At 41.7% G+C, this 288,358-nt stretch overlaps 15 protein-coding genes across 26 annotated transcripts in view; 5 read left to right on the forward strand and 10 right to left on the reverse strand.

The window, feature by feature from the left end:
* Positions 1 to 7,728, forward strand: part of LOC147200556 (RING finger protein 122) — a 12,483-nt gene extending 4,755 nt beyond the window's left edge. For 2 of the 3 annotated variants that reach the window (XM_086119294.1, XM_086119291.1), the window contains exons 3-6: positions 89 to 131; positions 451 to 492; positions 1,706 to 1,788; positions 5,264 to 6,094. In XM_086119294.1, the coding sequence (XP_085975420.1) occupies positions 89 to 131; positions 451 to 492; positions 1,706 to 1,788; positions 5,264 to 5,384 (289 nt within the window). In that variant the 3' untranslated portion in view covers positions 5,385 to 6,094. Of the gene's footprint in view, positions 1 to 88; positions 132 to 450; positions 493 to 1,705; positions 1,789 to 5,263; positions 6,095 to 7,273 lie in introns of those variants that run through there. The other variant, XM_086119293.1, reaches the window with a different exon arrangement.
* Positions 6,087 to 28,697, reverse strand: pdcd11 (programmed cell death 11). 3 transcript variants are annotated; one of them, XM_086119290.1, is made up of 36 exons: positions 28,582 to 28,697; positions 28,204 to 28,317; positions 27,862 to 28,002; positions 25,783 to 25,944; positions 25,081 to 25,242; positions 24,883 to 25,003; positions 24,613 to 24,788; positions 23,918 to 24,025; positions 23,484 to 23,696; positions 23,255 to 23,379; positions 23,122 to 23,182; positions 22,247 to 22,393; positions 21,898 to 22,149; positions 19,653 to 19,769; positions 18,533 to 18,727; positions 18,224 to 18,394; positions 17,906 to 18,119; positions 17,335 to 17,484; positions 16,810 to 16,922; positions 15,008 to 15,510; positions 14,845 to 14,907; positions 14,634 to 14,730; positions 14,456 to 14,545; positions 13,927 to 14,029; positions 13,673 to 13,847; positions 12,396 to 12,452; positions 12,190 to 12,312; positions 11,955 to 12,077; positions 10,926 to 11,094; positions 10,659 to 10,808; positions 10,442 to 10,585; positions 10,125 to 10,375; positions 8,677 to 8,845; positions 7,722 to 7,875; positions 6,722 to 6,887; positions 6,087 to 6,575 (listed from the first exon to the last, which is right to left on the reverse strand). In XM_086119290.1, the coding sequence occupies exons 2-36, from the start codon at positions 28,300 to 28,302 to the stop codon at positions 6,404 to 6,406; spliced, it is 5,436 nt and encodes a 1,811-aa protein (XP_085975416.1). In that variant the 5' UTR covers positions 28,303 to 28,317; positions 28,582 to 28,697; the 3' UTR covers positions 6,087 to 6,403. The 3 variants fall into 3 exon arrangements, with proteins under 3 accessions (XP_085975416.1, XP_085975414.1, XP_085975415.1); XM_086119288.1 differs by having other exon boundaries at positions 17,335 to 17,487; XM_086119289.1 differs by having other exon boundaries at positions 17,335 to 17,487; positions 28,606 to 28,692.
* A 141-nt stretch (positions 28,698 to 28,838) lies between these two features.
* atp5mk (ATP synthase membrane subunit k) lies at positions 28,839 to 32,202 on the forward strand. The gene is made up of 4 exons (XM_086120470.1): positions 28,839 to 28,920; positions 29,370 to 29,471; positions 29,539 to 29,629; positions 29,722 to 32,202. Exons 2-3 carry the CDS (start codon positions 29,385 to 29,387, stop codon positions 29,626 to 29,628), a joined length of 177 nt encoding a protein of 58 aa, XP_085976596.1. The 5' UTR covers positions 28,839 to 28,920; positions 29,370 to 29,384; the 3' UTR covers position 29,629; positions 29,722 to 32,202.
* On the reverse strand, positions 29,826 to 37,652 carry taf5 (TAF5 RNA polymerase II, TATA box binding protein (TBP)-associated factor). The gene is made up of 11 exons (XM_086120469.1): positions 37,244 to 37,652; positions 35,950 to 36,181; positions 35,560 to 35,875; positions 34,548 to 34,711; positions 34,300 to 34,435; positions 34,080 to 34,200; positions 32,780 to 32,909; positions 32,483 to 32,647; positions 31,546 to 31,723; positions 31,222 to 31,399; positions 29,826 to 30,303 (listed from the first exon to the last, which is right to left on the reverse strand). Exons 1-11 carry the CDS (start codon positions 37,650 to 37,652, stop codon positions 30,089 to 30,091), a joined length of 2,244 nt encoding a protein of 747 aa, XP_085976595.1. The 3' UTR covers positions 29,826 to 30,088.
* A 20,422-nt stretch (positions 37,653 to 58,074) lies between these two features.
* On the reverse strand, positions 58,075 to 62,283 carry inab (internexin neuronal intermediate filament protein, alpha b). The gene is made up of 3 exons (XM_086120986.1): positions 61,203 to 62,283; positions 60,628 to 60,752; positions 58,075 to 60,506 (listed from the first exon to the last, which is right to left on the reverse strand). Exons 1-3 carry the CDS (start codon positions 62,280 to 62,282, stop codon positions 60,230 to 60,232), a joined length of 1,482 nt encoding a protein of 493 aa, XP_085977112.1. The 5' UTR covers position 62,283; the 3' UTR covers positions 58,075 to 60,229.
* Positions 62,284 to 64,569: 2,286 nt separating this feature from the next.
* Positions 64,570 to 96,215, forward strand: nt5c2b (5'-nucleotidase, cytosolic IIb). Of its 3 annotated transcripts, XM_086119477.1 has the most exons (19): positions 64,570 to 64,780; positions 66,482 to 66,531; positions 67,935 to 68,052; positions 75,146 to 75,219; positions 80,895 to 81,012; positions 81,190 to 81,285; positions 81,418 to 81,509; positions 81,644 to 81,701; positions 83,003 to 83,096; positions 85,965 to 86,018; positions 86,135 to 86,218; positions 86,449 to 86,490; positions 86,636 to 86,743; positions 87,676 to 87,742; positions 87,828 to 87,998; positions 88,188 to 88,239; positions 88,438 to 88,498; positions 89,551 to 89,727; positions 94,288 to 96,215. In XM_086119477.1, exons 3-19 carry the CDS (start codon positions 67,952 to 67,954, stop codon positions 94,525 to 94,527), a joined length of 1,689 nt encoding a protein of 562 aa, XP_085975603.1. In that variant the 5' UTR covers positions 64,570 to 64,780; positions 66,482 to 66,531; positions 67,935 to 67,951; the 3' UTR covers positions 94,528 to 96,215. The 3 variants fall into 3 exon arrangements, with proteins under 3 accessions (XP_085975603.1, XP_085975602.1, XP_085975604.1); XM_086119476.1 differs by lacking the exon at positions 66,482 to 66,531; XM_086119478.1 differs by lacking the exons at positions 64,570 to 64,780; positions 66,482 to 66,531; positions 75,146 to 75,219.
* Positions 96,216 to 99,065: 2,850 nt separating this feature from the next.
* On the reverse strand, positions 99,066 to 136,119 carry cnnm2b (cyclin and CBS domain divalent metal cation transport mediator 2b). The gene is made up of 8 exons (XM_086120819.1): positions 134,479 to 136,119; positions 112,722 to 112,865; positions 108,469 to 108,606; positions 104,511 to 104,680; positions 103,684 to 103,777; positions 103,028 to 103,087; positions 100,821 to 100,999; positions 99,066 to 100,031 (listed from the first exon to the last, which is right to left on the reverse strand). Exons 1-8 carry the CDS (start codon positions 135,980 to 135,982, stop codon positions 99,771 to 99,773), a joined length of 2,550 nt encoding a protein of 849 aa, XP_085976945.1. The 5' UTR covers positions 135,983 to 136,119; the 3' UTR covers positions 99,066 to 99,770.
* Positions 136,120 to 136,909: 790 nt separating this feature from the next.
* On the reverse strand, positions 136,910 to 146,991 carry LOC147200563 (arsenite methyltransferase-like). Of its 4 annotated transcripts, none has more exons than XR_015101840.1 (11): positions 146,878 to 146,991; positions 145,805 to 145,838; positions 145,220 to 145,347; positions 144,989 to 145,139; positions 139,750 to 139,886; positions 139,585 to 139,654; positions 139,395 to 139,476; positions 139,136 to 139,317; positions 138,905 to 139,044; positions 138,706 to 138,828; positions 136,910 to 137,883 (listed from the first exon to the last, which is right to left on the reverse strand). XR_015101840.1 is itself a non-coding variant. In XM_086120266.1 (11 exons), the coding sequence occupies exons 1-11, from the start codon at positions 146,892 to 146,894 to the stop codon at positions 137,776 to 137,778; spliced, it is 1,122 nt and encodes a 373-aa protein (XP_085976392.1). In that variant the 5' UTR covers positions 146,895 to 146,991; the 3' UTR covers positions 136,910 to 137,775. The 4 variants fall into 4 exon arrangements, 2 of the variants coding, with proteins under 2 accessions (XP_085976392.1, XP_085976393.1); XM_086120266.1 differs by having other exon boundaries at positions 139,186 to 139,317; XR_015101841.1 differs by lacking the exon at positions 136,910 to 137,883 and adding an exon at positions 137,904 to 138,536.
* A 2,172-nt stretch (positions 146,992 to 149,163) lies between these two features.
* On the reverse strand, positions 149,164 to 155,628 carry LOC147200564 (arsenite methyltransferase-like). The gene is made up of 11 exons (XM_086120748.1): positions 155,388 to 155,628; positions 155,144 to 155,177; positions 154,783 to 154,910; positions 154,542 to 154,692; positions 154,066 to 154,202; positions 153,896 to 153,965; positions 153,027 to 153,108; positions 152,822 to 152,953; positions 152,533 to 152,672; positions 152,341 to 152,463; positions 149,164 to 150,448 (listed from the first exon to the last, which is right to left on the reverse strand). Exons 1-11 carry the CDS (start codon positions 155,402 to 155,404, stop codon positions 150,341 to 150,343), a joined length of 1,122 nt encoding a protein of 373 aa, XP_085976874.1. The 5' UTR covers positions 155,405 to 155,628; the 3' UTR covers positions 149,164 to 150,340.
* A 296-nt stretch (positions 155,629 to 155,924) lies between these two features.
* Positions 155,925 to 167,029, reverse strand: wbp1lb (WW domain binding protein 1-like b). The gene is made up of 4 exons (XM_086120808.1): positions 166,663 to 167,029; positions 162,554 to 162,656; positions 160,761 to 160,922; positions 155,925 to 158,805 (listed from the first exon to the last, which is right to left on the reverse strand). The coding sequence occupies exons 1-4, from the start codon at positions 166,753 to 166,755 to the stop codon at positions 158,033 to 158,035; spliced, it is 1,131 nt and encodes a 376-aa protein (XP_085976934.1). The 5' UTR covers positions 166,756 to 167,029; the 3' UTR covers positions 155,925 to 158,032.
* Positions 167,030 to 168,816: 1,787 nt separating this feature from the next.
* On the forward strand, positions 168,817 to 172,130 carry LOC147200566 (homeodomain-interacting protein kinase 2-like). The gene is made up of 2 exons (XM_086119187.1): positions 168,817 to 168,865; positions 170,815 to 172,130. Exons 1-2 carry the CDS (start codon positions 168,817 to 168,819, stop codon positions 172,128 to 172,130), a joined length of 1,365 nt encoding a protein of 454 aa, XP_085975313.1.
* Positions 172,131 to 172,252: 122 nt separating this feature from the next.
* Positions 172,253 to 182,511, reverse strand: poll (polymerase (DNA directed), lambda). Of its 3 annotated transcripts, XM_086120116.1 has the most exons (9): positions 182,300 to 182,511; positions 181,177 to 181,312; positions 180,805 to 181,099; positions 180,267 to 180,369; positions 179,111 to 179,446; positions 178,847 to 179,020; positions 174,196 to 174,324; positions 173,590 to 173,758; positions 172,253 to 173,512 (listed from the first exon to the last, which is right to left on the reverse strand). In XM_086120116.1, exons 2-9 carry the CDS (start codon positions 181,289 to 181,291, stop codon positions 173,151 to 173,153), a joined length of 1,683 nt encoding a protein of 560 aa, XP_085976242.1. In that variant the 5' UTR covers positions 181,292 to 181,312; positions 182,300 to 182,511; the 3' UTR covers positions 172,253 to 173,150. The 3 variants fall into 3 exon arrangements, with proteins under 3 accessions (XP_085976242.1, XP_085976241.1, XP_085976243.1); XM_086120115.1 differs by lacking the exon at positions 182,300 to 182,511 and having other exon boundaries at positions 181,177 to 182,289; XM_086120117.1 differs by lacking the exons at positions 179,111 to 179,446; positions 182,300 to 182,511 and having other exon boundaries at positions 181,177 to 182,289.
* Positions 182,512 to 182,982: 471 nt separating this feature from the next.
* On the forward strand, positions 182,983 to 186,834 carry dpcd (deleted in primary ciliary dyskinesia homolog (mouse)). The gene is made up of 6 exons (XM_086120118.1): positions 182,983 to 183,089; positions 184,285 to 184,365; positions 184,453 to 184,577; positions 184,695 to 184,828; positions 185,177 to 185,279; positions 186,490 to 186,834. The coding sequence occupies exons 1-6, from the start codon at positions 183,026 to 183,028 to the stop codon at positions 186,592 to 186,594; spliced, it is 612 nt and encodes a 203-aa protein (XP_085976244.1). The 5' UTR covers positions 182,983 to 183,025; the 3' UTR covers positions 186,595 to 186,834.
* Positions 186,835 to 189,823: 2,989 nt separating this feature from the next.
* Positions 189,824 to 193,864, reverse strand: fgf8b (fibroblast growth factor 8b). Its single transcript, XM_086119956.1, has 5 exons — positions 193,700 to 193,864; positions 193,568 to 193,604; positions 192,870 to 193,050; positions 191,589 to 191,695; positions 189,824 to 190,185 (listed from the first exon to the last, which is right to left on the reverse strand). Exons 1-5 carry the CDS (start codon positions 193,756 to 193,758, stop codon positions 189,895 to 189,897), a joined length of 675 nt encoding a protein of 224 aa, XP_085976082.1. The 5' UTR covers positions 193,759 to 193,864; the 3' UTR covers positions 189,824 to 189,894.
* Positions 193,865 to 223,011: 29,147 nt separating this feature from the next.
* Positions 223,012 to 240,388, reverse strand: slc2a15b (solute carrier family 2 member 15b). Its single transcript, XM_086119947.1, has 12 exons — positions 240,243 to 240,388; positions 238,552 to 238,650; positions 233,593 to 233,753; positions 233,347 to 233,471; positions 232,987 to 233,132; positions 232,781 to 232,913; positions 232,328 to 232,515; positions 230,520 to 230,630; positions 230,172 to 230,273; positions 228,370 to 228,445; positions 226,500 to 226,627; positions 223,012 to 223,722 (listed from the first exon to the last, which is right to left on the reverse strand). Exons 1-12 carry the CDS (start codon positions 240,285 to 240,287, stop codon positions 223,495 to 223,497), a joined length of 1,542 nt encoding a protein of 513 aa, XP_085976073.1. The 5' UTR covers positions 240,288 to 240,388; the 3' UTR covers positions 223,012 to 223,494.
* Positions 240,389 to 288,358: the final 47,970 nt, after the last annotated feature.

Raw genomic sequence — 288,358 nt, forward strand, 5'->3', positions numbered from 1 at the left:
CATAGTTCTGTGCTGTCAAATGTCTTACCACAGTAGATTTCTGCATACCATTAAAGTGCATATTTTGTCTTGTTTGTGGCTTACTCAGGTTGAAACAACAAGGAACGAGGGAGCAGTTCAGCTACAATGAGGTTTGTCACTCACTGCAGTCTCTGCACGTGTAACGGCACACTCTGAGACAGACTAAATCCTACCACTGCATGTCAGGCTTTTTTCATTCAGCCGAGCAATATAACACCACCTTCCAGAAGAGTTCATCAGGGTACATTGAATGCAACAATTCTGAAACTAATATTAGACTAGCTTTTCTATGCATCAAACAGAGGAGTAATATGAGGTCAGTCATGTTAGGATATACAGTATGGCCCATCGGAAGAAGTTATATTTATGATAGTGCTGACACTGTATTACATTAAATGTCCATCCTTCCATACTCATTCTTCACTATAGGTGGTGCTAAAGGGAGCAAGCAAGAAACTCAGCCTGCTTGGAGTAAGTCATTTTGCTTTACATGTAATTTACATATGCTACATTACAACAGATTCGTAACCTTTGTCCTTTGACGTATCAGTGTGCTGCAAGCAATCTCTTACTATCCATCCATCCATTATCTGTGATGCTTATCCTCACTAGGGTCATGGGCGTGCTGGAGCCTATCCCAGCTGTCTTCGGGCAGTAGGTGGGGTACACCCTAAACTGGTTGCCAGACAATTGCAGGGCACATATCAACAAACAACAACCACTCACACCCGCAGTCACCCCTGGGGACAACTTAGAATGGTCAACTCATCTATCATGCATGTTTTTGGAATGAGGGAGGAAACCAGAATACCTGGAGAAAACCCACGCAGGCACAGTGTGAACATGCCAATCAAATCCACACAGGACGGTTGGAACCCAGTTTCGTACCCCGGACCTCTGTAATGTGAGGCAGATGTGCTAACCAGTCACCCACTGTTCCGCTGCAAGAAATAAAATGTCACCTAATTGGTCCAGAAATTATGTCTTACTGTAATGTACAGTTCAACTATAGATCCCGTCCCTTTTTTTTTTAACCAGTAGAAGATACAAAACCTGTGTAATCCAATATTTCAGATATTTTTGTCTGGTGGTGTGCTGTGAGATTTTTCAAGTGTAAAATCTGTGCCTCGGTTCGGTTGGGACACACTGCATTTGAGCCTGTGTGGAATGCAGCCCATGTTTCTGCCTTACTCTTTATAAGCCAGGTTGACCTATCTATTCTAACATACTAACGCAGTTCAATCCTCAGATGTAATTAACATGCAACACGCATTTTACTGGCCATGTGCTTGAAATCTCTTTCGTTGATGGCAAATACATACCAAGTGCTTCCCAATCTTCAAGTGGCAGAATTTAGGACTGCTAAGAATAACTGTGCTTTTTATAGATGCTTCGTATGAGCATGCTTCTCTGTTTGCTATCTTATAAATGACTGCCTTTAAATGTTTCAAAGGCAAAGGTGGGCGGGAGGCCAAGTTCAGATTTTGAGATTCAAAAATAGAAACAGCTATGAAAAGAACAATGACCGGTCATAACCAACACCTTATGTTATGCACTGAAACAGGGGTACATTGAACTTCACATCATTTTGTTTCTTTGTTTGATTGAGAAGATGAAGGCTTTTTTGAAGTTACACAATGACACAAAATATGGCCTTACCTCATTGTTGTTCTGGTTTTGGCAGCAAACCTGCGCCGTGTGTCTGGAAGAATTCAGGACCAGAGACGAACTGGGAGTGTGCCCGTGCTCACATGCATTTCACAAGAAGTGAGTGTCTGCAATGAATTTTGGAAACAAACAACCACTTTCGAATACCTTTGCTGTTTAATGTCAAAAGATCTGAAACGTCATTGTTAATATAAAGCCAATACAAATCGCTGTGGAAAAACAATAGCGATCATTATAAATATCACATTATTTTAGATAATAAAGTACCAAAAAAGTAAAACGTGCCTTCTTATAATGCAGAGCTACTGAATGAGACATAGTGTTTACTACAAAAGAAAATACCAGAAAGCAAGACAGCCTGTAGTTCCAGGAAGACAATGCTGATAAAACTGTTACCCAGTTAAACTTTGACTGTTCTTTCAATGTACGTAACAACCTGAGTGAGCTTTGACCTAAGGTGCACGGAACACGTCAGGCACTATTTATTGGGACATTCTATTTGTTTTTACTGTAAATTCCTCTGAGATAAAATACAAGTCAGATTCAATACACCCAATGAAAATGATGTCCACCAAAATGCCACTGTTTCATATTTTAGTTACTTTATTTGGAGACAAAGGGGACAACATATTAAGAGAATTCTGTCAGTTTTGAAGTTTGTTTCTAGTGTTTATTATTTTTGTAAAGCTCTTGTATTCAGATGGCACAAGAGGTCCTCGTCTGGTATAACACTGCCACTCACATGATCTTATTGGCAAAATACTTGGACAAGTGGTGAGTTTATAATAACACTGTACTGTAATCTGAATGTATTGATCAAAAATAGTTTTTCCTGCCTAAATGTTTTTTATATTTTTTTCAACAGAGTGCATTCCACATCACATTATTAATAAAATAAGGATTAAAAATGTAAAGAGGCAAAAAACTATTGAGGCAGCTACCACAGCACTTCCTGTTTGTACTCTTATTTATAAACAACGCGTCTCTTCCGGTGCAATACTTAGCGGCCTGTCGCTAACTTCGTGTTAGCCACACAGCAACATGTACATTCAAGAACGTCAGATAAAACCAAATATTGTGGTGAAAACAGACTATGGCTAATCCCAACAATGTGTTTGCACGCAATGAATTAGACTGACACAGTATACTGGCTAACCACCCAACAAACTCACGATATTGCATGTTATCCTCAGACGTCCGACTGCGTCACACGTGCCACTGGCGCATGCTCGAACAGTCTAACTACACATTCTCACGGAAGAATATGCATATTAACAATGGTTACAACTCTTGATAAAAATTAACATACACCTTAAAGAATATCACTGTGTGGCCTTTTCAACAGGATAACGACAAGGAGTTTTTGTCATCGGCCCTTCACAATGTGCCACTAAAGCAGGGCTGTAGTCACGTCCACCTTTATTGAATCGAAGTCAAGTCTGAGTCCACTAGTGATGTGTCGTTCGCGAACGAGCCGGCTCTTAGAAGTGAACGATGGGAGCCGGCTCCTCATTGGGAGCCGATCCGAATAGGAGCCGACTTTTTTTTTCTCCTGTTTTTTCCCCCCTTCGGTTAAAGCCGCACGTGATTGGTCAAGATCCATGGTAGAAGAGGAAGGGGAGGGTTTTACACACACACACACACACACACACACACGCACACGCACACGCTGCAGTTTAGAGAAGGGGGAGGGGTTAGAGAAGAGACACACAACAGCACTCTGAGCAGCACGCAAACAAGACAAACGAGGAGACGAGAGTTAGTTAGCGAAAAAAACAACACGGTGGAAAGCGGAAAGGTGAGAAAATGGATAGGAAACGCAGTGAAATGTGGACTCATTTCAATTTAATTGATAGTTCAAAGGCAGCGTGTAGACTGTGCAAGGTTAAAATATCCCATCGATCAGGCTCCACAAATAACCTGCACAGGCACATCAGAAAGGTCCACCCATCAGTACAATTTGAAGAGAAATGACAAGCAAGGGAACCAGCTATTAATGAAGGTGCTAGTGTGTCTGCAACTGTTGCTGCTGCTGCAATGTCACAACTGCCTAGATGTACAACCCAGAGCTCTATGAGCCACTTTATGCAAAAAGCTATCAACCAGCAAAACAGAACACAATTGACGAGGAACTGGGTAAAATGATTGCAAGTGATTTTCAGCCATTTTGTGTTGGCTGTGTGTTGTCGCAACACCTGTCCCCTCAGAGAGAATCTTCTCCAAAACAGGGCAAATATTAACAGAGAGGAGAAACAGGATCAACCCCTCAAAGCTGAGGCACTTGGTTTTTCTTCATGCCAATCTTCACGAAAGACAAGTTAAAACTTTTACCTGGGTGCTGCTTTTTTCTTTTTGTTTTACAAATTTTAACTTATAATTTGTTGTGTGGTATTCAAAGCTTACTTATGTTGTTTTACTGTAAATAGTTAAAAGCTTATAAATATACACATTCAGAGATTGGAACTTTTTGTTGACCTTGTTTTGATATGGGTCTTTGTACTTTGTTTTTATTTTTGTAGCACTCCATGTTGTACTCCATGTTGAGTATGTTCAGAAGAATATACATAAAGCCATATAAATAATAAATATTTGATATAGTGTCTATTTTTTGCATTAGTAATTCATTTTACGCATAATATTACGTTATTTTTGGTAGTAAATTAATTTAAGCAACAAAAAAATTGAGGAGCCATTTGGGAGCCGAAAGAGCCGGTTCTTTTTAGGGAGCCGAGCCAAAGGCTCTAAAAGGAGCCGGAATTCCCATCACTAGAGTCCACAAGGTCCGTGCCCAAGTCTAGATGAGCTCAAGACTAAACCTTAAGATTGAAAAATACAATTTTCAAGACCACACAATTAGAGAAATTTCATTTGCTGCATTAATGTTTCAATGAAACTTAATTACTGTATTCTGTAAATTCTTCCCATCACTGTTGCACAACTTCCCATAAAATGTGGCACTTGTACATCGCTTCGCTTTCACGTTTTAGTCCTATTCATCCGAAACAACCTCAGCGGGGTTTAAGTCAAAAGACAGTCCTATTGTAGGTAAAACTAGAAACAAATACATCTTTGTTTGTTTTGGGTAACCTTACTGGCTATTTGTAACCTGTCAGTTCACCTTTGTACCATTTCAAGCTATTCATTACTTGAACTGCTTTACTTTCAGGTTTTTATTTTTTTTAATGGAAGAGGCTGGGGGTTGAAACTTTGAAGTTTATAATTAAAAAAAAGGTTTAGATGTTGTTTAGTTTCATCACAATTGATCCTAACAGTACAGATTTAAGAGAGACATCAAAAGCAAGTTAATTGCAACTAAAAAAATGACATTTTACAACCATTATTTTGTGTTTATTTTGGAACGAAGACTACTGTATATATGAGCAAATGCTCAAAAGTATTTTCTTTTATTTGTGGGGGTAGGCAAGGCACCAATAGCCAGGAATGATCCAGGTATTTCAGCTCCAACAAAGCGTACATGTATAAATAATTAAATGAAATTTATCGGGGACTGTGTATCATCGTAAATGAATATGGTTCCTCCTTAGACCTATTAAAACAGTTTCTACCCATTCAGGTGCCTGCTCAAGTGGCTGGAGATCCGCAGCGTGTGCCCAATGTGCAACAAACCCATCTTGCGGCTCCACACTGATGCCCCGCAGGGTGCCGAGGGTCCTATGGAGCCAGAGGAAGTGTGAGGTTGGGAGAGAGGAAACTATACTTCTCTTAGGGATAAAAAAACCCAACTCCATTTAAATGACTAGAGATGATCATCTCACAGACCAGACAAAGCTGTTTATGATCCCAAGCGGCTGTGTTACCGCTGACCTTTGAGCAATATTCTTAGGTGGGAATTGGATGTTGACGGAGGCAAACATGATTTGGTAGGGTCAGAAGATGGGGGAAGGATGTATAAATAAGACATTTTTCATTACATTGGTCCTCGCTTAGCTTCCATATTGCACTGCTCAGCAACAGCCGGTCTGGAAAGGAGGCACCGGGACTGCAGCACTGCTGGACAGAAGCGGTACTGAGCAGGAGCAGTACTGATACCTCTACCATCTCAGGGGTGTTACCAACCCAGCCAGCACAAACCACGTCAGTCACAACGTAACCCACACAAGCATTTTACAATCAATACTGCCACTGTGTAGGTAAAATACTCAAGCAGTCAAGCGGTAGCCACACGCTATGGATGACATCACAACTTATGGATGACATCACGACCAGCATCAAGGACTTAAGTAGGCAGATTTTTTTTTTCCAGAGTGTGTACCATGAACTTTCCTTTAAAAAAAAAAAGAGGATAGAAAACTAGTGTGTATGTAATGTACGTAAATGTGTACCAATATATATTGTTATTTTGTATTTGTTGCTTTAAAATAAAATGTCACGTAATGTACTGTCATGAATGTAGTCAATTTATTGAGTGGTGGCAATGCTTTATCAATGCTTTTCTACAATTAATTTCTGAACACAGGCAAAACTCATTCAGAGAGAGTAGAGTTAAAAAGAGTCAATTCAATTCTTCATTCTAGTTTGATCCCGATCAGGTTGGTATAAGAATACATACATTTTACAAAAGGTTGTTTTGAGTCTTCTAGTTCCAATAATCTATTTAAACAGTAAAAATGCCAACTGTCAATTAAAAAACTATTCACATTATGTAGCTGTCAGCACCAAAAATATACAAGATGCATGATTGTACATTTGGTCTCTAGCTGGCAGCCTCACTGCCTTTGCCTTCCACAAACTCCACAGCCTTTTCTTTGACAGCCTGGATGCTTTGTGGTGTGCCATGCTTCTTCTCGTACTCCAGGTAGCGTTTGAAGAAGAACTTGATTTTCTTCACTGACACACTCAGGTGGATGACACGATCAAAGATGGCCCTGCGTGATAATTTAGATGAATTTGACTGTAAACATGCAACAAGCTTTCTTAACCTGTTCAGAAATCAAGAACTGTCTGAAATGTTTAGGTAGAACAAGAAAAAAAAAAAAACACAAAAAACAAACAAAAGCAAACTTGTCCTTACCGGACTTCCTTCTGTGATCCATGTTTGACCATGAGGTCGATGAAAATGGACCATAGGTCAGTGCGTTTTGGGTAGCTTGTCAGTATTTTGTCAAACATCGTGCGACCCTTTTCCGTGTTTCCAAAACGAAACTCCAGTTGGGCAAACTTTGTGATCACCTCCACGCCTGACGACAAATTACAATGTTTAAAAATTAGTCTAAGTAGATGTAGCAGACACGAACACTCAAAATTAGGCACACCTACGCAAGCAAATAAAAACGAATACATAATCTGAACTGTCAGAGAAGTCATCATTTAACAATATTTTATTATTGTGGCAGTTTGCATCGGTGTGGAACCACACTGCGCGTTTTCCCGCCTTGTAAGGCGACCAATGCATTAAATAAACTGGTATCAAACACACAAGAGACCACCTAGCATTGTGAAGTGCTTCAACCAAAACTCTTACTAGTCAGATCGAAACATTTCACATAACATTTAGGAGACAGTCCACATGGGAGCAAAGTGTCACATTCACTCATTCACTTTCCGAACCCTTTTGTCCTCACAGGGGTTGCGGGAGGTGCTGGAGCCTATCCCAGCTGTCTTCGGGCAGTAGACGGGGGACACCTTGAATCGGTTGCCAGCCAATCGCAGGGCACACAGAGACGAACAACCATCCATGCCCACACACACACCTAGTGACAATGTAGAGTGATCGATCGGCCTGCCATGCATGTTTTTGGAACATGGGAGGAAACCGGAGTACCCGAAGAAAACCCACGCAGGCCCGGGGAGAACATGCAAACTCCACACAGAGAGGCCGGAGCTGGAATTGAACCCGGTACCTCTGCACTGTGAAGTCGACGTGCTAACCACTGGACTACCGGGCCGCAAGTGTCACGTTAAAAGATCAAATAATTACAAAAAACTGTAAGGGGTGTACTCACTTTTGTGAGATACTTTATAAAAAAAAAAACCTGATGCTGATATCCACCTTCATAGATCATTTTACTCACTTTCTTTGGATGGCAGACTTTTAAGTGCCCTTTGCAGGAGAGCACTGGCAGCATCATTCTGGCCGTGCTGTAGCAGGAAGGTACCATAGCTCAGCCAAACCGCTTTGTTTTGGCGGAAACGCTTCACCATTGACTTATACAAGTTCTCGGCCTCCTGACCCAAACACAGCGAGCGAGAGAGAGACACACACACGCACACGGTGTTCAGCTCAAGCAACATAAATCTTTTACAAAGAACTGTTTCATTGATTTGCTGTTCGTTCGTCAGAAGGGGTATTCAGACAGCACACATTTGCATCGGTGCTGCACCAACGTATTTTGTTGCGATGTATCTTACACCAGTGTAAATTTTGCGGAGCGTTTACATGTAAAAAGCTGCTTACGAAAGAGAAGCGTGTTAACCCCGGTGCAGCCCCACTTGCTTTCACACGGCAGTTTCTGCGGCCGTGCATTACGATAGTAATAATACGGAAATAAAACACGCGCATGCGTAAAGTGTACTTCCTTTTCCCCGCCTTGTTTGTGACATTTCGAAAAACCATGGTTTATACTTCTCCAGACAAATCAACGCTGTGGTCTATCAGACACCGTAAAGGGATGAGAGAAGAGAGAAAGGAAAGATGGCGGAAGTGCAACAGAGCACGAAAGCAACGCATTCAATACTCGTATGTAATCTACTCTTCTCATGCGTAGCGAGTTTACCCCTGTAGCGTTAGCATGTCCCATTTTATATCGGTGCTGCCTTGCAAACTAGCATTTACTCAGAGTAAATTTTTAAATCACCTCCTGAGCAGGGTAAAATTTGCTCCGGTTTAAGCTGTTTTCAGGGGCTACACCGGTATAACTTTGTACGTGTGAACGCTCTACAGGGGCAGCCTCGGTGCTACACCGGAGTAAAAGTTGCCGTGTGAACACCCCTGTAGATGCTGTGCAAATTATGTAGAGGATTTAATACCTTCATCTTGTCAGATTTGGAGTAGATGTCAGCCAGTTGCTGATAAACAGGCATGGGCTCACAGAACTGGAGGGCTCGCTCAAAAACTTTCTTGAGGCTCTCCTGGGTGCCGTACATATTTTCCAAGTTAAGCAGGGCAACCCACACGTTCAGTTTCTCCTGCTCCTCTCTGGACATTAAAACAAACAAAAAAAAACAGTATGTATACAAGCAAACAATCACTGAGAATTAGGAGTGTAAATAAAGAGGGGTGCAGATAAATTTGGCATGTTTCTCAAATGAGCATCAGAGTTTGATGATTGTTGCCATTTTTTTTTTCTTGACCCATCGAGCTTATTTAATTTAAAGACTTGGAGCACATCTGGGCAAGGACTGTCATTAGTATGTGTACACATGTCATTTAAAATAACTGAATCCACTTTTTCAGTTTTTATTTCTTAACTTTAACAACATAATTATACCAGGCCTACAAAACGGCCGCTTATTAGGACAACATAATTTACATTAAATTCATATAGAGCACAATTGAGTTGCATGGCCCGTTTGAAAAATTAACTGTCGACCTCTGACTTGCAGTACAGCACCCTATGATGCGACAGCTAGGTTAGCACACTTTTCTCAGGCAGCTGTCTGTAATCCATTTTTTTTGCACCACGGCCCACTTTCATGTCAGGTCAATCCACAGCACAGTGACACTGAGATAAGCGTCTCGCCGGCAGCCCTTCTGCGACATGTATGGTCACTGTCATAAGGCGAATGGAGCCGGCGTATTACCGTGGAGCCAACCTCGTGAGGTCAGCAGCCATAATGGTTGTGCATAGGTTACTATGCAACGTGCCGCAAGGGTCAACTTCAAAATACAAGTGCACGAGTATTACCTCGCTTTGATTTTAAAGTTGGCCCTCGGAATCAATCGTGACGACTGACTTGACGTAGAATTGAGGGTGGCCTGATATTATTTGTGCCGAAATTGAGGTGACCGATTTCAATTTGGGGTGCGGTATTCAATTTCCAGTGTTCATGCATACTGGCACACCCCATTTCAGGTAAAACCCCCAATCTTCATCATAAATCAGTATCTGAACAGAAATGCCAAAACAACAGGCATGACACATTTTATCAGAAGCGAGAACATTAGTTCATTACATTAGCAAGAACAAGTAAAAAAAAAATTTTTTTTTTAACGAAGGAAAGCAAACTTGATTTCTGGTCAAAAACCTAGTAACAGAAAAGGCAATAAGCATGGCAGAATTGTAAGCTTAGATGAGAGTGAAGTAGCGTTAAAGCAGAAAACACAAAGTAATGACTATGAAGAAACGCTGAAATTAAAAAATAAATACATCATCTTATAGTACAAACGCAAGCAATGAAAACCTTTTTCTTTCCATTACCAGCTGGAACAGGTGGCCAAAATACCAAAGTTCCGTGTCGACATGGTCTAATCTTACCGGAAAGAAATGGTTTTCAGCGCCCTCTCTGCCACAGCGCGAGCCTGCTCAATCTGGGTGGCCTGCAGATGGTGAGCCATGTACTGGAGCCAGAGAATCGAGCTGTTGGGAGAAGCCAAGAGCAGGCGCTCAAACGTTGCTGCATCCTGGGGCCTGAGTTGAGGGTCCATCAACTCCATCTCCCGCTGCGTCAAGGCTTTCTCCGCCACCTTTTTCTCCTGCTCCAGCTCATACCGAGACTTCTTCTGAGACTGACGATGAAAGAAGTAGTGAGACAAATGGCGGAAGTTGCAACACAAAGTCAACAATTGCCTCACCTTGCTGTTGTGCTCATCTTGGTCCTCTCCATCACTTGAGTCCGCATGCATGTTTGCTGTCGCAGGCTTTAATGAGCTGAGGCCAAGATCCCAGGAGAACCCAGCTGCAACCTGCAGTCTGAAAGGGCCCGATGAACTGGAAACCTGTTGAGACATTTATTTATTTTTGCTAAATAAATAGGATGGAAATAAAACCAATGTCAATCAATCTGCTTACATTCACAGCAACCGGGTTGGTTTCTTTGGCTTCCTGATCGTCTTCCTCTCTAAAGTACACGTCAACCCCACTGTCATTGTCTACACGGTTTGTTTTCTCCTTCTTCATCGTCTTCTTCTTCTTCTTTGGGGGCTCCGTCTCCTTATTTTTCTGGTAACATCACCAAGGTTAAAGCAGTTAGGTATGCATAGCATTTCTGTTAAGAGAACAACTAAAGGCGCAAATGCCGAGCATCTATGCTGAAATGTTTTCCAACTGTTTGGTTACCTCTTCACTTTCAGATAGTGAGCGTTTCTTTTTCTTTTCAAGGTTATACTTCTCTTTCTCCTGTCCCACGAGACGTAGTGGCAGATGGAGGGACTCTGGGAGGATGTCTGGCTTCCCAGTGTCCACGGTGAGCAGGGACAACTCAACTAACTTTTCTTTTCTGTTGATGCTGAAGAACAAGAACAAAAAAGGCCGCAGTGTTATTGGAGCACAAACTATTGTGCACATGGAGCCATACAAATGTATTATGTTTGCTGTAGCATTTTACACAGTCCAATCAAACCCAATTTATTGTGTGACAAGAAGCACTCATTGGACCCATCATCATGGATTCATCAAATACATGTGTATAATCTGTCAATTCTTTTTTTTTTTCTAATACCGCTTATCCTCGATAAGGCCACAGTTGAGCGGGAACCTACACCAGGTGACTGACTGGATGAGAAGAGGGGTACACCCTGGTTTGGATGCCAGTCAGTCCCCAAGCACATTTTGACAAACAAGCATTTTTGTTTGTTTGTTTGTTTATTGAACATAAAACATATATACAGTAATAATTTGACAGAAAATAAGGTAGATTAAAAAAAGTAAAAAGAAAGAAATCAATCTTCATTCAACACAGTTATTATGTTCAAGGGAGTAGGAAGAAGTAAAAAACGTATCTAGTCCTACCCCGTTATGTGATTGTATCTAATAAATCATTGACCCTCACTTTCATGCCTAAGGACAATTTTGAGTCTTCAATAAACTCAACATGCACGTTTTCGGAACAGCAGAGTTGTCGGTACGAGCCCTACTGTTCTTGATCTCGGTTTTTATAAAATAAAATTTGCCAAAAAAGCTACTTGTATTCTGGAGCAATTTATGCTTTTTCTTGATAATGATGGATTTTTATAGTCTAGAGCGACCACAAATTATGAGAATTAGATACAATGCAAAAAAAACAATGCTCAGTTTTGACTATGTGTCAGAGGTTTTCTTAGCAAACGTATTGTCACACTACTTTGCAGTGTGTATAATTCATTTCACCTGATGATCTTTGTGGTGAGCAGGGTGCTGGGGGGAAGATGATTACAGAGGACTTTGTGGTTGTTCACAAAATACTTGGTGGACCGCTGAAGCTCGGCTCTCCCAGTGATGCTGTTTGACAACCTGGAAGAAGCAAAAAGTCGTCATTCATTTCAAGTCTTCAGTGAGCCATGACACGACATATTTAGTGCACGCACATCGACGCTTCCCATGCAGTAGGGAAGCACCGTCTTACCTTATAAAGACCCCATGCTCACTGATAGACTTGACAAAGCCTCTGATTAACTGGCCTTGTTGCAGATCTTTCAAGGACAAAACCTCTGTGTCTTTTGCTGGCTTGGCCTGCTGTGGGTTTAACCTGGAGAAGGGGAACAGCAGAGAAAAGGTTACAAGTTCAGGACAGATCAACATTTTTGAGTGTATACATGTCAGATATCATACCTTGATGGTCGTAGCGATAAATGCCACTTGTCATTTTCACATCCTAGAAGGTAACACCTGAGATAAAACAACATCATTCAATGTGGCAGATCTATTACAACCGAAATGTGTGTGTGTGTATGTATACAATGAACGGACATCTGTTGCCGCGGACAGCAGAAGTATCAATCCAGGGATTACAGCCATTGTTTTTATGATTTAAAATAGCCAAAATTAAAGTTCGATGTCATTACACCGCAAAACTGAGCTGGGGTCTGGAGACTGCGAAGGTATACACATGTAGACACTATGTATGGCCTTTGTGGACTCCACATTATATTGTGTTCATTTTACAATTTAAGTTTGGGTGAGTGGCCGTTTACTGAAATGCCACTGAGACTCTTCCAAAATAGTGCAGCTCGTGCGGAACAGGCCAAAGCCTGATCACAGTTAGTCTGATCACAATTTAAACAGGGAGCAAAGCATGGTCTTGAACTAAATCGTTGTGCACTGTTAAAACTGTCCCAATGCGAGTTCAAGTCTGTCTAGCAAACATATCTGAGCTTAGTTTGCTGCATTGGTGCAATTTTTTTTTTTGTGGTTGTTATGTGTATTTTGGCTTGGAAACACCTTTCCGTGTCGAGACAACATATCGGCGTCAAGATATTTTCAGATTAACATGCCTGTGCAAAAAAACTATTACGCAACGCAAATCAAAGATACAGCGCTGGACTACGCATGGGAGGGGGTGATTTTAGTCTTCCCCAAAGCACATTGTAGAGAGCAGAATTTTATGTACTTCATCTTTTGAAAGCAGCTACAGTGTTACTGGAAATCCAGTTCTGCTCGTTTGTAAACGCTTCATATTAAAATATCCTCCATTGACTTCCTTTGGGCTTGGCAAAGACTGTTAAACAGGGGCAAAATGATAGCGAATACTTTACTAGATACCGTACTCCAGAAATAGCACACAGGTAAACAAAAAAAGTTATTTAAATGGACATATTGCTCCATGTTGACATCAGATCAGTGAACTTTTTTTTCCCCATGATTTGATCAATTTCTGACTGAAACCCGGTGTGCTGGCTCCAATTTAGGTATTAAAAAAAATTCAATTTGAAATTACTCATGGCTATTCAAAATGGTAAAATCTCAAGAGCTTACTAAAAAAAGGAAAGATTCCACATTCAACCATTTCATGATGCTGCATGGTCTCTGAGACTAAAAGATGGTGGCGGTCAAACACATTTGTTAAATAAGCATTGTATGCATATACTGTAGTTGGTGCATTCACTGACCTCAGCAGTTGATCCTTGCTAAATGCAGCCAACAGGTTGGGCTTGTATGCATCAGCGAGATCAGTGATGGCCACAGTTCCTGTGCAACCAAACGGGAGTTTGACCACAAGGCCGTGTGGCAGTATGCTTGTCACTATTCCTAAAGTGATACTGCCTGTCTCCAGTTCATGAATGCCTACAAAACAAACACACGGTAGCCCATCAGCCTTTTTCCATCATATAAGTATAGGATTGCTGAATAAGTTGTGTCCTACCTGTGAGTGACAGTAAGAATCGCTGAGGTTTGAGACTCATTTCGACCACTTTTGCCTTAACAGCCTGGCCAAGTTTGTACAATTTTTCAAGACGGCTGGAATCCTAAAATAACATTTAAAAAAGACCATATCAAAAACTCAAATCTCAAAACTCAAGCAATATTAGGACACAGTTCACATGAAGTAGTTTTTGTCATGTTTCCTTTGTCTAACAACAGAAATTGTTATCTTTATATACCGGTAATTGTCGGTTTCATGTTTCATCTATTATACAGTACTGCATATTCGAGTGTGAATAGTTGACTATGTGTCAGTCATATAGCACCACCTGCTGCTTACGTGTGGACTTGACAGCCTGCAAACGCACGTGCCCAATTTTATATACCAATACTGTAATGACGTTTGTGACAAAGATGTGTTTTTTTTTAAACTCCCCAGTGGAATTTTATTTTAACAATAAACATGTTAAAAAATACATTAAATTCCACTGATCAATAGTGTTAGGTATAACTTGATAGGAATAACTTACTTTCAGGTCTGTAATCATAGCCAGCAGTTCTACTGTCCCGGTGATGGAAAGATCAGAGGTGACCTCCAAACTCTTCCTCTCTGGATGGAACTGCAGACAATTACAAAGCCATTCACAGACCTCAGCTCAGCATTGCAGTAAGAGTATGTCAGACGCACAACTGTATAATCTTGCCTACCTTTGAAACAAAACATGTAATTTCCTCTCCAACCTTGTAACTACTCAGTTTCTCTGTAGCCGTCACCGACTTGAGCTCCGTTTTCCTGTCCAGTTTGCTATGAGAAAATTTGTTTAATGGCAACATGTGAAAGACTGCAATGGCAACACAAACAACACATTACATTCGAGCAATCATGCCACTGTCAAAACGGTAACGATCATTCATTTACCTGGGTATTAGTGTTAGCTCAGGTGAGGTGTATGGTAATCTTGGCTGGGAAATCGGTAATAATCTAAAGAAAACAAAGAACAGATCATATATAATTGTAAAAAGAAGCTTTAAAGAACTTTCAATAATGTGAAAAAAGTATAAAATTAATAAGCAGCAGCCACCCGTTACTGTTGATTTCTCGTCTTCCAATGACCCTGCCAGTGACAACACTGCCCACTTTAACGAAAGACGTGGGGAAGGATCCTTGTGACACCTCTGTCGCCTCCATCACCTCAGACACGTGCACAAAGCCCGTGCTTCCATCCTCTAGTTCAACCTGAATGTTGGTAGGCTTCACTGTCCGTACTTTCCCCTGCACAATTTCTCCGAAGCGGTAACCAGTGTCAGAATCCATTTGGTTTTCTGAAACGGTGCGCAGTCTTTTGGGTGCAGCACGCTTCCACGACAATAGAGGAAGCCCTTGCAGTTGCTCGCAGCTTGGTTCAACGACTTCAACGGTCAAAACCATTCCTTCCCTCAGCTTGACCGACTCTGGTAGAATGACCTCATTCAAGTGGCTTTGAGTTTGAATAAAAGTCAGCTGAGCAGTGTCTTCCACGGAGATGATGGCTAGGTCTTTGTCAATGTGCTGCAAAATTGCAGAATATTTGCGCTCTTCTGTAAGCTGTAAACACACACACACAGACACACACACACAGAGTTACGGTCGGCGATATTTCATGGCTGGTTATTTATTTCTTATTTTTTTTTTGTGTTGGGGGTTAATCTTTGCATGTGTGTGGTAGCTCTCCCCTGCTCTTTGCTGATTGGTGGCCCTTGTTCACAACTTAGCTGAACAATCATTGCAGGGGAGAGTGAGCCCAATTAGTTTTAGGTGGGCCAACACTTGCAAAGATTAACCACCCGCTGTTTAAATTACAGGGGTCTCAAACTCAGGGTCGCTTTCTTGCATGTTTTCCATCTCTACCTGCTGCAGCACCCCTGATTCAATTGATCAGGGCCGTTATCAGGCTTCTGCAGAACTTGCTGATGAGCTGATCATTTAAATTTTGGAGTTTGAAACCCTTGGTTTAAAATGACTCAGGGTGGGTAGTCCTGGTTGTGTTTAGAGTCAGGACCTTGGGTGTGTCATATGTATTAGCTTGTTGTTTGTCAGCCCCTCAGTGCAGCCAAACTAGTTCCTCGCAAAGGCCATCATCCTTCCAGTTCATTCGTGTCCATTTAATTCATTTGGGTTTTAGGGAACTTTGCCATAAATCGTTTGTGTTCATTCATTACTAGTATTTATTTGGGCTGCACTAAGGCAGTGGGAATTCTGCAATGTTTACTCCAATCTCGTTCTATTGTGTCATGTGTTCCTCCTCGTGATAGTACTCTCGAGATTAGGGGTGTCTAAACTCGGTCCTCAAGGGCCGCTGTCCTGCCTGTTTTCCAGCTCTCCTCGGAGCAACAACCCCGATTCAAATAATCAGGATCATTCTAATACTGCTTCAGAGCTGGCTGATGAGCTGATCATCTGAATTAGGTGCATTGCAGCTGTGAGAAGCTGGAAAACAGGCAGGACAGTGGCACTCCAGGCCCGGAGCTGGACATGCCTACTCTCGACGGTCCAAACACCAGTTTCTGCTCCTCTCCAACTCCCAGACTTACGTTTGACACTTCCTCAGTTGGAAGGGTCATAACACCCAGCGATTGGAAAAGATCCAAATGAGAAGCCAAGGCTTGTTTTAAAACATATGTATCATCCCCTCATCATTATCATTGGGGGAAAAAAGCAGTCGGTGTTTTAGAAAACAATTAAATCGCATCTAGCATGCGGCTGAAGACTAAGCTTAGGGTTGAGTAGTAAGGGGGAGGGGCGAGAGTCTCCTGGAGTACATAGTGGAAACTGGAAATACTTTGTACATCCATTTAGTGTTCTTTAGTATTTCATTGTACATTTATGTAAGACAAAGTATCTTACCGTTTTCTTTTTGGTAACTAACTTGGAAAGGAGTGACACATGGACTGTGGCAGACAGGATGTCAGCATAAATAACAACTGCAGTAACCTTCTGTCCTGGGGTCAACTGAATCCCTGCAACAAAGAGAGCAAGAGATTTTCAAAATGTGTGGTTTCTCAACATTTAAATCTTTTTATTTTGAAATGCAGGCATTGAAAACAAGCATCATCTTTATTGCAACAGTGATTACATGCAGTCAATAACCTTTTCAAAACCTGAATATTACCAATATTTGTGTTTTGAAAGGCCATGTAAATGCACATGTAAATAAAAGTTTAAAATATTGTGTAATTTTTTTCCCAAGTCACGACTGTGCCCCAATTTTGATTTTCCACCAAAACAAAATCCCATTTTATATCATTATGTTTGAAGCCTGAAATGTGACAAAAGGTCAAAAATTTCAAGTGAGGCTCATACTTTCACATGGCACTCTCAGACGATATCTACCATACAGTGTTAAGACTTGACTTAAGGATAAAAACATACCCATCAAATGGTATTTGTTGGCCCGTATGGTGGCACCAACCAATTCATCTGACTTGAAGGTGGAACCATCACCATCCTTCACTGTGTCCACAGCCAACTTCAGCCTCTGGCCAACAGACAGAGCAGCAAGATGCTGGTAAAGATCCCTGGCTTCTGAGGAACAACACAGAGGTGAGACATTTAACACAGACTTCATATTAAGACTCAAATCAATATAAGTAAACAAAAGCTCACAAAAAAAAAAATCAATTTTGGGAACCTTTATGCTTCGTTTTTGAAATTATATTTTGGCCCTTGATTTACCAGCCTTTCATAACCCCACCCCTATTCTGGCCAACATCCCAGTCCCCCGCCACCCCCACTCCAAGTGAAATCAGAATGAAATACAGAGAATGTGTCTAGTAAAGCGTTTTGCTAAGACAACATCTTTCAAACTGTGTTTTCTGAATTCATTTTCTGATTTGGGTTATGGCCACCAAATACATTGCAGGCTTATTTTCACGCAAGGCTAGACAGTTCACAAGAATTGCGTAACATGGTTATATCACGTACACGAGACAAAACGTCCCACCTTTCAGGGCGATCATTTCAGTCGCAGCTCGTCTTTCTTGCACAGCATGAATAAGTATAGTCTGGGCAGATCCTTCTGGCAAAGTGACTTCAGAAATTTTCAGTGTGACCAGGAATCGCTTCTTCTCTTCATCCAAATTTGTCACCTTAGCAACCACCGTCTGGCCCACGAGGAAGGTGGCTGTTGTATCAGCAATGAACTTATCAGACATGGCCTACAAGTGCGCAGACAGGAAAATACAGCAGTTGGCACAACACAGATGGTCTCAGAGGAGGAAAAAAGGAAAACATTCCCTGCCAATGACGACCCATCACTCACAGACTTTGGTGCAAGACCAACAAGGCCGTATGGGAACTCGACAAAGACGCCATAGGCCATGATGTTCTTGACCCAGCCAAACATCTGCATTCCAACTGTGATCTCTGAGAATTCCTTAGCGGCCACTCCTTCCTCCAGTGACCAGATCACCATTGGCTTCTTGGTGACAGTCTAGGAGAGAAACTTAAGGAAAACAAAAGGCTACTCTTGGCACATTAAAAAAAAGGTCAGAAAAAAAAGCACAATCTTCAACAAATATCAAAGCCTGGCTGAGGTATTACATTTAGTTTCAATAATAAACCAGGATACAATTTTATTCTTATTCTGGAGAAAGCAGACGAGGTTTGAAATGGTGTCTCCCTCCTGCAGGGCCTCCCACAGCAGAGAACAGTTGGACATGAGATCTGAGAGGTGCATGGTGGGTAAGAGGGCAGGAACCCCATTGGGAGTAATGGACACTTCCAGACCACTGACCGACTTCTTTAGCACCTTCGCTTCCAATCTCTACAACATAGGCGGAAAGCAAAACACATGGAGCAGGAAAAAGAGTTGTTACTAGTATCCATTACATTGGATTTAGAAATAAATATTTCTTCCTCTTTAAAATCACTCTATTCTGCATGACAAAGCAGTCAAACAGTTGTAGTTGTTGAAGTACACTTGTGGATATTCTCATTCATCCAGGTCATTTTATTCTCAAAGTCAACGCTGTAGTTGTTGAAGTACTTGTGGATATTCTCATTTAATCAGGTCATTTCAATCTCAGGGTATTGATTCGATCGCAACTGGTTTGCTTCGACTGATGAACAGAGCGCACCTGTTGTGATCGATTCAATGGTGTCGAAATAGCAATAAACTAGTGCTTGAAAAGTGTGTTTAGTGTGATAAACAGCATCCTAAAGCAATTCACCACTGAAAATTCATTGTCCTTCATTCAACTAGGCAACGTGTATGAACATAAATGGTGCAAATATCAATGGCATCTGATTCCATGACCAAAAAAATTAATAAACTACTCAACAAAATATTTTGACAAATAATCTTATGGAAAGATAATAAACAATTTTGGTGCACTACCGTTTGGGATTTTTTTTTTAAACTATTAAAAGTTTTACATAACGTCTGACTTTGAGCAGCAGTTGATTACCGGTACATTTTCCCTCATCGGGGAGGTTGGACATTGCAATCGTTCCACTTTAATTGGAATGTTAAGATATGCTCCTGGCCACAGCTATCTTTGCGTATCAAATTGGCCATCGGAACACAGCTCATTTACACCATATTACATACTGGGTTTCATTTACTATCTAAGTCGAATAAACAAATGGGATGTGTGTGTGTGTGTGTGTGTAAAATTCAGTTCGACCGATCAAATGTCACTTCCATAACAGCTGTTTTAAAGACAAAACATGGAACATATCTTTCCCACCTCACAGCCAAATTGGGCCTTTCCCATTTCTTCTGTGTCGCCCTCTGCTGCAGGCTTAAATGACAGCATCATCTTTTTCTTCTCTGGATCACACTGCAGAACCCTTGCCCTCAACACCTTCAAAAAGGAGACATGAGCATTTTTAAAAAACAATTTAAAACTGTTCCAAGGTATCTTAACATGCTTTCTTCAATAAATTTATAAAAGGATCAATTTACAGAGATATTTGTACATATTTCTAGTAACAGTGAAATTAGCTAATTTTAGAGGCGGATTTGTCTCCTGCTATGAGCCAGCCCTCATTCTGCTGCGGGAACAGTGAGTTCAGTCTTCTTTTTCACCTCGCTTGGTGGCAAGTGTTTGCAACTGCTGGCTACTTAAGTCTACTAGCGAAAACAGAGCTCAGAATATAAAAAACAAGCTAGTGCCCATAGCATAAAGACATACATTTTATCTAATGGACACATGCAGTTCACCCTGAATAATAAACTAACACAGTTGTAACTCTAATCTGTGCTAACACTGCAACTCTGCATTCCTTTTGAATTTATAGGCATGATAGGGCCCAGTAAAAGTGGCACTTTCAATCTGGAACTGAAGCCAGCCAAGGAGATCTTGTCAAGTCAACAGTATTTATAGAGCACTTTCAAACAGCCATCGCTGCATACAAAGTGCTGTACATGGAGCAATTTAACATGCACAATAAACAATAAGACAAATCGGTAATAAAGGCGGTAGAAAGCACCAAACAGTAAAACCAAGAACAAATCTAAGTCATGCTGAGTCGAATGCCAAAGAATACAAGTGAGTTTTGAGGAGGGTTTTGAAGATGGGCAGCGAGGAGGCTTGCCGAATGTTCAGTGGGAGGTCATTCCAGAGAGAGGGACCAGCAACAGAAAAGGCTCGATCCCCTCTGAGCCTCAGTTTGGTTCTTGGTACTTCTAATAAAGTCTGGTCCACAGACCTGAGGCGCCGGGCAGGTGTGTAGGGGCGGATGAGCTCAGAGAGGTAAGGTGGTGCGAGATTATTCAGAGATTTGAAAACAAATAAGAGGATCTTTAAAATAACTCTAAAATGAATGGGGAGCCAGTGAAGGGATGCCAGAGTAGGAGTTATGTACTCCCTCTTACGAGTACCAGTCAAGAGGCGAGCAGCGGCATTCTGGACCAGCTGAAGGCGCTTAATGGAGGACTGGCTGACTCCAAAGTAAAGGGCATTGCAGTAATCGAGCCGGGATGTGACAAAGGCATGAATTACTGTCTCAAAGTGTTCATGTGAGAGGAGAGGTTTTATTTTGGCCAGCTGTCTAAGGTGAAAGAAGCTGGATTTAACAACGGCACCAATTTGCCGATCGAGTTTGAAATCACTGTCCAGTTTAAGGCCCAAGTTTGAGACTGTTGACTTATGATAAGGAGACAGGATGAGAAAGGATGTCATTGGATGAGAAACTAAGTGTGGGGGTGGTTATTAGGTGAATGGCTTAAGTGTACCTCTCTTAAAAATAAAGACATACATACATACATACATACAGTATTTTTCTAAAAATACATAGATTTTAAAAATACTTTTTTGATCCCTTAACATCAGAGAAAGTGTCTTTTCATGATAATTATTTATTTCAGATATTGAGCGCTGCATGCAGGAAAGCCATAAACAGGAAATGGCTCAAAGCTCAAAAGCCAACTGTAAATGAATGGCTAGACATTGTTGTTGAGATATTTATGATGGAAAGAATAACTTTTAATCGAAGGCTTTAAAGGTTGTGTTCTGCAAAAAATAGGAGAAGTGGGTGAATGTTTCTGTGATTAGACCGTCATTCACATAATCTTATTTTCCTTTTTCCCCCAATTTATTTTATTTTATTTGGAGGACTGTATGAGATACCCAAAAGGTGATTGTTCTGTATTTTGAGTGCCTAAATTTTGGAGGCATGTGAAGATAAGATCCTTTTAAAGATGGATTTCATTTGAGATATGTATATATGTTTAAAGGCATAACTGTGGCACATATGTGAGATGTGCACGCATCGTTGGTTTGGAGCCGTGAAAACTAAATAAAAAAATTACCCAAAAATGTTTTCAAAATCATGAGGTGACTTCATTTCACATAGCAGAGACTCTAGAGATCCAACTATTTGTATTAAAAAACTGATTTATCATGTCTCCTTTAATCAAAGGACAAACGATATAATGTACTTGTTTGCTGAAATATAATGGCATAGCAGCCACACATCATAAGAGCTCACCTGACCAACATAGAAGACTTCCTCAGGGTTGACGATTACTTCAGAGCTGAGTTCATTGACTGGCACCAGGCCCTTAACATCATTGTAGAATCGAACGACGCAGCCAACGTTTTTGACACTGACAATGTAACCGTGGGACACTCGTCCAGGACGAGCATCATCATAGCTAAGGAATAATGGCAGGGAGCTTTCGATGAGGGCCTTCTTTCGGGTCAAATACAGCTTTTTGTTGTCTACATCCACTGAGAGCACCTGAGGACATGAAGAGCAAAATAAAACTCAAGACAACTTGTGATGACAAGATGACACATCCGATTAACAGGTTTCCTGATGTCAAGAATGGACTGACCCGACATTTGACTTTCATGCCCTTTGGATACTTCTTCTCAGGGTTCTTTAAGACGATGCCTGATAGGTGGGTAGAAGGCACCAGCCCTCGAATGTGGCTCGACAAGTGCACCACCATGCCATGATTCAGCAGGACAGACACTATCCCCTTTACGGGAGAGACATGTAAGACTTGGTTACTAGACAAAGCAACAGGATATCAAATTTAAGTAACAGCAAACAGGACATCACTTATTTCAAAATGACTTTCAAGAATGTTCCATTATCACCACTTCCATATAAGTACAATTTTTCAACCTGTACATACTTTTTAAATGCAATCGTATAACTGGCATGTCAATTGTTACATTTTGTAGATAACTGCCAGTACAAGGTGTTGTGAAGGGGACTAATACAGTAGAGGGGACAACTTAGGGACATGGTTTAGATCAGTGCTTTTCAAAAAGTGTCGAGTGTGCGGATACATGATTGGTGGGGCACTTCAACACCAAGATGCCAAAATACACTTGAAAATCATAAACCCCAACACCACGTTGAAAACTTCAAGTACGTAATCGTCATGTGATGTAATGTAGTATGTGCTGTTTATCAGCCCATGTAATGCACTTTATTTTCAAATAGTTTGGGGTCGAATGTTTTTATTTAATGTACAAAAGTGATTTATAAAACCAATAGAAAATAAAGTAATAAATATTAGTTTATTTTTGATTTTTTTTTTATTCGAAAAATGATCCAATCCATGACTTAAAATCATGATAGGTTCGGAATCCTGAGGTTTCCCCCCCCATTGCACCCCTCCTCAACACTACTATGTATAGTAGTTTACCATCTGCTAACAGTAGATACTTTATATTTCATCCAAGTCTCAGCACATACCTCTACAATCTGACCAGCCTGAAGATCAGAGTATCGAAAGAAGGTTTTTTCAATCATAGTCCTGAAAATCAAGTGAAATCAGTTGGACGCTGACTGACAAAGGAGGCATGATGCAAAGAAAGATTTCACATACTTGCGTAGAGTAGCAAAATGAATTTGGTCAATGGGGCTGAAATCAATTATCCTGCAAGTGTGCTTGGGTAAGGCGAGTAATTTGTTCTCATTAGCTGGCTCATTAAGCTCCTTCAGGTTATTCCTCTGTCAGAAAGAAAAACAATGTGTCAGGCAAATTCAGGTGAGGTTTTTTTTTTAACTCCAATAATTAGTGTATACAGTATGAATATTTCATTATTGCTACTCACATGTACAAAAGCGAGAGTTTTGTCAGGCAGTTCCAATACAGCTCCAGACATGACATGCATAGAGGCCATCTTGCAGTCCTTCACCACCTCACCGACTCGGTCACCGCTTGCAGGAATGGTATTCATTCGAGTTTCAGGTTGGACTATGTGGTCACGCAAGCTTAGTCCGACCAAGCGAGTGGATGGCTCCACATACAGCACACGGGCCAGCATCTACACGATTGATGCAAAAATACACAACGCAAAAGGTACGAAAATGAAGACATACAAATGTCTAACCTGAATTGAACATCTAAACCTAGCCGGGCAAAACATGGAGATGTTGCCACTAGCGGAGACAACAGTGGAAATTTCTTCTAAAAGTAAAAATTGCATTGTCGTAAAAGGGCATAGAATTTGTATGTATTGTTCTCACAAGAAGGACCCTTCCTTACATTGCTTCCCTTATTGTAATGAACAGCCATCTCTTGCTCCATGTGAAGTATGTCCACCTGACCACGGAAGGAGGACAGGAAGTCCATGAGCAGTCCGTTTCTGGTCACCTGCAATACAGGCTTCATTGATTTCAGCACTGTCAAGAGTTCATTTGGCATCATACATGGTCATGTATACAAACAGTTCGGTGTAGTGAAACTTGAACAGATTTTAAGGTTATAATTTTTTTGAAGTTTTAACTTCAGTGTTGCTTGATGGGAGCCTCCATGCCGAGAGGTGTGTTTCGTTCACTCGTGAGGATGTCATCCTGTGCTGAAGAGCTATGCACATCGTAATGAGTTTATCCTTGTGTACCTGGGTCAGAGTGGTCTCTGTGGCGGTATCCTCCGTGGTTACAGACTGCGGCACCTCTCGGTTTGGATTGCTCCCACATAATGTTCTTGCCTGAGCTTCAGTGCCTTGCCGTGTCTCCATACTTTCACTAAATATGCGTCGTGTGAATCTGTGTACATGTGGGTGGGTGTGTTCTTATGTGTGTATATCTGTTTACATATCGAGATGGGTTTACTTTCAATTGACTTTTTTTATTTCTGCAAAGCATTTTGTGTTGCATTTTTAATAGATGAAAAGTGCTCTCCAAATAAAATGTGGTGTGAGAATGTTGACACCACAGATTATCCAAAACTCTCCCTACCTTTCTGACTGTTGCTTTAACAAGAAGTCCCGGAAGAAGGTTAGTCAAGGTCCATCCTTGTTTGGATTCAGCAAGAGCTCGGCCAACAGGCAAGGATTTGGCGCAGAGTCGCAATACACGCCCATCGTTCTTCACTTCTTTTATTTGACAAGTCAAATACTGGCCCACTTTCAGCTCTGGGAAAGAAGGAAAAACTATTGTCACATCGGTGACTTTGAAAAGGAATTGCAAGAGAAAGGGAGAGGATAAAACAATCCCTATTTACAATACCATTGTTACTGTTCTGTTTATCTTTGACAGCTTTCTTTGGCAGGAAGGCTTTGGTTCCATTGACACCAATGTCAACTATGCAGCCATGATCTTCAAGGCTCTCAACACATCCACTCAACACCTGAGAAAACAAACAGTGACAACTGTTGAGTTGTGACAAAGGGATTCTGGGGTAAGAGTTTCTGACTTCTGACTTGCCATGTCAGCTTTCAGAGCACTTGATGTGAGCGCGCTGTTGACAAGCTTTGGATTGACTGAGAGTTGGATGCTCATTGTGCCTCCTCTGGTGGTGTCCAACTTTGCAACCACACATCTCAACATCATGCCAGTATAGAAGAGGTGTGACAAAGCACAAATGTCCTGCCAGAAAAAAAAAACAAGACAGTTCTGTTACTTGAATCCACAGAACAAATACTCAAAGGGTGTTCATGATTTTTTTTCTTTTGTCTGACAAGTCAACATGCACACAATACTCAATGATTCCAAACCAGGAGTGTGCGTACACCTTAGCCCATGGCAGGGGGTATGTGGAAACATCTAATAATTGATTTGCTGCTTGGCCTAAATCACAACAACTGCATGTCAGCTGATATTCTCATCAAAGCTCGGATGACCGATGAAATGAAAGTCAAACTGCTTGTTTTCATTTAATTTACAAAAGATTTATTTTTAATGTCACGTATTTGTTTTTACTTTTAATTTGAGTTAAAAAAAAAAAGAAGACAAGGCCTAGGAATGTTCTCATTCAGGGGGAAAAAAAATCTATTTCATAATCAGTTACGTTCTGCTTTTAGAAAATCATCAACATGTACATATGAGTGAGGGGGTTCGGAAATGACAAAAAGGCTCAGTTACAGAAGGCAAAAAGGGTTCAGAACCACTGAAATACAGTTTACCTACCTCATCAGTTGAATCCAGTTGCTCAGTGAGTAGCTTTGTGTATGAGTCGCAGATGTTTCTAATGCTGAGGAATCCTTGTAGACCACAAGGTAGACCAACAGTCACCTCAAAGTCTGAAACATCTTTCACACAACCCAGCATCAGCATGCCTTCCTTTACATCCTGTGAAGAAATAACACAATACTGTATATATATATATATTTTTTAAACCTAACGGTGACATTTTGCAGTTATCATAAGGGGTGAAACAGTCTGCCCAAAATAATTGTAAATACCTTAATTTTGTGTTTGCGGTTTGGGCCACATTCAATGCAGGGAAAGAACAAAATGAAAAACGAACCGGTTATGTTTTGTCTGACCAGATTTAAATGGCTGAATTTAACAAAACCTTTTTTCCCCCTAAAGAAAAGTGCAACACAAAGAGTTTGTCTTCTTTCAAGGAAAGACAGTATACAGAGGATACAGTGATACCTCTACTTACGAAATTAATTGGTTCTGCAAGAAATTTTCTGAACTAGAAAATTTTATAAGTAGAGACGCATTTTCCATGTAAATGCCTTAATGCGTTCCAAGCCCCCCCCCAAAAAAAAACAGACATAAATGTTTTCTAAAAGTATAAAAATGCATCAAAATATGTAACAAATACATGTTACAATTAGATTATTACACAATAAATGAGAGTTGTGCATTGATGGGAGCCTCCATGCCGAGAGGTGTGTTTCGTTCACTCGTGAGGATGTCATCCTGTGCTGAAGAGCTATGCACATCGTAATGAGTTTATCCTTGTGTACCTGGGTCAGAGTGGTCTCTGTGGCGGTATCCTCCGTGGTTACAGACTGCGGCACCTCTCGGTTTGGATTGCTCCCACATAATGTTCTTGCCTGAGCTTCAGTGCCTTGCCGTGTCTCCATACTTTCACTAAATATGCGCCGTGTGAATCTGTGTACATGTGGGTGGGTGTGTTCTTATGTGTGTATATCTGTTTACATATCGAGATGGGTTTACTTTCAATTGACTTTTTTTATTTCTGCAAAGCATTTTGTGTTGCATTTGTAAAAAACAAAGAATAAAGAACAAAAATGATGGTCATTTAACTTCATACTCCTCGTTTTTTGCCCTCTTTAGTTCATGTTCTCTCTCAGAAGTTGTTTTTGCCTGGTGTTTTGTCAAGAACTGATCCAAGGACGTTTGCTTTTGTTGGCTTTTAGCAATCCTTCGAAAATGTCCAAGGCAAATCTCAGCATAGAGAGCGATCGCTCGATTGGTGAACACTTTTTCTAGGTGATTCACATTTACGTAAAACTAGCGGAATGCCACATGTCCCAAGGGACAAATGACGAAGACGCTGCATAGACACACATCTATCTATTCATCTATCTACAGACAGACATACGGTAAAGGTCCCTCTCAGCCAATGGGATGCCAGGATGGTGCTTTGTGATAGCCAATGGCAGAGCAGCTAGAAGTATGTTGCACTCAGGAAACTCTGAGCTGCGACGAGGAACCCCATACTGTAGTTTTACCCTTCGTATCTTGAAATTTCTTTCATAACAAGGGGCAATATTTTCCTGCTAAGGCGTTTCGTAACTTGAAAATTTCATATGAAGAGATTTCGTAAGTAGAGGTACCACTGAACATAAGTGTAACAGTAACTTTTTGAACAGTATTAATTTTTGCTCCTTGTGAAGAACTAGAAACTGCTTTTTAAATGTCACAACCAATTGGACTGAGCTGAACTATATTTCTTAAAAGTATAGGTGTGTAGCTACAGCATGAGGCGGTTACATTTCTTGGTCCTTTTATAATATGTGTCATGTGGAAAACTTTTATAGTCGCTCCATTGTATTGAATAATCACCCCTGAATTTGGTCAGTATCATTTTTACGGATAGTTTTCAGAAATAGTGGCAAGATTTCACGGGCCACATAAATGACTTGGAGGTCTGCATCTGGGATGTGGACCCATCAGTTTGACACCGGAGCTATATTATCTAATTCTTCAGAATTCCTTATCCTTTTCTTTTAGGAATGTATATTGTCCTGTTGTAATGTGTGTGACTTTCCTTAATTGTGTTTTTACCTTACTATGTAGTATTTCCACACACTCTGCATCCGCATTTAGAGTCAGGCCATCTCCTTTCGCCCCAGCAGTCTTTTGCTTCTTGAATTTCTTATCTTTGATACCCCCCATCCATTGCTCAAATTCTTCTTTTTCATTAGACTGCAGCAAAGAAACAAATTACTTAGAGCAAGGGAAAACGAAACAAGCAGCTTGAAAAGTGAAAAGTGAGGAATTGGAAAGAAAGCAAGCATAGCAAGGGGAACAATTTCAAAGGCATGTAAACTCAAGTGGCGATTATAGCGAGGATGTAGTCTTTTGTATGACATGCCAGCTCTGAAATAAAAGGGAGATCAACGATACCTCGAACAGGTTGTCCACTTCAACCTGTAAGTCTATTTTATTTCCATGAGCCTTCTTAAGTGCCCCACCTCGGGGGAAGTCTTCCTCAGTTGATGCCATGTCTTTTTCGGTTTTCTACGAAACAAAATAATGCTCACATCATGAAACTTGCAACGCCGAGTTGACTTGATAATCAGTCTTACGAAACACTACAACGGGTTTATGAAACTGAAGTAATCACATTTAAAACACATTTCTATGTGGTTTAATGTATTCCATATCACTACTATCCAGCGTGACACATCAGACACTGCGTCCTAGGGTATGGTCAACACGTGGAAAATACGAAAGATATTACATTCAACATTATACGTAATATATAGTACAAAACAATGTTACATGTGAATTTAAAGGCGATGAGACCTGTAGTCCAGCGAAGTTTGCTCACAGTAAATGGCCGTTTGTAGATTCAAAAACTCACATGTTCAGCACGCCATAACAATGACCCGGAAAAAGAACTCGGTTGGTCAGTCCATAGCCTGACAAATCACAAACAAGTGTGAATTATTGACATTTCATTTGGCCATTCAGTGATCGTATTTATGATACGTCTATTACGTCATGGCCGTAGACCAATAGTGACAAAGAATTTATCAACACTAAGTAGGCGGGACTTCCTTTAAATTCTAGCTTGGAGGCCTCTGTTGAAGGGCACAGTCCGCACGGAATCTCCTCAAGGTAAGATTTTCACAATTACAGCTTGTGCTTGTTTACCTTGCATTGGTAACTGCAACAGTGTCATTCTAAATGCGTACGTTTCCATCCCACGTTTGGCTTGCATAATTCAACATGGACAAAGTGTTTGGAGCCGTAATATATTCTTTAGCTAATGATAATGCTATATAAACGGCTCACGGTTAGCTTCGTGTGCTCACAAGGGAGATTGGCCAACCTGTCAATGTCAGACTGGATGAGCCGCGGTTGCAATCCTTCACCCACAGGAAAGTATAGCATTAGAATAGGCGTAAAACAAACTGCGAAAACTTGCAGTACTGCAATGCCTGTTTCTGTACCTCACAAGTTCTACTGTGTAATTTACTCACTAATCACACGCTGCTCGTGTCTGAGTAAGTGTCACATTCATGAATGATAGAATTTATTGATCTTTCCTCTTCACTGTGATATAGGTTCACTTATCCATCATGGGAGGTCATGACGCAGGATCCCAGCACCAATTCACTGGGTTTGCCAAATACTTCAACGCATACACCATGGTTGGCAGGAGAAATGTAAGTCAACAGTAACTAGACTCACAATTTAATCTATTCATTTAATGAATTACTACTTCCTTTGTAGTGCGTTTTGGCCACGTATGCTAGCCTAGCAGCAATTGGTCTCTTTTTTAAATTGAAGCCCAAGAAACAAGCCGCGGTCACGGAGAAATAACGTAAGTACACGATTTGACCAATCATCTTAAATATACTGTACATCGACATACTTTTGCATCAATGAACCGTGATGTGCGTGTCTCTTTTACAGACATACAAATGATTTTTGCCTGCTGGGTGTGGAGAAGGCAGCTGGATGTGCTTGTAAGATCATAACGTGTTTGTTTTCCCTATGTTAACAATAAAGACCATTAATGCCCAAAACATAAAAACACTTTTATTTACATGTTTATCGATTAAAAAAAACACTATAATACAAGAGTGGCAGCCACATGTTGAGCTGTACTTGTAATTAATTCTAACATGGTTTTCGGTTACAATGGCACCGTATTAGCACAACGTATTTAGGTCCTACATGACGGTCACGTTTAAAAATTGATGAAGAATAAATTTCCTATTCATCATTAGATCTTTTCACACTGTCCAAAGCTATTTCAAGCTCAATTCAGTAAAAGGTCTTATGGGTTGTAGCCACCTGCTGCCAAGAGCAGATTTCTGCGGGTGAAGTGAAGGTGTAGGACAGGTGAGGATTTAGTTGTGTAGCAGCCAAGCAGAAGCTCCTGTGAATTATCCTGTAAATGAATGTGTCCTGTGGTTGCAGTGAAGTCGTCCGTCTCCAAATCATCAAATGCTTTCATGGCATCCCACAAGCGAACCGTGTTATCCATAGAGCCTGGGAGACACAAGACACTTGAATAGCTAGGTGTATTTCAAGAAATACACCACACGTATAAATGTATAGTATAGAAACATTCTTCATCCCTAAACAAGGAGTTGAACCCTAAACCACATTTATTTTTCAAATTTACGATAACCATTTCTCAATGGGAAACTTGCACTGCGCTGTATATTTGTCAAACATGCAGGCATGCAAGGAGAGATGTCAGAGTGAAAGTGATGCAAAAACAGTGCTGCACCTCTTGACCTAGAATGGGGTTGGTGCCTTCCTCAAGGGCACCTCGACAGCAGTTAGGAAGCAGACAGATATCTCTTCTAACAACTAGTTGCCAATTTTTTTTATTTATTTATTTACATATTGTGCATAGAGTGACTCAAACCGTTACTCTCCAGTCCTTACAGATGAGCTTTTGCCAAACCATTTGTAGATCCAACTCTTCATTACACTACACAAGAGCTCCAGCAGTTAATCGAATTTTTTTTTTATAATCGATTAATCATTTAGAGACCTTGATTGATTTAAAATTGCCCAAAGCCTCAGAAATTCAGCCTGTGAACAGGATACATTGTCACATTTCTGTTGTCCTCCAAGAAAGCAAATTGATTATCTAATGAAACATTTGCAAACAGCAATTAAAATTGTTCCTGTTTTCCGATTTGTTACGGACCAAACCAGGAACCGAATCATGTGTGTTTTCTACATTGTCAATTTCAAACAATGTTCTGTTTTTGAATGAAGCAATGGAAAAAATGTGATTGAACCAATAATTGGCAAAATAATGTACAGATTATTACAATAATCATTAGTTGCAGACTGACACAACACAAAATCAGAATGAACATACTTTTGTATTGGCTGGATGGAGCATTCTATAGCAGTCTTGTACATACACAACTACAGTGAATTACGCACCAGAGGCAAGAATTTCACCATCCCTGCTGAACTTGAGAGAGTAGACGGTGTCTGTATGGCCTTTGAACTCTCCAATCATGAGTCCGTGACCAATGTCCCAAAGAAGAACTCTACCGTCAGTGGCCCCCGAAGCCAAAAACTTCCCGTTGGGAGAGAATGACAGAGCATGGATTGGACCCTAGAAGATGCAGTACAAAGATGTTTGACTTCCCTTTGGCACCTCATTGTTGCTGTGAACAACATCAATTTACTGTATGGACCTCAATGTGTAAGAAGATACATCAGGTACATGTTCAAAAAATTAAGAATGTTAAAAATGTTTACCTTGTGACCTGTGAAGATGCGAACACAGTTCCCATTCAGGACATCCCACAGGCGGATTGTGCGATCAGATGAACCCGTGGCCACATAATTAGAGTTGGGGTGGAAGCGGGTGCAAGTGATGTCCGCCAGGTGACCAGCAAACATCCGCAGAGGCTGATAGTGATCTGTAACCCATAGACTGTAGGAGGCAGATAGTAGATACAGACAGAGAAATGGTTTATTCATCTCATGGGCACCATGTGTTTGGCAATGTTCTGCACGATTGACAAAGGGTGCATTTCTTTCTCCTTTTTTTTTTTTTTATATCATGTTTGTTTCAAATAAAGTTTGTTAGTCATGTTTGTGAAATACCTGCCAGGGTTGTAAGAAAAGTCACTACATATTGCGACCCAATCGCTAAATTGGCAAAAGCGGTTCACTCTGTTGGCAGCAATGTTGTGGGTGAAAACTGTTCTTTAAACAAATGAAGCCACTAAAATAAATACAAATTTTAATAAATCTGATCAATTCAAATTCTCAATAGAATTGATAAATCACCCTGTTCTAATTCTACTGTGTACTGCCCTGTTAGTAGGTGTATGGAATGTGATTTTTGATGACGCAAGATGGAAATATCATTATGCCTTGTCCCAAAATTAAATGTATCTTTTAAATCTGCTCATATGGTAAGCAGTTATTACAGTTTTCTCAATGTTTTATCAAATAATAGTGTACCGGTATATGGATCAAACTTAAGCTTTTGATCCTTATACACTATAATACCTCTGAGGATATGGAAGACATGGTGTAAAATCACTGGGGTACAGTATGTAACACTGTCGACAGAGTTGGGTATTTTAGGTACCTAAAATGTGGATCTTTGCACCTGCTACTTCAAAGTTTCACACAAACAGGTTGCTCTTCAAAATTAGTGAGGCAAGAAAATCTCGAATCTTACCGGGCAACTCTGTCATGTCCCCCGGAGACAAAATAGTAGCCATGAGGGGAAAACTGGGTGTCCCACACAGGGTAGTTGTGACCTTTGTAGCCCACCAGACAGGTGAAGGTTTGAAGACTCCACAGCCTCACCGTGCCATCTTCAGAGCTCGACAGCAGGTAGTTCCTAAACGTGCACGTCAGTCGTCACTACATTGATATTATGCTGCTCATCTGTTCCGTGCTGAAGCAGATCATTCAGGAGAGCATGTGATCCATGCAGCAAAAGCAGGTGGAGAACCATTGTTTTTTTTGTTACCTGTCCGGGCTGAAGCTGATTCCATAAACAGGACCGCTGTGCCCGTACAGGAGCTTGGACTCACTCGCTGTCTTTTCATCCATGATCCTCTCCAGCACATCGTCTGACTCTTTATCAATCAGGTTTAAGTCTTAAACAAGAGAAACAACATCAAGTTAGCCCCATTGGACAAAGTGTTGCTTGATGATGACAATTCTTGTTTCAGAGGTTCACCAAAAAAAAAAATTCCGAACAGCGCACATCATTGAAAATGGCAGGAAATCCTCCTATTCTATGAATAAAACTTTTTTAAAGCTGTCTAATGTAATCTCATTTAATGTATTTGTTGGGAGGTAACATTGTTCCACATGTATCTAATACTCGATAATTAGTGGCACTTACAATGTTAAAACTGTTTGCAATTTATTTTTGCTACAGAGGATTTATTATTAAATGTTGTTCTCTTGGACCAGGAAGACTATGGATATGTAAGGAATGTTCTCATCCTATTAGTTTTTCACTCAACATTTGACAAGGGACAGATGCTTTATGCCAGTGGTCGGCAACGAGGGACCCACGGACCAATTTGCAATTATATCTGGCCCATCAGATGACAATGAAAAGTAACTGATATTATGGATGTCACATTATTCACGCTTCACGGAATTAAAAGTGCCTCAACATTGTGGTCTCGATTATTTTATTTATTGTTACTTGGCTCTTTTTATATTTGTGTTGCCTTTATTAGGAGTGTTCCTATGTTTCTAATTTAACGTGAATTTTTAGAGTAAAGGAATAGGCAGTACCACGTTTCTGATGTTATAAAAGAAAAATATGTGACACAGTTTCAAATTAGTGAACATATCATTTCTCAATGCACAGTTGGGTTATAATGTGAGCACAGCATGATTATTGCTGCAGCAATAATATACTTTTGGATTTATATGAATGTAAACATTGGATTGATGGGGAATAAGTGCGTAACCTATATTTGAAGGTGTCTTTTATTTATTTATTTACAAAAAATGCACAGACAATGTACCGTGACGATTCCTGCAATATCGTGAGTGTTTCCACAATATCGCAATCATTACCATGTCGTAATCAAACCAAGCCAAGCCATGAGCTTCCAATATTGCTACATGCCTACTGATAATAATAAGATTATTTTAGTCGGAAAAAACTCGGTTTGCTTCATGAAAATGTAATTTCAGCCAGTAATAAAAATTGGTGTGAACAAATTTGGCCAAGGGCCAAACTTATTTGCTGACCCCAAATTTATGCCTTGGTGGAGACAACTGCGATTGTTGACTCACTATACCTGCTGCTGATTTGACTTTGCGTAGCTTTTTGGGAGTGACACTCCACACTCTGACTGAGGAGTCGGCGAAGCCTCCTGCAATTAAACTGGAGTCGTCTGTGAAGTCCACAGCAGTTAAGCCCTGCAGGAAAATGTTTTTAAGAAATCAGGATACAAACAATTGAGTTTACAGTCACCCAACCTGAACCCCAATTGAAAAGTGAGTAGTAGGGGTTCAGACCTGGTATGCATTAAGAAAAGAGTAGAAGCAAATAGAAGGGAGATTATCTCGTCCCAGTCGGATCCTTTTGGTGGCCTCTTTCATGTACATGATCTTGTCCAGTTTGTCCGAGTCCTTCAGTTCTGGAAGAGGTATTCTGAGACAGCACATTTTTCAGGAAGTTTATGAAACTTGCATGAAGGTCCAAAATTGGTTCAATAAAGCAAATGTGTCTATGCTTGAAAGTACAGATAAATCTAAATCTATACCTTGCTTGTGACGGTGCATTGGGATCCTGCTTCTTGCTCTTGGAGCCCGTGCTGTCCTTTTTTGGTTTCTTCTTCTTGGGTTTACCCTCCTCGTTCTCCGCTTCCTCGTCCTCGTCATCAAGTGGCAGTTCAATTTCCGGTTCTTTAAGCAAGCCGTAATAAACCTAGGGGGAGGTTGACCAAAGAGGCAGTTGTGAGCTGGTAGACTGTTTCAACAGCTCTGCTAATTTTGTCATTACTTTGCACCTCTCCACCATGTTTTGTCATTTTATGTTCATTGTGCATCATGCAAATCCATCTTGGACAATTTTCAGCATTATTGGCCATAACAGTCTTTGGCGGAGTGTATCAGTTCGTTACTTGTCGTATTGCGCTTTCACCAACAACATGTTTACAAAAGCTCAGTTTTTACTGAGCGTGGAGAAAAACGCAACTTGTCTCCGATGTTATAAACCGCAAGGAGCTACATCTGCATGAAGCTTCGCCAAAGGCCCGAAACCTCCCATCAACCCCAAGTGCCCCCTCAACACGGAGCTGAATGCCTCTCGGAGGAGCAGAGCTGCTACTAAGATTATGTAAAGCAAAGCGAGAGAGAGAGTCAGACAAAATGGGACAAAATAATTGAACCAGTCCTTCTGTATGTGTGTTACTTCAGCTGCTGCAAAACAATAGTTGTTTGTTTACTTACGACCTCAGTTTGAAGAAAAGGCCCTGATTGCGCAATTACAATTTCAGTGTCCTGGCCATCGACATTTGTGGTCCAGGCACTTTCATAGTGGTTCTTAGAGACTTCAAGTTAGCTACATTTTCTCACCTACTTACAGCTAACAAAACAACACGTGCAACAAAAGCAAATAAAAGCCTGCGCCTCCTGTATGCTATTATTTATTTATTATTTAGATTTGAATTTTAAAAAAGACTACTTATTCGGCTATTCATGATTGTATAATTATTAAGAATACACCAAATAATAATAATAATGTATTTGATATTTTATGTACACCATGCCAACCTTTGCGTTATTGGCCTCTCTCTTGCCCTCTCCAGCTAGACTACCAGACATGGCATCAATCTGGCTCTTGCTGCGTGGCATGCCATCAAAGATGTCAATATAGAGGTGCTCCTGGATGATATTCCAGATTTGGTTGTTCTGGCGCTCTTGCAGGTGCCTCTTGAGCAACTGGTACGAGTCCCGGGAGATGCGCAGAACAAACTTGCTGGTGCGAAAGTCGAGCAGAGTCTCGTTGCCTCTCATGTGCTCCTTCTTTGTCAAACCCGACAACACTTGAAGGTCTTCTCTGTAATAACACTCTTGATCCCCGCTAAACCTGAGATGGAGTGGCATCATTTTAGTGAAATGGCAAAGCAAGCAGAGGAAGACAATCTTGTCAAGAAAACATACTTTTCAAAGAACGCCTTGGCCACATTCTCATGGTTGTTGTACACTAGTTCCAGGTACATGTGAACAAACAGTGGGTAGAAAACCTGGGACAGTTCTGCTCGATGACAGTCCAAAACAGTTTCTATAAACTTTTTCAAACCGCTGTAATAAACCTCATAGAGGGCTGGGTCTCCCTGCTGGCTGTAAGCAGACAAGACCACACTCACATCCGGCTGGTCCTCTGCGGGTGGAGCTGAAACACAAGATCGCATTTCGATATTAGCATAAAATGTTGAATATTTCTATTGACAGTCAATGACAGTGTAGTAGTACATTTTACTGACTTCAGTCCCCTTTCAGTAACCCCTTCGCTTGAAGTCAGCTGGGATAGGCTCCAGCTTTCCCCAACACTTAACAGAGCTAACGATGTAGAAAATGTATTTCTGCCGACTCATGGAATAAATAAGGTAACGAAAATATTAGACCCAGCTCTAAAGGTGAGACACTGAGTAGTTCTACACCACTGACTGAGCATTATCAACTTTAAAAAGGCACAATATTAGATAAGAGATGAAGCTATTGTATTTTATGCCAATGTAACATGCAGGTATAACTGAACTACCGGTACTTGTGTGAGTGTATGCAGAATAATACAGCACAAGTGGGGGAACTGGAAGATAATGTTGGGGTCTTAAAGGACAGAGAGGACAGAGACATTTGTATTGTTTCAAAATCAAAGTTGACTTTTTTAAACCGGTGAATATTCCAATAGTGAATACTCGTATTGAAAAAAGTGGTACCAAACATTCTAATTATTTCAAATTAATACTGTGTATAATGTATTTTAGTGCGTCTATTTTATCAGACATAAACATTGAAGTATAATACACCCGATACTGTTCATCGTATTACAAATTAATTGATTGTTTGTGGTTGTTAACAATATATATAAGAAGAGGACATTGAAAAATAATATCATATTAAATCGCAGTCACATTTTTTTTGGGTGGGGGTGTCCGCAATTAGATTACTTTTCAAAATCGTTTCGCCTTAATTTTTGGCAATTTCACGCACCGCTGATGGGGTTTACAAAGAAAAAATATATAATCACTATAGAGCACACGTCAAATGAATGGAACACAATATCCTCCGTGTCGGGAAAAAAAAATTATGCACAGTAACAAAAATAGGGGCGGGTGGGGTTATCAATTCCAACAATTTTAAGTTTGAGAAATTTTTAAATTACATCACACATGCATGCGTGTAGTTGAATGAAAATAAAGAAATTCTCCATGCGCAAAGTTTTAAACCGTACCTTTGACTGGCGCCTGAGCTGCTGAGGAGGACGTCACTCGGCTCAGAAGAGAGTTGGCATCCAGATCTCCTCCTTCCACAGTCCCCAGCGTACCTCCAGAACCTGAGGATGCATCAGCACCTTTCAAATCGAACAAATCCTGGGGTAATCCAGCTTCACGGCGCAAAATGTCGACAGACTCGGACAGTTGGTTCTTTTTAAGGAATTGCAGAATTGCCAGCAACGTTTGCTTCTCCTCCAAAGCTCCCGTTGCGGGTTTGGTACTTCCAACCGAACCAACGGGCCCGGGGGACGCAGAAAGTACACTTCCGTCATTCGCATTGTTGTTTACGACGGCATCAACGGGTGGTTCTGTTTTAATGTCCTTTATTTCAACAGCCTCGGCCATACCGCCTTGTACGGCCGCCATTTTCGAAATGAAGTGCGCATGCGCAATCGCACAAAAAAGTTAAACCTTGTGGTTCGACATGCTACCGTATGATTGGCTATCTACGAGTTACGTCATTACGAGATGCCCTCGTCGTGCCACATGCTCCAATGTACCAGTATACCAACACATTTTGGAAAGTTGTATCCAGATTTATCATTGGACATATCGACTCTGACTTTATGCTATACTGGAAAAATGTGCTATTTGGGTTCTACAACAATAAGGAAAAAAACACTAAACAAACCTTCATTATAAATTTAATACTCATTCTCGCTAAGTTCCATATCCACAAATCCAGATGGAATCATTCAAAACCTCTTTTCTTAATTTTTGAAGCAGAAACAAAGCAGTACCTGAGCTCTATTATGGATTCCAAAAACAAAAAAGCTGTTAAGACTCTGGCTATATGCTCCTTATTTGAAATTTTTGTCTAAAAATCCCCAGGCTTCCTTTTTTTTTTCTTCTTCTTCTTTTTTGTTTAAACATTTGTAATTTATATGTATTGGTAGCACATTTGTTTTGTTCTCTGTTTGCTGCGAATTGTATTCTGACTTGTTCAATAAAGATTTAAAAAAAAACATGCTACAATGTAATACAACGTAAAAGAAACAATCCTGTAAAGTGAATTTAGCGGTTTTTTTACTTACGTTAATTATGTTTTCTGATAACTGCTGAAAAATTAATCGGGTATTGCCGCCGCGTCCAATTCGGCGCACAATGGGCTGAAATATGTCCCACAAGAAACTGAATCTGAATCATTTAAACTTGAATTTGAATCACTAAACCTGAAAGTTGCACTAGTAATTGTGACTATAAAGTCCATTGGGAGACTGTAAAAACCAACTTATTTTATGTGAGATTTGATACTTCACTACAACCTTAAAATGAAAAAAAAAAAAGCAAAAGCATAGCTCAACTATCTTCTGCAGTGCAACAAAATCTGACCAATATGTGAAATCTGGGTGTATGGGTTGCACAGTACACTGTGACTAAATGGCTCGCCAAAGGTTTAGGTAGGCCTTTGGCATTATTTTGCTTCGAGCCCCCTAAATGATCTGGAACGACCCCGGAGACAATTTTGATACGATATTTTATATGTAAACATGAGCAAAGCCTAAACATGTGATATTGTTATTTTTGGTAGTTCTTACATTTAAAGTTTCATAGAGGTGCTTTGTCTCCTGCTATCCAAGCCAGAAAGAAGTGATTAATTCAAAAGTTGGTAATGCATACAGTAAATCTCCCTCCATCACAGGGACTATGCCACCCCAACAACTGATATTCCTTAAAATAGAAATGCCGTATTTAAATACAGCCCAGGCGTAGAATGCCCAATTTAAATACACCCTAGGCATGGTATTATAGCATTTAGAGCAGTTAATATTTATTTAAGGTATTTAAACACACTTTTAAAGAAATACAAATGTGTTTTAAATATATACTGAGAAAGAGAGCAACATCAGGTGGAATTCTACGGTCAGACGTTTAGGTGTGCTAAGCTCCCCGCAAGGCAAGATGAATTAGACAATTTTGTACATTTTAATACAATTTTATTCCAACATTAATGAAGAGAAGCGTAACACTTTTTGGTCATGGGCATTCATTCAGCTCGTCAGAAACATCTTGGCTTCAATGATGTAATGGCTCTTCCCATTTCAATGTAAACAGAGGACAGTGGTGCTGTCTCTGGCCACCCTAAACATTTGCTAGCAAAAAAGCTAACTCCTACCTACCAACAGTGAGCTACAATTAAATTCAGTATCAATGGGATGATAATAGAGTGGTGGTAAGGTACTACGTGGTAGATGGTTAGAAATGTTCCACACAAGCCAGGTTGAAGCCAGTTAGTGACTACTTACACCATGATGGTATTGTCTGTACATCATTGGAAGTCAGCATATTCATCTATGCAAATCGGGTGCTCAGAGCCTGGTCAGGGAGAGGTGGGTGGATGTTGTGATACAGTACTATTTTTTTATGTTACTTTTCAAGAAAGTACTGTAAGTTAATGCACTTCATTGGTTAAAAACACATTTCACACATTAAAAAAAATCTTTAATTTTGGGGGAGCTGGGATTCAATTTAGGAGTGCTTGAGCACCCCCAAAATGAGTTAATAATCATATCCACGTCCTAAATTGGTGAAAAAACAAATCTTCACAAATTACAGGCCTGTTTCACTGCTACCTCAAGTCTATCAGATTGTAGAAAAACGTTTCAATAACAGTTTAGATAATTTCGTCACCACTCATGCAAATTGTTTCTCCAATCCAAAATCGTAAAATTTGCTGACTTGTCGAATTTAAAACTGTGCAATTGATTGATAAAGCTAGACAATATATTATTTGGAACTGAATTATTATAGTCAACTTCAATGTCATGAAATGTTGCATGTACGAGCGTGGTTTCCCCCCCCCCCCCCCCCCTCTCCATCCCTTGTTTCTTTCTGACTTTCGGGTTGAGTGAACGCTGGCGCGTTTTGGCTGCCGCTGCTCAACCCGTATTGTTTTGTGTTTTTTGTTATTGTAAAGTGTCCTTGGGTGTCTTGAAAGGCGCTTATAAATAAAATCTATTATTATTATTATTATTATTATTTGAATGGGGGGGGCTATAATTTCAGGGATATTTTAAATTTAAAGACAAAATACTCAAGAACAACTACCAAAAAATTTTGTGTTTCTGTGTGTGGGGTGAAAATATGCAACAGAGAAACTTCAACAGACTGAAGCACATCGAGTTACCCTGTGTGCGAAACGCGCTGTATAAATAAAGCTACCTTGCCTTTCTCATTTACTTCACATGGTCATAACACTGGGTGCGCTATATTTATTAGCTTGGACTAAGTTTTGCCTCACTATGTGTGCACATTTTATGGCAAGTACCTATTCATACCAGGTGGGGGCAGTTTAATCACACATCACCCGTGCCCCAACCACCACCCAAGCAAGGCCCAGCACAATGACCTTTACAAAGGTGACAAACGTTACAGCAAAGGAAAACAAAGCAAATGCTGTCATCCACTTGGAAATCGATCAGCATTTCCCAGGTGAGAATAAGCCTATAGTCATCACATGCTTATTCATAAAACAAATTGTTTTCCAACGGCCCTTATGATATAGCTATTAGCAACATTATGTTCTTTTTCTTGTACCCTTTACCTCTCAAAATGCGTCTCCTCATTTACGTTTTTTAGAGGGCAGTATTTCATTTTATTTTCAATTTAATGCAAATGTGTTTGATGACAAGCCTCAAAGTGTATTGACAGGCACTTCAGATCCTCTTATGGATTTTTTATATTTGTACGCCGATCCAAGGTTATTACAGACCTGCCTTCTTGAAGTTGCACTATTTTGCGTTTAAACTACATGCTGTGGAACAAAAGAGGGGGTTTCTGCACAAGCAGCAGAGTGTTGTATAATATTGCAGGGGGTTTCTCAGTGTGCAGGAGAGATGGGGACTTGCTGTGGGAGACACGTTAACCTCAGCAATTCAGGGCGTGGTCAGAGCTGCATATAATGCACTGAAGACAGAAAAGTTTGAATGTGAACCCAAAAAAAGTGCAGGTTTTTCATTGCACTATATCACATCCTTTTCCACCATTGTTGTGCTGAGCTACTTGGTTTTTTTTCACCAAACAAAAATAAAGAGATAAAATAAAACACTGTCGTGCAATCCACAGCACCACTTTTCAAAGGGCTATTACATATTTTTTATTTGTTTATACATGAAATTAAGACTGCAACTCTGTGTTCTGAATTGTCAGAATGTAATTATGTGTATATGACATGAACATTGAAAATTGATTGAGCAGTCTTATTCCATTTTATGTAAAACTGCTCACGTGATCTCATGAAAATCATGAAACGGGTGAGGGAGGAGGTGAGAGGCACATGTTCACTCTTCCCCTCCCATCACACCTAACTGGTGACTTCACTGCATGTGCCTATTCTTTCTTTCTCTATCAGGAGGCAGCAGGGTGTGGCTTCATCCAATACAGGCGGCTTTGTCCACCAAACATCGAATACTGCCACTTCTTCCTCCTTGTAATTCATCCCAATCTATGTAATCTAATGTTGACATTCTGTAGAATTCACTCTTCTAAATTTGCATTCTGTGTGGTGCACTATCATGCCTCATTTGCTCAAATTAATAATGTCATCCATGAAATAGCTGTGAGCGTCGATAACGAAAATATGTAGTAAATCAAAGTTGACACTTTGATATCTCATATATCCCCCGGACTGTGTATTGTGAAATTTTATTGCTAATACTAGCTGTGCAGAACAATGTGTGAGGATGCAGACATACTTGTGGGGGTTCAGAGTGGGGTGTGGCAGGTCTACAGTGTCTTCATTTCGGTTCCATTTTGCAGTCATGAGAGGTGGTGCCGCATGCATCTGCCGCATGATGGCTACGTAAAAGCAATTCACCATTTACATGCAATCATTTTAGATTTTCATGTATCTTCTATGTGTGTGTGTGTGTGTGTTGTTATTGACATTGCCATTAAATTGTCTGGAGGATTTCCCACTGCTCACCTTGTTCATCGCCATCCTAGATTTCTTCCACATAACCTACATGAGGACAATCAATCTAGGATTCTTCACAGCTCATTATGTTTGCTTGGTGTCAACGTTTTCACAGCAGCAGAGCCTGGCACTCTGGCCAGAGAAACTCAACTGTCATGTATACAAGCAAATTTCTGCCTTGCAGTAGTTTGTGCCTTTCGGAAAATGCTCTCTGGCTGCAGGTTTTTGAGCCATAAACGTTCAGACAGAGCAGCAGAAGTCCCCTGTGGTGATGCAGATGTAAATAATTCATAAGGTGTGACTCTCAGAAGAGGTAGAAATTGCTCAAGTAGAAGAGAGGAGTGGAAGGAGTTGTGGGGAGAGGCTGCATAGTAGGCGAGAGTCAGGAGAAAGGCGGGGCGTGGCAACAATGCCATGCATGGTGAGCTACCCTCATCAGCAGACGGAATGATGAATAATAGCGGTAACACCAAAAAAGAGCAAACTGTCAAGTAGACTTCCAATGTGATTATGTTTTTCTGAAGAACGCTGACTTTGTAATTTTCCATCTATTTTTGTCAAATGTTTTCCCTGACGTGCAGTACAAGTAAATGCAGTGGTGGTCTTATGTCTGTGTGCAGGCAGCAAATTTAGAGCCTATTGTGCACTCATGCGGGATAATGGCTGTGAAGCCAGAGCACTGGCAAAAGAGCTCTTCTATTTGGGTGATGAAATGTAAGGGGGTCTGCATTATTCATTATTGACCTAACTGGAGAAGTGGATCCTGCACGAAGGTTTTCGACTCTGTTGGCCTTACGGCAGGCTAGAAAGAGCAGCATGCCCTTACAATAGCTGGAAAGACGATTAAGGCCGGTTACACACATGAAAACAATTTGGCTGTTGTTGTCCCAGTGTTGCCCCGTCCTGACCAAGGACATCATGTTTTATAAATAGGGTTGTACGTCGTTTGAATTTTGACGATTCCAGTTCCGATTCCAGTTCCACCATTCGATTCCGGTTCCTGGGCTGGGAAATAAAACAAAGTCATATCCTATCCGATGGTCGTCCATCCATTTTCTGAACCACTTATTCTGCCTCACTCAAGTCGCTGGAGTGCTGGAGGCTATCGCAGTTGTCTTCAAGTATTATAGCTGGCCTGTCTAATGTCATTTTTTGTCTGAATGTATGTTCCTCAAATAAAATTAAGTATTTTCCATAGCAAGTTTTTCCTTGCTGACAGTGCCATCATCTCCGGTCCTCTGTGGAAACACTCGTCAACCTTCGGGGCATACCAGCACCTGGAAAAGCCTGGTCGTCTTCGAGTTTGTGGTCACGTGTTATCACTTAAGAGCACATCGGCCTCCCATCGGCTTCACAGTGCAGAGGTCTGGGTTTCGATTATGGCCCCGCGCTTCTTATATGGCATTTGCATGTTCTTCCCATGCATGGATTTACTCCAGCTACCCCGGTTTCCTCCCACATTCCAAAAACATGCACCATGGGTTAATTGAACACTCTAAATTGCCATTAGGTGTGATTATTAGTGTGAAAGGTTGTTTGTCTATGTGTGCCCTGCGATTGGCTGGCAACCAGTTCAGGGTGTGCCTCGCCTACTGCCCGAAGACAGCTGGGATAGAGTCCAGCATGCCCGCGGCCCTCGTGAGAAAAAGTGCATTAGAAAATGGATGGATATCGATATAGATCTAGAGATAGATAGATAGATAGATAGATCGCTAGATAGATAGAGTACACACACACACGCACGCGCGCACACACACGGACATATGATGGAGATAATATAATATGTCTCATGTTAAAGGTCAATGTCTTTAGCAGGATCAACACTTCACAAGCAATTGCTGTCTATATTTCTCACGAACAAACATCATTCTGTTTGTAGTCTTGAAAATGTAGCAACATGTATTTACTGTCAGTGTGTGCTGATTTCAGAAGTGGAGTCGCAGCAGCCATTAGGTTTTCTTATCTTATCTTATCTTATCTTAAATGTATGGATGCGCGAATGAATAATCCAAAGAAATTAGATTAATAATAAATTATTGTTTCTTGTTGCAGCCTATATGGGATGGGCAAACTAGAGGACATCTCTTGAAGGACATTCAGGATAATGAACTGGCTGATAAAGATCAGCACACATCCCACTAAATTTCTAAAATACAATACAATATAATACATCTTTATTTAGATACCGCCTTCACAACAGCTGCAGCTGTGACAAAGGACTTTCCAGAACATTTAACAAAATAACCAGAATTTAGTCATGAGCCGCTGTCTTAATCTTAGAGCCGCTTTATGTCGAAGATTAATTTAGATTGGAAGGGGATGGGATGGATTTTGGAATACTATCTGATTACATTGCCTGTTGCCATGGAAACCAAGAACCATAGTTAAATTAATTATTGTAGATGAAAAAACATCTAGATTCTACTGCCATTGTTTTTTTTTTGTAATATATGAATATACTGTATATTCCACAGTAAATCAAGGCTTGTGGTCTTTTAGAGAAAAAAAAAGAGGTTGAGGGCGTTTTCCTTTGTTCCAGCCATTCCTTGTACCAGAGGGAGGGGCAGGTGGACGGCCTGATGAGACTGTCCTCAGGGAGTGACTCCTCAGGCAGATAGACATGTGGTCGCATATGCACAGCCTGGTAATATAGAAAAAGAGGACATTTCACACATCAAAAGCACAAGCACACTTGATCACACTCTAGCTCTTGCTATTAGCAATGACGAGGCACACACCAGAATGTTCTGCAACAGTTTGTCTATGTTAACCCACACAGCTAGTATTTTTGTATTTGTCCTTATCAAATCAATCAAATTAAAAAATAAAATATCTCAAATACAGAAAAAGTTGATCATCAGCTACATTAATGGTATTTTAATGTCTGAATTCAGTTTTGTTCTGTTAAATGTGCACTGGTGATAAACAAGAACTTTGTTTCTGTTAAGCTCTCATGTATAGTCACTGGTTTGTTTGTTGCCACAAATCAGAATAATCGGCATATTTCCACTTGCCTGAGAAATAAGCGGTGATATCAACCTCTGAGAGCATGTAATTATGGTGAAATAGAAAAGAGACAGAGATACAAGAGAGATTTTACTGTCTGTTTGTGGCTCCTGCCATCTTACTTTGTAGATCCAATAACCAACCACACAATACACGGTGACATTTCATTCTCTCAGATCTCCCCACTCCTGAATGATGTAATTGAAGCAAATGCTGGACAGCAAATCCGTCTCTTTTCAAGGTTAAATGAACTGGTCCCAATCTGTATCCGTCTGCAGCCTCACACGCTCACTGCCTAATTTTCGGCTCAATGCTCTCAGATCATATATCGTTCAGCTGACAAAGACCAAGACCTGCCATTCTTCCTCTGACTCGCTCTCTATTACCCATCGATAGCCTCGTTTTCATTTCCAATCTGTCCTGTTATTGCCTGGATTCACCTGTTCCTCCATACCGGACAAGTTGTCCACTTTCATTTCTCTCTGCATGCAATAGTTACTGTCTACTTGTAAAACTCCATTTATTAGACTAAATTATTTCCCAAGGATTTGTTGTCAGTTGCGGGCTGCAACCAGTAAACCAGAACACAATGAGAAAATTAAAGGGTCTCACAAATTTCCCTCAAATTTTGTTTCTGCCCAAGACCACACTTACAAAAACATAGAATGTATTGCTATGACATTAATCATAAATAACACAACAGACTTGAATTTGATATTCAATCAAAAAAACAGGTTTATAGCATTTTCCAAGTGACAACTCAATAAGAACGGTGATATGATCTCGATCCCGCCCCAAAGTTTGGGATCCCCATTCGTATGCATACATACAACTGTACAGTGGCCACGTTATGGCCTGTCACAACATTATGACCACATGCACATCTAATGAGATCCAACACGAGAGCTGTGTCTAAAATTCTGCTTTCTCAATGTGTAAAACAGTGAGTGCAGTGCGATGCGTTAAAGAACTGTGCTGCAGCATAATGAGAACGGTTCTAAATGTCCAAAATCTTGTTTAGCTAAATGAGTTACCCAAAATATGAGTGTAAAGCAACACTGCTGCTATGGTAAAATAATCTTGACAGTTACAATATAAATGAAATGAATGTATGCGGAGCTTTCATGAAACAGTTCATACTTTGTATATTAATTGGATAGAGCAAGTTGTCCAACCGCTGTCGCTGGTCTGTGTACACAGATGAGTTCCGGTAATATAAAACCTCTCCCCATCTGCTTGGCAGGCCATGTAAACTTTTAAATTGCTTCTTAATTAATAGCTGATCTGGGTCCATCGATCTTACTATGTGGTTTTGTGTTAGCTTGCATCCACAACAATGACAGAAGCATTCTCACACTTACGTTCAGTCCCATAACAGTGCTAAGTAAATATTTTAGCAGATGAGCTGCCAAAACGGTTGTCTTGTCTTTTGACCCCGAGGACTGAAAATCAGCTTTGATTAAGCCATTGTCAAGGTAATGGAAAGCTGAGTGTTTTTCAGTCAGTCAATAGCTGTAGCCTGTTTATGTTTGTGGCCAGCTAGACAGTATATCAGCCATTGGGCACACTGCCAGAAGGCAGAGAAGGGGTGGAAAAGAAAGAGAGGCAATCAAACCCGTGCTGTAGTCCTGGAGATGAGTCCTCCATCACATGACATGCATATGTCAATGTCTTCGGACATTGTCCACGTTTACAGACTTTCAGCAAGAATTTGGGGATTTTTTTTTCATTTACACAGATTGATTTATTAATAGGTTAATTAGTTTTGAGGTCCCATAACATTCTACCCTATGGTACAAAAAAGGCTCTGCTGCAACAAAGCATGTCCTGTCATGGAGGATTTTGGTCTTTGTCACAAGGTCCGAGGCACATCTGGGCATCACCCCCATAATAAATTGTGGCAATTATGTCCAAAAGGGTTTTTTTTTACGCTCAGTTAGCCACAGTCCTGCAACACCTTCAATCCATAATAACAGATGATTCATGAAAACAGACATAAAATATGCAGAACCGTCTTTATATTAATTCAGAAAATAACAGCTCTGTTAATCCAGGTTGTCTCATTAAGGGAATGAATGTATTATAATATCACATTGCCGGGAAACTCTTGAATAATGTCTTGTAATCACCCTGCGCTCACCCATGACAAGCGGGTTGGATTAGATGACTCACTTCCAGAGAAGCAAATCAGCAGCAATCCATTGCAAATTATTGCTTCAAGCTCTGAGGATAAAATGCATGCTGTCAACTAAAGAGAGAGAAGTGATGACAACCATCTGAGAAAGTGCTAGTCTGACCGAATTATCACTGCCGATACCTTAAGACCAAAGACTTGAGAATTAAATGAAAATATAGGCCCTATGTCTGATTTTGTTCAGGAGAATGAATGCCCATGCATCTAAAAGTTCAATGAATCAAACTTCAGTAATTACCGTAATTCAAGTTTATCCCCCACATTAAAAATACCTACGGGCTTGGCCAAATTTCAAGTTACAGTGAAAGTGAGATGTGCATTGGTAACATTCATTCATTCATTCATCTTCCGAACCGCTTCATCCTCACTAGGGTCGCTGGGGGTGCTGGAGCTTATCCCAGCAGTCTTCGGGCAGTAGGCGGGGACACCCTGAATCGTTTGCTAGCCAATCGCAGGACATTGGTAACAGAGATGCCCAAAAATGCAAGCCGTTGTCTTGAAATATTTTTCAATAAGTATATATTTATTTGTTTATTTTACATTTTGACAAAAAAAAAAACAACAATTAAAAAAAGTATTCCTTCCCTTTCTTAATACAGGCAATGGCGAATGATGACTGAGCTGAATATTTTTCAATAAATTAAGACAGCAAATGACACTATGCCACCTTGTTATGTAACCTCCAGACTCAAGAAACCCATTCGATAACAAAAACAAACCAAAAAAACGTGATGTAAATTTTGGCTACTTTTATTTACTTCTCAAGAAAAAGTCCATTCAGCGTCAGAAACAGAGATTCCGTCTTTATGTTATGAAGGTGCATGTGTCCCTTTTCGCCATAAAAAAGGAAATGATGAAAGAGAGTGGTCCTGACTAAAACCTCCCCCACCTGCAATCCCAGGGCTTCTCGTCCCAGCTGTCCAGTGCATGTGTGGATGTTTGAAGCCCCGATCGTGTGTGGATATTTGTCAATAAGATGGCCTCTAGAGGCACCTCCTCTTTATTCCTCAGTTCTAACTGCATAACGCACTTTGCATGGCAATGGGAGTGTCCGTCTTTTGCTTTTCCCTCTAATGTGAAAATATGCATGACAAGAGTACAATTGAGTAACTATGTGGTCCTCTACATCACGCCATAAAATGTGAATGACTATGATAGAGCTGTACAAAATATTCTGGCTTTACATCAATAATGAAAATGTTCATTGTAAGAAAGGTACTTATTTCAAATTGTTATCTGAATGTTGTAAGTGGCGGTGTTAGATCATCGCAGCACCTATGAGGACTTTTTGAAACACCAGTCAATATGATGCACAAGTCGTGCACCACTGCAAAATAATCATGATAATAATAACAACAACAACAACAGCAACAATAATAATAATAACAAACATGTTGACGAAATAATCAGGCGGCACGGTGATCAACTGGTTAGCACGTCCCGCCTCACAGTACTGAGGTTGTGGGTTAGAATCCGTCACCGGCCTTCCTGTGTGGCATTTGGATGTTCTTCCCGTGCCCGCATTGGTTTTCTCTGGATACTTTGGTTATCTCCCACAAGTGCAAGATCAACGCATGCAATAACACAATCAAAATTCTCATAAAATCAATTATTTTTCAGTTGCCCAACACATTTTTTAGTCCAGAGCTACAGAAAGCAGCGGCACATTTGTAATATTAGCAATAGTCATGCTGCTTGTAGCGATTGCTTCCCATTGCATCATACAAATTTTCTGCCTTTGGCATAGCTATTGTCATGTGCATTGCTCTCTTGTCCACTCCTCCATCTGTCTGTCTACCCTTCATCCCGCTCATGTCCTGCTAACACCCTAAAGCAAATAACCATATACAAAGTATATGAACTGCATTGATTTGAGGTGTTATTACAATTTTGCTCTCTTTTGTCCTTGTTAGTTGGTGTGAATTGCAGTCATCCAAGGTGACCTTCTATATTTTGCCCAAACGACTGCTGACCCTCCCAGGTCTTGAAAATCAATCATCACAGTAAAAAAGGGACATAATTAACCTTAGTCTATTGTAGTGTTCTCCCAGGTTAATCTCGCCTGCACATCTGCTTCAATCAGCTGAAGAACCATTTGAGCAAACTGTTTTACTGACCAGTGAGAAAAAGGATTTGTTTTGGGTTTTCTTTTTTTGTAGTTTTTTTTTTGGTTTGTTTTTACTTTGGAGGGAACTCTTACATTGATCCCCCTTCCACAGTCATGGAGTGACTGTGAAGCAGCACAGGGAAATTCTGTTGTACATTGTTTTACCAATGTATTTATGGAGATTACATGCAGCGGGAAGATTAATGAGAGAAGATGATGCTCTCTGACCTTACCCAGTTTCACATCTGTCCAAACACACAGGAAATTAGTGATCATGGTGATGTAGTATTGTTAAGTATAAAGGATAGCAAAAACATCTCTAATGCACATGATGAATCTGCAGAAGTATTATCGGATTATATTTTTCAATCAGGGTCTGTAATCTTAATCTGCACCTTATTTTTTAGTCTTTGAGTTTTACTCAGATTTAAAATGCTGTGTCACAGTCTGCAGTTCAAACAGCAAATCCTGGAATAGCTCAGCTGCTCTATTATGGATAAAGCAGCAGCACCCTCACCCCCAGAAGCACCGCCACCGAAAGAGGCTGATTGACGCATGAGTTTTCGCCATTTCAATCCCACAGTCCAAAAACATGTACTGTACTCTATGCTGTGCAATGTGAATTGAAAACTCAAAATAAATGGGATATGTCTATCGGTGTGAGCCTTGTGATTGATTGATGGTCTATCCGGGCCCCGCCTCTCACCCGACAAATCATCTGGCAGAGACTCCCATGTCCCTACGACCCTGAACAAGCAATATGGAAAAGGACTGGATGGATGCATTGAACATGACTGGCACATTTATGTCCAGGAATAATTTTTAGCACAAATCTATAAAATTTTACACCTGAAAAAATTAACACACTCTTTCATCTTTTTTATTATATACACAATACAATACAATACAATGCATCTTTATGTATATAGTATATGTATAGTTTTTTTTTCTTTTTCATATTCAATTGAAGATCTATACTGTATATTTTGTGGGGAACAAAATAAAAGGAGAAGGGCAATCGTTAAAGTGGGTATTGTAGGATGCAAATCAAATAATTCCTTGCAGAACACAAAACAAAAACATTTATGTTCACGATTTTATGTACAGTCAGTGTATTTATTAGAAAAAAAAATCACATGAAGGAACTCTCCCAAGTCCCAAGGAAGGGTGTGGAGTCAGTTTCTGTTATTCACAAAGCTAAGGTAACATAGAGAAAAAGCTTCACGAAGAAAAGTTACATTTGACTTCAATGCTGGGCTTCATAGCAGCACTGTATTGACTTTGATGTGGGTGCCACGAGCAGTACAGACAGTCCATACAGAAATTCTCAGTCTGTAATCTCTATTTTGCATATAAATTAAAGGTACAGTAATTCTGCACCTTCCACACACAGTACACGTGTCACAAATTGATTCCAAAAGACATGTAACTGAAGTCGTTAGTCTTGAAAGCAACATCCCTATGGCAAGTTGCCATACTTTGATTAAACCTGTTTTGCGGCAGTTCTGCACCCTTCCCAACCTTCTTCTAAATGATGATAATGAGTCCCATGTCAATACAAGGACCCAATAGAACATCTTCATTCATGCCCACTGCCCTCCAAAAGTATTGGAACAGTGAGGCCTGTTCATTTAGTTTTGCGATAGTTTGAAAACATTTCGGTTTGACATGAAACAATGAATATGAGACCAGAAATCGACATTTACATTTTTATTTGCAGGTACCGGTACTTAAATATGACTGTGATACGCCTCTTAAAAGGTGCCATTGTAACAAAATAACACTGGGACATGCTCTTGCTCCCCCAATCCTAAACTGTATAAGTGGCAAAGAAAATCAATGGATGGATTTTTTTAAGATAACACTCAGCTGCAAGTGCTTCAAAACTGTGACGCTGTTAGATCATCAAACTTGTGTGTTGTGACCGACTTCCATTTTGCTGATAGAAACACGCACCACGTGGCTCGCCTGTTTATTGGCGTGGGTGGATCTACACCAAGGTTGCTTCGAGCAGACTGCAATAACTTTGGCCTCATCTCATTCGTCTATTGCACGTTTCTAGGTCCTTGCTCCTTTGTTTAGAGGACAGCACCTCCCACCAGAAATTCCATCGAGGAATGAGGAGGTCAAAATTTTGGGGTTTTTTTTTATACAATTGCTCCTCGTAGTTGTCATCTGATGGAAATATCTGCTAAAGATAGGTCACATATGCCTAATGGAGAGTCAGACAGAAATAGCTCGCTGGAGAGAGACAAGAGCGTAATTTCTCGTGATGTACTTTTATGCTCTTTGAATTATCAACTACTGGTTTTCAAGGCACACACAATGTTATATTTTGCTATTTATTGATTGTTAGAGTCAAAACAATGATTGTAAATATTAATTTTAAGTAACAGAAGTGGCCACCATACATCATTTGCCAGCGACCTGTCAGTCCATCATCATTTCAAGGCAAACCAAAACGCTATTGTCAGTCCGTCACTGCAACATCGTTATTTTAACCGTGCTTCCATCATTACTAAATTACGGTTAGTCACCACTAATTTTAGGAGTGTTAGATCTTCTTCCCCTTCTTCTTCTTCTTCTTCTTCTTCTTCTTCTCCTTCTTCTTCTTCTTCTTCTTTTTCTTCTTCTGCGGTGGCGCATCTGTGATGATGGCATAGAGAACGTCCTACTTACTACGTCACATGCATTCACACCACAGGAAGTTTATCTACTCCGGTAAAGAACCACGCCTCGTGCTGATGTCCACATTTGTGTAATTGCTCATCCACGATGGAACACTGTGACAATAAAAAACAAAGATATTCCATTGTGGCGGCCCGGTGATCCAGTGGTTAGCGCGTCGGCCTCACAGTGCATAGGTACTGGGTACAATTCCAGCTCCGGCCTCCCTGTGTGGGTTTTCTCCGGGTACTCCGGTTTCCTCGCACATTCCAAAAACATGCATGGCAGGCTGATTGAACACTCTTAATTGTCCCTAGGTGTGAGTGTGGGCGTAATGGCGTGGATGGTTGTTCGTCTCTGTGTGCCCTGCGATTGGCCGGCAACTGCTTGGGTGTCTGCCGCCTATTGTCCAAAGACAACTGGGATTGGCTCCAGCACCCCTCGCGACCCAAGTGAGGATAAGCGGATCGGAAAATGAATGAATGAATATTCCATTGCATTTAGAATCAATATTTGCAATCAACTCTTGACTCAAACATGCAATAAATAAACAAAATACATATTTTATATGTCTCTTTGCTCCAACATACCTGATTCAAATGATCAGGATCACTATCCAGGTTCTGCAGAGCTTGCTCATGAGATGATCATTTGAATCAGGTGTATTGGAGCAGGGAAACATATAAAACCCCCAGAGCAGCAGCCCTCAAGGATTGCCCAGCCCTGCTATAAGGTTATCTCTAAACAGCTTGCTATTCCTGAGACTACAGTTCCACATCTTCTGAAATTTGAGGATCATGTGACTGTGTCTCCCGACAGGTGGCCACAGTGGGAAAATTGAGCACCCTCCACTGAATTTAAAAGTGAACTCCAAGCTCAAGGTACATTACTGTCAGTGTCCGTCATTGTTTGAAACCAATTCATGGGAGATGACCAAGATGGACACAACCATTCAACTGCATATTGACAAAAGCTTCTCAGAGATTGTTCTATGGACAGAAAAGACAAAAGTAGAATTTTTGAGCAAGGCACAGAATCTCCATGTTCATAGACACAAAAATGAAGCATACCAAGAAAAGAACACTGTCCCTACTGGAAAAGAGTGAAGAGGCTGTGTTATGTTTTGGGGCTGCTTTGTTGCATCAAGCACGTTGTCTAGAATCTGTGCAGGGTACAATGAAATCTCAAGACTATCTATATTAGAACTGTGCTGCCCAGTGTTAGGATGCTTGCGCTCAGTTGCAGTTAATGGGTCTTGCAACAGCATAATGACCCTGAACATGGCTAAAAAAAAATGAAGAATGGCTAAAAGCAATCCATTGGCCTATTTTCAAGTGGTCTTCTATTAGCCCTGATCTAAATCCAATTGAAGGACATCAAACATACCAATTGGACAACGCACCCTTCAATCCTAAGTGAACTGGAGCAGTTTGCTCATGAAGAGTGGGCTAAAATAATTCAATTGAACTACAATTTAAAAGCAATGACAGATTTTCATTGTATAATCTTCATTACATTTTTATTCGGCACATCCAAGACTGTAGTTTTTTTCTTTGATTAACTGATGGTTACCAACAATTTTGTGATCCCATGCAATGCTGTCCATCTACTGTGTGGAATCTCTTTCAAAGGTCAGGAAGCAGGATAAGAAATTTCTTTCATCAGGGAAAATGTTCTCCCACCAATCTTCCGTCAGCCTATTTGTACGGCTCAGCTGGATTTGCTATTATTAGCCTGAAGGGGGTGGGGGGGGGGGGACCTGTGATGGCTTGGTTATTAACAAGGCGCATCACACGGCCTGCCTCGAAATGAGACAGCACTTTCTCCCAGGAAAATGTTACAGGAGGAGGTGATCTTTTGTAAAATACACATTCTCCGTGTACATCTATGAAGGTAAACATTGAATCTATTAGGTAAACACCGAATGTCAAATGTTTAATGTGGTCGTAAACCTCTTGTTCCTCTTTTGTGTTTGTACATTAAGCCTCACTTCAGACCTCTCCATCTCTCAAAGCCGTCACTCTCTTAGGCTGCCATCGCAGGAGGATGCTAGCAACAGATTCCAAGGCAACAGCAGAGAATTAACACTTTGTTTACTGACACCAGGGGCGTCACTAGGTTTCATGGGCTTGGCCCCCAGGAGATGTACAGATGGACAGATTCAAAAACAACACGCTGCTTTTAGTCTACAGACTCGGCATTGTTTGCAGCCCAGACTGCAAGCATGGTTGCATTGAAAACATGTACTGGTCTTCTACCAATAAGGATGTTTTCGATATGATTACGTACAAAGTATTGGATAATGTTAATCAAATGATAACTGCAACACAATCACTTAGGGCAGGGATGGGCAATGGGTGGCCGGCTTTGTGTGGGCCTTTGGCACATAGACAGAAATTAAAATAAAGATTTGTCGTTCATCTATATAATAGGATGGCTCATCTGAATAATGCATTCAAACAGCCTGCATTTAAAGACACATTACATTGTTCTCGAACAGTGGTTCTTAACCTTGTTATAGGTACTGAACCCAACCAGTTCATATGCACATTCATCAAATCCTTCAGTTGTGAAATATACAAATGTGATTTTTTTTAATACATTCAACACATAAAAAATGCATTTATTAAAAACTGAAAAAAAGTAAATACCATTTCAAGACATAAGAATAAGTTGTTTTTAATTGAGCACAAAATGAAACGTGCATGACGTACAGTACGATCACGACAGTCACACTTTGACTATTGAGCGAACGAAATTTCCCGCAGCACTGATTGGACAAGCAATGTAATGTGATCATCTGCAGCCAGTGATGGCCAGGCAGGCGTGTCATAATAATTGACATGTTGAGTCGGGTGTGTCTTAACCTCCAAGGCAGAGGATCCGTCGAACCCCTGAGACCGATTCACTGAACCCCTGGGGTTTGATCGAACCCAGGTTAAGAACCACTGTTCTAGGATACCGCATGTTCTCCCCGGGCCTGCGTGGGTTTTATCCGGGTACTCCGGTTTCCTCCCACATTCCAAAAACATGCATGGCAGGCTGATTGAACACACTAAATTGTCCCTAGGTGTGTGTGTGAGCACGCATGGTTGTTCGTCTCTGTGTGCCCTGCGATTGGCTGACAACCGGTTCAGGGTGTCCCCTGCCTACTGCCCGATGACGGCTGGGATAGGCTCCAGCTCCCCCCCGACCCTAGTGAGGATTAAGCGGTTCGGAAAATGGATGGATGTTCTAGGATATGTTTTTATTGTATTGCAACATTGCATTTTTATGTCTTTTAGGTTTTTGTGAATTTGCTGAGAGCAAGTTCACCAACCAAACTTTACGTTTGCTCATTTTAGTGGTGACGTGGCTGACTGTTTTCCATTGATTGTGTGATTACATCGTTGCTCACCCGATTGAAACAAAATGCCTATCTCGTTCTGGATGGTTGAACTTTAATTAGTTATGAACCCAAACACTTTTGGTTCGGAAATATTTGATGACTCTAAATGACTGAAAAGCAATTATGCATCAGTGATGTCATGTCATTGTCATCTCAGCAGTTAATTTATTTCTTTACTTTGGCAACATCATCATGTGTCTTCTCTTTTGCTGTTGCTGTGATTCTGACTGAAGAAAGAATTACTTTCTGAAGAGTATATATGCATTTAACAAGATAAATGATTATCATCCAGCAATGCTGGCAAACAGATGAAAACAAAATTGTAACCATGCCTGAGGATCAATTTCCCCAATGCCGCCACCCCGACAGACCCTTCTCACCGGATGGACGATAAAACCTGATTCTTCATGAACACAGTTAACATTAATTACCAAAAGGGAGACTGCAGGAAAAGGGATTCCAAATTTATAACCAGACAGATAGACAGTCATTACAGTCTTCCTGTGCATTCAGAAATAGAAGTACCTAAAGGGCCTTGGTAACAGAGTTGCCAACAATAGCACATTCTTATTAAAAGGGCTCGACTCAGCAAAGGAAACATGGGTAACATAAGGAAGCTTTTTGTTTTTATTTTAACGCTACATGGAATGAGAAGTATGTGCACACCAAGGTGACAAACACCATGAAAAAGGTTTGAATTAAATGCAGTGGTCACCTAATGACATTTACGGCCTTATTTTTCATGACCAGTGCAAGTCTGTCATTGAGCGCGGTCTAGATCTGTGCAGGGGCAGGCTAGACTTTGTTTTGGTATTTTTGCAGATGCCCGCAGCTTGACGCAGTTTAAAACGGGACTTTTATAACATTGTGGGCGTGAACACTGTTGACTTAATTCAACGTCAATCAATGCGGGTCCTTATTCTCTTTAAAATCAACATACTGGTTTCTTTCCAACTATTCAAATTATTCTCTAACAATTGGTCACTTGAAAATGATTATGAGTGCCATTTGCATGGACTATTTATAAAAATCAGATCAAAGCGTCCATCCGTCCATTTTCTAATCTGCTTATCCTCACAAGGGTTGTGCTGGAGTCGACACCTGCTGTCTTCAGGCAGTAGGCGGGCATACCCTGAACTGATTGCCAGCCAATTGCAGAGCACACATAGACAAATAACTACTCTTGCTCACACTCAACACCTAGGGACAATTTAGAGTGTTTCATGAACCCACCATGCATGTTTTTGAAATGTGGGAAGAAACTGGAGTACCCGGAGAAAACCCACGCAGGCACATAGGAAGGCCGTACCTGGAATCGAACCCTGCACCTCTGCACTGTGAGCCCGACGTGCTCATCAGTCGACCACCGTGCCACCCAGATCAAAACATAATTTGAGTAATAATTTGGAACAGTATAGAGATGACATTATGTGCATTGTCATAAGAAAAGAAACCTGCAATAAATATAACAACACGCTTGAGGAATGCTTTAACTGCACTGTACATTGATTGCAGTGGGATTACAGATGACCACTTCAGCATCTGCGAATCTCAAATGAATCCCACTTGGAATATCCTATACGAGATCACATTTTATACAAGGGAGCAGCAATTATTCATGCGTTTTAATGCTCTCATGTGTTAGCTGCCTCTTACGAGGAAAGGGGTGGCTGAGGTTTGGAAAGTTGTTTTTTTATTTTACAGCAAATCAGAGAGACTTGTTTCACAGCAGTGCTTTTACGGTGGCATTTCAGATGCCTCTACCACATGCACCGTCTGCTGGGTGCATTGCAGAGGTATAAATCTTAAGAGCTGCACCCTGGATCACGCTTGCACTACAAGCATCAAAGCTGTCTCACCCAATCGATGGGCAACAAAAAAGGAAGGACTAATCGCACACATATGTGATGCTCAAGGTTAGGGCGTTGGGTGTCCTCTTGTTGAGTAGTTGGTAGAGGGGCTTGTGTCACAAACGACTTCACACAATACTGCGGCAGGTCATCTATCATCTCCTTGATATGCATCTTGCACTTTGCCCCACGTCAGGAAAATATTGTTATATATTCAGAAGGAGACGCTTCTCTGGTGTCAGTTGGTTTAAACTAGGGACACCCCATTTTGATAATACATTGAAGCAAAAAAAAAAAAGAAGAAAAAAATTCAAAGTTGGCATATATGACTACAAAAGACTGAATGAGTTGATCAGGAACACCTACTGTTGTGGTATGCATATCAACCAATCCTTGGAATGCAAATTGGGGCAACTATGTCAGTAAATAACAAAAAGGCAACACAATGACTAAACTACTATTCTGTCACGAACCAATATTGACAAACACGATGAATGTTGTGCACTATATGAATATATTTAAACATATATACACTCTTGTGTCTGAGCCCTCCAAATGCTGAATCAGTAAAACACACACACACACACACACACACACACACACACACACACACGCACACACACACACACACACACACAAATAAGTAACCGTGCAGCCTTAGTCATGTCAAATCTTTATTGACATAGTGTCTAACAGCAATACATAGCAATTTGAAACACTAACAAGAATAACAACATTCAATCCCTAAACTTGAATTTTCATGGTAGCTCTAAATGAATGCAAATAATGATCAAATACTCCACTTGACAGAATCATCTGCACCATGCACATGTCAAGATACGAAGCTGCTGGTGTTTTAAGGCATTTTAAATCCTACATCATTGAGTCTATGGCAGAATATTGATCCTTGCGTTGGACATTTTGAGACAGTTTCTAATGTCATGCGATGACGTGGTGCTGCATTTGTGGGACTTTTGGCAGTGTTGCAGGGATGGGATATTTAGACACATTTTATTTGGTTTGCAGTGTGATTATGTTATAAAAGCTTTTGTTACTCTGGAATGCAGCATACATACATTTACATGTGCTCATGACATTTTTCTATTCCAAAGTCCTTTTAGCATAGGCCACTGCATAGCGATACAAATGCACACTTTCTACAGCACTAACATATTGAGCGTTCCCAAGCCACGAATATAAGAAGCCAATCCAGAACATTCTGTCACACAATCACATTTTTTTTTTTTTCGTGTGTGAGTGCAGCTTGTCAGGGTGGGGTCTGCCATGGAGCATAGCACAATTATAACATTGCTGTGTTTTAACTGACAGGAAGCAAGCAAAAAAGTGAGCTTCAAGTGGCTCACTCAAACAAGTTTCTACTGGTGAGATTACACTACAACAGACACTTTATCCAGTCATGGCCAAAGTGTGAAAGCGAGGTCACGTTTTAAACAATCTGGTGCTTTTCGGCTGTTTATCGGCTGTATTTTAACTGCCGTTGCAAGGTTTGGTCTTCAGCCTTGTGTGATATGGATTGCGGGTTCAAATTAGGCTTTACTCATCAATGTAAGGAAGTGAGAAATGGAGCGGCATATGGGTACTGTTATCGCTCAGGTGCATCGGACAAAATCAGCTTTTTGTGCTCAAGTATAATTTACCCAACAGGTTACTGTGCATGATTCTTGGTTCAGTGAGCAAATCAACTTGTCTTTGTTTTAATTCAGTTGTTAATCACATTTTGATCGTCTTTATGGTTATATCCTACAAAGCGAACCAACACTACCTGCAGTGCAGTCATCCTTGAATGCTTGTGCATGATGATGTTGTGCGCGGTCAATGGCAGAAAAGGGAGGCCTGGGCCAACCCTTCAATCCGGTCATTGCGTTGGATGCGCAATGGAGCAAGAGGATGACTATCTACAGTACACCATGCAAATTAAGATCGCTTTGCAGAGATTTCTTTTTTTGCTCATTAAATATTGCAACTTTTTTTTTATTATCGTTCAAAAAGTAAGAAAGGGCAGTGTTCCTTTGAGGATGTCTTCTTTCGTTTGTGCTGCTCCCATGCAAACACAATTAACGCATCAATAGTTATTTGCAAATTTGTGCAAGGTTATTTTTTTAAATTGATTTTGAGTTAATTAAGCAAGATTACAAGCTAGGCTTTTTGGCCAACCATAACTCTGGATGGTTTCTTGTAGATGTGTGTGCTTTCTTACTAAAATCTTTAATCTATCATTTATCAAAGTTGATTTGAGTAAACAGGTGATGTTTTCAACGCATTTGTCCTTTGAGTATGCACAGTGGTTGCACACACGTTTGTCTCGTAATTGTGGTTGTGGTGTTTGACCAGTTGTGAGCTACTGTGCGCATCTTCATGATGCGAGTGTGAACAAGCAGTTGAGTACTGTACTTGAAAAGACCGCAGTTCTAGAGTGTGCTGCCTAAGAGCGTGTTCTTCTCAGTGAGTGAATGACGAACAAACAAAAACAAAAGAGAATCGAGTGGTCTTGAACAGAATGACGGATATATTGGAGTTAATGGTTTGATGTTTTCCTCTGGGGAGTGTGTGTTATTTAAGGGGAAGTGAGAGCAACATAAAGTAAACCTCTACATCTCAAAATTTACTTCTATCTGCAAATCCAACACATGAATACAAGATGTTTATGAGAAGGCAAACTAGCACCTTAGCTCCCTGTAGTGTTGTAAGTGTAAAGACAACGGGTTTATCATGGTATGGAGACTGATCAAAGGAGAGGGGAAGGGAAGTTGCGGGATAAATAAGGTTTAGTGGTCTAGCAGGCTTACACTAGGATCCTAGTTTTTTTGATTGGTGGCGCTATCACTGGCATCTTGTTGTTTCTCCACCTTTTTAGTGGTGACCACTGTCTCCTCATAAACCTCATGTGTGGCCTTGCTTCCAGCCTTGCTCTGTGGCTGGCTGTCATCCTTGCCATCCCTCTTGGAGCTCTTGCCAGAGGTGGTGTAGATGCGAGATTGGTAGTTGTAACTCTGTCCACCGCCTGAAGTTATGGATGGGCTAGGATAGGCGATTCCTGTCCCAATGCGGGTCTCCTCACCTTCCAGCAGCTTCCTGCATATGATAAGAATGAGAAGGGTTTAAAAGGAAAATTGAAAATGGCAATCAAAAAGTGGTAGGGTATGGCGTTTTTTTTTCTATTGTATCTCAATGAAACACGTGTTAAGTGACCTACCTATATGCCGCTATCTCAATATCAAGAGCCATCTTGACATTCAGCAGATCTTGGTACTCCCTCAAGTGACGAGCCATCTCACTTTTAGTGCCCCTCAGCTCATTCTCCAACTCCGCTATGCCATCCTATGAAAAAGATGGATTAAAAGGCTGCTTGTTAAATATTAAATCCTATCAGAAGCAACAGACATCTGCAGTTTTGAGGACATCCAATGCTGTAATCAGAATCATCACTTTGCCAGCATACGATGAATGTTACCATGCGCAACATTCTTAAACATTTCATTGAATTTTGTGTTTTAAGGTGGATCATCTGACCATATATCAGCTCGGTTTATTTCCAGTAAAATCTGAAAACATGAGCAAAATAGAACATGATGATCTGCATATTTTGCAAGCCGCTGACAGAACACATAAGGACGTGGGCGTTGTCACTCGCAGATGCTGAGTTGAGACGTCCGAGGAGAAATTCAGAACCACGGACAGTGCTCCAAATCTCGCTATTTAACTCATGAACCCAAACAATTGTAAATGTCAGTTAAATGACAAGATACATTGTAGGCAAGATTTTGTTACCTGGTAGTTTCCAATCTCCACGCTGTGTCTGTCCTCCATCTCCCTAAGCTGCTTTTCCAGGGACTCATTAGTGCCTCTTAGGCTCTCAATCTCGATGGTTTTCGACTGCAACTGCCTCCTAAACTCACTCATTTCCTCCCTGCTGGCGCGGATGGCATCGTTGCTGCGGGTGGCTTGCTCGGACAGGTCGGCGAACTTGGTCTTGTACCACTCCTCGGCAGACTGCAGGTTCTTGGAGGCCATCGACTCATACTGACTTCGGATCTCCTTGAGGGCGGAGGTCAGGTCTGGCTTGGCGACCTCCATCTCAACGGACACCTGAGCAGCCTGGATCATATCTGTGAGTTCGGCCACCTCCTCATCGTGCACCTTCCTCAGGAAGTTGATTTCATCCAGGAGAGATTCCACCTTCTTCTCCAGGTCCAGGCGCACCATGGTGGCGTCCTCCACATCTTTCTTGAAAGCCTTGAGTGTGGCCTCCGCGTCCTCTCGAGCACGGAACTCTTCTTCATATTTCCCCCTGAGCTTCTGGAGGTCATCGTCAATGCTGTCTCTCTCGATGAGGAGCTGGGACTTCTCCCCATTGAGCTCATCCAACTGGGAGCGCAATTCGCGGATCTCCTGCTGGTAGAGCTCGGCGAGGCGGGATGGTTCCGCCTGCCTCTGACGCAGGGCCACCAGCTCCGTCTCCAGCACTTTATTATGCTGCTCCAAATTGCGCACTTTCTCAATGAACATGGCAAAGCGGTCATTGAGACCCTGCATTTGCTCCTTTTCATTGGTGCGGACAATTTTGAACTCATTATTGAGGACGCTGCTCTGTGCCAGGTCGAAGGTCTCCAGCGGCATGGACGAGAAGGAGCGTCCGGACTTTCGGGTGTACCCGCCCGCGGATGAAACGTTGCTCCGGGACGCGGAGGAGGCTCGGTAACCTCCCCGCGAGGACACACTCATGGCTGTCCGAGATGGAGAGGACGCATAGCGGGGAGATTCCCCGAAGATCCTTCGGTAGGAAGAGGAGGAGTAGACTTCAGATCCGTAGCTCATCGTGGCTTGAATGGAGTCGGAATAAGACGACATGGGCGCGTCTCCCTTTTATAGGCGGGGGCAGCGCGATCGTTATTGCATATGTATTGTTAGTACCACGGAGTCTCTCCAAATGGGCCAGACAGGAATACAAGGAATACTAAGTGAAATACAAAATCCAAAAACACACATTCCAAAAAAAAGAGAGGTCAGTTTTAGTTTTTATAGCCACGCCTTGGTAAATCACACCTCTCAATTACCACTTATTGTATGCCTTTTGTGTCCAATGTTAATTCTGTGTCGATTGTTTTTATATATATATATATATATATATATATATATATATATAAAACAATTAATAATTTGTCTGAAAGGTTAATGGGCCATCTAAAGTCTAATTTGATAAAGATCATAATGCAGTACGGTGCAGCTATATTATTTTTGTCATTCCAATGAATAAACTCTGCATTTTGCAAGCAATTTCATGTTTTTCGACTTTCTAAAAACGTTGTCGTCATTCCCTACTGCACTTCAGCTTTCAAAAATATGACGTTAATGCCCTCTGTTGGAAGGAACAAGTACTCGCTAATTGCTGTCGCGCGTATGAGGGTCGATTCAATTATACACTCACTTGCCTGTACTCATTTATTCTCAGAGATAGGGAATCCAGGTCCAGAAAGTAAAAACTCTGCTAAAGTGTAGCTGAACAAGCTCGTTTAGCTATAGAAGCGCCTGTAACTAAAGCCGAGCTGCAGGCGTTTTATGTTCGGGACCTGAATTTCCCATTTCTGTTTTTTCTTTAGATACCCTAAAACAGGGGTGAAGTATGACCTACTTCACTCTTAACCTACCATGAGTCAAGCATTATGTGTTGTCTTTTCATTTACCCCCCCCCCCCCCACCCCCGCCCCGCACATTTAAATTGGTTTATGAATTCATTATCTGTTTCATTTAGCTTATTAAATTATTGGTGAATTTTGGTAAATAGTAAAATTCATACAGTATTAGTGAACAAAGCATTTTACACATACAATGGACACATTATTATTATTATTATCTAATCGAAAATACCTAAATTGGCAAGTTTAAATGTGTTTTATAATTGCTTTTGTTGTCACTCAATGTTCACAGATAATACTTGTATTTTACCACACCACAAAATATTAAATACATGAAGACTAAACTCAGTTGAATAAGCAATGTGAAGATTTTACTGGCTTTAATGTTTGTATATTTATTATCATTTTAGGAAATGAAGGATGCAACAATAAAAGTCTGAACAGTCTGAATATTCATTCATTCATTTTCTGAACCACTTTATCCTCACTAGGGTCGCGGGGGGTGCTGGAGCCTATGCCAGCTGTCTTCGGGCAGTAGATGGCAGGGGACACCCTGAATCGGTTGCCAGTCAGTCGCAGGGCACACAGAGACGAACAACCATCCACGCCCACACTCACACCTAGGGACAATTCAGAGTGTTCAATCAGCCTACCATGCATGTTTTTGGAATGTGGGAGGAAACCGGAGTACCCGGAGAAAACCCACGCAGGCCCGGGAGAACATGCAAATCCATTTGAACTGCCTAGGAGGAGCTCCTAAACTGTTGCTGAAAGTTGGGTTTGCGTGCGCAACCCCTGGTTTCTCGTATTGCAGCAATATTCATATACATTTGATGCCATTTTAAATTAGTTCACAAATTTGACATTCTACCAAAAGAATACTGTATTGCCAACTAAAGCAGCTACTAGCCAGCAGCTGAGTTGTACTGTGCTTGTCCTGTGTGAGAGCATAATCGCTGACCCCTCTTTCTTAACTGCACCCACATTTTATTGTTCGCATAAAATGAACACTCGGGGTTCTGAGGTTGGGTTCGAATCAGAGGTCCAGTCTTCCTGTTCCGGTTCACGGTCTTCATGTTGATCCAAGAGAGTAATATTGTTTTTTGCAAGCTTTTGTGGGCACATAAGAAAGAACAGCTCTGGCCCCCGGGCGTTGAGTTTGACACTTGTAATTTACTCAACAATGGACCGAAGGTATATTTCAGTGGGAGGTCGTCGCAGAACTTCGAGAGAACTTGGGTGGGTTCACGTGGGAACGCAGTGGCGAGAAAACAAGCTCCACCCAAGGAATGCTCGAAATACGAGTCTCAGAACTGTGAGCCTGATGTGCGAAACACTAGAACACCATGCTGCTATTACACTGTTGTTGCTGTTGTGACTTCTTATAATTGTCGCACAGACGCAATTCCACTGTCACTGCCTTTGCCAAAATGAGACCCCGCCTCCTATTGAAAGACAGAAAGGAGACTCCGCCCTCTCTGTTTGCTTTCCTCTTCCAGGTGGCAGCAGAGAGAGAGAGAAGACAGAAACGCCACCGAGCCTCCAACTGAGGAGTGAGAACTACAGTTTGGCCTCACGGCGCACTCATTCGGGCTCTGACTGCATCGTTCTACGCAGATATCCACAACCTTTCTTTCTCATATTTTCACGTTGTTGAAGGTGCATGCTTAGACGTCGTGGCGGTGCACTTGTACGACACAGGATATAACAGTGGTGAGTACAGTTATGTTACTAACAGCTAAGTTAAACCCAGTGAACCCTGCCACGACCCTTTTTGGCTGTTGTTATTGTGTCCCATTCAGCTAATGTGTTATTAGGCTTGCTCCAGACATCAGCGTGCTCTCCGCTTCTATCAGTGTCGAACAAGGAGAGCTTAGCAGACTGTTAGCTAGTTTGGCAAGAAAATGAGATGTTTCGTTGTCTTGCGAAATGCTTTCCTGTTAGCTTAGTTAATTCAACACCGACCGATATAGCAGCTCATCGGTGATCTTTTATGTCACACTGGCATCCAAATTTCTGGGGTGCAGTACGCCGTAGTAGCGCTTATTAACGGCGCTACGTGATATATTGTGTGAGTGAAACAAAGCCCATTTGCGTTAGTGCACGCTTGTCGTTTGCAATGCTCTCACATACTCTTATCTTCCTAAACCTGAGCTCCCATCTGACACCACCGAGCCTTGGTCAGAGTGTAAACACAGGTGTCCTGAAGGCATTGGTTCAAAATGACTGCAACCCGGTAGTTGTTTGGGAGTTGTTCAGAAACACGCTGATGTACATCAAACGCCTGCATGCAAATATGAAAAAGATACAAGTGTTGATACGTGTCTTTCTGTGACACATATATTATCATGTGTCACATCTGCGTGGTGCTGACACAAGAGCAAGAAAGCTGACTTCAGCGATTGTGCTAGGCAGAGCCTACCCTCTCCTCCAGATTCCAGTAAAAACAACTTCCTAATTACAGTCAACAAGCCAAGGACCAAAGGTCCAGAAATGCTCATGCAATCAGAGTTGACAGCGCACTTTAGTGTATTAACTAGCTACTCTAGCAGGTTTTCCTCTCTTTGGTACATGTTTGAGGTGGCACAAGTATTCATTTCTGTCTGAAAATACATCTTATTTTGTTGTCTTTGGATGTCAAAAGTCAGACATTAAAGTACAATACAGTGTGGACAAGTTAAGAGTCGGGAAAGTATGGAAAATGTGGAACATATTTTGAATAACAAGGGCAAAGTGGGGGACGCCCCTCTTAAAAATGGTGATTTTCTTTGAAAATATAAATGATTTGAAGATCCCAAAAAATTATGTGCCCAAGAATTGTGCTGAAGCACACATATTTAATAAAACAAAGTGTTGTAAATAGGCATCTTACTCCACGACCTGGGGGAGACATCCCACACTAGGGGAAGATGCCCACTCTACCCAACAAGTCATTTTGATCATTTTGAAACTTTGTATTTATGCATAGTATGAAACCTCATTTTCACATGTTGCCATTGCTTTTACTTCATCTGAAACACAAATGTTATATAACACAATAATAAATGATTGCTTTAACAGCTGTTTCATCCATGCCTAATTAAAATTAATAGGCCAGTGACAAATCCCATCTACAAAGTTTTGTTTAACCAATGTGTAAATATTATCTTGCCTTAAATCAGTTGAAACAATAAAACACACACTTGAGACACATGCACACACACACACATGGGTAGTGCACATATAGTCAATAGTTTAATGTAAACCTCTTAAAAGCTTAATGCGAACATTGTAACATAAAATTAGCTCGGTAGCTTTTGAACTGGCAATAATGCATTTCTTCTCTCTGAGCGGTGAATGCTTGCGAGTGTCTGCGAACATAGCGAATGTTGCTCTGGAGTGTGGAGTTTGAACTTTCTCTCCGTGCCTGTGTAGGTTTTCTCTGGGTACTCTGGTTTTCCTCCAACATCGCAAAAAGGTGCATGGTAGGTTGATTGAACGCTCTAGATTGTCCATAGGTGTGACTGTGACTGTGAATGGTCATTCATCTTTGTGTGCCCTGCGATTGGCTGGTGACCAATTTCAGGGTGTGCCCTGCCTACCACCCAATGACAGCGGGGATTGGCTCCAGCGCGCCCGCGATCTTTGTGAGGATAAAACGGTTTGGAAAATGGATGGATGGCTGGACATCATTGTGACTACTCGAATCATCATGCCAACCCTCCTTCAGTGACTCCCCCGACATACCCTGTTTTAGTACACTCGAGGCCATTCCTTGTTTGTTTTTGGCGCCAACGCCTTCTTAAGTATCTTCTGTGTGCTGTGATTACATCAGCTATTATATTCATGCTAACGGTGTTAACAACGCATTCAAGAATAGGCTGTAATTCCAGTCAATCAGTGCACTTCTTTCAAGATAACAACACCCATCCTCACACAAAAGAATGTACAAATTTGAATTAAATCTCAATACTTTTTTGGGCAAGTAAGTAGCCCCTAACCAGTGTAAAGCATTTTAGATGAAAAAAAGAAGACTTAAAACTACTGGTAAGTGATGTGCCATCGCTGTCTGGTTTATTAAACATTGGACCTCTAATTTGTCATGGTATCTCTAGAACTATTTGGAAATAAAAGATCATATAACAAAAAAAAAAGAAAACAAATGAATTTTAAATAAAGAGTTATGCACATAAAAATAATTATTAACATACAGTAAGACGTCTTCATTTGGGATCATAGTACTGGTCTCTTCTCATAAATATATCCATCTCTCCATCCATTTTCCGATCCGCTCTATCCTCACAAGGGTCGCGGGGGATGCTGGAGCCTATCCCAGCCATCTTCGGGCAGTAGGCGGGGGACACCCTGAACCGATTGCCAGCAAATCGCAGGGCACACATAGACGAACAACCATTGGCGCTCACACTGACACCCAGGGACAATTTAGAGTGCTCCATTAACCAGCCATGCATGTTTTTGGAATGTGGGAGGAAACCGGAGTACCAGGAGAAAACCCACACGGGCATGGAGAAAAAATGCAAACCCCATGACCTTTTCACTGTGAGGCCGACGTGCTAACAGTTCAATCTCCATGCCGCCCCTCAAAAATCATGAATTCACTTAATTTTAAATCGGAAAAAAAGAAAGAAAATTAGATTTGTTTCTTCCACGCCAACTTGGCAACCCGGTCATCAGCCTCACCTGTTGGTGTGAAGTGGTGACCTAAACACCAACAACGATAAAAGCAACTCTGTGCTTTGTGTTCAACCTTAGCGGTTCCACTCTATTTGGTCAGGTAGAACCCCCCATCAATATAGAACCATGAGGTACCTCATGTTGATAAACTACAAACATGGACTTGTTTAATTTCTCCTAACTGTCTCCTCAGATACTGAAAGACTCAAGATGACCACTTCATGGAGTGACAGACTTCAGAATTATGCAGACCTGCCAGTCAACATGGACAGAATGACAATGAAAAAATACAGACGAGAGCCATATCATAGGTAAGAACCTTCTGCCTCCATTGTCTGCGCATCTCTCCAGCATGCACTTTCCTCAGCATGTTGACACAATATTTCTGGCTTGAAGGTGTTCTCTTAAGTTATCGTTTTAACGCGCGGGTTTCAAAGTCGAGGCCTGGGGGGCAGATCCAACCACTTTACTTGGCTCACTAAATCAAATAATGCTGGCTTCATGTTTCTTGCTAAATAGGTTTTTCTTCATTTTTCACAGATATTACAAGCATTTCCTTGCTACCAAATCCCTTCCTAACATAATGTGAACAGTAGCTGTATACTTCATATTTGTGTGCCACAATTTTAAGTGACTTCCGATCTCCAATTCAGTTTACTGTGAATGATTAGCGGCCAGGACAATTATGTATCTGAATATAGGCTGAAGTGACGTTTTTCATAGTCCTAAGGACCTTCCAAGGAATTTAGTGACTATGACGTGGCCCGCGACGAAAATGAGTTTGACACCCCCTGTTAACACTTCCCAATATGTAGCCAATAAAACAGAAAGAGGATTTCCCTTTTTGAACCTCCTATTTGAGTCATATGGACCAGAAGCTATGTCACAAAATTACTTAGAATGTCAAACTCAGTATGAAAATGTTAGATGTCAGATGACACACTTGTAATTTAAAAAAAAAAAACTTCTTCTACTTTATTTTTATTGCAAGTCACATCACATTATTTACTGCGCAGCATTAGTCGATTCAGCATTGCGGCACATTAATGTAATACTTTACTTCAATGTTTTTAAGTAGTGCACTAGAGTTTGGACACAATGTTAAGCAGGTTTTTCGAGTGTTGGTGTCATAAACTTTGTACCTTGGGTGTGGTTTTATTTATTATTTAGCGTTATGCAAAACTCTTAGCTTCATAGCATACAATTGAGGTTGTGACTCTGCGTCCATCACACATGTTTAGTTGATGCTTATGCAAAGCTGCCAACTGATTTGGATTGCCTGTCTGTATTTTGTAATGGATATCACCAAATCGTTCAGATGATAAAATGTTGCTGCTAAATTTCGATTTCCTGCTGAGCAGCGCGGAAGAAGCACGAATGAAGAATTAGGAACAATAGGAAATGTGTTTGCACAGCGCGCAGCCCCTCACCGCCGGCGGGGCCGTGGCGCAGACGCCTGGGGGGGCTCCGGCATGCGCCCGAAGTCGGTCGGTCAGTTTCTCTCATGCCGGATCTGTTTTTCTTTCAGCCGCTATCCCACTTAGCAGCCAACATCTCAGAACCCTTTCATATGCAATGTCCTTGGATTCTCTGTTCCTTTTCTCTTCCATCTCAAAGACATTAAATGCACACTTATGACAAAGCAGGTAAAGAGCAACTTTTAACTTAATCAAACTATCCATCCATTATCCGAACTGCTTTATCCTCATGAGGGTCGCGGGCACGCCGGAGCCTATTCTAGTTGTCTTCGGGCTGCAGGTGGGGTACACCCAGAATTCGTCTACTAAATTCATTCATTTACAGTATTTAGGCACAAAAAAAACTTGAATGCAAGGGCATTTATTTTGCAGCAAATAATTCCACATTAAACAATAATAATTTTACATCAAATCATCAATCATGTGCCACAAATATTAGTGTTCCTGAATTTCTATGGGTTGGCAGCTTCTCTTAAATAAAGGCAAGGTTAGAGTTAAAGTAATTCTAAACACTATTCGTACTGATCATTGTGAGCATGTTAAAGATTTCTTGGCGACAACAAAAACTGGTTTTGAATGTCTGGCCAACGTCTTTGCGAATGTGTGCCACCTTGAACGCACGCTGAAGAATAATCAACATTCGGGCCCTTCGCAGACACTCACAAACCTTCGCCGCTCAGTGGGATATGGACTTTTGTTGTTGGTTTACACATTTGTTTCACTATGGCTGACTCTTGTCACACATACACAACTTCATTGACTCGAAAGTTGAAACATCATAGAGCCACGCTGGTCTCGTAGAAAAATCCAGAGCCTTCCTAAACCTTTCCCATAGGGCAGAGGTGTCAAACACGTTTTTGTCGCGGGCCACATTTTCGTTACCTTTTACCTTGAAGGGCTGTAATGACTGAAACCATATAAAGAAGTCAAGAATAACTATTGTTTCAACTATTGTTTAAGTGAGGGGTTTGGTAACAAGAAAATGCTTCCAATAGCTCTCTTATTTATTACATATGAGAATTAAAAATGTGAGACATTTTAGAAAGCATCATGGAAGTTGACATGATCTGCTTTCGCGGGCCACATAAAATGATGTGGCGGGCCAGATCTGGCCCTTGGGCCTTGAGTTTGACACCTGTGCCATAGGGAGTGTTGGCCAAGTTACTTCCGAAATGCAATATAGTTCATATTACTTGTTACTTGTATTTGACAGTAATAGGTTTCTTTGCAATCTTACCATCTGTGTAAAGCAATGTTACATAAGTTTATGTCACGTTTACCTTTTTCTTTTTTTAAATATAATGATTTTGCAACCATTGCTGGTAAAGTTAACATATAATGAGCATCTTTAGCGATGTAGTAAGGGGTATAATGTTAAATGGTTGGAGTTGGTGGGAGATCACTGCCTTGATGAATATTTGCTTCAATCACTAGATTTTATTTTTTTTAATATAAATATTGGAACTGATATTTGTTTCGATAATGAAGTACCCACAAATGTACACCACAAATAAAATTATCGACATACTCAAATGAATTTACATACATGGGAAAAGTGAGTTTATATTGCCAATATATGTTCTGATTATCAATAACACAAAGTTGTTGGGTTTTTTTTTTGTTCTTAATCATTGATCTAACAAATAAAAGTGATAGGTGAATCCTAAGTGATAATTGGGTGAACAAAACATAGATATAGATAGATGTAATAAAAGCAAAAATATCTATTGATAACGAGCCATCTGACCTAAGAACACCTTATTTTCTCCTTTTTTTAAAAAAAAACTAAACACAATTCAAAGTTCACTTGGTTGTAATTCTCTTTACGACAGAGACTTAAGGTTCGAGGTGACTTGAGCGACCAAATGGATACAACAAATGAGCGCATCAGTCTCTTAGCTGACGGGGCATGATGTTTTCTGTTTGATTGGAATTGATGTCTTCCACTCAGAGGTGGTCTGATCTGCATTTTCTAGCTCGCAGCCAGGTAGAGCGATCGTCATTTTGCTTACTGCAGTTGATGAAACATTCATTCAAATCATATCTAAAAAGAACAAGGACTCTTCACAATTCTAAACACGACTTTTTACTTACCGGTAGGTTTGTTCCTGCGTGTATTTTGAATGCGTTATGCATTTTATTTCATGAAACCATGACAGCGATTGGTCTCACAAACAATGACTTCTCAGCCATGTAAGAAGCTGATTATCATGTGGAAATAATTAGGGGAGATGCTTTAGATTATCCACTCATCTTTGATGCGTGATCTGACTAGGCAACTAAAATATTCTGCTTGTGGAGATTGACAGTTCACATGTTATATTGTAAATGACCAAACGGATCAATTCTTGCTCTTTTAATTTTGTGTTTAATTTTGTCTTGTTGTCCCAAAATTTTTACACGGTATGGGACTTAGTAACTGTGATAATACACCATATACAAAAGTATAATGACATGAACATGTAGTGTCTTACTTGAGATAAGATGGTGTCTAGTTAAGTTGATAAATCATTTAGTATTTTCAAGCGCCAGTGACCTTAAGTTTATTTCATAGAACTGGTCGTAGACATCATTGAAAGCAAAGTATGTGGTCTTGATTTGACTTTCAAAATTCACACAAAACTATTTTACTGTGTTTAATTTATCGTTACTCTCATAGAGCTGTTAAGAGCTCGCCCGACCGATACGCGTTTTTTAGATCGTGCCCATTTCGATATTTGACCAAAAAAAATTTCAATCATCAATTAATTTGACGAGTAATGAAGAATAGTACAATTATAAGAAAAAACTTCTTTTTTTAGTTCACCAATGCTTATAACAATAAAGATATGAATTACAGACAGAACATTTTACTATTTTATAGTACTGGTACTTTATCATTTAGTCTTTTACAACTATACAACAGAAAGAAAAATTGGATGATTTTTCTTTTGACATTTTCGTATGGGGGGGAATGACAAGTGTTTGACTCCTGTGCCCTAGAGTGTTAAAAATGTCACTTAAAACATTTGTTTCGTATATCCCAGCTATACTGTGTGTGTGTGTGTGTGTGTGTGTGTGTGTGTGTGTGTGTGTGTGTGTGTGTGTGTGTGTGTGTGTGTGTGTTTGTGTGTGTGTGTGCGTGTGTGTGTGTGTGTGTGTGTGTGTGTGTGTGTTAACATTATGGCTTCTTTGAGTGTACAAGGTTGCCCACCCCTGGAATAGACAATACTTACTTTGATGTCAACAATGAGTTAATAATTGCTATTCTTCTTTTTTTTATTATTATTATTATCATTATTAAACACAACAATTGTTGTGTAACTACAATAGTCTGCTGTGAATCGAGGGCAAGCGTACCCTTCTCGACATCTTCCACAATTTGAATAAATTGACTGTTGCTTAGTCCCGCCTGACTTGTGACTGTTCTGGATGTCTTTGAAGGCCCATAAATGTCATGCCACAGAACAACAACTCTGACTAACCGCACACAACAACAGGGAATGACGTAGAAACCCCACAATCATTTTTGCAACAAGTCAGAAAAGGTCTGAATGGTAAGAAAGCAAAGAGAGGGGGCTTGGGGGAGAGAGGGTGGAGTGGGGGGGGGGTTCATTGTGTATCCTGTGGTGGCCTGCTGGAGCAGGTGGGAGAGTCAAAGTCAGGTTTAATTTGACATAGAATGCATCGCTACTCCTCTCCTGGACAAACATTGAAATGGGAGCTTGTTCACTACGGAACTGCTTCAAGGTATTTACTTTCTGCTTTGGATGAGTAGGACGGGACGACAAATGCCATCCGTGTGTAGCACGACGTTCTATTTTCGTTTTCCATTTTGCTAATTTGCATCTTATTTTGATGAGCAGGAAATAGGCAAGTGTGTTAAAACATGAACAATATATTCTCCGCTCTGGTGTTCGTCTTAAATTTTGACAACAACAACACCAAAAAAAAAAAAACCTCTGCAAAGTAACATAACGCTCACATCAATATTATTCCCAAATTTGAGGGAATTCGTCAAGAAAATGTGCTGAAACATAACAGATGTACAGTATATTATAAACGGTATGTGCATTGATTTCGGGCTAAAATGTCCCAGCAATGTGAGTTAAGTCAGCAAGTTTAGCCCGGTGATGTAAACAATGTCTATAGTTGGAGACACTGTGCACCTACTGACTGATTTACGAGGCAGGACAGTAGAGCTCTTTCCTGGCCGAATGTCACAAAGTCTTAGTGTTAACCATCACTCAAAATAGTAGCATACTGTCATACATCACCAGACAGAAAGCAAGTTTCTCCTTACTGATGGAAATTGAAACTGCTGTAGATTTCCCATGGTCTTTTCTAAAAAAAATGTACGGTTCAAATTGAATATTAAAGCTACAAAAAGACCTAATTTACCTCGAACAACTGTCATTATTCTCCATGGGATTACGAAACGGTACTCCAAATATTTTAGAAAACGGACACTGATTATAATTGGTTTCTTTTCCAATGACTATAATGATTTCATTTTGTGTCTTAAGCTTCACCAATGCTGGATTTCAGTAAGTTGTCCAACAATTTTAAACACGTGGTACACTCCATGCAATGTCAAAAAGCTTTATCTGGGGTATAAAGGCACTTTAGTGATTACTGACAAACATTTGGACCTCCATCCATCCATCCATCTATCCATCCATTTTCGGATTCGCCTTATCCTCACAAGGGTCGCGGGGGTTGCTGGATCCTATCCCAGCTGTCTTCGGGCAGTAGGCGGGGGACACACTGAACCGGTTGCCAGCCAATCACAGGGCACACATAGACGAACAACCATCCGCGCTCACACTTACACCTCGGGACAATTTAGAGTGTTCAATCAGCCTGCCATGCATGTTTTTGGAATGCGGGAGGAAACCGGAGAACCCGGAGAAAACCCACGCAGGCACGGGGAGAACATGCAAACTCCACACAGGAAGGCCAGAGCCGGGATCGGACCCACGACCTCTGCACTGTGAGGTTGACGCGCTAACCACTGACCGCACCGAGCCGCCCATATTTGGACCTATACGAACATATTTGATCCAGATCACAATTATTTTTCATTTTCACTGTGATTGTACTTTTTGAAATACCCGTTTGACCACAGTTTGCATCATATGCTGCCCCCAGCAGAATTTCTATGCTAGATGAAATGTACTTTTTTTTTAAACACAGTGTTCATTTTCTTGAATAGCTATGCTCTTAAAAAACTCACTTCCCTCTGATCGACATTCCCCCTCGCAACTGTTGTTTTTTGCAGATGTAGATCATTTCAGCTTTATCTTCAGGTCTGAAACTCATAACTTTAATGTGTTGTGGTTTCTAGGGGTGCAAAGAACAGTGATTTCAGTTGGAAAATCGGGTTTGATTTAAAAGATGTGAGTTATCATCGAATAGCACTTAATTGAGCCGTTCTTTAAAATGAACACAGCACTGACAAGTTTATCCATATTGGAAAATAAGTCATTGTATCATACCTTCTCAGAGTGAGTCATACTATATTGAATTGAATCATAATCATATTGAATTGAACCAAATTGAATCGCTCCCCTTTAAGAGGAACCATCCTTGAATCCGAGCGCGCCTCATGTATCAAGATTAGTTTTGTCTTTTGTTGGAGAGACACGCACCCCGAGCGATTACGTCAAAGTGAATATGCAATATGATGAGATTTTCGTGACCCATTCTCACTGTACGGTGCAAGCCGGTGCCCTTTATGGAGGAGTAACATTATGGTTATACTTTCACATTGTCAGCATCATGCGGCTGCACAATACATCCACTTTGGCCTGGCCACCAGTCTGACTTGTGGAAGGTTTCTTCTCACGTAAACGTTTTTTCACCCATGAATGCTATTTGTCATTGTGCCTGCGTATTGCTGTTTTTCATTACCAGTAACACATATACTTTGGTGTGTCTTCTGTAGAGTGTTTGTCAACAGAAGCTTGGCAATGGAGAAGATTAAGTGCTTTGGCTTTGATATGGATTACACTTTAGCAGGTACGTAACACCTCACCCAACACCTATGGGAACTAAACAAATAGAGTAAATGGTAATATACTCTTAGGACAGAAAGGTAACAGTTACTGAATGAATATGATATCTGAAGTTAAAAAAAAAAAAAAAAAATCACAGCTTTTAAAGTTCCTCTATTTCCATGGTCTCCCGATCAGTCAGTGGCAAACCTGTTATGAACGTTCCACATAACTCCCTGTCACACAGGCTCAGTTGCATACTCCAACTGACCAGTAACTGCTCCAAAATTACCCTGCGGTGTTGTTCTGTGACTCAGACCCACTTTTTCACCCGTGCTTCCCAAAATAACCAAACGACTTTGTTAAGTGGGTCACGTGTGTTTGTGAAGTTCTCAAATGATGACTCCTGTGAGAACAGGAATCACTCAGAGTCCCGCTGTGAATTTAAAGCTCCATCTGAGTGCAGAGTGCAAGTTGCTCAGCTGTTGACATTACTCTTTTTATGGGAGCTCAGAACTAAATGGCAATGTTTGCGAGATGCATGAGCCTCATGTATCCATGGAGGGGCTGTCTGTCAGCTTTTGACCCCCGAGAGGGTTCAACCACTATACAGTACTGAATTTCATTTATGCATTTAAAGGTGGGTTGTATTTGTATATAAGAGGTCAGTGTTGTTACCTAGAGGTGGGCGTGTCAGTACATTTTGCCGGTCCATCATCACAGGTGGGATTTGTAAAAGAGCTGTTTCGTTTCATGTTTATTGAAGAATTACACAGTTATGCAATTGAATAATTTTGATGTAGTTTAGGAAGGATGGGCAGACAGGAAACACAAAATTATGGATTGACTTTACCTGACCAAGCCACAGTAGGAATCGGTAGCCAGTTAATCTGGAAGCCAGTTGATCAGTGGAGCCTAGACTTGAAGAATAGGAACTGAGCTTTAGTTTGCACCCTCCCCAAACACTTTTAGGTCAACAAACAAACGCAGAGACTCAACATTTCCATTGGTTTTAATCCAAGTCTGAATGCTTGTTTGTTTGTCTGTGCCCTATGAGCAGACCAGTCTGTAACCTGCCTCATCCCCTAAGTCAGGGGTGCCCAAACGTTTTGGACCGAAGATCGACTTTTTGATGAAACAACCTCCCGCGATCGACCGGTTAACATGCACGCACATAAACACGCACGCCATGATGAGCAACCGCCTGACATGGAGGCATGCGACGCACTTTTGCAGCCTGTTAATGATTGTAGCTCACACATACCGTTTGAAAGAGCTTTCCTTGGCCCTCTAGATTCCTATTCTTTGCCCGTGACCTCGGTGAATTGGACACGAAACAAACGCTGAATGAGAATACCGATAACGATAAAAGATATAGCGCAACAGCTCTTGCTTCCTAACAGCAGGTCACGCGCCACCGTAGGTTAAAGATTTACCTGCTTTTTTTTTCATACTTTTTGTGAAAATGAGACTGATAGGATGATTAGGGTGCAGTGTACATTAACACAAAAAACGTTTTACTAACATGCACAAAGACACACAAATGTTTTTTTTTTTCCTCCTCTACATCCCTCGCGATCGATTTAGGACCTGCCCGCGATCTACCGGTCGATCACGATCGACGTAATGGGCACCCCTGCCCTAAGTCTACTGGGATAGGCTCCAGGTCACGGTGAACCAAGTGAATATAATAAACAATTTACTTTCACAACTCATAATGTTTCTTGAAGTCAACCATCTGTACTTCTTGACTTCGGTAATAATCGTCTCTTTGAGGGAGCAACATGTAACAGCAAGAACAAGTAAGCATCAGTTAGCCTTATCGCCCAGTGCACTTTGATCCTCTGCAGGTGATATGGAGGAAGATGTGGCATGTCTGATAAACAATTTGTTGTTGACTAATCGATTTATTATGACACCTCAAGCATATCTATTACAAATTGCATTTTATGTTACATATTCAAGCCTGCGGTTTCCTAATGCTGTGGTCAGACCGAACACGAGCTGAGCATTTCTGGTGGCGCGTTTTCTTACATTGTCAGGGCCCTTCGAGCGGTTGCATGCCGGGCAGTGTGGATCACGGCGCTGACAGCCAGTTGGCCTTAAGAATATTTGCTACGTCAAACACACAGCCAGCGGTCACTAGATTGATGAGATTTCTAATTTTTCTTTGTTTGCCCCCTCTTTTTCTCTGCTCAGAGAAACCCCCAATGTAGTTTTCCCATGAAGAAAAGCATGCGAAACATGCGCGGCGACACGATAATTCATGTTTGGTCTGAACCCAGCATGGCATGCATGATATGATGGATAACCTAGAACAAAAGATGAAAAGATGCCCCTATTTCTGACTACTGTCAGAAATAGGGGCATCTTATGTTACACCTTTAAGTTAAATTCTGTCAAATACTAGCTCTCTATACATTGTGGTGTTAAAAAAAAGGTATTCTGTTTGTCAGTGTTTGCTCCGCCAAATCAACGCCTCCTAATCAATCGTTTAATTGTGCACAGGATACATGGTTTAGCAAGCCTTACTGTAATTATGTAATTATACGTGACTCACCTCCTAAATGACAGTCCTAATGACCGGTTTTACAGTCCAGATTAAGATATGGAATGACATGCTAAATTGAGGTTTGTCCATGTCAAGGTCAACCTGTAGAAAAGGACCTGGCAGTGAGCGAGAAAAAACGAGAATGGTATTCGCAGAGGGGACAGAGGGCAAACAACTCTTAAAATAGGTTTCTTTGTAGCGCCCCTGAGCTTCGGGAAGAAGAATATGACAAGAGAGTGTGGTGCGGTGCAGGGAGCAAGGGAAGGGAGTGGAGGAAGAAAAGGGGGTGGAAAGGCAATGTAATTGGTGTGCGCTTCTGCTCTGGGCAGAGGGCCCAGGCCCTCTGTTTACTGAAGGACCACAGCTGGGACTGAGAGACAGATGGAGGATTGAGCTGCAAAAGGTGACGTGGTTCCTTCGACAGAAACAGACTGCGGATTAGCGATCTTGCAAAACAACAGCGCCAGTTCTAATTTAAAACATCACAACTGTGATCTACACACATGGACAAAATTGTTGACACCCCACTGGTAATGAAATCATAGTCGTATTAATACAAGAAAGTCAATAATAATTGTAATGATGGCTTCAAATGTAATGAAAATTCTCAGGTGTGACTTGTATGTATTAAAATTTGAGTTTGGACTGGCACCCAAAATCTATTTGTCAACCTGGTATGTGGTTTTCACCAATTGAATGTCTTACATGTAATGTTTACATGGAATTCAAGACGTCAAGAATGAAAATGTGATTATTTGGTTTCTATTCACAGAGGTGGTGAAGTTGTGAACAAGTTTGTAAACCTTGATGTGGCAGTTAAGACTAAAACAGACAGACAGCATAATGACAGTGGATGACAAAAACCTTTAGCAAGGAGGAGGCTATGTTATGTTTTGGCTCTGCTTTGTTGCATCCAGCACATGTTGTCTAGAATCTGTGCAGGGTACGATGAAATCTGAAGACTATCAAGGTATTCAAGAAAGAAAGTGTGCCGCATGTCGCTGATGGTGTCGTGGTACACTAGCCGGACTTGTGTGAGGGCAGCATGGGATCGGTTCCCGCTCAGTGAGGGGGCGAATTTGGGTGTTTGTCTGGTTGTTCGTCTCGATATGTGCCCTGTGACTGACTGGAGACCAGTTTAGGGGTTGTTCCGCCTTTCACCCGAGGTCATCTGGGATAAGCTCCAGCAATTCCTGCGACCCTCTTCAGGATAAGCGGTGTTGAAAATGGATGGATGAAAATGTGCTGCCCAGTGTTAGAAAGCTGAAATGTACCATCTGGGGAAAGCATTCTTCAAACCTGGGACATCTAAACGCAGTTTGCTCATAAAGAGTGGCCCAAAACACTTGAAAGGTACAGAAGACTCATTGTAAGTTAAAAAAAATAATAATAATAATTTGATTGTAGCAACTGTTTCAAAAAGTTGTGCAACAAGTATTAAGTTTAGGGCACAATCAGTTTAATTCTAATGACTCTGAACTACAATTTAAAAGTTCGTTTTTGTTGATTATTTTCAATTACCGTACATTATTATTACTTTATTATTATTATCATTGTTTAATTAACAGAGTGGTACCAACAATTCTGTCCACATCTGTATGTGCTTTGCCATGTTATGCTCATGTTCAACACCATGCAGCCAGAAATGGCAGAAGATACAGCATTTCGCTTATGTTGTCCAATTCTTCCAAACAATCCCACCACGACAAGGACAGCAGCCATCAATGCAAGCACATTCTCCATTTTATATTTATAACATATGACATGCCCTTGTCCCAGTGTCAGATAGCATTTTAATCCTCCGCCGGACTTTTCCAAGCCTCGTTTTAGTATGAGTTTGGCCCTGGGGTTAATATGTAGCTCTTGGCGATGCCGAGGAGTGCAGCTCATCAGCCTGCGCAGAGCTCATCTGAGATTCCACCGAAAGTCGGGCCAATTTTTGTTTTCACTCCTGATCAGATGTCCTTGTTGATTCATGTGGAGAACATCATGTCTTGAGTTGAGACAAACACAAATGGGAGTACCGTGTGTATGCATGTGTTTGTGGGAAGGGGCTTCATGGGGGGGTGGGAACGTGTTGGTAACAAAAGACTGAATCGACACAGCACAATCAAAAGTGGATATTGTCACCTGAAAAAGTTGCTCATTTTGCACCTTCAATTTAATTGACGACATATGCTCTAATATCACATTGTTTGCTGGGAGTCTGACTCACAGGTCTAATTTGTACTCCAGTGTCCAAGTAACATCTTTTGATTCATTGCCCAGAAAATACGGACAAATGTCACAGTAGGCAAATGACGGAACTGATTATTAGCATTGTTGACCTTTTAAAATGTTTACTGCAAAGGGTCGTAACACAAATCAAACTGAATTATTATACAGATACATTACGGCGTACTTGGATGGTTTGGGGTCCTCGGAGGATACAGTAAATCTTGCTCGACCTCAGCAGCCGTTTGACTGAATCGTCTGCTGAAAATGTAGCTCCAGCAGTACTTTCTTGTCTATGCATTGCATTTCCAGAATATTAGGTATCCAAAGTCTTTCAAGAAAAATCATCATTTTTATGTTTTAAGGATGGAGAACCACAAAACTTTGTAACCATCCGCCACCATCACGTAGTTTAGAAGCAGATCGAGCCAATCTTGTGGTCCCATAAAAGCTTAGCAATGCATCGATATAAGGATATTTCTACCCATCAGGGAGGGGTAGGGAACTCCAGTTCCTTGAGAGATATATCCTGCCTGTTTTAGATATCTCCCTACTCCAACACGTGTAATTCAATAATCAGGAGCATCTCAGGCTTCTACAGAGCTTGCTGATTAATTTTGGATTACTCTTCCACACCTTTGAAGACACCAGACTAATAGAGACAAGGTAGCAGATGAAAAAGCTGAATGCAGCGGTCAGTTCGCCCTCTACTACATTCCGGGGTTGAAGGTACTGACAGAGAAGGTAACAACCCGGAAATCGGAGTACATAGGAGAAAAAAAAACGTTTTTGAAGGGTGATTTTGGGTAGGCATAATATACGTATGTGTTATTCTCGAGAATGTACGGTAAGCGCAGGACTGTAATTGCTTTCGTTAAATCTGGGTGGCAATGTTTCGTCAACTCATCGTGCGTACATGTGTCTTTGCTTTCTAGTGTATAAGTCCCCAGAATATGAGTCGCTTGGATTTGAGCTTACAGTGGAGCGGCTGGTTTCCATCGGTTACCCACAGGAGTTGTTCAGCTTTGTCTACGATCCGTCCTTTCCTACCAGGTGGGCCCAACTTGCCACTTTGATGCCAAACTTGAGATCTCCGAAGGAACTCTATTTGGCTAGAGATAATGTAAAGGGCAGCAGGACTAGTGGTATTAAGAACGGAAATGAATTGTGCTTAGGGATATTACAGCCTTTAAAAATACATATTTGATTTGTTCTGTTTTTTACTGCTAGGGGCCTTGTATTCGACACTATGTATGGAAACCTGTTGAAGGTCGACGCCTACGGTAATATTCTGGTCTGCGTCCATGGATTCAACTTCCTCAGAGGGTGAGGCTTCTGAACATTCATCTCTCCTCGACTCTGAGGAAGATTGTTAGTAAGAGTGTCAGGTTTGTGTCCTCATACGGAATGTGTGCCTGCATCAATGCCCTCATTTGAATGGGTTTCCTCTTTCCCCAGCCCTGAGATCCGTGAGCGTTACCCAAACAAGTTCATCCAAAGAGATGATACAGAACGCTTTTATATTCTCAACACACTCTTTAACCTGCCAGGTAATGTTTGCACAACAATTCAGTAGGCCAATGCCAGAAAACTGTCAGCGAGTGTGATGCATGATGTTTTGCGACTGACAATTGTTCTTTTTTTTTCTGTTTTTGTTGTTGGTTTTTTTTTTGTGTTTTTTTAGAGACTTACCTCTTTGCATGCCTCGTGGATTTCTTCTCCAACTGTGATAGGTACACGAGGTAAGAAACTGCTTCTTACAATAAATGTCATGTCATACAGCAAGCTGCTGGCCGTTGTATGCGAAGTGACTCAAACAACCTGGGACAAAAGAAACCCTTGCTGCATGAAGGCTGCACATTGAAGTCGAGTGGTCAATAATCACATTTGCACTCCCTAATTGTTTAAAAAAACAACACAGTTTCCAATAATGACAACATGAATAGAACATTTTTTTACTAACTTTAGAACAGGGGTGCCCAACCTTTTTTGACCGAAGATCTACTTTTTTCCCCACAATTGACCCATGACCGCACTATATGCATTTACGCACATGCGCACATATGCACGCACACACCATGCCATGATGAGCAGCAGCCTGACGGACCTGAATATGAACGAAACAGAAAAATAATCCAAATACAAGACAAGACAGAGTTTGTAAAAAGGAAATCATTGCCTACCTTAACTGGGGGACCTTCGACAGGGTGGCAGAGACGAACTTTTGCGGCAAGTGCAGAGACTAGACACTATTTGTAGCTCGCGTGTACCGTTTTAAAATAATCCTCCTGGCTGTCCAGATTCCCATTCTTTGACAGTGCCGTCAGTGAATTGCAATTGAAACAAACTTTGAATAAGAATAAACACAAAAAAATAGATATATCTCAACAGCTGTAATTGCTAGCTGCTACTGCAGACTGCTGCCCGCCAACAACTTCCTGTGATGCAGTTATGCGCCACCGTAGGTTAAAGGTGACCTACTTTTTAATTAGATTTTTTTTTTTATAAGTGATTCTTTTTTTCTGAATGTGAAGCCGATAGGATACTTCGGGTGCCGTATACACTAATACAAAAATATATGATATTAATAAAACGCACACAGATACCCTTTTTTTTCCTTTCCATTTTCCCCTACACCTCTCGCGGTCGACTTGGGACCAGTCCGCAGACGACTGGTCGACCGCGATCGACTGGTTGAGCACTCCTGCTTTGAAATGAGGAACCAAGTGAGATAGACATTGGATGCGAATACTAGCAGAGAGAATCCAATGTCCTGTACATTACCTGAGAATGTAATCTGGAATGGTTGCATGGTCTTTGTCCTCTGAAACCTGGTTGTTGGTCTTTTAGGGGAAGAATGCTTTCCTGTTTGGCTGGGGACCCCGCCATCAAGGGAAGGCTATCCCATTTAAGAGCAAATGAGCATAAAGACAAATTAAGAAAAAAACTAAAAAACAAGAGAAATGTTTTGGAAACCCTTCTTTAAAGATTGGTCTTGTGCAACAGCTGGTTACATGTATCTCTGCTCCTCCCTCCCCCTCAGCTGCGAAACAGGATTTAAAGACGGCGACCTCTTCATGTCTTACAAGAGCATGTTCCAGGACGTTCGCGATGCTGTAGACTGGGTTCACTTCAAGGTATAGCATGTATGAAAACTACAGTTAGTTGTACTCAAATGGTTTGAAGAAAACAAATCCAATAAATCATTGAAGTTTGACTCAGTAACTCAAGCAATGTAAATATTACAAAAAACTAACAAACAGGGATTTGACTACAAATTACTCAGATATTCATTCTTGAATAAAGCAAGTCAATTCAGTTTTACTTAATAATTAATAAACAATAACATCTAAGTTACTAGTACAAATAGTAATTATTGTGTTGGGTTAATTTTGGGAAATGAGTGAACGGTTTTACAGATTTAAATTGTTAACAGGAAAAGATGTTGAGTCAGATTTTAAATTGAATGGAATTGCCTACATTTTGGTATAAATTGGTCCCAAAAAAAAAAATATATATATATATATATATATATATATATATATATATATAAGATTTCATCATCAAGTCACAGCAATAGTTAAGATACAGTTTTGTGAAAGTAATTCAACACGAAAATTGTTTCCATGTTTTAACTGAATGCAACATGTAAACACCATTGTTTACAGTTGAGTGGTTTAGGTCCTATTTAGCTGACAGAACCTTCTGTGTCAGCCTTGGCTGCTCTGAGTCACGCACTGCTCCCCTGTCATGTGGTGTTCCACAGGGCTCAATTCTGGGGCCTCTGCTGTTCTCGCTGTATCTGCTCCCATTGGGTTCCATCTTAAGGAAACATGGTATTCCCTTCCACTGCTATGCAGATGACTGCCAGATCTATGTCCCACTGAGCAAGAAAGACGCCTTCTCATTAAGGCACTCCTATCCTGTCTGGAAGAAATCAAAACCTGGATGCCACAAAATTTCTTGAGATTCAATGAAAAGAAGACAGAGGTGATATTGTTTGGTCCCAGTGGCCCTTGTACATTCCATCCTGTAGACTTGGGCCCCCTGTCTCCTTATCTTAAGTCAACAGTCTCAAACTTGGGCCTTAAACTGGACAGTGATTTCAAACTCGATCGGCAAATTGGTGCCGTTGTTAAATCCAGCTTCTTTCACCTTAGACAGCTGGCCAAAATAAAACCTCTCCTCTCACATGAACACTTTGAGACGGTAATTCATGCCTTTGTCACATCCCGGCTCGATTACTGCAATGCCCTTTACTTTGGAGTCAGCCAGTCCTCCATTAAGCGCCTTCAGCTGGTCCAGAATGCCGCCGCTCGCCTCTTGACTGGTACTCGTAAGAGGGAGCACATAACTCCTACTCTGGCATCCCTTCACTGGCTCCCCATTCATTTTAGAGTTATTTTCAAGATCCTCTTATTTGTTTTCAAATCTCTGAATAATCTCGCGCCACCTTACCTCTCTGAGCTCATCCGCCCCTACACACCTGCCCGGCGCCTCAGGTCTGTGGACCAGACTTTATTAGAAGTACCAAGAACTAAACTGAGGCTCAGAGGGGATCGAGCCTTTTCTGTTGCTGGTCCCTCTCTCTGGAATGACCTCCCACTAAACATTCGGCAAGCCTCCTCGCTGCCCATCTTCAAAACCCTCCTCAAAACTCACTTGTATTCTTTGGCATTCGACTCAGCATGACTTAGATTTGTTCTTGGTTTTACTGTTTGGTGCTTTCTACCGCCTTTATTACCGATTTGTCTTACTGTTTATTGTGCATGTTAAATTGCTCCATGTACAGCACTTTGTATGCAGCGATGGCTGTTTGAAAGTGCTCTATAAATACTGTTGACTTGACTTGACTTGACTTGACCACAGTGTAGAGTGGAACGTGAGGATGAACCGTTGGATTTTTCTTAACGTTCTGTGTTGGAATTTTGGACCATTCCTTTTTACAAAACAGTTTCAGTGAAGCAAAATTCTTGGGACGTATGGTACTGTATGTGTTGCTCTCTTGAGGTCATACTACAGGATCCCGTTTAGTTTGAGGTCAGGACTCTGGCTTGGCCACACTCCGGAAGGCATATTTTCTTATAAGTCTTTTTTTTTCCCTTCTGTCCTTTGGGTCGTTCTCTAGTTACATCTTAAGTAATAATAGTTACATATTAAGCTTCAGTTGGCAGACAGATGTTCAGAGCCAATATGAAATATGTTCTCATCGTCCACCTGTCACATCTGGTCAATTTGTTTCATAGCTGTGGCAGTGTAGCATGTAAACAGTAACGTTGGGCTGATCTGACTACAAACTGTCTGTGGAGGGAGGTGTTTTGATTGGCCTTTCATGCACGCCCAAGCACTGATAGATCAAAACTGCAATCAAACGTTTTGTGTCTGTGATCAACTTCTTAACATCCATCCATCCATCCATTTTCCGAACCGCTTGATCCTCACTAGGGTCGCGGGGGGTGCTGGAGCCTATCCCAGCCATCTCCGGGCAGTAGGCGGGGGACACCCTGAATCAGTTGCCAGCCAATCGCAGGGCACACAGAGACGAACAACCATCCACGCCCACACTCACACCTAGGGACAATTTAGAGCGTCCAATCAGCCTGACATGCATGTTTTTGGAATGTGGGAGGAAACCGGAGCACCCGGAGAAAACCCACGCAGGCCCGGGGAGAACATGCAAACTCCACACAGGGAGGCCGGAGCTGGAATCGAACCCGGTACCTCTGCACTGTGAAGCCAATGTGCTAACCACTGGACTACCGGGCCGCCAACTTCTTAACAGAAAGTAAATATTCTCACAAAGAAAGAAAAAAACATGACCGGACAGAATTTCTTTTTTTTCAGTTACACAACAAGCTGCTATGATGCAAACGTCCCTCGGAGCCCACAATTTCTGGTCACGGTTACGCAACTTGAAATCAGTCCCTGAATCAATCTGCAGGGATGCTTGTAAGAAAACTGGTACAATTAAGCAGTGTTAAGTTTTCACATCTTTTACATTTCAGGGTACATTGAAGGAAAAAACCGTGGAGAACCTTGAGAAGTATGTCGTGAAAGATGTAAGTCGTTTGTATTCATGAAGGATGCTCTTCACACAAAAACTTGAATCTATGGGGAGGCTTATTTGTAAAGAGCTTTATTTAGCCTTCAATTTTGTTTTCCGCATTCCCACCAGGGAAAGTTGCCTCTTCTCCTCAGCCGGATGAATGAAGTTGCCAAGGTGTTTTTGGCTACCAACAGCGACTACAAATACACTGATGTGAGTAAGACCATTAAAATTCAGGCCATCAGCCACACTAGCCACTTGTTGGCTGCAGCGCAATAGTATAGTCAACAGTCTATATTTATTTATTTGTTTATATATATTTTTTACTGCCAAATGATCATTTTGAATCTATACATTTTAAATTTTAATGTTGGTTTTACAGTGAGGCGATAATAACATCAGTAAGTTAAAACCCCTCTTGCTGGATATTGTTTTGTTCACAGAAAATCATGACTTACTTGTTTGACTTCCCCCACGGTCCTAAGGTGAATATACGTCACTCTAAAACAAACATATACAAGATAAACAGTTCAGCTCAGTCTAGTATATTGAAAACCATTGTTTTTTAAAAAAAATAATCCCTATGTTTGTGTAACTTTCTTCATGTGCGTGTGCTTACGTCCGCATCAGCCTGCTACTTCACACCGACTGTGGCAGTCTTACTTTGACCTCATCCTGGTGGATGCCAGAAAGCCACTGTTCTTTGGTGAAGGAACAGTGCTCCGACAAGTGGATACGGTGAGGAGACAGGAAGCTCACTATAAAAACGTCAAAAGTATACTCTACACTCACCAGCCACTTCATTGGGTACACATGTCAAACTGTAAGACAGTTTCTCGTCAGCCACTCCAAAATCTACCATTTGGTTCAGTTTTCTATTTTGTGCTCATGGGGTTGACTCAGAGGCGTTGTCTACACATAGCCGGGTATTTTGCAAACAGGAGATATTTTTCTGTCGGTCGCTCTGTCATCCACACGTCAGTGGTGTCCTGTTGTATTTTGTGCTTCATAATGTGCCACACAAGAAACGGGTCTGGACTGCTGGCATGTCGGTGTATTACTCGCATTCTTTCACAATGAAGCCATGCTGTTGTCCGACCGGCATTTTATAATAGGTGGTGGCTTTGACCTGGTCACTATGAGCCAGTAGTGCTTGATAGCAAAAGAGACACAGCCATTCAGTATGCTGAGAAAGCAGTGTTTTGAAGAAAAGCTGCTTACTTTTGAGAGGGAGTGCTCATCTCAATGCAAAACCGGTTGCTTTGATGTGCTTCTTGTGATGTCACTTGGTGTTACTATTACCAATCTATTGTTGTTAGCACTTATTCTGCAACAACTAGAAACTTGATTGGCAGTATATTGCCTGTTAAGCTATTAGTGACTCTCAATACCTCTGTGACAATGTTTGATTTATACGTGCATTTTTGTGAACAGAGCCTTAAGTCTGTTTTTAAGATATTTAATGTATTCTATATTTCAATGCCAATGCAATATTCTTGAGAATGAAGTTATTTGCTTCTAGAGAGGATGTACTGGAATCGCTATGCTCTAATAGTGGCAAGTGAGTACAGGGTAGCCTCAAAGTTTGTTTACTTTTAAGGTACAGTTTGCCGGCGTGAAGTATTGTGAAATTTTAACTCATGCCTTTATGTATTTTACACTTGCCTCAGACAACAGGACGACTGAAGATTGGCACATACACAGGACCCTTGCAGCATGGTATTGTTTACTCTGGAGGTAAGAAGACATTTCCTATGGTCTCGGGGTGTTTGCGGTCGCTGAGTGAGGGCTCCCTGTGTGATGTCATAATACTTCACCGCAGGCTCCTCAGACATCGTGTGTGACCTGCTTGGGGCCAAAGGCAAAGACATTGTGTACATCGGGGACCATATCTTTGGAGACATACTCAAGTCCAAGAAACGCCAAGGCTGGAGGACTTTCCTGGTCATACCTGAGCTTGCCCAGGAGCTGCACGTGTGGACCGACAAGAGTTGTGAGGCTGCGAGAAAAACAAACATTATGAACATTGTTGCACACATTTCTCTCAGTTGAAAGGAAATCTACCAGGCCTAACCCAGCGTAACATTGCAATGAGTGGCTTGGATCAGATTTGGCACATGACTCAGTTAATGTCACGTTCATGCACACAATCGGTGATGCTGATAAATTTTTTTTCTCTCAGCTTTGTTTGAGGAACTGCAAGGTCTGGACATTTTCTTGGCAGAACTCTACAAGTAAGAAATTGAACTCTTTCAAACTATGTCCGTTTGTGTGTGGGCATGTGCATTCTGAGGTCCGTGGGGTCAAGAGTGTAGAGTCTAAAGGAGCGCCGAGCATGTTATTTATAACAAGGCGTCAGCCTCTTTAGCAAACTGATATGACAGCACCTGCCCTTTGTCACCGACCTGAATCGTGTCATGGTTCTCCCGCAGACATTTGGACAGCAGCAGCAACGAGAGGCCCGATATCAGCACTCTCCAGAGAAGAGTCAAGGTACAGCGTTAATCACCTCGGTTTCCATAATGACACAAGAGGACAGGGCCTGTCCACATGCTGTCACATGTGGAGTATGTTTGTTGGGTGTGTGTGATTTATCTTTGTTCTGATGGCGCTCCCCACAGTTTGTTTATCTGTGTGCGGATTCTCACGATTAATGAATAACCGCATACACACCAGCAGAGATACCGTGCAGGGGATCCTCGGTTTACGACTGAGTTTCGTTCTTACGGCATTGATGTAACACGATATTGTACACAGACGTAAAGTGGTTATTACAATTGATATTTTCATACCAATCATTTCTAAGCTCGACATGTAAAGAAATCTAATGACAGTTGCCCCTAAGTCTGTCATTGGCTTGCAAAACAAAAACGATAACTTATCGGTTTGAATGTGACATAGCTTGTCTTTGTAGTGTATTCAGTTGAAAAAAAAAATTCAAAGTGATTGTATTCTGGTTTTATTGACATTTTACACAATGTGCCAATTTTGTGGGAATTAAGATGCTAACTAAGCTAAAAGCTATGATGGACAGTCCCTCCCGCCCTCTCCAGCCCGCCCTGACAGCACTAGGTAGCTCCTTCAGCCAGAGACTGTTACACCCGCGCTGCAAGAAGGAGAGATACCGACGCACGTTCCTACCAACTGCTGTCAGGCTGCTGAATAAAAAATAGCAACAGTAATATTAATAATAATTAAATGATGTGGAAAACAACTGTAAATAGCACTGCGATTTATCCATTTTGTATTTATATTGCACTTAATTGAACGGTGTTTGTTTGTTTTTTCTTCTTTCTGCCTACATTCTTGCTTCTGGAGGCTGTAAATTTCCCCAGTGTGGGACAAATAAAGGATATCTTATCTTATCTTATCTTAATTGGAATGGGAGTTTGTATTAAGGATATATACAATATGCATTTTTATGTCTTGCATTGGACAACTCCTATCTCTGTGACCTATCCTTGCCTTCTCCAAACTTAAAAATGAAACAAAAATAACAAGCAGGACCATGTTTTTTTTTTTCTTCAAATTCTTCTTGTCTTCAGAAAGTCACACATGACATGGACATGTGCTACGGCATGATGGGTAGCCTTTTCCGCAGCGGCTCCAGGCAGACTCTGTTCGCCTCCCAAGTGATGCGCTACGCAGATCTCTACGCAGCTTCCTTCATCAACCTGCTCTACTATCCATTCAGCTACCTCTTCAGAGCCGCACACGTCCTTGTGAGTACAGAGATGCGACAAGACGTTTCGGTGAATGAAAACAAACACCTTTGCAGGTTAGCTCTTGTGGCAGTTTGGGCTCATTTAACCGTGACCTGAGACTAGCTTGACACGTTTCCACGCAGTTCATTTCAGTTGACTATAGGGATTGGTACTGAGCCCTGCTACTAAACTGGCCCCCGGCCCAGAATTCTTAAAAACTGCAGTATCCTTAAACTCCACCTGAACCCTTCTGTTCACATTACTTTGCACCTTCTACCTCTCTGATGTCATTTCTAACTAACAATGAAATTGTTCCTCGAAGATGCATGTTCACAATTGGAGGTGAGCCACATGTGACTCCTTCCTGTGCCATCGTAGTGCTGTGTGATCATATGACGACATGATATGGAGTCCATCCATCCATCCATCCATCTTCTACCGCTTATCCGGGGCCGGGTCGCGGGGGCAACAGCTTTAGCAGGGAAGCCCAGACTTCCCTCTCCCTAGCTACTTCTTCCAGCTCTCCCCGGGGGACCCCGAGGCGTTCCCAGGCCAGCTGGGGGACATAGTCACTCCAGCGTGTCCTGGGTCTTCCTCGGGGTCTCCTCCCGGTGGGACATGCCCGGAACACCTCACCAGGGAGGCGTTCAGGAGGCATCCGAATCAGATGCCCAAGCCACCTCATCTGGCTCCTCTCGATGTGGAGGAGAAGCGGCTCGACTCTGAGCCCCTCCCGGATGACCGAGCTTCTCACCTTATCTCTAAGGGAGAGCCCAGACACCCTGCGGAGAAAACTCATTTCGGCCGCTTGTATCCGGGATCTCGTTCTTTCGGTCACGACCCATAGCTCGTGACCATAGATGAGGGTTGGAACGTAGATCGACCGGTAAATTGAGAGCTTCGCCCTTTGGCTCAGCTCCTTCTTCACCACGACAGACCGATACAACGTCCGCATCACAGCAGACGCTGCACCGATCCGCCTGTCGATCTCTCGCTCCCTCCTGCCCTCACTCGTGAACAAGACCCCAAGATACTTAAACTCCTCCACTTGGGGCAAGATCTCTCCCCCGACCCGTAGGGGGCACTCCACCCTTTTCCGACTGAGGACCATGGTTTCAGATTTGGAGGTGCTGATTTTCATCCCAACCGCTTCACACTCGGCTGCGAAACGCTCCAGTGAGAGTTGGAGAGCCCCGTTTGAAGGAGCCAACAGCAGCACATCATCTGCAAAAAGCAGGGATGCAATACTGAGGCCACCAAAACGGACGCCCTCAACGCTTCGGCTGCGCCTAGAAATTCTGTCCATAAAGATTATGAACAGAATCGGCGACAAAGGGCAGCCTTGGCGGAGTCCCACCCTCACTGGAAACGATTCCGACTTACTGCCGGCAATGCGAACCAAACTCTGACATTGGTGGTATAGTGACCGAATAGCCCATATCAGGGGGTTCGGTACCCCATACCCACGAAGCACCCCCCACAGAACTCCCCGAGGGACACGGTCAAACGCCTTCTCCAAGTCCACAAAACACATGTAGACTGGTTGGGCGAATTCCCACATACCCTCGAGGACCCTGCTAAGGGTGTAGAGCTGGTCCACTGTTCCACGGCCGGGACGAAAACCACACTGCTCCTCCTCAATCTGAGGCTCGACTTCCTGACGGACCCTCCTCTCCAGCACCCCTGAATAGACCTTACCAGGGAGGCTGAGGAGTGTGATCCCTCTGTAGTTGGAACACACCCTCCGGTCCCCCTTTTTAAAAAGAGGGACTACCACCCCGGTCTGCCAATCCAGAGGCACTCTCCCCGTTGACCACGCGATGTTGCAGAGGCGTGTCAACCAGGACAGCCCCACAACATCCAGAGCCTTGAGGAACTCCGGGCGGACCTCATCCACCCCTGGGGCCCTGCCACCGAGGAGCTTTTTAACCACATCGGTGACTTCAACCACAGAGATAGGAGAGCCCACCTCAGGGTCCTCAGACTCTGCTTCCTCCAAGGAAGACGTGTTGGTGGAGTTGAGGAGGTCTTCGAAGTACACTGCCCACCGGTTCACAACGTCCCGAGTCGAAGTCAGCAGTGCCCCATCCCCACTGTACACAGTGTTAGTGGTGCACTGCTTCCCCCTCCTGAGACGTCGGATGGTGGACCAGAATTTCCTCGAAGCCGTCCGGAAGTCGGCTTCCATGGCCTCACCGAACTCTTCCCACGCTCGGGTTTTTGCCTCGGCGACCACCGAAGCTGCGTTCCGCTTGGCCAGTCGATACCCGTCAGCTGCCTCTGGGGTCCCACAGGCCATAAAGGCTCGATAGGACTCCTTCTTCAGCTTGACGGCATCCCTTACTGCTGGTGTCCACCAGCAAGTACGAGGGTTGCCGCCACGACAGGCACCAACCACCTTACGGCCACAACTCAGATTGGCCGCCTCAACAATAGAGGCACGGAACATGGTCCACTCGGACTCAATGTCCCCCGTCTCCCCCGGAACATGGGAAAAGCTCTGTCGGAGGTGGGAGTTGAAACTCCTTCTGACAGGGGATTCCGCCAGACGCTCCCAATGATATGGAGTATTAATTAAAAACTTCCATCGTCCAAGCCTATAGTTTGATTCCTTGTTGCATACATACTTATGGCAAAACAAATACCGAGCAACCTTTGACTTGATACAAATGTGTCCAACTAACTAAGCATGCTGGGAAGTGTATGGCTTTACCATCCCTACGTTGCCCCCACGTAGCAGGCAGCTGTCCTCAGCAACTCAAATGTCCTCAACAAAGTCTTGCAAAGTCTCCGGAAGCCAAAAAGGCCGCCGGGTCGGTCACGTGGCCGGCGCAGGGGAAGGCTGAACAGCCAGAAGCTGGTCCACCAGCCTGGCCTCCCCCACTCTTGATATAATGGGCCAGTCAGTCCCAGTGAAGGTTTCTCCTTTGTAGATGCACACGATGCACCATGTTTCTCCAGGATGGTGCAGTGTTCTGCCCAAGTGGTTCATCAGCTTGGGAGACATCGCCCTCCTCTTCAGCGGACTGTAGACCCGTACCTGTGCACCAGCGACAAAGTCCTCCCTCAACAATGGGAGCTGTATGCCCTCTTTTGACAGATTCCGGCCTCACCAAGCGTCTGGCAAGCCACGTCGTGCACTTCCAAAGACGATCTCGCAGCCTGCCGAAGTAGTTCAAACCAGGTTCGACCTCCACCTCTGCCTCTGGTGGAGGTCCACACATCTGATCCACAGGTGTGTAGAGCTCCTGCCCGAACATGAGGGCTGCGGGAGTGCATTTAGTTCGACTCCTGGACAGCTGTCCGATACGCCCAGAGAACCAGGTAGATGGAGGTCCCAGTCCTGCTGTTCGCGGATGGGGCTGGTCCGAATAGCAAGCTGGGTGGCCAACTAATGGTTTCATCGCGCTACCAGTCTGTCACTCTGAGCTTGCTGAGGTGCCGTGCGGGTCTTACAGATGCCCAGCCATCAGCAGACCTCTCCAAAGACCTGGGCCTCAAAGTTCCATCCCTGGTCACGATGCTGCTCCTCTGGTGCACCAAACCGACTAAACATGACGTTGACAGATATTCAGCGGTGGCGGCGCCGCTCTGGTCCGGAATGGCAGGAGCCTCTGGCCACCTAGTGAAGTAGTCCATTCCGACTAGGACATAAAAAGGGAAAGGGCCACGGTGGCAACACTCACCGCTCCATGGGTGCCCCTATCTGGTATTGGGGCATAGGATCAATCCTTTTTGGGAGGTGAACAACGGTGCACATAGAGCTCCACATCTTCATGACCTCCAGACTTATAAAACCGGAAGTGAAGACGAACAGTGAAGGGTCTTGGCTGCACCAAGGTGGCCAGCCCCTCACGAACCGTGGATCAGCTGAAGCACCTGTGGCCTCGGCTAATGAGGGATGAGGATCTGGAGGATGGCCCAGGTTCCCACCGGGTTCTTCCAGTGCCGATGGAGAGGATTGCCATGAACATGGCTGGACCTTTAGAACTGTAGCGCCTTTATTGCCAAGTCCAGCATGGAGACACCTGACCCTACAGGACATCTGCCGTCTTGCCGTCAGCCATCTTGATGGACATGGCACTGGAGCTGGGCTCAGTCGACGTCCTCCACACTCGGCAGCGCAAATAATGCGGTTGGGCTGTCAGCGGCACGGACAAGTGCACGCTCCCTGTGAGTGGTAGCATCCTGGAGGGCCAATAGCTTTGGCACCAATGCTTTTTTTTCTCCTCCAGACGCTGGTAGTTTCACAATCTTGCAGGGCATCGCGACAAGGCGTCTGCTTTGGCATGTTGATGTTGTAATCCTCTGAGGTCTCCAGCCAGCTGTCCCGCAGATTCACAGGTGTTGAGAAACCACCCTGAACTGGTTGCCAGCCAATGTATTCTATTTTTATTTGTGTTCAACACATCATTTCAACTTCATTGGTATTGGGTTTGTATAATTTCCCACGGCACACGTGATGAATGAATGACATCTGCCGTCACAACTCACTAAAAATCGGTGGAGGAATAACTGCTGGTGCATATTTTTAGCAGAAACTATTCAAGCCCCCGTTTTTGTTCATCTGGTTCTCAGATGCCCCACGAATCGACGGTGGAGCACGCGCACGTGGACATCGACGCTGAGTCGCCGCTGGCCACGCGCAACCGCAACCACTGCAGTGACTGCAAAGAACTGGAGTGCAAACGCAACCAGCTGACCCGCTCCTTCAGCGAGATCAAGCCTCCCAACCTATTCCCTCAAACCCCGCAGGAGATCACCCACTGCCACGATGAGGACGATGACGAGGAGGAGGAGGAGGAAGAGGAGGAATGAAATTTTAGTCATTTTGAGGTTTTCTGTTTTGAGGCAAGGTGGGAAATACTTCACCGTGTGTGTGTGTGCGTGTGCGGTGTGCGTGTGCGTGTGTGTCAGTCCGTGACATTTTAAAGTGTGACAGACCAGCAGACAAACAGGATCACACGACCGTCACACAGCTGCATGCATGACACCTTCTTTAAAAAAAGAAGGCATTTTATTTTTCGTTCCAAATCGATTTGATTCAAATTTACCATTGTCGTCACTAGACGGAAGACACTCCTCCACTGAGGTATAACGTGACTTTTTTAGGCCTTAATGCCTCGGATAAGCTGGCTTCATGCATGACACACACGTGTATCAGCATCCTGTGTGAAGAGGGTCTTCAATCGAATTGATCACAATTGATTTTTTTGTTTGTTTGTTTGTTTAAGCAAAATGGGAACAAAGTGTGGGGTTTTTTTGTTTGTTTGTTTGATTTCCATGACATTTATGACGTCTTGTTTCTGCCTGCCATAAAATGCATTATGGGTGAAACTGACATGAAGAATTGCTAAAGGACGTTGCAGTGTTCAGGTGGCCGTTGACTCGTTATATGGTTACCAAGCAACACTGAGAACACAGTATAATGTACAACAGGCTGATAATCGCTATGACAACAGTGAAGTCGTGCTTCTGGAAATAACTGTCAGGTGGAGACAGCTGAAGAAGCCAAGAGACAGTATTTTTATAGGAAAACAAAACTTGAGTGTTGCATTTATTTTTTTTTTTTTTTTTGGGACAGTTTGCTGCAATGGGCCTCCATATGCAAAGCAAATGCAAAACATCCTGGGATTTCTTAAGCTGTTTGTGTTTATGCAGAGACCAAACGGTTCAAACGGAAGTCAAAGGCTCTCTTGGAACAGTGCCAATTATTTGCTTTCTTTTTGTTGACTTTGCAAGATCTGTCTCTTGCCTTTTTGCGATTCAGACATGCAAACATACACCGGTACTTATGACAGAACCTTAAAAAAAAAATACAACTTTAGGAAACAACAAATCAGTATCTTTTTTTTCCCCTTTATTTTATTTATTATAATCATTTTTACAAAATGAATATTTGTACTTTAGCGTTTAACTGTGTCTTGAACTTGGCACATTTGTTTGCGTAACTTTAACATATGCACATGAGAAGAGACCTCGTTTTATTTTTTGTTTTGTTTTAAGTGTAAGCATTTTGGAAATGTATTCATTGCAGTTTACACAGAACAAAACTGTTTACCCAAGCTGGAACTACAAAAAAAAGAAAAAATGAAGGAAAATTGTGAATAACATTGTTAAAAGCTGTAACTAAATGTTAATTATAATCAACTTTTTGGCTCATTTTTATTTTTCTAAGCTTGTGTTTGAAAAGGGTTTCTGTTTATAGAGGTATAAGTGGTTTCTTACCATTGTTTCTTAATTTTTGTAACACACCACACAGGCTTTGAGCCAATTGACAATTTTAGTGAACTGAAGTCAATGCATGAATGGAGATTTTTTTTTCTCCTGCCATGATGCCCTGAATGCATCCTTGTTAGTAGGGTGTGTTGTCACTGTCATCTCTCGTTTTCCAAACTACGGTTATCTTTCATTTTTATGCATACCCCTTGTATGTACTCATGCTTCTGCAATTTGTACACTGAGGGAAATGACCTACAAATGTATAATAAAGATAGTTTTTCATAGTTTTGTGTTATTTTCTTTAGCCCCAAGTTCATATACACTCACTGGCCACTCAATTTGGTACGTCCATGCAATCTAACGGCATCCAGTACAAGATTCAAAATCTAACCGAATCTGATTCTTAATATAATTGTTGTTGCCGTTATTTGACAAGTCATTGCATTGTCAACCCATCCTTTTTTGGGGGTGGGGGGGGGTGCGCAACAGGCTAATGCCTCTGGATCTGGAGCCAATCCCAACTGGTTTTGGATGAGAGGCAGGTTACACGCTGGATTGGTTGCCAGTCACTCTCTTTCACAATTATGGACAATTTAGACGACCGTAGTCTTCAGCTAACCTAGCATGCAAGTTTTGGAATGTGGACAGAAGCATGGGCAGGTGGGGTGGAATACAGAACCAGATGGGTAGCCCGTGGGCCTGTTCTTAAAATAGCTTTCTAGTAACGGCACATTGGGATTTTCCGAGGGATGTTGTAATCATCATCTAAAAATGTAAACACATTAATTATTACTAACATTCTTCAAGGTAATTCCAGCAAATCTGTTATTTCAGAAATGTGTATTCAACTGGTATCCCTTTGCCTCAATCAATCCCCGCGAAGTCGCTCTCAATTTCAAAAAGGTTGAGAACACCATTTATACTTTATTCCGTCCACATTGTGTGCCTCCCAAAGCCACAAAATAAAAAACATTCTTCATTCCACATTTTTAAGAAATAGTATTGCTTTCCAGTTATACACTATTTTTACTTGAATAGCAGCTTTTAAGATGCAAAAACAAGAAGCAATAAATTAATTACCATTTCAGCAAATTTATATGCCAGGAACATTTTGGTCAGCAAGAGCTTGTATGTAAAACAATGTAACCAGATGAAAAAAAACAACAACTAATGTGTTAAAACTCGTGAATTAGAAAAAGAACGATACACCTATGGTACCAGTATTTCTTATTTTTCTCTCTTTTTATGAAGCAAATGCTATTGCTAACAGTCTCTGACTGATTGTGGAAGTACATGGGCAATATTATGCAATTTATTTCTCAGAGGCAATCCATTCTGCGAACTTTTCAAGCAGATTACACTATCGAATGGTTTTATCCTGAAACCGGCTCTCACTGTTGCCATTAATCATTCACTCTTTTTCAACTGCCTCAAGGGACAAGACCGCCTGCCTCCAGGATGAAAAAACTATTGACACACACACACACACACACACACATACACATAATGCCGCCAAGTATTTGACTGGGAAGAAAATTTTGCGTTCGACAGTCAAATTTATTTTAGAGTTCTCATTTTCCGCGTGTCAACATCTGAAAAGTGTATGCGTGCGCACGCGCACGTGCCTGTACAGTACAGTACTCGTTTGTGTGGTTACGCAACAGGGACACTCTTGAAGCCCAGCAAACGGGAAACAGGAGTTAGATATTTTTAACAGGAGAAACAGCGCCTCACAGCGGTATCAAACAGTAAATGCACGTGAATTTTTTTTATTCTTCTCAATCTATTGTTGAGCAGTTAAAATCAGTGATAGGAAGTGACAAAATTTGATAATAACAATTATTGAACTTAAGTAGACTTCTCAGGTGTCTGCTCTTTACTGAGCATTTATTTTGAAGATTACTTTTTTTACTCCGCCGTCAAAGGTCCTGGGAGAATTGAATTGAAACACTTTTCCTCGACGAGTGCCCCCCCCCCCCCCACCCATTGTTGAGTGGATTTAGGGGCTTCAGAGTACAGGCGGCTGAATAGAGATGCACAGCACATATGATTATCATATTTATATTTGCTTAAGTCCTTGAAAACATTTGTATTCCACTTCACAATGATGTGCTACGTTGTGTTGGGCGGTACAGCATTTCTAGAGGTGAAATTGTGAGGTTTTCTTTTCAAGATGGAGGTAAGACAATATTTGCCTGAGTGGGACAATGAAGAAAAAATAAAAACTGAATAACTGTGGGAGAAGTCGATGTAAAGTTGAAGCATAAAAGTGAAACCATCAACGTAAAACTTTTAATGGCAGCCACGGCAGATGCGAAATAACAGTTTTAATGTAACTAAAGAGTTATTCATCATGGATTATGTTTGCATTGTGATAGCCGCCACAACATTTTTCTCACATTCACTGCTGTCAAAAAAAAAAAAAAGCCTTGGTGAACTCAGATCAGGCTTGGTTCTGGAGTGTCATGTAAAAAGGAGACAAACAACAGGAAACAAATCTACGGAATGGATAAGAAATGTTGTGTGTTGTCTGTGAACATATTTTGCATTGAGGTTTCTTCTTGGGATGTTGATACCACTCAACCTATGAGACAAGGTCATTAATACTGTGCAATAGTCAAGTTTGATTAAATGTAAAATTGGCAAAAAACAAAAACACTCTGTTACAAGACTTAACTCCCATGCGCATTGGCGCTGGTGATGGCGCTTTCATGTTCCCACAATGCATCAGAGCTCACACTCAGATGTCGAGCAGGCTTGTCTGAGATCACGCTCATGAGAGGCCTCCAATTAGACATTAAGGGAAATTTGCATGTGGATGTTGGGTTTAGCATCTTTCAAACGCAAACATACATATACAGAGCACACATACAAATATATCTGTCCATTTACAATAGTCATTTTTTTTGTATTATTATTAATCATCTCTTAAATAAATCTCTTTTCATTGCACTTTGTTAAAAATAATTAAGGTTATGATTTGTTTTCTTAAAGGCAATAGTGTGATTTTTTTAAAGGTGAAAAAGCCCAAATTTGAGTACACAATAGTAAAAATAAGACAATCTGTAAATATACATACTGTATCTGTAAAAGACCTTCGCCCCCCCCCCCCCCCGCCCCCCCATATACACCAATGGATGTTTAGCTCCATATACAGTATGTAGCATGTCCTCTCTGGTATGATTTTGTGCATGCGTCATTGCCACGTTAAGTTCACACCATGTCTCCAAGCATACACATACATCTCTTTATATATACACAATATTATAAAATAAATAAATACAGGAAAACATTCTTGGTTTGTGATGTACGTAATGGTTTCTCTCAAAGCGGTTTTTGGTGCAGTCCGAGCCGAACCATTGCTCTCTGGAGTCCATGCTGATGGGATCAAATGTCTATTGCGTTTCCCTGAAAGATGCAAAAGGTGAGATTTGTTTGGATGTGTGTGTCCAGTGTTAAAAAAAAAAAAAGTGGCACAGGGGACCAAGGTCTTTGGCCTGAGTGGAAAGTACAGTGTGTGTGCAGTCTGTTGTCTTCTCGTCCAAGTTACCGCGATGAAAGTGTCAAATCGTCCCAAAAGGAATCTCAGTCACAGCACCGTCTTTAGAACGTGTAGTTGAATAGGGCTGCCAACAACTGTGGGAGGGTGCTGAACGCCCACCCCCACCTCCCCCCCACCACCTCTCCTTTTGGGAGGGGCCTTACCAACCAACTGAGTGGGTGCACTGTGCCTGCCCACGCTCCCCCCGTGTTCCCTCATCTCTAGCTACACGACTGCACCGTGCGTCCTTCAGGCAGAAAGGCGTAGGGTCCGGGCCTCCACCGTGCTGAGCGCGGGGCTAGATGGGCCACTCGTTGTGCGCGCTGTGGTTGCTCCTGCTCACGGCCACGCAATTGTGCTGCTGGTTGAGAAGGTGGGAAGCCTCGTTGGCCAAGGCTACAGTCACAGTCGGGGTGTGGCCGGCAGTGCCGGGGAGCGTGATGGGGGTCTCCAGCTCGTTCAGCGTCAGCTCAATCTTGGTGAACTCGCTGTCTGTGGACTGCGGCGTCTTGTCCATGCGGGACGCCATCACGGCGTTCTGGTACTGCTGCCGTGTTACCTAGGCAACGGTGAGGAGAGAGCCAGGGGGTTACATGCCGGAGCAAGAAGTTTGGGATTCATTTTGGCATGATTGACAGGTGGCGAAGGACAGTGCATTCCTGACACCTACATCATCTAGTGGCACATGCTCGACTTATACTTCTTATTCAGTGGTACATTGATTTTGTCAAGAGGGAGTTTGCAGTTTTCAAAACCAATGCAAATCATTTTTGTTGTACGTGGTGAAACAGTACAATACGACTTGACATTGTAAATATGATCTGTGTGTGTGTGTGGGGGGGTATCAGCCATGTCTTTCTCCCCTCCTCACTAAAAGTTAACAAGCACTTTTGTTGGTTTGATGTGTTATTTCTTCAACATGAAATGTTTTCACTTGTATTTATATTGTACTGTATTTATTTTCAACTACACACTAAAAAAAACCCTGAACTTATGAATGCTCCTTTGTACGTACAATTCAGATTATGTACAAGTTTTCAAAGAAAATTTAGCTCTATTTAATATTTCAACATTTGTATTAATTCAATCACTGGAGAAATGAGAACTTTCAGAAAGCTTTTAGACGACACCCTTGGACTGGATGCAAGTCAATCACGGGGCAAAGAAAGAGACAACTTGTTGGAACTCGAGTCCACTCAAACACTCAATGAAATTCTTGGAGCCTTTTGGTGAGCTCCTCTCGAACAGCAGCCGTTTGTGAGCGAGCTGCTGGAGACTCCTGCACTCGACGAGTGGGATTCACTTCGATCAAGCAACGGGCACACAGGTGGCAGTCCCTTCTGCTCACCTTGATAAAGTACAGGTCTGAGCACGCTCGGACAGAGTAGTCAGGCACGTAGATCTGCAGGAAGGAGTTCAGCTGATTGTTGCTGCTGCCCAAAGTCGGAGTGATGACATCTATTCGATCGCTCCTGTTCTGAGAGTCCGAGTAGTTCAGTCCAAACGGCCGCGGTGGAGATTTATTCTCTGGGAGAGAAGTTATCAAGTATGAATTTTGCACAAAAATACACCCACTATACAAAACAAGCACAGAGCACAGACATTGCTTGGACACAGAAGAGTGTACTAAAACCATTTTCTAGTTTTTGCGCACTTGCATTTCAAACTGAATATATATATATATATATATATATATATATATATACACACACACACACACACACACACACACACACACACATATAATATTTAGCACAAAGTTTAAATTTAGACAAAAATTACTGAGGAAAGTCTTTGGTCCAATTAATAGATCCAAATACTGCAATGGAACAAATACAGAAAGAAATGAGTGCCCTTGAGCAAGGTAACAAACACCCTCAGGGATGTCTTATTTTATAAAAGCACAGAGAGAGAGAAAGAGAGATGGATAAGAGTTGTTCACTCTTTATATGTCTGGTGTCAGACTTTGGTCTGCATTGCTGGCAGTAAATTGAAATTGTTTCCAGTGAAGGTTGGACTCCACCGAGCCTGTCCTTGGTCACCAATTCTGTTCATAACATTATTGGAGAGAATTTGTAGGCACAGTCGAAGCGCTGAGAGAGTCCACTTTGGTGGCCTCAGCTGAACACGACATTAACGGTGGCCCGATGGCCCTTGGCCACAAGGGTGCTTTTTTGCGCAATTACATTAACTCCACATACCAGTCCAAATTTCTAAGTCACGGCCCACCAAATTGTCCCAAAAGTCAATTTTAGCTTCAGATGGAAACAACCTGGCAAAACCTTGTCATTCATAAATATGACAACCGCACGGGACAATACCTCTGGATCATTGTAGAAATCAATTTATTGAACGACTTACTGTCATTCTATCATTATCTATTTGTGTAGCTATGCGTGTATGTGGGCACATACTTTTGTTTTTGACATATTTAACTTCCCTCTTCCCGACTACTTTAACATTCAATGGTGGTGTATTTAAATCAAAATTGCACTTTACCATCATGTGAAGATAGTTCCAAGACACTGATGATATTGAAAATATTTCATGAGTTGGTGAGTTTCAATGAGGCAGCTTGTCTGCGCCACTCCATAGAAAGTACTTGTTCTCTCTCTTTTTTTTTTTTTTTTAATTAAAGGCAGATTATATTTTCCACTACTTAAAGAAGCCTAGTGAAAATCACACACAACAAAGTGAAAACAGCTTGGCTAAAACCAATGTTACGATGCTGACTGGAATGTATGTAATCCAACAATGGAATAAGTCGGTGTCTATGAGACTCACAAATAGCATTTGTGTGTGTGTGTGCGTGTGTGTGTGTGTGTGTGAGTGTGTGTGCAGGCCAAGCACAGTGGGCCAAAGACCTGGCATGTGAAGTCTTGCAGATTACTACTCCACTTTCAAAAAGCAGCAGGGGTCAGGTCCTTATTTAAAACCCCCAAAAAGTATTTAAAACACACACACACACACAATAGATGTGTATGTGAAAGCCAGACCAACATCAATGTGTGGCAGTCAGGCCCGGAACGAAAAAAAAAAAAGCGAAAGATATGTACTCAGTGACGTTTCCGGCTATGACAGATCTTATGCACGCAGTCTGTGCAAGTGAACATATGTGTACGTGCTTCTCCTGCGTATGTGCGCACAGTGGTGTCCAGCAGGGGGCTGTAGCTTTAGGTCTTGTTTTTGCAGTCAGGGGGTTAAAGGTTAGGGGCGAGAGGGAGAGGGCGGAGTGTGGGGCCTCCAGTCTCCAGCACCATTCAGCCCCCTTGAATAATGGCTGAGAGGATGAGGGCGTAACAGTCGTTTTTTTTCTTTGCGCCGTGTCCCTTCGTTTTCATTTACATGCATTGGATGTGTCATTCACGTGCAACCAATTTCTCAACATACACTCCATCACCTTTTACGAAGTAACCCCGAAACATGAGGAAATCTATTTACGCTCCTAAATCGGGTAGTGTTAAACAAAACATAAAGCACATAAAAAGTCAAGGTTAGCAAGTAGCTGAGCATTCAATGTGAAGATGGGTATGAGTAGAGAAACGTATACTGTACCTGGTGATCCAGCTAATGAATCGGCCCTATTGACAAATGTTCGAGAAAGTGACAGTGGGACTTTGGGAGGAGGGGAGGGCAGAGAAAAGAAGGGGAACAGAGAAGTAAAGAAAGGTAAGTATCCTAGTATACATGTTATGCACACGGAGGTCAAATCAACAGCAAATAATTCTGCTTAAAACGGACACGTCGGCTGCAATCGGTGAGACTGATTGAAAGAGGGAATGAAGAAGAATCATAAAGATATAAACTTCGAATTGAGATTGCACACAGGAGGACATTTTCATTTTCACCAGTAGGTGTCTCTCGTTTCCTATCTACTGATCAAAATGGTGGCAACGGGTTGGGGAATAGTTGAGAGGTTTGTGAATGAACTGAGAGGAGTGAGGGCATCGCTACTATCGTCACTGCGGGAGGGTCACTGGTCCAAAATGCTTTTTAAATTTTGACTGACAAAGGCTGGATCACGAATGACTGTTTGTTGAAAATAAGGTCGGCGATTATTCAAATAGACAGGAAGTCAATAATGGCGGGTCCTAAACATTCTTTCACTCATACTTTTGTAATATAGTCAGTTCGTCACCAACAAAGCTTCAAATGAATCTAAAGCTGCAAAAAAATATGTGAGTCACTGACAATACAGCCAGCGAGTTCACCTGGTGAGACGGTGAGCGCCAGCATTCCATAGAAGGAGAATGGTCCTGCTTCAAACTTCATCCCCTCTTTTCCTGCCTCCACTTCCACTTTGCCCTGTGGAAGTCAGATTCAGAGATTTATAATCATACGGAAAAAAAAAATCAACATTTTTGGATGTAATGTTGGTTTTGTCTTTTGGTATTCAGTCAAACATCTTTTGTCAAAAAAACAGTTACTTTGTAGTTGTAACCAATAAAGAAAACAATGGAAATAGAAATAAGCTGTTCCTTTGTGAAAATGCAATTACCATCTAAGTGTAAAAAGAAACACAGGTGGGAAATTGACAACATTTTGGACAACTGGACACATCATTGTCAGTCCATTATTTCTTAAAGCCAAAGCAAACTGGAATCGTCATTTGGTCAGTCCGTCATGTTGTTCTAACCACGCTTCCGTCAGTAAATTTCGCTGGTCCGCCAGTGTGTCTATCTCCCTCTCATCTAAAAGCTTGTGGATATCCAAAGCAAGTTGCCGTGACTATGAATCAATACTTTTCTTTCCGATGTCTTCTTCTTCTTGTGTCTTGTCTTTCAGCGCTTAGTAAACAACTTTTGGTGCATTACTGCCACCTTCTGAAATGGAATGTGGGGCTGCAAAAGACCATCTCACAAGCTCCTAAAGCTTACTCTTTCCAAAAATAAAAATAGGAATTTAAAACTTAACAAGCACTTCTCTTCAAAAAAAAAAGTTTATCATATTTAAAGCTACTTTCTTACTTCTTAGCTCATTAATCGCAAAGTATTTTAGCACTAGAATGATGCTTGGCAAGGTTCTCAGTCCCGCCAACCTGCAGAATGAGGATGAAATAGTCCACAGGTCTGTTCCTGTGGAAGAGGTAGTGCTCTGGCGCCCGCTTGCTCTTCTCATCGTATTTCAGCTCCTGGATGACATTGGGGTGCTTCAACAAGCGCAGTAGAATCTTTTCAGACATTTGTGGCGGTGCGAAGAGGTCTACCTCTGTAGAGACAGACAAGGAAATGGTGAGAATGACAGTGGAGCAACAGAATGAACACAATAACAATTCTGACACACTTCATCGTAGCCTCAGGCCCATTCATCCCTGCACATTAAACACTGGACTATACAGTATGTTCCAACATTACTCCTTTTTTTTTTTACAAAATGACCTTGTAAATATCAGGTGAAATTCAAGCCGTTTGCATTTGTATTCTGCAAAATCCACGTTTGCTGTCTTGCATCTTTGCACAAGTTCAAAGCGTGAATAAGCATCTCCCTTATTTATTCATTTTTTAAAAAATCCTATTTTGTTTTTCAATTTGAATTTGAACAAGTCTTGGGATTTACTGGGGTAACCTGGGACCTCGGGGATCATATAATGTGGAAATGTGTGTTGGAATTCCTTCAATCCTTGAAAACGCAAGTGTAAATATAACCTAAAACAACAAACAGATAAAATTAGTAGCAAAGGAAAATAAGAATCCACTCATTTAAATTGAAAAAAGGTGGCCTGGTGGCCCAGTGGTTAGCGCGTTGACCGGCCTTCCTGTGTGGAGTTTGCATGTTCTCCCTGTGCTTGCATGGGTTTTCTCCGGGTACTCCGGTTTGCTCCCACATTCCAAAAACATGCATGGCAGGCTGATTGAACACTCCAAATTGTCCTTAAGTGTGAGTATGAGTGCGAATGGTTGTTCGTTTCTGTGTGCGCTGCGACTGGCTGGCAACCGGTTCAGGGTGTCCCCCGCCTACTGCCCGAAGACAGCTGGGATAGGCTCCAGCATCCCCCGCAACAGTGAGGATAAAGCGGTTTGGAAAATAAATGAATGAATGAATAATTGAGGAAAAATAAATACAGGAGAAGAAGAAAGTCGCGATTGAGCTCGATGAATACAACTGTTTTTTTTCCCCACAGGCTAAGACGAATAAGAGTATTGTTATATTACCTGTCTATATGGGTTCCTTCAGCGTTGGTGTGCAGGATTCTAAATTGACACCCGCCACATGCGGGTTAAAATTCGTTTTGCCGTTGATCATTTTTGGTCGGGGATGCATGAAGCAACTGCGTCACTTAGATATACTTCGGGGGTAGGAATCGAGTCTCAAGGATCAATTGGAATTGGACTATTCTCCCAGAATCGCTCACATCTTAAATTTCCGGTTCCCAGTTATGGTGACTTCTCCGCCAGACCGGACGTAGACTTGCTGAGACCACCGAAGACGTGCGCACATGCACACGTCACCTGAATGCACCCGGCGCTCATTACGAGTGTCTCTCAACTTTGTTGAATTAAATGAAGAATCGCCTAAGTGGAACAATTAACAATAAGATGATATTGTACACAGGAAGAGGAATGCGTGTGTGAGTAAATAAAGTACCGTTTCTGACCAGCTTGGTGCTCCCCCCGAGCCAAAGCTTACAGCACACTGAACTTTAATGTCATAATTGGGTGAGTTAAACCATAAAATACGTCTATTGTCAATATTGACGAATCGAACAACCAAACCGTGGGCCAACTCAAATGCAAAAAAAACAGGTAATATACAGTATGTGCAGTATTTTCTCTACCAAGCGAGGGAGCATGTCTGCAATTGGCACATAGTTACTACACACTGCTCATCCCAACTGGGTTCCGAATTGCTTTGCTTTTATCTGTCGACACAACAGGCTAGCCCGTCAGTGAAAGCTCAGCGTAGTGTATACTCATTTACATGCGTGTACATTTATTTTCATGAGGTTTTAAAAAACAATGCTCTCTAGTGAAAGTAAAAACGTAATAACTTCTAAATTCAAGTTCATACATTTGATATCAGTACTGGTTGAAAATAACCCTGTGAGAAATTCATCGTAAAATTAATTTTAAAAAAGTGAAAAGATAATAGAAATAGATTTGTACAAAAGCTCAGATGACTTTATCCAAAAATAACATGGTGAGACAAGGAAAAACTTCAATCATTTTTCAAGATTTCAGTGTGGACGGTGGTCCCGTTGAATTACGAATGATTATTTGAAAACAAGGATGTGAGAGATGAGAACAACCTTCTGTTCTCCTGCCTTGCCACTCAGTGTAGAAGGTAAATACCATAGTACAATGTAGCCAAATGACACAGGCTGTGTCAAATGTTATTTGAGTCTGTACTGCAAACAAATGCTAAAAAGGAATGGCCGTAGTTTAGACACTCCAAAAACAGTTGAAATCGAGAATCATATGGAACCGGATCGAAACAAGGAACCACAATCTTTCAAATTCAAACCTAACTCCACGCTATGTTTCGTTCTCGGTCATTTGTACCACTGGCAGTGACTTTTACATCTCCAATAAATACTATGCCGTAATCCTACATAATGACATTTAATACGGCTGGCAGCCTGTACTTCACACTCCAGGTTAGAGTGCAACCAGCGTTGATAGTCTGAGAAAGTTAGGTAAAAACAGTGGAGCTTAAGTTAAATAAGAATATTAAAAATTGGCTCGTGGGAATTCTGATTGGCTGGTAATGTTAGCAAGTCATCAGCCTCATTGGCCGGTGTGTGAATATTCGTCATTTGAAGGAATATCATTCCTTGAAGTCGACGCTAATTGCCATTAGCATTTCAATGGGATTTTAGATTGACTTTATCATTAGCTCTGGGATGTGTTTAAAAAAGAAATATCTTCAATTTAAATCTACAACGTGTGTAATTGTTTTTGTTGTGTTTGGTTTTATAGTTAACTCAAACTAAGGGGGTCATTAGACAGCTTAACGAACGCTGAGGGACGGAAGAATCACTTAACGCTACACACTTGCTGCACAATCAGAAGGGTGCATTCAAGGTACTTTCACACAGGAACTTGTAAATCCAGTATAGCATTCTGCATATTCACCATTTTTCTTTGATGATAATGTATTGTTTTTTTGTTGTTGTTTTTTTTAAGATCATGAGAAGTCAGAAGCTAAATCACAATTACATCGAGCCCTAGTTTTCATTTTGGTTGCTGTAACAAAGTGCTTTACAGAACATTGAACAATTTGAATTTGAAGGCGACCTCGCATCTCAAGCTGCACTCAAGCCCCATGAGTAAACTAAACCTCTGACAATAACACAGAAATGATGTATTAGGAATAGAATCGCGTGTAGTTTAACCAAAAACCTTTAGCCATTCAATAACATCAACTCCATACAGGTGTAGTTGTCAGCTAGCTATACCACCAGGAACTAACTCTCCTAATAGCCCTGAGAAGAACATAATCAACGCTTAGCTGCTCGGTCAAAGGGCAAAAGAAAATCCATCTGCAGTTGGAGACATAGAAGCAAAGCTCGAGTATGCCGCTGCTTGTTTACCTCATGGAAATACTTCAAATTAGACACCAAACACGTCAATGCGTGGGAACCCTGAAGGCTAAAAATACCAAAACTAACATAACATCACAGAGGACTTGAGTAAAAGTAAACAGACTGGTGTTAATGCAACAGGTCACGTTCAATTCAAAAGACACCAATAGACAACTGTGTTTTAGCCATCCCGTGCTGCACTCACAGGAGGCCTTCTTCACAAACACACATAAACATGCATACCAACATGCCGGTTGTCAGTCCTCACACAATGGATTCCCTCAAACACACACACACACACACACACACACGCACATACTCTTTCTACACACATTTACTCACCCAACTCTCCAAAACTCAAAGCACAAACAGGCACATGTGCACACGAACTGCCAACATACAAGCAAAAACTTTCCTCGCCGTGAGGGGCTTCAGGCACACTAGTGGAAGTGAAGCAGCAACACAGCCCACTTGCCTGTTGCTAGGAAACGCAGGGTAGCCAGCAGAAGCTGAGGTGATATTTTAACCTTGGTTTCATTGTCGGTAGGCTTGAAGGCCGAGAAATCTTGCTTCCTGTCGCGATGGGTGATTTTCTTCTTCGTCTTGTTGTCAGCTGCAGACAGAAAGTGACAGTTGATGAGATGACACACACGATCATACTTCTACCACACAAAGAAGTCAGTCCACCATGTGACTCCATGGATGGATATAGTTGTCCCAGGACACAAGGTGACTAAACTTGAGTTACCCAAACTTCATTGCCTTTTCTGGAAACATAGCTGCGGTGTCTTTCTCAGAACTAAAAGAGAACTATAGGGGGCTACGTTGTTGGTTTACCACATTCTTAACATAACTTCAAGCCATATGTATTGGACCAACAAATAAGCAGGCCCAACCCCCAATAATACAAACAACATGTAATTGCTCAGAATATTTTTAATAGTACTGACACATGTGATAGTGTTAAAAGTTGAATATAGTTAAGTTCTGGTGTACAGGACATATAAAGCATGTTTTTTAATGTGCAACAAATGTTCTTGAGGAGAAAAAGCATGAATTGGAAAGTGCATATATTATTGTTTTGTTTGTTTGTTTGTTTGTTTTGTTTAAACCAGTGGTGTCAAACATACGGTTCTCGGGCCGGAACCAGCCCCCAAGGAGGTGTGATCAGGCCCGCAGGATCATTTAAAAGTGAAGAAATGCATAAAAGACACGGAATGAATATTTTAATAAGGTGCAATTCGTGGAGTATCCACTAGGGAACACACTGTTTTGATCAGAGTACAAGACAACATTGTTTTGATCAGAGAAGAAGACAACAGCAGCCTCAGTCTGTCACTGAGACAGACCAAACATAGCAGACGCTATCAAGGACATGTGACTACTGTACTTTATTCTTTACACATTTAATAGCACTCTTCTTAGTTTGTTAAGTGCAGGCAGGGATTAAATTTAGATTTTATATGCACGTGTGTAAATGGTTTAAAAGTTCGATTTCTTTATAAATCTCATTTAATCTTAAAGTACATTACTATATTTTTCAATACCAATTACTTGTTCAAGTTTTCTGCCTTTGCACAATCAGTCGGATCAATTGCAATGCACATACTGAATGTGAATGATAAAAGTAAATTGCACATTTGTCGAAGGCAATCTAAGGTGCTTCATGAAATGTTTTGTAAAAGTTATGTTCATTAAATTTCAACATTTTTCTCATTTTCTTTGCTTCTTTAGACCAAAACAAAGAAAATACATATTATGTTGGTTATTTATAGCAGAGTATGGTATAATTTTAATGGTCCGGCCCATTTGACATCTACTGAAGTCGTATGTGGCCCACCATGTGAAATGAGTTTGACACCCCTGGTTTAAATGGAAAAAAAAAAAAAAAAAAAGGATCATCTTGTGCCGTGTGTTAAGTGCTGCCCAGAAAGTGTTTTACAAAGTGTACTGTACCTTGATTGGAAATTTGGGCTTGAATCCCTCACAAAGTATTTTTGTTGGGTCTTTGGGGTACCGTTGCATTCAATTCAAGTTAAAATAACGAAAAGCTACAAGGCGACCAGATATTTGCATAACAGTGTGGCTCACATACACCGAATGATTACAGTATTTTAAAATTATAATTACTGAGACTGCAAAATGTATGTAACATGCTTCCTGTCAATGTCTGTGTCAGCGCACATCGGGGGGCAGTAGGCCATCCGCTAATTAACTCGTTGACATGCGGTCAACGGGAATCTTAACGAGGAACACCATCAACGTCAATTACTGTCAAGTTTAAAAAAAAAAAAGGAAAAAAGGAGGCATTTGATCTTTTTTGGATGAACTCACTGTGTGTCACAACAATGTGTAAGGTCCCAAAACAGTGTGGTCCCTTGGAAATGTGACCGTTGAAAGCAGCTTGTGATTGAAGTGTTTGTCATATTACATCTACTACGGAGAGCGTTGCCAGCAAAATCGCAGTTCCGACGTCACTTAGTCCCATAGACCAAAATCTAAGGGGCAAGATTAATCTGAATCCTCACTGTTTCTGAAGGGAGGGCAAAGAGGCCCCTGCTTCTGATGAGGATGATGTGGGGGTAGAAGAGCCAGATCCAGAGCCAGTTTTCACCAGTACGGCTTTTTTTTTTTTTACTCCTCCAAGAGGACCCAGTGGTACAGCTTCTTGCCTAAACTCTTCTTGCTAGCTGCAGTTATCATCGAAGAATCATCTTGAAGCCTGAACTGTTTTACATCACCATTTCATTTGTATTCTAGATATTTCAAGATCCAAGTCCCGTTCAGACATGAGAAAATTCCCCAGGACTCAGCATTGAACAAGAAGGAGGTCATTCAACTGCTCCTGGTACAGAAACAATTCTTGTCTTGAATGCCCAATCCTTCATGACTCTCCCTACTGCTTTGCATGTTGACATTTTCCACTGCCTAATGGACCAGACTCTGCCATTGCATCACAGTCGGGCTTCTGCAACTGAAAAAAGGGATTGTATCTGGTCCACTCAAAGTCAGAGCAGCGTATCAATGCAATGTATGCATGGAGTCAGCATAAAACAGCAACAGAGATGAACACAAACATGTTAATTTCTATAAACGTGAATTGACGAAAGAAAGTGGAAAAAAAATCGACATCATGTGAAAACAATGCCAAAAAGTCATCGAGAGTCTGAGGATGTTGAAGAACAAGAGGGAATTTTTTAGCCACACTGAATGAAATGTGAAACATGACAAATTCATTGAAAAAAGAAGTGAATGCGTGTGCCAATGCAAAATACACGCCACCAAATCCAAAATGAAATTCTCGAGAGCTTGGCTGAGATGGTACAGAGTAAAATCCTACAATAAGTGAAACAAAACCAAGTGTTTAGTGTGCTCGCAGATGAAAAAGTAAGAAAAACAAGTAGCCTTCATGCAGCAGGTCACAGTAAGATGACTATCAAATCTTTAAAGAGACTTTACCGAAGTAAAGGTGCTCTTGTGTGTCGGGGCTGATTATTTAAAATCATTTCATATCACCAGAGTAGGGAGGTGGGAGGAGGTAGAAATATTTTGGGGAAATGCGGCGGGCGATGCTCTTTGACTCCTGATTTTATGGAGACGTCTACTAAAGATGGTGTCACATTGTCGCGGATAACAAATGTACCATCTGCGTGACTGAATTACAATTATTACCACAAAATGTCAACATTATGCTTCATGTTTCAAGTGGGATTGACATAAAATATAAAGACTGTTACTCAAAACAAGTTTGCAGATTCACGAACCATCTCAATTGTCTCCTGAGCAGTCTCGACTCGCCCGCGCACAGCGCATATTGGGCTTTTGATGACATTTAGGTTGAATGCGTACAAATGAGTGTTCATACTGGAGTTGCATTGCGCATATATCCGATTTGTATCCACATCCAAAAGAGGCCCGTCGGTTTTGAAAAAAATCGGAATGGTGCTGTTCACATTGCATGGAAAAAAAATCTGATAGGTGGGCAAAAAATGGAATTGAGCTGCAGGGTGAACACTGTCCTAGAACCATCATTACCTTCTGAACAATAATTGCCAATAGTTATCTAGATAATAACTCATGTCAGTAAAATGATTTGATTTTCAAAATGAATTTTAGTGAGGTATGCCTTAACCATTCTTGAACAAGTAATATGATATACCATACATATGACAAAGTGCAAAAAGATTAAAACAGACCAGACACATAATGTTACCAAATTAAAGCAAGTCTTATTGATTAAACTATCAGGACATGTATAACTGGACCTTTGCAAGTGTTCCACGCAGTCTACTGGACGCAATGACAGTGTTCAGGAGAGTGCAGGTGTTACCTTTGAGTGACATGAATAAATATTAAAATAAAACAGCAACTCATCACTGGATTTGGAAAGGTGAGCAATACCGAACAGTTGGGCTTTCTATTCCATTACATACTGATAAACACATCATGCACATGTTCTATGACCCTTCTGTGGGAAAAATCATAACAAGGCATGCTTTATCACTGCTAGTACTTTTGATTGTGAATCCTATGTGGGTTTTATTATTACTCATGGCAATGTGATCCATTTTGATGCAAATACGCTGATTGCATTGTTGCCTTGTGATATATTTTAGTGTACATTGTGTTGTAATACTTGGTCCAAGCTATAGCGTGATTTAGATATCACTTAACTGTTTGGACCTTGACTACGGTTAATCTGGTATGAACTTTAAGAGGGCAACCTACTGTACAAGTCTGTCTCGTCCAGGATCTCTGACTTGATGATTTCCTCAATAATGTCCTCCAGGGTGACAATACCGAGAACCTCGTAGAAAGGGTCTCCCTCACCCTCATTGTTGACCCTCTGAACTATGGCCAGATGGGATTTTCCTATTAAATCATACATGCACACACAGACACACAAACACAAAGGCAAGTTATCAAGTTAGGGTCATATTAAGTTTGTTTGTGAAATACAGGTCAAGCAGTGGTGGTGTTAGCGGTAGTGGTGTTCAGGTGGGAATTGGGGAGGGAGAGGGTTTGGGGGGGGGCTTCAAAGGGAACAAGCAAACTGGATTTTTTTCAGTCATTTTGACACGTATCAGATAGGCATATGATGAAATACGACAACTGAAAATTATACAATAACTGGAACCCGAAAAAAAAAAAGGCTGGTGCGACAGCACTGAGTCCGTTCCCCGTACCTATTCACACAAGGTGACCAAAACTACAACAGACAAAAAGTTCATGCTTCTTGTGTCATCAGCTTCCGTTTCATCTCTCTGTGTCTGTCTCTTCCTCACACATGCACACTTGCACTTTCCCCTCCAAAGTGATGAAGCCAGAAGTGAAATGAAATGAGGTGGCCAGAGTGAGCCATGGCTTAAAAAGGGATGACAACAAATCATGCATGCATGCATGCTTAGGGTTAGGATTACCTTAACCCTTTCATGGACCAATAATGATAACATGATAGGTCATCCACTGCAGTGACCGCTGTCCCACAAAGGGTTAACTCTTATTGCTTAAAATAAACAAACAAATAAATAAATAAATACATCTGTGATAAACAAATGCCTTATTTAAGTAGCAACTTCCTCTCAAATATATGAAAAGCAAGAAAATATATTTCCATGGATCTGGATTCAGGAACTATTTTATTAAGTACTCCAGGAACACCTTTTCAGAATCAGAATCAGACTTATTGGCCAAGTACATAAAACACACAATTTAATTCCCCTATACACATACATACATACATACTGTACACACACATATATATATATATATATATAAAACATATATATATATGTAAATATAAAAATATTGTAAATTTCCCCAGTGTGGGACAAATAAAGGATATCTTATATATATATATCCCGGGAACAACATCGGACATCTCAGTCCAGAAATGTGCAGTGCTGGGAACAGCAAGGATACTGCGCAGAACCCTCAAGCTTCATGGCCTCTGGTAGAGGACCCGAGCTGAATGAGGGATGGACACCACCCGAGGGGGGGTGAGACGAGGAATTATATATATATAGGGAGAAAGAGAGAGAGAGAGAGAGAGAGAGAGAGAGAGAGAGATGGCCTCATCTGTGTCAGGAAGCCAACTAACGAAAAAGAGTGTTCAAATGATGCCCTGGTGAAACTTGCTAATGGACATTTGATGAAATATGAGTCGAGATGTATGTGCAAAGTGTATTTGTGGCTCAGTCTATAATTGTGACACTGTGTAGATTAGAGACCACAAGACCACAAAATAAGTCAAAGCTCAACACTCAAATCTAGTTTTCACTACTCATTGAAGATTATATTAAATTAACCTTCCAACCTGGGAAAAAGAGCATCTGGGGTCGCGGGAGGATATCCCAGCTAACTTCAGGCGGAAGGCCGATTACACCCTGAAGTGGTTGTCAGTCAGCCGCAGGGCACATACTGATATGAATAACTATTCACACCCACATCCACACCATCATTGTAAGTCAAACTGTGCCATGTCAAGTACTGTGGAGTGGAAAATGGGCATTTTGGTATTTTAGAGGGAAGAGAGTAAGGCGCCGTGATCCAAGTAGCCTTAACTGATCCAGGCCTACAATAAGTGACAGCCAAAGACGGTCATACGGTCCTGACTGTTGTCTGTACGACCCCTTCTTCCCCCTTCCTCTCCATCTGTGTTCCCAGGACCCTCCTGTGTGCCACCAAGAAAAAAAAAGAGAAACGAACTGCATGTATTCAGTAAAGACTGTCAAGCAAAATGCTAAACAAATTCTTTGCCTTTTCTCAGCTTGTGATCATTTAAAAGGAATTTTCCACATGCCCAGGCTAATATTAGCCCCCTTCAAAATGAAGTTTCCATTCCGCCCCAGCGATATTCTCACCAAGCAAAGGAACAGAACAAGGCGAAGCCTCCACTGTGTGATCAGATTGTCTCAGAATGGGTCGTTTGCATGCAGCGACCTGGGTGTAAATAACAGAGGGTGTCAAATGTGTTGGTCTGTAACTAGGAAATGCGATGTTAATTGAATGTGTGCTGTGTTCATCTGTGTGTTTATTTCAATGAGACCACAGGTACATCTCATTGAGCATGGCTCAGAGTGGTTTTGGCTAATGCAGCTTTTGTACAGAGCGAGAGCGAGAGAGAGAGAGGATGTCTACGCTCATCACTGAGAATTTTATTGCACTGCAGTGCTCTGCTTCCGCACAGCACCACGACAGCACACTAATTTGCAGTGCACTCAACCTGGCAGTCTGAATACATCAAAAGCATGTGCATCCAGTGCTTAGTCGATCCTTTGAATAAACACTCAAGTAACTAACATATGAAACCATAGGAGAAGAATTCTAAGTGAAAACAAAGAACGTGAAGGGGTAGTCTGAAGCTCGTTAGAAAACTGGGAACAAACTAATCAGCTAATGGTGGCACACATGCACAATATCAATCCAGGTTTAACTTGCACAAACACAAATGGAGCCTACTGGGTTCAAGCAGCCAAGTGCTTGAGCATGTAATTAGCCTTAACTGCCCTGGGAGTGGGAGGGCATTATAAATGGAGGAGGGGCAACAGATCAAAGCAAAGCCCCACCCCCACCCCAATTAACTTTAACAAATGTTGGAGGGTTTTTCACATGTTCAACATTCTGGATGTTTTACATAGATCAAATTGAATTTCAATCAATTTCAATTATTTAAATCAAACGTTGTGGAGCTATTTTCTGAGAAGAAATTGTGAAGAAGCCCACTGTCCACACTGGTTAGGTTGGAAGTGACGGGTTCAATTTGACCCTAATAGGACGCACTACCAATCAAAACGTCTGCTTTCATTCTTAACTTTCTGCCACAAATTGAGTAGTGAACACACACACACACACACACACACACACACACACACACACACTGACACAGTTGTGTCGAGTTAAAGGTGTTTATTTAATCTTGGTGGAATGGTTTCTTCATTTCAATGCTTTCGAGCATCTCTTTCAAGATATTTGGGGTTAATTATGAGAAACGCCCTGTTGTAACAGCCCACACAGAGGAATATAAGTGGGGAAAAGTGAATGGGAAGGTCAGAAAAAAACCATAATATTGTGTTTTGTCCAAGTCTGTCCCATGGGGTCCAACACAAACATTTCCCATTTACAGTGGAAACTAACGTTAAAAGTCAAATGGGGAATTTGACAAATGTGCTCTCCATTTCCATTGCAAATCTCAGATCTCAGGCCAGCAAGAATGAAAAGATTAAGCATGTTTTTCGATATTTTTGTTGTTTTTGCTTAATCGCAAGAGGTACTGGTGTATTGAGGATGAAGAGATTAAAGAGTTTGCGTCTTGAGTTTGTCTTTCACATTTGTGAGTTTTTTGTGGCACTCTATTCCAAAGAATAAGCTGCCTCACAGGGGCTGTTAAGAGAAGAACATATGAAGATAAGACGAAGCACTCCTTTAGCCCTCACCTTACCGTGGTGGAGGGGTTTGTGTGTCCCAATGATCCTAGGAATGAAGTTGTCTGAGGCTTTATGCCTCTGGCAGGGTCACCCATTGCAAACAGAATACGAGGTGAGGGACCAGACAAAGTTACTCAGTTCTATGGTGGAAATCTCATTCGGATAATAGATTTGAAAATGATTCAATCGTGACCAGCCCTTATCAAATACGTGCTGTATATGTAAAAATCTGAATTGACCTGCAGCGTGCCTACTTCTCAATGGCAGTTTAATGCACAGTTTAAATTTAAGTTAAAAAAAAAAGGTTTATTATCGAAAAATAAAAACCGAATGCTTGATTATTCGATATAATTATCAGCAGGATATCCAAATTCCAAAATATTACATTCACCATTCAGCAGTTGCAAAACTCACAATGGAGCAGCACCTGACCACAAGCTCATTCATTTTCTCTCACGGGTTTCCCATTGATGTGTGTCTTTATGACTGAGGCACTGAGGAATCTCCACCCAGGGGACATTTCAACAACAAACGCAAACAGCTACAACAGCAAGCTAATCTCTGAATGAAGAACAGAATTCCAGAATTGTGTGCGTGCGTTTGTGTGTGCATTCGTGTGTGAGCGACACATGTGTGAGTTGCTAGTCGCGGCCGAGTGATCATGTATGAACCATATTGTCAAGATCAAACAGTATTATTTAACCAGAATCATGTGGGTTATCAACAAGGTTGTACTATAAGAGAATACACGAGACTTCAGCAATCATCATATTTAGTCAAGTGGCACAGTCAAACATTGAAGCTATTAACATCTTCAATTGCTGCAAGCAAATAAACGTTGTGTCCAACTAAACAGGCCTGAAAGTAACTCTTAAAATAAATTGAGAAAATATCAGCATTTCAAGAGTTTTTGTGTCAAACAGCATTTGTTTGGGGGTGTACCGTGAAGTTTTTTTTTCCAATGTAAACTATGTGCCTCATCTCAATAAAAGATTGTAAACACTGCTATAGAGTTTGTCAGTCCAGCGACTGAAGGGTAATCTCTTCACAGTGTACCTCTCTCTCATTCACTCAGCTGTGATAGACTCCACTAATCAATTATCTTTTTTTTTTTCCCCTGCCAGAATGTTTTTTTTTTTATTAAATGAAGAATCCTGTTAATATATTAACGGGCTAGTGTACATTACATCAATAAGCAATGGGCCGAAATGGCTGGAAACTTTCAAGTCATTGGAGATGGCTGAAGAGAAATGACAGAATATGCGATGCATTCCCATCACCCTTGCATTGCTCTATATTTGCCAGTGCTCAAATATTTGGAAAAATAGTGGGAGGTGGGGAAGGGGCCGCTGATGAGTGTCCACAGCAGACACTGACCCCTCATTCTCCCACCCCATCTCCCCCAGTCTTATGTGCCTATTTATAGGGTAAAATTACGCTATGGAAAAATATGACAAAGCTGCATTCCCTAAATACACTGGGAATGGTGGAAAAGAGCAAACAGTTTAGTCTCTGAAGGCCATCGTGGAGTTTCTCAGGCTCTGATTTGGAGTATGGATGAATAGCTGCATAGGTGCATCTTTGTTTAGTTTGGGTCTGTTGAACAATACATTTATCGGCCTTAATTGCAGTGTGGGTATATATTTAGTATAAACAAATATAGTCGTTCAATAATTAACAAGTGGGTAAATGGAACATCTTTCCAACAGAACATGCAATAATTAAAGACTGTCCGTTGTTCATGATACCTGTGAAATAGCTTTATAATCGTAAGTCCAGTTGGTTGCTAACCTTTTATTTATTTATTCATTTTAATTAATGTTCTACAGTTCTTCTTTGCTTGGAGTTTGCTATGAGTTGCACTGTTATGAGTTGCCGTCTCCAGTTTGATTTATGTTGTAGACATAAACATTCAAAATGCTTATTTTCTATTAGGTTTGTGCATACACAAACTCAATTCGTGTCAGTTTTAACAATGTGCAATTGTAGGAGTACAATTTGAAGCAGATTTGATTTGAATTGACAATATTCACATGACTCTATAAATCATAAATACACGCTGGCTATATTGAAGCATTTAAAGCAGGGGTGTCAAAACTCATTTCACATTGTGGGCCACGTACAGCCTCGGTAGATGTCAAGTGGGCCAGACCATTAAAATTACACCATACTGTGCTATGAATAATCAAAATAATATGTCTTTCCTTTCTTTTGGTCTAAAGGAGCACAGGAATTTTAGGAAATTTACTGAACACATCTTTTACAAAACATTTCATGAAGCACCTTAGATTTCCTTAGACAAATGTGCAATTTATTTTTATCATTCACATTTTTGCATTGCAACTGATCCCACTGATTGTACAAAGGCACACAACTTTAACAAGTAATTGGTATTGAAAAGTATAGTAATGCATTTTAAGATTCAACGAGATTCATAAAGAAAGAAATGTTTATACCATTTACACATGTGCATATATAATCTAAATGTAATCCGTGCCTACACCTTACAAACTAAGGAGAGTGCTATTAAATGTGTAAAGAATAAAGTATTCACATGTCCTTGATAGCTTCTGCTGTGTTGGGTCTGTCTCAGTGACAGACTGAGACTGCTGTTGTCTTCTACTCTGATCAAAACAGTGTGCCCCCTAGCAGATACTCCTTAAATCGCACCTTATTAAAAATATTCATTCCATTTCTTTTATGTATTTTTTCACTTTTAAATGATCCTCCTTGGGGGCAGGTTCCGGCCCGCGGGCCGTAGGTTTCACACACCTGATTTAAAGGACTACCATGGCCATTTGTATGTGAGGCTCCTCAGGCAGTCTCCCTCTGCTACTTGAGAGTGAAGTAAAGGATACCTGCACTTCAGGGCTCATTTTCCATTTTGCCTACATTATAGGCGCGAGTAGGCAGAGTCTGGGTGCGGTACCATCTTCTGTTGGTCAGGTGAACTACACAGTGACTCACACTCTCTCTTTCACACTTACGTGCTTGCTCGCCCTTAAAGGAACAGAGCACAGCAAAACAATATAGTATTGACATTAATTAACAATTGAAACAGTAATAAACGTCATCAACCAGCCAATGCTTGCTCGAACTCAGGGGTCGGCAACCCAAAATGTTGAAAGAGCCATATAGGACAAAAAAACCCCAACAAAAAACAAATATGTCTGGAGCCGCAAAAAAATAAAAACCTTCTTTAAAACTTATAATGAAGGAAACACATGCTGTATGTATGTAGGAGACTGGACTGTCTCAGAATTGTTTATGTTATTCATTCCTTTGTTGTGTGTTCACAAACGCCCCCATAGAATTTATTTTGTAATTTCCTCGCTTGAATTTTTTTTGTTTTGGTGCATTATTTTCGCTTTTCTTAGTGTCAGTGAAGTGATCATTAATTTCCATTTTTCTGAGGCTGTCTATGAACGCCTCTCGAGTCGAACAAGAAGAGAGAAGGCACGGAGCCGGACGCAGACGTGTTTGTTTGTCGAGACTGTTAAAAGCATAAATAAAGTGTACGTTTTAAAAAACCAACACCACAGCTCTCCTTTTTCGTAGCTGCAACATGTATCTATATCTATTTGAGCTACATTAGCCTACTATCAACATCTTTCTCCATTTTCAAACATTTTCTTATAAAGCTCCAGGGAGCCACTAGATGTCGCTAAAGAGCCGCATGCGGCTCTGGAGCCGCGTGTTGCCAACCCCCGCTCTAGCTAATAGTTATGGACTCCACAGTTAGCTATCATGAAGTATGCAGGCTAACCCATTCAGCCTTACCAATATTTTAGAACACCAAAGGGGGTGGGGGGCAACCAATTCAGGGTGTACTTTTATTCATTAAAATATCCGGGAATTTTGTTTGTTTGTTGTTGTCTTGTCTGTTTTCATATTACTATTGTTAAAAAATGGTTATATAGTTATACTCCTTATTGGTCCTTACTCGTTATGTATTGCTTACTCAGTCCTGGTTATTTTAAATTGAGCTAATCTTATGTATGATCAGATGTATATTTTAAATTGAGCTAATCTTATGTATGATCAGATGTATAAAGGACTTGTATGCTTTGTTCTTTCATTAACTGTATGGATCTGTGAATTCACAATAAAAAAGAATTGAAAAAAAAATAAAGAATATCTGGGAAATAAGAAGTAGAGACATTTAACACTTTAATCGGACAGCGTAGGTTTCCTGAATGGGTGATACTGAAAATGCCCCCTGAACTTGACGTGTGTAAAGCGCCTGTGTGCTGCAATACTCAGCATGTATTCTGCGTCAGCCTAGCTAGACAGCCCAGGATGTGCAAAAGTGGTGGCTTATAGGATCACACATGACTGCTCCTCACAAACATACACACTTTAACCACGGCTTAATGCCAAGTTGTAGGCTGTGAAAGGTTCACAGCTTCAGCCTCACGTTTACCTCGAGTCTCCCCCGCTCAAAATCCCCATTCCTGAAAAGCAAGGTATTCAGCTCTGCATAAACAGGCTTACATATATGTTCTTGTGAGATGTTCTATGGCAGACAGAAACAACATTTCCTGTCGTGCATGTTACAGGCAGCGACAGGGTCTCCAAACCTAAGTGACAGAGTGAGCACTCCTGCTGTGCAATTCTTTATTCATTCATCACTGTAGGATGACTTATCCTTAAGAGGGTCACAAGCGTGCTTGAGCCCACCCCAACTCTCTGTGGGCAAGAGAGGCAAGGTACGTTGTGGACAGGCCAGAAGTGGAACAGTGGCCCTAGTTTGATGAGCTGTAAATCTTTACGTTCATTCATGAGGTTGGTCGGTCAGAAAAAAAATCTGGTGCTCATCTGAGAACAATACCAAAATGTTTATGTGCACCTTTGAATATTTTAGGGTTAGGGGTTTCCACAGGTTAAGCCCATATACCTAAAACAAGGGTTGCATTAAACAATAAAAATATGACAATACAACGGGGGAAATGAATGTAGAGCCTGAAGTTATAGAATATTTTTGTATTTAGTGCCCAGCTGAAAATTCTAACGAGCAATTGAGTATTCGGATAAACTATAATTTTGCTTGGTTAAAGAGCATATATGAATACAAAAGAGAAAACAAGACTTGTCACGAATGACCAAGCGTTTTACTTTTTTTATTACAATCAACAGCTTTTGTTTCTTAAATTCACAATGGGCCATTTTCCCCCAGACCTTCAATTTTAACATCCTGATTAGGAAGCGGCAGCACTATGGCATTAGAAGCATAGCATTGAACTAAGATCCCTTATACTTGGGCGATCATTGCATTAAGTAAAGATGTCAACATTTAGGGGACGATCACAGTTTTGGCAAATTAGGAGATGTTTAAATTCCGACATTACGGGTTTAGCCTGTCATGTTGCATCACTGTACGGCAAGCGAGAAAGAATTTATTACATTAGTGTCTTGTATTAAAGAACCATTGAATACAAGATTCCATGGGAGCCATAATCTCTTTGGATATCTAAAATGAATATAAATATTCTTTTCCTTTTACTTTTCAATTCTTAGCGGACAATGTTGACCCGGGTCAGCCCATTCGCCATATTGTATGTGGCTTTAATATTAGATTAAATTACTGACTAGATTAGATTACTGAGGTAGAATAACATGATACAATAAAAAGCAATAAATTCATATTAATCCAGTGAGTTATTTGCTTGATTATACATCTCCAAGGAGGAAGCATATTCACAATTTGCTTTACTTTGCAACATCAAATACGGCTGCGGCCTCGACGTACTTAAGAAGGCGTTTTTGTGTACGTAATGTAAATGTTGTCTATGTCTACTTGCTTGTGGTTGTTGCAAAGGGCACCATTCAGCAGTGCTACGAGAATGTATGGAGCAAAGTAAATGCTGTCTCGTCTGTAGGGTATTAATTGCCTGCCCCCATGCCTCTCTCCCACGGCGTCATGCGCGGACGCTTTTTTTTTTTTTCAGAGGTGGGGGGAAGTGGGTTCGGACTGGGATAGAAGCACTTTAAAAGGACGAGGACGGTGGACGATTAGTATATAAATAAGAATAAGGATGGAGGGACATTGACGAAGGGGTACTCAGGTCACGGACGGAGCACAGAGGACAGACCAGCAAAATAGGGTAAAGTGCCCATCATCTTTAGTCTTATCTATTCAAAAGTGCTCCACAAAGTTGCTTGACACGGGCTTCATTTTGGCCGACAAGAATCCGTTTGAAGTTAACCAAATAATAACCAAAGACCTTTTGTGAAATGGACAAATGTATTAAAACTCACCTTGAAGGTGCAAAAAAACTAACAAACCCCCCCCCAAAACATAATTTGCTCGTACCAAAAACAAGAGTATGCCAAACACATACATGCTGAAATTGATAGACAGACAATAACGCAAGTCTGACCAAATTTCTGTGTCTAAACCTTGATGAATCACTACACTTTAAAAATCACATTCATTATCTAAAAAAAAAACAACAACAACAACAACAAAAACCTACATATAAATATATATATTTTGCCATTCAGAGGTGGATTTGCTGACGTGTTTCGAATCATTCTGCTTCATGATCCAAGAGTTCTTGAGTTTGAGGGCTCACACCTATTGTTGGAAGTTCTCCTTCAGGATTTCCCGGAGTCCACAATGCACAAATACAAAATGAGAACACTCGCAATGAATTGCTTGGCCACAATTCAGGCTCTGACTCTAACTCCTGACATCACTCACTAGGCCACGCCCCTTCAGGGCACACATCAAACACACAAATACTACAGTCCGTTTCATAATTACAATGTATAAAATATTGATTGTTACATTCGCTTGCAGTATGTTGTTTTTAATCCAAGATAGAGCTTTTTTTTGTTTGTTTAAGAAATAAGTAATGTTTTGGGGGGAGAGGTTTTTTTGGGGGGGGCGGGGGGTAATGAATGAATTGCTTTTCAAAACATTTCAATGGGAAAACATCATATATGAGTAATTTGAGTAAAACGGTTGGTCAAGACACAGTAATGAAGTCAAGGTATCACTGTACTGAAATGTATCATTGTTAACTCATTGATAGTTAAAAAAGTAGACAGCACTGGTGTCTTTTGGGCTTGGAGAGAGCCTGTCTAAAGCTTTTCTTCTGCCAGCAAGTGGAGAGACGGACGGTGCTGCCCGGTGTTATCAATGAAGCCAGCGTCTTGGCTCTCCGTAAAGTCCGGCTTGGAACGCATCCATGGCAGGGCATTAGGCCTGGAGGTTTGTGTCGTTTGTAATTTATAACACAGGGGGAAATAGGCAAGAGGACAATATGGAGGGTGGAGGGAGAGGGGGAATGTGAAAGGAGGGGGATGGGACTTGCTGAACTAGCAAGTGACTGTGCCTCTCTGAGTGTGCTGCACAGACTGGAGGCTTTTCGGCCCCTCTTCAAGGCTTACCTCAAACAGGCTTTATTTTAAGAAAAGTTAGATGCAAACTTAGTTAAGGTATTGCATTAGCGTTCATACAGAACACTGCACCGCCCCCCCCCCCTCCAACCCTTGCACCTTTGTCAGATCATCATCTCCTTTTAACAGAAATTTGTACCAATTACAAATTCTTCAATCTTCACATGGCTATTGTTTTTGCTTGCTTTGGAAAAACAAAAAAAGACAAATGTGATCATTCCACACAGATAGGGGTGGATCTCGATTGCGATACTTAACCCCGCGATTCAGCAAATACTGTGAATCTGTTCATCTCCTGGCCAGTGAGGGGCGCTTTGCATGCGTTTCACGTTGCACGGACGGCGGCTGCAGTTGACCAAACAGCACCAACATGGCAAATGGCATGAAAAGAGCACCTTCTTCTTTCAAATCTGACATTGAGGGTGATTACTAATTGGGGTTTTTTTTCCACTGTAAAACACTTTTTCTGGCACCAGGGGGAAAAAAATAATGAAAAACGGTTGACATCATGTCCTAGTAATTGTAACATTAACAGTCAGTCGAAGAATTTGGAAAATAAGTACCGTAATTTCCGGACTACAAAACACACCCAATTAAAAGCCGCAACAGCTAAATTTAGCCATAAAACCACATTTGTATTCATAGTAATAGCCACGGGTCTCCATGTTATAACATGGTACATTAGCAAAGAAAGAGCTCACACAGATGGATTTTTAAACACCGCTAGACACTTTTTTTTCTTCACCAAACAATGACGAACAACTCTAGTTACACAGCAGCATCCCAAAACATCTCTTCATCTCTCTCGTTGCCACACGAGGCCAATTCGCTGACAAGCTTCACCACACAACAGTGCATCATTCGGAAACCAGTTTGTTTGATGCACGGACTTACTACTGTAAGTATAATAAGTCTGTGAGGGGATGTCGCTCCATGGCCAGACTTGCTGTCCTGTCATCAATTACTAGCAATCGCGGGAGTCGGTCGCCAAACAAACAACAGAGATGGGGGGGGGGGGGGTCGCAGTGCAGAGATGTCTGTATTTATGGCACTTGTTCCTTATTGCTCATTTAACTCAAATCAAGATGCTTATTTTTGCTCAACTATGTAGCATATACTGCCAAAACAGCTATGTACCGCTACGCAAACACACTTCCGTTTTTTGTCTCACAGCTCGTGTGCGCCACTCTAACCACAAATGGTGGATGAATATTCAGTGTGAGAGCGGACTTGGACAGTTTCATTGGCTCACTGTGACGTGATCAGTATTTTCATTGGTCAAATGTGACGAGACTAGGGGTAATTGTCTTGACGGCTTGAAGCCCGTCAGTAAAAATTCATAAATAAACCATGTCAAGCCAAATCAAATTTATTTGTATAGCCCGGAATAACTGAAAAGTCTCAAAGGGCTTCACGTGCCTACAGTTAACAGGCAGGGTTCGACAAGTGGGGAAAAAGTAGCTTCTTATAGTCTGGAATATACACTAATTCATGTTAGACATTGTAATCCAACCTTCATGGTGGCATTTGTGTCACAAAGCGCGTTAACACCCATCTGCTAGAATTTGCCACATCTGTTTCAAAGTAAAATGCCTCAAATGACAAAGGAAAAGAAGCTTAGAAGAAGAAGAAGTTCCTACCTGTTGAATTTAGAGCAGCTACCTCTGTAGAAATGTATAAATCTTAAGACTTAAGAATTAGCTCTACACTCCCGCATTCGGTTAAACCGAGCATGCAATTAGCCTCTCACCTTGCCTCACCCTGACATCAGAATTTTGGCCTCTCGAACTGCCAAGTCTCTGATGTCCTCTCCACCCCTCTCCTGCTCAGAGAAAGGCTAGGTGCTAATGAGCAGATTGAGGCTCTTACTGTGGAGGATTCTGCATCCACAAACCTCAATAAAAGTGCTGAGTACAGCCATGTCCCAGGACACATCTCTATGTGTGGCTTCACTTGATTAAATGGACTCACAAGCTGTTCAAACTACAACTCCTTTTCATCATAACAAGTGATTAAGAGTATATTCACACAAGAAAAGTCCTTTATTTTTTTTTCATTTAGTGCGGTTGACATTCATTCTTTACTTTTTGCAAGCAAACTATATTCTGTGAACATATTGAAGCATGAGACGATTGGTGCTCCCAGTGGACCGAAATGACGAGGGTGGCACACACCCGTTAGTGGAAGAAGACAAGCGATTCCCACATGCTCCAATTTTGCTCTGTATATTTGTGCTGCAATGAGAGCAGCAAAATAATTTTGAGTGTCAAGAGCAGATCATTTAATGCAGGTTTTGCGACGCTATGTTTCTAAATCCTGGAACAGCATTGGCGAATGCGTGCAGTGACCCGCAGGAGCATTTGCTCTGCGTTCAGACGCACAACATGATGCTGGCAGCGGCACATATTTCCTACTATGCCGGGCTACGGTAGCTTGTTTAGCCCTAAACGTCACACATCATTTGACAATAAAGTTGTACTTGACTTGATATCCTGCACTTGGTGTGAATCAGCAATGGTTTGTATTCAGACCTTTAATGAACCGCACGAGTCTGTTTGGAAGTGCACCGAGACAATCTAAAAAAAAAATGGGGCTCATTCCGGTTGTTTGGTCCACACCAGGATTCTTTTGTGTGTATTCACACCTGCATAAAAAGGGCCGGACCAGTTTGGGAGACAAACCAAGGTTCGTTGAAAGTAGACCAAACAGTGCAAATGTGAATATATACGGATGGATGGTTGGACAGATGATATGACGGTTGATGCAAGCTCTCCGGCTGGTGACAATGCACTTTGTACACTCTGTACAGGTTTACATTTATCAGTTTCACAAAAGCACTAATTTCATCATAGTTTTGAAAGTTTTCATCTGAATGTACGTGTTTTCGTCATATCTTCTCACCAGAGAAGGAAAATAAATTCATTGTAACATGCTGTGTATGTTGTGTGCAATATGTATATGAATTTAACCATTGCATAATTTGCACATATTTTATTGGATGGAAATTGTAAAGAAACAATTTTGCACATGTTGACACGTGTGTAATTCCGTACCAAATCACTCCCATCAAAACATTTTACCAAGCAGGTTTTGATTCGAATTAAACTTAGTGTACATCACTCATTTTCCCATTTGCTTTATCCTCACAAGGATCGCGGGGGGTGCTGGAGCCTATCCCAGCTGTCACAGGGTATGCCGATACGAACAACCATCTGCGCTCACACTCACACCTATGGACAATTTAGAGCGGTGGTGGGCAAACTACGGCCCGCGTACCGAATCCGGCCCGTTGGTCTTTTTAATCCGGCCCGCCGTAGGTTGGTCCACAATTAAGGTTCGATGTGAATGATTGCATTCATTTCAATTGGACTTGTAATGACAGGTATTTCACCGCCAGGTGGCGCATTGACTTGAAGTTGCAGAACACGGGGGGGGGGGGGGCGGGGCAATCTTTTCGACCACCTTGTACCTCTGTATCGCTCTACTTCTACTGGTCTGATCACAACCCATCTGCAGCGATGCACAGGCTAAAATAGGTCATCAACAACACTTTTGTCATTTAAAAAAAGTATATTAATACCGTACTTTCATGCTTTTGTTCTGTTGATGTTTGATATGGACTGTCAACAAATGTAGTTTTTTTTTTAATGTACCATAGCTCGTGCTGACCTGGCCCTTCTGTCAAATTTTAAAAGTCAATGCGGCCCCCGAGCCAAAACGTTTGCCCACCCCTGATTTAGAGTGTTCAATGAGCCTGTCATGCATGTTTATGGAATGTGGGAAGAAACCAGAGTACCCGGAGAAAACCCACACAGGCCCGGGGAGAACATGCAAACTCCACACAGGAAGGCTGGAGCTGGGATCGAACCCACGACCTCTGCACTGTGAGGTCGACGCGTTAACCACCGAATCACCGGGCTGCCACTTGGTGTTCTTTTACTTATTTCATTGTTCCAATTTATGTCTGCTTTGATTCGTTTGAGAAGGAAATTGAATGAAATTTCGAACCTCCAACAGATCTCAAGAGTTAACCATGTATGACTCTCAGCACTCCGAGTCATTCCCAAGAAATCCGAGAAAGAAGAAATCCCCATCCATCTCAAGGAGGCAGAAGGAAATTACAAAAAGACATTAGAACAAAGAAATTGCTTGTCTTTTCAAATTCTACACTTTTCACCTTTGTTTAGTTTTATACAATGGCAGAAGCTGACATGTAAGCAGCAATCTTTGATCCTCAATACATGATTTTAATCCTTTTCAAATCATTCAAGACCTGTCAGTACCCAAACTTTTTGCCGCAAATGTTCGGCGGGTTGTAGCTCCCAAACCCCTAAAATGTCAGATTTTGTGTTGTCATCACTATCAACAAGTAAAGCAAGTTTCATTAAAATCAAAATGAGCTTGTTTATAGCCGCTGGGTGATTTGGCATATAACTACCCACTAACTATCCAAACTTTGCCCATATGTTTTAGTGGACGTGGGATGAGTTGCAGGAGAGGGGTTATCCATGTTGAGAGCAGTCATAATGGCAGATCAGACTGGCTTTGGTAGTGCTCTGCGATTTGATTCACACTCCTCCTGTTGTACTAATCGGGTCTTACAAGGCCACTCCATTTTGAACCAGAATCTGAAGAATGTAGGCTAATTCAAAAGCCAGCCTTTGAACACAACAAACTTGGCCAAGGAAGCCCAAAAGGTCAAACCAGTCACTAAATTCACCCAATGTCAAACGGATATCTTTTTTTTTAATTTGTTGAAATAAAGAGAGAGAAATCAGCTGGTTATTATTCTGTTGTTTTTTGACCTGCAGTTCATCCTGTAGAGGAGGGGTGCCCAAACTTTTTTGACGGAAGGTCCACTTTTCGAACAACCAACCTCCCGCGATCGACCCGTTCCCGCATATGCACACACTTACACACGCATGCCGTAATGAGCAACAGCCAGAACGGCCGCTAAAATGAACGAGGCACGGGACGCACTTTCGCAGCGTGCTAACTATCGTAGCTCACGTGTACCGTTTAAAACCGTTTCTCTTGGCCGCCCAGATTCCATTCTTAGCAAGTCCCCTCGGTGAATTGTACTGTACTTTAATTTATTATTTTTTTCAAGAACAGCCCTTTGACTGATATCCCGCCCTGCTAATAGAAACGTGTGTCGCAGGCTATGACGCATATACAGTATTCGTCGACGAAATGTTGACATTTAATATTTATTCCGACACATTTTTACAGCATCGGAAAACGTTAATAATGTTTGTGTCATGTTTGTCCTCTGACAGAAACCATTGTGTAATATCTGTTTCTTGTTATTTGTGTATTTGAGGGCTGGGTTAGTTGAGTAGGGGGTGACATCATAGAGAGGGGACGAGCCAGGTTGAGGAGTCAGTCTGAGTGTGGAGCACATGGGCGTGAGTTGTGGCCAGCAGCAGCTCCTGTGAATGTGTTTTACTTGCCGCCTCTTTTTGTTTATTAAAAAGCGAACAGACTGCGTCAGCGACTGCGTGCATCCTTGACCACATTGAAGGGCATTACAATATTAAAACAAAAAAATATATTTTTCCATTTTCAAACTTTTTTGAAAAAGCTCTAGGGGGCCACGAGGGGCGCTAAAGAGCCGCATGCGGTTCGCGAGCCGCGTGTTGCCGACCCCCGCGCTAACCAGTCGACCACCGGGCTGCCCATATATACATATATAAAATGATATATTTATTCATTTCAAAACATAATCCATTTAATAGTAAAATTGGATACATGTGGGTCTCATGCACTTAACTGGTGTCTGTTTCTCAACTCATTTCTGTAAAATTCAAAATTGTTCACTGAAGAAAAAAAAAAAGTGGAGCATCGGGACCATTGAGGGAATCCCACTTCGTGATGGCGGCCACTCTGCACGCTCCAGTTATTTTTCCAAATCCAGGGGCCTCTTTGGAAAGTCCCATCTCCGAACCTTTATAGCACCTTTATTGGAATATGTCATCACATCAAGAAGAGATGAAAAGGTGCTTCCTTCCCAACATAAGAAAGGACATCACTGTTTCAAATTAATTGGACTCCACTTTTCCTCACTGAAGTCATCCTGCGACGGCGAGTATTGCAATGCTGATGTTAAGTCTCAGTCTTGGAGAAGTCTTGAGCGTGAAATGTGAGCGTCTTCGGGCAGTCTGTCAACTATGTCGGTGTGCTGTTGCTTTAAATGTTGCTGCCGTAAAGAATTGTCTGTAATATCCTTTCGTAAAGGTTGGGTAGGAGTAACCTTCGCTAAAGGTGCCTTAAAGGTTGAATCCGGGCACATTAGCTAAGAATTTGAACAATCGTATCCTCCAAGTACTTCCGGGTCATCTCACTCAAATAAATAAACTTCATTTCAACAGTGACTGACTTGCAGGATCATTAATGTTCAAATATGACTGAAAAAAGTCTCTACAGTTCGTGAAGGTTTTGTGTTGGTGTTCTGTTTGACACTGACAAAGGTTCTCTTTCTCATTTTTTCTTAGCCATCCAGCATCCTGGAACAGATTTTGGTCATTCCTAGATGTTTGGCAGATTGGCAGAAGAAGTCTGGATTTTAAAGGGGGTGTCCCTCATCAGAAAGGATTAAGCGGTTTTACCGATAATGATGTCAGTCAATACCAACACTTGTTGCAACATAAGCTCCACAGGGTACCGGGCAAAAGCTCTGACTCACTTTCCAGTAAGATGCTCGCCGTACAAACACCAAGAAGGAATAACACAATTTGGATCAAATCACAGCATTACTGTTAGTATTTCAACAGGGCGAAACAAGCTGCAAAGAGTCTATGAAGGCTGTTGGATCTGAACTAAGCATAGATTGGCCTATATTGCAGCAATCAGGGATCTAGATCAAGACATGGTAGGCCACATGCAGGCTTTTTCACAGAAGGCCTTCCTCTCAAACATTACAGGCTGCATCTGGGTTTACGCATCACCGCCTGAACATTAATCACTGAATCGAACATTCCGTGACTGATTATTATTCTAATCGGTGAGCAGCAGCCCATCAACTCATGAAGCTAATCGAACGACCAATACCTCCGCTAAGGCACCAGATAGTCAGAATGCTCGGATATGCAAACCAATTTGGAATTCATTCATTCTGGTTAATTTTGATGTAGATCCCGTGACAAATGAAGATGTAACGATGATTGGGTGTCCCGACCAGACCGTGATCGGAAAAAAACATGAGTCATTGGACCGAGAAGCTTATCATAACACCTACATTAACCATTTTTTGTTTGTTTCTGGCACCTTGTTGATGTCTATCTTCTATTGATTGATGTGAATTGAGGAAGCCACTGCCCCCACCACCCTTTTTTAGGGGCAAGTCTCTCCCCAAATTCAAGTTAGGCAGGTGTCTTGCCTTACCCAGGGGCACAGGGTTTCATTCAGTGCAGTGGAGCCAATAAGCTGTGCGATACCCGATCTAAGATCTTCAAAAGATCCTTCATCACTTACAGGTTGGCCTCAGCGCATGCCAGTGAGTGAATTACATTGACTTCCAGGAATATCATAAATACCGCAAGCCATGGAGAGGCAAGTGAGGGGAGAGAGGCTCTGATAAAGTCCTGTTTCTTACTCTGCTACTTGATTTGGTCCTAAAGTGACCCTCTCATTAGGGAGCAAAGCTTGAGCTGAGCGAGTAACCGCTGGATGCCAGTAATTGTGACAGGCGCAGTAAGAAAGCGCAATTAGTGAAAGGGTCAGAAATTTCCACAAGGGTGTCGGTCTCAATTTATTAACTCGAAATGAAACCCCTGCGACAGGCTTTGATACACAGTTGGGACTGCAAAAGGAACTTTTCAATCATAAAAAAACTGACCTTTTACATTTGTTTATTTGCTTTTAAACAAGCACTGCATTGTTGCACCTGGTGCATCAATAAAACATACTGATTATTATTCAAAACGAGTGTTAGATAACGGAGTTAAAAGCGACAGCAGTTTCGTAGCACAAATTTGTATAGACCTCGGACAATTGCGGTTGTGAACATTTTCTTAAATCCAAGCCTTTCTTCAGTCATCACATCGTACCGGTAATCATAATTAGATGATACCACTTCATAACCTGATGCTCTTATTTGCTATCACTTCAATACTGATTTACTGGAAAGAATGATCAAGTACATTTTATTCATGCTTGCACAATTGTATGCCAATTCAGTTTTTATAAATACACATCTGCATTTGTATAGCTTGTTCATGCTTCCTGTCAGCTGTGGCCTGGAAGATGGCATGTTAAGGTCCGACTTTAATACCAGCACTTATTTTGAATATAATTACGTACAACAAAGCGTGTGATGGAAAAGTGGTTAGAACTGCATGACTGTCCGTGTTTTATGTTATGTGTTGTGTTTATTATTTTACTTTATATTAACTGTTTTGTTAAGCGCTTTGTTACAGCTGCCGCTGTTGTGAAAGCGCTATATAAATCAGCATGTATTGTATTGTATTGTATTGTATCTTGCCAATCCAGAAAGAATATCTAATGTTGGCTATCTACTCCCACCCTAATTTCATAATAATTGTGTTGGACTGTTAAACTGTATCTATTGTGAGACCATCAAATACAGTCATCATTAATATTTAGCAAAATATGATACACACAAAGGCTCCCCCAACGGACTCAACACAAGATTTTCGGTCAAGGTTGTGACATTGCTGGTCTTTCACTTTTCCGGGCAATAACAGACGACTGTGAAAGTCTACAAATAAATAAGAAATGACTTACATTACAAGGCAATTTGAACTGAGTGTGTGCTGTGAACAGAGCCAGATTAACAAGAAACTTTGACCCCCGCAGCCCTCCCTTCAACAGTTGCTTATGACCTCCGCAAGGGGCTGGAGGCAAATTCCCTCCGGTGCTGCTCCAGTCGTGATAACGCTGTGCTCCGGCCGCTATACAGAATATCAAAACCAGACCTACAGTAGACAGTATAGTGCCACATTCGGGGCTGTTAGGTGAAACGCGCACATGAATGAATAATGTCAACAGACAAATACAACAAGGGCTGTGTGAAATTCGGTTCCAGCCTCTTAAAAAGCGTAACGATACCTGCTCCAACATCCATTGCGGACAGCAATGATAACACAGCAAAACATGGGGATACGCTACTGACAAAGTTACAGTATAAATATATTCTGTTTGTTTTTCTTGGAAAATCAGCTCAAAAGCTTCGGTATGTTTCATGCTTCCACCAGCAAATAAACAGTAATGATGAAAACACCCCCCTGCTAGCGTATTACGTAATGCTAATTTGGCAAGGAGAGCTACACCTCCATTCTGGTAATGGAGCTCAATGATTTGCTCTGTTTTCCACCCCAATTAATCCTCTTAAAGACAAGTGAATATTCCAATGAACTCACAATGCATTTAACATTGTATTCGTGATTTTAACTGCTTGTTGTAAGGTGTCCTTGAGTTTCTAGAAAGGCGCCCACAAATAAAATGTATTATTATTATTAAGTGTTTTTGGGATGTTTTATATCAAACATTAAAAGACAATGACAAGTTTGGAAGGACTTCACAAATTCGACTGTCGCAATTTGGACAGCTGAAATGAATCTGTGTCCATGTAGCCAAATGAGGGAACCAAATCATTAGAAACAATCACCCAGTCTGATTCGACACTAGAATTAACGTACTGACAATTCAAATTGATCATTTTGGTGATTGTAAATGTCTGTGTAAGTGACTCTAAAGTTATGCTCAAACATACATGCAAACCTGGAGAATATCCTTGCAGGCTGCCAGTCATAAGTTGGGCGCAATTAGTGAGGTTGGTTGACGGGCAGTGATGTGCAAAACTTCAGGTAAACTGTGTGTGAGGCAAAAATCTTTCTCAAACATCATGCGCATACACACAACACGCGAGGGGGGCTTGAGGGTGTTAGAGGCTGTTATTCATTACCCACATGACTGCATTCCACGGCTGGACAAAAGAAGTTATCACCACCATCACTTTAAAGGCGAGTAAGCGAGAGGGATTTAAGCAGGTTCTCAAACAAGATGCCCCCACCTGATAACCTTAAGTCTCGCAGTTACACCATTCCCACGTGTCCTAATGCATTCACAAATCGGAGCGGGAGAGAGCGAGAGGGTGAAAGGGAGGGCGGAGAGGGGCATAGCTAAAATGTCTGAATGAGAATGACATGAAAGGATGGAGGGCAGCAGCTGAAACATAGACAACTTTTTGCAAAAATTAACCCTGAGTGGAAGTGATGGAGGAAAATCGGGAGACCTCGCCTGCACCGGCAATGAGCGATGAACCTGTGGCAAGAACCGCGGCTCGTTTATGACGCAGCTGCAACAATGCTTTGCAAGGCCGAAAAAAAGAAGGGCAGGGGGTGGAAATGCGCCCCCTTTCACCTCAGCAATTCTCTGCCTCTCTCCTCTTCATCCCTGCGACTTTCAGATTTACACACACTTGACCTTTCACCATCACTTCCAGGCTCATTCAAGAGGAAGAGAGGTGAAAGGTCAATATGTGAGGGTCAATAGGGATTATGTTGAAAATGCAGTGTGCTCGTCTTTTGGCATTAGTGTCGTGTGCGGGGCTCAAGCGAGTGTGGGACAAGGCAAAAGAAACTCGCCATAACACAAGCTATAATATGAGGAGGGGGAGTGTCAAACAAACTCACCTTTCTTAAACTCTTCCAGCATTGCATCCAGCTTGGTGTCATTGAAGACAAAGTGCAACGGGTGGCTATAAAACTTTGTGATGGTTTTGAGTGGCGTGCAATCATCCGGGTCAACAAAGGCCAGGTCCTTGACAAAGAGAAGGTCTACTATGTTGGACCTCTCACCCTCAAAGACCGGAATGCGTGTGTATCCGCTCTTCATGATTTCGGACATGGTGTTGAAGTCAAGGGTGGCATCCCAGGGTATCATGAAGCAATCTCGAAGAGGCGTCATCACAACTTCCACGGTCTTAGTCCTCAACTCCAGGGCACCCTGGATGATGTTGAGCTCTTCCTTGACCAGGTCATTGTAAGGATCCGTGACGCGCAGCATCTCCAGAAGCTTCTCCCGGTTGTACACGGTTCCGATCTCCTGCCCCAGCAGGTAGTCGAGCAGCTTGCTCACCGGGTAGGAGGCGGGGAAGGTGAGTAACATGAAGAATTTGGTCAGGAAAATGGTATTGGCACCAACGGCCAGGCCGTGTCTGGAACATATGGCCTGTGGCACGATTTCCCCAAAGATAACTATTCCAATGGTGGACATGACCACAGCTATCAATCCTGAACCGGCGATATCGTCCAGCAGAATGGTCAGCGTTGTATTCACCAACACATTACCGAGCAGAAGCGAGCAAAGCAAATAATTCCCTTGGCTCCTGACAGGTTCGATCTTTTTGGCGTAGTTTTTCTCCCTTTCCGTGCCACAATTCTGAACTATCTGGAGTTCCATGGGGTCCAGAGCCATGAGCCCAAGGTTCAAGCCGCTGAACATACCAGACAGGCAAAGCAGCATTGAGATAAAGATGACCTGGAGCCAGAAAGGCAGCAAAAACTTTTTCTCCTCCACTACGATCACCCTGGTGTCTTCGCCGTCGTGGTAAATCCAGGTGTTCTCCGTCCACGGGTCGTGCAGTCCAGCCGCGGCAGGTGTGGAGGTGGCGATGCAAAGGTAATACGCTTTGCTCCTCTCCGTCTTTCGCAGAGGTTTGACCTCGATCTCAACTATTCCCGATGTCTTTCGGCTCACAACAATGTTTGGTAATATAATGATATCTGAAGTCCTGATGCCGCAGGGATGCAAGCCGGACAAGTCCTCTTGGCTGTGGTTATCCCCCGAGGAGCTGTCAAGGCTCACCCCCGCCCGGCTCCTCTCGTGCTCCGTGAAGGCAATCTTGGACCAGGTCTCGTTGTTGATGTTCTGCCCGTACACTCTTAATTTGATCCGAGAGCGCTCACTCACCCGCAAGTAGCCTTTATCCATGAAGGAAATGTCGTCCGTGTCCTCCAGACGGAGGCCACTGATGACGGTCTCCTCGGACCCTTCCTTGCCACTTGTCGAGGTGACAAAACAACCAGTGACAGTCAAGAAAATTAACGTCAACGCGCGGACCCGGTCCACTGACGCCATTTTTGCAGCGGTGGGTGCTGGGGATAGCGGCTCTGCCATCATGACAACCGTTGGCATGCAACCTGCTGAATGAAAATGACTTTGAAAAATCAGAACCAGTCAGAGTCCGCCTTCATCTCCGCCGAGGGCTGCCTTGACTCGCGCATCAGGACCTCTTCTTTCCCACTACGTGTACGACAGTGGTCCCTCGCCAGTCCAGGGTAACTGGCTAACTCGTGCCTGCTCTGATTTCCCCTCCAGATGGACGGCGTTGGGGGCCAATCAGAAGAAGGTTCCAGGCTAGGGGCGGGGCGCCCGCTGCCACAGTGACGAATCCAATTCCAAAACAAGTGCACCTCATGTTAAGAAATGGACAAGACCCACTCGTGACTTTGGGGACAAACAGTATTATTCAAGTTTAGGAGATAAATACCAAGTCAGCATAGTTACAACACACGCACACAAAACATATAAAAAACACTTTTTTCCAATGTCCACGTGCTTTTCTGATTTTCTCTTGTCAAGATAAACAGCATGAAAATTACTCTTAAAATTCTTTGATTATGATTGAGTATGTTGATTCACCACTGCTATGATGACTCGATTACTGCAGAACTCATAACAATATGGGTAAAGCCTGTCATGTTTTAGGTGAGATGACTCTGGTAGGAAAAGTATGTGAACAACATGTTGTATGCACAAAGATCGGCTGGCCACCAGTTCAGGGTGTACCCCGCCTGCTGCCCTAAAACAGCTGGGATAGGCTCCAGCACGCCCGGGAACCTTGTGGGAATAAAAGCAGTTCAGATGATGGATGCAAGGATGGATGGATGTATGCAGACATATTGTCTTGGATGACATAGCCTCATTAACAGGATTTATACTGCATTTACAGAATATACTAGGTATAATGCATTACCTTCCCTCATCTTACCCCTTGCCCCTGTAATTGTCAACACTAATAGAAAGCATCTCCGAAATTATGAGCCATAGATATTCACAGAGCAAGCTCAAAAACATTTATTTTTATATTACAGTAACAAATACAATGATTGTGACGGACTTTTTTATTGACGAGAATTGAAAAGAAGGCAATTACTGTAAATCACAAGAACTAGTACTGTATTACAATAGAACAGGTGCAGCAACAAAAAAAGAAGTGCACAATAGGAAAAATAATCCTAGTAGGCAAATGTTATCGTTCTATAAATATTGCAATGATTCTAGTACAATTTGGAACTCCAAATACAGTATTTCTTTTGAAAAGGTGGGATTTGGTATGTATGCTACTCGTCAACGGACGCTAGAGCTGCTTTTCCACAGACGTGTGTGACATCATGCATGCGGTGATCATGACACCTGAGATGCACTGATGAAAGCAGACTTTGAATACAATACCAAAGCCTATGTAGGAATGGATTTTATGGTGATTATATTGTTCATGTTTTATGAGGTGTGTTTAGTAGGGCACACTTTGTTACAGCTACAAAAGTTGTCAAAGTGCTGTATAAATACAGATGACTTACGATCAGTTGAGTTAAAGATGCTCAACCATTGTTTTAAAATGTTTACTCTAAAATGATGAGCACCCCATTAGGATATGTTAAACACGTCATGATTTCATCTCAGTTCAAAGATACCTCAAAGTAGCAACAACATGTGGTTATAAGAAAAGAACAACCAATTTCCCAGGTTTGGCCAAACAGTACAGTACTGGTCTTGAATCCTTCAACCCTACTGTGCACTTTATTGTTATTGGACATCTACCTTCAGAAACACAATTTGTGACATTTAAACTACTGTTACACTACCACGTGATTGCATGATGTTGCTGACATTCTGAACTTTGCAGCAGTGATGTACTCCCAGAATCACTTGCAGCAGGTTGCAGACTGCGTACTGCAGCACCCCCCTGTGGCTAAGGCTGCACTCTGTTTCTGCAGCTGCGCAGCCAGCTCAAAAGGATCCCCAGAGATTGCCTGAATGATCAATTCAACAAGGAATAAGACATCACACTTTAGGATTACGTCACATTTTCCTCAAGGCAATACTAGGACCTGTGCAAAAATGCATATTTAAAAAAGAAAAAAAACCGTTCTATTGTAGGTACTTTCTATATTTTACACAATTCTGGTCTTCTGGTATCAACTGAGCCTCTGTGCCAGTTCGCAAGTATTGACGTGTTTTTACTTGATTGTTTTTAACTTTATCAGACATGATTGTTCATTAAATGACTAAGCGCTAAACGTAAGCATTTATACTACTTTACAGCAAACATGGTTGATTTGAGTAAATCATGTACGCTTGGTCTCACATCAGAGGACCAGTCCGAAGGTTCAAAGCTGAATTCTGATCCTAGATCTACTATCTAGGAAATCAAAATTCAAAATCTGCATTACGTCATTGAAAAGCATTATTTCTATGTGATATAATGTACGGTCATTGATGAAACATCTCATGTTGCAATGTATGCATTTAAAGAATAACCATTAGAGCTGACACGATAGCATTCCATGAGCTAGAGAAGAGAGCATTCCTTCCTGTTCAAGGTTCCCAGCATGACTCCACAGTTTGGTTATGACTCTGAGACAGCTGCTTGACCTTGTGCTTGTGGATGAGTGCATATGTGTGCCTTGAGAGAGAGAGAGAGTGTGTGAGAATGTGCAGCATGCTTCCTTGACCGTGCTGTGAAGACAGTGGGCCTCTCAGGGCGTGTCCACAATTTTAAAATGATACCGACCTCTGGTGCTCAAAGTAACCATATGCATCTTTTACATACTGTATTTCAAAATATCACTGACCTTTGGCTTGACTCCACAAGATTCAAAAGAGTCTCCTGGTGGTTGGAAAGTGAAGGCCTGCGCATATCTAGAATGGGTCAGGTTGGCGGCTAATTCACCATCTACCTCCACCACTTGATCAGCCTGGCCAGAAGCAAACACTTGTGAAATTTCAGTTCAAAATCAACTGGAGCCGATCTGATGATGAGGAGCGGCAGACCTTGAAGGTGTACTGACAGTCAAAGCGGAGAGAGTCCTCTGCCCCTGCAATGTTTCCATTATAAATGACTTTACATGGTTTTGGGCTGCCTTTCGGGACCTTAAAGAGACGGTATGTGGCAGAGACAAACTTGAAGTCCCCTGGAATGTAGAACAGGTGAAAACAAATTAACTGTATGCCCAGCAGTATTGCGTTCTAGTGGTTGAAAATGTAGTTCTTGGTGCAATCTACCTTGACAATAATAATACAAAACACTGTAAAGACAGAAACAAGCATCACACCCAGAATGGCTTGCATTTCCTTGTTGTCAACAGTGATAACGTTGGCTTTGACGAGCCTCGGGGGTCTGAAACCTACTTCCTCAGCCAACTGTAGCAGATCTTTGTACCACAGCGCACCACCAAATCCCTCACCTGTATTGGAAAATTGCACGATCACACGTGGGCATGCGTCTGCAGGAAATGCACGGCAGTGGAGTAATAACACATACCCCAAAGAACTTTGTTGTTTTTAATTTCCTCAGTTTGTCTTCCATTGCTGTACATGTCACTGAAGAAAAACTCACCACCATCCTAAACATCAGTCGAGCAAATACATGAAGTTGGTTATGAGATGGTTGGTCAATTCTGGTGAAATTCGTTCAGACAATGAAATTAAAAGTGAGTTAAAGACAAGTGTACCTTTAGCATATTGTAAGCTTCAGTCAGGACTTTCTTCTTGTCTGGAGAAAGATTCACCACACAGTTGGATCTAAGTAATGAAAGGCGAATATTTCAAAACATTTCTCCAAATACGGTTCACATCTTTAAAATGCGAAACTGAAAGTGAGCAGGAGGCAAGCTTACATGATGATATCAAAAGAGTTCCTTTCCAGACCCGCCTCTGTTAAGGCCTCGATGTAACCCTGGACAAATGTCACATTGGGCTTCTTGTAGCCAAACTCCTTCATGTGAAAGTCCACATGTTTCCTGGCCACTATAAGCTAGATAACGTGAGAGAATGAAATTAGTTTGAGATGTCCGTGCAGGTGTTAGACCCCATGCTTTACAAAGAGCGCAATCTATGATTGAGTTTAAACCAAAATATGAAGCTGATGAATGCTTCATTTTGGTTATTGGAGTTTTCTGGTGACAAAACAGATTACACAAAATCAATTTGGCACAAAAACATCATTGCCCATCATAAGAAGACCACCACATGTCTGATGAAGCATGACAGCGGCAGCTGGGCTTTAATCCAGATAGGAGTCAATCTCGAGTGAAAACATTGTTTGTTTTTTTTGTTTCAGCTATTAAAAGACCCACATATTAAATTGAAATTAAAAACTGCTTCACCAGAAACAAAATGTTAAGCACCAGCCTAGCTAGCCCTGTGGTTGACTTGCGAGCAGTCGAGTGTGTCCCCGGACTCTTGCTCAAAGTCAAAGACAAACATCCTCCTCCTCCTCCTCACCTAAAAATGATTACACAGTAAAAAAGGCATCAATGAAAGTCAGTTTGGTGTGCCCTATCAACCTATTAGGGCACTGCGCTCCTTCTGATTTATTTACTTGTGGTTACCAGAAAGGAGGTCAACCCGCTTTTTGTGCTATTGATTCAGCTATGTTTGTGCATAATGATTTCTCATCCCCATCCATGTAGTATATCACAAAAAACAGTATGTCTTTCTAGTTATCCTAAATTAGGTACTCTGGCTTTCAGAAGTACTGTGATTACATCTTCTCTAATTATTAATTATGGCAGTACCATATGTTGGCATCTGATAAAAGACTTATTGCTATTGTTCATCCGCATAGCATTTCTGTTGTTGTTGTTGTTGAACAATGGCTGCTGCACACATGGTTTTCCCGTCCATCCATCCCCCAATGACAATAACATGTTTACCCTCTGTGTACTTACTCTTGTGGGATTCACTTGGGTTCTTAAATATACGAGGAATGTGGTTGCAGACCCATTAGTGGCGCCAATCATTTTTTTGTATTGATTGCCTTCGGGGGGCATTGATAGTTTTGGCGATAGGGGCATAGGATGGTGGTGAGATGTTCATTTTTCAGTGAAATGGCAGGATATGCCTAAAATGCACTTTAAACTTTACAGGTGAACTGAAGTTTTAAATGTGGATGGCCACCTGTTCATGTTCCAGTAATTGTTTGCACAATTTCTTCTCTAGCAAAGAGCTGAAATTCAAATCAGATGTTTGATGCGTGAACATTTCCAAGCACTTCCATGCCTTTGTGTGACTCTTTCAGTCTTTGCTTATCATTGTTACAACCTGCTTATGATATTCTGCGACAGTCCAAGCTAAGTGGCACCTTCCCTCGGAGAAAAAAAAAACTTTTTTAAAGCCTCGCAATGGCAAGGTACTTTTGATCTACTATTAGGTGTCATTCTTGATGTCGAAATGACAAGAGCAGGATGAATACCACTATTTAAATATGTCATGTATTCTAACTGAACCCGGAAACTTGTTGAGTATTATGCCGTTCAGCTTCTTGTTTGACCCCTCCGTGAGTCGTCACCTTACCGTGGTGGAGGGGTTTGTGTGTCCCGATGATCCTAGGAGCTAAGTTGTCTGGGGCTTTATGCCCCTGGCAGGGTCACCCATGGCAAACAGGTTCTAGGTGAGGGGCCAGACAAAGCACGGCTCAAAGACCCCTGATGATGATTAAAATAAATGGATCTAAGTTTCCCTTGCCCGGACGCGGGTCACCGGGGCCCCCCTCTGGAGCCAGGCCTGGAGATGGGGCTCGTTGGCAAGCGCCTGGTGGCCGGGCCTACACCCATGGGGCCCGGCCGGGCACAGCCCGAAGAGGCAACGTGGGTCCCCCTTCCCATGGGCTCACCACCCATGAGAGGGGCCAAAGGGGTCGGGTGCAATGTGAGCTGGGTGGCAGCCAAAGGCGGGGACCCTGGCGGTCCGATCCTCGGCTGCAGAAGCTAGCTCTTGGGACATGGAATGTCACCTCTCTGACAGGGAAGGAGCCTGAGCTGGTGTGTGAGGCAGAGAAGTTCCGACTGGATATAGTCGGACTTGCCTCCACACACAGCCTGGGTTCTGGTACCAGTTCTCTCGAGAGGGGTTGGACTCTCTTCCACTCTGGAGTTGCTCACGGTGAGAGGCGCAGAGCAGGTGTGGGCATACTCATTGCCCCCCGGCTCAGTGCCTGTACATTGGGGTTCACACCGGTAGACGAGAGGGTTGCCTCCCTCCGCCTTCGGGTGGGTGGACGGGTCCTGACTGTTGTTTGTGCATATGCACCAAACAGCAGCTCAGCATACCCACCCTTTTTGGAGTCCTTGGAGGGTGTGCTGGAGAGTACTCCTGCTGGGGACTCCCTTGTTCTGCTGGGGGACTTCAATGCTCACGTGGGCAATGACAGTGAGACCTGGAGGGGCGTGATTGGGAGGAACGGCCCCCCCGATCAGAACTTGAGTGGCGTTTTGTTATTGGACTTCTGTGCTCGTCACGGATTGTCCATAACAAACACCTTGTTCAAACATAAGGGTGTCCATATGTGCACTTGGCACCAGGACACCCTAGGCCGCAGTTCGATGATCGACTTTGTAGTTGTATCATCGGATTTGCGGCCGCATGTTCTGGACACTCGGGTGAAGAGAGGGGCGGAGCTGACAACTGATCACCACCTGGTGGTGAGCAGGCTCCGATGGTGGGGAAAGATGCCGGTCCGTCCTGGCAGACCCAAACGTATTGTGAGGGTTTGTTGGGAGCGTCTGGCGGAATCCCCTGTCAGAAGGAGTTTCAACTCCCACCTCCGACAGAGCTTTTCCCATGTTCCGGGGGAGGCGGGGGACATTGAGCCCGAGTGGACCATGTTCCGTGCCTCTATTGTTGAGGCGGCCAATCTGAGTTGTGGCCGTAAGGTGGTTGGTGCCTGTCGTGGCGGCAACCCCCGTACTCGCTGGTGGACACCAGCAGTAAGGGATGCCGTCAAGTTGAAGAAGGAGTCCTATCGAGCCTTTATGGCCTGTGGGACCCCAGAGGCAGCTGACGGGTATCGACTGGCCAAGCGGAACGCAGCTTCGGTGGTCGCCGAGGCAAAAACCCGAGCGTGGGAAGAGTTCGGTGAGGCCATGGAAGCCGACTTCCGGACGGCTTCGAGGAAATTCTGGTCCACCATCCGACGTCTCAGGAGGGGGAAGCAGTGCACCACTAACACTGTGTACAGTGGGGATGGGGCGCTGCTGACTTCGACTCGGGACGTTGTGAACCGGTGGGCAGAGTACTTCGAAGACCTCCTCAACTCCACCAACACGCCTTCCTTGGAGGAAGCAGAGCCTGGGGACTCTGAGGTGGGCTCTCCTATCTCTGTGGTTGAAGTCACCGATGTGGTTAAAAAGCTCCTCGGTGGCAGGGCCCCGGGGGTGGATGAGATCCGCCCGGAGTTCCTCAAGGCTCTGGATGTTGTGGGGCTGTCCTGGTTGACACGCCTCTGCAACATCGCGTGGTCAACAGGGAGAGTGCCTCTGGATTGGCAGACCGGGGTGGTAGTCCCTCTTTTTAAAAAGGGGGACCGGAGGGTGTGTTCCAACTACAGAGGGATCACACTCCTCAGCCTCCCTGGTAAGGTCTATTCAGGGGTGCTGGAGAGGAGGGTCCGTCAGGAAGTCGAGCCTCAGATTGAGGAGGAGCAGTGTGGTTTTCGTCCCGGCCGTGGAACAGTGGACCAGCTCTACACCCTTAGCAGGGTCCTCGAGGGTATGTGGGAATTCGCCCAACCAGTCTACATGTGTTTTGTGGACTTGGAGAAGGCGTTTGACCGTGTCCCTCGGGGAGTTCTGTGGGGGGTGCTTCGTGGGTATGGGGTACCGAACCCCCTGGTACGGGCTATTCGGTCACTATACCACCAATGTCAGAGTTTGGTTCGCATTGCCGGCAGTAAGTCGGAATCGTTTCCAGTGGGGGTAGGACTCCGCCAAGGCTGCCCTTTGTCGCCGATTCTGTTCATAACCTTTATGGACAGAATTTCTAGGCGCAGCCGAAGCGTTGAGGGGGTCCGTTTTGGGAGCCTCAGTATTGCATCCATGCTTTTTGCAGATGATGTGGTGCTGTTGGCTCCTTCAAACGGGGCTCTCCAACTCTCACTGGAGCGTTTCGCAGCCGAGTGTGAAGCGGTTGGGATGAAGATCAGCACCTCCAAATCTGAAACCATGGTCCTCAGTCGGAAAAGGGTGGAGTGCCCCCTCCGGGTCGGGGAGGAGATCTTGCCCCAAGTGGAGGAGTTCAAGTATCTTGGGGTCTTGTTCACGAGTGGGGGCAGGAGGGAGCAGGAGATTGACAGGCGGATCGGTGCAGCGTCTGCTGTGATGCGGACGTTGTATCGGTCTGTCGTGGTGAAGAAGGAGCTGAGCCAAAGGGCGAAGCTCTCAATTTACCGGTCGATCTACGTTCCAACCCTCATCTATGGTCACGAGCTATGGGTCGTGACCGAAAGAACGAGATCCCGGATACAAGCGGCCGAAATGAGTTTTCTCCGCAGGGTGTCCGGGCTCTCCCTTAGAGATAAGGTGAGAAGCTCGGTCATCCGGGAGGGGCTCAGAGTCGAGCCGCTTCTCCTCCACATCGAGAGGAGCCAGATGAGGTGGCTTGGGCATCTGATTCGGATGCCTCCTGAGCGCCTCCCTGGTGAGGTGTTCCGGGCATGTCCCACCGGGAGGAGACCCCGAGGAAGACCCAGGACACGCTGGAGAGACTATGTCACCCAGCTGGCCTGGGAACGTCTCGGGATCCCCCGGGGAGAGCTGGAAGAAGTAGCTAGGGAGAGGGAAGTCTGGGCTTCCCTGCTAAAGCTGTTGCCCCCGGGACCCGGCCCCGGATAAGCGGTAGATGATGGATGGATGGATGGATGGCTTCTTGTTTGAGAACAAGTCGTCCAAAAAGTACTGAAACATTGAACAGTTGCATCTGTGCATTCCAAGGTTTGCAAGTCACATGAAGTCCACTGTAACGGTTACAGTGCATTTTAGGGTTGCGTAATCCCAGAATTTCCCCCCAAAAGTCATCCCCGATTTTTTTCTGAGTGTAATGTACTTGATTTCACTTGAGTTGAGCAAAACAGCAGTTTACCTGATCCTCAGTCATGTCGATGCCGGTGACATGCCCTGCCTCTCCCACCAGTTGACTTAGGATGTAGCAGTCTCTGCCACTCCCGCAGCCCAGGTCCAGAATTCTGCAGCCCTCCAAACATTCTGGCACAGCCAGACCACAACCATAGTATCTGATGGGGAGGGAACCCCATTCTGAAAAATTAGCCGCTGTGCTACGCCAATCGAGTGCATGAACATATTCAGCAACAACCTGTCAGTCACATCAGGATGGACTTTCTTTAGAGCCTGGAGGATGCATTTCGGGAGGGGCCCCACTGGAGCCACGCAGGCATTACTCTGTAGATCTGACGTCTTCTGCAACGTCTTTCCATAATAATCCTATATGAGCGGGCATAGATGGTAATGTCACAAAAGGGGATGTTGGGTTAGTGCGTGTTCGTGAGAACGAGAACTTTAAAATAGAGCACCAATGCAAAAATCACATCAGAATCAGCTTTACTGGCCGAGTTAGTTAATCACATTTGGTACTTGTTTTCGGCCACTCGTGTCACTTGGGTGCAATATGAAATCTAGATATATAGAATAAATAAATGTAGACAATAATATGTAAAATAATAGAATAAATAAATGTAAAGACTGTAAAAACATAGAAGGTTCATGTTTTTTGTCAGTGAAGTCAAGTCATGCAGTGATATATATATAAAACAGTAAAGAAAACGGTGGCAAAGTGAATCAGTTTCCATTTTCATAGCCCAGCAGTACTAATACCGGGCAGAGGGAACCACTATAAAAAAAAAAACTGAAATGATATAGTATTCAAAGTATGTTATCCTACCTTCACATCCAGGTGAACGGTGGTGTCGACAAAACTTTAAAAGATAACTGAATCAGTGATAAAATTAAACAGGAAATATGACAGATGCTAGCTACTAATACATTAGTAAAAATCCCAGTGGGTAAAAGTTGGCCATATGTTCCATGTTTGATATTCACTCGTACAGTACCTCTATGTAAAGGGCGTCCACAACCTACAAATTCCAGGGTGACATATGCGGAACATCATCATAAATCAAATCAAATATATATTTCTCCCCCCCCCCTTCAGAATATTATAGTAGCCACAAATGATAAACCTTGCTTACTACAAATGAAAATCTGTTCATATTTCTTATTATGTGACAAAAATATTCACCAAGCATCACTGAAAACACCTTTTGTCATTCTGAGTGATGCAGTAGTTCGCAATGATGGGCTACAAATCACTACAGCTCATGATGTCATCATATCTGAAAATGATTAAATATATTTTTGATATATGGTGATTTGTCCAACCACAACCTGGATTTTGTAACTTGTGGACAGTTCCTTACAGTCCTTATAACCATCAATAGATCGGGGGAGTGTTTGCGAACATAGTGAATGTTCTTTGAACTTGTTCAAAATTTCCCTGCGACAAGAAAAACTGTTTGCAACCATTGAAACTTCATCTGACGTATGTCTTAACGAATGTGTGCGACTTGAACGAGCCCCGCCAAATCAGCATTCACTTCCTTCGCAAACAAGGCGCTCAGAGTAGGATACGGCAGATGGTTGTGAAATACAACGTCTACCACTGTTTGCATAATACATTTGTGATGGCAACAAATGCAGCCGCGATCTTGCGACAAATGTGATAACGTTGCAAATGTAGCTCTGAGGCAGAGTACGAGCTGGTAAGAACTCAGCGAAAATTGAACATCGGGCCAACTTTTACTCGGTGTAAGAAGCATACGTGTTTTGTTGTGTAATACTGCTGTACTTTGTCACGATAGCAATAAATGTGTGGACAACAACAAATGCAGACTCGATATTCTACAAACGAGGCTGAAACTGATCTGGACAATTTTATCGCGTTTGTGTTGCTGTTACCTAGTTTTATCAGCCATTATCGATGGTTCAAGTGAAGTCTACAACTCGGGTCAGTCCAGCCTCCACACGGAAAGACCAAGAAGTCAAGGCAGTGGCCGGAATGGTTGTTCGAACTGTGCATCACATTACGAGTTGGGTTGGTCACCTTCAAAATAAAACGGCAACAAACTATACTGCGGTCGAGACAGCTGCAAATATGCAGGGACACCGGTGCTCTGGATTTAAACTAAATTGCAAAAGAATCTATTTTCAGGCAACCAGTCCAACTAGGGAGAATGCAAACGGTCTCAGGATTGCACCCAGAAAAGCTCTGGAGTTCTAAAGTGAAGTTAATGTTAAATCTGCAAAAAGAACGGTAATTATCCCGATTTCAAAAAAAGATTAAAACGTCTCCATTTGTTACCCCAATACCAGGACATTCATGGAGGACACTACACCACCCCAGGACTCCAACCATAGTACTGTACAGGTATTTACATTCAGTTCTGATGGAGGATTTCAAATTAAAAAGCCATAAGCCACAAATACAGTAGAATGAAAATTAACCTTTTGTTATCCACTAAACCACCCTGGGAGTCCAACCAAATTATTTTCATACAGATCTGACAGTGCATTTAAAACGAAAACATCTCTGAAATATGTAATTCGATTATGACCTCAAATTTCCAAAAATGATTAAAAATTAACGTTTTTTTATTCCCCAACCACTTGGTACTGGGGGACACTTGTCCACTGCAGGACTCCCACAGAAGTACTTTCATAGAAACCTGGTGTTGCTTTTCAAAATAAAACTCTTGTGATATACTGTATTCAATTTTGACAATAACTTTTGATTTAAAGGAAAAAAAATCACGAAAGGATATTTGGGACGTGAATGTGAAGTTGTGGCCCAAAAGCCAAGAAAATGGAATAATGCTCGTTTCTTGAACATGGAAACATCCATCAATCCATTGTCCGAACCGCTTTTCTTCATAAGGGTCACAAGTGACAGAAAATATTGCGTAAGTAAAAGGATTTAAAAGAAGAGAAAACATAGTCTTTGTGAAGCACACTTTACATGTTCAAAAGGTAATAGGAAGAAGTAAAAAAGGATTTTATATTCCTACCTCTTTATATATTTTGACTTATTTCATATTAATAGTCATAGGATATTTCCCAATGAAAGAGAAAATAACGGAATTTAGACACAACTGCACCTAATTGTGTGTACATACTCTGTGCCGGCAGCATAATTATGCAAATGCAATACAGTTCACAAACATATACTTGATTTACAGATTTTTTTGTACTTTGCATTTGAGCCTCTTTTAAACAATAATTGATTTTGACCTTTTCAGGTTCGTTCCAAAACGTATTCATCCATTCATCCGTCCATCCATTTACATCTGCTATCCCGGGGCCGGGTCGTGGAGGCAGTAGCTTTCTCGGGGAAGCCCAATCATTTCCTCTGCCCAGACACTTCTTTCAACTCCTCCTGGGTTATCACAAGGCTTTTCCAGGCCAACCAAAACACAGACTCTCCAGACGTCCTCCCTGAGCATCTGAGAAATCTTCAGTCTCTGGACTCCTTTAAAACCCTTTAGGGACAGCAGTTACTACAGAGGACAGCTTATCATGTTATCAGGTTACAGGGTGCATGAAAGGTTTAAAAACAGCCTGAAGATCCCCCCACACACCCACACACACTTAGGCCATTGTGTCAAATCTGGCCTGCTACATCATTTTATGTGGCCCACAAAAACAAATAAAAGATCTCCACTTCCATGATGCTTGCTAAAATCTGTATCAAAATGTCAAATTCTCATATGTAATAAATAACAGCTATATTTCAAGAATGTTCTTGTTAGCAAAGCCCTCATTGCAGTAACTTAAACAATAGTTGAATAAACTATATTACACTTGACTTCTTTATATGGTTTCAGTCATAACAGCCCTCTGAGGAAACTACAATGCGGCCAGTGACAAAAATGAGTTTGACAGCCTTGACTTAGGCCTTTACGACCAACGGTTTTGTTCGGTCTGATCGTATGGTTTTGGTGTTTTTATTGACTTTGTCATTTTTAGCATTTTGTAGCACTTTGAGATTTTGCTTCAATGAAAAGTGCTTTGTAAATAAAATGTATTTCTATTATTACCTTGAATAAGAGGTATGTTCTCCAAAGAAGACACATCCTATACAGGTAATAAAATGCAAGTTTTGAAACCAATTTTTGAAAATTATAGACTCTTGTAAGTATTACACTGTCACAAATTGTGCTGAACTTGGTGCAAAAATCCATTCAATAATGTGGCACAATAATTTTTATTTAATAATTCTGATTCCCATTTATTAACAACAAAGAATGTTACAGGACAAGTAAGACCTTGAAATGTACTCTACAGAATTTAAAATATATACAACTATTTGAACACACTCAACAAATAAAGATACAGATTGAACACTTGCAAAAAAATACATTTGTATGATTTTTTTTTTTGTTAATCATATATTTAGTGCTACTATGGCATTTGCATTCCACAGATGTGCAGGAGGATTTAGATCAAGGCACATAGATGGCCACTCGAAAATAGTCTGATGGTTTTTTTTTCGCCCCCCCATTATTGGGTGTTTTTAACTGTTTGTATGGGTGCATATACTGTTGAAAAACCTATGGTCAGCAGCTGAGTCCAAATTTCAATTCAAAAGGCCTTATGGGTTGAGGTATCATTGCATCCTGTAGAGATTAAAAAATAACTGACAGATGAAGAAAAAGCAGGCCCAGTACATAACCAAGCCCAGTACTTATTTTCTTGGATCACTTCATTTAAAGTAAACACAGAGCTGTCACATGCCGAGAAGTTCCAGGTTTGTCTCATCCATGGAAGAAAAAAAAAAATAGAACATTTTTCTAGAAGCTCTTAGGCTTGTCAATTTACCTTTTGAAACATTCCTGTCAGGTTACACTTTCAGTGATCATTGTGTTTTTCTTCCTTTAATGGAAGGGTACCAACTATTTTGACTACGTGTACAGACTCTTCACGCTTGTGCAAAGCACAAAGGATTGTCAATAAAATCTTATTGAGTTTGTCCATTTTAAACAAAATTACCACAATTAGTCATTGATACTTAAACATTACTTTGAAATGAATAAAGTTGATATTGCATTACAATGATGCGGTATGGGTTGATGTGTGAATAAGTAATCGTTCTCAACTCTAAAAATGGAATTTGGACTCTATTATCTACGGCAGTGGTTCTCAACTGGTGGGTTGGGACCTTAAAGTGGGTCACGGACACATAATGCGGGGTCATATTTTCAAAGGCTTTTCTTTTTTTTTTTAAGAATGCATTTTCTTTATTACTCTTAACTTTTGTAGAAGTGGGTCAAGACTTGGCGACAAATACGGGTCGCAGGATGACAACAGTTGAGAACCACTGATCTCGTGTCAACTTGGTGCTGCTGGGTTGCTGCACTCAAGGCAATCACTTGCAGCAGGTTGCAGACTTGGTACTGCAGCATCCCCCTGTGGTTGAACTTGGACTCTGTTTCGGCAGCTGCACAGCAAACTGGAAAGGATCCTCTGCAAGTGCCTGTTTGGGTGAGGGGGTGGGGTAAAGCAAAGATCACAATATCATATTACATGCTTCCAAAGTTTCATTCAAGACAATTTGAAGGAATGTGGAAAAAGATATTTCAGATTTGTGTGACATCCTATTCTATATAATATAAACAGATCTAATGAAACAAGTCTTTTAATGTCAGATGACTGGAGTTGTGAGGTTCTTGATCTCTTCTATCAGACCTGGGTCCCTGAATAAGTATTTTGATTAAGTCCCCAGTGAGGGCCCGGGTCTGAAACGCACCGCCTGCCACTGTACTTTTAAGTTAGCAGTACTGTCACTGAAGTCACAATGCATATTTTAAGTTGGGAAATTGTAAAGAATATATATTTGTATGTGATTAATGGATAAGGGTTGAGATGAAAACATCTTGTACCGTTTGTGGCAGAGGTGATTGCTCTAAGACTGCAAGGGAAGCTCAGTTTCCCCTAAAATGTCAAAAAATAAGTGTTCAAATATATGTGTGTACATACAATTGTGTGTACATGTCATTGACTAAATATGTGCTACAACACGCTTAACTTTTGTTCTGAATCAGCTTCTTAAGACTGGTTACGACGCGACTCGCTTCTCATTCATTCCCGCAGCTTCACTGTACTTTAAACTGTGTGGACGCTGAGCGTCGACAGGCGCGGACGCCGGGCGTCAAGAGAGTTCAAGGCAGGTTGTCCCAATGCATTGAAACGAGACGAGTCATAGGATAAATGCTGGTTTTGTCCCGCCCATCGGACGCTCAGCGTCTCTGGGAGTCTATGGACAGTGGGCGTTTGTGGGCTGGCCTGGATGCTGAGCCTTTCTGCATGATGATTGGATGATCTGTCTGAGGCTGAATCTCTTTTTGATTGACAGCGAAATGAGCTAATCACCTATCTTTTGGTGTAGGCATCGTGGGAGCATTTTTCAATTCTCATTCTGTTCTAAGTTGAACTGGAGACTTCTTCTAATCATCGGAGCGACACTCTCTTTGTTGAAAACGATTAGCGACAAATTAATCTTTTATTTCTGGTGGGTTATATTGTAGTTGCTGTAGTTGTAGGACACTAGTTAAGTCCCTGGAAAAGACGCCTTGTTGGTATGACAGGGTCACAGATAATTTTCTTGAAAAGGAACAGAGACTAGAATCCACGTATAAATAAACGGGCACATTTTATGATGTCGGCCAAAATTGAGCTTCCCCTCCTTGACAGACCAGCATCCGTCACTGTTTTGTGGATGTATGCATTCACAGAATAACCATTAGAGCTGACACGATAGCATTCCATGAGCTCGAGAAGGGAACATTCCTTCCTGTTCCAGGTTCCCGGCATGACTCCACAGACTGGTTATGACTCTGGGACAGGTGCTTGACCTTGTGCGTGCATATGTGAGTGTGTGTTTGAAAATGTTTTATTGGATATAACTCTATGAAGTTCGACAATGGGCCTCTCAGGGTGTGTCCACAATTTCAAACACACCTCTGGTACCCAAAGTAATTTAATACGTTTTCGCAGAAACTCATCATTGGTCGAGAACCATTTTGTAGTCTGAATTTCCCTCAGATGGCCTTTGTGACTGCGAAATCATATAACAATAGTATTGAATATGCACAATATATTGATGGAAAACTAGTTTGGAAAATTAACAGTCAGGGAAAATAGTTAGTGCAACTGTGCAAATGATTTTAAAAAGATGGTTTGAAAGGTGAAAAAACACGTGATGAAGTATATAAAAGTGAAGACAATTTGACAACTGTGGTGTAGATTTTAGCAAGAAACATGAAGTAGACTGACGTGATTTGCTTTAGTGGGCCACAAAAATGGCGTGGCGGGCCAGATCTGGTCCCAGGCCTCAAGTTTGTCACCTGTGTTTCAAGTATTACTGACCTTCGGTTTGACTCCACAAGGTCCACAGGAGCCGCTTGGTGGCTGGAAAGTGAAGTCCTGTGCAAATCTGGAATGGGTCAGGATGGCGGCTAATTCACCATCTACCTCGACCACTTGATCAACCTGGCAGAAGCAAACATTCAGTTCAATAGTCCCTGGACTTGATCGGATTCTGCAGGAGCTTATACAGACCTTGAAGGTGTACTGACAGTCAAAGCGGAGAGAGTCCTCTGCCCCTGTAATGTTTCCATTATAAATGACGTTACATGGCTTTGGGCTGCCTTTCGGGATCTTAAAGAGACGGTATGTGGCAGAGACAAACTTGAAGTCCCCTGGAATGTAACAAAAAAAGATGGAAACACGTTGGTTTGTGTTTTGTTTATTCAAACTAATCTTGAGGGATAAACTGTATTGGATTCGGCTTTGACAAGATACCATGACACAACATGCAATCCATGAAAGGAGGAAAGGAGCGTCAAACCCAGAATGGCTTGCAGTTCTTTGTTGTCAACAGTGACGATGCTGGCAGTAACGAGCCTCGGTGGACTGAATCCAACTTCCTCGGCCAATTGTAGGAGATCTTTGTACCACATTGCGCCACCTATACACTCCCCTGCCATGAGATTTTCCACTGAGATGTCTGCAGCTTATATACGCGTATATCAGTATAACATCGCAATACGCACCCCACAGGATTTTGTGCTTTTTAATTTCCTCAGGCAGTCTTGCGTTGCTGTAGATGTCACTGAAGTAAAACTCACCACCATCCTAATCATCAGTACAGCAAGTACAGTGCATGGTTAACACAAATATTTGACTGCTTTAGACAAAAGGGTGCAAAAATCTGGAAATTTACAGTGGAAATTTGTATAGTTGCCAAATGAAATAACAGCGGACCCTCGAATATTCAGGGTTCAGGACCAGCGGATTCGCACATTGATATTTTTTTTAAATTCTATATTTTAAGCTTTTTTTTGTTGTTGTTTTGGGGGGGGGTTGCCCCTGGACCTACAACTCCCCTCACCCGTGTTTTTTGAGGAAACCACATATTGAATTTTTAGCAGCCTTTTTTGAAAACATTTTCTGGGTTACATTTTTTTCTGCATTTCAATGGTCATCAATTATACACAGATTTTTGCTATTTGCAAGCCAGCCTGGTCCCTATTCATCGTGGGCGTCCACTGTATATGAAGAGAACATCACAACCTGGGACAATTTTCAATGGGGTGGCCAAGGTGACAATGTCTCACTGAGGGTTGGCCACATGCATGTGTACACACAGATTTTGAGGAAATGCTGTGGAATGGAGTTCTGGAGGAATGCATTAAGAACAGAAAGGGGTGAAAGAGTGTCCTTAAATCTGTGATGGGCACAGTTAAGATTATAAATAACGTGGGACAAGTACTTTGGTCAGTTAGAATGTAAAATAATTCTGGTGTCCAACTTTAAATATCTCTGACAGTCTACAGTTACTCTTCCCATGGAATGCTTGAAAACTTTAATTGAGAAAAATAAAAATAATGTTTTCCCATTTCAACAGTGAGTTAGAGTGTACCTTTAGCACACTGTGGGCTTCAGCCAGGACTCGCTTCTTTTCTGGAGAAAGATTCACCACACAGTTGGAGCTAAGTGATAAAAAAAAAAAGTGACAATTAGAAGAAAAAAAAATGTCCACAAATATGCAGTTTTACAATGTGAGAGGAGGAGGCAAGAATTACATCTTACATGATAACATCAAAAGAGTTACTTTCCAGACCCGCCTCTGTTAAGGCCTCAATGTAGCCCTGGACAAAGGTAACATTGGGCTTCTTGTAGCCAAACTCCTTCATGTGAAAGTCCACATGTTTCCTGGCCACTTCAAGCTAGATAACATAGAACATTTTAATTATGCTTTTGTGGTCCAAATATATGATCAATAAACAAAGGACTACAGTACTTCTGGATGCTCATTATTGGCTTATTTTGACGGGAAACAGTTTGCGTTGGCCCTGAGTGGCTCCAATGTATTTGCTTCCACAATATGTATGCTAGAAGCTGCAGGAGTCTGATTACACACAAATCTATCAATAAATAAAAAAACCGTACCTCTCTGGCAGTGAGTGTTACTACTACACATGCCAAGCATGAGGTAGTGTTTATTGGTTGCTTGGTTTTGTTGTTTATTTATTACTCAATAGCACCGGCACTAATTCTATAAGTACCTGAGTCTCAGTCATGTCAATGCCGGTGACATGGCCAGCCTCTCCCACCAGTTGACTCAGCATGAAGCAGTCTCTGCCACTCCCACAGCCCAGGTCAAGAATCCTGCAGCCTTCCAAACACTCTGGCACCACCAGACCACAACCATAGTATCTGGGGGAACGGGAAACCCATTCCAAAATATAACCAACAATACTTGGCAAAAAAAAAAAAAAAAAACTTAAAATAAAAATCGGTGACAACCTGTCAGTCACATCAGGGTGTACTTTCTTCAGAGCATTAAGGATGAAATTTGGGTAGGGCTGGGCTGGAGCGACACAAGCATTACTCTTCAGGTCTGAGGTCTTCTGTAACTTCTTTCCATAGTAATCCTACCAAGAGATGACATAAACCTTGAAGTCACAAAAGGGGATTTGGATGTACAGGTACACTTGTAAGATCAAGAACTTGAACGAAGAGCACGATCCGGCAAAACACATTCACCATTGATCAGCTGCCCCCCAAAAATAATCAAGAGGCAGCCTCAATGGATGTTTACCAGGCTATGATAAGATAAAGGTTTTTCGTGTTTAGATGACTGCAATCAAGAAAATGTTGATCCTACCTTAACATCCTGGTGAACGATGGTATCCACAAAGCTTTTAAGAAAAAAAAAGAGTATTAAATGCATTATATACCTCATCACACGTAAAGCAAAGCTTGTTGAAAAGTCAGTCTGGATATGAGTAAGCGAGACGTGCCATGTATAAATACAAGCGTCACAGGCTCTCAATGCTAAAAGCTAGGCTAAATGAAATGGAAACGAGATACTATAGTCGGATTCGAAACGGATTGAATTGTATTCCTACCTAGTTTTATCTGCCATTGTAGATTGTGAGTGAGATCGGTGTAGAAAACTGTTCAGAGGAAAAAGCTTGTTTTGAGTACTCGGCGCAGTCGACAGTGGACTAGCAAAAAGTCCAGTTGAAGAAGGAAGGTTCAGAGTTCACTTCCTGCACCACAGCACACCCTGGGCTGCACTATTCTAAACAAGATGAGTGCTCATTGCAGTGGGCTATCGGTTTCACAATTCACCCTAAAATACTCGAGAGCCCATATCTTTGCTCCTATTATCGCTAAGACAACTCTGACGTCAAAGTATGCATTTTGGTGATCAAGCCGTCCAATAAAACACGCCTCTAACTTTTATAAACCAACAGGTTTTTCCCCTTACAATTGGGACACAACTATGCACATTTCACATTGAGAATGTCAACAGAGTGACGTCACTAATCCTTTCTTTGGGAAAAAAATATTTGTATTTAAATGGTTAAAATTCCGTGATACCTTGGATGATTGTAATGTAGCAAGATAAGGGTACTAAATAAAAAACATGACAATTTTTTATTAAAATTGAAACCTTTATTAAAAGTACATCCATCTTGGTTGGTGTTGACATTCAAAGAATATGTGCACATCCACATCGTGAAGTGAGTGAGTCTTTGGCATGATTTAACCTGATTGGGGTTGAACAAGAATGTTCAATCATCATGTACTCGTCACAAAAATTCAGCACAAGTCTCAATTTGACACACAAGGACATGAAGGCTAAAACAAATATAGCTACTTTTTCCGGCTAAAATCTGCCACATGATTGTAGATTTGAAAATAGAGTGGCTTACCAATGTTATACATTTTTTAAAAATTAAATATCGGTACACTCTCAATGGTTTTGCTCATGTGAACTATAGCTCATCCTTGCGCTTACATGTACCACAAGTTGCACAATTTATACTGCACAGATAGTATTTATGATCGACTTTTGATTAGTTTCAACAAGACAGCTTAAAAGAATTTGTGTTTCAGTTATTTTTAGTTTGGGACATATTTTTAATCTTTTCAGTGAACGTCTGCGTTGGCTGATGAAAACATTGTGCTTTGTCAAATTTGCTGGATCTTCCATAGGTCTGCAAAATGTATTTCTACAACAAAGTACATTTTTAGATCACAGTCAAAGTGTAATCAGAATCCTTTGTCCGACTACATCCTTCATCTGTTAAAATTGTGGTTACATTTATTTTTGACGGGGGCAGATGTGCAACGTTCTACCAGCAGGTTAGAGATCAATTAATTGATCTTTTACAAGTGGCCATTTTTTGTAGTGCAGCACTGTCAACATTCATAATTTAAAACTGTTCACATTCACCTAACAGGAATGTTTTGTGAACTGACATTCAGTAATAGGCAACTCCTTAGGTATTTATACACAAGTAGTTTTATTGTTAAGAGCCTCTATTCCAGTCTACAGTTGTTGCATATTATTATAATAAATGGGTAATTTTGCCATTTCGACTACAGTTGTATTGAGGATTACCACGATCACGGATGAATGAAATGGCTTTATAAACAGACCAAGTAAAATGTCCGCACCATTTCAACTCCCCGCAAAATACCAAACTGTGTGTCTGTGTTGGGGAGTAGCGGGCAGCTTTTAAACACAAGACAATCCATACCTCAGGTGGTTACATAGCACAAACGTATATCATGGGCAAATGTTTCCCATTGTTGAGTGCAAATTATCACATATATGTGATTGTTGTCATACTTAACTCTACACACAAATACTAAACAGTAACGTATTAATACCATTTTACTGTAGATGACTGGGTAGGGTACGGTAAGTTGGTAAATTTAAATACGGCAAAGAAGCTCAGTGCTTTATACTGTACTGCTGGTGGAGGTGTTAATCTGCTCAAATGACTCAGAGGAGCTGATGTTCCCCATATCAGCTCTCTGGGTAGGCACATACTGCTAACATTCAGGAAGTTAACCAAAAGGCAATTCATGAAGCAACAAGTGAATCTGTTGCACTTGAGCCCCAAAGAAACAAGATATGTGCTGCAATTTAAGACGGAAATGTGAAAATCAAAATGATAGTCTTCGTTAAAAGCTTCATTTAAAAAACATAAATAAAATTTGTGCAAAGTAGGAACAGCTCACATAAACACTCGTTAATGCGCTAGTGGTTCAGATCAAGCACAAGAAAATATTTTCTTTCAGAATTGCTGGAGGATTAAAAAAAAAAAAAAAAAAGCACATTCAGGTCCAGGTCAGATGTTTCTACAATATACGCTTGATTGCTCCAACAGACATATGAGAAGGGCTTGTTGACTGTGTCTTATAGTAACTAATTTCCAAACACCTGCTGGGTGAGATCAGCCATCTTCCAGCCACAGGGGTCCAGTCTTTGCAATATGTATCACAGGATGCAAAGACAGCAACTGTGCGAGGTGCGTCGTGTGCACAAACTGTCTTCTGTCCACACACACGTTAGTCAAGCCCACTTCACGTTCCAGTGTGTAGAACAGAGCTTTGTCATCAGTCACTGTTTTGAAATTTGACTTCTGGATCGCACAAATAATTTGCACCGATACTCATTTTAAAAATCTTGAGGTTTGAAGCCCCTTATTTGTGTCCCAAAAAAAGCTTCCGTGATCCAGCTACGGTGTGTGTTTCAAAATTGTGGCTCAGTGCTGGTGCTGTGGTGTGGACCCTCCTGCTCATTGATGGTGTGGAGGAGGAGGCAGACTGGAGGGTGCAGTGACGCGCTGCCTGTTTGGTGCGCCGGCTGGGAGGATCCTGGTGCCGCTCGCCTTTCCGACCCGCCGAGCGCCGGCTCTTCCTCCACACTGAACGAAGACCGGTGAACACAACTATCACAAAAGTCTCCAGCCTCCTCCTCATATCCCTCACGGCCCAGCAGGCTCTCCAGCTCCCGCAACTCTTTACCTTCCAAGCCACCTGCTCCACTACAACCATTGTTCCCACGCGAGCCACACACACACACTTCAATCCCAGAGTCACCTGTAAACCGTCGCCTTCTACCATTTGGGAGTCGCTCCTTGTCATCTGACGGGTCCTTCAAAAGAGCATCCTTGCAGTCGCTCGTCTTATCCTCAAGGTTGAGTCTCTCCCTACTAATCCCCTCTGACAAAAGTAACATGCCTGAATCCTGCGTTGTTTGTGCAGGCTTGTTGTCAACATTTGGCATTAAATCGAAAGCAGTCGGTTGTGGCTCCTCTACACTGGGCCTGTTGCACAGGCCGTCCGAGTTGGGGGTTGCTGTGGCCGGTTGAATGTCTGGACAGCGTCCATCCTGCTGCTCGAGGTGAGGCTGTGAGACTGCTGAGGATGCTGCTGTGTGTAAGGCACTGTAGGGTGGTGGAGGAGTAGGTGGACGGTTCACTACTTCTTCGTAATCTGGCAGCAGATAGCTTGGTAGAAACCCTAGAGAGGAAGATGAGTAAATCAGATTCAGTCCAAGAGCTGTAATATCAATGATGCCTTTACGAAGATAAGAATGAGCATCAGACTTGACGGGTTTGATAAATCTGAAATATGTGACATGTGAAGCAATGATAACACAAATAAAATGGGAGATATCACGGAGAAATCCTGAAATGCCACCACTAAAAAGTGGTCAAAAAGCACAGAAACAGAATTGCTCATCAGCAAGCTTCGCAGAAGCCTGACAATTATCCTGATCATATTAATCGGGTGTGCTGAAGCAGGGGGAGATGGAAAACAGGCAGGACTGCCAGCCTTGATGACTGAGTCTGGACACCCCTGGCTTAAAGGGTAACTCACCCATCTGACAACACATCTCTCCACCCCTCACTAATGCAATCAATATTTGTGGCGTTGCCTGGAGGACCATTGGGCTTGCTAGTTGGGCGTGGTCTCGCTGTTACTGACAGCAGCAGTCACAAACTATGACCAAAATACTTGTTCCAACCAAATGCTGTGCTCATAAATCACTTATGTGAAATTTGAAATAAAGTTGTTGGCAAACGCTACTATTCCAACTCCAACTCGCTACGGAGGCCTGAAAGTGACTGAGCTGCTTGTATACCCCACGGTGGCAGAGTGACAACGTTAACATTCCAGAAGTGATGTTAGGATTCCCTTGCTCGTCCAATCAGAGGACAGAAAGCCAAACTCACATGGATGTCATCAACACCAGGAAGTAAACAATGTCTGGATCGCTTCTGAAAAATCTTGGACAGTGTGTTTGGGTCGAGTCGTCCAGAGTAACTTTCTGCCAGTATCGTGGTTGTAGATCAACTCAGAAGTAATCAAAATTGTTTGAAAATGCCATAATAAAACAAGTTGATCATCACTGTTGACTGCTGTGTGTGCGTGCGTGCAGCGCATGTATCCTCTCAAGCTGCGGTGGAAAAAAAAGGCCTCCCAGACTGCCTTGCTCGGAGACGCGTGCAAGCGACCTATACTTTTGTCATTTCTCGTTCGCTGATCATTACATGAATGTTAAGGAGTGCAGAACAACACACTGCCACTGTCTAGCTCACAGGTGTCAAAGTCAAGGCCCGGGGGCCAGATCTGGCCCGCCACACTATTTTATATGGTCCGCAAAAGAAAATCAAGCATGTTAAGTTCCATGATGCTTGCTAAAGTCTGAACCAAAATTTCAAATTGTCATAAGTAATCTACAATAATAGTCATTATTCTTGACTTCAGATTTTAAAACTAGTTATTCATCAATTTGTGGTGCGCTGTGTATGTGGAGGGGATTAAACATTTATATGGTTTCCCAAAATTCATACCGGCCCTCCAAGGGAAACCCGAACTACAACGTGGCCCGCGACAGGAGGATGCTCACTAAACTAAAAGCTATGATGGACAGTCCCTCCCACCCCTTCCAGCCCGCCCTGACAGCACTGGGTAGCTCCTTCAGCCAGAGACTGTTACACCCGCAATGCAAGAAGGAGAGATACCGCCGCTCATTCCTACCGACTGCTGTGAGGCTGCTGAATAAACATATGTGAAAACCTGTAACCATTGTAAATAGCACAGCCACCTTCTGCTGTGTTTTCTATGCTATTGCTAATTTATTATATTTATTCTAGAAATATATTGCTAATGCTATATTTTATATTGCACTTATATTGAACTGTGTACAGTTCTTTACAGAAACATTTATTTTGTGCAATGAAACACTTTTGTCCACCCCCCCCCCCACACAATTTTGCTGCTGTAGACCGCAAATTTCCCCAGTGTGGGACAAATAAAGGTTACCTTATCTTATCTTAAAACGAGTTTGACACCCTTGTTCTAGCTCAATGGTATGTCAGAAGTGAGACTGGGTCGGGATAACGCCACAAGACAATTCACCAACAAATTAGTATCAACATGTGCATTGATGTATGTAAAACAAGTCTTACTGAAGTAGAAGGGCACTGAGGGAAAGTTGTGTGCTTCACGATAAGCAATGAGGTTGATCTCGTGCTGCCGCTGCTGTTGCTGCAGTCGGTGTTTGGTGCGGCGATGGTGACACACGCAGCAGCAGCTCAACATGAAGATGATAACCCAGACCAACCAAAACCCTACAATAAGGGACAATCCACATACATTAATCATGTTTGAGAACAAGATGTTTGACAACAACCGATGTAGACTTATCAAATACTGTGTTTAATCGTATTTTCATTTTAATAACACGTCAGTGTGGTGAGTTTGACATATTTCCTGGCCCACATTGACAATGCACACACATACCTAATCACAGCTTTTAATGGTCTTTCGGGCAAAATTCTGCATTCTGCAATTTGACCAAGAAATCTCCCTACCACTGGTTTTCCAATTTAGACAATTGCCCATAAACTTAAGAATCTAAATTTGTATGAGGAACGATTTGTGTCAAAATTATTCACATAATTACATTCGTGATTTTCACGTTTTTCAGATCCACAAATACATCTGCAATTTTCACGTTTTATTGTTGTGTGTGCATATGTCATGACTTCTCATTTATCAATATTTGAAATGGAAAAACGAACAATGAGCCTTTCGCTGATCTTCTATTATGTGTTTATCGCAAACAAGTCAGGAAACAATATACAACCGTTTTTATTTGCCTCGAGCTCGTTTTGCCTTGGCCCGTGAGACAAATGCGCACACACAACACCCAAAAAAAGTGAGAACCGTGCATATATTTATGGGTTTTTTAAAAACACGTGAAAATTGCAGATGTACTTGTGTGAATAATTTTCCCACAAATTGGAATCTCAAGGTCATACAAGTCTGATTTCAAGATACCATTTCTGGATCACTATGGGTCATGAGTTGCACAAAAGTTTCATTGACCATCATGAATGAGATGATTTGAGACCAGTTTGGCTCTAAAACAAATTAGTTCTATTTACGTAATTTCTCATGGGGGGAAATGTTTCTAAATCAAAACAAAATGGATTGTTTGACTGAAGTGTTTTTTTCCCCTACTTATAAAATGGGTTTTTTGCCCCTGTTGCCATCTCCCCTCCCTTGAAAGAATTTACAGTGGACCCCGCACACCTGTGGTTTGGCACTTGCGGATATTTTCACTACTCTACATTTGCAAATGTTAACTGGTTATTTGCACATCAGTTGATCTACTATTTAGTTGTTAGATGCATCAATGATGGCAGTCGATTCATTTTATTATTGAACTCACCCAATTATGACAGAGAGGTTCGGCGCGCTGTTAGCTGAGGCTTGGAGTGGGAGGAAGACTCAAGCTCGTCAGACTTATCACTCCGTCATGCAACCTCCTTTGCACAATATCATCTTATTTTAAGTGTTGCACTAAGGCGACTCTTTATTTAGTTTAACAAAGTGAAGCCACACTTGTGACTGCCATTGGGTGCACCCGCTTGATCAACGCACGTATGGGCGCATTTCTTCGTTGGGCGTCTTTTTCTTCGGGTTGACGGACTAGCCAACGTAACGGGGAACCGGAAATTTAAAACGCAGACAAATCTGTGAGAATAGTCCCATTCCAATCGATTCTCAAGACTTGATACCCAACCCTATGGACTGTAAATCTGACGAACACAATTGCCTTATGCATCACTGGCCAAAGTGGCCAATGCGTTTTATTACCTCCCAACAAAATTGATTTTAACCCGCATTTAGCGGGTTGGCGTCGGCCAATTTAGCACACTTTGACAGTATGGTCTAGGAATAGCCGAACACTTACACCAAAGCTCATAGTAGTAACTGCAACACTGAGATTCTCCACAGCAGTGACCCGACTCACACATGTAGCTCTGGTTGTTGACACCTTCACAGAGAAGTAGGCTCTGCAAGACAATAAGAAAAGGAAAGGTATGGATCGAACCACAATTCAAATTAAATGTTTAAAAACATCACAAAGCATCCAGGGTCAGACATGGCCTGCTACAAATTACAAATAGTGGTAGCACTTGTAGTACTTCAGTAGCATGTTTTGTAATGTTTCTCTATTTGTTCGGCTAACTTCCGGCGAAAAGTATGTGAACGGCATGTCAATCAATGCGCTTCATTGGGATCGCAAAAAAATGATCACCCGCAGCGCGTATTTTGCAGCCTGCAACCAACTATTGATCAACCTGTGTCAAGTCAAGTTAAGTCAACTGTATTTATAGAGCACTTTCAAACAGCCATCGCTGCATACAAAGTGCTGTACATGGAGCAATTTAACACATACAATAAACAGTAAAACAAATCGGTAATAAAGGCGGTAGAAAGCACCAAACAGTAACACCAAGAACAAATCTAAGTCATGCTGAGTCGAATGCCAAAGACATTTCATCCAGTTAGAAGCCAGGAGCAAGTAAATACGTCCATTTTTTATTTTATTTTATTTTTTTATTTGGGTGTACAGTTTAGCGTCCCCTCGTTTGTGCATTTTCTGCACTATGAGTTTGAAATAAAGTCCTGTTTTTGTACAATAAAAGGAAAGACATTTGGATGGAATCGTTTTTTAAATCCGATTCAAATCCCACACCCATCCCTCCACCACATACTACTGTATAGATTATTCTCCCACACAAAAATGGCTCTCAAACATACATGTTGCTTCTTGCCCTCTCTTGCCCCACAAACCTACCGACCTCCATGAAAACAAACACTCAAACACACACATCTAGCCCAGCAACGATTGCTCTATGGAAATTTCCAAGCAGTGGAGATCAGTCCACACAATCCATTTGATCATCACAACCTCAACTGCTGACATAAAAGTGGCCACAGCCTTACATACCGCTACCAAATTTTGTTTGTAATCTTCTGAACTTATTTGACATGTTTCAAAGTGCTGAACAGAAATAGGGAATTCACTGGTTAAAAAAAACAAAAAAACCATGTGACATCTCAGATAACCTCTGCTGTTTTCATTGATCTGCTGGCTTTTGCCCAGCTTACGTTCTCAACCAGGCCACCTGGGCCTGTCTTGCCACTTGATACTCGAACCATTCAGTTAGTTTGAGTCTTCAGCTTGTCCTCCATTGTACTGACGCTGTTTTGTCCTTTTGCAAAAACAGCCCTTGTATACAAAAAAAACACACCCTATTGGACAACGCAATATGTGGAAGAAATTGATGTCAACAGAAACGGTGAACAGTACTAAGGTCAGTTACCTAAATCCTGGTCTGCACTGAGCTAAAAAGTATCTTTTTTTTTTTTGCATTATGTTAAACAAATCATGCGATGCTGTTTCTGAACTAGTATAAGGGTTGTAATACTAAATCGCCATTAGCACTGAATGTTTGCAAAGAAAAAAAAGATTGATGAAAGAAAAGATCTTATTTCTGCCGAAATGTGATGTTCTGATTTTAACTTTCCCAGAGCAGTTAATTAAATGTTTACTTTACCTGTCATTATGCTTCCTCTCAGTGTGCAGTTAAATGTTGGACTTTGTGCAAGTTGCAGAGTGTTACTTTTACGTGTTGCTTGCCAAATTAACTCGTTCTGGTTTTGAAAGCCAAACTTAATTAGTGACGAGTTTGCCGGCATTTCTTGGGGGCGTTACGTCTCCAGTCATCTTAATTCACTCTGTGTGAGAACCACATTTCGGCTCCAGTGCATCTTTGCACAAATTCAGAATGTGAATATGCATCTCCCTGATCTCTTTATCACACTTGTTTTTATTGTATATTGTTCTATTTTTTATTTTCTTAAGTTTTGGAACTTCCTGGGCTAACCTGGGGACCACAGGTAATATATTTCGTGCTATTTCATATGGAAAGGTGTGTTGGTATGACAAAAATTCCTTGAATCCTTGAAAAGTAACTTTATAACTTGAATGAACAGCCAGAAACTAAATTAGTGGCAAAATAAAACAAGGATATTCTAAAATAATGTCAATAAAAAAACATCAGTAGGGGTGTCATTCAACAGCTTAACACACGCTCAGGGTGGGAAGAATCACAGCCACATCACACGCTTGCTGCACAAGCAAAATCATGCAGTCAGTGTATTGTCACAATGGGAAATTGCTCAAACACGCCGCCGTTCTGCACATTTATAATTTTTTCTTTGATTATAATGATTTTAAGATTGGGGGAATCCAAAATTGGAATCATGCTTAAAATTCAATTGCACAGCCCTATTATGACACCTTTTCAACGTCATCGTTAGTGGTGTTTAGAGGTGAGATGAAAATGAAAATGCAGTGAACGGAAGACAGTGGTTTCGCTGTCACTCAAAATGCTCGGTCATGAGTGTGGCTCACTATGTGACCAAAGAGCCACTTAGCAGCAGATACACTCACCACCGATTCATGCACAGGTCTACTTTCTGACATGTAGGTATTCTGGTGCTAGAATAGTTGACTAAGTGACAAAACAGAGCTAGTAAAAGTTAATCATCATGACTGTTATGACTGATTATGGTGGCACAGATACGCTGATAAAATACAGCTGATATGTGAACGGTTAAGGCATTGACATACGCCTGAGCCATGTGACACCTCCTCTTGGTCAACGGCCATTACAAGGGCATGCATAAACAAAAAGATATATAGACACAGCAAACACACGGCTGCCAGGCTATGCATCATTTCCTAAGCACAGGGGGTCCTCAGGTTATGGCCGAGTTTCACTGCTATAAGGGTGATGTAACCTGTGTCTACGAAACATGCAATGGTGTATTACTAACCCGTGGAAATGTTGCATGTTGGGACTCTGTTATGGTTCTTGTGCATGTGCCTATAAACAAGTACAGCTCCAAAAGGTCAGGAATAGAAAGAAAAAAGGAGTGATAACCATTTGCATGTGAGAGGATACTCGGCCTCTTACTCTTTAGATCTTGGACAGTGAATGCTGCATGCAAACTCTTCAATTGGCAAGAAAACCACGGTGCTATTTTTGTATTGAAAATAATTATGTCATAGTGACACATCTCTAGAGTGCCCTTTCTTGCTGTATTTGTTGTGGTTGCCGTCACTGTGCATGGTTTTCATACTTCATGATCATTGTTGCACTATTGCTCTGAACATTGCGAAATGGATCTCCGTTTGTCCCACATCCATTTCCTTAATTTCTTTTTGGGAGTTATTACAAGAATGAGACCAACTCAACTACCAGCAACAAATTCCCTAAGTTTAACATACACAGGTTTGAGACATGTTTACAAAGAGGAATGAGTCATACGAAAACATGAAACTCAACCCAACATTTTAAATTGAGTACTTTGCTCCCTTGCCAGGTTTACTGCACTTTTGTATCAGTACTGTACATTGCATTTTGCCAACATATTATTTTAACTCTATCTTTGTCTCCCAATGTGAAGACTCTGGTGATTAGAAAGCATTAAACATATTGAACACAATGTTACGATGTACTGCGGCATAACATATCAGTATGTGACCAGTGAGACTTGAACAAAGTGCAGCAAGCAATAACTGGTGAGTGCAGTTTTCATCTTGACATTGTGTCTTTTAAATTATAACTGCAAATGAAGTTACCACACTGAAAAGAAACGCTAGGCTGTTGCGAGTAGCATGGCGACATTCACATCATGTTTATGCATCTTGTGGCCAAAACCTACGAAAGCAAGGCCCCAACTCCTCCAGGCTTCCTTAACTTTGTAATGTTAGCGAGCGCAACTAGCGAACATGGAATGTTGTCGTTGACAACAAGGTATCCTAAAGGTAGCCAGTGAGTAACAGCAATGTAATATATACATGTATCGTATGGTCCGTACCACCGTATGCTTTATGTTTAAGAAACGAGTGAATGTTTACACGGCATGTTCTAACTCATCCAGGTAACTAGCAGCTTGCTAACAGCCCTGACATAGGAAATGAGCTCGCTTAGGACAGCTTACCCTGTCGGTTGTGGAAGCTGTGGGGGTGACAGAGGCAACGTTGTGCAAAAACAATCCCATTTTAACAGCCAAAGAGACTTTCATTCCTCCCATAATGTTGCAACGAGTAGGGCAAAAAAAATGGAACCGCTTTGGTTCACAAACTTCATCCGAATATCATCGACTACTTCTCGGGCACTGACTCGCTTAGAGGCCGCTGTGAGTGCCGCCGCCCCGGCATCGTGGAGCTTTCAAGGTTGGCACGGAAGGGACCGCAGCGAGCAACGGGTTGCTGTAGGGGACCGCGGGTCTTGCAACTGTTACACAATCTGTTTGTTCCTCCCGCATGAGAGTTCGGCTAGTGTCTGCTCTGCTGGGGCGTGGCGTGATCACCTCGAGCCGATCCATGTGAGCAACGTGAAGGGCGTACTGTACGTTTGCGTGGCTGGTTGAGCGGACTGCGACGCCATTGGATAACTCGCTGGAAGCTAACCAATCACTAAAGCATGCGTCTTTTCCTTATGAATTCATGACAACCCACGGGAACAACAGCTCGTTTCTATTTTGAACCTTCATACAACTTCTAGATTTACAAACATCGTTAATCCCTGGCTTCAATTTAACGTCAGTAATGAAAGTCTACAAAGTGATGAAAATTTAAAAAGCCCGTTTCACTATTACGTCACGAGTACAAGAGACGCAGCATCTCCGATGACACCACAAGGAAATAAATAAGGCTTTTAAAAGGCCCAGGCAAAAATTATGGTCTCACCAGTTGTGGAGAATAATCATTTGAATGTATAATTTCAGGACTTTATTCTCGCCACCTTAATTCAAAATGGCGCCGCGTGAGTGGCTGCCTTTCCAGCAGCTCCTATACAGTATTTTGTTGTTCTGCTTCTTCCTTTCTTAACTTTACTGCTGTGAATCGGGAATTTCTCCAATGCGAGACTAATAAAGGTTTTCTTATTTTATCTTATCTTAACTCTGAGCTCATCCGCCGAAGTACCAAGAACTAAACGGAAGCTCAGAGGGGATCGAGCCTTTTCCGTTGCTGGTCCCTCTCCCTGGAATGACCTCCCACGGAACATTCGGCAAGCCCCCTCGCTGCCCATCTTTAAAACCCGCCTCAAAACTCACTTGCATTCTTTGGCATTTGACTCAGCATGACTCAAATTTGATCTTAGTTTTACTGTTTGATGCCTACTACCATCTTTGTTACTGATTATTGCTTTATTGTTGTATATATGTTAGTTGCTCCATGTACAGCACTTTGTATGCAGCAATGGCTGTTTGAAAGTGCTCTATAAATACAGTTGAGTTGAATTGAGGACAAAAAAAAGGCAATTTGTGGATGTTCCACAGCACAACTTTTATTCAAATGCCACCGTTCTGCCTTTAAGAAACACTAAAAACAAAACGTATGAGTACACAATCATAGCATGAATGCTATTCTAGTAATAAGTTAGGCCTACACACACACACACACACTTACTCTGTCTCTGTCTGTCTTTCGCTGTCTCTTTTTCCCCTCTTTCTCTCTCTCGCGGACAGCGTTATACCGTGTTGCATTGTGTGTTTTTGATTTGATTTTAATGATTTTTTGCCATCATCTGCAGTGTGTAGGTAGTCGTCATTTTGATTGGCTGCTCGCGATTAAATGCAAATAATTTGCCTCAGGGTCGACGCCGTCCGGTGGCCAATGACATCGTGTTACGGTACCGTATTTTCCGAGCTTTAAGGTTGAGCGTGGTCAAGCGCTATCCACGGTGTTCCTGGGGACACATAACCCAGGCTCAACCCAGCCCCGCCCCTGCCGTTACGTCATATAGAATCTCAGTTGTCGAAATTGGTGAACAATCAAACCAGTAACCGCCCCGGAGAGAGCAGAACGAGTTCACCGTCCATTTTCGTTACCGCTCATCCTCAGCTGATGACAGCTGACTTTGGACGCGAGGCGGCGTAAACCTAGAACTATTGTCCAGCTCGTCAATCGCAGGACACAAATTGACAAAAAGACCCGATCCAACATGAAAACTCCCAATCTCAGATCTCCGAGGCGGATCTGCTAGTAGTTAAAAAAGAATCCCCGGACATCATGTCGATGAAAGCCAGTTGCCCAACTTGAAATTTCTAATACTGTATGCCGTTTTTCTTACCATCTCATTTAAGAAAATGTCATCGTGCATAAACTCTCTAACTTCAGATACATCACATGATTCAGGTAAGTTCAAATATAGCCAAAGTTTGTGTGAATAACACACTTGATACACTCATATACTGGACTAGTGTTTAACCAATACTGTACCTTCATCGTATGTGCTGCAGCTTCTTGTAAAATTGCATGCCGAAGATTTGACGCTTTGATGGGTTTGTTGTGGCGTTGCCTCGCAGATGAATCTGTCTTCAGTCAGGTTTTCCCATATTAAACGAACGGATAGGCATAATTACGGAAGAGCATAATACCTAAAACAAACAGTAATTAATGGAGCAATTTATATTTGGCTGAGGTACTGACTCCCGAATAAAGTGCGCATGCGCATTGTAGTGTTTACGAATAAATTAAACACAAATGTCAACGTTGACGTTGTCTTTTAATAGCCGTTTTGCGTAAGGCGAATAATACCGACGATTTAACTCTAGCAAAAATAAAAAATCCAATTGGCCCAATAAAATGTTGCTTTAATGCTGTGACTCAATATGACAGATCTCTGTATATGTACATTTGTTTTTATATGCTTCAAAAATACAAAGCAGGTTGAAGTTCATGAATGCTCGGGGCTTTTACATTAAAATCATTTACATTAAATGTATATTTACACAAAACCATTGTATTCAATACAGCAGGCACTGTACAGTTTTAAATGCTGTTTGCTTCACAGAATATCTGATCGAAAACATTTGTAATGCCTGTACTAGTTTGTGAATGCATGGCTTCCTTCTCATAAAGTGACATTTATGTCTGTGAAATCTAGCCCTTAATATAAATATATGAATCTAAGACACATTTGAGGTTTTTCAGCAAAACCAAAAAGTACATTCTTTAACCTTTTGTCATTGTAGGCTCAAGATGGATACGTTCAATTAATATAACATAATATGAAATATATGTCATAAATTCAAAGCCGGAAAACCTAGTCATTGATTTCCTGTGTATGCAAGACAACGTGTTGATGATATGATTGTTTGAAAATGAAATTGCTAAAAACAAACAAACTAACTAACTAACTAAACATTTTTGGCTGGTGTCAGTGGGAAAATGTTAATTATATTATTTATTTGTACAAATCTGATATGATAAATGTAAATATAATTGAAGCCTAAACACTGGCTATTGTCATCTTTGGTGGCTCTGTTCACACCTGTCAAAAATGGGCAAGGAGAAAATGCATGTTTTGTTGAAAGTGAATATAGGTTGTGTATAGACCATACGGTGCGTACTGTAAGAAGAGAGAGAACCTAGAAGCGATTACATTGTATTTTGTGCATACAGTTGATGTGGTGTGTTATGTATTCATGTACTGTGTGTTCGTACAGCCTGAGTGATAGGTTGGGGCCTATGTTTTTACTTGAAGTTCACACCGTATGTTCTGATTTTGTAATGTGATTGTGTAACATCTAAGTAAGAGATCTGGACATCAGATGAATTGTGTAATTTTTTTTTTCATGGACCAGCGTAACTGTTGGTCACACTCTGGTCCCCATCACTGCACAATTGGTATTACACCACCAACCCCCTGCCCCTTTCCTTCCATTTCTTTGATGGAATGAAGAGATGAGTCCAATTCACATTGTGTTTATGTCTTATGGGAAAAAAAACCCAACTCAATATGTTGAACAAATTAATTACACCTTAACAAAGAAAATGAACAAAATAAAAATAAGTTTAAATCTCAGTTTGGTGTTATCCGTGGCGAGTCTAAAAAGGTTTGAGTGAAATCTAAATCAATAACTAAATGCATTATCTTTCAACATTCTTCACTCAGTTTGAATAATAAATCCTAGTGATATCTTGAAACATTTAAATGTTTAAATGTGTTCATTTCATCATATATATATATATATATATATATATATATATATATATATATATATATATATATATATAATGTAATTACATTTTATTCTGGACAGTAATCTGACCCTGTATCCTTTGCATGTCTCTCTCCTCAGTGCTGCTGATAACATGTAATGTCCTGACAGGCCAGATCTTAAACAGTGGCTCCTCCCCGTACACCGTCCTGGAGTTTGTGGGCGAAGGTCGCTTTGGAAAGGTGGCCAAGTGCCTAAAAAAGTCCACCATGGACACAGTGGCAGTAAAGATCATTAAGAAGGATGCTTTTTTTATCAGGGATACTGAGAAGGAGCTGGCCATGCTCAAGATGGTCAGTGGCTTGAACCCAGACCATGCCAATATCATTAAATTCTTTGAAAGGTTTGAATATATGGGTCATACCTGTCTGGTTTTTGAGATGCTCGACTGTCATCTGTTTGACTTGCTCATAGGACGAAATTGGGAGCCGATGTCTCTGAGTGAAATCCGCTCAGTTGCCAAACAGTTGCTGGTGGCCTTGGATGCTCTAAAGCGCCTTGGCATCTTACACACAGATATCAAACCAGACAACATCATGTGTGTCAACAAGCAGGACTGCCCCCTCAGGGTAAAGTTAATAGACTTTGGTCTAGCTCAGGTAGTCTCCAGCGTTCATCCCGGGATGAAGATACAGCCTAAAGGTTACAGAGCTCCAGAAGCTGCCCTTGGTCTTCCCTTCACTGAGGCTATAGATGTTTGGAGCGTCGGTTGCGTTCTGGTATTCCTTTACATTGCTGACAACCTCTTCCCTGTTGACTGCGAATACCAGATGATGAAGTGTATGGTGGATGTTCTGGGTCAGCCACAGGAGCACGTGCTATGTGCCGGGAAATATACCAAACGCTTCTTCACTAAGGAGGAAGCCAGTGAAGGTCTACACTACAGACTAAGGACAGCAGAGGAGTATGAAGCAGTCAACCATACTACACCTCTCGAGTGGAGCGGCTTCATTGAACCACCCAGCTCTCTGGACGCCCTTATGACCTTTTATCCTGTACGGGGTGAGGTCGGGGAGCTGGAGGACCGCAGAGCATTTGTGGAGCTTCTGAAATGGATGCTACACCTTGACGGGGACCAGAGGATCTCTCCCCATCAGGCTTTGCTGCAGCCATTCATTACAATGACTCACCTGAGCAAAGACCCTGACCATCATTGCAGTGATTATATGAGCACTGCTTGCAGCATGAGGAAAAGCGTGCAAGAGGACGACTGCAAAGACAAATATCCAGAAAACCAGTGTTCTGATATGGACAAACTCATTGAAACAGCTCAATCTACTTCCCTGGATTTCCGTAGCACAATTTTAAAGAGAATTTACAGACTGTGTGGCCGAATTACCCCATTATTTTCTTGTTTTAACCCCTCAGCGGATGACAGTACTGTAAATGCTTCTTAGCTATTTTTCTTTTACATTTTAATGTAAATATACATTTGGTAAGTCCCATAACAATTTACAAACCCCAATTCCAATGAAGTTGGGACGTTATGTAAAACATAAATAAAAACAATACAATGGCCTGCAAGTCATCCACCTTTATTCAACCAGACACACACACACATTTAATGTTTCACGAGACGAAACAGACCTTTAGTTTCCTGATTGAAGAGTTGAGTCTGTAGGGATTCATGCAGCTGTGACATTCAAGCAACCTCGTTTACCAATTTTCTATTGCATGTACATCAAGTCGAAAACATTTGCCGAATTGTTGAATACATTTTATTAGTGACGGCTTTCGTGATTACGGTAGTTGTTTCATTTTAAGTGGCAGCAAAACGCTCGATATTTCATTGTATTATCTCACAGAAATAGTGTGTATAAAAGCAAAATTTTATTTGCATGTTCATCAAGTTATTAAATATTGAGCTTGTGAATCTAGTATTTAACATTTGTGCATTCTTGTATCGTGCATGTAGTTCAAGAAATGTTTCAAAGGTGGCGCTCCCTTTGAACTGTCGAATAAAATCAACATTCAAGGTAGTCAGGTGTAAATAGATTTAACCTGTCCTAAATTGTATGTGAAGTGCCCAGTGGTCGACAGGTTGGCGCGTCGGATTCACTGTGCAGAGGTGCAGAGTTTGATTACGGCTCCGGCCTTCCTTGTGTGGAGTTTGCATGTTCTCCCCGTGCATGCGTGGTTTTTTTTCCAGGTACTCCGGTTTCCTCCCACATTCCAAATACACGCATGGCAGGCTGATTGAACACTCCAAATTGTCCCTAGGTGTGAGTGTGAGCGCGGATGGTTGTTCGTCTATGTGTGCCCTGCGATTGGCTGGCAACCGGTTCAGGGTGTTCCCCAGCTACTGCCCGAAGACAGCTGGGATAGGCTCCAGCACCCTTGTGAGGATAAAGCGGATCGGAAAATGGATGGATGGATGGCTGAATTCTAATTGAACAAAGCATGGCGATTGCAAACCGTCACCAGTCCCTTTCACAAGGCTCTCTGTATGGTATACCCAAAAGTTTAAAAACGTCACTCTCAGTAGGTGTAGGTAGGGGAGTGCCAGCATACACCTTAGCACTACCTTGACGCACCACACTTTGATTAAGCGAATGCTCTGACAAGCTCATGTTCTTTGTCTTTGCTAGAGCCCGCATGGAGCGGTTGAAGTGTGCCGAGCCGGTGAAGTACATCAGCGCACAGGCAAACTCATTGTAAGGCACCACAATGACATCCAGCCTGCGATGGCGGCGGTCTGCTCCTGGCAGGCGGCATACGCCCATGTATTTCTTCTGCTCTCCATTCTCCTCGTGACTCACGAGATCGTCTGTCAAAAAGCCTGAGGAAATAACATAAAAATACGACTTTGAGTACAGATGACAAGATTGTCCACTCAACCATTCTGGCACAGCTTACCAGTGTCATGGAGGCTCTGGAGCACTTTGCTGAACACACCTTTGTGGGATTTTCCATTAGGATGTGAAATAAGCACATCAACATCTCCACATGTACTCTTTCCCCTGCGATACGAGCCACATGCCATTGCCACCAGGCCAGAATCTATTGCTTTGGCAGCATGCGTCACCTGCACAAAGACAGAAATAAAATAAATACTGTTTGTCATCAATAACAGTGATCCCCAACCACCGGTCTATAGAGCTTTGTATTGATTTTTTTGTCCCATCTATGTGTTGGCTAGCAGTCTACGAACTGTAGGATGGGCAACAGACGATACTGAGGGGTGAACAGTGCTGTTGACGCCTTGGGGACACATGATACAGAAGAAAAAGAATTACTATGTGCATCCCAATTCAGAGCCACAGAAAATAGATAATATCCTTATTTAAACAGTATCACGCAACGCAACTGGGTGTGCCAAACATAACTTTACAACCAGTGCTTCATTGTGATGGGACCAAATGGAAAAGAATTCCTAAATGACATGAAGTGTGGTGGTTCAATTATTGAAGGAAGCAGCCTATAATGCTAAATGTTGCCAGAGAGAAACAAAGATGTATTTACCACTTCCTCAATGGCTGCAGCTTCTTCCCTGGGCATTCTGTCTTGGAAGTCATCATAGTGCTTGAGCCCTATTTTCTGAGAGCTGCTCAAGTGGGCTTTTGTGCGGATGTCCTCCAAAGTGCGGAATCCCTGATGAATTTAAAAAAAACATTGAAAATGCGAGACAACACTGATTATTCTAAAACTATTGCAATGCGTAATCATTACTATGATAAAACTATTACAACAGAAACTCCCAGTCTGAACTCTGACCTCGCTGAAGAGAATAGCTATGTTTTTATTTCGAGCTTGTCATTTGGTCATGCCTACTTTTTGATCTACATCTGAAGGGGATCATCGTTACACCATACTTTTTACTTGTATACTTTTCCTTATAATCATCAGAGGTGAGCATTCCGTCAGTACTGACGGAAGATCCCGCAGACTGTCACTCATGGACACCCATTTTGTTCACGGTTGACGAATGATGGAAAACTGGAGAAAAAAAATGATGGACTAAGCACTGACGAAAATGGGTTTTGTGCATCATTGTAATCATCATTCACCGTGTCAATTACTGAGTGGCCTCTCAGTCTGTCACATGGACAGCCTTTTTGCTGACAACTGACGGAAATACGCCCTGCCTGTCTCGTGTCTGTTTTTTTTTTGGCAGACAGAGGATAGACGGTCTCGCGGACTATGTGAAATTTACTGCCGGATGCAATGAGAGACAGTGCAGTCAAAATAACATGACGGGCTGACCGACTGATGATTACAGTTTCGTTCAGCTTGAAAAAAATAATAATATAATAATAATGCATTTTATTTAAAAGCGCCTTTCATGCCACCCAAGGACACTGTACAGACAATAAGAAAATACAATGTAAAAATTAGTAAACGAGATATTATATAAAAACAGGACATAAAATCATAAAATCATAAAAACGTAGGAAATGGAAGAGCTATGTGTTGTAGGCAATCCTGAACAGGTGTGTTTTTAGACGGGACTTGAAAGTGGAAAGAGGTGTGCAGTTTTGGAGGTCCGGAGGTAGGTTGTTCCAGAGCTTTGGAGCAGCGTGACTGAAGGCTCTGGCTCCCATGGTGCTCAGTCGGGCAGGGGGCACTGACAGGCGGAGGGAGGACGAGGATCTGAGGGAGCGAGAGGGGATATGCACCTGGAGAAGGTCGGATAGGTAAGGAGGGGCCAGGTTGTGGATGGCCATATATGTATATAGAAGCAGTTTGTAATTGATGCGATGTTGAACAGGGAGCCAGTGAAGCTGTTGGAGAACGGGGGTGATGTGCTGCTGGGAAGATGTTTTTGTGATGATGCGAGCAGAGGCGTTTTGGACCAGCTGGATTTTATGAAGGGACTTTTGAGGTAGGCCGAAGAGGAGAGCGTTGCAGTAATCAAGGCGGGATGTGACAAGACTGTGGACAAGAATAGCAGTGGTGTGGGGGGTGAGGGAAGGGCGAAGTCTGGTAATATTGCGGAGGTGGAAATAAGCAGTGCGGGTGATGGTGTTGATATGCGAGTGGAAGGTGAGCATGCTATCCAGGATGACACCCAGACTCTTAACCTGGGGGGAGGGGGACACTAGGGAGCTGTCAATGTTGAAGGAAAAACTGTTTACTTTGGATAAAGTGGATTTGGTGCCAAGAAGGAGGACTTCAGTTTTATTAGTATTTAATTTAAGAAAGTTTGTTGTGAACCATGTTTTGAGTTCGGAGAGGCAAGAGGTGAGGGAGGGGGGTGGGAGTATGGAGTTTGGCTTGCAGGAGAGGTAGAGCTGGGTGTCATCAGCAAAGCAGTGAAAGTGGATATTAAATTTGCGGAGGATATGGCCAAGAGGCAGGAGGTAGATGATGAAGAGAAGGGGACCTAGGACAGATCCCTGTGGTACACCTGTGGTGACTGGGGAGGGCTTTGAGGTGAAGGATTTGAGCTGGACAAACTGAGTGCGGCCAGTGAGGTAGGAGTGGAACCAACTGAGGGGAGTGTGGGAGAGACCAATGGAGGAGAGTCTATTGAGGAGGATAGGGTGAGAGATTGTGTCAAAGGCAGCGCTCAAGTCTAAGAGGATGAGGATGGAGACTAAACCGGAATCAGATGCTATGAGGAGATCATTCACAATACGGATTAGGGCAGTCTCTGTGCTGTGGCGGGGGCGGAAACCGGACTGAAAGGGTTCATAGAGAGAGTGAAGGGACAGGTGGGAGTGGAGTTGAGCAGCAACAGTTTTTTCAAGGATTTTCGAGATAAATGGAAGGTTGGAGATGGGGCGGAGGTTATCAAAGTTGTTGGGGTCAGAGCCATGTTTTTTCAGTGTGGGGGTGATAGCAGCAGTTTTGAGGAGTGATGGGACAATACCAGAAGAGAGTGAGGAGTGGATAATAGCAGATATGAGAGGAAGCACAGAAGGAAGGCAGGATTTAACAAGGGATGAAGGGAGGGGATCAAGCTGGCAAGTGGTGGGCTTGGATTTGAGTATGAGGTTGGATAATTCAGCAGTCGTTGGTGGAACAAAACTGGAGAAGAGATGACAAGGAGAAGAAGGTTCAGATGGGGGGGGAGCAGGCAGGTTTTGATGGAGTTGGTGATGGATCTTAAGGATTTTGTGATTGAAGTGTTCCATTATGGAGTTGCAGGTTGCTGTGGAGTACAGGTGGAGGGGGAGAGAGTTTGGTGGCCGGAGGATTTTGTTCATGACGGAGAAGAGAGTTCTTGAATTTCCTTCGTTGGAGAGGATGAGGCCGGAGTAGTAGCTGGATTTGGTTTGTGCAATTTGGTCCTTGTATTTAGTGATATGGGTAGTGTACATGTCCTTATGGATGGTGAGACCGGTTTTCTTATAGAGTCGCTCAAGTTGGCGGTTTTTTGATTTCAATGATCTAAGAGCGGGTGTAAACCAGGGGGCAGATGTAGAGAATGAAGCAGTCCTGGTCTTCAGGGGGGCGAGAGAATTTAGAATATTTGTGAGGCAGGCATTGTAGTGAGCGGTGAGGTCATCCGGGTTTGAAAGGGCGTCTGGGGGCGGGGAACGGTCGATAATGGAGCAGAAGGTGTCAATGTTGATATTTTTGGTATTACGAAAAGAAATGAGGCGGGAGGTTTTGATTGTAGAGAGACGGAGTACGATGTTAAAAGTGAGGAGGAAATGATCGGTTTCAGGAAAAACATCAGCAGTGGGCTTGGAGGGGGAGAAGCCAGAGCAGCAAACCAAGTCCAATGTGTGGCCTTTGATGTGGGTGGGGAAGTCAGTAAGACAGTGTATCGCGAGGCTCTCCAGGTAGGATGTGAAGTCTCTTGTGAGTGGCAGGTCGGGGTTGTCCATGTGAATATTAAAATCTCCCAGCAAAATTAAATTTGGCGAGAGAGTGGATAAGTGTGTGATTAAACTGGAAAATTCATTGATGAAATCGCTATGTGGCTTCGGGGGGCGATAAACTGTGGCAATGATGGTTGGCGTGGGTCCAGGGAGTTTAAACACCATGCATTCAAAAGAGCTTGATGCAGGAACGGAGACTGGTAAGACTTTCCACTTCTCGCGGTGGATTACCGCGAGGCCTCCTCCACGGCCGTTGCCACGGGGACGGCAGATGTAAACAAAGCCGGGAGGAGTGGAGTCATTCAGAGCAGCGAAGTCGTTTGTTTGTTGCCAGGTTTCTGTTAAAACGAGGAAGTCAAGTTTGCGTTCGGCGAGGACGTCTTGAATGAGGTGACCCTTGTTCGTAAGTGAGCGGATGTTCAGCAGTCCAAAGTTGACAGCGGAGGTGTCATGTTTGATGGCGGCAGTGCTGTTAGCCGACCTAGCCAGGCGGGCTACTGCATAGTAGTTGGTGTTGCGGCCGCGGTTTCTGGGAGGACGTCGAGAAGTGGACCAGGTCGAGTTGATTGAGCCAGGATTTTTGTAGTCAACATGTCTACGCGACCCGCGGTGAATGTAGCGACGTCGAGGCAGGCGAGCGATGTCAGGATGATGGTGCAGTTCCGGCGGTGGAGGCTCCGGTGCAATCCTCCGGATCCGGAGAAGATCCGCGACAGAATAGTGGAGTAGTCCTGTCACTGGATGATGGCAGAACGTCAGAAGTATCAGAAATAACCCAAAGGCGGCGAAGTTGTGCCGCCCCATGACGAGGGAGAAAGGCCGGTGCGGTGACAGCCGGTAAGTTTAAGCTACCGGCGTTAGCCCGTGGACTAAGTTACGATTTGGGGTTTGATTGATCGGGTGAAGCTATGATTTGTTACATCAATCACAGTCCAAACAGTCCAAAAACAGAAGGGCAAAAGAAAAATCAGAAGAAATATCTGAAAAGTTTTGGAAAAGTTTGGAAAAGTTTGGAGTGAGAAGCGGCGACATACACGCCAGCGTCCTCTCACCCCGGAAGTCGCAGTGTCAGCGATTACACAAATGATGGACTGACAATAACAGACGGGTGGCCAGGCCGCTGATGAATGACAGACCAGTAAAATTTTGTAAATTGCACACCTCTGATGCGTGAATGGTTGCAGACAGCGGACGAGTGCACCAGTGCTTTACAGCAAAGCTGTTTGGGTCTTAAATATTAGCTTCGTTCTCTGTGGACCTTGCATGTGGTTTTGTTCAGAATGCAGCTACGCATTTGACCCGACACATAATAAGCTATATAGAGAATGAACGATGGAGAGTACCTGTTGGTACCAAAGCTGTGCTGTCTTTGCTCCCGCACCCCAAATGTTGGTGAAAAGCTCCAATACTGGCACCGCCTCTCCAATGTGATCTAGCTTGCGCAGATGACCACTTTCCATGATCTCATCAATTTTGTCCGCCATGCGTTTGCCAATTCCCGGGATGAGACATGCCTCCTGAAACAGAGGACACAGAAAATGAAAAATTGAGGGGTTCATTGCTTCTTGCGAATGTATGCAGTATCTCTTGCATCTACATTAGCTAACCTGATATGACGTAACTGGCTTGTGATAGCTCTTCAATGCATTGATAGCTTTGGAGTACCCCAATGCCCTCCACTTGTCCCCCTGGTGTGTATAAGCCTTGGCCAGTAGTTCTAGTTTGTCGGTGATGTGTTTGTTGAAGTTATCACTTTTGGATTGAGAAGATTGTGCGCAGACCCACTTCCCTGAGACCACCGGACGAATGACAGTGTCTCCACCAGGCTCAAGGTTGAGCCCAGTGGCTTCTTCTTTGGGGCGCTGGCCTGTGATGAGAGCTTCAAGGTGACTCTGACTGACTCCCTCATCTTCTCCTTGCGCTTCTGTTTTGTCTGATGCAATCTGAAATAGATTACCGGTACATGGTTATGGTAAGGAGTTGTCCATTCTGGCAAGAACCATATTTACTTGGGAGATTGGTGAACTTGCATTGGGCTGGGCGATAATTCAACATTATGTATCGCGATAGACTTGTGATAGATAGTAATTGAAAACGCCTTCAATAAAATGTTCTGTGTTGTAAGCAGCACACACAAAGAAGCATCCAAACCAACAAAGAAGCAGCAGCATACTCATGCGGAACGAAACACATGTGTAACTTTGTTCAACTAAATGACCAGTTGGCTCAGTATAACTCTTGCATACTAGCCCGATTAAATACCTCGGGATGGATAAGTGCCGTACAAGTAAATGAGTAGCCTGCTGTCTTTGACGTGCTAGCGCCAGTGTTAGCCATGTCAGGCCCTCAACATCCCACTGAAGTCAAAATCATACAAGTAAATTATAAATGGACTATGGTAATAATGGGTCCACTAAAAAAAAGTGTTTTTCTGAGAGAGTTGGTCAACGGTGATAATGGTTGCAGTACATGTAGAGTATTAGTTCACTACACTTATATTGTATGAACACTGAATGAAGGTTCATAATGCTGCTTTGGGGTAGCACTTCTAACATAATTATTAAAAATTAAGCACAATATATTAAAATAAAATTAACCTAAATTCAGCCTTTTTTTCTCAGAGTCCTTATTTTCAATAGTTAAAAAGATAATCTATATATATCGATACAAATATGAAATATTTCTCTTGTTAAATACTTTTCAGTCATGTCGCCCAGCCCTCGTTGCGCACAAGACTTTTCTACAAATGTAACAGCCACTGACCATGTCTGATGTCTCCCCTAGCTTGCTTTGATCACATTCTGGCTTGGGAGTCACCTCAGTTGCAGATTTGGTGTTCAGCAAGTCTTGTTGAGTTTCCAAATCCCTAAGATGAGAGAAGACTGACAATAACAGAAGCAAGATAATATCTAAGTCAAACGGGCTCCTCTGTCAAGGAGAGAAGACAACACTACCAAAATAACTGAAGTGTCTACACTCTACACCAGGGGTGTCCAAAGTCGGTCCTGGAGGGCCGCTGTCCTGCCTGTTTTCCAGCTCTCCCAGGAGCAACACACCTGATTCACATCATCAGGATTGTTCTAATGCTGCTCCAGAGCTGGTTGATGAGCTGATCATTTGAATCAGGTGTGTCACAGCTGGGAGAGCTGGAATACAGGCAGGACAGCGGCCCTCCAGGACCGACTTTGGACACCTCTGCTCTACACTAAGTCTAATACAGACCGCAATGAGGTGTAAATGCATGTTAACCCACATTGACTTGAGTTTTAACCACAGCAGACAAAGCAATGAGAGGTATTACCTCTTTGTTAAAAGACTGTAGCTTGATTCATCCAAGAGTTGTTTCTCACTGATACATGAACTTAACCAATTGCATTTCACGAGATGGACACCGGAAGGCATTGCGTCCACCTTGATGAGACGCAGAGCCCTGTCACACTCCATGTTGTCATCAACAACAACATGAGTGACACCAGCACAGAGCGACCTTTCTGTCTGGCCTCCGTTTTGTTGAATTTGTCTTTGAAAGATTTGACATCTTGCATTTCCTATTCCTGCAGGCAGGATGTACACTGAGGTACCATTAAAGATATGTCCTACAAAAAGGGAGACAAAAGACAAAATGAAATGTGGCGCATGATCTGACTTGGAACCAAAACAAAATAATACCAACCTGTGACATCAAATTCATCAGATTTCTTCTTTAAAGGAGGAGAATCTTTTTCTTGAGAAACTCTGGCCCTTTTAACTTTGGGGAAAGCTTTCATAACCCCGTGACAAGGTTCCATCTTCAGGGTGAAAGGGGCAAGCTGTACATTAGAAAATGTTTTGATATATAAATCTTTCAGGTTGTTTTTTTTGTTGGACATTTATGTTCTTTTTATAAAGATAAAGAAGTCATTAAAACTATTCTAGAAAAAAATGCTACACATTATTATTATCATTATTACTACTATTATTATTATTTATAGTAGTAGTAGTAGTAGTATTTTATTTCAAAATTGAACAGACACATTCCTATTTATGGTGTTACTGCCGATACTTCCAAAACTGATTGCATGGATTAGCGGCACATTTTAAAATTTTAGAGCTGCTCACTAACTATTATTATAATAACCTAATTAATCTAGCCATTATTTCTTAGATGAAGTGATGAATCGGATTAAAAAAAACATTCTAGCCAAGTGTTCCTCCATTTATTCAACTCAACTTATTTATAGAGCATTTATAGATTTATAGAGCACTTTAAAACTACCATTGCTGGATACAAAAGGCTGTAAAGGGAATATAAAATTATTCAACACTTATCATCCCATAAAATAGAAAAACAACGCTGCTTCTCGTGCAGACTCAAAAGTCGTAGAATAAAAATGTATTTTAAGACGGGTTAAAATGGAAGGGGGGGCGGGGTGTCCACAATGTCTTAAGATTGTGCAAGGAAAAAACAAGAAACATTTAATAGTCACACACTCTCAATTTCGATGTCGCCTCGATAATTATATTCATACTCGCAGTGCTGAAGTATCCTCTGTGAATGCACTATGCTTCAAATCCATCATATCTGAACGAAATTATGTTAGCAGTCTGCAGTACTTTGAACGAAACTGATTTTAGCCTACGTCTATCTTGACACTATACATATACTGTCGAACTGACATTGCCGAAAAAAGGTTCGTATTCGGAATAATCTGATAAATGTGTCCTTGTATTCATTCATTTCGACAACCCGATGTATAATAAACACGCACGTGGTTACATAAGCACTTTAAAAATCATTTGCCATGTTTTGCGCTTACCCTCCTCCAGAAGGACCCGTTCCTCTAGTTCACAAAAATAAATGTTGAAAGCAAACTCTTCCGGTTCATTTTTTTAACTTACCGATTTGCATTTTTTTAAAAAAAACGTCTCATTAAACATTTTTGCCCCCACACTTTTTCGGTCAAACGCTATAATCGACACAAGTGTCTCTTCAGACTGTATGTTTTGTTCTAATTTAAAAGTACAGTATACAGTATATTGGCACTATCAATATAAGTAGCTCTGTCCCAAGATGGCCGCCCTGTGACGACCCAACTTCCCATTGGCTCACTGCGCGCATGAGCAATCAAGTGTTTGTGTGAGTTACGTAACAAACATTTCCGGGTTATTTGCTCCGCACTGTTTTTAAAATGTTTTCATGCGTTATTGTAATATTTTGTTCCAACTATTTTTAAACATATCCATAGTGTCTTTTTGTCAGTGAAAACTTTGCGTTAGCGTTTACATGCAATCACCAAATGTCAGAAAATAAGCATGCAGAACGGCCTAATATTTACGATTTTTTAAGTTGATGACATCTCCACGAGTGCGGTGTAAACAAACATATTCGTTCATGTGTTCATGTTTATTTTTCTGAATTAGTTTATATCTGACGTGTTTTTATAATAAAAGTGTATCTGATTTTGATTTGTTGAGTTGAGTTTACTTTATTGTGAGTTGCCGTGGTTACGGTTTGATTCCGGAAGTGTCTGCACAACTCAAACATGGCTGTGCAAAGCTGGATCGACAACCTAAAATCCTCAAAGAAAACTGCTTTGATTCACGATGGTGAGTATAGAGTTGAAACAACGTAGAAGTGTGTTTTCGTTGTCAACGGATGGCCAGACGTTCAATACTGTATTTTCACCCCCCCACCCCATTCAAAATTCTTATTTTTGTGGACGTGAATAGAATGCGAAAAAGTTGACCCCACAAACCCTGTCTGCAAATTATCGTAAAGAGCAAACACTATAAAATAACAAGAACCACCTTAGTCATTATCAACATGGTCACACGCGTTTTTTAAACAGTAGGCCTACTCGTAATATAACAGCCACTGTCGCTGTTTCTTGGTGATTCAGACTCTTAGAACATATTCCTTGTAACCAACAGCCTTATAATAACTAATATAATTAGATTTAAAAAATGTTTTAAAGGCCAAAGCTTGTGACTGACAGAGAAGACTGCTTGGATGGATAAACAATAAGTTTTAAATGCCACGTTAAATGTAATCAAGAGGATTGAGTAGTGATTAGCGCATGCTTCAGAGTGCTGAGGTTCATGGTTTGAATCTCGGCGCCTTCCTTTTGGAGTTTGCATGTTTTCCCATTCCCCTAAATGAGTGGATTATCATCTGGTACTCTGGCTTCCTTGCACATTCCAATAAAGCGCATGCTTGGTTCATTGAAGACTAGTTTGGCCATAGCTGTAAATATGAGTGGGAATGGCTGTTGATTTATATGTGCCCTGCGATTTCCTGGCAGCAGTTAAGGGTGGTCTCTCGACCATTATCTGTTGGGTTAGGCTCCAGTTCACCTGTAACCTGATGAGGACAAGCAGGATAGAATGTCAATAAAAGCCATATGTATTGTTGGCGAATGAAAATGCCCATCCATCCATCCATTTTCAGATCCGCTTATCCTCACAAGGGTCGTGGTGGGGGCGTCTTCGGGCACCAGGCGGGGACACCCTGAACTGGTTGCCAATCGCAAGGCACACAGAGACGTACAACCATCCACGCGCACACTCACACCTAGGGACAATTTGGAGTGTTTAATCAGCTTGCCATGCATGTTTTTGGAATTTTGAGGAAACCAGAGTACCCGGAGAAAACCCTCGCAGGCCTGGGGAGAACATGCAAACTCCACACAGGGAGGCCGGAGCTGGAATTGAACCCGGTACCACTGCATTGTGAGGTTGACTCGCTAACTGACAATGCCCATTTGATTCCCAATTTTCACATTTTGCCATTCCAAAACATAAGGGAAAAGGAAGATCCACTACCTCTTTGGAGATGGAAAAGAAATGGCAGAAGAGTATGACTTGAGGACAGATGAACTTGTTGGTAAGCAGTGCACAGCACGAGTCATCCACCAGCCATGATTTTTGTCCATAAGATGATGCATTTTGTGGAACATTTGGTGCTTTGCAGTGCGTAAGTGGCGTCACAAAAACACCCTTGGAGCGCAAGGTCAATGGCAGGTAGAAGTTGGGGAGCCACTTGTTGGTCCTGTTGCCTCTTTGGATGCTGAGATGCTCAAAGAGAACTGCTCCAATGTATGTTTTCTCTCTACAGTCTTGAATCCAACATGTTGCATTGCAGTTGGACTGTATATTTTGGATTGTTTTCACCCATTCGATGATTCTGAAGAGCCATCCCATTTATTTCCACAGCCTGTGTTTATGCGTAAAGATACAAAGACCAGTTTTCAGTGGAGAATCCGGAACCTTCCCCACCCCAAAGATGTCTTTCATGTTTCAGTACAAGCGCCTGAAAGATGTATTGTCATAAAAACATCCAACAAAAAGTAACTATGCTTGAACACGCTCACACTACCACTTGTTGTAACGCTATTATTCCTATAGATGGCACTGTTTGCTCTGCATTAGTCTCCAGCATTGACCCAACCTTTTTCGAGCCGAAGCCTTATTTTAATCTTAATTTAAAATATTGTGTCAACATCTTAATTTAAAAAAACAGTCGGACAAGACACCGCCAAACAATAATGTCACAAAAAGTGGATACACAGGTTAAATATGTACTTTATACCATCGAGTGGAAGAGCATGGGCTGTCACAGCACACGAATGTGCCGAGGTTGGGAATCACTGGTCTGGAGGCTGTACATCAAGCTGTCCTCTTTTGTGCATTACCAGGTATTACAAGAAGTTTGGTATTCCTGATTTGGATCGCAATCAAGTTCCACTGGACAGCTCTGCCTTAAGCTTCACTCATGCTAACAACACTTTGATAGTCAGTGTAAGTACCATACGCATACATGTTCACATATTCCTACCCTTACTTAATATGTCTCATTACTGTCAAACATCTTTTTCTGTGGGGCGGACGACAGTTTTCCCAGACAGGCTTCTGATTAAGACCTGACTCATACTGCCCTTAAACTTTTTCATTACAAGTTTCATTTCTGTATCACGCATATCCGGTGCAGAGTCTGTTCAAGCTGGCGACACCTCGGTCTAACCTCAGCCAAACCCAGACTATTAGTCCTTTGTACTGTGCATGTTAGCATGTTTGACAAACATAACCCCAAACATTGGGAAAATGTACAAATGTGATACAGGAAAGTCAGAACTGAAGTTTCGAACCGAAAAAGCCTTCGGACTTGCCACTTAGCTACTGTGTGATAATGACTTAGGCAGTTATGCTCTTCAGCTAATAATGTGTAAAAGGACTTACTTTCATTATATAACAACATCATTCTTTTGTTTTAGAGTCAATGTTCACAAGTAATCGACAAATTTAAAAAACAATTGCATGATTTCCAGAATATGCATTGTCAGTTTTCTATATGGTTATTCTATTTATGTTTTACAATAAACACATCAAGCAATTATGTCATAAAATCAAGACAAATCGAAATGTGTATGGAAAAGGTAAAAGTTGTCATTTAAATTGGCAATGAACAAGTTACAGAGTTATTAATGAGACAAATGAGACCAAATATACAATACGTTGAATTAGTCAATCTTAGGGGAAGTTAATTCAACTGAATAAAAGTTACATTTCAATAATAAAATAAAAAAGTCACCCTTCATTTTATGATAACATTTGTAATTAACACATTTTTAAGGAGTGGGGGGGCACTAAATTAATGCAACAAATATTGCAGGACTGCTACATGGGCTGGATTAAAAAAATGGGAGGAGACCATACTTTCCCCACCCCTATTGTCACGCATGACTGGAATAGATTAATTGTCATTGAATTGTAGTGCTGTGGTAATGCATCTTTCTTCTTTCTTCTCAACCCTATTGTACAATTTTCTTTTAATTGGTCTCTTGTGTGTATACTGTTGTTTCATATCAAAAGAACAGGTCTTTACAGCTTCTTTAGAAGATGTCTTGAAGTTCTAATGAACTGCTTCTGTTTAATGAAGCAATGCAGGTAGTATCAGTGGAGCTCTTTGTAGACTACAATGACATTTCCCACTGTCGTCACTCTTGTACAGTACAAGAAACCCAAAGAGATTTTAACCCTCGAGCAGGAGCTGATGAAGGAGCTGAAGAAGTTAAAGTCGACGAGCGAAGGTGACATTGACTGCAAAACTCAGTGAATTCTGAAGGATGGAGTGAATGCCACATACTGGTCTTTTTTGTTTTGTTTTTTGTTTTTCTTTAGATCAAGGTTTGTATTGAATTCATGTTTGGTTATAGTCTCCTGATGCATTTTGCATAGATACGTCATTTGGTAAACACATTCTTTCTTATGGTTTCCACCAGCATTTTGAAATTCAAACCACTGACAAGCCTCAACAAATAAACATTGACATTTGTGGAAAGTTTAGATCAGAACACTGTCTTAATGTTACTTCATGTGACATGCTTTCTGCCTCCCTCTCCAACCCTGTGCACTGTGGTCTTGATGGGAGTCACACAAGCTACCCGGCTTCCTTTCATTGATGTCCCTATAAAGCACTCAAAACACACAATGAGCCATCCCTGTTCGTTCCAGGGTCACTGTTACGAGCACGTCCCATTTGTGTGAACTGAATACCTTCATGTTCATTGCGTGTTGTGGCCCACCCTGAAAGCCATTAGTGGAGGTTTTCGGATGGAGGTAGCAAGCACATGTAGAACTGTTTCCATTTTACCCGGCCTCGAGGTTTCATGAGACCTAGGCCCTGTGGTCAACATCACTGACACAATTCTGGGTTAAGTACAAGGCAACACACAGGACTTTGTTCCAAATTAGTATATTGTTGTTCACATGGCACAAATATTTTGTCAACATTTGCCGACAGTAAAGTTCTCCCAAGCAATTAGGATAATATTTGGTGACAAGTTATGGCCTTTAATATGAAGGACCTGCCTTTTTAGGGTTAATCCAAACAACCTTCTGGTTTTTATTATCCATCCATCCCTCTTCTGGAAACTGGTAACAATTTATTACATCCCCACAAGTACTTTGAAATTAAAGCCTACATTACAGTACTGTCATAATCAAGTTTTCTGCACGGCACATTTGCTTCTACAATTTGTGCAGCCCGGTGGTGGACTGGTTAGCGCGTCAACATCATCGTGCAGATGTGCAGGGTTTGATTCCGGCTCCGGCCTTCCTGTGTGGAGTTTGCATGTTCTCCCCGTGCCTGCTTGGGTTTTCTCCGCGTACTCCGATTTCCTCCCACATTCCAAAAACATGCGTGGCAGGTTAATGGAACAGTCTCAATTGTCCCTAGGTGTGATTGTGAGCGCGAATGGTTGTTCGTCTCTCTGTGCCCTGCGATTGGCTGGCAACCAGTTCAGGGTGAACCCCGCCAACTGCCCGAAGACGGCTGGGATAGGCTCCAGCACGCTCCCGCGACCCTTGTGAGGAGAAGCGGATCAGAAAATGAATGGATCTGCTTTGGAAGGACTTGCTACATGCTGCTGCCTTTTGTACAGGCAGCGCGGGTTTCGATTGCCCGGCATGACCCCGTTCCCCAAACCAGGCCAGTGATGTGTGGTTTGGGTTAGAAAAGGCATCCTGTGTGTATCAAAAATATTGTGAGTGACTTGCTATGGTGACCCCTGATGGGACAAGCTGAAAATAATAATCACAAGAGGGACGTGCCTTTGTTTACAATATTTAATTTTTTTTAAAGCAACAATCCACATTTGAGGGATTCTCAGGGGAAAAAAATCAAAATAACCATATGTTCCAAGCCAACACCCCCCCCCCCCCATGAAACATTGCCATATTATTCATGTTTTCAGCACAACATTTTGGCCATGTTTGTGGAGTAACTTGCTACAAGACTCGCCGTCGTTTTGGATATCGTCACTGCATGAAGTTCACCCAGGCACAGTGACAAAAAAAATATTTTAGTTACAGAGCTTAAGTTTTATTGTAAAAACAGACAATACTTTGAGTTCTCTCTTCCAAATGGAAAATAGTATTTGAATATGCGCGATTTCAGTTGAGGATTCTTTCCACTGACATTTAAATCCATTGGCCTCTCTATCTATCTGGTTTATTGTGCAACGATCATCGAGCAAGAACCAAGCTTCTCGGTTGTGAAGCCATTTTTTGCATGTATGTGATTCCCATTGACTCCTGCTTCACAGAAATACCTGCCAATTTAATCTGATACCGTTTGTGTCTTGAAGATGTCCTCTTAGAGTACACCAAGGCCATACAGCCATCGTCACTTCCCTGGAAAACCTGGGGCCATTCCAGTCTTCCAAACAGCAGCAAACAAATTGAGCATCCAGCTCATGCATTGTGAGCACATGCAGCCGCGTCCTTGTGTTCAGGTTCTTCTTCCTTCCCTGTCGTTTGGCCTCAGACGGTCATGCTCAGCTGCTTCTGGGAAGAGACTTCTCTTTTCTACCCCCCTTTCACTCCCGAATGCCTCTTCCCAGCCATTCGCCCTCTTTCAGTCCATGCCACATTTCGCCACACAGGCCCTGATGTTCCCCCCCCCCCCCCCCCCCCCCCCCCCTGCGCCCAAACCTCCCTTCCAACACCTCCCTGTGTGACTGGCTTCTTTTTGATAACTGACCCCTCCTCGTGTTATTATTCGAACCCACTATTGTATAACATGCCCTTTTATATGAGCTCTCACAAAGGCCCATTTGATCAGAGGGTTACGGTGTGCGATCGTGAGAAATGCAACTACATGGTGGTAACCTTTGTTTGGGCCAAAATGGTGGGCTGACCTCATCGCTTTTAATGCGTAGCTCCAGCCATTCAGGTCCAAGTCTCACTTGCTGAGCACATTCAACTCTGTGGCCTGTCACAGATATTGCCCTTCAGTTATCTGGGTCTCTGACTTGAAGGGGAGGGGTGGGGGCAACAGTTGGGGGCAGCGGAGCGGCGGTCGGGGCCAAACGTTCATTCGATCGCGAAACGTTCACGAGAGAGAAGCCAAGGTACTTTTGAGTGGGTTTTTAGTGATTTTAATATACACTCTACAATAAATATCCATTTGATGTCATTTACATTTTTACAGTAAAAAATATATTCATAGATGTTGAAAAAAATTCCAAAATGACCCCCTCGCGGAAATGAGAAAGTCAACTGAAACTCAGATGCTTGAACCGCAACAGTAAAAACAGAGCTAGCTGCCTCATTTAGCTTCATCGTACTTTCAACATCTTTCTCGCCCAATTTCGACCCGCGCTACCTCTTCCTATCAATTCAATTTTCCCGCGAATTTAATGAGAAAAATTGCATCCAACATCTCACTAAATAGAAAATAATGATCAAATTTGACAGTCAATGTGTACGGAAAATCCAGAGCAAAGAATGACATCAGGAGTCCAGGAAATGAGAGATAAAGTGGCATTTGACCGTGAAAGGTGAATTGCCCCCCACACCCCCCACCGCCTCCCATCGTGGTTTGTCCGTGATGGTTTGTCCACATTGTCGCCTCTCAGCGGCCCACTGAGCGCTGCTGATGTGAATGTTTAGTCCGCTTGCTTAAAGGAAGAACAGAGAGCGGCAGAACATCAAATGGTCTTCTCTCACTCAGCAAGTGCCCCCTAGGTAGCCGCTTCATGAAGTGGGCCTCTCTCTGGTGCTGCTTGGTCTTTGACGCCTTCCTTGGACGACCCTTGCGTGTGAAAGCCATGTACCAGCCCTCGTATTTGGCGTTCTGGAGTGCTGTGTAGTTATTTTCCAGAACTATTTCGGTAAAAATGCAATCTTTGCCTCTTCCCTTTTTCTGAGGAAAAAAAAAGGAGAGACGATGCATGATTCGAAGGTAGTTTGACACCCAGAAAGTGGAAACATTGATTCCATTATACGTTGAAAATACTTTGAGGTTCTAAAAACTTCAGGTTGTTACTCGACAGTAACTCTCTGGCAAAGCACTACTTTTGTCTAAATGAAGCGCCGCAACTCACATTGGCATTAGTTCCTTGGCACCAAGGTGCCACAAAGCGGCACCAAAGCAATACTTTGATTTTATAGCTGCGGAATATGCGGGGGACACTCACTGTATATGTATTTCCTGTGTATTTGAGGCAGTTCCCGTCATCCTTTTTTCCCCGAATAGGCTTAGATAAATTACTTTGTACTTGAGACACACTAGTGACTGAAATGTGAATACATGAAGTTGATACATGGAGTTGCCTCGAAGGTGCTGTATTTAGAGTAAGTCTGTCCAAATTCCTGTTTCTGTCAGATAGTTTGTCATTCAAATAGCTCAGTGGGAGTGGCTGGAATACGTACATTTTTTCCTTCTGCCTCTCAGAAGTACCTCACTTACCGTATGATTGAGCCAAAATCTGCCAAGAAATAAGTCCTGGGCAAAATTTTTGTAGACGTGACGCATTCCAAATGATTATGCAGCACAGTTTTGAATGCAAAAACAAATCCCTATTGCGGCATGAAGATCAAGTTACAGCAACATCTTCAATATGACCCCATCAACTCTCATCCAGCCACAACAAGAGTTGCCCTTGATACCAATTTGGAGCTAGTATTTTTGCAGCTTGGGCTAGTATGAGAATTATTTTAACATATGTCTCTTTTGATAACTCGGTAGGACGTGTTCAGTTTGAAACTAAGAAACATCTTGGCATCACATGCTTGTTGATGTTGTGTCCTTTTTGGAACAATGTGGCCCTCCACCAATCATCCACAACGCCATCCATTTTTAACTATTCCAAGTCACACTGCATTCAGCCGCGAAAAAAAAGGGTTTGAAAATAGCCTTGATGTATTTCTGAAGCCACTGCAAAGGTTTCTCCTTTTGAACGGGGCTTAGGTGCGGCCGAAATACGGCTTTATGCATGACTGCAAGCTTGGGGAAGATCCTGCATTGCATTGGGTCTCCAGAGATAGCAGCAGTTTCAACAATCTGCTTGCTGTTCATCACAGACTTTTTAACAGCTGCTCTTTTAACATGATACATTGCTTTTACAGGAACTTTGCTCCTTATTGGAACAAACGCATTCGTGTCTGAGTCAGACAGAAATTATTTAGCAGGATGTTCTTGAATTGTCCAATGTTTGCATTCTTTTTCTTCAAGCCACTGAACCATGCCACATTTTTTTAAAAAGCACACAGTGGCTTGTTCCACACTATTTTTTTTGTCATTTAAAAACTCACTCTGCAGCTTACCTTTCCAATCAGCTTCCCGCGTTTATTCATGCATATGTAGTATCCACTTTTCACCCCTCTGATCCGCACTCGGCTCCCGAAAGAATCGGTCTCCACCTCAAGTTTAGCTGCACAGGCAAACGCAAGCCAAATCATGAGATGAGGTGCAAACAAGAATATTCAGATTTTACAATGACACCAATGAACCGTCGTCTTTTCTCTGAATGAACCCTAAATGAACACTGGAGCATGTCGTCTGTAATGTCATCAAAGGGCATTCACTGATCTTTGAAAGCACCCTGTCCAATGAACCAGGATTGCAAAAATGGCAGACATTCCCTCTATTGGGATGATGTCAAGGTCAGTAAATGTGCTGTGATGCACTTCAAATGAGGGACGAAGGAAAGCGCCGCTGGCAGATTTGAGCCACTTATAAGAGTGACACCCACTTATAGGTGTGCGTGAGAACTTGTGGGTCGGGAAATCCAAAAGACTACATGAAACAAGGAAATGTATCTGCCGACCTCACTTGTTTGTAGAAATGGAGTTCACGAGAAAAGCAATTCAAATTTTCTCCATAATGAGCCTCCAAAAAAGGAGACATTCGCTGGATGGATGGAGGCTGTGATGGAAAGACAACTTAACCTTGGGGACAGGACTTTTGCAAATGATTCATTTTGATAAGAGTCCACAAGCACGTGAAATTACATGTATAAAAAAAAAGACGACGCTTAACCCTCTTCTGTTGCAATCACTCATCGATCATCCTATGTCGAACGTTCTTCTGGAGGTAGCCAAAACCGAGAATAATGGAAATGCTTGTCACCTCATACAGTTTGCGCACTGTTGGATGTTAACCACCGTGTTTCTGAGATTCTGTTAAATTGGTGTATCAACTTTTAAAAGCCACGCAGGACTTTAGACCAGCATTTCAAGTATATAGGCTATGAAACGTCTGATATAATCAAACACGGGTACACTTCGCATACGGGTGTCGAACACTTGCTGTTGTTCTTCCCCATCCCAGTTTTAACATTACTGTACTTTTTTTTTTTGCCTCTTTCATGTAGCCGAGGAAACCATCCACTCATCCGTTGTCCGAACCGCTTATCCTCGCGTGGGTCGCAAAACCACACCCAGGTTATATCGTGCACGTTTTTAATGCAACACAAACACGCGTACCTAACACATTTGAATAAATTCTCCATTTTCCGAGTGTGCACGAGCAATTATTCATATTTCGACATGAATTTAGCTGTCGTTACAAGTTGTTGACAACTTCGGATGCTCGTTGTCATTTACCGTGCGCCGCTCCGTCGTCTCCGTTTGCGTTGATCCTCTTGTTGGATAGCACCTGGACGTGTTTCCCGCTGGTCCGACTGTACAGTTGGTAGGTTCGAGTCAACCGGCGGCTCATCCGGTCCGACAGCCGACTCTGCTCGGTGACATGGTGCTTGAAATTAGGAGGAGACTGCACTGTGTTCTGCAGGACAACAGTAAGCACACGCATTGATTCCTAACATTCAGCAAGTGTGGTGAGCCACAATTGTGTCGATGGTTTGAAGCGATTAATTTTAATTGTTGTTTAATCAATCATTTAATTAATTCATTTGACAGCGCCATTTGCGGCGCTTTTAAGGAGTCGTTTGCGGACCCTCGGGAATGACATTACCCCCCGTTCGTGCTTTTTCTTTACCAGCGGTGATCTTTCACCCCCTTCTTGACTCCCCCCGCCCTCAATACAGCCGTCCACATATGTTTTAACAATCACCTGTCAAAGTGGGATCTTGCCACTTTTCAAGATGTTTGAATTTTTGCCAATTGCCGTAGCCCTCCTAATAAAATGTTTTCATGATTATTGCAACCAATTGCAGACGTTTGCAGACGTGCAATGTACGTAGTGTCTACATATGTTACCTAGCCACCTGTTTAACTTGACGTAGTTAATCAAACTTTTTGAATTATTGTCAAGAAGTTTTGCTGAAGTGAAAATATCGTACCTGTGCGTAAAAGCAAAGCGCTGTGAACTGGAGTAACCTGTTAGAAAAAAAATGAATGAAAATAAGTTAGCTCGCTTGGCCACCTTTAATTAAATACGATTTACATGAGAATTGTCTTTTTTTCTTACTTACAGATAACCTAACCTCGATGCTCTCAACCTCATCTTGTAGTAATTCAAATATTGATTCATGAATACTCCGCTGATTCGCTGCTGGAAGGTCTCAAAAATGAACTTCTCCCTGCTTCGGAATCCTTTCAGCTTTAAGCGCTACGTGTTTGGTGGGAAATAATAGATCCAAAAGCCCTCAGTCCCTTGCAGGTGAAGATCCCCTGTTCCATTTCATTCAAATGAGTGAAAATGCGAAGTCCAAAATGAAAATCCGGCATGAGCGCTGCTGTTCACACGACAGCTGCAGTAAAATCGTGTTTTTTTTTTTTAAAAAAATGGCCAAAAAGTATCTTCATTTATATTGAAATCCTCATCGATTCGGCGTGACAGTTCTCTAGCGTGAACGTTTACGCACGAAACTTTACGCACCAGAATTACGCACAGAAAAGATCACCACAAATCCAATCCACAACATCATTGAACAAATTCTCGGGATGTGCCTCCTTGAATATGCTGGATGTTGTTCGGATAATTCAAGTCCAACGTCCCTCTCGTCTTGCGCGTGTACCCCCTCCCATCCACCAGCAGCATCTGCCTCGCTCCAACATTTAAATAGCTAAACTTGCGGGAAAGTCAACATCCTCGGCGAGAGCGGGCGGGGCCTTCAAGCTGGAGAACATTTGAAACCGAATACTTTGTTTAAAATCTTTACATGCACCTATTTGCTTCAGGATTGAGGTGAGAAGTGAACCATTGACTTTATTTGTGGCTTCACATGCGACCGCCTGCCATGTATCATGAGTGCCGCTTTCCCAGACCACAACAAACCATATACTGTATATGTCAATGACAATGGAGTGTATCTTCATCCACATAGAAATCACACCGCAATTGTTTTTCTATTAGCACAAATGTCCACATGGAAAACTTTCCTGGCATGTACTTAAGAACATCTCCAGTTACATTAACATATTCCCTGGCTGCAGGTTAAAGGTGCTTTGCCTGTCCCACGAGGGCAGGCCTCGATGTACTTTTTTCATCCGACATATGTAAGTAATATGTATTCCATGTGAACGCATGACATAAAATGGTTTTCACATGACATATAGCTGCATGGATACAAATGAGCTCTCTCACAATGATTCCCTGCAGTTTATCACAATCCGAGTTTGATTCTGAGAAGTGTGTGCAGGGCCTGCTGTGCTTTCTTATTTATTTATTTTTTTCACCGAAACCATGCGACTGCACAGTACCTGTTTGCTCAGCGATGACAAAGACATGCACCGAGGGCCTCCTGCAGAGGGATATGACCGCTCTACATTTGTGTGGGCTCTGTTAGAAACTGGAACTTTGAATTTTATTATGTGACCTTGCACTTCACATTTAAACAAGTTCTGAACTGAGCTATATGATTTCCCTCAATTTTATATATTTTGGGGATCATAACCTCACCGATAATACTAATCTTCTCTGTGAATCTGTCAAATATATGTCTTGAAAAACTTTCTTGCGTAAATGTATTTTTTTTTTAATGGAAACATCAGTACTCCTTTCTGAAACAATGAAATAAATAACGTGCATAATCATTGCAGGAGACACTGAACACACAAACTGATCTAAACACACTGTCCACATCACACCTCCATATCTTTATCTGAAGTTTTTTTTTATTCCTTAAATGGGAAAATCAAAGGCTTACCTTAAATTGGCTTACCGACTAATGAGACAAATCACATGCCATGACCTCACCACGACACACACACACGCACACGTGCACAGAGCAGCTGTGTAAGAGTTACATCTAAAATATATATTATAAGGTGCGTTTAAGATGTCATATAGTCGTAAATCAGTCATTCTAACCAATGCAGGGGATTTAGGGGGTGAAAATGGACCTGGCTCATTAGTTCCAGTGGGATGCTGGAACAATGGATTTTGACACCTGGAACAATTCAGCACCTTGTTCAGCTTTTTGCTGACCCCCCCCAAGCAATCCACCCACATGCTTGATAACTCATCATAGCATCAAGTTAGCGTATGCACCAGTTCTTTCAAGAAAGTGAAGTCCCCTTGTTAAAATATATGACTTTTTATAAATGAATTTGGAATCAATGGAGCTTAAAAATGGCCCCCCCCCCCTCCAAATATGTCAGCATGTTTTTGTCTTTTTTTTAGATTGACAACTTATGTCACCTGAAAGATTTTCATTCGGTAGAAACTAGAGACACTTTGAGTTTTCCAACTTCACTGTAGAGTAAAATGTTCAACTCCTGAAGAAATTGAATGTACATTCCGAGAAATGCTTTCAACAAGCCACAATGCCAAAAGACACAACACAACTTTTGACTCTATCCTGATTCTTCCATCAAAGCACACGATACGGCAAATGTGGGATAGCAGGCAAGGGTGCCCTCTCGGGACTGTGAGCAGCAGAGCATGACATCAGTGTCACACTATTGCGGCATCATTGCTGTTGCCCCTCATTTCAACTGCAATGTCCATTTTTGGGAACTGATGCACATTCGAAAGCCTCATAGAGGCCAACCCAGATCTTTTTTTTTCCCCCAAAGATGCCTTTTATCTATTACAACTCAGATTCCTGCTCAGCCTCAGGCTAAGAGTTTGATAAATAAGACTGAACAGTGCAACCTCTGAAACCAATCGAAGGATAACATTCGACATGTCACACTATGCGGCAAGACGAACAAAAATTCTGACATGCCAGACTTTGGTCGTCGTAGTTGTGAAGTGTCCCAGATGTCTCACGACCAAAGTTGAGTATGTCATACTTTGACGGGCTACGACGGGTGAAGACAATTCCAAATCGGCTACGAGACACTGTGTTTGTCTGCAACACGTCTGTCAGGTAAAAATAAATAAATAAATAAAATCAGGGTACATTTGTATAGTCTGATGTAGGCCTGATATGTATAATACTGAGGACTCTCTCGTTTTCTTGGATTGGGCAGAGCTGGTGCTTCGAGAGTAGGAATGAGTAAGAATGTTCAGAGATAGATGAATGATGACGAACACCAGTTTGGAGGTGTTTTTGGTGAGGAATTAACATTTTAACATTTTTTTCTGCATGATACAGGCCCTTTAAAATGTTACTTCAATGATATAATGGTGGTCTGACGAAGATCCCAAATCATAGTGTTTCTATTTCCATTCTTGTTTACGGAAAAATTATTTGGGAGATCGACCGGTGTCAGTTGACTCTCAGTTTTCTCTGCGCTTAATTCATTGTGGCTGTAGTTGGCCACAGGTGGATAGCGTCATAAAATAGTCTCCTGAGACCTATGCTTTTCATGTACACAGTCAGTTTCTAAAACTCAACTCAAGTAAAAGGTAACAAATGTAAAAGACATACAGCGCAAACGTTACTTTTTAATGTGGCCGAGGAGGGAGTCCGTGAGTACTGAGAAATGATCTTTAATGAGGTAAATAAGAAGCAACATAAAATTAAAGCATCATAAATAATAATAAATAATAAAGTGGAACATGTCAACACCATCAGATAGTCAAATAATGTACGCACAATATATAAAACCATATCAAACGAGAACAGGACCTACAGTGTTGTAGAATGTGTGCGGACTAGAATAATAATCACAAAAAATAAATTGGATTACAATGAGTGCAGGATAGTACTTGAAACAAGAAATACTTTAACAAAAGTAAAATGATGACTTCTAAAGGCAACTTTAGAAACTACATTAAATGACTCAATTACTCTCAATTTTATGTGACTTTCTAGCTCTGTAATTTGCATCATACCGTGTATCCAATGAGTATTTAGCCCCCCCCCCCCCCAAAAAAAGAGAATGCAATCCAGTTGCAAATCTAAACCAAAAAAACAGCCATCGCCATGATCAACTTTGCACAAAAACACATTGCTATAGCTCTTGTATTGATCTCTTGAATGTGGTGCATGTGTACCTAATGAAGTGGCACACCGGACTGAGTGCTGACCCCTGGGATTCCCGAAAAACCTTCAGCTTCAAGGCCTTCAGAAAAGTTGAACCATATCCAAGTTTTGCCATAGATCCTCATTCTTTTCCCCTTTTCTCTTGGCCTTCCCAATGCTGCTTTTCTCATTTGGATCACGTCACTAACGAATACAAGGTACTGTATCAGGGAGTGAGGACAAAGACAGAGATCATTGGGAGCTGAGAAAAAGGAGAGAAACATTTTGGCAAAGATGCACTGCACTTACTCTCCCCGGGGTTGACTGACTGAATGTCTGAGACTGCACTTGAGTAGACTACCATTAAGTGAGAGGTATCATTCCCCTCGCTAATGTGAGACATAAAAATACACACTCTTAAATGAGGCCAATGGAAAGGGAGATACAATAAATGAAGCGGGGAAAAAAAGTCAGGAGGGAGACAAAGGATATGGAAATGACAAAATATGGCATCTTGACATGAGCGTCACGCCAAAGCAATGACAGCCCAAACCTCCGAAGAGCATATTTGTGGGGAAAACTTCTACCACCCGTGCTAATGATACACTGATGCTTTGCTACAACATGACAATCGATATCATGAACCCAAAACCACGCACTCGCGATTCACTTTCAACCCCTTTCATAATTACACCAGTTTTCAATTTGTTCATGTACAAATGACACATTTGTACATACCTAAACATATTGAAATGTCATAATCAATTTTAAGTAATCGTGTTGACCTTTTTGTGTGTGTGTGTGTGTGTGTGTGTGTGTTGATAGTTATTTATTTAGTCTCAGAAAGCACTGACAGTGTTGTTGAACTGAGACTTGGAAGTATTTATTGTATTTCTTGATGGCCCGTTGGAATTTAGGAGAAACTAGCCATCCATCCATTTTCCGAACCGCTTTACCCTCACAAGGGTCACGGGGCGCGCTGGAGCCTATCCCAGCGGTTTTCAGGCAGTAGGCGGGTTCCACCCTGAATTGGTTGTCAGCCAATCGCAGGGCACACATAGACGAACAACCATCTGTGCTCACACTCACACCTTGGGACAATTTAGACTCTAGATTGTTCCATTAACCTACCATGCATGTTTTTGGAATGTGGGAGGAAACCGGATCACTTTGGGAGCAGATGAGTTTGTAGCCATGCAGTGTCCGAGAAAATCTTCACAGTGAAGAAAAAGAAAAGGGGAAATCACGTTAGCGTTCGTGCCACTGATGCTGCAAGCACTCATGTTTGAGCAGAGCTAAGAGCTTGGATTAATTATAACTTGATTCAACCACTCTGTGGGAATGACTGACAGTCTAGAAGCGCTTAATGGAAGCCAATTTTACCTTAACCCAAAAATATTGGCATGACGTCTTCTAATCATAAACCCTCTTTATAATGTTTGCTTTAAGGTGCTCGTGTTTTGCAGCGGTTTATTTTACTACAGTATGAAGTACTTCAGCAACAGAATGTTCAAATACAAAACTGGAATCCTAAGTACAGAAATAATTATCACCAGGATGTTGTTGCTAAGCAGTTTTGAATCTGAACGCCATTGCTTCGACTGTACCTTCAGGGCACTGCTATGAAAGGCAGTGGAGCTTCCAAAGTGAATTGGTTCCCTAAACGAATGCTCTGAAATATATCCAAGGTTTTTGAGGAAAAATAGAGAGCGAACAACCCCGATGATAGTTGCGGACATGCAATTTCAGTGCCGCTTGTTCTGTTCGGGGTCATGAGCAGAGGTGGAAGTCTCTCCCAGCTGACTTTTGGCGAGAGACCGACTACACTCTGGACTGGTTGCCAGTCAATCATGGGGAATTGTCAATAGTCGCATTGAGCGAGAATCAATTTCCCGCCAGCTGCAAGTCAGCTTTGAAACATTACATGACTAATGCCCCCCTACAATGACAGTTAAAAATGATCAAACATTGCTTCATGAACTACAGAATGTACACTCCATGGAGGTTTTTACGATCTGATGTCCATTGGAAGTGAATTCAAAATTCCAACAAATCTAAGTTCTCCCAGCAACACAGCAATGTCACTCTTCATACATTCAAAGTTTGAGATTTTCGAAAGGATATTTCTTTAACTTTGCACAAAATCTCGAGTTTTCATGGCAGTCGTACTGTCGTACATGTTATGATGAAAGCTCTCTGCACAACATTTGAGACCTCTGCAAATGGAAAAATCCAGCTCAACTGTTGCCGACCTGGGACCTTTCCTGTTGCCACGAAAATGTATGATCAGTGCCTTTTGGAGCACTTTATGAAGAAACTCAGGATGAACATAACCACTGCATGTAAAAAATTGAATATAGTAAAAATTAAATATCACAAATGCAAAAAAAGTAGAATCACAAAATTTCCGTTCGATCACGGCACTGATCTCTTCTTTTAGAGAAACGAAGGATAAGGACGAGCGCAACCATAACAGTAAAACACATTGCCGTCTGTTATTATTAGATTAAATGTGTTTTGACTCTGCTATTTTTTGTTTGTTTGTTTGTTTTTAAATCAGCCAGGATGTCTGAAGCAAGATGCTGAATTGCAATGTGTTTGTTTACGGTGTAGCCTTGTGCTTCGGGTGATAGTACTGCATCTGAACGTGCGTGTGTGGAAACTTGGCACACTACAGAGGCGAATTGAATGCAAACACCGTATATGTAACATTACACCCCATGTAATTGTGTTTCTGACAGATCCCTGTCAACATGTTATTTTCCTCCCCAAAAAAAGGCAAGTCCAACCTGGGATGCGCGTAAAGATATTTCCCAGCACAGTGAGTCCTCATTGTACAATGGATGTAACTCGAATTGTTGGATAAGTCAGAACACGCTGTAATGTGTATCATTAACCTGCACCGTGTTTTGGGTCCACCAGTAGGGAATCGCAAATTCAAATTCCACAAGTGACCGAGACACCCACCGAAAAAAGCAGCACATCAAGCTTGGTCTCAGTCACCAAACACGCAGCCCAGTAAAATCGTGTAGAAATGTCTAAGGAGAGAAATATGTTGTCTGATTTAATACATTTTCAGTAACTTTCTATTATTGATTGTTATTTTTGTCAGTTTAAGTCCATTTGCTCTTTTGTAACAGAACGGTAATTGATAACATAGCCTATGTGTGTCGATCACTTGCCCTCAAATTGGGATTGAGGTCACATTTTATGATCGTCAGACTTTTTAGATTTGTCTTTCGGTTAAAAAAAATGAATATTGCCCTACTTTCTATAAAAAATAACTAGCAAGAATTGGGTACAGCTTCTCTGATTGTTGAGGCATGCTTGCCACGAAGGAGGAAAAATAGTTTGGGGACTGGAAAAGGATTTCGCTGAATGACAACGCCAGTGACAACCGCAACAGGTTGCTTTGGGCCAGCGTCACCTCTTTTTTATTGAGAAATTTGATTTCTCTAGTGACCGTATGGAATAAAAATATCCTTTTTTTTTTCATCGTAGGTACCTACATCAAAACTAGACTATTTGAGTGAACGAAAAAAACGTCCTGTCTTCCTGTTTCATCACGGGCATATTAAAAAGTAGATTCAAAAGAAAGCGACGTGTTTTATTTTAGATATCAGTAGTAGATATTAGTGTCATATCGGCATGGACTGAGAGACACCCTGCTTCTTGCTTAAAGTCAGATAATCAGATCGGATAGGCTCCAGCTTACTTGCGAGTCGGGACCCTAATCAGGAGGAGTGCTATTGAAAATGGATGGATTGGCAGATGGAATGGATCTTCAGGCCTTACACAGTTGCAACACCCGGCATCCATACACCAGTGTCGTACATATTACAATATAATCTGTCACTGCGAGATCCCAAACGGAGCGGTGAATTCCAACACCAGCCATGTTTACACCCCCCCCCCCCCCTCCAGAGTCCACCACATGACTTGATATCGGCAAAGATGCTGCCTGTTCTTGTTTTAATGGAGTGGGGGGAGGGGGGGTATCTCCAGACCCACAAAGAATTTATGTAACCAGATAGAGAATCGTATTTGTCTTGCGTGAATATATTCTACCATGATGCCGATGAAGACAAAGGGAGAAAGGTGCGCATGCCGCATGAAGTGCTGGAAGTGAGGCCAAAAGCCTCAAAGTTGTTGTTGGCTATGTCCAAAATGTTCCTCTGACCCATCATCTTGACGTTTCCTTCTATATTTCGCCCCATAACCTCTATCATGCACAGGCCATGATTTACTATCTTGTAAACACATAGGAAGTAGCATTGAAAACGCTTTAACAAAGTCAATAAAAGCAGACATCATTCCTGGTTTTGGGGGTGGCGAGGAGGCGGGAGGTCTGGGCTGACTGAGAGCAGGTATCCAGGCCTCCCTCACTTTTTTCCACTTCACTCCGCCGCGCCATCTCCACATTTTCTCATCTATACCCTTTCTCCCATCATTCTCTCTTAAATTTCTCTTCATCCATCTGTTTTAACAGTGTCCTTGTTTTTATTCTCACCCTCTATATTCCATAGTCCCTCCTCTTCTTTTTGGTTCCCTCTCCCATTCCCTGGCTGCCTTTTTTTTTTCTATTTCATGCGGTGGGCAGTGGACAGCCAAAGCAATGGCTTTAACAGACCTACCTGCAGGGCTGCTTATGGCAGCTCTTTCATCTGGGCTCTGGAGAAAGAAGCCCCTGGCCCGCAAACAGCTGTGCAGACCTGGGAGTGAAAGGACCATGAAAAAGCACAGAAAAAAAAGGGAGAAAATTCAGTGGCCTTTTGGGAATCAAACCTCCCTGTGCTTTTCAGTCATCGCTACCTTCATCATTCTCTGGATCTTTATCTTTAGATTTTTGGTTGTTGCACCAGCTTTCGGGTCCTGTGGTTTTGTTTTACTCGATTAGGATTTTTTTGGGGGGGGGATGGGGAAGGGCATCACTACCAGGCTATCATTACCCTCACCTCTTATAGCGTGCAGGAGAATATGACCCTTTCCTAGCTTAAAGCACAAAGACTCAACTTTTAGGAATTTCCTTGGTATGGGATCAGCACTTCACATTGAAACAGGTCATACAGTATGATGCATGTGTCTGAATATCATGTCTGTGGTATATTTTTGCCAAAATACCCCAACGATCAAGAATTATCTCAACTGTATTCATAGAGCACTTTAAAACAACCACCGCTGTATACAAAGATCTGCACATGGAGCAAATGGCATATATACAACAATAATTATAGCAGACTTTACACACCCAATTTTTTTGTCTTGCTGAAATCGTAAGTGAGCCAGCCCACATATGGATTTCATTACCATTACGACTGGGAGCAGTCAGGGGTGGCTGCTCTTGAAGCCCTGAAATTAAAAACGATGTCGCAGACAAACGTAGTGTCACGTAGCCGATTTTGAATTGTCGTCACGCGTAATAGCCTGTGTAGTATGACATACTCAATGATTGATCTTGAGGCGTCTGAGAGTGATTCTTCATGGAAGCATGCGACAATTGGGCAGGGTCTGGTTGGTGATGGCCTTGTAGAGTGACATCTCGTCCAGTCCAGGACACAAAAGAATATTTATCTGGTAATCTGACAGCACGACCGTCGTGAACGACAAAAAAGTTGTGTAGTTTGACAAGTTTAATGTCTATGGCCAACCAAAATCCTTGTGACTCTGCTTACCTTTTGTGTGTTTCAGACAGTGGCCAGACTTTGGCTGTCACTTGAAAATGTCTCTGGATCCTCACAGAGTCTAGCTCACATGGTGGGCCACATACGGCCTCGGTAGTTGTCAAGTGGGCCGGACCATTAAAATTATACCATACTTTGCTATAAATAACCAAAATAATATGTCTTTCCTTTGTTTTGGTCTAAAGAAGTACAAGAACATTAGGAAAATGTTGAAATTTAATGAACATATCTTTTACAAAACATTTCATGAAGCACCTTACATTTCCTTCGACAAATGTACAATTTACTTTTATCATTCACTTATATGCATTGCAACTGATCCCACTGATTGTACAAACTTAAACAAGTAATTGATATTGAAAAATACAGTAATGCACTTGAATATTAAATGAGATTTATAAAGAAAGGAAGTTTTAAACAATTTACACGTGCATATAAAATCTAAATGTAATCCCTGCCTGCACCTTACAAACTAAGGAGAGTGCTATTAAATGTGTAAATGTGAGAGTGCTATTGATAGCGTCTGCTGTGTCGGGTCTCTCTCAGTGACGGACTGAGGCTGCTGTTCTCTTCTCTGATCAAAACAATGTTGTTTTCTAATCTGATCAAAACAGTGTGTCCCCTAGCGGATACTCCACGAATTGCACCTTATTAAAAATATTAATTCCGTGTCTTTTATGCATTTTTTTCAGTCTTAAATTATCCTGCGGGCCTGATCGAACCTCCTTGCGGGTCGGTTCCGGCCCGCGGGCCATATGTTTGACACCACTGGTCTAGCTGGTCATATCATGGGAAAGAAAACAGAAAAAAGGGTATTTTGCCAACATCAAGTCCCATCTTCATTCGCAGATCACGTATACGGTGGCAAATGGTCATTAACAAATGATTTTCAACCATGAGCACAACCACTTGCAAAGAACGGAATACACCTGTGCGGCGAGCCATAAACTTGTCATGATTTGATTTGGGACCAACAGGTGGCACTGTAGGGCTCCCCCTGCAGCTGCACACCTGTTGGTTGTTATGTAATTATTAGTATAAAAGGACTCCCGGCCAACCACTCATGATTGGGTTGTTGTTTGTATGTTTGCTTGCAACTGTCATGTTTGTTTCTATCATGGTTCTGTTCCTGTTAGTTTTTTGCCACAGTCATGGTTTTGTTTGATACTTTGGATTTGTTTTGGTTGTGAGCACTTTGTTTGTTTTGCATTCAGTTTTCTCTGTGTTTTATTAAATACAATTCATCAAGTTCACCCTGCTCCTCCCTCCTGCCTGCTTTTTTGGGGTCCACCACCACTTCCTCGCATACGTGACAAAACTGGCCTAGCATGGAAATTACAGTTTTTGTTGATTTATTTATTATAAGCCCACTAGAATAAAGACGGTTTGGACTAAGTTGTTCATTATGCGTGAAACTGACTTCCTTTTTCATCAGAGGTTGTTGTTGGGTACCATGTATTGTGATGAATAGAAGAAGGGTGGTGTCAGATCACTGGTTAACCACCTGACATTTGTTGTCCTCCATCTCCTTTCATCACAGGCGCTGAGCCAATCTCCGAATGTGAGAAATGACAGTGTGTCCCAGTGAGGTGTTGAGCTACCTTGTAGTTTAACATGTGCGCAAGCAGGCTACATTCCACACTGGGCCTACGGTAAGCAGATGAGGCCCGCCTGTGGGCTTGGTGGAACCTGTGGTGGTCCTCACACATTGACGTAATCACATTAACTTGTATCTTTCAAAAACATTTGAACTCCTGGGTGTGGTGTACAAAACGTTGCACGTGTAAAATAATAACAGCATTTTCTATCTTAGGTTATGAGAGTGGCGAAACCCCAGCAAGCCATATATTAATTGTGTGATGTTTTTTTAAAATTGGGTATTGTGATCATTTGGATCAATGTCAATGGAAAAATGATGAAGTTTGCTTATTAAATTTTATGCAATATAGATACACCAAAGCAAAACTGTGTTCAAGGAGCATAGAAGCCAAGCATTTAGCTGCAGGATGGGACTTGATCTCTTTGGGCCTGTTCCAGCTCTTACACAAAAGACTGCACATACTCTGGATAACTATTACTCATTTTAAAAATAAATGTCAGCATTGGCGGCCAGGTGGTCCAGTGGTTAGCGCTTCACATTGCAGAGGTCATAGGTTCAATCCCCGCTCGGCCTCCTAGTGAGGAGTTTGCATGTTCTCCCCGGGCCTGCGTGGGTTTTCTCCGGGTACTCCGGTTTCCTCCCACATTCCAAAAACATGCATGGCAAGCTAATTGAACACTCAAAATTGTTCATCTCTGTCTCTGTCTGCCTTGCGATTGGCTGGCAACCAGTTCAGGGTGTCCCCGCCTACTGCCCGAAGACAGCTGGGATGGACTCCAGCATGCCCATGAGCTTAATGAGAATGAAAATGATGAACGGGTTTCATCTTCTCCTACTGCTATCCCATTTGTAAACGATCGATTCAATATTTCAAACTTAGCTAAGTGAATTACAAGCTAAAAACAGTAGCTTTAAGTAATAAACACATACGTGGCTGTGAGGGAATTGGCAGGATTGGAAAACAATTAGGACTGTCAACACACACAAATGGCAGCTTGAGAACCAAACTGTTGCATGAATATATTTCAGGCTCACCTTTTTTGAAAAGAAAGAAGAGGACCTGAGTTTTGGAGCCAAAACATAACGTCCCTCATGCATCATCACCATCAGTCCACACGGTGGTGAGATCACTGGCCTACTTTAAAATTCCTAACAGTCCTCCAAGAGGTGTGGTTCAATAAAACTAACTAACTAACTAACTAACTTGCTCACAAGCCAGATGAATAAATACAATGGAGAAATCTGTTAGAACCTGCACAATCCTCATGACGGCAAATTAAAATTGCCCCTTTGTTTGATAATGGAGCCACACGAAATGTTGTTTGTATCAGTTGATACCATATGTTTGTGTTGGATGATGTTTTAGCTGCTGTAATGGAGTGTGTTGTAGGAAATCATGCCATGATTGCTTGAGATTGCGTCAATTGTGCGTACCAAACATTATGAAGATGGAGCGATTTTTAGTTTAGCGAGTGGGTGTGTGTAGTAATATATTTTGTTAGTGGAACCTTTCCCAAAGTTATTAAGTGGGTTTTTGTACCGGCATGCAAAACCATTGGTAGCCTCTTATTCTGTAGACTTGGTGTAGAATTCACTTTTTTTTAAGTACCTGTACTTTCATACTGCATCACTAAATTGTAACCAGTGATTATCTCTAAAATATGTATAAACCATACATGATGATATGCTGACCATAAGTGAAAACACACTTTTGTATTTAGAGGTCAACTGTGAAGTAATTTTCGAAAATCCCAAACAAAATATTTTCATCTCAATTAAACAAAATACATTAAATTAAGCATGAAAAAAATGATTTCTACTTTGTAAATTTGACAAAGTAATTGTTTTCTCGAAGTGAGATCTTGACGAGCCACTTTGGAAAGTGTACAAAGCCAGTCAGAAATCGAATCAGAAAGCGACATTTCAAACTTATCTGAGAGTTGGAGGAAGAGGAGATTGTTGGCAAGATGTATGTTGGGCCATACATGTACAAGATGCTCAGGATGCGGAAAATGTTTTGCCCAAAGGGCCGGACATGGAATGGAAAAGAGACCCGCTGGGATTGGAAGAACGGTAAAGTATATGCGCCGCGGTTATTAGCTGAGCGTTATTGTTTGTTATTGTATTTGTTTCAATGTTGTGCCATGTTGTAAATTGTGCACGATGAGATTCCCTCCTTGCAGAGATGGGCATTCCGTCTCTGGGAGCAACTATAGCTTCAGTGAGATACAAAACTCAATTCCATTGAAGCTGGGACATTGAGTAAAATGCAAATTAAAAGAGAATACAGTGATTTTAATCTACTTCTCCCCCCATATTATATTGCATATACTACAAGGATCAGTTACAGTATGTAATGTTGAAACTGATGTAAATGATTGCTTTCATGCTAATATTCTCCCACGTTGAAGTTAATGCGTGCAACACCTTCCAATAAAGCTGGGACAGGGCAACAACAACAAAAAAAACCCCAACAACATTAAAATAAGCCGTTCTTGACATTGTGGAAGTTGAAATTGACTTACTGGGTTCAGCGCATGAAATTGGCACACGCAAAATACGTGTGCCAATTTCTAGTCCACCTCACATGTGACGTGGACAGTTGGAGATCACCTTGCACCCCTGACAAGTGCGTCCATGTTGAAAAAGGGAGGCAATTGGTTTCCTGACTTTATTTTTTTTCCACTAAACTGAACTAGTTAGAATTCATAGTGCAGGGCACATGTAGCGATAAACAATCATTCACATCATCGCTGAATGGAAACTGAACCTACACAACTGCACAGGAATCAAGCAAGTTTTAATTACATTTAACAAACATCCATCCAGCCATCCATTTTCTAATCTGCGTATTCTCACAAGGTTCGCAGGTATAATGGAGCCTATACTGGCCGTCTTCGGGCAGTAGGCAGAGAAAATGCAAACTCCACACAGGAACGAATCGAACTCTGGCCCTCTGCACTGTGAGGTGGACCTGCGAACAAGTCGACCACCGTGCTGCCCATTTAACAAACATTTTCATTTGATTTCACTATAGTGGAAATTGGTCAGGGGAACATTTGTCTAACATTATATTTCTAGTAGCACACCACACAGAGAACCAGATCACAGATACGCATGCTTGAAAGGAAAGATGTCAGAATGAAGGGGCAGCCAAACATTGCTGTGCCTCATGAGCTTGAGTTTGCTGGCACATTGCTCAAGGCCACCTCAACAATAGTTAGGACTCAGAATGCAGACAAATGTCTGTCCAACATCCAGTTGCCATTTATTTTCTTTTTGCATGTCTGCAGCAATACAGGTTCGCTGCGGTCCCAAGTCCTCACAGATGAATTACTATTGAACCAAAGATGTATGAGACCAACTATGACGGGGTCCTAAACCAAAGGTGTGCTGTTTCTAAAATTTACGAGACTACCAAGGTATTTATTCTTTTTTTTTTTTGGTCTCGTCTATGCTAGTAAACATTATTCTGAACATGAGATTTTTTTTCATCTTGCTGTTATCAGGTCTTTAAAAAAACAATCTGAGACCCATAACAGTATCATGACGCTATTGGATTCCTGGCTAAATGCTGCAGCCATACTGTTCCTTCAACACCCCCTGAGTACAAAATCCATTCCTTTAAAGCTATTAAAAATGACTCGTGGAACACCTGGACGCCCCCCCCCCCTCTCATCTTCTCCACCATTCCTCCCCATGAAAGTACGTTGGTCACAGAAAGGAAAAAGGCAGGACGTAGGGATGGGGCATATGGGCGGTAACGCGAGGGGTTAAATGTGGCAGGTAAAAGGGTGGGAAAGTGGATCTGCAAAGTCCACTTGAAGACAAGGGAGAGAAAAGACAGAGAGTGGATGGGACAAGTGTTGAGTGCTGTTGTGTTTATTTAGTCTGCTTCAAAGGCAAGCCTAATTATTTTACCATGCTGTGCCTATAGAGACTTCAAGATTCATGGGCTGCTCTCAGCTTCTATCTCCCCCAACTAACTGACAACTTAACCCTTCGTCTCCCAGCAAGCATCTGTTGAGACTTCACCTACGCGACAGAACTTACTCTTACACTTTTCCCCGAGTATGCTCACACGAGTGTTGAGACATAGAGTGTCGCTTTGTGCTCATTAAAGTGTCTTTTTCATGTTCTCTGGATCCACTTTTGGATGACAAAGTGTCTCATTCCATCACACGTTGAGAGCCAACAATGGCGTCTTTGGCTGGACCCATGTTTGCTGTCTGCTGAATAGTTTGAATCCCGCTAGTGGGAGCAACAAAATGGAAAAAATGAAGTAACTTTCACTAGCTTCACGTGGACTCCAATGATTTGCTGACGAAACAAACGCTTGGAAGATTCTTGATTTTTTTTGTAATAATTTATATAAATTGTAAGTGTATTTTAGTTGGATGATGATGTTTTCTTGATTATACATCAAGTTGTATTTTTTATGTATCGTAGACATACCTTTCTGTTTCAGGTTGAGCGTTATGAAAGACACCTATAAATAAGTGGATGATGATGTCCTTAATGTATTGCTGGTACTTCAAGTCTCAGCGTGCAAAGCAACAGCTAGTGCTTATCACATCGGCTGCATTTATACCACAAGTCCAAGTGCCCTGTTCAGATTTAAACGTTGTTTGAAGATTTCCTAATTTACTGTCGTTTTCAAACAAATACAATTATTTTACTGTAATTGTGAGGAAAAGGAGGAATGATCAATTCAAAAGTACACTCGCACACGATTGTGTTTCGTAATTTGGCATTACCAAAAAAAAGGAAATGGCAATAGTGAGGAAAAAACAGTAAAACAGTAAAAAAAAAAAATTTAATAAAATGAAGTCGTTGAGATGCATTATTATTGAGAAATTGGTTTGATATCATGAGGGTGAAATGCAGACCGATGACCGTGGCTTTAAAGCTGTATCCAACCAGAAATCAGAAATACTTTAGACCAGTGTTTCTTAACCTGGGTTCTATCGAACCCCAGGGGTTCGGTGAGTCGGTCTCAAGGGGTCGACAGAGCCTCTGCCATGCAGGGTGAGACACACGCGACTCAACATGTTAATTAGTTATGACACACCCGCTTGGCAATCACTGGCTGCAGATGATCACTTGACAGTGCTTGTCCAATCAGTGCTGTGGGAAATTTAGTTTAGTTCGCTTAGTACTCGACGCGTGACTGTCATGATAGTACGTCGTACAATTAAAAAAAAAAAAAAAGTATACTTATCTCCTGAAATTTTATTAACATTTTTTTTGTTTTTAATAAATGCATTTTTTGTAGCTTCAATTATACCGATTTATTTTATATATCTTGAATCATATATATTTATTTTTCACTCATAAAGGGTTCGGTGAATGTGCATCTTAACTGATGGGGTTCGGTACCTCTAAAAAGGTTAAGAACCACTGCCTTAGACAGATGATTACAAACTTTTCAAAATCTTGGATCATTAACCCAAAGAACCTACGTGTGGAAAAAAAGTCAGATAAGTGAACCCCTACACCAGGCATGTCCAGCTCCGGGCCTGGAGGGCCACTGTCCTGCCTGTTTTCCATCTCGCTGGGCTGCAACACACTTGATTCAGATGATCAGCTCATCAGCCAGCTCTGAAGCAGCATTAGAATGTTCCTGATTATTTGAATCAGGTGTGTTGCTCCTGGGAAAGCTGGAAAACAGGCAGGACAGCGGCCCTTGAGGACCGACTTTGGACACCCCTGCCCGACACCCTCAGTGACTCTAGTCTACATCATTCTCATTTAAATCATGTGGTATGCTAACTAAGCATATGATAGAATATCAATGTTAAAACAAAAATCAGGACAAATAATATGATATTCATACCATGAGTAAGCATGTCCCAAACATGCACGTTGCGCATTAGTTCATTTTATACTCAGTGGTTAAATCTGTTAACTGTGTAATTACTTGCTGCTGCTGTGTTGCCGAACAATACATCAAGATACATGCACCATATTTATATTCCACTTACTTATTGTGCCTGCGCACTTCACTGTTGACTATGTCTTGTCGTTTTTGTGTCTTGCCTGCACTTAGAAAGCCGAGGAGCGTAATTTTGATTACTTTGTATGTCTCCCACATGTGAGGAAATTGACAATAAGAAAGCAGTTGGGTCATTTTCTAGGTTAAAAAAAATTGTGTGTGTGTGTGTGTGTGTGAATAAAATGTGGAAAAGAGAAGTGCTGTATGTTGAAAAGCCATTAGTGATCTCTGCCTCATGTAGATCTCGCTCTGCATTATCTTGTGCCAAAGGGGCAGGGACAGGGTCAGGAACAATAAGAATGACAAAGTCCCTCATATAATAGTGAAAGAGGCGTGTCGGTGGTCTTGTTCACTCATTCCTGGCAAGCGCGCGGAAGATCACTTTACGTCGAATGGGAATGCCAGTCACTTTAGGAATTTATATGTTATTAGTCTGGTCTAGACAGTTGAGGAAAAATGTCATAGACATGAGAGACATGGACCTGTTCCAAAGCAATAAACCTTGAATGATGGCAAAGGTGTCAGGATTAGGAAAAAGCTGTGCGTTAAATAACAAAAACATATACGTATCATTGTTCGTCAAAATATCTGAAGAACAAAGTAAATTAGGAGGAAAATTGCAGATTCAAAGCCTCTGACTTTTTATGAGCCTTGCATGGTTTCCTGCAGTGACATGGCATCCCGGGTGATGTTTCTGGGAATACTATTTGTTGGTCCATACTTACCAATAATACACGTGACGCCCATCTCAGTATGAAAAGAAATCAATACTCTGAGGACTCACAAAATCACTCCTTCATCTGCTGAGCACTTCCAGATTTCTTCCCTCTAAAAGCTATTACAGATTTTTCACTTTGCGCTGAGCTTTGTTTCTTTCCCCCCATGCCCCCCCCCCCCTTCAATTGTGAAACACAATGCAACACAGCTACAAGTAAAAATTCCATTCTAAACAAATTTGTCTTGCCGCAATGGTTTTCAGTGTTTTTATTTGTCATGTACTGTCGGGACTGAAATTACAAATGGAAATAAGATTTCTCCTCTATGTTTGACATTTATGAGGTTATAATAAATTCACAAGGTTACTGCGATGTTTTTCCATCCATAGTAAATCATAATGGAGCAGTCACCCAAAACATTGACAAAATTCTCAATACAGTTGGGAACAGTTGCTTTGACAGCGTATGTGTGTTTACTTTGTATGTCAGTGCATGTTAAAGATTTCACGACTTCCTGCTGATGTGTTGCCAGCTTTTGCTCTCTGACCTGCACCTTGGGAAGGGTGGGGAGGGTGGTCTTGACTAATTTTGGTATTTTTGTGGGCGAGCGTTGTTAGAAACGGGTGGTTTGCACTGCTGTGGATGCTACCACCCAATTGAAGCGATTCTTCTCATTCCCATTAAAATTGTAGTGCGAGAGGCGCAGTCCTTGCCATGGCGGGAGCAGAAGCTGGAACTCGTCCCCGCAGGAGGGCGCAGCGTGCAAAGTCTGTTTACAAGGAACTGCAAGCAGACCTCCACGGGGGATGATGTCAAGTTGCCTGGGATGATCATATATCATCATCCTGGCACTTCAGCTCACAGATCCCTCTGGTGTAAGACATACAGGTGGCAAATACAGATCCTTATACTCAAAACCCTACTCAACCGGCACCCGAGGAGCTCGTTTACCTGCCGGTTGAGTAGAAGAACCTGTAGCAAAAGCCAAACTGTGGCAGCGTTTTTACTTTCCGGATCTGCATTTGCCACCTCTCGCATCAGGATACAATGAAGCTCTCTCCAGTTAACGGGATGAACAGCTTGAGTGACAAACACATTTGATAAGAAGAAAAAGAACTGAGAAGACACCTGGATGTATTTGCATTAGTTTTCATGGAGAAGAGGCATATCAAGCAAAATCCTGTTTACCCAAAAATGTAATTTGCATTTTCAGAAAACATGTTGCAAATCATGACAATTTATTTGGGACAAATAACGGAAATGACAATTTAGCATGAAAGGTTTTAAAACTATTACTTATGAATAATGGGGGTTTTCCCCCCTCTGAAACAAGGATTACTTTTAATTGACAACAACTTCCAAGAATCCTCACATCATTCAAATGAATAGATTTTCAAAAGGAAACTAAATGGGAGTTTGTCTTTACCGTTACTGATCAAATGGTTGTTTCCATTCATCTCAGAATCACAATCATCTCTATTGGTCAAGTATGAAGAACACACAAGGAATTTGTCTCCGGTAGTACATGCTGCACTTGTATCATCATAAACAAGGACATGACAAATAAGTAAGGAAGGACATTCCGAAATGTAAGTGTACCGTTGTGCGGTGGTACCACCCAATGACAACTGTGAGACAATGTGCAAAGTATCAAACAGAGCTAAAGTGATCAGTGGTAGAATACAATACTATAACAGTTGTACAGTTGGTGCAGAAAGTCATTGAACCATTTTAAAGTGACCAGTAGCAGTATTTGGAGTACAACAAGTGTGCAATTATGCAGATGTTCTTGAGCGCTTTAAAGTGTCTGGTGCTGTGGAATATAGATCAGTGACAGTGGTTCACGTGAGTACAGAGCTGGCGCTACAATGACTATAACGGTAATGCTGTTCCACAGGCTTGTGCAAAATTGCAAAGAGCCACTATACAGATAGATTTGGATTACTGTTTTCATGTTTCATCTTCACTTGGGCCAAAAGTCTTTACTCATTGACTCTTGTTTAAAAAAAAAAAAAAATTGGCATGTGCTGTGGCTCCTCTTCAGTACAATCGATAAGGATAAGGTCGGGAGCAAAATTACAGTAGCCCAAACTGGCGACGTCGCATCTGACTATTACATATTGGTGCCTATATGTTGATGGATGTGTGTACATAATGTATGTCTATGCTCTGTCTCTATCCACACATCATGTTCCATATTGGCCTGTCAAGCATGGCAAAGTTCACTCTCTGGGCTGAATTCTGAAGAATGAACTGTGGCCAACTGTGGTTTGTTTGCAGTTCCCTTTGTAGAAACGAGGGTGCACATAAGCGATGCGCATAAGCACTGGAAATTGAGTATCGTGCTACAGTTGAAGTCTGTCAACGCGCTTTTGGGCCTTGAAGGATGGGTGAGGCCAGCCTCAATTCAAAGTCAAGTCAGCCGCCACAGCGATTGCTTTAACTTCAAAGTAAAAGCTTTAGGCATTGCTATATACGCACAGTAAGACTTGTCCTGATTTCATTTTGAAGTTGAGCCTTGCGACATGTTGCATAGATCAACAACCGGTGTGGCCTCTGGCTTGACTAGGCTAACGCTACTTTCGCTGTGAGACGGCGACCCGACCGTGTGAAGACCTACAGGAGAGACAGTTCTCTGCATGTCAAAATAAGACCTTACGTAAAATCGGTCCGGGGTGCGCAAAAGTGAGTCTTTCATCATACTGCAGGTCAGAGGTGGGGGGCAATTACTTTTTCGAATATACCTTGCAACTCAATTGTGGTGCTTTTTTTTTTTTTTTTAATCTTCCATTGTGTAGCCCTGGTATAATTATGTTGTTGGAAATTGAAGACTGAAAAAGAACAGAAAAAAAGTGTGTTTAGTTATATTAAAATGACAGAACTACACACTTTAATGACAATTCTTGCCCAAATGTGCTGTCAATTTTTAAGTTCATCCATATGGTCGTTGGCTCGGTGGGGGGGGGGGGGGGGGCACCAAACACTCTGGCACTCATTTAAGAAACATGATAATACTTTTAAGGGCACCCCTGCATGTAAAGATACCTTGCACACTTTGTCCTGCACGAATTCCAACAAATCACTTCCTTCCTCTGCCATGTCAAGTAGTGCACATCTCCCATACCAATTTTAAAAGGAACGAGGGGAGCCGCTTCGATCATCAGTGAAACAAGTCTGCTCTAGTCATGCCTACAACAGCGCAAAATGGATTTAACTGCGCCAAAATACCAAAACCTGGTCTAGCCTGCCCCTATGGAGCTTCAGACCATGCCTCGTGCAAGACTCGCACTGGGCACCAAAATGAAGCTCGATGTGCGTAATTACTCGACGACTTTAGTCATTACTCAAATATGTCCTTTGGGTAGAAATGTGCCCAAATGTGATGAAAGAGGCCATCTGTTGTAGATTTTTGTACATACAAATGGTAACACGAATAAAATGATGCACCTGGGATTGAAAGCTACTAATCCACCAGCTCTCATTGGCTCAAATAGTCTCGCTACTGCTGTAAAAATTGCCGTAAAATCAAACAGCTTAATCTCAGGATCAAGCGTTTTCTATCATTCCATGTCCTCCTATTTCACCTCCATCCTCCCTTTCTCTTCATCCTCTGACCTTGTGTCTTTTCCATCCATGTGATTCAACTTTCTATCTCTGTCTTAAGTGTCCCCCCGGTGTCCATGTTGCCTCCGTCTGATCCCCTCTTCCTGCACTGACCTCCCCCTGTCCTCCCACCATTTATCTGTCTCTATCCCTGTTGTAGTGCTCCCTGTTGCCCCCCCCCCCCAATTCTCCCTTCCCCACTTTCCTGTGCAGTCTGCAGTCTGTGAAACCAATTAGACCTTGTAAGTGGGGGCCTTTTGCCCCTGTCGTGTGGTCGGTTTAACCTGCCGCTCCAAATGGACATTGCTCGAGAGCTCGACCACCACCTTCCATTGCTCGGTGGGTGGGTTTGAGATGGTGGGGAACTCGGGGGATAAGGGGGTTATGGAAGGCAAGGGGAAGGTGTGGTGGTGTGATCACCATGCTTCTGTTGAACTGCTCTCCTGACTTAGCACTTTCAAAGTGATAGGATGACAATCTGTGTTTTTTAATCACACACTGGCTGGAGAGTTTTAATCATTCTTTTCTCAGTGTCCAGCTGCTAGATTTTGTGTGCGATTATGTTTCAAGGCTGTATGGATACGGTTCAGCCTCTTTAGGGATAAACAGACTCCTCTTTTGGCAGCAGACCGTCTCCTTTCACCCTCCTTTCACCCTCACCCTAACTGCCAGGAATGCTTTTAACAATTCACCGTCAGACGCAAGCAACATAGGACACTGGGAGATTGGTGCATTCCAAGGGGGGGGGGCGTTTTTTTTTTTGCCACTCTTCACATGTCAATCAGCAACACTATCTCCTTGTCACCCCTTTAACCACGACCCTTCCTTCGTCACTAAAAACACACAAACATACATACTCCACTCGGAATGACAGTCCTGTTTTGCCTCATCTCAATTTAAGGACATTGTCGTCAAAGTGTTAATGACCAAAGAATGTGGCCTTTGGCGCGAGACTGCCACCTCAACATGTGTGATTCGGGTCACTGAGGGGCACCTGAAAAACGGATTGCAGCAGACCTCCTTCAACAAGAAGCCAATGAAAAAAATGATTGGATTCGTTTCCAGCATTGTAACTCATTCGAGATGGTCACTTTTAACAGATAGTATGGACTCTGTGGCTTTTTTCTTTATCTTCGAATGTCCACAGAGGAGTAAAAAGGAGTTGAAACTGAGCATCATTTTCTAATCCCTGTGTTGTTTTTTCACGTTGAATAAACACCAGCTAAACTGCACTCAGAAACACACACACACACACACAATCACACAACTTTCAACAGCTCGCTTCCTCACACACACATACAACCCCCCCGACACACACACACACACACACACACACTTCTCTCTTTACAGTTGGGATAACAGTCCTGGTGAAATTCCTTGGCACATTATCAGTGCGTTGAAAGCACCTGACTGGTATGTGACAGTGGCAGCTAGTGACAGTTCTCCTTCAAAATGGGGGCAGGGAGGTGGGGCTGAGGGATACGAGTCCTGCTGGATGCTTGACAGAACCTGTCAGTGGACCAAGGGGAGGGCGGCACTTATCGATCAAACACCCCAACTATCTGCCATGCTGACCTTCATGTCCTAAGAAGGGCCATTTGAGTGGGGAGGCTGTAATGGGAGATGTGGGTAAGTAGGGGGCTGAGGGGGTCAGTCTTGTCATTCAATGGAATGACTGGACTACGGTGGACTGTTCCCTGTCTTCCCATCAGTGCCAATCAAGCTCCTTTAGTTTTTTCGGTCTCCAGAGATTATAGATACATATATATACATAGATAGATAGATACAAACATACATGTATGTACGTTTTAATTCACGACTCGACAAAGCAGAAACACACGCATGCAGGATGCCACTGTCACACTAACACGAACAATAACGTTTTAATCATGGCTTCGTCCCCAAATACAGAGCTCTTCTAACAATCAAGTGATAGTAACTATGACTTGATTGTTAGAAAACGACGTTTCTTACAATAACCTTGCATTTCAAGGTGCATGAGCAAAATACTTGATATAATAAAATACTAGACCCCTTATAATGTCTCCACAAACCACAAAGGGGTGCACATTTTTGCTGACAAAGTAGAAAACCATTCCATAGAGCATTTTTTTTCTTTTGATAGATATGTAGATAGATAGATAGTATCAAGGAATGCACTTTCACTCTCATGCAATTGGCGGGCAATGCGCTCCACCTGGTGGCTATTCGTCATTTTGCAAGACGGTGTCACCAATGCTGTGATCTAATTACACCATCAGCCCTGTAAATGCGCTCGTTGTACGAGTTTTCCTTGACATATACAGGTCAATGGTATTAGTTGACTATATTTTTTGTGTCATATGCGCTTCTCCGCACACACACACAATAAGCTGCAAAGACGTACTGTGCGTCCACTCTGTTCTTTCCTCTCTTCCTTCCTGACCTATAAATACTCTCTCATCAGCAGAGGCTGGCTGTGAGAGGCATTGACCCCCGTCCTCTCTCCGTCCAGCTCAACAGTGATTGATGACAGCCTGTGCTGCTGGCGCTAACCTTGCACTTGGGCCCTGGCAGTATAAATGATGGCAGGTCATTGGCGCCAGGCATGGATGGTGACGGGAAATTCACTCTCTCTGTCCCTCCCTCCCTTCTGTCCTGTTATCATCCGTGTGATGCGGACATCATCATCATCTCCACCGAGTATAAATAATAGTGGACCAGGCGACAGCGCCGGCTCAGGCCATTGATGGGAGCTCTAATTTCATGGCTAATTTCTCCAGGCACAGAGAGGATCAATGCTGCTCTGCTCATGCTCTTCATCCCTTTGCTGCAAAGGCAGGGCACATGGAAAGACGAATGCTGATTTATGGGCACACACGCAGACATTTAGCTCACCTGTAAGCACATACACGTATGTATGCCACAGCTGTTGTATGTTTGGCATCCTTTGCAGGGTACAAGAATTGCATGAAGGGATGGTTCCCAGCACCCAGGATGGCCGAAACGATCGATACAACTGGAACAGATAGCCTTGAAAATAAGAGCAGCAGGCAAAATATGAGCACGCAGCTTCCCACCTGTGTGTTAAAGTGTGTTAACCATGGCCAAAGTGATAAATATCAAGCCTCAGTCCCTGCTGGCAGCCCCATCGGGAGGCGTGCAATGCCAGCCCCTCCGTAATGACTTTGTCTCCCTATCGATCCAGCTATGATCCATGTCCTGTAATTCTTCGAGCATCAGGCCGAGCCCCAGCAATAACTCCATGCCAGGTTTCGGCCCGCCCAACCACATGACACCTTTTTAGTTTGAGTTTGGACTTCTGCCTTGCTTCCTCCCTTCTCATGCTACTTCCCTGCAGGCTTCATTTTTTTTTCTCCTTGTTCTTCCAAACTAATATCATCAGCGGTGGGCTCTTCTCTCTGAAGACATCTGACTCTGAGCCACATATCTTCCTCTCCTCACTGTGTAGCTCGCAGTATGATACGGGTTAGTGTCTGCAACGGCGCCTCATCTGTCTTTGATTTGGAGCACAGCCCCTGCGGGGCTCCCGAGGAGACTCCGCCATCCCTCTTCAGACTCTGTTCTTTTCTCCCCTTTGAGCCACAACTATATTTCACTTCATTTCAACCCATTCTTTTTTAGCCTGGATGTAATAGCCGCAGATATATGGCTTCGCTTCTGTAGCCTTTTCGAGCTTCCTTTGCCTTTTATAAAACATTGTCACGGTGACAAAACAGCAGCCCATGGGTGTCCGGGAACAGGTGCACCTTCATCCTACGGCTATTTCTCAATATCCCAAACTCATCCTTTTAGAAAACGATAACATCTGGGTCCTTGGACAGGAGGTTCCAAAAGTCTGGACTAATCGTAGCTCATTTCTTTTTTTTTTTTTGGCCTGTCTGCCATAAGCCAAAGACTGTCTGTCAACGTGTTCTTTCTGAGCGCTGATTTGAAGAGCAGTGCTTGCGATTTGGGCTAAAAACCTGTTCTCTTTTCTGACACGCCTAATACGTGCTAATCAAGGAGCTTGAAATGAGCAGTTGAACCTGTCCGTTGAATGAACTATTTCACCGCGTGAGGGTAAAGGCATAGAGGCGGGGGGGGGGGGGGGGGTTGTTCATTACTGTCGCTGTTTGAGAGACTCTAATGATGTTCCTCCTGGCCACTGAGACACATAACAACCTACTACCTCTGAGGCATGACTGTGATTGAGATGTGAGTAAAAGCGAGGAAAGAAAGGAGGGAGCAGATGGGCCCTGCAGAAAATTAAAATGGCATGTTCTCTACCTCCATTTTAACTCAGCCCCAAGCCCCATTCTTCCTAACACGCAAGCTTTTCTTAAACGATTGTAAAGGTTCATTCTGTCTCGTTACCACTACCAAAGGAGTGACTTTTGCACCAGTGTATATTTTATTTGTTTGGTTAAGTACAATCTGTCAGCTTTTCATGCAGTATATCAAGCCGCTATCTTTTATGAGTGGCAGGTTTTCCTTCAATATTTTTTAACTGTTGCAAATTAAATTATGCTTGATCAGGAGCAGGACTATACTGCACAATCAATTTCAGTAAGTATCAACACTAATATTGCGGTAAAATCTTTTGTGATTTCAACAGATTTTTGTGGACAGTACAGGCAAGGTCAGCATTTGTAATGTCAGAGGTTTCCAGATGCTATGAAAGAGTGTTCCAGATGCAAGACTTCGCATGTCAAGATCTTAAGAGCTTACTCAAGGTCACGTGTTCAGATGAGTATCATTGTCCAATCATATTGAATTTGAACCCATTTATTTTATGGAGAGTGTACTGATCGTATATTTTTGGTTCCATCTGGATCAAATCCAGATTCTGATTTAACTTGTCGAATAACTCAAATCACACAGTGAGATGTTATCTGAGTTGAGCTTTGAGTTATACGAGTTAAGATTTGACCTGGATCAAAATCTGATTTGAAATTCAAATATGGTTACACGCTGTCAGTTTTTAAAAAATAATACAATGATATTTTTTTCGCAGTGAAATGAATACCGGTAATTCATTCAATTCATGTTCCGATCCGCTTTACCCTCACAGGGGTCACGGGGGGGGGGGGGGGGGGGTGCTGGAGCCTATCCCAGCCGTCAGCGGGCAGTAGGCGGGGGACACCCTGAACCGATTGCCAGCCAGTTGCAGGGCACACAGAAATGAACAACCATTCGCGCTCACACTCACACCTCGGGTCAATTTAGAATGTTCAATCAGCCTGCCATGCATGCATGGAATGTGGGAGGAAACCCGAGTACCCTAAGAAAACCCACGCAGGCACGGGGAGAACATGCAAACTCCACACAGGAAGGCTGCAGCTGGAATCCTCTGCACTGTGAGGTCGACGTGCTAACCAGTCGACCACTGGGCCACGCATGTTCAACCTGAGACCCAATTAAACTTATTAAAGTATTCCTTAATTAGCGCAGACTGTTATGGTCATTATAAACCTCTAAACAACTTTTACTTTAGCAGCAACACATACAAACAGAGCATACAAGCATACTCAGAGAGACGTGCGGTGTGGAATGACGACCACACCATGACTGGAGCCTACAGGAGTTGGGGACCTTCTCTGGCTCTCTCTTCTCGCTCTTAATTACGCTGCATCTCATCCAGGGAAGCGCAGTGCTGGCCGGCATGCCGCTGCGCAATGTGGCATTACACAGAAGGCGCACAAAAAAAACAGAAAATGATTGCTTCAAAATCTGCAAAATAGCGGGAGTCACGAATGCTACTTGAGCCTTGGCAGAGGCCTGTGTTGTGACTTTTTCCATGCCTCATGTTTCTCCATCCTGAGACACTTTCATCCACAAGACACACAGTCTATCTCTTCTTTCCACACCCCCCAGCCTTAATTGGGAGTCAGGGAGAGCAGTGGAAATCGCATTAACGCGGGCCCTGTCTGGGTGCGCCATCCATCTTCTTTTTTATTACACCACGCCGGGGCTGCCTGGGCGCTGCCGTTCGATTTGTCACCGGCCTCGTTCGCTGATAACAGGCATTTGTCATCGCCTTGCCTCCCTGTTAATGTCATCATCTCCTCCCTGACAGCAGCGGCCCTCCGCTGGGGAGCGCTGGCGACAAAGCACATCCGTCACGCGAATATTTCCACGGCTAAGGGGACTGCGCACCGCAATAAGCCACATTAAGGCACTTATGAAGGCTGCAGAGCGGGCATGTGCACGTGCCCGTGCGTGTGCTCTTCCGTCAGACACGCACGCGAAGAGTGTGCTCGTTAGTGCAGCGTGAGGGGTGGAGGTGGGGGCAGACAGGGAGAAGAAGAGGTAATTTGTTGCAATTAATTACACAGCGAGTGTGGCTTTGGTGTGTGGGAGAGCATTTTATCTGTTGGACTTCTTCCTGCGCCAGCCTGTGATGCTATTTGGCTGATTTATCGACTGGGTCTGCCGGAGGCCTGGTTGTGCGCTCTCACGTGTTCCATAATGCTCTTGTGGTATCCACGCACACGTACGGCGCGTAGCCTGAGTGACAAGGAGCACTTTGTGGGCCCGGCCGTTTTGATTATCTCCAGCCGCAGTTTGTGGTGATCTGTCATGGATGGAAACACTTTGTCATTCAGCAGCATCCACCAACTCCAAAGGTTGGTCCCCCTCTCTTCTTTTTGGCTTGTGTCCCTTTTTCATTCATTTCTTTACATAAAAGGGGACTGTAGCAGTAAATGGTGAGATACACACGGTTATTAGACCATATGCTCAAACAGATGAAATTAGACGATGTTGATGGCACTCGCCACTATGAGGGACCATCATTCAGATCACCTCTGACACTACCGAAATGCTCAAATACACACTACGGACATGCTCGGGCACACACTTACAACTGAAATGCTAGCGCACCCACACACAACTAAAATACTCTCATAAAGAACTGAAAGGCTAACGTGTGAGAGCATATCAGTAGTGGATGTGTGAAAGCCTTTCCGTGGCGTATATGAAAGCATATGAGTTATGTGTGAGTGTGGTATATGCGGAATAATGCATTAATGTACACCCCCCCTCCGCCCGCTCACTCTCTGCCTCCCACTTTCAAGCCTCTCTTCTGTGTAAGCTGGACACGCTAGCATGTGACAATATTTTTTTTGCACTCGTTCCGCAGGGGGCATGACAGATGGATCAACTAGCCGAAAGGCAGACAGAGAGAGATCCTTCAGCATCCTGTATGGCTATCAACATCACATGACACATGGTGCATTTGCTGTAGAGGCTGCAGACGAGCACGTTGTATTTATGATAATGGCAGTTGTCACACACTGTGAGAGAGCAAGGTTGAACAACACAACGTGAAGCCGGACATTTCCGTTTAATGTCTCGGTTCCGTGCTCATGTTGGAATAACATGGTTCACTCTCATACATGTGTGCTGTCTGTCGCGTGTTCAATTAATGATTACATCAAATGTAACAGGTTCAAATTCAAATCTGCAGTGTGGTGTATGGATTATTCATGATGTTTTTCCATTCAGCTGTAATATTTTTTAGAATAAAAAAAAAGAAAGAATTTTCTGAGTGGGCTTCAGGGATTTGTTGTTTTTTATTATTATCATCTGTTGTTGAGATAACTACTCTGTTCATTCGTTATTAGCTTCACAGCTGATGAATAAATAAATGTCTTCTGACCAGCTACGAATAGAAGCAATAAAAAAAATTCTACAACTTTAAAGCTGTAGAAATGGAGCATTATTAAGCAATAATGCTGACCCGCAGGCAAGAGACACAAAAGGGGAGAATGACAAAAAGTTGTAAAACATTTGAAACATTAATGGTTTATAAATTCTTAATTTTATTGAATACTTCTTCTCGTCTCTGACTACACATTCTTTTACACAAAGAAGTATTTTAAAACATACCGTATGCCGACAGGCATGTTGATAAATAAGGCATAAAATTACTACCACAGTAGCCACAATATCCGTCTCTCTTTAATAAAAAGAGACAAACATCACATTTGGAGTGTGAGCAAAGAAGGGCAAAAAATAAATTTCTTTTTGTTGAGACACTCAAAATACAATGACACTAGAGTGGACATTTTCCGTTTGAGGAGTTCTGTACATGTGATATGAAGGTTGATGAACGGTCATGGGATGTGTTCAGGGCTGGGGAACAAATTTCCTGAACCAATGGCGATTAAAATGCTTGGACGCTTGATTCAAGACACATTGTCACGTGACCTTGGAGTCAGACGCTGGAAAGAAGATTCTCTTGAAACGTTGGCCGTTAAGACGGAAGGGTAGTAGCACGACTTGAGCCCTCTGCCATCGTTACATCCGACCAAAGTGAGTAGGCCCACCTCTTACTTCGCATCCTGATGGCCCAGCGTCCCATAGCCGTTCATGTGAGACATTTTCAGATTCCCGTTGGATGTCAGCTCCTCTTCAAGGATGTTGTTCTTGCAGGCAAACATCTGACTGATTTCCATAAAGGTTTTGTTTCTAGTCTCAGGAATGATGAAGAAGGTGTAGGCAGCCACTCCCAAGCAGATTGCACAGAAGATGAGGTAACAGTAAGGCCCAGTTGCCAGCTGTGGAGGGCACATATGGAGGAAAGAATCTCTTGGTCACGTACTAATATATGCCACCGGTTGTATTATTGTCATTTTTATCCCATGTGCTCTGGAAAGTGTTAAATTTTCAGTGCAGGACATGCATCACTGTTTTAACTATTGACCACACAGAAGATCACACGAGACTTCAATGAGCAATTAATTATTACACATGTGTTCTGCGTTTCCTGTGAGTAATTTTGCAATACTGTACTTATTCCCAAAAGAAGGAGGAGCCTTAACAAAAGGGTGTTACGCAAGGAGAATAACCTTTACACCAGAGGTTAAACTATCCAAGAAAACTTCCATACAGAGGAATAAAACCCAATACTTTTGTCCATATTGTTTTGTTTTACCGTTTTATTTTGCTACACGCAAACATTTTGCACATGGACAACAGGAATGTTAATTCAGATGCATGAGGTATATCGGTGACAAAAATCTGCTTTATGCCTTCATTGTTAAAGTTAGAGGGGAAGTCAAACGTTTTTTTTAGTCAATGGTCTAGGCATCCCCACTAGTCTTAACACGGTATTCTGATTCTCATCAATATTGTGCTTGCCGAATATGAATTCAGCAGCAAAATCCACCGATTAGCATCCATCTCATTTTGCCACTTGCCGTCGACTGAAAATGACATCTCAGTGCCTATGGGCTCTGGATATGGCCAACCACCACTCACCTGTTTCCTAGGTTTGGCCATGTGACATTAACAAGCTGAGCTCTGAGGCACTGTGATGTCATTTTCAGTCGACGGCAGGTGGCAGAATGGAGATGGATGAAAATGGGTGGGTTTTGCTGCTTAATTCATGTCTCACAAACATATTATTGAAAATACTGTCTAGGCTGGTGGGGTGACATAGAATATATGATTGTAAAGAAAGAATCGTCTCCTCTAAGTAGGAGGGCTCCGTTTTCATTGACGCGGCATGAGGGGATGTTGGCCCATCTTGATTTTCGTGCGGGCGCAAGCGTTGTTGCGCCTGTTTGGGATTTTGGCTGAGTGCTCTGCGGCATGCTGGGCGTTCCAATGTAGCAAGAGTGTGTCCTTTGACAAATGCGCTCAGCACATATGAACATTTGGTGGCTCGGTCGAAATTTATGGGGTGTTCCATTGACCATTGGAAGGCGGAGCTGGGAATGACATCACTGCCGAGTTAGAGACAAGATGGCAACCGCCACTAAAGCTATAGAGGTCCCGTCCTTTTAGCAATTACCCACAATGCACTACCGGCGGCCATATTGGAGGACTGTTATAAACAAGCCATACACGAAGTCTATTCGTGTATGGCTTGTTTACAACAGCCCTCTATTCTCACGCTCGTTTTGTCTGAAAATAAACAACTTCAATTTCTGGAAAGGTTCTTCTGTGACCTTCAAACACAGTGGATTAAGAGGAAATACAAAGATGCATATGGGAGCCTATTTTCTGTTTGGTTAGGATTATCGCCTGTCAATGTGGGGACCGCAGTTCAAGACCATCCACCCCAAATATCGCCCGGACACAATCGCTGTGGCATCCTTGAGCAAGACACGGACACCTCCGACCTGCTCCCGGGCATTTCATTTGCCACCTGCTCCAGTGTGTGCCACTAACAGTGTGTGCTGTGATGGGTCAGAAGTCCAACTTTGTGTGTGAACATGACAAACAAAGATTCTTTTTCTACGTTATTGTTTACGAAAAGTAAAAGACTTGTGTCTGTCCGTCTGTCTGTGTGATATCATATGTCATATTGATGACTGAAGCAGCGGACAAAGATTGATTGGCTGACTGCACGGATAATCATAACAGTAAAGATATATAAAAGAAAAAAAACCTAATAAATTGTGTGCAGTTTATATGTTCAAAGGGAAGAGGAAGAAGTCCAAAAATTCATCTCGTCCTACCCCTTTTTCTCTCTAAAATATTTGAGATCATATTAGTAGAGAAATAATTCACACAGTCATATATGCCAAATTAAAACAAAAACAATAACTCTCCTCTTGACATATGTTCAAATAATTGTATGTATGAGTGTGATGTGGAGAGTTACTTAATAGACACGCGATAAAAACAAAAATCAGGGAAAATACGAACAGATGTGCCCCTTCAAACACGTGTATTGATCATCTTATTCATAAAGTAAACCGAAGAACCCTAGAAAAATAAATCCAGTGCAGTTTCTCATGTTTATGCCTGATTTATATACTTTGGGTAGCACTAGATATTTAAACCTCTTTATAAACATAGCAAGAAGAGAGAAAGAAGAACATCTTCTGTGGCAAGCTTGAGGGAAACCAATTGCGGTCGTATTTTCAGAAACTCACAATCATGACTGAATGAACAGTTGAAAGCAGGGGTCACCAATGTGTGAGCCCTCAAGAAATTAGTTAACAGCAAAGCTGTTCTCAAAACAGCTCACCAGTGAAATTACACTCCTGATATCCTAACAATGATGACATCATTGTTAATAATTACTCTGAGAAATTGCTAAACCCATCAGTGTCTTCACATTGATGAACATAACTTTTTAGAAGTGACATATCTGAGTCATTTCAGAAGTGTGTAATCCATGTATTAGCCCTTTGTATTCAGTAATATCCCACCTCAGAACTGTGAGGCAGATGTAGTCACCACCTGTGAACCGTGACCTAAACTACCAGCGACAAATTGCTTGTGTTTTTGTGGGTGGTTTTATGTCGGACTATCGAAGTCAATGTGTTTTGAGCACGCTTTTCACAGATAGTTAAGAGTGGAAAAAGGAATGTGTTCTGACCTCAAGGAAGGGAAAGACAAAGCCAATGGTGAAGTTAGATAACCAGTTGAGGCAACCTCCCATGGTGTAGGCTGCTGGTCTGTGCGACTGTTTGAACAGCTCTGCAGTGATCAGGAAGGGCACGCCGGCTAGAAGATGTGAAAAATGACAACGTTCTGGATCTGACAGCACTTCTTAAACTACCATTTTCACTCAGTGGATATATACGGTCCCCTCCAAAGTATTACAACAGCAAGCTCTGTTTTTGTTACATGCAGAAGACATTTGGGTTTTGTGTCAAAAGGGGAATATGAGACAAATCTTCAGAAGTCCAACTTTTTTTTCATGCTACCTGTATTTGCATCCAGATGTGTTTATCAACTCCGGACAGAGCACTTCTTTTTTTTTTTGAAGCCACCCACTTTTCAAATGAACATGAAACTGGAGATTGTTTCTAGTTGCTCAAGGGTTGCCTTTTAAATTTGCTGCTTAAACATTAGATAGTGCTTGTTTTTAGATTTGGGTTTCAATTGTCAAATTTGCAATTTTGTTCAGCAAACATGAAGACCGGAGAGCTGTTTGAGTATAGTTATTTGATAACCTTGACATCCAGCTTAAGACAATCAACGAATTAGGAGAACAACTGTGCTTTGCTCGGGAACTTTTTTTCTTTTCTACTAGTATGCCCTAGGAGTTCTAATAGTGCGCTGAATTGCCTTATTCGAGAGGACAAAGAGCATTCAAGTGAATGCGGACCATAAGATAGACATCAAGGATATTGAATAATTGCTGAAATGGTTTTCCATAATACGTATGTATGTCGCGTTGGAAAAAGACCAAACTATAAGAATAACTTTTTTTTGTATGGATTTTTTATTTTTTTTTAGATTGTCTGTTGGCTTTAAATGCACAATTTTTCATTGTTAAGAGTGAAAATGATGAAGGAGAATTTTCTCCCTAATGCTCTAAGTATTACAAATGCCATCCTCCTTATCTGCGCATGATAATTGCGCAGATGAAGGTTTAATATTGTCAGGCTAATAACTAGGACATAATTTGTCAACATCTGCGGTATGTATGGGAGGCGTCATGGTGCGTGCAGGCTTTAGTCTGACGGAAGCGGCATTCATCATGCCGCGCTGATGAACAATGAGCCATTAAAAGTCTAATTGCGGCAACACAAACCCTCGTCTGTGCGCTCAAGTATAGATTTTTGCCTGCTTGACGAATGACGTTGCGTGTGCCGGATTCTCCCCAATTCATCATCCTCGCAGGTCCACTCTACATGGCTCCCAATGTTGTAAATGATTGCCTCTTAATTCACTTCACTCAACTCTTTCTCTTGTATAAATGACTGTGGGAATGGATGTAGTGTGGCACTTAAGACTTCCTAATTTACAAGACTAATGAAATACAATATCTGTGTGCAGGCGAGAAGGAGTGAGGGAGGAGATGATGCTCGGCTGCATAATCAGCCTGTGTGACCAGGAGGAGGCAGTGTTACCTTGCGCACAGGACAAGACCTGCAAATTGGCCTAAAACCGTGTGGGTTGAACCCATGTGGGTTTCAGGGTATCTCTGAACCTCCAGTATTGCATGAACCCATTATTGAATAGGTATTTATGCGACACTGTAATGCAGTACTGTGGGATTGTCCCACAAAAATAAATATATTTACATATTAATTGCTACTGTTCGTTAACATTTTATCAAATTTAAATATGTCACAAATTTATTGATCGGTAATTACAATTACCGTAATTTCTGGACAACAAGCTGCAACACCCCCCCCCCCCCCCCTCCCGCCACTACACAACAGTAAGAGGAGCCTGTAAGCAAGGGAAAAAAAAAATGGAAACAGTCACTCAATGAACTTGAATTTAGTATTCACCTGGACCGATGCAGAAGCCAGCAATAATCCCAACCACGCAGCCCACGCTGATGTACCGCATGAATGACAGCTGCTCCTGTGATTGGTCAAGCAAATTGTCTCATTATTTTACATTGATTAAAATATCAATCGATTATACATTAAAATGACTGGAAAGTACAAAAAATGTCTACAAATTATCCAAAGCATTTCATTTTGTCGATCTTAAATTTGTAGCAGCAGTAATAACAAAAGCACAAAAATAATTATAATTATTATTCTCCATTCTCTTCTGCTTATTCTTTAGATCACAGGGGCAGGGAAGACCAGACTTCCTCCTGTGGGATCCCAAGAGGTTCTCAGGACAGCCGGGAGACAAAAGCCACTCCAGCGTGTCCCGGGTCGTCCTCGGGGCCTCCTCCCAATGTGTCATGCCGAGAACACCTCGCCAGAGAAGTCCCTAACAGGCATTCTTACCCGATACTCGAGCCATCCTATCTGGTTGTTCTCAATGCAAAGGAGCAGCGGCTCGACTCCCGGATGACCGAGCGTTTCACCTCATCTATAAGGGAGAGCCTGGAAACTAATTTTGGCCGCTACTGGATGGTGGAGCTGAATTTCTTCGAAGCCGTCTGAAAGTTATTCTCCATGGCCTTGCCGAACCCCTCCCACGGCCGAGATAGAGTACATACTGATCCCCTTATGGTTGAACACGGTATTCGTTATGGACAATCAGTGAATTAGACAGAAGTGCAATAACAGGACACCCTTTGGGCTCTGATGGCCTATTCCAGGTCTCACTGCCATTACCCATGTGAGCATTGAAGTCCCTCAATAGAACGAAAGAATCTACAGAGGGAGGGCTCTCCAGCACCCCATCCAAAGACTCCAGGAAGAAGACTCTGAACTGCTGTTTGGTGCGTCGGCACAGCCAGGGCCTGTGCCCTCACCTGAAGGCTGAGGAAAACTACAATCTTATCCATCGGGGTGAACCCCAATGTACAGGCAGGAATGCTCAGTGCCTCTCTACGTGGGCAACTCGAGAGTGGAAGAGTGTCCAACCCCTTTCGAGAAGACCAGACAGCAAGCCTTTTGTCGAGGTGAACCCAACTATGTCTACTCGGAACTTCTTGAGCTCGCAAAGCAGCTCTGGTTCCTTCCTGGCCAGAGAGGTGTCATCCCACATCCCCAGAGTTTGCTGTAGCTGAGGATCAAACCACCAAGGTATTTGGCCAACACCTAGCTCTCTGCACATCTGACATCCTTGGCCCATTCCACAGGTGGTGAGCCCATGGGAAGCGAGACCCACGATGCCTCCTCAGGCTGTGCCCGACCGACACTCGCCAACATGCCCCAACTCCAAGCTGAGTGACCTTGTCAGGGGGCATAAAGCCCGAGACAACTTAGCGCCAAGGATCATTCGGACACATAACCCTTCTAAGGTGACGGCTCAGCGAGGGGATCATCATCTTCATATTCATCATCTTTACGACTACAGATTCATATAGTACACCTTTCAAGCGACCAAAGGACACTTAACAATAACGAACGGAGTTACGGTAATTAAAATATACTGCATGTCTGTATGTATCTGTATTCATGTTACTGAATGTATGCTTTGGTGAACAGATGGTGCTTGAGGGGCTTTTTGAAAATGCAGGCTGGGAATTATAAACCGTGGTAGTTTGTAGGGTAAAATGTGCATTGTCAATAGTTATAGACTAAAGAATCATACAACACAAAATGTAAGATCCACGAATCCTCTTCAAGATTTAAAAATGAAAGGAGAAAAAAAACCTACAACAAATAGGATGACGGTGTACCTGGAAGAGGACCGACACAGTGATCCCAGCACAGCAAACGCTCATGAAGATGTAACCACCAATCATCAGAGGTCTCCGACCTACACGCTCAATTGTAAAACACTGCAAGTTGGGAAACAAGAAGCTGTCATCAACTGGCTACTTAAAAGACATCATCTAATTTATTTGTGTGCATTTAAATACCGTTTATGTCAACCATTCATGATTCCCATTTCTCTAACAACCAGACTATACAATATTATGTTTGCTTTCAATTATCATTTATATGTGACAGGTTGTGAAGCATGATCGTGGTGTCCTAATATCACACACAGTACACAGAGGTTTTCTTAGCGTGCGTGTACTCACACCGAGCATTCCAGAGATGACCTCAATGGCTCCAGTTCCCACTGTGGTATACTGGATACGGGGCTCTGGAATTCCAGCATTCTTAAATATATCATTTGTGTAGAACCAAATCTGAAATTGAGAACGTGTAAAAATGAAGACAATCCACAGTCATGTCAAGAGTTTCATTTCCATACGATTTGTCATTGTGATCATTATCATCCCATCACACATCACTCAGATTCATTTGAGTTGCAGCATATCATCTGGAGTCACATGTGACAAGGGCTCCTTTTGAAATTAATTTGTGTGTTGTCGTTAATCACATTTTGCTGATGCAACATCTATCTCTGAGATCGGCGTGATTAAATGTTCCTGTTTTGATAAAGTAACCAATCCAAGACGCCATGCGTGAATGTATGAACCTAAACGAAAACGGACAGTAAAAACAACGTGGGATAAATACTAATATACTAATTTGATGATTGAAATGAATAAAATTAGTTATTGGACTCCATCTTTTAGACAAGTTTTAGACAAGTTTCACTGTGACAGCAAGCAGGATGAACAGAGTAGACAGTGAGTGGTGCAAACAGCTCCTGGCCTGATGTCATCCCGCAAGGTGCAGTACAAGTGAGGCACCTTGAGGGCTCCTGGCACTTGCCTGCAACCACTCAGCTGAATCTTCTAAACTCAAGGTGCCAACTGACTTCTAAACTCCACTTGGATCCTGTTAATAACGTTCCTGTCAGGGAAAGGTGAGCTGCGTACTCCTGTGAATATCATGAAACTGAAGGTCACGATCCAGAGTTTAACACCCAAATTGAAGAGTGCAAATGGTGAAGTTAATGTCATTCATATTTTATACCCATATGCCCTGCTTGGTTTCAAGCACGTCCAATTAACGACAAAGTAGTCTGGAAATTGACAGATGAAATCTCACATAAGGATATATAATAGTTGCTGACAGTACAACGTTTCAGGGATCCACACCGTCGGGTATTTTTTGTGTGAAGTGTGCATATTCTACCTGTGCACGTGGGATTCTGTCCTATTTACTTGTGCAGATGTATTTATTTATTTTTATTTTAGCTAAATTTATTAAATGGTTCAGTGGTATATTTCACTGCATGTTTTTGAAGTACTGTGTGATAATGTGACTTGGATATTTAATAATTCAGACAGAAAGGATTTAACCTGACATGTGTCACAGACACGCTTTTTGTGTGCAGGCTGACAGACAGAAACAGAGTTATAGCGCAAGTACCCCCAAGTACCGGTAGGAGCATAAAAGCAGGCGCTCGTGTTAGTGCACACTGAAAGGCTTCATTTGCAAGCATACTGGTCATAGTGTCGAGCCCTCTTCAACCGTCACTCTTCTAACATAGGTTGTACAAAAAAAAATAGAGGGATGAATGGAACTCGCATGTGTTTATTTATGAACGATTGAAAATGTAGAACGCACTTTATGTTCATGTTCCGGTGCGGCAGTCTGGAACATCTAGGACTGGCAGACCCAGCGGGGTGTACCCCTGCTGGGATTTTGTTCTAGCACGTGAACCAGAATGCCTGCAGCTTCCACTGGCACAGTGCAGTGAGAACAGGAGTGTGTTGCCTGTATGTACATGGGTCAACCCTCCAATGGGGGCCTCCGCTGAGAGAGGGGACCTGAAGATAATGAGGCGTGGTTGTTTGCCCCCTGCTTAGTGGGACTGTGATGTATGGACAGGAAGGCATACAGATGGGGGAAGCACAGCGGGGAGCTGCCATAATAACTGCACAGCCTTTGCACAAACATCAGCAAGTCAATCCAACTTTCCCCGACTCACCGCGTCAATGCCAGACAGCTGCATGCCGATGTTGGCCACGACAATGGTGATGACTTGCCAGCGAACGCACACGTCCATAAGGAGTCCCCATACAGAAACAGTCTGGATGGAGGACAAAGAGCGTTGTTCCTCCTGCATCTCCTCCACCTCCAACTGGATGTTGCCTTTAGCACGGAACCACTTGAGAGCTGGAGGACAGACGACATGGCATTGTCAATCTGCGAGTTGAAGAAACAATTTCATGTAATAGACTGCAATCCGATTGCTTATCAATACACATCGTGATGCAATTCTTGGAAAACAAATCATGACATAAAATATGCAAATGGCTTCTGTCAAGTCCAGTGTGTAACCCCACCTGCAGTCAGCTGGGATAGGCTCCAGCCCACTCAAGACCATAATGAGGACAAGAGGTATAGAAAAGGGATGCTTGGAAATAAGAGGTTTTCAAACCTGCAATGGTGGCATGAACATTTCCCTTTTCTATCAACAGGTACCGTGGGCTCTCTGGAAACCATGGCAACAGCATCAGTTGGACCAGGGTTGGAAACACTATCAGGGACATGAGTAGAGGCCAGTGCTCTTCCTGTAAGGAAACATCCAGCTCAAGCTTACAGTAGAGCATAAATAGTGTACACTCAGGTTGAACACCGCAATACCTTTCCCATCAGCTCTTGGAGCCCCAGGACCTGAGCAATGAAAACCCCGAGACAAATATGGATGCTTGGAATAAGACCCAAGAAGCCTCGCAGATTCTTGGGGGCAATCTCACCAAGGTACATTGGCACCACACTGAGTGAGATACCTGTTCAAGAAAGAGAGAACACTTTAATTTCAAATGCTACTCTTATTCAATTGGTAGATTTGACTCATATTGAGAATTTTTTTTTACCCCCATTTTTTAGCGAGGCAAGAATGAAACAACCATAATAATACAAGATGTGCAACTTTTTCAATTTACTTAACTATTTTGAGGATTTTTACTACTTTTTGGTCCTACATGTGAGAGGGAGGCCTACCAGAGTGTACTCCAACAATGAAGCGCCCAATGATGACCATGGAAGGCTCCCTGCATGACCTGCTGAGGCCCATAAGACCTCCTCCAACAAACACAAGCACAGTTGATCTCACCAACGTCCCCTTCCTGTCCAGACACACACATTTTAACTCGCTTCAAATTAAAATAATAATAATAATAATTTTTTTTAGCCACCAATTTGGAGGTATTTTGTGACTGCTTGCATTTATTCCACGAGCACACTAACCTCCCATACTTGGTCACAAGTTTTCCGACTAACAGTGCTCCAATCATTCCACCAATAGCAAAGATGGACACAGTGAGAGAATACAAGACCGTGAGGTGCCTCTCATTTGGAATCCAGCCGTAATGTTCTTGAAGTGTCTCATTGTAGAAGTCTTTGATGTACTAGAGGAGGAAAACGAGTTAATGCTACTGGTGTATTCGACTGACCAAGCATTAAAATCAATCTAAAATGATGACAATCAAGCTCCATCACATTTATGGAGTACACGTATGAAGATGGTGCTGATCAAATTCAACCACCATATTCTCAAAAGAAACTGCACAAATGCTTCAACAATATGATAAAATCATCTCAACTATTTTCCAGCAAGTGCAGGTGCAAAGCTGCAGGTACATTCCACAAACATACTACATGAATTAATGTCATTTTGTTAAATGACGAAAAATCATTGTAAATTGGTGTGCGTACGGCGTCTGCTCTCAGGTGCAGTGCTGGTTAAAAACTACAGTACATTTCAGAATGTGTGACGACCACGGTATATTCACACATCCTAAATGAAATAAAATACTGACATCACACATACTTACATCATATTATATGATAAAACACAAAGTTTGGACACTCGTGTTTAGAAGATCTATTTTTGTCTTGTAACAATTTTTCCGCATCATGAATTGATTCTGTTGGAAAGCCTGTTTATTTACCTTTCAGGTACATGAAGCGCTCTCTTCCAAAACCAAATAAAAGACACATTTTAAAATACTTGATCTTCCCACGGCAATCTTTGTGTACAGACGACATTAGCTTTTCTATTAACAGGTTCAGACTGAGCCAGTTAATTGCTTGAACCAAAAAAAAAGAAAAAGAAAAAAGATGAATGGATGGATGGGGGGGAAAAAAGAATATTTTTTAATTGTTTAATCTGGGTAAATGTCATTTTTCTCAGAATAATATAAATGTATTTATGTACCTATTAAAAAAATAAAGAAGCCGGCTATGTTGTCCTGGATTGGATTGGCCACTTGGGAGTTATCTGGAATGTTCTAATTGCCACCACGCCCCTGGCTGTACTGTATGATTTGATGTTGCTTGAGCATGGCCAAGAAAGGACAGAGCACATCAATAAACCAGATGTAAGATATTTAATCTGAGGTAGCAGTGGTAAAATTAAAAAAAAAAGAAAAAAAAAGAATTTGTATGTTGCTTGTCTTTCAGTTCTCAATCTTTCCATCCCACTCTTTCTATTCATACCTTTACTTCAATCTCAAAGGATGATGGAAGACAAGAGCTCATTTTCAATAATTCCGTATTTAGAATCACAGGGAAGCTGGAGCTGATTCCATTTGACCGAGGTGGGATCCACAGAACTGATCAACTGATATCTATAAATAGAACGGATATCTGGAATTTTGCTTGGACAATGCTGCCTGTGAACCACTACATTTTCAGTACCCATCAGATAACCTCTGATAGTACTGTGTAGTAGCCCATCATCTCAAGATCAACTGAGGTCAGCAGCACAAGTAAAATGTGGCTTGGACAACACTGGTGTAACTAATGCATCAGAAATGCTGCAGGTCATATGTACCATGGTTAAAGCTTTTTCCTAACCACGTTAGAAGCGTGTCAATTTGTAATATTGCATGACGTGCAGGTCTCTGGGATTTTGTTTTAGACGTGGTGCGCAAAAATAGGAAGCTGCTGCACTGTGTTTAACTTTACCACAGAAAAAAAGACCAATCTAGAGCAAAGGTTTGGATATAGTTCATTCAATTCAAGTCAATTTGGGCTGATATACACACCATAAAAAGAGTCATAAAATCCTTAATCCTAAACCAATTCTTTCAAACTTGGGCTCATTTTATCCACGTCACAAACCTCGATTAAATGGCAGCCTCAATTATGAGGTGAGCGTGGCTAGAACGTTTTTGTGACATACCTATAACAGGATCTCACATTTTGGACAGGTGTGAGACTGATGTAGCCACCGTGGGAATGACTGATGTGACTCTCCATGGTACAACGAAGGCTCAGGGAGTTTGAGTGTATGCCAAGATGCATAGAAAATTAGCGGGAACATTGTCCGTGACCCTGAACCGGGTAATCAGTACAGGATGATGATGGATGTATTAACCAGAGTCTACATAATATGACTCGGTAAAATACTGTAAATCATATAGTACATGACATGAAAGTGCTCCATTACACCAACAATACAACAACCGTGAAGCACAAATGCCTCGGAATGTGATAAAACGGGAACATTCTAAACTCTTTCCGGCTGAGCACTGTATCGAATGCAGCAGTGGTGGGTTGATCAAGACACATGATGAAAGCGCTCCTCAATTTACCATACAAAGCCACATGACCCCTCATGACAATCAGATACATCGTCTCGACACGTTTGCTTCAAATGCCATCATGTGGTGTTGGTTCATAAGAGAGGCATTTGAGGTTTCCCGAGGGGTTATTAAAATAATGGAAATGAAAACATCTGTAGGAACCAGGTCAATTATTTCATTTTTAATGCTCACTATACTAACCATAAGACTATACCTGAAGACTGTATTTTCTCGTTAGACTATTTCATGGATGCCAAGAAGATCGACACACGGCCATTCAGCCTTTTCTGCCAGATGCGGAGTAAAGTCTGCCCTGTTTATTGTTGTTGTTCGTATCCACATTATTCCCGAGGGCTCTCATGGAGAAACTATTATGCTGTAAGACAATGGAAGAAGAATTTTGGTGTTGGTTACAGCGGGTTTTGTTGACTGAATGTTTTATTCGATTTTTTTTCTCTCTACTTTTCTAAACGATTGGAGGCCCCCCATTGCATTAGAAAATGTCTTGCATGGCTTGAGAACTTGTTACAATCTTAGCGGTTTTACTAACAAGCAGAAGAAGTTAAATCTATGACGACAAGAGCAATGTTTTGAACTTGTACCCCGGACGAAGAGGCACGGTTGTGACAACCGCTACAGTTTCCAGCACCTACTAGATGAGGATCACAGAAAAATGAGATTGAGAGTCTTTGTTTGAAAAGACCACCTCAATATTGTACCTATGCTCCTTTTCATTTTATGGACAACAGTGTTAATTTCATCGACTAAAATCTTTCATCATTTATTTCATCACAAAGATTGTTTTTCAGTTGAAAAAGAAATGACAACAAAAATAGAAGTCATTCATTGACACAATAACGATCAATAAATTGATTGACAAATTCGACAACAAATAAAAGACGATCGAAAAAACACAGCGATTAAATCAAATCAGAAGAAGGAATCATATGCAGTTGTGGGGGAAAAACACAGACGGGACAAAGCGAGAAGACAATTGATCACAGGCCAACTGGAGCGGTGAACGGAAGCCAGTCATCAACCTCAATCTCGCTCCCGAGAAGAAGGCGGATGAGGAGGATTCAATGGTGAAAGTAAAAGATAATATCCAAAGCTGGTAGAAAGCGACGAAAGAATTTGTGGGCCATTTCATGTTCCACGATGAAGAAAAGTGTAAAGAATGTGGAACGGTTATGCGTGGCAAGACCATAACAAATCTTTAGATACATTTACAGAATGTACATCCCGAGATATTCTCCAAGGTAAATAATGTTGCCATTGTCAACATTGTGAGAGTGTTCAGTGTCACACTTTTCTCTATGAAAGTTTTTAATGTATGTTGAAGGAAAACATTGACGAAATTAATTATTAATTTAGTTGACTAAAATTGCTCTGTTTTCATCTACTAAAATTGGACTAAAACTAAATAAGATGACTACATTATGACTACAACTGATTAATTTTAGTCTAAAGACTATAACCAAAACTAAATAACATTTTTTGTCAAAATTAACAACAGTGGACAAAGAGCACGGTGCCGTAAAATGCACATTGAGCTAGTGCGAATGTGCTCGTATTGCGCCAAACCTCCGGAGAAAATTCGGCGGATGCCAAGTGCCACAAGAACATCACGTCATGTTTTTATGTGTGTGGGAAACACAACATTTTAGTATTAGTCAACCTCTGAAGTTATTAAGATTGTCACAATATGTTGGATTTTATAGACAGTAAGCGTTTTTGTCAGTAGGCTGTAGTGAGCGCCTATGGCAAGGAAGACGTGCTCCTAAAATTCAAAATATTGGCGTTGATCGTTCTAATATTTACAGCAGTTGATGTTTACATAAGTAGAGATGTTCAGATTAACTTGGAAGATTGATTGCAGTTTCATGACATCGAGGAATGCGAAGCTTGTTTCGAAGAAGCCTCCCAGTCGTGTGGCTACCATGCAGTGGGAAGTCCTATGTTTGGCTGGTTCCTATGTCTGCTGTGTAGGGGTCATCTTTACTTAGCCAGGTGAATGTGTGATTCTACTGTCTTAACATGATTTAACAAGTAAGTGTGCCAAAGAGTGCCATAGATAGGGAAGGCCATAACAATATCCGACTTCAACGGACAGTTAGGACGGCGGAAAAAATCGTTGGCACCGCCCTACCCACTCTTGAGGACTTGCACACTGCAAGAATCAAGACAAGGGCACGGAAAATCCTCCTGGATCCCCCGCACCCTGCCCACCACCTTTTCCAGCTACTCCCCTCAGGCAGACGCTACAGATCCATGCGCACCAAATCCAGTAGACACTTAAACAGCTTCTTCCCTCTAGCCATTAACTTCTTAAACAGTCACTGACGTAGTCACTCTTCTTGTACTACAAATACTGCTACTGGTTACTCTAAAATGGTTCAATGATTTGTTGTTTACGATGATACTAATGCAGCGTGTTATACCGGAGACAAATTCCTTGTGTGTTCTACATACTTGGCCAATAAAGATGATTCTGATTCTGATTCTGATTCTGAAGAGAGAGAGTCTCAACAATACCATGGCCTGGCGCTTCACCCATTTAATTATGTGTGCCAGTGAGGCAGAATCTGACATAAACATCTGTAGCAGTGATACAAACCAGCGCAGGTGAGTTGACCACAGCAAGATTGAACCCATAGAGCAGAGAGCTGCCGACCGATGCCAGAAAAGCCACTGCCAGCAGTGACTTTGTGAGGTTCTAGGAGAGGAGAGATACAAACATTTTATTGCACACTACTCGTAGTAGACTCCTTGAGTGTGTGCTGAAGCCACTTGTAAAATGCAACAAATTTTTACACAGTGTCAATTTAAAGGGACAGTGTGTAAAATTTGTTTGATTAATTATCAAAAACTAATTCAAAATATTTCAAAAACTCATTATTAATTTAAATAATCACATCAACATATAGTTTTTAAATGTAATTGTCGGCGTAAGTAATCACCAATTATATTCCATAACATGTGTCGCCACCGTTTTTCTGCTACGGATAGCCGAAGGAGAGAAACTTATTGAACGTAGTTCCTTAAAATTATGACTATAGCATGTGTAACAAATACCATGCATTTACTCCATCACTTGAGGGATACTAGTAGTTATTTGGGATAAATTTGCTCGCAACTGTGCTGAAGAAATTAGTGTGACGCTTGTGAAATCTGGTCTCGCTGAGGTATTGTAGTGTGATTACTTCAATATGCACCCCCGAGTTTAGTTTGTTGCATTCTATTAATTCACCACTAGACGGCACTAAATTCTACACACTGTACCCTTAATTACTATGTGAACATAGTTTGTTTGCATAATAGCCAAGCCAGCGCTAGCTAGCTTGCGGTTTGAAAACAAAAATGTGACAAGTGTGGTATGTTATTTTCAGTAAGAGTGCAATGTAAATTAACTATATATTTTTATTTATTAAATTATATTGGCTAATTATTTACACATGAGGGTCTTTTTTCAAACTCGATTACAGTACGTAGTTCTACTTTTACCTGAGGTGTTTTTTTTTATAACACACATACTGTATCTGTACTTGTACTTAAGTACAGTCTAAGAACTTTTGGCCACCTCTGGTGTGTATAAATTGTGGATTGGTCACAATAGATAAAGTTTAACATGCCCGCCGGAAGAAGTAAAATACTGTATACTGTATTGTCACTCAATCAAAAGACATGACTGAAACAAGACGACTTTCACAATATTTGCTGAATGTTGCAACCTGCAATCAATCAGACAGCACTGGGATAAGAACTACAGATGCTTCTCACGAGGGTTACTCTTTTGGCTAACGTTTTTAAATCCACCATTACTTGGGAAAGTTATATTTTCTATCAGTGACCCTGATTCATATCATTTTACGAATTTAAACTGTATTTTCATCGCCCTTTTCGTGTAAGAAGTTGGTCCTCAAACACATGGAGTTTGAAGTTGAGATCTTATCTGTCCAAACAATGTATGCATAGACACTTAATAGAAATTTAACACGTGAAAATAGCTGCTCGCAAATAAATCTGCCCAGTTAGAATTTAATTTGGCCTAATTACCAGCAGGATGAGTACTGTTTATTTTTAGAGGCATCCACATGTGTGTTGGTTACTGTTAAATTCAGTCGTCCCCTTCCATGTATCTGAGATTGTTTCTACTTCGGTGAACAGCATTCTTCTCTTTTAGACACAAAACTCACTTTTCCATAGCATGCTCACTATAAGAATCATTGAAAAGGTGTTTATAAGCCCAACACAGTGACGTAAAAGTTGCATATTATTCCTTCTCTAAAGTGATACTTTAATACTCACCGAGTTGATTTTAGCCTCGTTTAACACCAACAGTTCCTCCACCATGTCGACGGTGAAACGCAAGTCCCTCCGTAAGAAATGATAAGAATGCTCATGTGAAAGTTTTGCTCAGCTTTGTTTCAGCAGGCTCATCTGTACTTTCCCCCCGCTGCGACACTGTCGAGGGCGTGTTGAGGGCGGAAGTTTGTTCAGCACCAGATTGAGCGATGCTGCTACCCTCATGTCACGTGAGACAACAGGGCCTGTCGTCATCGCGTTAATACGGCCTACATTAAACAAATATGTTCCAAAATGAATTTAGTAAACGTTGTTTATTAGTGGTAATCTAGAATTACAGGCAGAAATTCTATTAACAAAAGTTAAGTATAGGTTTATACTATTCTAAATAACGACAAATTCTTCCGCATAATCAATGCATGGTTGCAACACACCATCATTGTCCCCAAAGCACCAGCGAGTGTACTTAACTAGATAAACTCCATTTTGTTTTCTTCACATGACTGTCTTGCGTGAGGTGGCATGTGGATGTCCTTGCAATGGCCACCTTTAGTTCTCCAGCTCAGAACTTACCATATGAGTAGCCATCACCATTCTCCAGTGACTTCAATATTTACTTTTATGACTTTAGTTTTAGTTTTTTGGGGTATAGCACACACAACTTCTGCAGGAAACAGTATACTTGCACAATGATTTTTTTTAATTTATCAGTGGTAGTTTCAGAAAGCATGCTGTGTTGTCATTTTTTTCTTTATATACAACAAGGACAAACATAACAAAGGTGCTGTAGGGCATTCATTTCATACATTGTAACTGTATGACCTAAGTGATGGATTTATAAATCAAAGGTATTCCCAGGTCCTCACACAATCGAGGAGCTAATTCCCCTAAATCTTCTGAATCTCCTCTCATCCATCAGATTTTGTAGCCCAAGGCCGCCATCTTGAGCCTTCCACATAAGTAAAATGCCTCATGCCTTCAAGAGTGTCTAATTGTGAAATGTTTGCCGTTTCATGCTGCTTTGGCGTGCAAAATCACATTTCCTGCACCTTCACAGGACAATCAACAAAGATCAAGGCATGTGCATGTACACATGTGCATGTGCACATTAACATCACATGAAGAGTGCATGCTCAATTGATAGATCGTGCCCTATTGTTATAGTCTGTAACCCTACAAGCTTGATTTAAATTGTTTTATGTAACAATAAGAGGAGATTATGTCCTGCCTTTAACAGGGACAACGGGCTCAACGTCTGAGAAACGTCCATCATCATTTTGACATGAGTGAATAAAAAATGTGGATTTTATTTGGTAAAGATATACCTTTAAATTATGATGCATAATTTCCCTTCTTTCAAGAATTTCCCTATTTATTCACCGTTTAGTTGATTAAGACAACCAAAACTCATATGATAGTAATTGACAAGAGTGCCACCAATGAGAGTAATATGAGTAACAGGTAACAATGAACATAATATTACAATAGTCATAAATAGGGGTGTGCAGCTCTCCAAAAAAAGAGGATTTGATACACATCTCTCAATACATGGGGTGTGATATGATTCATCCATCCATCCATGCATTACCTGATCCGCTTCTCCTCACGAAGATCGCAGGCATGCTGGAGCCAATCGGGCACTGAAATTTATAATGGCGCATTGTAGTCAGTTTCGTGCACTAAAATTCGTTCAATCTCAGCTGCTCAACATTTTCAGTTATTTGCTGTTGTATAGCCTATTCTCAAATTGCAAATGCTCTGTTAATTTTATTTTCAAAGAATAGTTTGTTTTGTTATTGTGTGGTTGGTGTCTTATATGAAACTGCGACATTGCGCAATTTATTGGACAGACTTGTGTGAGTGATCACACAGCGTAATTTGGGTGGCATTTTATTTAGTATTATTAAAATCTATTTATTTTTGACAATATCTATAAATTTAGTTTCCTGCTCTTAATTGTGAATGCATACTTGATGGTTTTAAATGCTCCTGAAATTGAGTGCTGCCTGACGAGCCTAGATTGTGTTAATGTATGTGATGTCACTGAAGGCCTAAGGTTGAAATGCACGGCCCACCATTGCATTCGATTCAACGCACTCTCATCTTTTAAATCAAAACTGATGAAAATGTTTTTTTTTTGTTTCACCCCTAGTCATTGTTGTTGCCCCTGATTGTAAAAAAATGTGTTTATGTCACTCAAAGAGCAAACTCAAACTGAAATAGATGCTTAAAATTAAATCGAATAAGCTTTCTGATTTCAATACATCATTAGGGCCTTCTGTGTGTAATGAATATACTCACATAAAAAATTAATTTGTGACCTTTTTTACTTTGCTTCAGAAGATCATGTTAATCAATGTGACGTTATTGATTCAAACATAATTTTGCCTGCATCAAACATGGATTTAAGTCTTGAACGCGGAAACAGAGTTACTCAGCCAATGAATACCAATAAATGTCTTTTAAGTCATCGTGTGCTTGGCATTTAGCATTCTGAGTGACAGTCTATTTAGGGTAACTCTGGCAAAAAGTAAACTTGACAAGGTGAGAACACACTGAGCCAAAAAGCCATCACTTATATAAATTCGAAACATTAGGGGGAGCTGTGCTGGGGAATGTTTGAGGGGGGAAAAGAGATGCTTAATGGTCATAAAACCTATACATATGTTTGTTGCCAGGAAAGAGACGAGCGTTGATGTGTGTGCAGGAGGGTGCCCATTAACAGCCCATTATTTCAATAAACCTCCACTTGAATACCACTGACAAAATCATCTGCTCAGAAAAATAGATATTGAGGCCTTTAATCAGCCAGCCCCCTCGCAACCACTCTAGTCTCTTGTGCAGTATTTAAATTCCTCATTTGCTCACATAGGATGGGCTAGTCCCCCATTGTTCTCTCAAACAAACTGGGGAGCTGATCGTGTTAACTGCACCCCTGATTGATGACTGCTGATGAAATATAATAATGTCACGGCATGTCATCGTTTAGCAGAAACAGAATTAGAGACAAGGATTGTGACGATCGCTAATAAAGTATGTTGCTGAGTTGGAATTGCTGCAAGAGAAGTGAGAGGTACGAGCCGTGGAAAGACAGCTGATGTGTGAGTGAGCATGTGACTTCCTCAGCAGATTTGACACATTTAAAAAAAAAACATAAAGTGGAGTGACTTGGCTCCAAAGTTCCCCCCGAAGCTTGAATGCAAAAGACTTGGAAAGCTAAAGCTTTACATGGCCAACATGCAAATGTCACACCGATGCTGTGAGAGAAATAGCTCATTGAGTTGATGAATAATTGAAAGCTCTGCCGAGCTAAAAGCAAATGAAACTACAAAGACTCCATGATTGCTAGATGGCTTTCAATGACCCAAAGGGTGGGGGGGGGGGGGGCTGTCTTGATGCAACCTGTGACATGGCAACGTTCCACTGAATTCACAGATTAATAGCAGCAGCCATTTTTTTTTTAAAGGAGCCAAATATACAACACTGGTTTTAACTCAGGGATTTTGATCTTTAAATTGACAAATACATTTCGAAAAGCACACCGTGACATTTTCCATGTAAGGGCAAAAAAAACGCGGTGCATGTGCATATGTGGTAAATGTGCGGTGGAGGCCTGCAGAAGTGCTCGACAACAAAAGATACTCAAGGAATCATGTTTCTTTACTTTATTTCTGCAAGTATTGACCTTCACTTTATTACAACTCCAACATAGATGAGATGCTGTGTGAAATGTAAATAAAAACAGAATACAGTGATTTGCAAATCATTTTCAACCTGCGTTCAGTTGAATACACAACAAAGACAAGATATTTCATGTTCAAACTGATGGATGCTCTTGTTTTTGCAAATATACTCTCATTTTTGAATTTGATACCTGTAACACATTTCAAAAAAGCTGGGACGAGGGTAACACACACACACAAAATAAAGGGGAAAGTTGAGAAATGCTCACAAAACACCTATCTATCTATCTTCATACCGATCAAATACCAATCTATTTATAATTTTTTTGACGTGGTAGCGTAATGGAGGGTCTGAAAATGGCTGGCAGTGAATTGAATAAGTTGAACATGATCAGAAACCCAAACTAAAGTTCTAATATTTTTCCATGAACTTGTATTCATGTGTCTGTTCTGTCTCTTGGCTGCATTGCTTTGCTGTTGTTGTGTATGTTCGATTTTTTTTTTTGTCCAATTAGGTTGCCAGTAATGTGCTTTAATGCCCCGGTCCTTCAAAAAGTGCCTGACGATGTAACATGAACTATTTTAGGAATGGAACTGTTTCTTTCACTGATCAGATTTCATCCTCACAAGCCATTGAGGTGGCCTTCAGTGACATCATTATTTTTCTATCCTCTGATTGGTTGGTCAGAGCAAAACTTGTTCTGAACAGTTGCTGTGCGTGGCAAGGTTACATGCTGTTGTACAGTATAATTTTTTTAGTATAATATAGCACAATAATATTGACGCTTCCTATAATTTGTCATGCAATTGTGTTTGTATTCAGAGGTGGATTAAGTCCCTGCAGAAGGCCCAGGGACTAAATTCGCTTCCTGCCACTGATTAAAGATGATTTTACGTTACGTTACGTCTCCTTTTCCTGCTGATTAATGTTGGCTCTGCAACATGTTGTAGGTCCATTTTCTCGGGAATGATCATTCTACCTTGTTTAAAACCACAGTTTCTATTTATTTTTTCTCAAGCATCAATATTTCTATTGAAAATAGATAAGTACAAATAAATGCTCTTATCCAAATGTATTTGTTCAAATGAAGGCCTCCACCAATGAACATGCTGATCCTCTTTGCAAATGGTACAAATAGCAAAAAAACAAAACAAAACAACAAAAAAAGGTTACATCTACAACACTGCTACTGCTTCCAGTGGAGTTAGAAATATGTTCATCGAACCCTAACCTATGCATGCTGACAAAAGTGACTCAAAAGAGTCGTTCGAAGTACAAGGTAGAAACACAGTGGATGCACATCTACGAACAGCTTCTTTGCAACATCTGCAAAATCGCATGCATAATCGTTTTGGACGGCCCCATTTAAATAGAGAAAATAGGAAATTCGCCAGCAAAAAAACAAAAACAAAAAAATACTTTGTAGTATTTACTAGATTGTTGTCGTGTAGATTTAGAGCCTTGTCGTCGTGTAGATTTAGAGCCTTGTCAAAGCGTTCTGAAGTCTCAGCGACACTCTGTCATCCTCTCTCCTCCCTTCCCTCCCCTGCTTGAGGTTTTATCCACTTCACAACTACATTAGCAGTTGATTTGGGTGTAATGGATCTCCCTCCTCCCATCCCGACCCATTCCCATTGGCTGCGACTGGCCCCCAGCCCAGCCCACCTGCTCCGCGGCACTCTGCTTAATGTGACTGGCCGAGGATGATGGATCACCTCCTGTCACTTCCACATCCTCCTCCAATCAACAACCACCCATGGAAATTGATTGTTCTAATTTGCTCTCATTATTATTATGATATTAAGCACAATATACAGACACAGCTCACTGTCAGATCTGGGCAGTGGCGTCATTAGTTACAGGGGCTGGAGAATATGCCTCGGTGGGATTTCTCCTTGCAGACGGTGAGGTGTAAAGGAATCAGCGAGCACATGAGAAACACATTGCTTTTCTTAATAAGATTTGCTGTGCAGACCCGCGCTGAGGTGATGTAGCATCTAATTAAGTTCAAACATGAGCATCTGGGAAAGAGACTAAGGAAGATATGATTAAGTTCCTCCATGTTAAGTGTCGCGAGCATGTGCGACTGCTGGATTGCAGGGAGTGGAAGGTGCAAGAAAGAGAGAATTCTTGTCAGCAAACGATGCAAATACACTGGAGAATTGCTATCAGGGACAAGTGGGGCAGTGCCCTACCAGATCCAGCAGATGGTGCTTGGTGATTAAATTGGAAAATGATTGTGTTCAAATAATGTTGTCTCATAATATATGTTGTTTTGGAGTAATTTACTGTTTGATCCCCGATCATGTTCCCGTTCGATTTCCCTGTCCTTTATTTGCTGTGTGGGACAGCATGTGGTCTTGGAAATGAACTAAAATGAATCCAAAATTATAGTAGCGGTGGCCTGTACTAATATAGATGTGGTGGTCTGTACTAGGAGTGCAGATACAAAAAAACCCCACACAAAAAAACTGAAGATATATATGTATATGTACTTATCAAGAGCTGATTTATCCCCTAATCATAAGTAAAAGTAAAAAAGTGCAGACAGAAATTTACAAGTGGTAAAAAAAAAAGGATATACAATATTGTTATGATAACTTGGCACAATGAAACAAACTCCTCTGCACGTACTCCTCTTTTATTAACTTGCATCATACTCATACTGAGGAGAAGGAAATAAATTGGCATAAATAATTCTTGTAGCCAACAACGACAAGCCATTATCTTCAATAAAGCCATGGATGGGAATATGTTGCCTCTCCAAATCTGTTGCGTCATTATCATCCGTGCTCTCTGTTTCCCGTTCCTCCATGTTACTGTTGCTGCTGTCCCTGTCCCTTTTTCTAACCGTAAATCAACCCAGTTCACATTTAAAGTTGACTTGACCTCACTGTACTTTTTTTTTCCTCCCCAGAATTTGAGAAAAATCGCCATTTGTCAATTTAGGGAGTGGAAAGTACTCATATCTGTTTTCAAATGCTGGGAGCTAAAGTGATACGTTTTGAGGAAAAGAAATTCTCAAGAATGTAGAAATACCTGAAGTACAGTCACAAAGTATTTGCACTATGTTCCTCCACGCAACTGCACAAATGGGAAAATCTGAGCAATTGTGTTCATTAGATGTAATTTAGACATTGGCTTATTAGGTACAGTAGCATGTCTGCCTCATAGTCAAGGGGTCTCGGGTTCATCTTTCCTGTGGCCCTCCAGTGTGGAGTTTCCTATGCTCTTCCCATGCTTACATGTCAGGTTAATTTGAAACTCTAACTTGTCCATAGATGCGGCTATGACAATAAATGTGCAATTTTTTTCCCATCCGGTGTATCCTGGCAGGCTGCAGTGCACCAATGACGACGAGAGGTTCGAATATCAATTGATAGATGTTTTCAGTTTTACTTTTTCAGTGACTTGCACAGTACGGTTTGTTGTTTGAGCGGATTTGCTGTTGAAGAGAAACTCAAGTGGGAAAAAAAGCAAGCAAGTGGAGAGTAGTTTTCCCTGTATGTGGCCTTCTTAAGTGGAGGGTGGCCCATTTTCAATATAAAAATGCCACTGTGCAAATATACAGATATTAAATGCTTAAGTGTAGTTAAGCACCCTCGGTTTACTTCACAGAGGGCGTGATGTTTTCAACATTTGTGAAGGTTTGTATTATGTACAAAAATAACAGAATACTGTACATCAATCTGTACAATGACGTTAGCAACAACCTGTACAAGTTTATTCTTTGACTTTGAGCACAACCTTTCTCATTCCTCCTTTAAGATAACATTTGCCTTGGTCATCAGATCTGGAAAGGAACAACCAAGGTCAGCAGTATTGTTATTCAGAGTGCTATTCCCCCCCACCTTTACCCCCTGCTGAATTCACAGGCCTGGTTTGAGATGGTACAAATGAGACTCCAAAAGGCCAAAGCAAATACCATGGAAATCTGCTGATCCAGATATTACTGCAGCAGCGCCTCCAGCTGTATACTACTTCGATGTTCCATGGACCAAAGTGTATCCCCAGCCATGCTGTTACCAGCCCAGGGTATATTGGATGGTGCTTACATTAACACACAGTGTCTAACAAACCGCTTACGCTCCTTTAATTGGATTACAAGGAGAGCTGCATTCCCATTGGTGAGATTAGGAGGGTCCGGGCACCGAGCCGACACCAGCATCCCCCACTCTACCCTCGCAAGAGCTAGCCATCTGATTCGTTGTCCTCCTTAACGACATGCGGATGCCAGATGTTTGATTGGTGGACTGGCGCTGGCCTGGGTGTTTATTGGTCCGTGACGGTGTAATAAGGGGGGGATGCCAAATCAACTGCCAGAGTGTTTAAGTGTCTGCTCTGATCTAGAGTTGATTAACGATGCTATCTATTTATTTACTGGTCTTAACTACACTTACAAATATACAGTACTTGTTTATTCCAAATGTGAATGTCAGAAGAACACAATTACGCTTACCACGTATTTTGGTTCTAAAAAAACAACAACAGCAAGACATTTTCATTTACTGGTTTGGCTAGTAAATGTTTTTGTTTGTTTTGGTACTAGGGATTTGGAGCACTCTCGTTTTGTAAATGCAAAGTGTAAATGTTGGCAGTCTATACATTTCATATTTAGGTAATGAAACAAATTTAGAAAAAAAAAGACAAGTCTAAATTGAGTTTATTTAAACTCATCTCTGAATTCAACATGTCAATGATATCATGGCGGCCTGGTGGTCAACTGGTGAATGTGTCGACCTCACAGTGCAGAGGTGCAGGGTTCGATAACAGCTGCGGCCTCCCTGTGTGGAGTTTGCATGTTCTCCCCATGCCCGTTTTCTCCGGGTACTCCAGTTTCCTCCCACATTCCAAAAACATGCATGGCAGGTTAATCAAACACTCTAAATTGTCCCTAGGTGTGAGTGTGAGCGTGGATGGTTGTTCATCTCAGTGTGCCCTGTGATTGGCTGGCAACCGGTTCAGGGTGTACCCCGCCTAATGCCCGAAGATGGCTGGGATAAATTGATCAGTGGTTCAACATAATATGACGGTTGTGCAGTTGGTGCAGATAATCCTCAATCACCATTTTTTAAGATACCAGTCACACTAATGGGATCAGGATCTTGATCTTGCTTCTTCAGAGCTTACTGATGAGTTGATCCTTTGAATCAGGTGAGTCTCAGCACAGAGAGATGGAAAACAAGCAGTACATCGGCCCTTGAGGACCGAGTTTGGACACCTCTGAACAAAATCAATGTACGTTGGTTGGAAAAAAAAAATCAAAAACAAAACAAAAATGATTCTAAGAAATTTGTAGCTGTTATTTTTCCTGATGATAATATTTCCATGACATTTTTAATTCAGTAACAATTAGAGTGGGGATGGAAACTTTTAGAGTTGTATTTGCCATTGAGGGAACGTTAAATTGAATGTATTTTTCTGTGTATGAATGAATGTACATATATGCATGTATTGCTATTATTGTATCATTATTCTATTTTGTTATTTTAAAAGGAACCACTTTAAGGCAGTGAAACACTGAATAACAACAACAACAACAGCAATATTAATAATAAAATAGATAAATAGATAGAAAGATATGACAGTATGCTTTTATTTCTTTCATTTTATTGAACCAAATGTATTGATGACCGAGTAAATCATTGACCTCCTTCCATGCCAGTAACACTTTTAGGTTGGGGTGGTGAGGCCGAAAATGCAGATGTGCGTTTTCATCTTGGAGATGTGCCTCTGTTTGGATAAGTGTTTGTGTGTGGGTGTATGGGAGAGAAAGGCACACTTTCTGACCTTCCACGCTTCGACCTCTCCCCTTTGGCCTGTGTTGTAAATCTTTATTTTTTTCCCCCTCCCTTTTCTTTCCACATTTCCCAAACCTCTGACCACTAACTTATGTGATGGCCTCGACACAAGCTGCTGAAAAGCTGGCAGCTGCTGGCCTCCTGCAAAGTCAGACCCACTCCATCATGGCACTGACACCTTAACTGTCGTGCGCTCGCTCAATGAGGAAGCCCCCCCCCCCGCCACCACACGCACACGCGCACACTCTCTCTCATGTGCTGGTGGAAGAACAAGCACAATGACAAAATGTTCTTATTTTACACAGGTGCAACTGTCAAGTCATTGTTGCTTCATTCACAGAATCTGAATCCCATTCTAAATGTTAAACTATTCTTACACCTTCAAAAAGTCAGGCTGTCTTCACTCATATACAGATTCAAAGTCAAAATATGGTGATTTTAGAGTCCCAGTTTGCACATTGAACACTACACAAGAGCGAGAGCCACCCAAACAGTTCCTCTTTCCTCCCCCCCACACCGCCTCAAAAACACTCACACACACACACTGGAACCAGAATGAACATTGTGTCTTAACGTACCCCGGATCGCCCCTGCAGGTGACGTGACCTTTACCGTCTTGTCTGTCAAGTAAACCAGATGGCAGCAGAGCCCAATAGGCCTGAACAACAGCCTGAGTTAATATGTAGCTTTAACAATTGTGTCCTCTTCCTGACCATGGCGCAAGTTGGGAGGGAGGGGCACGCGCTTGGGCTATAGCTGAAGATGGACTCTGTGTGCATTCTTGGTGGAGTTCATAAAAATGAAGCTTAAACCCACTTGATTCATCACTGTCTCATTTGGGCAGGAACGCACACAGACATGTAGCAAAGAAAGGAGGGCTGGGCATACCGTGTTATTATGTGTTGTGAGGGAAGTGTGAAGTCAGCAATGAAAACTGCAACAGTATATTATCAGTGGTGGCAACATTACACCGTTACGAATTATGAGGAAAACACTTGTTGTTTTGCTTTTCTAAATCATCAACGCAATTTACAGTGAGGACTATTTTTTTGAAAATGAAAATGGTTTTATTGAACAAAAACACCAATAATCATTTTTATTTAAAAAAAAAATCCAATTCACAATGATTCATTCATTCATTCATTTTCCAAACCGCTTTATCCTCACAAGGGTCGCGGGGGTTGCTGGAGCCTATCCCAGCTGTCTTCGGGCAGTAGGCAGGGGACAACCTGAACCGGTTGCCAGCCAATCGCAGGGCACACAGAAACGAACAACCATTCGTGCTCACACTTACACCTAGGGACAATTTGGAGTGTTCAATCAGCCTGCCATGCATGTTTTTGGAATGTGGGAGGAAACCGGAGGAACAGGAGAAAACCCACGCAAGCACGGGGAGAACATGCAAACTCCACACAGGAAGGCCGGAGCCAGAATCGAACCTGGTACCTCTGCACTGTGAAGTCGACGTTCTAACCACTCGACTATCGGGCCGCCCCAATTCACAATCAACCAAATCAAATTATTCACAATGGCTGGTGATCGAGCCCAAAACCTCTGAGTTGGGCGATGACTACTCTACCACTGAATCATGCCACACCATTGGTGCCCTGTCTGACAGGAGAACTAAGACATAGTTTCCACTTTTTATCCCATGGCAGGAAAGAAATTCAGTGAGAAATTTCCCACATTTTCCATATATCAATTTGATGCAATCACATACTCCAAGTGTCATTCATCGGTCTGCCACCTTGCTGACATCCCAGCCTTGTTGGTGCTCAGGCACAAACAACAGTCAAGACCTGTCCTCCCACCCGGAGGCGGAGGGAGGCTACCTTCTCGTCTCATCCTAGAATGCGAGGAGCTGCCGCATGCCACGCCATGAGTTTGAATCCATCTTAAACTGAAATGTAGCAAAAAAATGATAGCTGGAACAGGAGGTGAATGAAAACCAAGAAAAAAATTGAGATCAAAATCATCATTTCAATGCACCCAACATGGACTGTAATGCTAGCTACATTTTGGCCACAAGCTATTGATATTCCACCCACGTAAAATTATAAACACGGTCACCTGTAAATATCGCTCTAACAATCCGGCATGATTCCATTCAGTGGGGGAAAGCGGACCTCTCAGTGTCTGCGCCCGGCAGAGGCCGGTGACACTTGAAAGGGAGGATTGCCAGCACATCTCTCTCTTAACCCCGCACTGATTGCAGAGACCCAGGGACATCGCCAGCCACTGCCTAGTACCAGCACAGAGAAGTCCACCCACCATGCTCAACCAAAGCATGCAAGTAAGTGCGAGGCTTCACCATCACTACAATATCCTTCATTAACTGCATTTCTTTGGCTGGGCAGTGGATGAGTTGTGCTCTCTTCCAAACCCGGAAATGTATTTTTAGCCTGTGTGAAACCCTGCGTGAGTGGGCCACAACCACTACTTTGGTCTGCGTATACTGCTGCTTTCAAGTGCACCTTGGAGAGTCACCAAGTCTTCCACTCCCGCAAAGTCACAACTGAGAAAGACACGTTAGACCGAAACATGGTACCATCTTCGGTAGCCATCGCTCATCACAGCTCACCTGTTTTCTGAGTTTGGTCATATGAGGTTTGCAAGCTGAGCCATGATTGGTTCCTGAGCCCTGATCAGCTGTGATGTCATTTTCAGGCAACAGCAAGTGGCAAAATGGCCTCCCCTTTAAATGGATAAAACAGGTGGATTTTGCTTCTTAATTCATATTCCACATTTGCAATATTAATCAGAATACCGTGTTTAAACTAGTGGGGCTGCATAGAACATTTTTTTGAATTTTTGTGATTTCACTTCCCATTTAAGTAGAACAACAATGGCAACAACAGCAACAACTTTTTGTCAGTATTTCAGTGAATGCCCTCGAAAGGGTGTATCAAATACCCTGTTTTCAGGTGGATTGTTATAGTAAATAATTTCTACAATGACATGTTGAAGTCAAATTAAAGTCTAATAACCCAACAATTTCTCTCTATGAAGTTAAATTTCCGTGAGTGGTTTTTAAATGGCTACATCTAATTGTCCGTAAAATAAATTCTTTACACTTGAGGGTAAATATTAAGTGATGTATTCCAATTATATGATGTGATGACACAGTCATCTCAAAACAGAGCTGGAGCCAGTCTCTTTCATGAATAATACAACTGACAATATCACTAACATCTCCATTGTGGGCCTCTAGTCCAAAGCCCAATCACTTCGCTTGGGATCAGGGTAATTTTCTATGCAAATGGGCTGCAGTCATTGTTCCCGCCTCGTTAATCTGGGCGTGGGCTCCTTTGACAAACCCCTCTGTGATTGATGAGGCCCTGACAGCTCCAATGTGTGCATGCATTTTCACAGATTGACATCATCATTAAGGAGCTGAGCGAGCAGAGCTTTGAATCACTGCAGATTTACTCCCCCCGCCGGCTCATGCACACACGCCACACAGGCAAGCATCTCACTTTAACAACTACACAGGCACAGGTTAAGGCTTGCGTGGAGTCTCGTGTAAGTCTCTCTCTCTCTCTCTCTCTCTCTCTCTCTCTCTCTCTCTCTCTCTCTCTCTCTCTCTCTCTCTCTCTCTCTCTCTCTCTCTCTCTCTCTCTCTCTCTCTGTCACACATGCACAAAAGAACGAAGCAGTCCAACAGCTGAGGGCTCCCTTGTGCGGGGCAGGCGGCAGCATTGGCTGCTTGGATCCGTCATGTTGAAGTTAATTGGTGTAGGCTTTAAGCAAATTTCCAGCAGCACTCCCCATCACTGCGCCACTTGATGGGTGAGCCGCTGTCACATGGCACCTATTGATTCACCCAGGGGTGGAGATGACTCCCAAGGTGCTCCCTATGTCAGTGTCACCCTGTCAGGCAGCTCAGGATAGGTCCTCTCTCAAGAAAATGCTGCACCCGTTTTTAATAAGGGCATGAAAGGTTGCTAAGAGTATCTGTATTGCTAAGTTCTGTTTTTCTAAATGTTCGATAAGTCATACGATAAAAGTCTCGAGATAACAAAAGACAGAGACCTCAAGCTTGCCTAATAGTGAACCATAATTTATGTTATGCTTTTCCTTTATAAATGCTTTTTCAGGTTTTCATCATTAAGTTTAGTCTTGTGCTTTGTAACGGGGCTGTACTGGGTGTAATGGGTGAACGTAGAATCGAAACAGGCTCGAAGTGAGGCAGTCTACTTCTTCCTTTCCTAACTTTGCTGCTGTGAATTGGGAATTTCTCCATTGCGAGACTAATAAAGGTTTTTTCGTATCGTAAATCGAACTATCCTAATAGCAAAACCACACTTCTTGTGGAAAATTAATTATAACTATTGTTTATTTATTTATAATTCTTAAGCACTAAACACTCTGTAGTAGAAGTATGTGGGAGAAAGTAAAAAAGCAAGGAAAATAATTGAAATATTTCAAATAAATTCAATATTGTGATATGCCCTCGTATATGATTTTAATGGGACTAATTAGCAAAATTTCAAAACTTACTAATGTGAAAAAAAAATCAAAAGAAAATGAGCCATTGTTGGCATGAGTGTGTTTTTAAGGGTTACTGGTTTACCAAGAGTAGCAATAGCATTGAATGACCAAAGTTCATAGCTGAAAGTGCTAATGAGTCACAGAGTTGAGTGTTTCATTCTTCTGAAGTCGATCTTCGAGTTAATTTAGAAATGGGAACATGCTTTTTAGTTTGCCCCCAAGCTAACACGAGAAACATGGCGCGTGCTGGATGAGCAGGAACGGGGAGAGACAAAACGCTGCCTGAGTGGAGGCAGCTGCAGATGAGCAAATAAAGCATTCAATATTTATGGCTGAAATTAAAATCAGATAAAGATGTCACAAATTACTGCATCGCCGCCTTCCTCTCCTCACTCCCAGGCCTGTAGTCCTGGCTCTCTGGTAGTCACAACTCTCGATGCTCTCAGTGAAAGAGAAGCATTATTCCTTCGTAGGCCAATGTCTTCAAAGACAGTAATGAATGCAATGCAGTGACCCAGAAAATGGACTTTAGAGAAGGAGCGGGGGGAGAAAAAAAAAGCAATCTTGCGTTAGTGGCAGAGCATTATCACTTTACTCCCCTCCCCTCATCTCCTCTCCTCCTGGGCTAGTGTGTGTGCGATTGTGCATGTGTGTATGGCTGTTTGTGTGTGCACCTGCTATTATGTGTGCATCTCAAAGGCCTTATGTGCCTGAGTGCATTCATGTGAGTTTGTATGCACACTTGCTTCTGATTGTGTGTGCGCGCGTGTGTGTGTGCGTGTGTGTGTGTGTGTGTCTGTGTGTGTGCCCGCCTGCGAACCAGTGGGTGAGCTGAAGTCTCAATCAAGAGAGAATGGGCGCAGCCTGACAGGCAGGCCCATTGTGGGGTTAATTAAACACTTCAGGTTTAACACCCCATCCCTGTCGTTAACCCAAACACTGGCTCATCACTCATCCCTGCCACACTTCAGTTAGAGAGCAGCACGGGAGGCGGGCAAAGGAGGGCCACAACGGATACGTCACTGTGGATGAACGTGCCGTGGTTGCTGCATGTCAGATGGCCGAGGCAGTGAGGTTTTTTTTCTCGATGAAAATTAGGGTTGGAAAATTCCGGAAACTTTCAAAATTGGAAACTTCCCATGGGAATTGAAATGATCTTATGGGAATATACTGGACACGATTGTACCAGGAATTTACAAAACTGAAGGTTGGTTGGTGACAGGGAATAGTTTGGGAAACGTTTAGCCAAATCATGACGAAAACAACCAGATTTTGTACAGTGGTGCCTTGACCTCCAATTTTTTGATTGATCAGGTGTCACTTAGTTGATTTTTGACGGGCAAGCAAGCTGGGGTGAGGTAAAAAAAATGTAAAAAAGGAGCAATTAAGTAATGTAGTCAGAGGGCAAATAAGCAATGACCTTGCATGTAGAAGGAGCGTTGTCTATTTTGGATGGCTGTCTGCAACGGGAATAAAATATTTATATGATATTGTGTCTGATTGTGATATTGTGCCAATACATTACCATTGATTCATAGTTCATTTACAATTTACTCCCTCTCTGTTCATGATATTATTGAAAAGGAAAAAAAAGTGAAGAGATGTGTGCTTTTATTGTTGTTTTTTTCTGATGCCACCAAAGAAGGGAAGCAGTGACGGCCTGCATAAAGGAGGAATGTTAACCTAACATAAAGACAATCCACCCATCGATTCATGCATCTTTTCCTGATGCGGCTGACCCTGAGCCTAAACTGAAAATATAAAATAGTTGGAGTAATCCATTACATCTAATATTTGAGCTTTGATTGATGTCAATCACGCGTGTCAAACTCAAGGCCTATGGACCAGATCCAGCTCGCCATGTCATTTTATGTGGCACGTGTAAGCAAATCATGTGTGTCAACTTGCATGATCCTTGCTAAAATGTGCACCGAAATGTCAAATTGTCATGTGTAATAAATAATAAATGAGATTTTGCAATAATTTTGTTATCCTCTTTCCACTCACTTGAACTATAATTGAACAAACTTCTTCTAATACTTCCTTTTTAGTGGTGACAAAGGTCTTTTTTTCAGCAAAAAGGTAAGAGGTAAGAATTTTAGTAAGTGAATGACAAATGGTCAGGGGCTGGTCATTTGTGGGAGTGCACTACTGCAGTGTAATGGATCATTGAACCACTAGATAGCAGTAGTTTACACCACTGACATGTCTATACTTCCCTGGGTAGTTGGTTTGCAACAATTTCAGACATCGCATTTTGGATCTTTAGATATACAGCTGCAGCTGGTGCTTCCTGCATTATACTTGATATGTATTTGATATACTTTAGAGGACTGTGTCAGACTCAATTCACACACAGACAGTAGGTGTATGAAAGACACGTCCTCCTGAGCAATTTTGGAAGTTCAATGCCTTGCTCTGGGGCTCCCCAATAGTGGAGTGGGATCATGTCAAACATGAGTCCAAACTTCCATATTCATCTTCAACTGTATTTGAGCTTTCAATATTTTACTCCGATTTATGCACTGAGCTATTACAGCCTCAGTGATGTGCGGATATGTATAAAATATTTCCCTTCCTTGCAGTCCTCTGTTTCAAATCAGATGCTTGTAAAATAAAATAAAATAAAAATTGCCGGAGCCAGTCAACTGAAGGAGTAAGTGTACAAACAAATTTGCTTCAGTCTATGTTGTTATTCATCAATATTAGGTGTAAAAAATATTTATTTCCATATATACATTTTTTTAATATACGGAAAAGTTTTTTTGAACCTACACCACTCCAAATGCTATCATCGGAAATATCATAAAACGTATTAATTTGAGAAAGTTAGTTTCTAACCCAGACCAGTTTTTCAAATGTGTATTCTGTTCAAACAATTCATTGGCTCACTCTGAGCATATTAAATAAAAGTCGGTACACAATGAATAGCTTTTTGGCAGGGTCTGGGGCTTGTGCGATGGAGGACTTGTCTTGCAAAAGTGTGCCTCTTTTTTTATTGACTAAATATTTATCTGTTTGTCTGTATGTATGGCTGTCAGTACATCAGGTCTTCATATTCATTGCTAATTTCAGAAGTGTCTGAAACGGATTGCTTTTTGTGTTCACATCAGCTTTGAAATATTTGTCACTAAAAATATTCCTTGCAGTGTTAACGCAATACACTTAGCAGAGATGTTTATGGAAGTTGAATAACACACCCTGTGACTTAACATTGTGTCATGAAATATCAAGTATCAGACTACCGGTAATCAATTGGAGCTATGACTTGACATTTTAAAACCTGAAGTGTATCAGCTCATTGTTCCAGTAAAGGCATTAATATGAATAAAAATCATGACATTTCATAAATGAATCTCTTCTCCCGCCCACAGTTGTTCTTAGAACTAGAGAGTAATGAAAACAGTGAGAGAGTGTGAGAACAAGAATATGGCTCCAGCGTGCAGGATTACGTTCCTTTCGCTGGACAAAAACAGCTTTGCAGATGCGAGTTAAATCTGATCGTATGTCTGCAGATTAAATGATGACCGCTCAGGTTGTGGTTCAGGATGGTTGTGCTCCTGTTGTTCTCGCGTGTTATTGGTGCGACGCAGCCATGAAGCAGTCCTTTCATTAGCCATTAGCCCATTAGCCCGTTAGCACTCAGGCTGTTGGAACAGCTTGAACGCATGATGCTAATGCTTCAGGGATGTAACCCAAAGTGGAGCCTTGGAAAAGGGCCAAATAGGAGCAGCAGTACTACAACGACCCACTTCCACTGTACCCCCCCCCACCCCCCCCCCCCCCCTATATTATCACCTCACACTCTCTCATTGTTTTTGCCTTTACTCTTAATTCCAGTAAGATCTTTAAGACACGCAAGTAGATCTGTTCCATCCTGGCGCCATATGTTAGCAAGCAAGACTAATGAACACGTCTTTTCCATTGCAGCTGGGCCATCTTTCTCCTTCAATTCTCTCGCTGTTGCCCAGTGCAGTTTATTCCTGGTTTGTTTTCCAAGCATTTCTCATAAAAGTGATTTATCAAAAACACTTAATAGCAAACTACCGATGTTTCATCCTGAATGATTCCAAAGGCTGCAGAAGCTGGTGGTTTTTATGGCTCTTGCTGAAAAGGGTACCTCTCGGGGCCATGTTGTGTTAGCTTCTTGTAAAGTAGTAACGCGCGCACAAACACACGCTTGAGCCGCACTGGTGTTGACTGGGGATGGGCGGCGACGAAATGTCAGGAGGGATAGAGGTCATTGCGTTCCAAAAGGATAAACACACACTCCACATGGCTCCTGACTGTGTTATCATTTTTCTACCCTATCGGACACGTCTCTGAATGTATTTATATGTATAAACATATCCTTTATTTATATTCTCTGAGGCCACTGTACCGCGGAAATGATATTGATATCTAACATTTGGAGCGCCATCGTGACTGCCAGGATGCAATTTGTGTTCCATCTCCGTGGAAAAAAGGGGGCCGTGATGCCCAGGGGCGGCCATTTCCTTCCCTGCAGTGACATTTTTAACAGGGTGCCTGCAGGACAGCGGGTCGCAGCCTGAGCCACACTCTACCCGTCATGGTAGACGGGCCGAGCAGTGCACCGTGGACGCTGCCTTTGCGTGGCTTCGAACGGCTCGCAGTGTGACTCTGACTCCATTTGCGGGACAAGGTAGTGAATGCAGCCCAGAATTTTGATTGTCTCAAGGGATGAAGGGATTTACCGATCACTTTGTGCAAAAGCGTAGTGTAGATTTCATGAGTTTGGCAAGGTTGTTTGTTGTAGGATGGATGGTTTACTCGACAATGCCTTAGAGGTAAATGAAACATTTCTCTTTGAGGTCTTGAAAAGATTCACATCCAGACGTCAACATTGTCAACACGAATCACTGCCACTCAGACCTGACTCAACATTTAAAACAACGTATGCTGTATGCATGCCAGGCCAGTTGTCATCATGTAAAAACAAGCAAGCAAACAAACAAACAAATAAAACACTTTGGGTTAGGATTTTGAAGTGCCTGCATTTTCCATTCTACTCTACCGTAAGTAATGCGACACTACTGGAAGCAGTAGGGATGCAGTAAATTTACACTTTGCTGAAGAATTAAAAGTACAAACATTTTTAGCTGTAGCAATTGTCCAACTGCAAAAATCAGTCAGCCCGCCTGGCAGTGTAGCCCCATGTAACCATGTGATGTCACAGAACACATACAAACATGATTTGTTCAGTGGAGATGTCGGCGCTGTTGGACAGTCTGCGTTGGTGCGGCGGGATGGATGGCTGCTGAAGTTGAGGATGAGGAGAGAGGAGCGTTGGCGTATTTGGAACCGAGAGTCGCCGCTTGGAATTGAAACGGATTTCCATGGGACAGGAGAAGTGAACCAATCTCTTTTTTCGTCACTTAGCTTGTAGCCGACGTGTGCACATTTTGAGCTTGACGTCTCTGATCCACTGGTTAAAGGACACTTTGATTCTCTCCTCTTTCATCTCAAACTGCTTCAAACAACAAAGCGTGTGACGGAAAAGTGGTTAGGACTGCACGACTGTCCATGTTTTATGTTATGTGTTGTGTTTATTATTTTACTTTATGTTAACTGTTTTGTGAAGCGCTTTGTTACAGCTGCCGCTGTTGTGAAAGCGCTATATAAATCAGCATGTAAAACATTGTATTGTATGTATTGTATGCTGAGAGGCCCATGTGACCGACATCCACAATTAAAAGTCTAGTCAAACCTCGGTTTTCGTCCATTATCCGTTCCAGAAGGCTGTTCGAAAACCGAAACCACGCTCTTTTTAAAATAAAAATGTTTACTAAACACGTCTGCTCACAATGGAAAGTAACACGAGGAAGGGTCACTTCCTCGTCTACCTGAGGAAGCGTCACTTTCTTGGGTAAGGAAGGCGAGAGGAGTCAAATGGTGCATTCAAGTGCACTCAGTTTGTTCGAGAACCGAAATTTGTTCGTCATCCGAGGCATAAAAAACTCGAACTTTTTGATCGAAAACCGAATTGGACGAGAACCGAGACGTTCGAAAACCGAGGTTTGACTGTACTCTAAAGACATAAGCATTCGCTGAAATCTTAGTAATTGGCTAATTCATGCTATTTTAAACTACCGGTATATGAACAAGAAAACTCTAGTGGAAAACAAGTTGTGAGGCAAAAACATTTTTTTCGTGAAATAGCACATATGTGAGATCTGAGGGATGTTTAATTCTGTCTTGCAAGTGAGGAGGAGAATGACGCTGAAGAAAATGATCTCGACTCCAACCAGTGAACTTTAATGACGAGGTGAGGGCACGGTCTCTGTTTCAAATAGATATCTCGGATTGAATCCAGGTGACACCCCATTTAAAACAAAGTATCAGTGTGACACCTTAGACTACACAGGCTATTTTATTACTGAGTGGTGTTAATGCAAAAAAATGACATTCTACTAGCCGATTTGCAGTGCAGTTTCGCTCATGCTGTTTTCTTAAGGGGTGTTCACACGGCACACATTTGCATCGGTTGCATTTTGTTGCGATATATCTTACATCGGTGTAAATTTTGTGGAGCGTTCACACGTATAAAGCTGCTTACTAAAGAGAAGCGTGTTAACCCCGGCGCAGCACGGCAGTTTCTGCAGCCGTGCAATACGATAGTAACAATACGGAAATAAAACATGCTTATGCGTAAAGTGTACTTCCTTTTCCCCGCCTTGCTTGTGACATATCGAAAAACCATGGTTTATACTTCTCCGGGCAAATCAACGCTGTGGTCTATCAGACACCGTAAAAGGATGAGAGGGAGAAAGGAAAGATGGCGGAAGAACAACAGAGCACGAAATCAATGCATTCAATACTCGTATGTAATCTACCGTACTCTTCTCACACATAGCGACACATTCACGCATCCCATTTTATATCGGTGCTGCCCTGCAAACTAGCATTTACTCCGGAGTAAAATTTTAAACCACCTCCTGAGCAGGGTTAAATTTGCTCCGGTTTAAGCTGTTTTCAGGGGCTACACCGGTATAACTTTGTACGTGTGAACGCTTTGGACGTGTGAACGCTCTACGGGTGGCAGCCCCGGTGCTACACCGGAGTGGTAAAAGTTGCCGTTTGAACACCCCTTTACATCACCCAAGATGCAAACAAAATGCCTTTCATCAGGCTTTTCATAAGCTGAATTGTTGGTAGGTCATTGAATATTACATTTCAATCTGTTTGCTTGACTTACTTTCCAAGTCCACCTCCAGGGGGTATGCTCGCCACCGCAAATGACGCACTCAAAGCATCCACACACGAGGATCGGACCCTTTGCTGGAGCTCTGGTGCTCTGAAGTTTTCAAAGTCCATCCATCCAGCCATGGGAAACAACACTTTGAACGGATGGTTGTGTTTTACTTTTATTTCATTTCATTTTATTTATGTATGTATTTATTTATTTGTTTTATTTTTCTCATCTTGTTTTCTATCCTGAAATTCAGAGAAGGACTCTTCTAATGAAGCATGAGACTTTCAAAGCCACAGACACTTCTTTTCATTAACAGTGATATATGAAGTTTCAGGTGCCTTCCCTCTTCCTGCCTGTATTTATCAAAGCAACATTAGTAGTGTATCAACATCAATTTGCTGCCATGAAGCACGACGCGGCATTCCACTCATCTGTGACCATTATACTAATGAGGTTAATGGTTCAGCTGTGCTTACTATAAGATGGATGCCCTCAGTGGAACGCATCCCTTTTTTTGTGTCCGTGCGTGTGGGTGACTTTTCTTCAGCAGTGCAACAGTACGTCACAATTTCACCTTGAAATCATCCTCTACCATCCATCATTGTGATTGTTATAGTACGCTCACTTGTAATGACGAGCAAACCATATCCTTGCCATGGTGGCCCGAGGTCACTTACTATGGTAGTCCCACACATGTGTAGCAGCCTGCGCAAATACTGTTAAAACTTGTTTCCGTGTCTATATACAGTATATACAGTATACACTGTACATACTACACGTATTGTACACAGTTTGCACCTCCCCATAACAGTTGCTTAATTGTGTGTTCAACCATTAACATTCCACCATCAAAGAGAGCAAGCCAATTTCAACATTTTAAATTGGTTAAGAATTGGTCAAAATAACAGCCACATGACGTAGCGTGACCAATAGTATAGATTTTTGAAAAAGAATGTGAAATTTAGCAAATGACTTATATGATTTTGGCCTGAGGACAGCGAGCTGTCAAATTTAAAGTGTTGACTTTGGAGCTTAAATGTAATTAAGATTAATTTGTCCCACAATGGGGAAATTTACAGTCTACAGCAGCAAGACTGTGGGTAGAAGAAAAAAGAAGAAAAAACAATTTACTTGAAGCATAAATTATTTATTTATTTTTTTAAACTCAATGAACAGTTTTATTTATTACCGGTACTTGTGGTGGCCTATAACTTCTGCACACGTCTACAGCCAAACTTAGAGCCCCTGCCGCAAAGATGGTCAAACACGAACTATAGGAAGTTTTAGTTTCAGTTTTACTTGCTTGACTCATTGGAGAACTCGAAAGTAATTTCCAGACGATGCCAAGCCAAATTTGAATAGCATATCAGTTCTATATGTCTTTGGTGTATAGTGTCAGAGCAAAATGCACTCGCTCAAGTTACCGATTCAGGGCCTCGCAAGTCGCAAATCAACACTGCTGGAGAGTGGTGCTCGTGGGCAGAACTAAACCTGTAACGGAGGATATCAGAGAATTCTTTCTGTTGAAACGAATATAAGAAGGATGCTTGTAAAGCTGAGTCCGTTTTAATCATTTTGTTTTCATTCTTTTTGATCAAATCCGTGGTGCAGTATTTCAAAATTAAACTCATGAATTAACAAGATCTGTAATCCAAAATATGTCTGCCAAAATGCCTGCCTGTCAAAAACCCAGCAGACATATTCGGCCCAGCCCTCGGTAACCCAGGCATGGTGGCCTATAAGGGAAATCTTTGGAAAAGACAGTTTATGAAATATCGTAAAAACATTATTCGCCTTTGCCCTGTTCAAATAAACTCATGTGTACCTTAATAAATTAAGGTTGTTACGATTCGGAATCGTCCGGATATGAGTGGATCCCACAAACGTAGACAAGGATAAAAGTTTCCACAAAGCAAGTTTTACAAAAAGGGCAAGACCAACAAAGTTCAAATAAGGATGCTGGTTATTCAGAGCCAGGATAAAATGTAATGAACACAAAGCGCTTGCAAAAGTCAAGGAGAATCAATAACGTAAATCGCTTGTCATAAAAAAACAAACAAAAAAACAAAAACAAGGGAATCCAATTAGAAGAAAACACAAAACGAGCACTATGAACAAGGTAACTTAAATACTACTTACACTATGAAAAACCATTGCACGAGCAAGAGCGGAAAGAACAAAGTCATGAGCATCTAGAGAATTAGCACTTGGGATGAGTCGCGCAAGGCGAATAATACGACAGCAAAGTAGTCGGAGTAGGAGTACTTAGGTAGTCCACTGATTGTATCTCAACAGGTGTTCTGCTGGACAGAACTGAAACCGAAACAGACACAAAACCATGGCAAAAGTTTTCTGAGAAACACTAGAGTATTTTGAATTGCGACTGACCATTCCTAAAGTTGAGATCCTTGTACATTCAATGTAAAGTGCATTCCATCAGGAGATACAGTAGTGTAACCAGGCCCATGGTGTTTAAAATTAAAAGAGGGCACATAGAAATCTTTTTTTTCCCAAGCAAATTCAGAGCTTCTTGTCTAGAAATGGTAAGACTGAGGTACATATCACGGCTGAAGACAGTGTCCAGTAGTTTTTGGAACTACGAATAGGCTACAGAGACATTCTGAAAATGCTGCCATTGCCTGCCATTGACGAGAACAGAATAAGAAAAGACACTTATCTTAAGGACCCCGTGGCATTATAGTGTCCAACAAAAATGCATGCAATTTGGTTATCCAGATGTCAAAGTTGTTCATGGGAATTATATTACAGCCACAAACTACTATTTTGTGCATACATTATATATTATTATATTTCATGGACACATTGAGTGTATTGAGTTGACAAATTAAAATAAAAATCCATATCATGTCTTATTTAGTGGATTTACAGTACTCAAGTCAAATTAATTCATATAGCCCTTAATCACAGACTCTCAAAGAGCTTCAGATGCCCACAGTTCACAAATCTCAGCAGCATCCCCTGATCTTAACTCGCTGGAGAGCAAGAAAAAAACAATTCTCAGAAGATTTTTTTCCCCCTTTTCTTTTCATGAAAAACACAATTGAAATCTTCCTGATATGAGAAGGTGTTCCATCTCACATTCTCCACCCACAATATAGCATTGATTCTCTGCCCTCAATTACTTTGTGATATTCCAATTTCTTTAGAGGGTAAAGGGATTCAATAAACATTTAAACACCTTTGATGAAAGAATAATAATGATAATAATAATAATTAATAGGACTCTGTGGATATATATATATATATAAAATGAAACATAATCAAGTTATTTACTTTAATATTATAGTACTGTACTTGGATCATGATACTTCCTGCATGTTTTTTTTTTAACAACAGGTAGCTTGCAGCTTTATCAGAATACATTGGTAGAGTAACCCTCCCAGCTGTGACACAACACATAAAATCAACATTACTGTACAGGAGAACAGAATAACACACACCTATTAGTCGTTACTGGCAGTTTAATGGAATCCGAAACAAGGAAATCTACTTTAGCAATGCTCAAGAAAAAAAAACCCCAAACAAAAGCTTGTCATTCAGAGTTATGTGTTCCCAGCTTCACATTGTCCAGAGTTATCTTTGAACTTTACAAACTAATGTGATGAACTAATGACTTCTTGTAGGCTATTACGAGAGGGCAGATTAGTGGTGTCTATTTTTTGCTAATTACAAATGGTAAAACCAGTGAAGCCTTTTATAAGCTAGGATACCGTTTATGCCCTGCCACATGCTATTCAGTCTAAAAGTGAAATAACCCTCAGGAATGAGATCGCACCATTTCTTTAACAGATGGGACACAGCAGCCATCTGTATTGTTTTAGATGCATTTAGGTGGAAAAATTGTTTGTCTCCGTACCTGTTCAGCCACTTTAAAACAACACACAGAGCATTAAGAGATATGAGCCCCGCCGTTCGAACAAAGTGAGTGGAGAGCTAATAAACACTCATGTTATTGATTTTAACATCTTGACATAAACAATTACGAGGCCTCAGATTTGATTGTTTTGTTCGGTTTGATTTTTTTCTTTTTCTAATTTCAATTTCAACATCGGCATTGGTACTGTGTGCCAATGCTTGTTTGCACACAAGCCCAAAACCACAGTATTGCTTCTTAATTAGATTTACAGGATATTAAAAACACAGTAGGTGCTCCTAAACGATGATCATTGGAGACAGTGCTGAAATAGCGGGCTATCATAAGTCTTTTTTATAACACGACTTGAACTGTAACAGTATTTGTATTTGTTTATACGAATGTATTCAATTACTCCCACCAATCTCGGTAAAGATGAAAAATGTCAAATTAGGAGTGCAAATTTGCAAATACATGGTCGTGACTCTTATCAATTTTACCATCTTCAGAACGGCGCTTTAATGAACAAAACAAAGTTGGGCTCATTTGCGGTTAATGCAGTCAAATGCTTTTTCTCAGTGGGTGCTGCCCAATAATCTGAGGAGAAAAAAGGGCACTGGGTCTCTGGGGGGTTACAACTTTAATTGGATGATCTCAAACTCCTTTTTCCCAATTCCAAATGTAAACAAGGCGTGTCATGGCACATCTAATGACAAATGAACAAACCTAATAAAAATGCCTCTCAGAGGTTTCCCATTTATTTCTTTTTTTAACTTCATCCCAGAAGGCACATCATAACATATTGCTCTGCTTTGTCACAAATGATAATAAGAAAGAACATTTAACAGACTTGAGTGCCAAGCAGGAAAGAGACCCGTCTTCTGCATTTGGAGACAGGAAATGGTAAAAACTAAAGATGACTTCTTATATATACTGTAACTAATATTCACATAAGTCACAAATCATTTATAAATAGAAATACAAATCATATATAAAGAATACATCCACCAGCAAAAACATCTATTTTATTCTCATTGTTGTTCTTGTTCGTTTATTACTTTCTAGTTATGTTTTGTTGTTTTTGAGGGGGGGTTGGATGGGTGTGTATTAGTATTAGTAATTCATCCGTGACTGGAAATGCTTTTTATAAAAGGTGACACAATAAAATTTCAATTTTGTTCTGCTTTAGGCATCAGCTAAATGCATGCATAATAGTCAACACCTCAATAATGCTATACTCATTTTGTCTGTATAATTCCAACTAACAACTGACACTTTCAAACACTTCCTCAAAATCTTTCAACCAGTTGTCCTGAGAAGGCAGAACGCTACAGTTACAACAATGGGAACCATAATAAAGCAGTATATTACTTCAAGATAATTACTGTATACTCTCTTATTGCACTCACTTATATTGGAGTAGCTCTAATAACTAATGTTTTTGTACAGTATGATACATATACAGTATGTATTTCAATTTTTCAGCTAGCCTTGAATGCCTTGTGGGCTCCAAGTCTACATATGGGCGATTATATCGGCCCTTTAAATTTGTTTCCTTGTAGCTCAGCGAATGTGTTGAGTAGCTGAGCTAAAGACTGCTGAGCTAGTGAGTTAGCTTAGCCGACCCTTGGGCCTTTAAAGCTGCTGAGCACAGCACAGCGAGCTCTTTCTCGAGTGCGCACACACACACACACACATGCACACACACACACACACACACACACACACTCACACGCACTCACCCATGCACATTGGGCCCTGAAAACACATAAAAAGTTTTCAACCCCCGGACAGTCGTGTGTATGAAGGGCTCTATCTCAGCTGAGTAGTTTAACAAGACTTGTATCAACGTCTCAAGGCTGTGAAATACGCAACTGACACACAACCACTTGCTCAGAAATTGAAAAAAATCAAAAAGGTGCTCCATAAAGTTCACGCTGGTGCTCAGTTTATTGGCTCTGGTAGGATCAGAAACGCGTGGCCAATGGGAGCGCCAGCACACAGACGGCATATTAATTCACCGCTCTTCGTTAGAACCGCCGCATGTGCTAAAGATGGTAATCCTAAATCATTTCTTAGTGCTGCGTCGGCACTTTGACTTTTTCTAAAGCTACTTGACAGCAACCTTAGCCCCTGGGCTGAGGCGGACTCGGAAAAAAGAAAAAAACAAAACAAAAAAAAATAACAGAATATGCGCAGCTCCAATTTGCAATTCATACACATTTGGGGAAATGTTTAATTCCATGGCTGTTATTCAACTCAGTTCATTAATTAAAGAAAAAACATGAGCATTTCTTTATCTGCATTCCCGCCATCTTTTTGATGAGCTTTCTTCAGGAGTAATTGAGTCCGTTAATTAGACAAAATTAGTCTCTAATTATTCCAAAGGCACAATGCCTAGGGGGTGTAGCGAGGAACCAAATGTGCCATTTTTCACTGCCTTGCCACACCAACAGCTTTCACTAAATCCCCTCTAACTCTCTTTGATGTCCTCTCCAGCGCCACTTTCACAGGAAATGGATTGGATATCAGGCCGCCTCATTCTGCCACTCTTTTGACATTTGCGCCGCCTGATTTCCAGACAGTAAATGCATTTCATTACAATGAGGTGTTTTATTTTCGCCCGCTCGGGCTTTGTGTGATATTCAAGGGGATGGACATCTGTCTTGTTTATGTCCGCTCACTCAGTGGCAGTCCTCGGCTATATCACGTTTTTATTACTTTAGTTTAAGATGGTGCATTGTCACGCTAGGGCCTCGGATTTAAAAGATAGCAGATTCTTTCTTTATTGCAATATTTAAAAGATTACATTTTCATCCCCTTTACAAAAGCAGTTTTATACATTGCAAATCAGTTATTAATGTGAACACAAGTGATTTGTAAATCCCGAACAAACTCTTGTCAATAAACAATAAGTGGAGGCTCATAAATTGGAAGATTCAAGTGCACTTATATAATTCAAATCTCTAATCTTGTGGTCGCCAATTGCTGTAACCCGGTGTCGGGCAAATGGATACTGTACTGTAAAATGTAATAGAGTACGATCTTATATCAAAAATATGCTGTTTTAAACTGAAGGTCCTTATTTTGGGACAAAAAAAGTCTTATTCCATTCTATTCTCTATTCTATTCTACGTATAGCCCGAAAAGCTCATTTTGTCTTTCAAGTGATACAATGGATTCAATCAAAATCATAACATCAATGTACTGTACATACCTTCATAAAAAGGTACAATCACAGTGAAAACAATTGGATGCACACAAAATCAGTATTCCTGGATTTATGACCATTTTTTTATACTTCTGTGACTGTAAGGTCACGAAAGAACCATGAGGTGTGCGATCGTTTTACTTTCGAGTAACTTCACAAAATGTTAACCAGTTGCTGCTGGATGTTAACATGATTTTTTGAGCAAGAGACAAGAAATCTTCAAATCTGTACAAGCAAGGTTTAAAGTCCAAAGACATTTGTGCTGATACACACACACACACACACACACACGCACACACACACACACGTGCACTTCCAGCTGCTCCAGTCAAAGTCTCACATGCAGATGTTGAATTGGGACAGACCACCCTGAAGCAACGTGGCATTCAGAACCACAAGCCTCAGTGCCGCCAAACACGCCATGATGGATCGGCCCGCGCTCATGCCAGCTCAGACGATTGAGAGACTGATGGCTCCCATTGGTTCAGCTCCAAGTGTTAATGGTTGTTCCCAGATTGGAGCATGAAAAGGCCCTCTAGCTGCTCCTAATACGGTATGACGAGGGAAAACAGAAGACTGATCCATCTCGAGTCACAAGACACACGCTCGAAATATACCGGCGCAACAATGAAACCGAATGCGTTGCGTTTTTATTAATAACTCACAGCATCATATTTTGCAAGTTGAAAACGAAGCGAGAGTCAAAAAAGAAGCTTGCGTCGATGCTTTTTCTTCCTCCTTTTGGTGCTGTGATTCAAGCGTGTTCCCTCGTGTTCAAGGGTGGTCACCCCTTATGAAAAGCACCATCAACTAAACGTTGTTCAGAGGTGTTTTCCTTTATTTTCTCATGCCAGATGCAGCATGTTATATGAAATGCCCTCGTCATATTTTTCATGGTGACAGCGTCATGGCTTTCTCTGAGGGGGGCACTGCGGTTAGTTTATCCTCGACTGTTGTATTACCCTTTGAATGTCTCTAAGTTAAACTGCGGCTGACAGCTTATCAGTCAATGTAATGCACAATGCCTCAATGTGCGCAAGCAGGGGAGCAGTTCAATATCCCAATGATTCAAGGCAAAAAGAGCAAAACAGAGATTTATTCCGTCGGATGGGGGGAGGAGGGGGCGGGTGAAGAGGGACATTAAAGTGTGTGGAGTTGGAAGAAAAATCAGGCTTCCATTTGGAATTTATACCAATATCAAATTACATTTACCAGCAGACAAATGAACAGTTAAAACAAAAAGATGTACAGTAAATCTGGAGGATGGAACTGACAGGCAGTAAACATGTCTTTATGTTTATTTTGCTCACTGCGGGATGCTTTCTGCTTGCTTTTTTTTCCGACATACAGTACGAAAACGCATAACTCCTCTAATCTGTGTAATATAATTCATTCTTTCTTTCTGTTTTCAATTGGCATTTGAAAACCAAAGAACTAACTAGTGACTAATTAGGTTGTTACTTGTTTTTTAATACAACACACACACACACACACACAAAATTGTGAAACAGACACAAGACTGATTTTAGTATTTTACATGGTTTGGTAACAAATAACAATAAAAATATGTTAGCATCTTTGCTGCCACCATCAGTCAGTGCCACAACCACGGTCCATCAGACATATTATAATTTGGACAATCATGTAGTGTATTGTTTCAACTAGATGAAAATGAATGTGTGCCTCTTGAGAAGAGAGACATGACAGTTGCTTTCACCACTGTTTGTCTGTCCAATCACATTATTTTTAACCCAGACAATTAATTGGGGTTTGGGCCAAAATTACTTGAATACTACCATTCTTATCATTCTTCTTTCAACCATTGTGCAATGATATGCAAGCAATTGTGTGTACCATATAATCCTCATTGGCTTGATTGCAGCAGCTAACAAGCTAACGTAGCTTTACTGATGCTCCTCACCAAACTTCCTTGTCACGTAAACATGACCATTTAAATCATTAAAACTCAGTCCCTTTTTGCTCTGCAGTCTGATGTGTGTGTGTGTGGGTGTGTGTGTGTGTGTGTGTGTGTGCGTGTGTGTGTGAGACAAAATAATTACCCGGTAGTCACTTTTTGATTTACCAATTGAAAATTGAAACAATGAATGACTATTTTCTTTCTCCATGTTGTGTGCTCTTTGTTTGTCCAGTGTGAGGTTAGGTTTGGTTTACACCTCTCCGAGGGCACGCTCTCTCACAAGTGGGCCGATCTTTGAGCTTGCCATGAAATCCCAGCACCGTCACCTCTGACCTGCTACTAAGCCTCTCCCAAACAGGTCTGCATAATAAACAGAGAGTATCGGGAAGCATGTTGGTGTGGAGTCATGTTCATGAAATTGCACGCTTGCACCGCCTCACATTTCTGAGGTTTTCCTCTATGCGGCTTGCAGCGTGTAATCCAATTCAAAAGATTGCATGCGCCATCATTCCATCGCCATCCAGTAAAAAGTGACAGTGGCCCGAAATAGCGCACAGAAGTCAATGTCACCACATTCCAGACTTCTCCATCACTTCCACACGTGAATTTCTTACATTTTCCTTTTATCTGCGACACCTTGGATTTTACGAGCGGGATCAACATTTTTGTCCCATTGGAACGACCTTGTCCCCTGTCACGATTTCGGACTCAAAGGGAAACGGTATCAGAATTGGCTGCTCTTGCACCTGTTCGACCAGATATATTCACTTCACTTCAAGGTTTTATTATCTATTTTTACATGCAATTTTTGCCTCATTGCAGTGTTTGTTTAACTCTAGTGGTGTTCCAGAATGAGCCTGAGAATGAAAACCACAAAAAGTTTTATTGGTTTTAATTCTCTTTTTTTGTTTGCTTGGATTTTCATTTTTTTGACATAACAACTTTATACTTGCCTTAATTTAATGACGTTACTAAAAGCAAAGCATGGTTTGAAGCTAAATTTATTTAATAATTACAGAGGCAGTGGTAGGTGTCATCTCACCCGTAATTATTTACATCCCCACACCAATCAACAGTGTGCTAATATGATAGATGTGAAGTCCTCACACCCCTGTTCAAATAGCAAGTATTTGTTTTATAAAAACATACAACCAAGATGAATAATTTCAAAATGTTTTCCACCAGTAATATGTCCTTTAACTTTTTTTGTTTTAATTGTTATTTTTTTGCTTTTGCTTTCTGGTAGAAGCCTCAAGGTCTGACTGGCATTTGGAAATGCTCCTTGTAACTCCCTCGACCTCGACTAAAAGGCCCTGCTTCCAGCTAAAGAAAAACACCCCCCAAAAATGGCATTGCCATCAGCATGCTTGTACATCGGTGTCACGTTTTTTGCGATGGGTGAGCAAGGCTGATTTTGCGCCAAACATGTTTTGGAATCATGACCAAAATGTTCAACCTTGGTTTCATAAGACCAAAACACATTTTCCCACGTTTGTTTGGGAGATGTTATACAGCCCTGTACACAATGTTATACACATGAAAAGTAGAAAGTATAGTGTTCTCTTTTTTTTCCAGCATGAAGTCATATTTGGTACAATTTAGGTACGGTGTGTCTTAGGACTCTGAACACAATAAATGAAAAACCTTTTGGTCGCTATATTGCAAATTAATGTCCACATTTTCTTCTTAAAGTATTTTTGAATCAAGTTATGATATGATTAGTTTCTAACTCATAGACCCGTTTACTTACAAAAACATTTTAACAAATTAATGGATTAATCATCATATTTTTCGGACCACAAGGCATACGTGAAATCATTCTGATAAATCGACATCTTTTAATTCAAACGTCTTTCTATTATGTTCACATTCTCAATCTCATCCACATCTAATCGCTAGAAGGCGCCAATATTTTCATCAGAACGGAACTCCAACAACTTTCTGCTTCCGTGTCTAAGAATCATCGGAAATGTAGTCCTCCTAGCTGAGCTTTTCTGGTGACGTATCTCGAATGTAACAATGTGGGCCAGCACTGGCTCAAGGTAAAAATTGACTAGCAATGTTCAAACTTTTTTTTTCGTCCTCCGCTCAAAACCACCCCCATGTGGTTCCACGGAAAATAAAAGCAAGCGAGACACACGGCGCTATCCGATATTTTGTGTCTGTATCTGAACCTAGCATAATAGTGCTGAATCTATCAAATAAACATAGAGTACAATTAGAATCACTATTTCACATAAAATGCTTCACAAAAATAGGACGGAGTACATTATATATGAAGATATTTTAAAATAGATCAGTTGATTGGTATTGGGCCTAATAATACAGTGTGCCCAATGGTCCAAAAAATACGGTAATCAGACTGCGCTCTACAGGAGGCAAAGTGATCCTACAGTCCACGCAAAGGAGAGCCTTTCTGTAAACCGACTTTGTGGGAAATTTAATCAATCAGCAAGCCAGCATTATGACAATAACTGAATGATTGTTTAACTGTATGCCACATTAATTAAAGCTCATTTCAACGCTATGATGTTCATTTTGTCTACTTATGGTTGAATTAGATTTAAGGTTTCTTTTTTCTAGATAATGTTCTTTTTTTGGGGGGAGGGAATGAAGAAAAAAACTCTTACTTGGTGTACAGTTTCGGGTGTCACCGGGAAGTATTGACAGCTCCATTGAAGGCTGAGGGGGAAAAAAAGAAAGCATAAACCTAATTCAATACTCATTTTAATTATTGTTCTGTTAGAAATATATGTATGTAACATAATGTTGACTTTGGCCATGAAGAAAAACAAGCTAGTGTGTTCAAGTTCTTAAATATACATGCACATGCACACACATACACATTATGCAGGTGTTTCTGAGCCGAGCAACAAGCTGTGTGGTTCCTGGGAGCAGCTGATGAAACACAGCCAACTTCCAAGATTTAGTCAGTGATGAACTCCACATAATAAGATGAGCTCAATTCCCTTATCCAAACATCTACAAGTGTTACCGACCTAACCTAAGACCACTCTTTAGGCTCACAAAAGTCACAACCTAGGCTCATGTTTTTTTCCCCTCCACTTTCAGGTCACTTAAAATAATCAGAGTTACTACACAGTGTTTCCAGAGAACTTGCTGCAGAGCATGGTTGGGGGGAAAGCAGATACTCTCTTAATCCAGCTGCTGCCGAAGCATCATTAATTCCCTTGATGAACCTGTAATCTGAGAGTTGGTAACCTGTGAACTTGTCATCCAAAGCACACAATTTGCGATGAATCACCCCCCCCCCCCCCAAAAAAAACAGGCTTATCTCTTACTTGTAAATGCACTACCAGTGAAGATTCTTTTTTTTTTTTTTTTTCCTAAGGTGGGATATGAGCGTAGTGCGGTCACGGCCGTTAGTGAAGGCATTAACTGAGTGCTGGAGTCAGTCCGTTTCCTGCCACGCGGGGTTAAGGTGTCACGACTTGAGCTCTGATTGAGTTACGGTCATGCTGCCTCTCAACACGGCTGCCACTCACATTTTATCAAGACTCTGCAAGACCAAATAGTCCTTGATGTGGCAATTACACATACACCACATACACTCACACACCTTCAAGAAAACCTGAGGTCTTTTAAAACTAATGTGTTTTCAGATTGTTTCTTCGGGGGTGTTATACAGTTGGGACACGTTCTGAATGATTGTTAGGGCTGGGTGTTAAAGCACAATACACTACATCCTCTAAATCGAACTAGAAACGGCACATAATGAAATTAAAATGTTCACGTTAAGATAAGATAGGAAAACCTTTATTTGTCTCACAATGGAGAAATTCCCAATTTGCAGCAGCAAAGTTATGAAAGGGAGAAGTAGAAGAACAAAAGGTATATAAATAAATATCAATTATAATATATGTAAATATATATATATATATATATATATTCATATTTTGTAATATATATATATGTATATATATATTCATATTTTGTATTATATTATATATATATAAATATAAATATACATTCACTTCACTCATCATGCAGTTCTTATTTGACACCCATGACAGAAACATTTATGCCACCAAAGAGAGGGCATATAAAACAGCTGGGATGCCTACTGTAACTCTTTCCTGGAGACAATAATATAAGAGTCTAAATGATCTCAAACTTTTTACTAAATGCACCATTTTCATTTAATTTGATCAATAACAACACAGACCACTGAATTTTGATTTAATCTTACCCATATGAGGATTCAAGTTGTTGGCAGTTATCATTAAAAATGTGATTCATGTTTTCTAAAGGGGGTGGGGGGGATATTTTTCACACTTTTAATGCCAAAATATCTTTACTGTTCAGTGTCCCAAATGCAGTTTCATGATTTGCAACATTTTGGGAGATAGTGTCCAGCGTCTTCAGAGTTCCGTTTTTGGGGTGTGCGTGTTTGTGTGTGTGTGTGTGGGGGGTCTTCTTTTACAAAAGTGACTTAACTCAAGTTGTCTTGAATGATAATGCCGATCATTATGTTGTTGCAATACATCCCAGGGATCTGCAATCTGAAGGAGCAACCATTTTGCATTCACCCAATAGCAAACAGCAGAATAGATGTTATTCCTGAGGTATGAATTTTACCATTATGAATGAATGAATGACTGAAGTTTATTGTAATCGCAGATGCACAAGATATAAGAGCAATGATGTATAAAAACAAGAGTGTGATGGTTTTAATGACAATGTAGGATCATACGTGCACTTGTATCTAAAGTTTGAAGGGTAATGCATGTAAATTGTACAACTCACATGGTTGCTACGTAGCTGTTTGTCTTAACTGCACTTTTCTTTTTACCATGACGCATAAAGTGTCTTTTAGTGGCCCACCACCATTTCCTCTGTCAGTGGGTTCTATTGGCAAATCTGTGGATTTAAGTCATTTTTGGTGTCTATGATCTTTTCCACACAGGTTTAAGAAAGATTGTTGTTCAGATCACATTTGCATTGAACTGCCCTAAAATGACAGCAAACATCTATTGACTGTCTTTATTATTACAGTCTAAATATTTTAAGTCATCACTCGCTTTGGAAACTAGGACTTCAGAATGGGAGACATTAACACATATAAAACCAAGGCGGGGGAAAAAAAACTAGCATGAAAAAAGTGTCATTTTAAACAATATGCGAGCTCCTAGAAGGACAAAATGAGCTGTGTATGAGTGTGCTGCCCATCTGTGCACTGTCATATGCATTCAGACTACTGTATAACAGACAGTTTACTGCATATCTTGTGATTTGTAAACATGCTCTTAATATCCTTTTTAAACAGATGAAAGTTGTGGTCATACTATTTTCACTCCAGCCTCTAGGTGGTTAGTGTGTGCTTTGTGATCTTTTTTCCAAATGTCAACTAAATTAAGGAAAACTAAACATGCTTGCCGTCCCCTGCGGATATGGGGATGACTGTGAGAAAGAAAAATAATTCCTGGATCCACACCTTTATCCACTTCTATGTTAAGCTTTTTCAAATGGGGGGTGCAAGTATTATGCAACACATTGGAGAAAATTAGCTAAATCGTTTTTCCATAATCATTCTGAGACATGCAACATACCCCTAATAAATGTGTAGTGTTTATCACAGTGGATATTGTCCAGACTTGCCTGCATTAAGTGAAAATCCATATAGAGAGAGACCATAAAAATAATATGCCCCCCCCCCCTCACCACACACTCACACACACGATAAACCCAATTACACCTATTAAGATACACATTGTAAATATATTTGAACACAAAAGGCTCTTGTCACTCAGTGGCGAGCGATGCATTTCAGACCTGGGCCTTTAGTGGGCAATTTTGTGACCTACTGTAATTCAGGTCTTAATCCAACCACTATCGGATCACAGTTTTACACAATAATATAAAAATGTGAGTGGCATAACAGAGAGAGGGGGAGAGAGAGAGTGTGGGGGTATTTTAGCTAATTGTTATGCTCAAGTGCCGAATAAATCATTTTCTGCGTTGGAAAACGCCACCCTGTTTGACCTATCGTCACAATTTGCAGTTTTTCTTTAGAAGTATGTCTTGAAAATTATTTTTTTAATGATGTTCCACATTAGTCCTCCACTGTCACATATTGCCAGACTTCTTTGCGCTGATCAACCAATCGGAGGACAGAATAATGCAGACGTTACTCTAAGCCAGGTGAAACTGAGAGCGACTTCTTGGCTACTGATTAGTGCAAACGAGGGCTACCAACCTGATACAAATTTTTAAAATTTAAAAATTACTTTTAATCATCCATCCATCCATTTCCTATTCCACTTATCTTCACAAGGGTCGCAGTCGTGCTGGAGCCTATCCCAGCTGCTTTTGCTGTCTTCGGGCAGTTGGCGGGCTAAACCCTGAAATGGTTGCCAATCAATCGCAGGGCGCATATCGACGAACAACCATTCACTCTCACAATCACACCTAGGGACAATTTTGAATGTTCCATGCATGTTTTTGGAATGTCAGAGGAAACCGGAGTAACCAGAGGAAACCCACACAGGCATGAGGAGAAAATGCAAACTCCTCACAGGAAGGCCGGAGCCGGAATCGAACCCTGCACCTCTACACTGTGAGACGGACATGCGAACCAGGTGCACACCGTGCCCCCCACACCCCTTTAATCATAGAGTATGTTATTATTTTTTATAATCAATAATGAATTATATTAAATTACGTGAAGACACTGATCATGTAAATGATTTCTCACAATAATGTGGAAATCGATAAATATCAATATGCAGAACTTGATTTCAATAAATCTCTGCCAGTTTACATTTTTAAATGATCACTTATGCAACTTTCCAAGAAAATCATCACGTCTCATCACTCGTGAGCTATTTTTAGAACAGGCCCACAGGTTACTCATATGGTCCTGGAGGGCTACCCAGTGTCTGTCGTCTCCATGTTGGTGAACCCATCTCTAAGCTATTCTGAAAGAGACAGAATGGTGAATCTAAAATTTGATTGTTTATGTCAGGTTGGTCCAATTTGACACTCAGGAATAAAACACAAGGAGGAAACAGGAGACTACTATATACTAACTGTATTTTACAGTTCCAATTACTTGTTAAGGTTTTGTGCCTTTGTACAATCAGTGGGATCAGTTGCAATGCATATATGTGAATGATAAAAGTAAATTGCACATTTGTCTAAGGACATCTAAGGTGCTTCATGAAATGTTTTTTTAAAAGATATGTTCATTAAATTTCACCATTTTCCTCATGTTCTTATGCTTCTTTTGACCAAAATAAAGGATAGACATATTATTTAGGTTATTTATAGCAGAGTATGATATAATTTTAATGGTCTGGCCCACTTGACATCAACAGAGGCCGTATGTGGCCCACCATGTGAAATGAGTTTGACAGCCCTGCTGTCGAAGCTGAAATCAGATTGGACAAAAAAAAAAAAAAACATAAGAAAAAACACACTACTGGAAGCTGTGCACCCACGACACATGCTATGAAATGAAGATAAACTGTTGAAAAAAAGGAATACATTTTTTTACATCACTTGTAAATGTAGCTCAGTGCTTCTGATTGTGTTTAGGCATTGAAGTGCCTGACTGCACGCCACTGAAGTGACAGCATCACTTTACGGCCCATGGTGCAAGTCTGTTCACTCGCTTCTCTTCTTTGGGTCTCCCTCAACCTTTATGGCAGCACTGTGGCACTTTTTAGTTTTTCTCGAACTCTGGAACAGATCATGTGTTTTACGCTTAGTTTGCGTTCATCTGGTATTGTGTTCCTGTAATCAAGCCTTTGTCCCTCCCTGGTCTCAGCAGTTCTGCTCCCCTGGTATCAACCAATCCACTCTCTCCATCCGCTCCTGTCTTGTGAATATGTGCCTCATTCCGTGTGTATTTAATTGTTCCTGTGAAGGACCTGTTGACTTTTTGTCATATTTTTTTGAGAATGCACTACAGTATTGCCTTGCCGGGTTCCCTGCACTTGGGTCCACCTGTTGTTTTTGTCTCCACGCCACCGTGCCAACTCCCTCTCATTACAGAGGTAATACCTTCCAAATTTGTTGGTTAACCTTGGGAACACACCTGCACTTCTATTGGCAAAGGAAAATTTAAAGTTACCTCAGAGCACAGTAATTTGGGTTCACATGTTTTTTTTTGTACCGGGATGGCAGAAATGGACTTGGGCACAAGTCTGGAGATCACCAATGCAAACCATATGTGCGCAAACAGATTATAATATCTCAGAGGGGCATAAATCACCAAACGCTTCTGCAGGAAATTTAGCATGTACCATTTTATCAACTCTACCGCTCTTTTCTAAGCATTTTGTTGGTGTGGAAAATGTCTTAACGGTGTTAAAGATGCTGGTAAACTGACCTGAGGTAAAAACTGAGTTTGTATTAATAATAAGGTTATTTTGGTTGGAGCCTTAATGTTGCCCACCCAGTGCAACGCATGTGTGATCATGCACCCACACGCAGGCAAATGATTGAGCGCTCTTCTTTTCATAAACCACTGAATCAGCATGAGTAGAACCATCGATTGGTGACTTAATTCCCAATTCAAATTATCATCCTGGGTCCATACCCAAGGTTGACATGAGCCTTGAGCTTTGGTGCAACTAAACTATATTCTGCTTCCTATTAGCCCTCTGTTTTTCTCGAACACACACACTTCCCCCATCTTTCTCCACTGTATACTTCTCTCTCGATGCAGCTCAGGTGCTGATACAAGCAGAAATCTTGCACGCCCCATCGCTCCCAGAGCACATACGCTCATACACATTGAGCACACGCACACATACACACAAATACACCCCCTCATACACCTTCATTCAACCACACCCCTTTGGAAAGGCCGAGGGGAGGGAGCATAAGTCTCCCTGCTCTTTGCTGTGTTAGCATGGAGGCAATATGAAGCACTGGGAACACTGTAGTTTGTTGAGGGACGATGCAGCTTCAGCACATACGCGGTGCGGGGAGCAGAAAATAAGAGATTATTACGTTGATGCATGGGCGGCTATAGTCTTAAGTCACCGAGGTTGTGGCCCTTCTCTCCCAATGAGGATATAGTGGCCAATAAGTATACTATGTCAGTGCAAAGAGAGAGAGAGTTGAAGGAGAAGAGGAGAGAGAAGTAGTAAACAAGGACGAAAAGGCGAAAGGGGATGAGGAGGAGTGGACTGAGTCTGCTATTGTCTCTGCTTCATCAGTATCCTCTTATATAAATGTCAACTGTACAATTTCCCTCATCACTGTTTCACCACCCCACTGGCTTTATCCTCTGGTACAAGGGGAGGGACATCACTCGCTCACATCTCTTTTTATTGTTTTTCTCCATCGGCACTCCCAAAATCGCTTTACTCTTTCTCCCCCTTCCCCATGTTTCTCTCGCATTCCCTCCTTCCTGCTCTCCATCAGCTCTTTATCATTCTTTATCTCTCCTTGCCTCTCTCCCTCCTGCCTCTTTGCCTCTCATAGCAATGCGTCACTAGCCTGCCCCCATGAAACAAGTCAATTTTCTGCCAGCTCGGCGGAAGAATAAATCTCCCTGGCGCTGCTCAGAGCGATGGGGATATTTATCTAAGTGGAGTGTGTCCTCCTCGGCTCAACGCCACCGACTTCTCGTCTAAGGCGCTTTTCTAAAGGGGATGGAGGGAGAAATTGCTAAGGAGCGCCGGGAAGGGTAAAAGAGGTAAATGAAAGGAGAGGGGTCTGGCAGAAAACAAAAACATGTGGGACAAAGGCGAGAGGGGGAGAGAGAAGGAAGAATGGGAAGAGTTAGGAGGTGAAAATATGAAAAAGACAGATTGCTAGGGAAGTAAAGGAGACGTCTGGAACAAAGCCTATAAAGCAGTGCAACAGAGGAGTGAGGAAGGCGCATTAGTCGAGCCTGCTCGGGCTTAAACGGCAGGAACAGGCAGAGATGTGGATGAATGGCGGCCATCCTCCTCCAGGCCACACTCTTCCATTGGAGAGAGGGAGATGCTTGGCTTATTGAGCTCGCTGTGAAAAACGGGAGAAGGCTTAGAGAGAGGCGACGAGCAAGGATGAAACTGAAAATGATGACTAAATGAAGAGGGTGCTGCTTTTTTTTCAATATTTGATTAAAAAGAAAAAGAAAAGATAAGGACAACAGCATTGCATTCAGAAGCACTGAAAAACAGATGCAGTGTTCTACTGATTAGTAGGATCACCAGCATGAGGTGAATATATCCCGAATAGAATTGTATCTCTTACATTTTTAATGCAGAGTGATATTTTGCAGTTTAACAAGTCAGGAGATTTAAAAGGATTGGGGCAGCAGTGGGGTATTTGCAAGGGGAGGGGGGAGGGGGCGGGGGGGGGGTGCTTTTCTCGCTACCGGCATTAAAGCAAAGTAAATAGCTGTTGTGTCTCATTACCATTCAATTTTAAAAGGGACTGTTAGTATAATGAATGGCTGTGTTATTTTCTATGGACTTCGGCTTACCTCAGTATTAAGAAGAATAATTCCATTTTTCATGTCGGATAAAGTCCAAGCTAATAGAGCCTTTGCAATTAAAATGGTCAATTTTGCTTATGCACAACAGGCGCTTTGTAATACCATGTTTTGGTCTTAATTACCTACCATAACCACATGATATACTGGAAAGAGGGTTCTTTAGAGGGAGAGTATCATACTGTATGTAACAAGACACACAGAAAAAACACTCCAGGAAAGCATACTGTAAATATGTGTCAGAGTGTCGTATTTGATTTTGGGCGTTTCCGCTTAAATAGAAAAAAGTAACACAAAACAGCAATCACAAATCATAACTTAATGTTGAATGTTTGCTTAGCATGTCAGTGTAAAATTCCGATGGATCAAAAAGCTTTGAGTCTGCTCTTTAGAGAAATGTAGAAGATGCTTTCCAATTATATCAAGGTTAAAGGTTAAGAACCCAACTCACCCTTTTGGCCTGAGGTTTTCTCTTGTTTATGTTATCACCATTACTACAGACACGTTTATGGACGATGCCATCAAATCCTTTTTGAATTGGCTATCAAATTAATCCTGATTCTGTCGAGTCAGCCGTGCACTTGAGTTGTTATTCGAACTAGTATTGGACTGGACATTTCATTAAGTACACTCGCACAATTTGTTCGGGATAAAAAAATGATGTACAACCTATAGAATTTACCCAATGAATGTAGGGTAACACATGACAGCCACTTTAATTGGGTCAATTTGAATCAGATATTTGGATGAAGAGTACCATATTTCAAACGCTACGAAATACTTACAGAGTAAAATTTACCTCATCATAATTACATTCCGCAACTAAATTACCCATTCAAATATAGGTAAACACACTCATGATTATTAGTATTAATGCTACTATCAACTAATAATTATTACACAACATGTAAAAAAAAAAAAACATGAGTAAAATGGCCAATGGGCATTTACTTACTATTGAAAGCTCTATAAGAGTCTTCTCATTCACCTACTGATGACCAAGCATCAGTAGCAACTGGGGGATCAGTATTTTGCTTAAGAACACAATGACATGATCACAGGGGCTGAGGATTGAACCCCCAACCTTTATGTTGGGAGTCGACCAACGTACCAACTGAATGAAGTCAAGTAAAATTCTATACTTTAATATCTTGTACATTCAGCTTGACAACATGCGTGCAGTATTTGACCTACTTCATATTTAAGGCTGTAATATTCATGTTGTCACTAGATTAGCATGATGAATGCAAACACTTCATTAGAGACAAATGAAAGCTGTCTTGACACGATTACAGCAAAAACAATAACAGCACTGTGTGAGCCATGCAATGATTGATAATACTGCAGGGTTCAATAGTGGTGGGCTTAACCAGGCTTTCCCCGAGGGGGTTTCCTTTGGTATTAGTCAGACAAATCCCTTTGTCAACCTCTCCCCTTGCCATTTTTATTCATAAGCATTTGGCCCTAAGAAAGACATCAAACCTAGGATACAACGAGAGGTCAACATCATCTTTGCGCAATGTTAACCTCTGCATTGATGAAGCTAATTCACATTTCCTCAGTCCAGCCTACGGGGGTTCCGCAGAAAGGGGGAGGAGGGCCTGAGGGAGCCAGTGATGTGTGTGTCTATGAATACATAGGGTGTGTGTGTGTGTGCGTGTGTGCGTGTGCATGTGTGTGTGTGTGTGCGCGTGTGTGTGTGTGTGTGCATGTGTGTGTGTGTGTGTGTGTGTGTGCGCGTGTGTGTGCGTGTGCGTGTGTGTGTGTGTGTGTGTGTGTGTCATCAACCACTTTGTAGAGAGTGTCCCTCTTGACCCGGGGCCCTCCACATGGGGTTTGTATTGATAGTGTTTCGTGAAAGGAGGGGAAAGTGAATGTTGTCCAAACTGATTGGAATGACAATGAGGGCATATGGTTGTGTGAGTGTTGCTGTATGGTCATGGCAGCCACCATATTCCTCTGTGCAGGGTTTCCAGGTGCTTCATAATCGGACCCACTGAGAGCCGACAAATCATACACAAATGCGACAGTTTGGCTCGTGGCTCTTCTTCCCATTGGGTGGGCGACTTCTTCCAGCTTCTCACTACCACCGTTCCAAGTTATAGAGCTCACTCATCGCCATTAGTGATTGCGAAAACACTGGACCCGATCGTCAGTGAGAATCATTAGTTATTGTCCCTTTTTTTTTCCCAAGACGTAAGTCCCACAGAGAGGCGCAGAATACAGATGTCAGCAGCAACATCCCCTTCCACACAAAAACCCTTCTCATGAATACGCAGCTCCACCCTAATGACTATTCAATACAGTCTTCAGGCTGCAGATGAACGGCCATTCCGCAGCAGCATCTGCTGTGGGCCCAACTCGCCAGACGCCAGCCTTGTAAGAGGCTAATTGAAAGACAGAGGCCACCTCTCGGTGTTTGTTTGTATTTATGTGTGCGTGTGACTGAAAGAAGAGAAACAAGGGGGAACACAAGTGTCAAAGGGTGGAGAAAATGAGGAACAGCGAGCGATGGGGAGAAGGAGGACAAAAATTGTGGCCCCCACAGAAAGAACAGCTGACCTCTCAGCATTTGTTCCCATGCGGCCACATTGGAAAACCCCAAATGGGCTTTGAATGATCTCGAAGCAATCCTACTTCATGTACGTAATTAGAGTGGCCCTTTTTTGGGCATTCATGTTTGAATTAGAGAGGCTACAATTTCGTTCAAAGAGGCACTTGACACATGCTTACCATGTTGGAAAAAAAATACAACAGGTGCTGCAGGTAACAATGGCTGAGATGAACAATAAGTGATGATGGGTTATATCTTTTAATACAGGCACATTTGCAGAAGAGTTGCATCGGAAAATAATATAGCACTCATTTTCCTTCTATTAATACAACAGCTTAGTTTTCCTGCTTTTCGCCTCCAGGCGTCTTTATTCTACTTTGTAAGTCTTTGCATCCAAAAAAAAAAAAAAGCCTGCGCAAACGAAAACTGAAGGATTGTTGTCATAATTCTCCCCAGTTCTCCTCTGGCAGTTTTTACTAGCAAAAGCAGTGAATAATCTTCACCATTCAGGCCATCCCAAATAACACAATCCTTCAGCACTACAGCTTACTGTGTTTTATGGTGAAGTGCAGATGAGAAAGAAAAACACATTGAAATGATGCACTGCCCCTGCTGCCGCGTCTGCTGCTGCAGGATAGCATTCAAACAGTGCAGAGGAGAGATTCGCAAGTCGTCAAACGTGGAAAATAAATAGGAAGAAGAATATAATATATAATTACCAGACACATTATAAGGTACACCTGAATCTCATGTGATCCAAAGTAAGAGCCGATCAAATGCTTGGCTACGATTTCACATTCGGGGTACCCTCTTAACAGATTTATTACGTGGTTAGTGTTGACATTCTAGCTGGGTTTTAAATCGTGAATAAATGAAGATGCTTGATCGTTGAACGGCAATATGTGCAGCTCATTATTTTGGCAATTTAAGCAAATCAAAAACTTTCTAGGTTTTTATTCTCAAATTTTTTTTTAATTACTGTAAATAGAAAGCACCGTTTTTTTAGGCAGGGCAAGATGCAAACTGTCACTCTCGATGTTCTTATAGCTTTTTGATAATCGTTTGAAGAACGTTTAGCTGGATAATCGTTAATGTGTAGTCCGTCAGGGTGGCCTTATCGCCAAGTGGTGTATGAAACTTTACTTTTACAAAGCTTGAAATAATAAACACAATGAAATTAACTTCTCTGTAAGTGTCTGTGTTGGACTTCACTGCATCATCCGGAAGTGTTGCTATTTTCTGCCACTCCTTTGTAAATAAATACAATTATCAAAAATGTTGCAAACATCTCTTGTGTGCTGTGCGGTTCTACATCACTGCAAACCACAATTACAATAATAAATATATTGTAAGTTAATACCTAATTAGAAATTGGACTGTCATCCATTAAGGTCTGATGCAGGTCAGTTATGTCTCCTTAGATTGTACTATTGTTAATGAAGAAATCCTTCTTCAGGAATCAGTGAGTGCACTGTTTGCTGTATAGTCACATATCCTAAAAAAAAAGGACAAAGATCATCAAAAGGGAGGTATGATAAGTGTACACGTGTCTTATTGCTGGCCACATACAATTGTGGGACGAGTGTTTTCTGTGAATTAGGAAAGCTTACGTTCATGCTACACTGACAACAAGTGTACATGCAGGCCCCAAACCACACCAGTATGGTCTGACATGCTGTTACCGCCTGGCAGGGCTGACAGAGAGAATAACCCACCAGTGTATGCTTCATGCACATCCCTTTTATCATGTCAAAATGTTATTTTAAAATATCTATTGGGTGAAACTATGGTATCAAAATACACAACAGTGACTTTGTCTTCCATCTAGAGAGCCATGAAAAGGTTTCTTTAAAGAGGGAGTAACACTGCATTATGCACTCCCCATGGGGCAACGTCTGTGCGTCTTGTATTTCTTGGGAGTCCGTGCACCTGTTTGTGCTTTTCCTTGCATTGGGGGAAAATGTCCTGACTTGTAATTTATTGATTGACTGTTGTGTTCAGCTGCATTTTATGTCCTTGTTTATCCCTTCAAACACCTTTCAGGGGTTTTGAAAGATATCAGATCAATTTTATGTCAGGTTACAATGAGTCCGCTGAGTGAAAGATTAAAAAAAAAAAAAAAAAAAAAGTACACGCATGATATGTACCATTAGCCTAATCGCATAATTGCCTTTATTCCTTTTTAACTTAATGTCACAACATCAATCCAAAAAAATACCAATATTCTTGCTAAAAAATTGTGTGGGGTTTCATCACGGCACACCTTCATTTTTGTGTAGATTCTCCAGGTCATGGTAATCCGCAGAGGTTGAATCAAGGCAACTGAACTTGTCTTGCTGTTGTCAATTTTTTGCATTTTAGCTTGTTTTGCTGCCAAAATTAAATATGACTGAGGCAATTATTGCTATTAGCCAAATGATGTTGTTTTGTATTGATACGTACTACAATAATCATCAATGGGTGTATTTTTTCTACCCGTCTATGACACCAATTTTTGAATTGGTAATATATCAAGATTTTTTTACCAAAATTTTTAAAAATCCACTGAAAACAAACATTTATTTTTCCATGAAAAAGTTCAGTGAAATGTAGTTACTATGCAATATAAACATTTCATTGACATGTTACTGAACAAAGCCAAATTGTTGTTTTTAGATAGAGGATACTTGTAATATCTTAGCACTGCCAAGAATTATTATGTATCCCTACATGAAAAGATATTAAATTCTTATTGTGCAATCATCACAAACATTCCTACAATCTGTAGTTAAGATACTTGAAAGAATACAGTGCTGAGAAAATATAGAAGGATTCGACACATTCGTTAACTCGGTTACTCACAATTGTTAGACTGAGGAAAACAAAACTGAAGTGGTGTCATTGTAATTATGCTTGAGAAAAATGTGTTAGAGGTGAAAAATAACGCCTGCATGGCTAGCCACTGTTAGAAATACATGTTGGGGGATTTGAGTGAATCGACCTTGGACAAGGCCATTGTAAAGGGCACAGTGGCATCCAGCGAAGACAAAAGGTGCGCTGAGAGCCGCCATCCTCTTACACTGATAGGACTGTTGTTCTGAGGTTCCAGCAGCACTGCCACTGTACTGCAAGGCAGGGAAAGGCGGGCCGTCAGGGATTTGTTAGGGGCCTGTTATTACATCTCCAGTCACATAAAATATGGCTGCCTCTCCACAGAGCCGACTGCCAGATAAATCCACTCTCCTCCAATCACACTGGCCCTTGCGAAGAAAGCGCCCAATGGTGCGCCTCAGAGAGTGACCCTCTGGTAATGACATGTGATTTATACAGTACATGTTTTATACAGAGAGACACAAGACGAGAATCACTCTGTCTCTATTTTCTTGCTTTCTATATATGGTGAGGTGGGAGTTAAGGGGCCTTTGGGAGAGTGGAGATCTGACACCCAACTTTGGGGTCTCACAAAATGGCTACAATGTGGATTGTTCCCCTGCAGCTGTCAACTAACAGCCGCCTAAGCCTGCAGTGGGTGCTGCGTCTCCTCGCATGAGGTCACTAACACATAGCAGGATGGAGCTTGGAGCTAACAGACTGCAGTGTGGAAGGCCTAAATCAACACCTGGTTGGGAAGAGGTGAAAGGGGAGAGGCTGTGCAGACTACAGAAGCACCGGGAAATGCTACAGATGTATGAGATGCCAAACATCAGCTTTAACGGAAAACAAGTCAATTAAGATCACTCTGCCAATTGAGAACCAAAAGCATCTGACAGACACAAAATGGTCAGTGTCTGGAATTGCAAGAGAATGAGTGATACTGTTGTCTCCTGCATCCACAGTCTAAAGGCTATAAAGACATTAAGCCCCTTGATAGGAGAGCGTAGAGGTGACTCAAAGCTTTACATTTTATATATATATATATATATATATATATATATATATATATACACACACACACACACATACACATTAAACATAAAGATTTGATTATTTTATCATTTTTAATTTCTTATTTGAAACAGACACTGGTAGTTGACTAATACAGCAAAATGCCCCCCCCCCAAGTTAGTGTCAAATTGTCATTTGACATTATTTGCAGGTTTGACATCTCTAAATTTTCAGTCTTCCATCATGAAAAAAAACAAAACATTTTACATTTGGTTTGAATAACTGCAAAGGGATTGGAAATATTTTGATATAAAACCTGAATTATTTGTTATTTGTTATCTCACTAGCAACGTCAAACACATTTGTGCATAAACACATTTGGTGAAGCGACAGAAAATAGATCACCTCTCAACAAAATACCACATAAGCAGTTACCGCTGAAATTAAACCTCAACCCCTGCAGCAGCAAATAAAAATGACAGGATCTATTATTCTCAACCGAGCAGATTATTGTTATTTGGTTTTGTTTTCTTTTAGCCTTCATTTTAATATTTCCTGTGAAAATTACATCAACAACTATTAGCATGCAGGCAACGAATTACTGTGTGCAATATTGGAGTTAACACAAACCCCACAAATTATTTCAGAATCATAAAAAGAACAATAACATTAATAATATTTATATCAAACAGAGTGTAATAATGAATAATATTTGCACCAGCAGGCTTAAATATAATTTCATCCATATTTCTGTTAAAAAATATATAAACACAAAATAGTCACTAACAATTAAACTGAACAATTTGAAGAAAAAAACGAAATGATTAAATTATTATTATTATTATGATTGTGTGGGTAAATTGTATTTATGTTCAAAATTGCATTTTGCAAACCCGGGATGCAAAATCTGCACGGCGCAGGGACATTTGAGAGAAGATGAAGTAGTTCTTGCAAGTAATAAAAAGGAAGGGAAAGGGAGGAAAAAGAAGCCATTGCCTGAATTATGAGCGCGCTTTGGTGATGCTGAGAGGGCCGCATGCTGCTCCTCTCTGG

Source organism: Hippocampus guttulatus, chromosome 9, assembly GCF_054856545.1.
Source record: "Hippocampus guttulatus isolate MCC_2025c chromosome 9, RoL_Hgut_1.0, whole genome shotgun sequence".
Taxonomy (NCBI): Eukaryota; Metazoa; Chordata; class Actinopteri; order Syngnathiformes; family Syngnathidae; genus Hippocampus; species Hippocampus guttulatus.

Excerpts from the sequence above, each read along its gene's own strand:
- pdcd11 (XM_086119288.1), bottom strand. The coding sequence starts at position 28,302 with ATGGCATCAACTGAGGAAGACTTCCCCCGAGGTGGGGCACTTAAGAAG. Across the intron at positions 24,789-24,882 it reads TAAACAGAACAGTAACAATG|AGCTGAAAGTGGGCCAGTAT; the intron begins GTATTGTAAATA and ends CTTCTTTCCCAG. Across the intron at positions 12,078-12,189 it reads GAGCATGGGGTCTTTATAAG|GTTGTCAAACAGCATCACTG; the intron begins GTAAGACGGTGC and ends TGCTTCTTCCAG.
- atp5mk (XM_086120470.1), top strand. The coding sequence starts at position 29,385 with ATGGGAGGTCATGACGCAGGATCCCAGCACCAATTCACTGGGTTTGCC. Across the intron at positions 29,472-29,538 it reads CCATGGTTGGCAGGAGAAAT|TGCGTTTTGGCCACGTATGC; the intron begins GTAAGTCAACAG and ends CTTCCTTTGTAG.
- taf5 (XM_086120469.1), bottom strand. The coding sequence starts at position 37,652 with ATGGCGGCCGTACAAGGCGGTATGGCCGAGGCTGTTGAAATAAAGGAC. Across the intron at positions 34,436-34,547 it reads AATGCACCGTCACAAGCAAG|AATACCTCTTCCAGAACTGA; the intron begins GTATAGATTTAG and ends GTGCTGTCTCAG. Across the intron at positions 30,304-31,221 it reads TGGTGAAATTCTTGCCTCTG|GCTCTATGGATAACACGGTT; the intron begins GTGCGTAATTCA and ends TGTGTCTCCCAG.
- inab (XM_086120986.1), bottom strand. The coding sequence starts at position 62,282 with ATGTCGTCTTATTCCGACTCCATTCAAGCCACGATGAGCTACGGATCT. Across the intron at positions 60,753-61,202 it reads TGGAGATTGGAAACTACCAG|GATGGCATAGCGGAGTTGGA; the intron begins GTAACAAAATCT and ends TCTTTTTCATAG. Across the intron at positions 60,507-60,627 it reads ATTGAGATAGCGGCATATAG|GAAGCTGCTGGAAGGTGAGG; the intron begins GTAGGTCACTTA and ends TATCATATGCAG.
- nt5c2b (XM_086119477.1), top strand. The coding sequence starts at position 67,952 with ATGACCACTTCATGGAGTGACAGACTTCAGAATTATGCAGACCTGCCA. Across the intron at positions 75,220-80,894 it reads TATGGATTACACTTTAGCAG|TGTATAAGTCCCCAGAATAT; the intron begins GTACGTAACACC and ends TTTGCTTTCTAG. Across the intron at positions 86,744-87,675 it reads TGCTCCGACAAGTGGATACG|ACAACAGGACGACTGAAGAT; the intron begins GTGAGGAGACAG and ends CACTTGCCTCAG.
- cnnm2b (XM_086120819.1), bottom strand. The coding sequence starts at position 135,982 with ATGCCAACGGTTGTCATGATGGCAGAGCCGCTATCCCCAGCACCCACC. Across the intron at positions 108,607-112,721 it reads GGACGAGACAGACTTGTACA|CTGACAACAAGACGAAGAAG; the intron begins GTAGGTTGCCCT and ends TTCTGTCTGCAG. Across the intron at positions 104,681-108,468 it reads CCTGCGTTTCCTAGCAACAG|AGGTAGACCTCTTCGCACCG; the intron begins GCAAGTGGGCTG and ends CTGTCTCTACAG.
- LOC147200563 (XM_086120266.1), bottom strand. Across the intron at positions 139,887-144,988 it reads TCGACATGACTGAGGATCAG|CTTATAGTGGCCAGGAAACA; the intron begins GTAAACTGCTGT and ends CACGTTATCTAG. Across the intron at positions 139,477-139,584 it reads AAGCTTACAATATGCTAAAG|GATGGTGGTGAGTTTTTCTT; the intron begins GTACACTTGTCT and ends ACTGATGTTTAG.
- LOC147200564 (XM_086120748.1), bottom strand. Across the intron at positions 153,966-154,065 it reads AACTCTTTTGATGTTATCAT|CTCCAACTGTGTGGTGAATC; the intron begins GTAAGATGTAAT and ends TTTATCACTTAG. Across the intron at positions 152,464-152,532 it reads ACTGTCAGTACACCTTCAAG|GTTGATCAAGTGGTCGAGGT; the intron begins GTCTGTATAAGC and ends TGCTTCTGCCAG.
- wbp1lb (XM_086120808.1), bottom strand. The coding sequence starts at position 166,755 with ATGGGAGGAATGAAAGTCTCTTTGGCTGTTAAAATGGGATTGTTTTTG. Across the intron at positions 162,657-166,662 it reads CAGCTTCCACAACCGACAGG|AGCCTACTTCTCTGTGAAGG; the intron begins GTAAGCTGTCCT and ends ATTGTCTTGCAG. Across the intron at positions 160,923-162,553 it reads TTACTACTATGAGCTTTGGT|GGTTTTGGTTGGTCTGGGTT; the intron begins GTAAGTGTTCGG and ends CCCTTATTGTAG.
- LOC147200566 (XM_086119187.1), top strand. The coding sequence starts at position 168,817 with ATGTCATCGTGCATAAACTCTCTAACTTCAGATACATCACATGATTCA. Across the intron at positions 168,866-170,814 it reads AGATACATCACATGATTCAG|TGCTGCTGATAACATGTAAT; the intron begins GTAAGTTCAAAT and ends CTCTCTCCTCAG.
- poll (XM_086120115.1), bottom strand. The coding sequence starts at position 181,372 with ATGTCCAACAAAAAAAACAACCTGAAAGATTTATATATCAAAACATTT. Across the intron at positions 179,021-179,110 it reads AGCCAGTTACGTCATATCAG|GAGGCATGTCTCATCCCGGG; the intron begins GTTAGCTAATGT and ends CCTCTGTTTCAG. Across the intron at positions 173,513-173,589 it reads CCAGAGCCTCCATGACACTG|GCTTTTTGACAGACGATCTC; the intron begins GTAAGCTGTGCC and ends TTATTTCCTCAG.
- dpcd (XM_086120118.1), top strand. The coding sequence starts at position 183,026 with ATGGCTGTGCAAAGCTGGATCGACAACCTAAAATCCTCAAAGAAAACT. Across the intron at positions 184,829-185,176 it reads ATAAAAACATCCAACAAAAA|GTATTACAAGAAGTTTGGTA; the intron begins GTAACTATGCTT and ends GTGCATTACCAG. Across the intron at positions 185,280-186,489 it reads ACAACACTTTGATAGTCAGT|TACAAGAAACCCAAAGAGAT; the intron begins GTAAGTACCATA and ends ACTCTTGTACAG.
- fgf8b (XM_086119956.1), bottom strand. The coding sequence starts at position 193,758 with ATGAATCAATATTTGAATTACTACAAGATGAGGTTGAGAGCATCGAGG. Across the intron at positions 193,051-193,567 it reads CGCTTTGCTTTTACGCACAG|AACACAGTGCAGTCTCCTCC; the intron begins GTACGATATTTT and ends GTTGTCCTGCAG. Across the intron at positions 190,186-191,588 it reads GCGGGAAGCTGATTGGAAAG|AAAAAGGGAAGAGGCAAAGA; the intron begins GTAAGCTGCAGA and ends TTTTTTCCTCAG.
- slc2a15b (XM_086119947.1), bottom strand. The coding sequence starts at position 240,287 with ATGGTGGAGGAACTGTTGGTGTTAAACGAGGCTAAAATCAACTCG. Across the intron at positions 233,472-233,592 it reads CTTGTGACCAAGTATGGGAG|GAAGGGGACGTTGGTGAGAT; the intron begins GTTAGTGTGCTC and ends GTGTCTGGACAG. Across the intron at positions 226,628-228,369 it reads TGGCTTCTGCATCGGTCCAG|CCGGCGTGCCCTTCCTGATC; the intron begins GTGAATACTAAA and ends CACATCTTCTAG.